Below are 209,238 nucleotides of genomic sequence, written 5' to 3' on the forward strand. Positions count from 1 at the left end.
GTGAGACAATCCTTACGAATTTATGTATATAGAATATATAAGGCGTTTTTGTTGTTATTAAAACAATAGTTTTATTTTTATTAAAGCTTTTATCATTTTTTTTTTTTTAACTTTGAAAAGACTCCGAACACCAATCCTTCATTATATGACATTCGACTGCCTAGTCCACTGCCTTCCACTCTATTCGCAACATAACCTCTATTTAAGTTGCCAAACTATATAGTAAACAATGCCCAGGCTGCCATTACTTTTGCCAACGTCAAGGCAAAAGAAAAATTTGTATAGAAAAGAAGGTAGTTCCACTCAACATTTTTTGACGTGTTTGGGGATTTTTGAAGTTTCATAATGTTTCTTATTTTGCTAGAAGCGTTGCCATACCGTTACTATGCTTTAGCACGATTCTAGTGCATACATATTAGGGCTGTGAAGTGCATCCGGATTTTTCAACTATCCGGATATTCGAATAACCGCATAGCTAAGCAAAAAATCGGGCTGTCCGGATTCTTAAATGGAAAATCCAGATATTTGCTGTTCAGATATCCGTATACGTAAACTGAAAATCCTGATATCCGTATGTCCGGATACTGGAATATAAAAGTTAAATATCTGCATATCAGAATTGAATGAAGCAAACATCGAAAAATTATTCACATTTCGTCCCACACGAAATTGTTTGAGTCGGGAAATGATATCGGCACTTGGTTTCATACAGCAGAACAAGAAGAAAATAGTTTAACACCATGTTACATATTTCTCAATAAGAGCCTTTTTGGTACTCACTATTAATTGATTTAAATGCCCCACGAATTTATTGTTATTAATGTTAAATAAACATATAAGGTGCATCCATTTGTTGCGTTCACTGGATATCCAAAAACACGGTTATTAATCGGATCTTCATAAATCCGTATATCCGGATAGTTTCACAAACGAATATTAACCGGATATCCACGCCGTTGGGATTTTATCCGTGTCAACGGATATCCGTATTGATATCCGGATATTCGAATAATGCGGATAGTCCCAGCCCTAATACATATTGTCACGGATATTAGCATCACTAAGCTATACCATCACTAAGGCGATGCTAAGGCAATGCCATGGCGCAACGATACAAGGTGGCAGCATGGAACAGCTGATTATAAACTTTTTTTATTTGATTTGATACATCAACTTCCGGTGCAGTGCGATTTTGACATTGGTCCATCGAATTTACAAAAACCAAGTACATGGAATTTTTATTTATGTTTGTAGGTATGTCACCATGCTGCCACCTTGTATCATTCCGCTATTCCGCTATTCGCACTTCGGTCAGTGTCAAACTAGCGGGGAACCCAGTGGAACCTGCGTGGAACATGAGTTTTGACACTGAACGAAGTGTCAAAATTACCGGGGTTGCTTCGTCGAAAGCGACACAGGGAAGCAAAAAAGGGATCGGAATATCAGATATGGGTTGTTGTGATGGTAAATTTTTTTGAACGAATTTAGTAGGAAATTTTAAGTGCACCCATATGGGTCCTTCAGAAAATTATAAAAAAGTCTTCAATTGGGGTATCTGAGGACGCGTAGTTATTTCAGTATTAAGAATACAAACACGTGAGTTAAGTTTTTCTACCCGTTCAAAAGTTCTCCGCGAAAAACAGTTTGAAACCGAGGTCGACTGCAATAACCCGTCCAAAAAAGAGGAAAGAAAAATGAATAGACGCATTTTGTCCTGTTGTCAATAGTCCGAAAAGAAAAAGTATTCGAATTATTGGAAGCGAGGCCAAAACGCGTCTATTAATACCTCCCCCGACGGTTTTGGTCGTGTTTTAGTAATCGTCCCCGGTAATAAAGTATCACAATTTGTTAATTAAAATTGTCCAAAATATATGGTTATTAAAGAGAGATGTAATTAAGAGCTCGTTTGAAAGTAAATAAGTATATTTCTTTGTAATATAAGAAAAAAAATTTTAAGCAGTTTTCGATAGCAGCTACTAAACTTTTTTTGGTCCTAAGAAGTACAACAGTGCCAAATAGCATCCACAAAAAAAACGAACAAGAACAAGCATTTTATCAGGTGAGCGTGGCTGTGTATGTGCGTGCTGCTACATATCCTACTTGTTGACCTGTACAATGGCCTAGATGTATGCAGCGTAAACTATAAAAGCGGTGCAAGCGAGTAAGAAGTAATTCAGAGCAGTTTCGACTAAGACGCTATCTAGCGAGCAAGAGCAGTATTATTTTGAATAGTAGAGTTTCATTTGAGCTATCAATCAGTTTGGTTATTAAGCAAGCTATTCGTTGCACAGTTTGAGTGTTATTGTGAAGTACTTTAATAAAGGCCATTTTGCATTATTACAAATTGGAGTTATTTATTCAACAGTTTAGTGATTCGAACTTAGCAGAGGATTGCAAATAAGATGATTTGCAATTAAATTCGTTACAATATCTATTGAGATCAGTAAAACATGCCATTTTATTGAAAAATAGTGGATAATGACTCATACTTTGGTTAATGACTCATATCTATATGGCAGCGTGTCCCCTAGACAGGAAAAAATACACGAAAAATCCTGTTGTTCTGCATGGCCCCTGTTATCATGCCTCTACACTGGATATTTCTCAAGGCATTTTGAGAAAAAGTGTACCTCAGGAGTCTGTAGTGAGCGGCAGGCATTGTTTACTATATAGTTTGGCAGCTTAAATAGAGCTTATGTTGCGAATAGAGTGGAAGGCAGTGGACTAGGTAGTCGAATGTCATATAATGAAGGAATTGATGTTCGGAGTTTTTTCAAAATATGCCGAAATCCTGAATCACAAAAGGGAGTGTAGTTAAGTACGAAAATGAAAAAATGTAGTTAGGCTTTGCTCCTTTTTTAGCAGGAGATTTTCATTTTAAAAATGTAATATACAAACTACCATTCATTCTATTACTTTTTTATGAGGAGATTTTCATTTTAAAAATGTAATATATAAACCAATGTTCCTTCTATTACTCATTTTATATAGGGAGCTTCACATGCACTTTATAAAAACGTGCTTTTTATTTTTACGAACTTATGCCTCAATGAAAATAAATGAAAGACGTATTAATGTAAGCATTAATCATGTTTCTTACTTCTTAAATGTTCTTCTTAAATATTATAAATGTGTTAAAAGTAGCAGGACTAAAATAATATTGACAAATCTGATATGTCAAACTAATTTTATATAATAAAAATGATTTCCTAAATTGCTTGCATTTTATACATATGCATTATATTTTAAATTTTCTCTAACCTTTTTGTGCTGACTAAATTTTGCTTCTGCATAACTTTCTTTGGCTATATAAGATAAAAATTCCAGGGGCCGTTTTCACCATCTTCGGTGAACGCTAACAAACACTTTATTTGAAAGAAATCGTTCAGTGATTCGTCAAATAAGGGTTACTTTAAAATAACGGACGTTAAAAGTTCCCCTCTCACATGAGGAAAAAGGAAATACAACTATTTGTATAACATGAAGATATATAGAAAATTTATTGTGGATTGCACTGCGACCGTTGATCTATTGTGCCCTCATCAGATTGCGTCGCGTTCCAGAGGGATATGTTCCACCGTCTCTCCTGATCGATCACGAAATCGACATGAATACAAAATTATGTTTTTTATTTAGTTGAACGGCGATAGAAATTCTTATATTTTTCAAGAAATTCAGGAAACTTCAAGAAGAACCCTAAGTTCTTAATTATTTGTGTTTTGCTTTGACGTTGGCGGTGGGTTGCTTACAGATTGAAGCAATCAAAGCGCGTGTGTTCAAAGTCAGATGTAGACGCAACGCAAGTGTCAAAACGACTCAAAAGTCACCTTAAGCTTAGTTGCTTCACGTGTTATATATCATTATTAATTAAAAACGTTGGATCTCGTAAAAAGCTAAACTTAGGCAAGATACACACGAGACATAGCTTCGTAGACGCGTACAAAATATGGAATGCAGCTACGATTTTCTACGCCTCAAGATTTTTTATGCTGTACCTAATACGCGTCTATGAAGATACGCCTCGTGTGCATCTTCCATTAGATTATTTTCAAAGAAAAAATGCTCTGTTTTTTAAACTTTGCTAATATCACATAAATGTCTACTACTATGGCTGTCGCTTCCATACTACTATTTCATTATTTAAAAAGAAAATTAGTTCTGAAAAATGCAACCTTGTCACATGCGTTCTCAAACACGGTTGCTAAACCATGTTTTCATTTAGGCCCAAAATGCATCGAAAAAAAGACCAGATCTCAAAAAAGAGGACCAAATTTTAGGTTTTTTATTCGTATAAAAACAATTGGGATGTTTCAATGGTTTAATATATACAATTTTAATAAAGTAGAAACTTGTTTTAATTCAAACTGCACAAACAAAAAGAAAGTGCACCTTTCACCAACCAAACGTTGTGAACCTAGTTTTGCTTGATTGCAATGGAATAAAGTCCATAGCGCAGTTAGGTTTTATTAAAGAACGGTTAAAAAATTTGCTTTGTGGCAAACTCAGTAAATCGTAAATAAGACTAAGCAGTGTTGTTAATGCTATTTTTATAGATGTTTACTTTTTCTCTAACAGTTTAAACTTCATACCAGAGCCTAGATTCAGTAAGTGTGAGTTGGATCTCAGACTAAAAATCAAGCGTCTTAAAAGTTTCAACTGTGTAATAATTGAAAACCGATCGAAATTTATATCCACTAAAACAAGTCTTGTTTCTGATAAGTCCGTTGTTTCTTCAAAAATTAATGACAATGTGTTTGCCCGAACATTCACCACTTCCCTTTTTAATGCCTTGCCTAAATTATCTACCGGGTGAAACGTCATTGTTCTGCTACATTTTATAGATAGAGCAATTTTCGTGGTAAGAATTCCATTGCAGTAAATTGAAAATTATATGTGGATAATAGATTTGCGGAAAATTTTATTAGCAGTATTTTGAATTTTTGTTTCAGTTTAAGTGAAAAAGAAATAAGCGTCCCAAAACTGTGCCGAAAAAACCAAAATTTAGAAAAAGGGACCAGCGTACCATATGGGGTTGGAAGGGACCATTTTGTGTGTTCTCAAATGCAAGCTTCCACATCAAAACATATACATATAAGTACTTCGACATTACGAAATACATTGTCGCGTTGTGAGGCAAAATATTGTTGCATAAAACCTTTTTGACCGCCACAATACCACAGATTAAGTATAAAATTTCACAAAAATAATAAAATTTTTCGAGAATCGCACCGAATAATTGCAGTCATTGTTTACGAATTTAGATACAATGAGATTGGCAAATACGAACGTGTATGAAATGTAATGTCAAAACGTATATGCACATGGTTGTATTTCAATACACGAAAATGCTTTAAAAACGCATGAAATTGTTAAATTAAAGTTGAAAAGAAAATGTTAAAAACTTTAATATAAATAAAAAGCTTCTTTTAATAACAACAAATACGCCCTATGTATTCTATTTATACATCAATTGGTAAGGTTTATCTCACTTTAAAATTTAAGCTAAATAATCTAAAGTTTTTTTTTGAAATTGAGTCGAGAACTGTGCGTGTGAATGTGCGAATTTCACCGATCAGCTGTTAGTTGCGCTACTTGGTAAAATTTACAATGGCGGCAGGTTTTTAATTTGTTACGTTTGTGGGACGCCACATCCATGTCAATGCTAAAGGGCCAGTTAAACTTCCTTAAGGGCCAATTAATGGTGACATAACTATATAACCATAGCCAGATAAAACAGCTGATCGAACCTACCTTATGGAAATCAATGTAATCCATTAATGCTGCCATGCCATAACGCTACCGCCATAACCATACCATAGCCAACTTTGTTTTTGTGGTTTCTCGCCATAACCTAAAAATATTTGAGCTGGTGAATTTAATAACTTTTTGTAAATTTTATTAATTGTTTTGGAGATGTTACGACTAAGGGACTTATTTATTGTGGAATATGTTTGTAATTGTTTGCGTTTTCTTCATTTTTATGAAATTTTCACGATTTATAGGTTAAGGCACCATTAGGGCCGTTCCATTGGTTTATCGAGCTCTGGCTCTGGCTCAAATCTCATTGGAATGATCTGGATCAACTTTATGAGAGCTGGCAGCACTAATATAAAACATCTGTTTTGTAGAAAATAAGTAGAAACGTATACAAAATTTTAAGATACTGATAGAATTATTAACATTTAAATAGTTCCGCACGTAAGCAAACTATTTATTTTCCTTACATCATCTTCAAGTTGTTTACTCTTTCACAGTTCTTGCTTTTAAATATGGCGAGATCTTTTATGTATACACAAATGTACAAGTATTTAGTTCAGTGCTACAATGGCTCAACTATATGGTTGGCTCATCTCACCAGCTGATTTTTTTTTCCATTTCACTGGAGTAGGGATTGTCAGAAGGAGATGGCAAACTTAAAAAGAAACCAACGAATTTACAACATTTTCTTACTACTTACAAATGCTGCTAAGTTTTATGTTTTTATTCCATTCCATTCGTCTAACACCAACATGCTAATTTTGGCAATGTGAACAAAGGTATGTTATTGCTGTAGTGATGAGCCAACCATATAGTTGAGCCATGAGTGCTACCAACTCAAAAGTGGTTAGCTGTCAAAAAATCTACTACAGAAAACGAAACGAACAGAACTGCTATACGGATCAGAAATTGTACCAGATAAATATCAGGATCACAACGTTGTTGCATTTGCATGTTAAATTTCTATCCGTATCTCGCTCAAGTCTCAATGGAACGTAACTATTAATCGATCATATTGGAGATGGTTATGGATATGGGCATGTTTACGACTATGGCGTTAAGGTTAAGGAAACTTAATTCACCCTTTAAGGGCGAATTAATGGTGACTTATAACCATAAATCCATAACCAGATAAATCAGCTGATCGAACCTACCTTATGAAAAGGAATGTAATCGATTAATGGTGCCATACCATAACGCTAACGCCATAGCCAATCAATTGGTTTTTGGTTTCTCGCCATATCCAAGTTATCTCCCGTCTCGTGGGAGATGTAAAAATTTAAAGGTGCGGAGGAACTCACTGTCCTCCGATACTTGTGAAAAGAAAGAAAGAACGATTTCAGATTAACGTCACAACTTATTTATTCGTGCCACTTGCACGCTAATTAACTACTCCCTCAACATACGTTGTAACTTACTTAAATAACTTCTTAGATTAACTAAAATGTTTACATTGCAGTTCCCATGCTTTACCCAGAACTGCTCGCTTGTGTAAACAGGAAATGCTTAGCGTGCGATTCCCATAACTAATGTAAGGTGACCTGATCGATGGTTGCGCGTGTGCCGCGTCAGCGACTTATTCTGTTGAACTAAATAAGTCACATGCTTATCAACGTGATCGTAGGGTGTGCCGTATTATGGTACCTATGCGTGTAACTCCTCCCCCTTTAAAGATCTGCGTCTCGTAGATCAAATGTCGAAAAGCGTGAGGGGGAGAAATTTTGTAAGGAGTGATTGCGGTCTTCTGGTGATGATTTAGTACTGACGCTTGTGACTGGCAGGCTAGGATCTGAGCGATAAAATTCAGGTGCAGATTTGCCTTTGGGGGTCCTATTTATGCTAATGTTTCCCGTCCAATGCGTTGGAATTTGAACCGGTGGAAGGTCTAGTTTCTTTGTGTAACATCTCCACAGTGTTCCGGCAATAAGGGCTATTGCGCAAATCGAGATAGCTTCTGTAACGATAGAAAAATTGATTTTTTCATTGACATAGCCTAGATACTTAACATTCTCCATAGTGATGTCGTGGATGTACTCCAAGTTGACTTTCATGGTATGGTTTTTTATGTTAGAAAGTACGGCTGGGAGGGCGTGTGCGGTAACAGCTTCATTGCTGGAAAATTCCTGATCGCCAATCTTGATTGACTCGTTGTTGAATTGAATTACGTATGTGCCATTAATAGTAATTGTGGCATTGTTGCTCCTTATTATGCCCTGGTAGTTTGAAATGAAAATGGTGTTTTCGTTTACCAGCTCTATACGGGATCCGTTTCGTCTAATAAATTGACAACTAGCACCCCACCTTTTAAGAGTCGTGGCAGGCAGCTGTTTTCTTCCATCGCAATCAAGGACTCGGAGCTGCATACTGTGGATGAGCCGATAACCATGCAATCCTTCGTCAACCCGTATGTCTCCTCTTGATTGACCAGCATTCTGTCGAACGGTAAGTCCACTTGTTTACCAGCGTAGATTCCAGCGCGGGTAATCAGAAGATTGTATTTACTGGCCGTCACTTTCGGCATCGATAGGACGTAAAGTAGAAGTGTCCCGTTTGTGAGGACCGATGGTTGGCCATATTCGATTGCCTCAATTACATTCTGGTATGGGAGGGTTTCTGTTTCGGATAGGATTTGGTTCACTTCGTCTATGTCTAGCAAGTTGGTATTAACAATTCCTCGCTTTGCCAATTGACATGCTCGCACAAATTCATTGACCTCTTCACGAATGAGGACAATGTTGCGAAGTGCGCTTTGCTCGAATTCGATTCCTTCTGTTTCTTTTACTACGTAGTTGGTGCGGTTCACCACTTCTTCAATTCGTTTCAATACTTCTTCGGTGGTTGTGAATAGCTTTCTATTGACCTTATATTGATGGTTGTTGTTCGCTATTATCTGGTTTTGGCTGTGGAGGATGTTATTCCAATCTGTTGCGTCAGGCGATCCTGCCAGCCATTTCCATGCTGACCCAATCCAGTCAATGGATCGGGTGACTCTAGTCTTGCTTGTGCTTCCCATCAACTCTTCGAGTCGTTCGAGTGTTTGGTTGATGTAGTGCTGGGCTAAGAGTTGCTCGTCGGTTCGTTTGATTAGATTACTTGCTAATTTATCCATTTGAGTCACCATCGTGGTGTACTTTTGTAGGTCGATGACGTGTATGAGTTTGAATGAGCCCCCTATGATCCACCCATCCCCGCTCTGGATGGTTATTATTGGGGCCTTGTAGTTGAATATGTGTAGTGCGCTGATGGCTGATGCCAGCAGTGGGAATCTGCAACGCAAGATGTTAATTCTAATTTAATGTAGTTAGTAGTTGTTATGTTCTAAGTACTAAGTTACGGTTATCTATTTAATAAAAAAGGAAAAAATTTTATTGATAGTAGGAAAGTATTATTAGTAAGCGGAATTCTTAAGATTAGAATGATTATCATTAAACTAGCGTTACTGTTTTAGTTTAGGATTTTCGCCTTTCTAGCGATGTTAATTTGTTAATGTGTCGGTGGGTTACAAATTATGATTAGTGGGGAAGATTAAAATAAAATTTAAAGTTTTGCTTTATACTGTTATTACAAAGGGTTGCAAAAATAAAAAGGGAACAAAAAATTAGGAAAATTAAAAGGTGAAAAATTTTGGTTGTCTTTTTTTTGTATCCTTTTTCATTGGATTAATATTTTAATTTTATTTTTATTTGGTTTTGTTAAAAAAAAAAAAAATTTTGTTTTATTTCTGCTTAGCGGATTAGGCGCATAAGCTTAGGTTTTTTTTTTTTGTTTTTTTTTTTTTTCTTTTTTCCTTCCCCCTTTCTTTCTTTTTGAATTAAATATTCATTTGCTTAGCGGATTAGGCGCATAAGCTCAAATTTTTCTTTTTCATCTACGGATTAGGCGCAGAGAATTAAATAAATATTTGCTTAGCGGATTAGGCGCATAAGCTCAAATTTTTTCCTGTTTCATCTACGGATTAGGCGCAGAGAATTAAATAAATATTTGCTTAGCGGATTAGGCGCATAAGCTCAAATTTTTTCTGTTTCATCTACGGATTAGGCGCAGAGATTTAAATAAATATTTGCTTAGCGGATTAGGCGCATAAGCTCAAATTTTTTCTGTTTCATCTACGGATTAGGCGCAGAGAATTAAATAAATATTTGCTTAGCGGATTAGGCGCATAAGCTTAAATTTTTCTTTTTTCTCCTGGACCAGAGGTGTTAACATTTCTCGAACCAGCTATGGGGAGATCGCCAGAATCCCGTTTGGAAGTAGTGTAGCCATTTGTCAAATTCGATGGCACTACGAGCCTACTAAGGCACGATTTGTCCCACTTACAAGCCCGCTCTTGTTAGATAAACTCCCTCTTGGTGCCAGATCTTTTATGATTTCTTTTCATGTTTTTTGTATGTTTGTTTGTTTTATTGTGTGGGGGCAGTTTGTCCCCTTCTTTTTATATTTTTAATGTGGAGTTTATGAATTTTTTTCCCACTAAGTGTGGTGACTGAAACTTTATTGTCTTTTGAAACGATTTCTTTCTTGTATAGAGGTTTTTGCTTCCCCTTTATTTGCTTATCCTTCACGTATATGACGTCATTTTCGTCATAACGCTCCGGTAGCATCCTTTTTTTATTGTGTCTTTTTATCTGAGCCATTTGCTTTTCCCTCAATAGTGCTTTAATTTGGCTATTCATTTTTCTGCTCTGGTCAAGGAGTTCTTGGAAGTTGGAGGCTTGTGAGCGATTAAAAAATATGTCTGTTGGTCTTTTGTTCGTTACCGAGTGGACTGAATTATTATAGCGATCTACAGCTATGATAACAAGTTCCTTGGTCCTGAGGGCTTCAGTCTCCGCCTTTAGGCATCTAAAAATTTCAAGTAACGTAGAGTGAAATCTCTCGATTTGGCCGTTCACCTCGCTCCTCTGAGTTGGGGTGCGGTAAAGCTGAATTCCTAGAGATTCTAACAAGCTTTGTATAACAGGGCTAATCAATCCGCGTTCGTTATCAGTGACTAAAATTCTAGGGGTGGTGAAATAGTGCAGAAGTTTCACTATTTTTTGCCTAAGATGCAGGGTTCCTTTGTTTCTGATGTGAAAAAGCTTTGCGAATTTAGAAAATTTATCGATGCAACTTAAAAATTTTTCCCCTTGAATTTCGAATATATCTAAGTGAAGGATCTCGCATGGTCGTGATGGGATTGGTGTAGCCTGTAATTCTGGCCTATGGGGGTGCCTGTCGTACTTACTGAGTCTACACGTCTCACAAGCCAGTACATATTTCCTAATTTGACTGCTCATTTTGGGAAAATAGCAACGCTCAAGAAGTTGTTTCCTATTCTCCGTGGCATTACGGTGAGCCCTCTTGTGCTCCTTTGCTATTGCTTCACACACACTATCTGGATTTCTTAAGTCCTCCACAAGGGTTTGCGCTATTCGTACCTTGTAGTTGGTAAAATGGTCTAAATAAACTCTCTGTAATAGACCTAACTGATCTTCCGGTATTTTGATACCATTGATGACATTTGGGCTCAGTTTTTCTTTCAAGATGCTAATTAGTTCGTTTTCACTAATGTTTTCTATCCCTACGTAGTGGCGTGAGTGTCCAGGGTGCGGTTCTTCGTAGATTTGAAGTCTGCCCCCGAACACAATTTGGTTTCTGAAAACATTTAGTGGTAATTCCACGAAGGGGATCAGGTCTGTGTTGTCCTGTTCTGCGCTATGGACTGTATCGGAATCTGATCCCATGGTTGCATTCTGACTACCGACCTCGAATGTGGGCGGCATTGAATCCGTCAATTGGTTTACTTGGGTTTTTAGACGAGAAAGGGCATCAGCCACGACGTTAGATTTTCCGGGTTTGTAGATAAGTTCATAATTGTACTCTTCGATCCGGGCTTTCCATCGCTTCAGCTTAGCATTGTAGTTGCGATTGCTGAGGGAGAAAGTTAGTGGTTGGTGGTCGGTGAATATACGTATTTTCCTGGCACCATACAAGTAATTTCGCAGATTGTCTAACGCCCAAACGATGGCGAGCATCTCTTTTTCATTTGTAGCGTACCCTTCCTCTGCGGTTGTTAAGCTTCTCGATATAAACGCAATTGGCTTGTCTCTACCATCATAGTCCTGCGACAATACCGCGCCAATAGCGTAGTCTGAGGCGTCTGTTGTTAAGTTAAAGGTTTTTTCGAAGTTGGGAAGTGTTAGGACTTCTGAGGTTGTCAACATTTCCTTAAGGTCATCGAATGCCCTAAGGGCGTCCCTGTCTAGTGATATTGGCACTTTTTTGGACTGCGTAGCCTTAACTTGTGCGTGTTCACCCCTTGTGAGGTTAGTGAGCGGTTTCGCGATTTTGGCGTAGTCCCGAATAAATTTCCTATAGTAAGAAGTTAAACCTAAAAAACTTTTGAGCTCTTTTAGATTTGAGGGTGGCAACAGATTTCTTATCGAATTTATTTTCTTAGGATCTGGCAGGATTCCTTCGGAGGTTATTATATAACCCAGAAATTCAACGCTTCTTTTTAAAAACTGTGTTTTTTTGAGGTTAACTTTGAGTCCCGCGTCTAGTAGTCTAAAAAGAATTGTTTCGATGTCCTCCAAATGGGTGGCCTCGTCCTTGCTGAAGATAATTATATCGTCGATATATACAAAACAAATTCGACCTATAAATTCTTTGAGGACATCGTCTATCATTCTTTGGAAGATAGAGGGCGCATTCTTTAGCCCGAAAGGAAGTCGCAGGAATTCATATTTTCCATTCATGGTGGAAAATGCCGTTTTAGGGATGTCACACTTTTTCATTGGGATTTGGTGGAATCCTGACGTTAAATCCAGTGTGGTAAAATATTTGGCTTCGCCAAGGCTGGCAATAGTCCCGTTGATGTCCGGGATGGGATATGTATCGGGAATCGTTACGGCGTTTAACCTTTTAAAATCAATGACCATCCGGTATTTCTTTTCTTCATCCGAGCCGGATTTCTTTGGGACAATCCATAGGGGGGAGTTATAGGGACTCTTTGACGGACGGATGATGCCTTGTGAAAGCAGTTCTTGAATTTGTCTTTCGACCTCTCCACGCATATTGACGGGGTAGGGATAGCTTTTGGTGTAGATGGGGTTTTCGGTTACTGTTTTTATCTCAGCCTGGAGGTTGGTTTGAATTTCCGTGGATTGGTCGACTGGACCGAATAAAGTTTCGTACTTTTCTAGTATTCCATACAGCTTGCTTTTCGTATGTTCGGTGACATAGTTGTCAAGGGGGATGACTATGTTAATGGAGTTAACTTGTTGCGCAGTCTTTCGCTTAAGAGGCAGAAGGATGTCTGGTTTAAGGATGAGGGTATTGAGTTCCCTATCTAACACCGCTTTAATTTCTGAGAGAGTATCATCCCCTATTATCCCGTCAAATGATTCTAGACCGGGAAGGACAAAGAATGTAGTCGGCAGATCCCTACCAACAAACTGAAAAAAGTTTCCGCAAACCTTCTTGTCGATTTTGATTCTACCCCCCGCCGAGATTACATGGAATGGTTTTTCCACTGGGGTAGTGTTTAAGGCTACGCGCTCGCTAATGTAGTTTTTATTTGCGCCGGTGTCAACTAAGAACTCTAATATACCTTGACCCTGAGTGACGTACTCTAAATATGGTACGCCGGACACGAGGCTCCCATTGTAAAATTTAGTTGGTCAATTGTCGAATCTTTTTGTTCATTGGAGGCATCTTCTCCCTCCTTTTCGTCTACGGCCACCAGATGAAACAATTTTTGTTTCTTGTTTGTTTCGTTGTTTGAAAATTTTGTTGGAAACTGACTTTTCCTTGGCCCGTCGTACCTAGAGAACCTGGAATTTCCTGTCTGGCGGGTTTGAGAGGATGCACCGGCATCCGCTCTTAAAGCCGTGGGGGGGTCACTGTTATTGCGCCAGCTTTGCGCAGATTGGTGGCTATTCCTGGTTTGCCCTGACCTGGCGTATGGGGAGTTGAATCCCCTCTGATTTTGATGTCGGTCTATAAGGCTCCCATTGGAGTGGGTTGCATTATTGTACCTTGAATGGTTCGGGGCTGGATTCTGCGGTGTGCCAGAGTAGTCTGTGCTGCCGCGAGGAAAATAACGCTGTGATGGAATTTGGTACGAATCGCCGAACATTCGGCCACTTCTGTTTAATACCTGTGGGGGGCGGACAATAGCGTTTCGCCGATCCACGTTCATGAACGTGAGGCATGACGAATATGCCTCAGGTAAGGATTTTGGCTTCTGCATAAGAAGCAAGGTCGGCAAGTCGCCGTTTAGCCCCCTGATGAAGACATCCAAGGCTCTTCGTCTATGTGCCTCGGCCAATGCCTTAACCGTTTCTGTGTGCACATATTTATCAGTGCTTATTGTATTTATCATGAGTGACAATTGTTTGTTTATTTGGGCATAGAATTCGGACAACTTTTGCCGCCCCTGGGTCATGAGGGTAAGTTGCTGATCAAGGGTTTCGATATCCCCAACGTCCGCATAATGCAAGGAGAGAATCTCCTTGATTTTCTTCCAATCCGAATCTAAAATATTGTGAGACACCAAGGCGGCATCTGCCGCTCCCCTAATCTTGCATCTTATGTGCCTTAAAATTGCCCTATATATTGGCTTTTGCCGAACGGGCTTATAATCACTTAAAACCTGCTCTACACTATAGATCCAGGAGGTATAGTGCTCCCGAGATCCATCAAACACTTGAAGTTCTTTCACACAATCTGGTAACCTTGCTATTTCTTTGAGGTCCTCCTCCGTCTGAGGAGTCACAAGAGGCTCTTCTACTGGTGTTGCCTCACTATCGACAGATTGCCGATGAACCTCTTCTACCCTACTTTCTAGTCTCTCTAGGGTTTGGCTAAGTCCTTGTATGGACTCGTCAGCGTTCGTCGATTCTACGCTTTTGAGGCGTTCCTCGAATCTCCTCAGCTGGGAGAGGATGGCGTTCACGGCGCCATTCATTTCAGTCAGCGACTTCTTCATTTCGTCGGCGTTCATGATTAGGTATGCTGAAAAGATAAGAACTGTAAGAAAATATACGTGTGACCTACACAATCCAATGTCTCATTTGAGGATTCTTGTCGCGTTTAGATTGGAGAATTTTCAATTTTCTCTCTTCCTCTTTCACTTTTCCCTGTTAGATTGGGGAATTTTCAATTTTCTCTATTTTTCTTGCGCTTTTCACTATTAGATTGGAGAATTTTCAATTTTCTCTCTTTCTCTTTCACTTTTCCCTGTTAGATTGGGGAATTTCCAATTTTTTCTTGCACTTTTCACTGTTAGATTGGAGAATTTTCAAATTTTTTTTTTTTTTTTTTTATCTTTCACTTTTCCCTGTTAGATTGGGGAATTTTCAATTTTCTCTATTTTTCTTGCACTTTTCACCTAACACACGCGACGCGAACCCTGTATTCCGAAGCTCGGGCGCCAGTTATCTCCCGTCTCGTGGGAGATGTAAAAAAATTAAAGGTGCGGAGGAACTCACTGTCCTCCGATACTTGTGAAAAGAAAGAAAGAACGATTTCAGATTAACGTCACAACTTATTTATTCGTGCCACTTGCACGCTAATTAACTACTCCCTCAACATACGTTGTAACTTACTTAAATAACTTCTTAGATTAACTAAAATGTTTACATTGCAGTTCCCATGCTTTACCCAGAACTGCTCGCTTGTGTAAACAGGAAATGCTTAGCGTGCGATTCCCATAACTAATGTAAGGTGACCTGATCGATGGTTGCGCGTGTGCCGCGTCAGCGACTTATTCTGTTGAACTAAATAAGTCACATGCTTATCAACGTGATCGTAGGGTGTGCCGTAATATGGTACCTATGCGTGTAACTTCCATAACCTAAAAATATTTGAGTTGGTGAATTTAATAACTTTTTTTAGATTTTCTTCATTGTTTTGGATACGTTATGACTAAGATACTTATTTTTTGTGGAATATGTTTGTAATTTTTTGCGTTTTCATCATTTTTATGAAATTTTCACGATTTTTAGGTTAAGGCACCATTAATCGATCACATAGAGATGGTTATGGATATGGGTATGGTTACGACTATGGCGTTAGGGTTAAGGAAGTTTAATTTGGCTTTTAACCCAAACGCCATAGTCGTACCCATACCCATATCCATAACCATCTCCATTCTGATCGATTAATGATGCCATAACCTCAAACAGCTGGCATTTTCATAAAAATGAGGATACAGCAAAAAATTACAAACATATTCCACAAACAATAAGTCTCTTAGTCAAAACGTATACAAAACAATAAATGAAATATACAAAAAGTTAATAAATTCACCAACTCAAATATTTTTAGGTTATGGATATGGCGAAAACCCAAAAACCAATTGGTTGACTATGATATGGTTATGGCTTTAGCATTATGGTATGGCACTATTAATCGATTAAAGACCGCGGCACCATGACATTTTTCACATAGATGCGTTTAACACAAGCTTGTGCATTCCAATATCATCGCCACAATCATGAAGGAACTTCAGACTTGGCAATTGAAGTTTATTACGCCTTGCCCATTCACATACAAAATCTAATCATAATGCATATGCTTGTGTTAAACTCATCTATATGAAAAACTGCTTATGTGTCGGGGCTTTAAATGGAACTACTTCCATTTTTTGTATCATGAGAGAAAAGCCTATAATGCCGAGTTTATACAAAACGCTTTGATGCGTTATGGCTTAAGCAGATACAATCCGTCACCGTCGCGACACTCCCCATTTCCCACAGACAGCATAAATGGCGTAAAGTTAAACACCATAGATGACCCTACAAGAAACGCTGATAGTTTTACTAATACACTCACACTTGTAATTGACAATGCTGATCCTGCGATGACGTAAACATTGATACTCAAATTTATGTATGTTCCTTTGTTCGCTCACGCATGTCCGCATGTTCCCAACGACAGCCTATAATCATGAAAAAGGACTCAAACTGGGAAGGCTTCGGACACCTGGTACAGAACAAAAGAACATACAGCAGATACCATAATGCATGTGAGACAGATACATAATTCTCAACGGAATTTTATGTATGCGAGAACAGATTATCCGATTTAATCATGTTGGCACTACTGACTGTCATATGACAATCAAATGATTATCACGGTTGTTTTGTTATTTTTTAAATTCCGCCATTTTCAAACGACGAAAACCATATAAAAAATAAGTTTAAAAATGAAAAAGAGAGCATTTCAAAGGTCCATGCTAAAAGAAAAAAAATCGAAAATAATATTAAAAAATACCAAAAGCCGTCGGAATGTATGGTGCGCACTCAAAAAATTGATACGCGAAAAATAATAGTGGTTAGTGGTGATTCATTTTTAAATGTGTTTCCGCATGAGGAAATCGCTCTTCTGTTGTTTTGTTATTTTCTGAATTTAAATTGAACATTTTGAACTCGAATTCTTATAAAACTATTTATTTTAAGCAAATACGAAACACGTATGCTTTTATCACGTACAAAATTAATAACATAATGGAATAAAGTAAATAAAAAGCAAAAAGCATTGTTTCATTTTTGGCGGAATATAACAATGGTCATTTATGATAGTATAACAGTCAAAACTGATATCTACAGTAAACTATCATTTATGACACTTTTTGATAGTTAGAGTGTCAGCACTGATCCAGGAAAAGGAATGAGAGTGAGCAGTACGGCTATATACTTAATCAGTAGGCCATGTTAGTGTATAAGAAGGAGACAAAAACTCACACATACACAGTTGTTTACATCACATTTGCGCAAGTCCCCTTAAGTTTGTGATAGAAAGTTTGTATGGGGCGCTGATCGTTAGGTTGACATTGCTGACAATCAGATGATAGTCATATGATAGTCAGTGTTCTTGTAGGGGAATGGATTTGCGACTCTTTCTTTCTCGAGAGCGGTGTCAAAATGCACATTTTTTATAACATTTGTCAATGATGCCACTCCAAACAAAAATTAATAGATCTGAATATGGGGATTTTTGACACACATTTCGGCGATTTTATAGTTTCAATCATTTAATAAAATGATAGTCGAACACTATATATTTCTTTAAACTTAATTTGTAATTATACGACTTGTTAGAGTTATTGTAAATTAAGTGCGGATGTGGAAGTGTCTGAAAGACCTCGCAGAGCTTACAGATAACAAAAAACATATTACTAAGATAGTAATACATGGCAAATGCCTCGATAATGAGTATCATATAGCTAATGCCCTAAACAATTTCTTTGTACAGGGCATAGTCGAAATTAGTGATAGTATCGAAGAAATGCCCACTGCATCCGAACCAAAGGTTGATCGCTCGATCGGAATATAACCATTTCTTTTCACTGATATTGAGTTAGATGATATAATGAATATCACAAAACCTTTTAAAAATAAATATGGCGGAAAAGCCGAGCGTTGGCGTGCTTCAATTTTTGGTTTTCTTCTTTAGTACGATTTCAGAGTGCATTAGAAGTGGAAGCAAATAAAAATTGAAAGTTAACTGGAATATTATTAAAAGGTGAATTAAAAAAGTTACTTAATTTATTAATTGTGAAGTGTTGAGTGAATAAAAATTCAGGTATGTATAGTAAACGTCATGAGAGGCGTTTGATAAACGCAGAAAAAAAGAAAATTATTAGATCAAAATAATTACGAACCTAATGAGTTGAATGCCGAGAACTGTAGTTCAGAAAATTCTAACGAACGTGAAGGCAGCTTGACAGTTGATTTACAACAATGGGCCGTGAGTAACAATATAACACGTCCAGCTTTTAATGGTTTATTGAGGGTTTTGAATAAGTGGCATTTGGATGTTCCAACTTGCTCCGAGTCATTGATTACCAGGCAGGCCACCCTTATCAGAAATGTTTTACCCGGGACATATTTACACCTAGGGATAGAAAATAAATTGCGTAGAATCAGTGATGTTATTAAAAACAAAGAGACAGTTGTGTTGGACATTGGTATTGACGGCGTTCCCTTGCTCAGGACAATCGCTGTGGCCCATTTTAGGAAAGATTTTCCCTGACTTAAATACTGAGGTTATGTTATTTGGGGTTTATTTAGGCACCAAAAAACCATCTAGCGTAAATAATTATTTAAAAGATTTTGCGTCTGAATTATCAAATTTACTAAAAAACGGGTTGAATATAACTGGAAAAATCCTTGAAATAAAAATCAGAGCTTTTATTTGTGATTCTCCTGCAAGAGCATTTTTGTGTCAAACCTTGGGTCACAATGCCTTGGAAGGATGCACCCGGTGTTGTCAAGTAGGGAAACGAAAAAATAATAGAACAGTTTATAGCACATTAAAATCATCACCACGGACTGACGAAGGTTTTTTATTAAGAACGTACGAAAATTATCAAAAACATTTGACTGATGAAAGCTCTGTACTAGCAGATCTAGGTATAAAAATGTTGACACAGTTTCCCCTAGACGTGATGCACATGGTTGACTTGGGTGTTGTCAAGAAAATAACTCTTTGCATATGGAATGGGAAAACAAACTTTCCGAAACTTAATAAAAGAGAAAAGGAGAATTTGTCAAGTAAAATGCTTTCTTTAAAGTATTTCGTTCCCAGTGAATTTGCTCGCAAACCCAGATGTTTTGAAGAAATAAAGCGATGGAAGGCTGTAGAGTTCCGACAATTTATACTTTGTACGGGCATTTTTGTCCTAAAAGATTCTATTAACGCAAATGTCTATAATCATTTTCTCCTGCTACACGCTGCATATAGGCTCCTTTTAACAGAAACAAAATATCGGGCAAATATCGGTGTTGCGCAAGATATTCTGCAATACTTTGTTAATCTCTTTCCCGTTATTTATCTCGAAGAGCAGTTATCTTTTAATGTCCATTCTCTCCATCATTTGACAGAATGTGTACAAGAAATAAGATTTGTAAACTCTTTCACGGCATATAGTTTTGAAAACTATTTACAAAAATTGAAAAAATGTGTAAGAAAACCTACTCAAATTCTCGAGCAAATAAATAACAAAGACCAACACTGTGAAACTATTAGAAAAGAAAAATTTATTGGTCCTAAAATTAATAAATTTGGGTACGTTAAAACGTACATTTCGACCTATTTCACTTTAAAAACAAAACAGCCTGACAATATTTGTTTTGCTGATGGTAGTCCACTTAAAATTATTCGCTTTTCAAGGGAAGAAAACGAAGTTTTTGTTATAGGTAAAAGATTTACTAACTGCAAAGCATTTTTTGAGAGGCCTTTAAATTCGCTAACTGATTTAGGCATTTTTATTTCTGATAATACACCTATTGAAAATGAAGAAATGATCAACGTAAAACAGGTCGATTATAAATTTTTTTACTTTCCAGTTAATGATAAGGAATATTTATTTATTCCCATTTTGCATACAGTTTAAGAATCAGAAGCACAAATCTCAAAGATGTCGGACGGGCATATTTACACCCGTTTTTAGATGCAATGCCACACTAAATGACGAAAACATTTCTCCAGGCGCAGACAATATACAAATGGAGTTGAACAGTATAAAAAAGCAAATAAGTGCAGCAACGGAAAAATTAGATGGTTATTATAAAAATAAATCATATTTTTAATTTGTATAATTTTAAACCATTTTTGTGAATTGCAGCCTTAATTAACATCAAGGCAAAAAATAATTTGCTTATGCAAAGGGTTCTGGAGAAAGTGGAGAAGAAAGTAAACTTTCCAGTTCTTGATGTGAGGAGTCTCGATGAAATTGAAAACGATGTTGCGAAAAATAAAGATGTATATGTGAGTATGAAATTGTGCTAATATGGTTTTTAATTTTATTTTTTTATTAATTTATTGTGCATATTTTTTAACCAGGTTTCCAATATTAGGAACATTATTGGGCAAGTTGGCATTGTAAATGGCATGAAAAAAATCCTCAGCGACAAAACCATGGCCCAGATGAATTATGATGGATTGCAAGACAAAATTCCGTTTAAAAAATATGAGAACCTCAATGATGCCCTATACGGTAAAATTTACCCATTCGAAATTTTTGATACATATGTTTTATTATTTATTTTGTTTTATTTTTCAGGAGTCGGCATAAAACATGTAGGTCCCGTCCGGCCAATTTGTAGGGAAAATCAAGAGGAGCACGACGCAAATTGGAAGAGAAGCTCGGCCTTAGATCTCTTCGGAGGTTATCGCGCCTTACATTTATTTTTTTTTTATTTAATTCAGCGGCCTTGCCCTCACTTTTGCTATTACCAACTCGTTTCCTAGTGATTACCTTTTGCTGCTGGGTACATAATGATTTATTTATTTACGCACATACTACTTAGACACACCCTAGCGATGTGATGTATCACTTAGTGATTCTAATATTCGTGACACTGCCCTCCGCCTAAGTCGGATCGTCCCGATTAGACAAATCTCCTGATCTAAACGCTGCTAGCCTCTCCAAATGAACCACTTTCATTTTGGTTCGTGGTTTGCCGGTGGTTTGTATGCGGTAAACTACATCGTTGATTCGCTTTAAAATTTTGTATGGGCCTTCCCAATTACACTGCAATTTCGGGGACAAACCTTTCTTCCGTTGTGGGTTATATAACAGCACCAAATCGCCTTCCTGAAAACCCTCCGAATTAATTTCTTTATCGTATCTGGCTTTCATCTTGTCACTCATAATCTTTGTTCGTTGTTTAACAAGATCGTGTATTTCTCTCATCTCTTCTACCAAGACACCAGTGGATTTCTTGGCATTTCTCTCAGCATCGGCATTAATCCCAAACTCCAAATCGGCTGGCAGTCGAAGGTCATTGCCAAAAATTACTTTTGCGGGGGTTTGGCCCGTTGTCTCATGCACTGCCGATCGGTAAGCCATCAAAAATAATTGTATGTGCGTATCCCACTCTTTATGGTACTTGTCGACTACTTTCCTTAAGTGCTCCTCCAAGGTTCTATTGAATCGTTCCACCAAACCATCGGACTGTTGATGCAATGCAGTTGTCCGTGTTTTTCGAATGCCCAGTATTTTACACATTTCTTGGAACACAGCTGATTCAAAATTCCTGCCTTGGTTAGAATGTAATTGCATTGGTACACATGGTGATTTGGGAATACCTCTGGCCATTTGCTAAAATAATCCATAACCACCAATACGTATTTGTTTCCGCTGTTGCTAGTAGGAAATGGACCCGCGACGCCATGACTTCGTGTTCTGGGCCCTTTGGCTCTGCTGCAAACCTCGCAGTTGGCAATCCACTCAGTGACCGACTGACGCCAACCAACCCAATAGAATCTCTGTTTAATCTTCTCGAGCGTTTTCGTGATTCCCAGATGACCTCCACTTGGACCATTATGTAGCTCGTTGAGAACGTCAGGAATCCTTTTCCTGGGAACAACTATCAGTTTCTTCTTGCACTGGCCGTCCTCACTCTCCCATATTCGATACAGGCAACCGGATATCAATTGTAAACTATTCCACTGGGCCCAATATGACTTCACAATAGGACTTTCTGCTGACATCTCCTCTTTATTCGGTCTCTCATTTCGTTCGAGCCCGTGCATAACATGGGACAAATCTGAATCTTCTAGCTGACACTTCCTTAGCTGTTCCATGTCCCAGTCATGCGAACACGTCATATTCATAAGCCGAACATCTATAATTTCTTCCTTAGTCTCAGCTTTTGAACCGTGTTTACATTCCAAACTATATGGTCTTCGTGACATTGCATCAGCATTTCCATGGGTACTACCTTTTCGATGCTCAATGGAAAAGTCATAGCTTTGTGGTCGCTCGATCCACCGTGCCAATTGACCTTCTGGGTTACGGAACTGCAGGAGCCATTTCAACGCTGCGTGATCTGTCCTGGCGCGTAATCGCTGCCCGTAGAGGTATTTATGAAAATGTTTAATGCACTCTACCAGTGCTAATAGCTCTCTCCGTGTAACGCAATAGTTCCTCTCTGGTTTTGCAATTGATCGGCTGTAATATGCAACTACCTTCTCCTGTCTATCGCCCAGTTGTGATAAAACGCCTCCTATAGCATATCCACTCGCATCGGTATCTAGAATAAACGTTGCTCCTGGAATCGGATATGCCAACATTGGGGCAGTGCACAACCGCTCTTTCAATATTTGGAAAGCCACTTCTTGCTCCTTTTTCCACTGAAAAGCTTTATTTTTTCTTGTAAGCTCGTGAAGGCTATGGGCTACGCTGGAAAAGTTTGGTACAAATCGGCGGTAATATGTGCACAGCCCAAGGAAACTTCTTAATTCATGCAAGTTCTGTGGTCTTGGCCAATCTTTTACAGCTTCTATTTTTTCATTCGCAGTACAGATGCCCTCTGTCGTTACCTTGTGGCCCAAATAATTTACTTCCTTTTTAAACAACGAACACTTTTTGGGACTTAGTTTCAGACCAGCGCCAGCTATTCTCTGGAAAACTTCCTCTAAGTTTTTAAGATGTTTATTAAAGTTCTTGCCCAATACGATGATGTCGTCCAGGTACACCAAGTATGTTTTCCAATGTAGTCCTTTCAATACCTGATCCATGAGTCTCTCGAAAGTAGCTGGTGCATTACAAAGTCCAAAAGGCATCGCTGTAAATTGACAAAACCATCACCAACACTGAAGGCTGTTTTCTCTTTGTCTTCCTCCTTCACATCCACTTGCCAGTAGCCGCTTTTCAAGTCCAGTGTGGAAAACCATTTCGTACCAGATAGGGAGTCCAGAGTATCGTCAATTCTTGGCAATGGGTAGTTATCCTTTTTCGTAACGTCGTTCAACTTACGGTAGTCCACGCAAAACCTCACTTTTCCATCCTTCTTCTTCACAAGTACCACGGGTGAGCTCCATGGACTAGCTGATGGTTCGATGACGCCGCTGTCGCTCATTTCTTGCACGATTTGACTTAAAACTTCCCGCTTCGCAAGTGGAACACTACGAGGAGCTTGACGGATCGGCCTCGCACCTCCAGTGTCAATTTGATGTTTCACAACTTTGGTGCGGCCTGGTTTAGAGTCATCCTGGTCAAATATATTCCCGTAGTTTAGGAGCAGTTGTTTTGCTTTACTCTGATAATCTTCGTCTGGCCCCTCCGTCCATGCCATGATGTCATTTGAAAGATCATTGTTGCTGGTTGGAACGTGCTCCTGGAGCTGCTCACAGTTAATAATTACATCAGCCTCTTGACATCTTCCCAATATAGCTCCTTTGGTAAGTTTGATTGGTGAATTGAACTCATTGAGTACTCTTATCGGAATACGTCCATCTTGTTTTGTTATAGCCAGGGTTTTTCCTACAAGAACATTCGGTGTTGATTTGTTTGCTGCTTCGACAACCCACAATTTGTTTGTCCCACAATCTCCATCAACCTTTGCCCAGATGACTGCTTTTGATTTTGGTGGTATTTGCTGATTCTCTTCCACCATCACTCGTTTACTGATGTAGCCTCTCTCGTAGCCGAAATTAAGTGGCACATCCATGTTCTTATATCGCAGCATCTTGCTTTGCATATCGATCTTGATGCCTTGGTCGATTAAGAAGTCCACTCCGATTATGATTTCATCAACAATCTCCGCCACTATAAAATTGTGTACTACCGTGACGTTCCCAATTGCGACTTCACATACTACTTCTCCTAGGACCGTGGTGTCTTCTCCAGTGGCTGTACGCAATCTTGCTCCATGCAATGGTCTTATCTTCTTGTTGACTAAATCCGCTCGAATAATGGAATGAGATGCACCCGTATCTACAGTCAGTAAACGTTCCTTTCCATCCACATGTCCTCCTACAGTAAGATTGTTTGACCTTCTTCCGATTTGCGAGATAGAGATTATGGGGCATTCAATTGGGGGAGCCAGCTGTCGCCCGTTGCGGCTGACTCGCTTTAGTTTAACGATTGAGTGGACTTGGAGATTTGCTCATCTCCTTCAGCTCTGCGTTTACGGCCATCCACATTGTTGGAACTATTGGAATTGCTACTGCAATGACGTGCAATGTGACCTGGGTTACCGCACTTGAAACATTTCATAACTCCGGCATTTTTCTGTCGTGATCCCTTCAGAGTTTCCAAAATTGTATCTACCCACTCTGGCCTTTCTACTTCCACACGATGAGCTTTGTATGCTGGTTTACTCAATAGTGACGCCGTTTCCTGAGTCAATGCATGGGATACCGTTTCAGAAAATGTTTGCTTTGGGTTCGCGTATGTGGCTCGCTTCGTTTCGACGTCCCGTATGCCATTTATAAAGCTCTGAATCTTCACTCCTTCCGTGTATTCCACGGGTGCATCCGCATTTGCAAGATGAGCCAATCTTTCACTGTCCGAAGCAAACTCCTGCAAAGTCTCGTTAGCTTTTTGGTAGCGGTTTTGCAATTCTATTTGGTAAATCTGTTTCCTGTGTTCGCTTCCGTATCTTCGTTCTACAGCAGCCATCAATGCTTCGTAACTGTTACGTTCGTACTCTGGGATGGTCTATAGGATCTCAGCAGCTGGTCCTTTTAAAGCCACGAACAATGCTGCAACTTTATCTTCGGCATTCCAGTTGTTCGCTGCTGACGTCTTCTCTAATTGAAGCTTAAATACCTGGAAAGGAACAGAACCATCAAACGTTGGTGATTTTACCTTCAGAGTAGACGCTGAAGTGATTGGACGGTTCAATTGTAACTCCTGAATCCGATCTTTCAAAGCATCCATCTCAGCCTCCATTTTATCTTGTCGTTCACTAAAACCCTCCAACTGCGATGATATGCGATCCTCTTGCGCTTTCAACTGCTGAGCCAACTGAGATATCATATATGTCTTCTGTTCTTCCAGTTGCGATGCCATATATATCTTCTGTTCTTCCAGTTGAGATGACATTTGCGACGACATTTCTGAAATACGCGTTTCTTGTGCTTCCATTTGAGATGCCATATATGTCTTTTGTTCTGCCAGTTGAGATGACACTGTCGATGTTTGAGCAGATATTGCCGCCAAAATCATGTTCAGAATGAAAGACATCATCGTCCACATTAATTCCCTCCGACTCCATTACCTCTCGTAGCCGTGCTTGAAGTTCGACCTTATTGCCGGTTGTATTCAATCCACGGTTCTCCAACTCCTTTTTCAGTTGATGGATCCTTAATTCACTTAACTTTGCCATGTTCAAGATGTATTCGCAATCTTCGGAATTTATTCAACAATTCCTCTTCTGACACCAATTGTAACGAATTTACTGTAACTCCGCTTATTTTGAACTTGCTTTTACGTTCGTATCGCTAAATTGTCGAATAAATAAATCGAATATTTAATAATGCAAAACGGTCTTTATTAGACTACTTTGACTAACACTTATACTTCACAACTGTTATCGTGTTTAAATCAAACTGAAGTCAGACTACTCCGCTTTTGCCGCTATTATACTCTTTTCTGCATCGTTGGGATATTCCAGATGTTTCCCCTTGTAGAATGTTCTACTTGTTTACCTTAGTAATTGAGGTACTTATATGTATACCTATTTGTAGTTTATAGACTCACACATAGGCATATGCGTGTATATATGTGAGTAATACTTTGACTATCTGTTGACTAACTATGTACATCTGTGTGTGAGTTATCTCTTCGCTGCCTTGTATGCATGTAGGTAAACGACGATTGTGTGTTTGTGTGTATTTCCCCGCTGCATGTATGAAAATGTTGCTTGTCGTAATTTATACATAATGATTTATTTATTTACGCACATTAGTGATGGACGATATGGCTATTTTCAGCTATCAGTGAAAATAGATATGGCTATTTTTGAATCACGGCTATTTTTTATAGCTATAGCGATCGCTTTATTTTAACAAGCGCTTCTATACAGAAGATATGATGGGCGATACAGCGATTTTGAGCTATCAGTGAATATAGATATGGCTATTTTTTACAGCTATGGCGATCGCTTTCATTTATCTTTGATAAGCGAATCTGCAATTATTTGTATACTTGGATATAAAAAATGAATGTTTAAGTTTGTTTGCCGGAGTAGATTGAATGTTATACATTAATTTAATTTAGTATACAGAATATATGAACCAAAATTGGAATAAAAAGACAAAAATATGTACCTTTTATTGTAAACTGATGTAATGTGAAATTCTAATTTTCTGAGATGTTATGATATATATTATTAACTGGCTTACGATAATATGTTCAGTCTCGTATTACACTCAATGAGATGAAACTAGCTGAAATAGATGTCTATGCATCTTTTCAAATGTAAGATGAATCAACCCGAAATAAATCTGTATATGTAACACCATAAAAACAAATATTATACTACACCGATGTATTCAGAAATACTCCGTATGAATTTATTCTGAAAGTTGTATTTGGCTGCATAATATTTGTATAGTAAAGTGAATCAATTTTTAATGAAAAATACAGAGGAAAACAAGTAAGGAAGGCTAAGTTCGGGCGTAACCGAACATTACATACTCAGTTGAGAGCTGTGGAGACAAAGTAAGGGAAAATCACCATGTTGTAAAAAGAACCTAGGGTAACCCTGGAATGTGTTTGTATGACATGTGTATCAAATGGAAGGTATTAAAGAGTATTTTAAGAGGAAGTGGACCATAGTTCTATAGATGGACGCCATTTAGGGATATCGCCATAAAGGTGGACCAGGCATGACCCTAGAATTTGTTTGTACGATATGGGTATCAAAAGAAATGTGTTAATGATATTTTAAAAGGGAGTGGGCCTAAGTTCTATAGGTGGACGCCTTTTCGAGATATCGCCATAAAGGTGGACCAGGGGTGGCTCTAGAATTTATTTTGTACGATATGGGTATCAAATGAAAGGTATTAATGAGTATTTTAAAAGGGCGTGGGCCTAAGTTCCATAGATGGACGCCGTTTCGAGATATCGCCATAAAGGTGGACCAGGGGTGACTCTAGAATTTATTTTGTACGATATGGGTATCAAATGAAAGGTATTAATGAGTATTTTAAAAAGGCGTGGGCCTAAGTTCTATAGATGGACGCCGTTTCGAGACATCGCCATAAAGATGGATCAGGGGTGACTCTAGAATTTGTTTGTACGATACGAGTATCAAATGAAAGGTGTTAATGAGTATTTTAAGAGGGCTTGGGCCTTAGTTCTATATGCGGACGCCTTTTCGAGATATCGCCATAAAGGTGGACCAGGGGTGACTCTAGAATTTGTTTGTACTATATGGGTATCAAATGAAAGGTATTAATGAGTATTTTGAAAGGGAGTGGGCCTTAGTTCTATAGGTGGACGCCTTTTGGGAATATCGTTATAAAAGTGGACCAGGGGTGACTCTAGAATGCGTTTGTATAATATGGGTATCAAATGAAAGGTGTTAATGAGTATTTTAAAAGGGCGTGGGCCTTAGTTCTATAGGTGGACGCCTTTTCGAGATATCGCCATAAAGGTGGACCAGGGGTGACTCTAGAATTTGTTTGTACGATATGGGTATCAAATGAAAGGTGTTAATGAGTATTTTAAAAGAACGTACGCCTTAGTTCTATAGGTGGACGCCTTTTCGAAATATCGCCATAAAGGTGGACCAGGGGTGACTCTAGAATTTGTTTGTACGATATGGCTATCAAATGAAAGGTGTTAATGAGTATTTTAAAAAGGAGTGGGGTTAGTTCTATATGTGGACGCCTTTTCGAGATATCGCCATAAACGTGGACCAGGGGTGACTATAGAATTTGTTTGTACTATATGGGTATCAAATGAAAGTTGTTAATGAGTATTTTAAAAGGGCGTGAGCCTTAGTTCTATAGGTGGATGCCTTTTCGAGATATCGCCATAAACGGGGACCAGGGGTGACTCTAGAATTTGTTTGTACGATATGGGTATCAAATGAAAGGTGTTAATGAGTATTTTAAAAGGGCGTGGGCGTTAGTTCTTAAGGTGGACACCTTTTCGAAATATCGCCATAAAGGTGGACCAGGGGCGACTCTAGAATTTGTTTGTACGATATGGGTATCAAATGAAAGGTGTTAATAAGTATTTTAAAAAGGAGTGGGCCTTAGTTCTATATGTAGACGCCTTTTCGAGATATGGCCATAAACGTGGACCAGGGGTGACTCTAGAATGTGTTTGTACGATATGGGTATCAAATTAAAGGTATTAATGAGGGTTTTAAAAGGGAGTGGCCCTTAGTTGTATATGTGAAGGCGTTTTCGAGATATCGACCAAAATGTGGACCAGGGTGATCCAGAACATCATCTGTCGGGTACCGCTAATTTATTTATATATGTAATACCACGAACAGTATTCCTTCCAAGATTCCAAGGGCTTTTGATTTCGCCCTGCAAAACTTTGTTCATTTTCTTCTACTTAATATGGTAGGTGTCACACCCATTTTACCAATTTTTTTTCTAAAGTTATATTTTGCGTCAATAGACCAATACAATTACCATGTTTCATCCCTTTTTTCGTATTTGGTATATAATTATGGCATTTTTTTCATTTTTCGTAATTTTCGATATCGAAAAAGTGGGCGTGGTCATAGTCGGATTTCGGCCATTTTTTACACCAATACAAAGTGAGTTCAGATAAGTACGTCAACTGAGTTTAGTAAAGATATATCGATTTTTGCTCAAGTTATCGTGTTAACGGCCGAGCGGAAGGACAGACGGCCGACTGTGTATAAAAACTGGGTGTGGCTTCAACCGATTTCGCCCTTTTTCACAGAAAACAGTTATCGTCCTAGAATCTAAGCCTGTACCAAATTTCACAAGGACTGGTAAATTTTTGTTCGACTTATGGCATTAAAAGTATCCTAGACAAATTAAATGGAAAAGGGCGGAGCCACGCCCATTTTGAAATTTTCTTTTATTTTTGTATTTTGTTGCACCATATCATTACTGGAGTTGAATGTTGACATAATTTACTTATATACTGTAAAGATATTAACTTTTCTTTTAAAATTTGAATTAAAAAAAAAAAATTTTTTAAAAAGTGGGCGTGGTCGTTCTCCGATTTTGCTAATTTTTATTAAACAGGCATATAGTAATAAGCGTAAAGTTCCTGCCAAATTTCATCATGATATCTTCAACGACTGCCAAATTACCGCTTGCAAAACTTCTAAATTACCTTCTTTTAAAAGTGGGCGGTGCCACGCCCATTGTCCAAAATTTTACTAGTTTTCTATTCTGCGTCATAAGTTCAACTCACCTACCAAGTTTCATCGCTTTATCCGTATTTGGTAAGGAATTATCGCTCTTTTTCGATTTTTCGAAATTTTCGATATCAAAAAGTGGCCGTGGTTATTGTCCGATATCGTTCATTTTAAATAGCGATCTGAGATGAGTTCCCAGGAACCTACATACCAAATTTCATCAAGATACCTCAAAATTTACTCAAGTTATCGTGTTAACGGACAGACGGACGGACATTGCTCAATCGAATTTTTTTTCGATACTGATTATTTTGATATATGGAAGTCTATATCTATCTCGATTCCTTTATACCTGTACAACCCACCGTTATCCAATCAAAGTTAATATACTCTGTGAGCTCTGCTCAACTGAGTATAAATATAGCAAATTCTTCAAACTATTATAAACATATTCTTTAGCAGAAAATTAGCCACCGACTTCAGTGCCCTAGAAATTAGCCAGAGAATTCAACGATATACAAACCATATGACAAAGCTTGAATTGCATTCTCCCAAAAAACTTAAATTTTGAGTTAATCTGTTTACAATAAGACGAGTTATATATGTTTCTATAATTCTTTTATTTTTCCATCAAAAACACAAATTTTATACAACTGTTAACGGATAAAGCCTAGAAGTATTAATTTATGAATAACACATGCATTAGTTTCATGTCCGAATCAGTTTTAGCAAGCGTAAAATATGCAATTGTTTTGTTGTTTAGGCCAACGTCCCACTTATTTCTATACCCTCCTGTGTTTGCGATTATTTTAAATTTTTATCGTATTCTGTTTCTAGGCGCACAAGTGGACCAAAAAGTTTCTCGTATTGATAACCATTTCATAACGCAATAGCACTTCTGATGGTTCAGTATCTATACCTGGCTTCTCTAAATCGTGAAATGTTGCATCAATATTTTCCTTCCATAATTCTTCTAATTTATTTGTGCTGCTGATATTTGTCGTGCACGCCACTGCTCTTGCTCGGTAGGCACCTTAACCAACCGCGGCAAAAACGAACGGTCAGTTATAAGTGGCTTCCATTGTTCTTGATCCCAATTCATATTTTTCAGAGTTTTGCGCTGCACATGGTTGACTAAAATTTAAATTTATTCGTTTAAATACGCCTTTTAATATTTACTCCATTTTCAGCTTACCGGCATAACAACACTACAATAGATTCCTGTGCTGGAATGAATCCTAATACCAATACATTACGTACGCCACACGAGTAACATTTTTAGTACTGTTTCTCCAAGTGGACCTTCAGAATGTAGGGTGACGTCCCTATGTTTAGCCCTCACCGAAGAATTAACAACTTGTGATCCAGATGTGCTTCCACGCACATTGCAAAACCATTTTTTGCAATTATTGCACATCACTTCGTCGTCGAAATTGTTGTTGCACAAGTTTGCCTTGTTCCGTTCGCCGTTTCCACAATTTCTCTGCACAAAAAGCATACTTTTTTCGCCCTTATTTTTTCGTTGTGCAGTTCTTAAGACAACTATCCCCATTTTTCGATAATAGCTGGCAAACTTTTGTAAAAGTATATTTTTTCCAATTTTCGAGAAAATTATTCCTCTTTGTATCCAATAAACCTTTTTACTCAGTCGGAAAGTAAAGAACACAGATGAGTAGTGATGAACGATATTTGACTATCGATGATTGCATCCCCGCTATCACTATTAGTATTACCCTGCAAAATTGTTGGATTACGTGTTCCATTTTCTTCATGTTGGAGTACTCTAACAATACTCCTTTGCAATGTGTTTGCGGACCACCATCAGCCAATCATTGCTCGTTTTTAACGACCGTGATCACGACACGATGACGATCGAACAGAGTTGCCAAAAGTAAAATATTGCATACAAATAACTAAAAATAAAATTTTACTTGGCAACTCTGATAAAATGCAACAGCGCACTGGTTTTATGTATACATACTATAGTATAGAGAAATATTAGTTTCTTTATTCACGCAAATGCTAAATAACATAAGAATATTCGTAGAATAAAATATAAAAGTTGTATTGCCCCTCTTCATTTACTTTCATTTTAAATTAAATTCACTCCGATAATTCTTTCCGACAACACAATTCCTCTTTAGTACTTTGGCATATGATCCTCTGTGGGTGCTCCATGGAGTACTACAGTGAAAGTACTTTGGAATGTACTCTCACGTATGTACTCTATGGAATACTCACAAACAAAGCGAGAGTGGGATCACCTACTCCTCTCCTAGGACATCGCAATGTTAATTGGAGCACATTTTTTGTATGAATACAGATTAGATTTGGAGCAGTCCTATACTCCCAAAGGAGTATTCATTACATTATTTATAGAGTACTCCCGTTTTTTGAAGGGTAGAATTTCATGCTGAAGGAAAATCGCCAATCGCTATAATCGCTATTGGCGATATTGTGCCAGAGGTGATTGTCATTCAAAAGAATCGAATGAAGGAAAATCGCCAATCACTGATATATTTGCATTGCAATAGCTATAGCTATTAGCGATTTGTTAATAGCGGCGATGCAATCACCAATAGCGAAATATCGTTCCATCACTAACGCACATACTGCTTTGAATCACCCTAGCGATGTGATGTGAGTATCACTTAGTGATTCTAATATTCGTTACAGTATTTTGCAAAAACCAGAACATCATACGTAATAACGATTTAAACAATATAACCCTGAAGATAAAAAACAATTTAATTCAAAGAGTAAATGAAATGAAGTACTTAGGAGTTTTAATTGGTGAAAACCTGAATTTTGGAGAACATATAAATTATCTTGAAAGAAAAATTGCGCTGAAAATAGGATTCATGTATCTAATCTATCTAAACATGCAAACATATTAGTCAAGGTCATAAAATAATGGTGTATCGTTCATTTATTGAACCGCACTTTATACACTGTCCTACAATTCTGCTGATAGCGAGTGATATGCAAATTAAAAGACTACAAATACAACAAAACAAGGCAATGCGATTTATATTAAAATGTCCCCCAAGACCATCAAAAACTATAATGCTGAATCGGTTAAACTGGCTTAGTATAAAACAGTCAATAAGTTACTTCACTTTGAAATGTATACATCATGTAAGATTAGGAATGCTACCGAGTTACCTGAGCAATAAAATATTATATAATCACGAGATTCACAGTTATGGAACTAGATACTGCAATAATATAAGACTGCCTAGAGTAGGAACAGAGTTCGCAAAGAAGACTTTAGAATACACAGGGTACAAAATGTACAATGAACTACCTACTGAGATAAAAGATTGTGAAAATATTAAGAAGTTTAAAGTAAAATTATTTTTATATTGTAAAACACTTAATATTTAATGAAACAAATGTTTACTTAACATCAACTAGGTCTTAAAGACCGTAATAAATAAATATAATAATAATAATAATAATAATATAAACAAATCTAAATAAAATTTACATTTTGATTAAATTAATTAGTCAAATATTGTAACGCATTTAAGTCAGAGTGGAAACCAAATATTCTTTAGAAATATGAGTAAATCGGACCGAGAATATAATAGTTAACATTATTTAGTGGATAGGACGTAACTTACATGTATGAAGTTCCAGGTTCTGTGATCAAAATGGACTGGTTGCTTCGGGACTTTATCTGTGATTGTTGCCAGCACAAATTTGAGATAAATCCCTCGTGAGAGCGAAAAAAAATTGAGAGTAAACAAATGTTTCGTATCAAGTCATCTTTGTTAAAAACTGGAGTTGGATTTTTTAGTTCAATTAAAAGATTAGTTCACGTCTAGTTCGTTCAGTCAACTGAACTAGGTCTTTAGTTCCTTAGTTCGTTCACCTCATTGAACTATAGTTCAATCAATTTAAATAGTTCAATAGTTCAATTTGAAAGTGGCATCAAACGGAAGATAAAGATAAGGACTGCTACGACAATTTATAGAAGACATACGAACTCTGCCCCGAAGCAATATTAAAATCATGCTTAGTGACTTCAACGCCAGATCGGAAAACCAAGCCTGCATGAGGTAACATTACCCAATGGGAAGAGGCTGATTTATTTCACCTCGATACCGAAAATGGCTGTTTGTTATACCAACCCATAAAGTAACATATCTGTCTCCTGATCGAGAAACGCGAATCCAAATTAACCATGTTGTGATTGATGCCAGGCACAGCTCTAGCGTTCTAGATGGGCGCACTCTTTGAGGTCCAAATATCGACTCGGGAAACCATCTTGTGGCAGCCAAGATACGCACAGCAAACCTAAGGAAGTTTGCTGTCGAAAAGCAGCCCGCACAACAGTATCCAACCTAACGACGTGACCGATAAGTAGGAGCATATTTCACCGCCGCTGAGGACGCCTTAAGGTACCGCCAAGCTCGTAAAAATAACTAGTACGATGAGGAATGCCCGACACCCCAATCGATGACGATGGAAAATATGCTCCACTACCCGGCTATGCCGAAGTTCCAATTTCGATATCCCTGTTGAAGAATAACATAGCGCGGGAAAGGACTGTTCACCCGCCGAGCTGCTCAAGCATGGAGGTGAAGGGTAGGTAAAAAGCATGCATCAATAAAAAACAGAAGATTATATGAATTGTATTAACCTTCATATGGTCTTCGGGTCAAATTTAGCCCATTTTGGGAAGAAAATCGTTTTTTCTCGAAAATTTTGCTATTAATATGTCTGATATTTTATGACTTTTATTCATTTTAGAAACTTAAAAGATAGTAATGATTTCGGGCTCATACATTAACGACTTTTCGAGTCACAGATGTTTTTACAAATAATGTGTTCGGGGCAAATTTGACCCTTTTGTTGCTTTTATTAAAAAAATTGAAAATTGTAACAACCACGATTAATGTCATCAATGATAACTGTTTCATTTTACTTGTAGTATACCATAAATGCTATGTTCAATGTTTTACATGTAGACTCGATGTAATGTTTTGTGAAAATACCACCCTGTGCTGCGCACAATAATACCTTAAAAATGCATCACTGACGATCAGCATCGTCATGATCGCCTATAAATACTGTGTAAGCAATGTAATTGAGGGTGATTCTCGTTTGACTGCCTTACATGTTAGTTCGTCCAATATTGCTTTGGTCAACTAGCATTAATAAAGCATACATACAAACGAAATATTAGTACACGCGTTTTTATTCGATTGTCTACAATTCTGTGTGCGACTCTCGTCCTAATTATTGGACAGGTCCATTTGGAAGAGTAGACGCGGTCGCTACAACAAAAATAAGGAAGTGTTGGCTCTGCCAATCCTATGAGCTATAATCTTCGGAACGGCAAGGCTAGCGTTTCATTGGCGCCCAACTTAGTGGCCTCGAATATCGACAACGAACCGACTAGCGTGCACAAAATGGCGACATTTTCACCCGAACAATTTTCCCAAATACTGGAGGCGATTTCAAGCAGCGGTAAAAGCGGTTATTTTACAAAGTGTACATCACGCTTTAAAGGGCAACGGGATCCAGCAACGGTACAGGAATTTGTTGCTGCTGTAACAGTATACAAAGATATAGAAAAAATTTCTGACGCCGGTGCATTACGTGGGATGTCGCTATTGCTCGAGGACTATGCATCAACTTGGTGGATGGGAATAAAAGAATCCGTTTCAACATTCGACGACGCCATGCAATTGATACGAGCAACATTTTCTCCTCCAACACCCGACTGGAAGATTTACTTAAATATTTTTGAGCATAAGCAGCAAGTACGCGAAGCTACCGACAGTTTTATCTGCAAAAAGCGGCTGTTGTTCTCTCAACTCAAAGATAGCATCAGCGAAGTGGTGCAGTTGAATATGATCTACGGCCTCTTATCCATGAAAATTAGAGATCGTGTGCATCGTGATGCATTCTCGACATTTGACCAACTTATATCGCGTTGCCGTGATGCGGAATTGTTTCTGGCCGAATCCAATCAACTTCCGACGGCACCGGGTGAGAAGGCGAAACGCGCGGATGGGCCCAAGAGGTGCTCTTTCTGCCGATTACGCGGGCATACAGTGGACGTGTGTTTAAAAAAGAAAAAGGAGCAGCAGGCTCAGCAAAAATCAACAGTGGCAAGTTCAAGCGGAACAGCGCAGCAAATCGGGATTCAAGGGGTTGTGTAGCGCAACATATAGCTTCTCCAACCCAATTGTCAACCTCACCTTCGAGCGGCGAATCCCGTTTCACTAACAGACGAGGCTCTGGCGACCCCAAGCTCCTCATGGAACTTGGGGGTGGGGAGGGAGGGATGGCCTGAAGGTTCAATGTGGCCATATAAATCGTTCCCGAGATGGTCGGGCCAGCACCTTAATGGTGCTGTGTTACCGGAGCGTATCGGATCTGTATCCGACAAAGGACCATCACATCGATAACACTCCCCAAAGCCTTCGGGGAGTAACCTAATCGCTACAACAACAACAACAACAACAGCGCAGCAAATCAAACGTACACCTGCGTTTGCATGCTACGGCTGTGGAGCACCGGGAGTATACCGCGCGAATTGCACAAAATGTAGCGGGCACAGTAAAGACAGTCCTCAATATCTAGCGTTTAATGCGGTGAACACTACCATTGTTGGAAGATCCAGTCCGCTAGTTCACATAGAGATGTTTGGGATGACAGGTGAAGCTCTCTTCGACACTGGAGCGAACACTTCTGTTGCCAGCGCTAATTTAAAGAAAGTATTATAGAGCAAGGGGTGTGTTTTCCAAGATGTCTTGGCTGACGTCATATTGGCAGATGGAAGCACGACCACGCAAAAAGTGTTATCAACCATTTGCGACATTACTATCGGCAATAGGGTTCGGAAAATTCGAATGATATCGCTTCCATATGCTGCAAAGAATCGGACCTTAATCGGATCGGACTTTTTGGAACAAGCACACATTGTGCTGAATATGGCACAACGATACTGGTATTTCGAAGATGAACCCAGAACAAAATATGATTTCGCCGCTCCAAGTGGGAGTAGTCTACCGTTTGCTATAGACATAGCTGGTGCGCATGTGGTAACGAGCAATCGGCAATCGCCTCGAACCAAGGCTCTAAGCGAATATTCAAATTTCGTAAGCTACGTCATAAGGTGTGATACTAACATCGACGATGCCGATTCTCCAGAAATATGTCCAGAAGTAAACTATGGGCCATCAGTAAAAGAGAAACGTTCAAATTCCAACGACTACTCTCCACGTTTAGTACAGCGAATATTTCAGAATTCACTCCCAGTTGGCGAATCTACGCCCGAGAATACATCTCGTCTATTTGCACCTCCAATAAAGGTAAAGATTAGCGGCTATGAAAAGTTTTGCGAAGAGAACTTCTTCTCGTTGAACTGCCTTGAATTGAGTGTGAAAAGTAAGATAGATGTTTGCGATCTAACTATGCAACAGAGCGTTGAGCTTGAAAAGGTACTATCTCAGAATAATGAAGTATTCGAAGAGTCAACATGCGCAACACAAATTGCCGTGCACAGCATCGATACAGGCGAACATCTGCCAATCGCTTTGCCACCATATCGATTGGCACCGCACCGAAAGGCTCTATTAAAGAAAGAAATGACCGAAATGCTGAGGGTTGGTGTTATCGTAGAGTGCGAATCGCCATGGGCAGCACCTGTGGTTATCGTGCCCAATAAATCAGGCGACATACGTATTTGCATCGATTACCGAGAGTTAAACGCCATTACCAAGCCGGATCGGTATCCTCTTCCACGGGTTGACGACTTGCTGCATGAAGCAAAAGCTACCAATTTTATGTCAACGTTGGATCTACAGGCTGGCTATTGCCAAATCGGTGTGAAGAAAGAAGACCAGGACAAGACCGCGTTCGTTACGCCGTTTGGTATGTACAAGTTCACACGCATGCCTTTTGGTTTACGAAATGCGCCAGCAACGTTTCAGCGGTTGATTGATCGACTCAAAAGTCTTTAAACAACGTAAGTTTATTTGCATACTTGGACGATATAATTCTATGATCGGTCAGTTTCGAAGAGCATCTTCGAGAGCTCAATATGCCTTTCGATCGAATTAAGCAATTTGGTCTTAAGGTCAATAACAGGAAGTGCCGGTTTTCCTGCCGCGAAGTTAAGTACCTAGGGCACATCTTAACGTCAGATGGCATACGAGTAGATCCAGAGAAGGTCGCCGAAATATCTATGCGTAATCCTCCGAAAAATGTAAAAGGGCTACTATCGTTCCTCCAAGCGTGTTCATGGTACAGGCGTTTCGTACCCCAATTCGCGGATGTTGCAAAACCACTTTCACAGCTGATTAAAAAGAATGCATCTTGGGTATGGACAGATGAACAACAAGCTGCGTTTGACAAGCTAAAGCAGCTGTTGATAACATCGCCTATCCTAAAACAAATCGACGAAAACATGCCATACATCATAAAAACCGACGCTAGCGGTTACGCATTAGGAGCAGTTTTGATCCAGGGGGAGGGTCCGGATGAACACCCCGTAGAATAAGCGAGTAGACTCTTAACAAAAGCAGAGCAAAATTACTCTACCATTGAGAGGGAAGCTCTTGCCATAGTGTGGGCTGTCAAAAAGTATTGTGGCTACATTGAAGGATCCGAGGTAAAACTCATCACGGACCATCGGCCGCTTAAATGGTTACTGACGCTAAAGTCACCAACCGGACGCCTAGCCCGATGGGCATTACTCCTCCAACCATACAATTTAAATATTGACTATAAGCCTGGAAAAATAAATGTTGTGGCAGACATGTTGTCAAGGCCACCTTATGAAGATAGACACGAAACCAAATAACTGTGTCATATATGCTCATTTGCTATTGATCTTCCACGCCGTGGAGCGAAGGAAATCCGTGACAGCCAACTCAGTGATCCCACACTAAAAGGTATTATTGATTGTTTCGAGGGTGAGACTGATGATGCGGTACATTGGGCCAAGAGAGGATACACGATGAACGATGGCGTTCTCTATCGCTATAGCGACGAAGATAGCGAGGATGCACAGCTGGTGGTTCCGAAGTCCGAAGTTCCAGATATTTTAAATACGTATCACAACAAAGACACTGCTGGTCATTATGGAATCGACCGGACTATGTCAAAGGTATCATCGCGTTATTATTGGCCAGGTATGCGGAAGGATATTGAAAATCATGTCAAAAAATGCATTGAATGCCAGCGCTATAAGATAACGAACCTGAAGCCAATGGCCTTATACCAAACAAACTCAAGTAAACAACGTTTTGAAGCCGTAGCCATTGATCTGTTTGGACCATTACCACCGGATGCGAACGGAATGCAGTGGATTTATATTGTGGAAGATGTCGCTAGCCTTTGGGTTGAGCTCTTTCCACTAAAAGAAGCTTCTGCCGAGAGCTGCGCAAAAACGCTTATCGACGAGGTATTCCTACGCTATGCAGTCCCTAGACGAAAAATCAGCGACAACGGTGTGCAATTCGTATCCGGTGTGATGCAGAAAGTTGCCTTTTGTCTGGACATACGCCAAGTATTTACGCCATTCTATCACTCACAAGCGAATCCGGTAGAGCGGAAGAATCGAGACCTCAAGACGCAGCTGTCCATTTTGGTAGGCACAAAACATCGCGATTGGGCAGAGAGGTTGCCAGCCATACGGTTCGCAATGAACACAACACGCTGCCAAAGTACTGGTCATACGGCCGCTTATCTTACGTTTGCGCGTGAATCGACGACGTCAACCATGACTTAAGAGCTATCGTCCATTCGGAAAACTTCATTGCTGAAATCACGCCGTACCTAAGTACACTCGCTGAGATGTTCACAGCCACGCAAGAATGCGAACGAAAACAACAAGACACTAACAAAGTCGTCGCGAATAACCAAAGACGGGACCAAGAAGGTTTAGAAATTGAGCTAAGGTGCTTGTGACCACTCATGTTTTGAGCAATGCTGCAAAGGGTATAACATCAAAATTTATTCCACGACGGGATGGGCCTTACGTAATTATTGACAAACAAGGTTCCACCTCCTACGTAATTGCTCATGAGGACAATATCCAGTATCCACTGGGTACATACCATGCATCATCACTGACACCATATCGTAGTTCTGACAACGTTCCCGAAGCTCCGGTAAACATGATAAGATGCCGAGGACGTCCTCGAAAGACCACTAAATAGGATACATCATCGGGTCGATTTCTGTATCCTAGGGGGAGACTGTAACAACCATGATTAATGTCATCAATGATATATGTTTCATTTTACTTGTAGTATACCATAAATGCTATGTTCAGTGTTTTACATGTAGACTCGATGTAATGTTTTGTGAAAATACCACTCTGTGCTGCGCACAGTAATACCTTAAAAATGCATCACTGACGATCAGCATCGTCATGATCATAGTACAGGTTTACAAGTATGATATGTATGAGAGGGAAACAATTCCTTTCTCTTTCTAACATACTGCCGTTTGACACTTTGGTCAGTGTCAAACTATTGTGGAACTCAGTGGAACCTGCGTAGAACAAGCGTTTGACACTGAACGAAGTGTCAAAATTTCCGGGGTTGCTGAAAAAAAGGGAGCGGAATATCAGATATGGGTTGCTGTGATGGTATATTGTTTTGACCGAATTTAGTATGAAAATCTAGTGCACCTATATGGGTCCTACAGAAAATTATAAAAAAGTCTTGAATTGGGGATCTGAGGACGCGTAGTTATTCCAGTATTAAGAATACAAACACGGGTGCTAAGTTTTTCTGCCCGTTCAAAAGTTCTACGCGCAAAACAGTTTGAAACCGAGGGCGACTGCAATAAGCCGTCCAAAAATGTAGAAAGAGAAATGAAAAGACGCGTTTTGTCATGCTATCAATAGTCCAAAGGCGAAAAAGTATTCGAATTATTGGAAGCGAGGCAAAAACGCGTCTATTAATACTTCCCCCAACGGTTTGGGTCATATTTTAGCAATCGTCCCCGGTAATAAAGTATCACAATTTGCTAATTAAAATTGTCCAAAACATATGGATTTTAAAGAGAGATGTAATTAAGTGCTCGTTTGAAAGTAAATAAAGATATTTCTTTGTAATTTGACATTAAAAATTTTACGCAGTTTTCGTTAGCTGCTACTACACTTTTCTTGGACCTAAGAAGTACAACAGTGCCAAATAGCTTCCACAAAAAAAACGAACGAGAACAAGCATTTTATCAGGTGAGCGTGGCTGTGTATGTTCGTTCTGCTACATATCCTACTTGTAGACCTGTACTATGGTCATGATCGCCTATAAATACCGTGTAAGCAATGTAATTGAGGGTGATTCTCGTTTGACTGCCTTACATGTTAGTTCGTCCAATATTGCTTTGGTCAACTAGCATTAATAAAGCATACATATAAACGAAATATTAGTACACGCGTTTTTATTCGATTGTCTACAATTCTGTGTGCGACTCTCGTCCTAATTATTGGACAGGTCCATTTGGAAGAGTAGACACGGTCGCTACAACAAAAATAAGGAATTGTTGGCTCTGCCAATCCTATGAGCTATAATCTTCGGAACGGCAAGGCTAGCGTTTCAAAATTAAAATAAATGTTGTCAAAAAAACTATCTTTATCAAATTATTGGAGCTAGAAATAATAAGCAATATTTTACAAAACATTTCAGTGTGATAAATAACTTTTATACCATGCTTTTACAACGGGGGTCAAATTTGGCCCGAAGACCTTTAATGTCGATCTTTTTGAAGACCGTATGAAGGTTAATCTCAAATAAACATAAAAATTTCAAATAATAAATTTCAAAAATAAATTTCAAAAAAATAAATTTTAAATAATAATTATTTGGAGTCTCTGAAATATAACATAAACATTAATTCATTAAATAAACTTAAAAGCCATAATATTTAAAATAGAGTATTCCACTTCGGTAAAATGTTAATGGTGTAAACAGAAGCGTATAACATCACGGCATGTGAGATCATGTTAAGAATTGTAGGAACTTTAGTTTAAATTATAAGAGAAAAAAGCATGCAGCTATGTATATTGAATTGGTCACATATTACTGTGCAAGAAAATCAAGCTGGATACTTTCTTTGTAGTCAAGAGCGTTCTTCGCTCATTTACTATCTGACCGGATGCAGAAAAAATGCGCTCACACGGAACGGAGGTAGCAACAACGCAAAAAATTTTCGCATCATACCCGTAAAGTTTAGGATATAAAACCTTGTGTTGATCTCACCACTTTAAGGGATCCTTTTTGCGGTCTAAAAAGTTTTCTTCCATATATCTTTCAATTTCCGATTTCGTAGTCTCTGTTCTTACTAACATAAGGCCTTATATTGTATTATCGTATTCATCCCAGATACATTGGTTTTTGTCTTCTTCAATTGCACCGTCGTCTTCAATAACAATCCGTTCCGCGAGAATATCTTCATTTAAAATTTTTCGGGACAGCTCATTTTTAGTGTACTCAAATGCATTTTCATTTTTAAAACCTTGTTGTTTGAAGCGGGGGTCTAGAAAAGTGCATTCCGCATATAATTCATTATACTCTAATCGGTCAAAACGAATTTGCATTCCCTGTTTTAAACACTTGTGTAAATCCATAACTTTTCTGTTTTCTGACGAAATTTTTGACAGAAAATTATTGATTAAATTTCTGCATACTTTAACTTTTGATAAAGTCACACACTTCTCTGCACTAATTTCTATAGTTATTTCATAAAAGGGTTTTAAAAGTGGTAAAACCCCTTCTATAACAACCCAGCTTGATTGATCAACAATCAATTTTGGGCGCATAATAGCTACTACAGCAGTTATAGCATCTTTTAATTTAATGAAACGCTCCAACATCTCGTATGACGAATTCCACCTGGTAACAACATCTTGCTTTAATTTTAAATTTGGCAAATTCAGTTGTTCTTCCATTTGTTCAAGTTTTCGAAGTGCAGGTGCGCTTCGTCTGAAAAACTCCACTATCGATTTTACTTTATCTATTACATCAGATATTTCTGGGGTCGCTTTTTGCACGACCAAGTTTAAACAGTGGGCAAAGCATCCAACCGACCGCCACCCTCCCTGGGTTATGGCACCCACAATATTTGGTGCGTTGTCGCTTACTACTGCAGAGATTTTATTAGCTATACCCCACTCACATACAACATCTTTTAAAAAATTACACAGATTCTCACTGGTGTGCCTATCGTTAAAATCTTTGCAGCACAATAAACTAGAACTCATTGCATTGTCACTATTGACATAATGAGCTGTTACAGCGACATAATGAGCATTGTTGCGCGAGGTCCAAGCATCTGTTGTAAGGCACACAGCTTCCACAGCTTGGATAGATTCCTTCATATTAATACGTAGCTCCTCACATGTTTCAGGTATTAACTTTTTTGAAAGCTTCTGTCTTGTCGGTAATTTATAACCACTGCTTTGGTAAACCATTTCAATTAGTTTACGGAAATCTGGCTCCTCTACAATTCGTAGTGCATGGTGTCCTTTAGCTATCATCTTTAGCAGCTGTCTATCAATTTCGTCCGATTTTTTTTTATTTGGCGGCTTTTTGGCATATGCAGTTATTTTTGGCTGCTTAAAAGGAGACTTTTCCGCTCTTACTTGCTGACCACCTTTATCAGGTTCAGACATTAGATCCACCATCGCAATGTCTTCTTCATCGTCGTTTTCTAACGCAGTGAAGGGATGTTTACTTTTCATATGCCGCCTTAAATTTCCAAGGGACCCACCAGAAATACTTATTGCAGCTCCGCAATACTTGCATTTAACTTTTTTTGCACCATCGCTTTGTTTAAAGTGGCCCCATATCGAACTTCGCTTCGGCATCTGAAAATAATAATCTTTATTTAATACACACATTCATATATAAAAAGCATCACTTGGCTACTTACTATTGCATGTATAAATTACTAATTATATGATTTTGCCGAATTGCCGGGAAATGCAATCAGCTGTTTCGGTATACATATGACAACGAAGTGAGTTGCCATACGTTCTAAAACAACTTAAATACATTTTTGCCTGCAAAGTTGCCACATAAAAGTTTAGTTCGCTTTACTGAACGAACTACCGAACTAGTTCAATTAAAAGAACTAGTTCGTTAGTTCTTTAGTTCGAAAATGACCCAAGCCTATTAAAAACATAAAAAAATGATATACACTCTTTTATTTAGTGATACAATACCCGTGTTTTTTTACACGCGTATACGTTTACGTTTGCGCGTAAGAAAGTCTATCCTCGCTTGGAGAATTCTTAGGAGACCCATCTAGCGGCAACTATTTGAGTTGCATGTAAGTATAATGCGTATTGAAATTTAGTAGTACTAATTTTATGCGCAGCAATTTCAGAAGAGTAGATAAAGTCTTAGCAGTCCATATAAAGTTTAAGCGTAAACGTAGATAGATGTAAAATAAACATAGCTAATATAGATTTCATTAACAAAATAATATTACTTGGTCAACTTATAGCATTGCTTAATTTAAAGCACAAACTTTTCATAAAGGCGAACCGCGATTACTGATACGTAGCCTATCCGCCATTTACCCTTAATCTTGTTATGGTTTCGCATCTTTGATGAAGCAGCAAGGAAGGCAGTCGGCATGATGTAGTGGTGCACAGTGGCTAGTCATGTCGGCTGGGCGGGGTCCTTGTCAACCTTACTGTTCCTGCGCCATAACAAAGAAAAGTTCCTATCATGCCTTTAAAAAATCAACTGTCAAAACTGACAGAAGCGCAGAGCCGACTCAAAACGCTTATAATTCAAACCAAAACAACACCCGGCCGAACCGGATGTCACGGACAGACCGTTAAACATTCAAAATTAAAAAATTCAAAAAAGAAATTAAAAAAAAATCTAACCCAAAAGAAGACGAAATTAACCGAACCGGAAATGACCGGTTACTAACTGATAAAATTAAAAAAACAAAAAAAAACGCTGAAAATTAAAATAAAAAAAGCTTAAAATAGAAAGGAAGGGAAAGGCCGAATATAAATAGGGGCGCCGAGGATGTTGTTCCGACGCCCGGTACTATTCCCACCCTCAAAATCCATGGCCACCGTCGCACCTAGAATTTCGGTGGCCCCTTACCTGTATTACCCTTTGCCTTCTAAATAAATAAGGAAGTCAGTATTCCCATTATTACCATATTTTATTTACAACTCATAAAAAAATCCAAGGTTACAAAACTTAGGGTACGACTTAATTCCTAGCAATAATCAATTAGGAGGCATATTAAGCTATCTTATGGTATTTTAGTTGAATTTACCTTTGATTGGTATTTGTGTTTTGTATTTATTAAATTCTTCCTAACACAACAATTTGGCAAAAGTAGTTTACATTAATAGTCAGAACCGTGACAGAGAACAAGGTGAAAATTCCAAAATAGTTTAATACGTAGATAACCAACAGATAAATGGTAAGCCAAGACATAAGGGTTTTATTATTGTTATTTATAGTCTTAGTTATCCCATTATATTTTGATTTACTATCTATTCTGTGATTTTTGGGTATAGTTGGTTTAATTTTATTGTACTTTGTGGTATGTTATATTATCTTAGTTTTATTTAATTTAATTTCTTTTTATTTCCTTTTGATTTAATCTAATTTTGTTTTATGTTATTTTATTTTATTTTATCTTATTTTATTCGCCTCTAAAAATAATGTGTCTGAACATATATGACTAATTTATTTTGATTGTAATATATAGTGGTATCTATGTCTGGAAGTTCGGAAACTGTCTTTAAATTGCCTACTTTTACTATTATGTATAATAAGGTTTGCATGTCTATTAACATATGCACTTTTATGTATATAATTTTATGTATGTATGCATATCCGTATATATGCGAACAACGCAAGTGCTATAGATTTTAAGCTTATTAACGCTTCTTACGTTTCTCAAAAACATTAAAGTACTCTTTTTATTCATAACTAGCAGACCCGTCAGACGTTGTTCTGCTCTAAATTTGGTCTATCTCCATACATTTTAATAAGCTTTTTCAGTGTAGCCTGCCCCGCCCCCCCCCCCCCTCACTTTTTCTTAATCCTTTTATTCACTCCTCCCTCCGTATTTTCGATTCATCTATCTCTATTTTCGTCTCACTCTATCTCTTTCTCAGTCTCCTTCCCTCTTTTCTCTTCTCTAAAGTTTTTCCCATTCTTCATCCCTTATTGCCAGCTAAATCGAATGGGACGTATGTAAATAGTTATGTGGGTATTATTAATTCATGTCTTTATTTCGGCTTCGCATGCACATTTATCAGTTTTTCCAGGTTAATGCAGCTAAATCGAATATCACAATGAAAATTACTTTAAAGCTCTCAGCAACAACTTTCATTTGATATCCATATTACACACACATTCTAGGGGTTACCCGGTCCAGGTTTTGCCCATATCTTGAGACCCTAGTCACCCAGCGGTATAAAAATTACTCTGTACTAAAGCATTCATCAACAGGTTCAATTTGATACCCATAATGTAAAAACACATCCTAGTTTTACCCTGATGCACGTTTTGGCCTATATCTCGAGACCCTTCACAAATAGGTATGAAAACTACCCTGTACTAAAGGACTCGTCAACAGCTTTCATTTGTTATCCATATTGTATAAACACTTTCTAGGGGTACCCGGGTCCACGTTTTGGCCTCAATCTCGAGACTCTAGTCACCAATAGGTATGAAAACTACCCTGTACTAAAGCACCCATCAACAGCTTTCATTCGTTATCCATATTCTATAAACACATTCTAGGGGTACCCGCGTCCACGTTTTCGCTTATATCTCGAGGCCCTAGTTACCCGCGGGTACGAAAAATACCCCGTATCAAAGTACTCATTCGATACCCATATTTTACAAACATATCCCAGGATTACCCACATCCACGTTTTGATCTCAAGACCCTATCCAGAACGGGATAAAAATTAGCCTATGCCTGTCTCCTGGTTCTAAACTACCCCTCTACCAATTTTCAGCTAATATGTTCATCCGTTACTTCCTCTTCAATCACTCTTTATCTATTAAAAAAGCGCATCAAAATCCGTTGCGTATTTTTAAAGGTTTAAGCATTCAAAGGGACATAGGGACAGAAAAAGCGACTTTGTTTTATACTATGTAGTGATGTACATCCATACATACCTATAAACCTACGCCCGAAGTTAAATAACGCAGCGAATGCTATATATGTATGTATGTATGTGTCGCATCAAGCCTCACTCAAAAGCAATTAGCGCGGACAGTTACCAGCGAACAAACACACATACGCATTTTTTGATAAAAATGTTACTTTTGTTTAAACAATTTGGCTGATATAAGAAAGAAATAAAGTATTTTTTTGATTCAGATCAAAGGTAAATATTTCAAAGTTTTACTGAAAAGTAGAATTTTTTAAATCCATCCATCCGTTTATGAGTTATAGCTGTGTAAACAAAAATTGTATGATTTTTTGCTACATTTTGGCAATTTGCCACGCCCCTGTAATATATATCTTCAAATTATATCAACTGTACCATCTCACGTAGCTAAGCTTTCAAATGCAAAAAACCGTTTTTTAAAATCGGAGTATTCTGTGTGAAGTTATGTGCATACATGGCATTTAGCGACTTTATTTTATAAGATTTATAGATTTACGTTTGAAGTTCGTATGTATTTACGTACTAATAGGCTTATCATGCTTCAGCTGTTGACATTATTTCTTTAAATATATTAACCTTAGTTTAAAATTGAATAATCCGAGATTTCAAATTGGGTATGCCGTAATTATTTACGCTTCTATAATGACCATAGTTCACTCCTTTAAATTTTATACATGAAAAATCTTAAATGGAGTTCATACCAACCCAGCATCTGGATGACTAATTTACTTCCGTATCAATACGCCTTGATTATTCCTTGCAACTAAATATCGATTTTGTTAAACAATTGAACCAACTATTCATTGAAAATCCGATTGCCTTCCTATGCTCACACTTCTCAATAAATGAATTCAAAAAACAAATTATGGCTATACCAAAAATATGTTTAGACCTAAAGAAATGTGGATGCTGTTCCTAGACTACGATAGTCCGATAGCATTTATGCATACACGTCTTCCAAAAAAAAGAAAAAAGGTTACAGTGTATGAAACCGTGGTACGGAAGCTCCGATGTGGTTGAACCGCTGGTAATTTAAGCTCGATATGTTCCGGCTTCACCATCCTACATGGTTTACGCTTGTCAAAACATCACACTACCATTATTTAAGATGATGACCATAGATAATATTGGATGTGGTAGTCGTGTGTGAACCTTGTTCAAGTTAACTATCGGCAATTACCTGAGTTTTTAATTAGCTCACCTTCGAGCTTCTGGATACTTCTATCCGCAGATAAAATATGTTTATAATATAATATTGAATTACGCACTAAATATGATGGAAAAATGAATCGTAATCATATTGACAAATGATTCCAAAACATTATTTCATATGATTGATAATTGTTGTTAAATACGATAAAAAAAATTGTGAAAGCTAATAAAATGTCATATCAAATATGATGATAAAACGAATAAAGGGGAAAAGAAAATGTGGCTTGCAAATGTTTACTCAGGAATAATCCCATCCAGGGTACACCCTTCTCCCGACGATACATTGATTTTCGAATAAAAGGAATACTTTTAAATTTGAGCGCTTTCAATCAACTTTCGGATACAACTTCCAAAAATGCTGGATGGGTATAACTACAAGTAACCCCCCCACATCTCATGTATATACATAATTTAAATAGTATTATCTACTGAATCTAACATATGTTATCAAATTTAAAGGTAGGTAAAAAAAATTGGTTTTCCGTATCCGGACCGAACTCACCGCTTTCGTGCTGGTCTTGGTGTCACGGCTGGGTCTGCTGGTTGCTGTTGCCCCAGTGGCTGTTACGGCCGGCCTATATGCGTCGGCCCTGCTGGTTGTAGTGGTCACAGTCGATGTTATAGCGGCCTATATGGGTGGGCCCCGCTGGTGGTTGCTACCAAAGTAGATGTTATTGGTGGTACGTCCGGTGCTTTCGTTGGCGCTATAGCTGGTGGTAGCGCGCTTGGTTGGGCTATCGCTGGTGGTTGCGCGCGGTGTTGCACGCAATGGTGGTGTTAACGCGCGGTTGGTGGTGGTTGCGCTCTAGGGTGGTGAGTGCATAAGTATGGGTATCTTAAGGAGCCTTTTTTTGTTTATGCTCAATTTCTGTCGTGCTCGATACGACGCCTTGCTGGTATGAGTATCAATGTGGAACACCTATCATTTTCCCCACCGCTGTTTAGGTATTATAACACTGACTACAAAAGTGCTCATATATGTCTTCATAGGTTAACAGAGATACTGTATGCCGTGTAGAGGGCGCAAAGTGGGCGCAGTTCACAGGGATTACTTACATTCGTATACACTCAATCGTGAAAGTGGTACCTCAACACGATTGGACAAACATTTATTCCAATTGCCGATTTCCCGGATTAAACTTTGCTCCAGACAATTCCAAGCATATACAAAGTGGTTGATTTTTAATTTTCTCGCAGTCGTGTTACTTTTTGGCTACTTCGGTTTGCTGTTGTCTTCTTATGACTGATTCTCAACTTTTCCTGCGTCGGAATGGGACTGCGCAATACACGTTGTTTAGCGTAAAAAGACCAAAACCACAGCAGTACCAAGCCGCTTCACTAATAACTTAGTGCTTGTTTGTTTTCGTTAATTTGGCTCATAAAATCTGCTGCCAGCACCCAATTAGTTAATTTTTTATACGAAAAGGGAATCGTGTATATAATAAAATCACAAAAATTGTCCGTACATGTGAATACACTTCAGACCAAATTATATTCCTTCAGATTTGATTGAAGGAGTGTATCCTTAACAGCCGCAAACACGAATCTAATATTTTCAGTATCCGTAGCACATGTGAAAATGAGAATATATGATTTTTTTCCGGAAGGAATGTTTAATTTTTCCTTGCCGCGATTTTTCTCTGCCTGCCGGCGCTGCCAATTTTTTTCTTCTTCCCTCCGGAAACAGCGTGTTCTTTCCTAGATCGTGGCGACCTCTAGTGCCCATTTTCGATTAAAATTGCCCTGGGCCCTTTTCTTTGTCATGCCACTAGGTGCGTTCCAAAGGTGACTATCCCAAGCGGACCATAACAAACCTGCTTCGCTTTGAAGACCTGACGATGAAGCGAAGAGGAAACCGGATCATCTGTGGGAAGCCTCTGCCAGGAACCTCCGACGACAAGCAAAGTGGGGCACGACTCACCCCTAAGATAAGAGTCTCAAGGTTCTACCGCGAAGATAGCCGGGTAACATAGGTCCATCAAAAAAAAGTTAAGTCAAGTAGGGACCTAATTTTGTTTCTTAGTTTAAGGCTTTGCGGCAGTTAGACATTCGTTATGGAGAACTCGTCAAAACTCCGTATAGTTCTAGTGGTTATCGCCCCCACAGAAAGGCAAAAAAAAAATTATGGGTGTAGACATTTTGATAAGGAGAACTCGTCCAAACTCCGCTAGTCCAACCATCGCGTGTGAACATCCCATGAGGTCATTGCTCGGGGAGAATACTGGGCGAGATGTCCCCGACCTCCAAGACGCCCAGACAAAAAAAGTCCGATTCGTAGGTTTATATATGAAAAAAAGTCAACGTGTAATTTAGCAAAAAATGTTCTTGTTGGTTCATTGTGGACGCATATCCGAAGCATGGAAGCGACCTATCAATTTCCCGTTTTTTTTTTTTTTTTTTTTTGCGGGGAGGCTGAAAAATGCCTAATGCACCATAATTGCTGCCGTCGCAGCAACCGTGTGTCCGTAGACTAAAAAACAGCCCCGTTCTGGAACCGTCGCCCACCCCGGCACCACTTTCGCATTACTTCAGGGTGGCGTTCCATATTTCTCATTTTTTAAGAGCCTACTGTTGTCCATGCGTCCAGGTTCCCGCTATTTGCTCTGAGTGTCCATTTAATCGCCACTGCTTCGCATGCGCATTTCTCTGCGCTCCCTCTCAGCATCCATCAGGCGTGTCATTACTATAAATGCCATTTTGCTCACTGCAGTCCAGCACTCTTTCCTGTTGCACATATGTGAAACTAAATTTCTCTCAATTTCCGGTTTAGGTCCTCGAGATCATACAGTGCATTGCCTATTTTTCGGCAAGAATTTGGCGTTAATGCCCTGTTTGAAGTTACTTAAGGCAAAGTTTTTCCGGAAAACTTCTTGGCCTTCCTTGTAGTTGACTTGCCTAGAGCGCTTGTTATAGGTGTTTATTCCCCTATCTTTTGCCTGATCTAAATTCCTGCGAATTTGCTCACGAATATTGGTCAACTTGTCAGCTCTGCTTACTATTGTAACTTGGTCTTCCCGAAGGCTGCCGAGCTTCTCTAAAATACTGTACGCTGAGGCATGTTGGACCATATTTTGGCCATATAATGCAAAGTATGGAGAGCACTGAATCGCCGTATGAAAATCACTTCTCAAAACTGATAAAATCTCGGGTATATGCTTATCCCAATCGGTATGGTTTGGTTTATCCTTCAGGAAAATTCTAATCTTGGAAACAATTTCTCTATTAACGCATTCAGATGCGTTCGCTTGAGGAGAATATAACCTCGTCCTCACGTGCGTCACCCCGTAATTTACTAAAAATTGGTTCATTTCCTTCGAGATAAACTGTTTACCATTGTCGCTATGAATAAACTCAGGGACCCCTACAGCTGGAAAAATGTCTGAAGCGAAGTAATTTATAACGTTAACAGTGGTGGCTCTCTGCATGGGCTTTAGCCAAACGTATTTTGAAAGATGGTCTAGTACTATAAAAAGAAATTGATTCCGCCGCTTAGATCTCGGATACGGCCCTAGGAAATCGCAATATAATCGCTGAAATGGCCTCTCGGATGCAAAGGTATTCCCTATAGGTGGTCCCGAATGTTGATTAGTGGGTTTTACAGCTTTGAAGGTATCACAACGCTGGACGTAGTCCCTGACGTCCTTAGCCTGCTGTGGTCAGAAGTACTTTTGCCTAACACGTTCTAAGGTTTTCTGCCACCCGCCATGGTAACTCCGGTTAGCGTCATGTGCTAATCTTACTGCTTCCTCAGTCAACCCTTTTGGCAACCACAAACGCCACAGCGAGTCTTCTTTCCCTTCCACCTCCTTACGAAATTAAACTCCTTTGAAAATTACACCGTCCACCACTCGTAAGTCCGGAAGCGATTCCTCGTTTTCGGTGACGGTCCGAATCAAATCGAGATATTCGTTACTGCTGAATTCGAGAGAGACTACATCTATTTTCCCGGGTGTGGTAGTGAAAGTCAACTCATCGGCATCATTTGCAGCAGGAGCGACCACCTCGCCAGCCTTCCGCTCAGGTCCTTTTGCGTCATCAGCCACTTGAGACTGGAGTGGTCCGTGATAATCCGAAACGGTAATCCTTCGACATAGGGTCGGAAGCGCTTCACGCTGATTATGGCGGCGAGACATTCCAGCTCGGTTACTGTATAGTTGCGTTGAGCATTATTCAGCTTTTTCGACACGAACGCGATTGGATGCTCAGCGCCCTCGTCATCGACCTGGAAAAACACCTCGCCAACACCTATTTTGGACGCGTCGCATTGGATTACGAATTCTTTGCAAAAGTCAGGTTGGGCCAAGACAGGAGCGGAACTCAAAGCTACTTTTAGTTTTTCGAAGGCCTCTATAGCTTCAGAGGTAAGCTTGAACGGGCCTCATGACTTACGGAGACAGTCGGTCAAGGGACCTGCCAAGTCAGCAAAATTGGTAACAAACGCCCTGTACCAATACGCCATGCCCACAAACCTACGCACCTGCCGAGGGGATTTGGGGATGGGGAAGTTTTGCATCGCTTCTATTTTCCCTGGATCCACTTTCAAACACCCGCTGCCTATCAGGTAACGAATTTCTTTCTGGCAAAATTTGCTCTTCTTCACGTTTATCGTCAGACCTGCATCGGTTAAGCACTTTGCCACTTCCGCCAGCAATTTCAGGTGGTCTTCAAAATTTGTACTACACACCATCAGGTCGTCCAGGTAGACGAAGACATTCTCCCGCAGACGCGAGGGGATTGCCTTGTCCATCAGCCTACTCATAGTCTGCGGTCCATTGCACAGACCAAAGTGGTACATAGGCCTCCCCGGAACTGCGAATGCTGTTTTTTCCTTGGAGGACTCTGTCAATTTGATCTGGAAGAACGCGTCCTTCAGATCAATGCCACTAATAAAATGCGTATCTTTCAGTCTGCTAATTAAGCCGTTGATATGAGGCAGTGGGTATAAGTCCTTCTTAGTCACCGCGTTGACCTTCCTGGAATCTATGTACAGCCTAATTTACCTGGTTTCCGAACCAGTACCACAGGACTACACCACGGAGAGTTTGATTCTTCTATAACTCTCAATTCCAGTAACCTGTCTAATTCGCTAAAAGCTTCGGCTTGCCTCGGTGGCGAAAGAGGGAAATGTTTGCTTTTTATAGGAACGGCATCACAGGTGTCAATGTGATGCTCCACTAATTTAGTTTGCCCCAGGCCTAACTTCTCGTACGAAGGAAACGTCTCTATGACCTTTTGCAATTCTATTTTCCGGGATGGTGACAATTCATGGAAGTTAAGTTCTTCGTTCTTTTCATTCCTCACCTCTATGCACTCTACGCTTGGGAGCTAACGCAAATGCTCTTCAAAAATCTACCCCGAAGTAAGCTTCTTGGAGAAGTGAAGGAACAAGGTAAAAACGAATAATCTTTGTGATATTCTTGAAAGTGGCCGGTAGAGACACTGAGCCTAAGATGTTTTGCTTGTTGCCACCCGCGGTATATACGAATGCATGTAAGGGCTGATAATCGAAGCCGTTATCTTTCAGGAATTCTACACCATTCTTCCCCAAGATGGAGACGTTGTCTCCCGAGTCCAACAACCCTACAATAAAACTATCCTTAATTTTTGCCTTTACGAGAGGCCTTTCATCCTCTGTAAGCGTTAATGTGGTGGCTTGCAGCAGTCTACGCTCCTGTACTCTCCTGTGGTATCTTTTCCTGCACTTCAAAATATTTTCTGATACCGGGTATTGTTCAAAAATGCCATTTCTTATTTGTTCGTACCTATGTTCCCTTTCTTCTACACTTGGTGAAAAATGTGTCTGGCAAGCGACATCCCTATGCTGGCGTCGCAGAATTCTGGTCGGTTCGCCCATCGCGAATGAGGACGTTTGACTATCGCACTCAGAACTATTGGAATTATCCGTACTGTCAGAAAAGGTTATTATCTCGTTCGAGGATTCTTTCGCCAGGGTACTACTGCACCTCGGAAGCTCACCACCTCCATGGAACTCGGTACCTGCGAGAGATCCCCCCTCTGGTTCAGTGCACGGGACGACGCCTCGAGCACTGGCTGGTGTGGGAGCTATGATGCCGAACGAGGTTCCCCCACCTTCTCGCTCGGGTACTGGTTTCCCTGCCTGTGATGGTCCCTAGGGCATTTAGGAGTAAGTACTCCCTTATACCCGCATTTAAAGCAAAAAGGATTCCTAATGGGTTCCTCACAGTATATATATATGAGTGGCCCATTTATTGACAATTCCAGCATTGGATTCCTGAATAGTCCGGTCTCCTGCTGCGTCGATATTTCAGCGCCTCTATCTGCGGATCCACTTCGCAGTCCGCGCTTTCCATCCTCATGTCCGGGGTTGCACACGGGTTCGTTCACATGCTATCCTGGGTAAGTGGCTCCCAACAGCTTGCTTTCCTTCAGCACTTGTTCTCCTCTGCGTGCTACATCGCGTAGGTCATGAAGGGTTCTTACATCCGCGTTGAAGAGCATCAGCTTAAGGCTACTGTTGACGTTCCTTTTTATGATGTCAATCAGCAATACCTCTGACATGGGTTCTCTTAAGCGCGCGCTTAAGGAGATTATATCCATGTGGAACACGTCATAGCACTCACTCAGCTTCTGCTTCCGCATGGAGATCTCCATCATGATCTCGTGGTCACTTTTTAACGAACTCTCTTTTTAAGGAGTAGCACAAAAAGGCATATGTCGCACTTGGGTTCTGCTTTGTGAACAACCAGTACCACTCTTCGGCCCGCCCAGAAAAGAATAAGTGGAAACTAGCCATTATTTGTTCGTCCGTGCATTGTGTGCGCTCACACAGGGTGTTTAGCTTAAAAAGAAAATCTGCCACGCTTCCAGTACCATCGAACGATATCTTCCACTCTTGAGGTTTCACTACTAGGCTGCTCTGAGCCGGGTTCACTGGTGGTACTACTTTTGGAAGTGGCTTACGTTCTATTCTATTCGCGTTCCGGTTCCAATTTATGGATTGCTGCGCAGATTCGAGCGCGGCGGTAAGCTGGTCCATATGGTTTCGGATTGACCCCATCTCCCTCCGCATCTTTTCCTGCGAGGCCCTGAACAGCTGGTGTAACACTTCCACCCACGAGTCCCCACGAGGAGCTTCGTTATGGATCCCTGGAGTATTCGTCCTGTCACTTGCAACTTCTCTAAACTTTCCGATTCCATGATTTGGTGGTAAAGCACCAGCTCCCTCCGGTGCGTAGGTCGACACATTGGTCATTAGCCCCGAGATATCATGCGCGTTTAGTAGGGGCGCGTTCAAATTACTGGTGCTTCCCGGTCTATCCAATTTTTCGCGGGGGTCGTTTAGGTCCGAGCCTGCATTCGTCCTAGCGGGGTCACCATACTGGCCACCTATTGGAGTATGCATCACCAGGGGACGCTTAGTTTTTGAAAAAGCCCCCCTATTATTTCCACCCCGGTGCTGGTTACCTCGAAAATTTCCCGCACTCCCGAACGGAGTATTCTGGCCCAGTTGCCCGAATGACTGATCACGCGACATTAAAATCAGGGAAAACAATGTAATTGGTCAAATCCTGGTATTGGTATTAAAAAAACTTTTATTTACTGCAACACGTAAGGCAGTTTGGAGTTAAGGAAAAGGTCAGAATTCACCACTGCTTACCTTATATACTAGATGATGATTCGTTTCCAAAAAAAATGTATCTATATATATATATATAAAAAATTTAGCGTGAGGGAACAAAAATTCGCGCAAATAACTACAATGATGGCTTCTTCGATAATCGTATCGAAAAATGTTCAATCCTAAAAAAGTGATTAGTTATATATAAATTTTATATGACAATGGGAATGCTGACGCATCCCTTTAATAGAAGGCAGGGTAGAGGCCAAAAAAAAAAACGCAAATCCATTCATACTTGTCCCTAGTGCTCCCATCCGCAATGCGAGGGGGTCTTAAGGCCCCCCTCCGAGACTGGTTGGGGCCACTAAGGTCAGTTCCAGACACACACGGGTTGGTCTCAACACGCCCAGGCGCAACGCAGGGCAGTCTCCAGGGGCTCGTCCCTGGGACTGGTTGGGGGTGTTGAGGCCTCCCGTTCATTCTCACTGGACACCCCTCCTGCCTCCGCCGCAATGGGTGGAGCGGTTTCGGAGCCGCTCCCCCAGACGTGGGATGAGCTGGGGTCCTACAACTCACACACTCACGCACTCACACCAACGACACAAATTCGGCAAAAAAAAGAAATACAAATTTTCTAAACAAACAAAAAAAACCCTAATTAGCGGACATATACCCTGCAAAAATCGCGAGTAATCCATGCATGCATGTATGGAGTACTCGCTATGGACCAACCGAGTACTCCAAAATTAACCACAATTCATACAATAAATATGGTCCAATTAACATTGCGATGTCCTAGGATTGGACCATATACTCCAGCTCCGCATTACATCAGAGTAATCCATGGAGTACCCACAGTCCAATAAACATCGTGTAGTGATTACAATCGTTAAAAACGAGCAATGATCGGCTTACAATGTGTTCGTGTAGAAACATGAGTTGGTCCATTGCTGCATTACAGTGGGTACTCCAGTGGACCACATGATCCAACGATTTTTGCAGGGTATTTTACCTAAGCCGACTAACGGACAATTTCCGGGAAAACAAAAAAAAACCCCAAATCTACAAAAAAAACTAAGTGCGTTCAGCACTGCCTCACCGGGTGAATACAAAGTCCGGATAACTTGACGTGAAGTCCCGTGGCTCCTTCGGCCACTGCCCCCGATGACCAGTCCGGACAACCTGATCCGCCAACCATTCCACCGCAACGCAGGTGGCTGCTCCTGCGGCTACTCACCTCGGACTGGTGGAGTGGTCAACTTCACACGTTGCCCGAACTGACCACCGAGACCAGCGCCTCGGTTGCCACGTTGGGCGCCATCTGTTACGGCGCCCTCAGCAACTGTCATCGCGACAGTGCCTCGGACCCCAAAACGTTGGGCGCCATCTGTTATGGAATCGCATCTTTGATGGAGCAGCAAGGAAGGCAGTCGGCATGATGTAGTGGTATAGCTTAATACGTAGGTAACCAACATATAATTGGTAAGCCAAGACATAAGGGTTTTATTATTGTTATTTATAGTCTTAGTTATCCCATTATATTGTGATATACTATCTATTCTGTGATTTTTGGGTATAGTTGGTTTAATTTTATTGTACTTTGTGGTATGTTATATTATCTTAGTTTTATTTTATTTAATTTCTTTTTTTTACTTTTCAGCTTTTTTATTTTTATTTTTCAGCAGTTTTTTTTTTTTTGACAATCTGAAGACAGGTTTGTTGATGCTGTAGAGATGAGCCAACCATATATTTGTGTATTATGTTACACAAAGTGGTAGGAACGGATTTATATACACCGCCTTGTTGCTAAGGCATCGTGTCCCGAAGGTCTTTTGCAATACCGGGAATTCAGGATTTTATTTATTTAAATATTTTCCTAGCACAACAATTTACAGTGCTAGTCAGGAATTGTAAATAGTTAAATTTAAAATGAATGGACTTAAAAATAGTAATCCTGAGGTTTTTCGCGACTTTTCAGAGGCTACTATTATTGAACATGTATTTCAGTCCACTGCTTAAAAAAAATCAATTCAAACCTTATAAACATAAAAAATGTGTTTTAAACAAAAGTAAATAATTGCTGTTGTGCACTTTAATACAAATGCAACACTTTAAACGAAAGTTTTTGCTTAGGGATTTTTTTTTAAAATATGGTAGGATAAACTAATTTTTTTTACAAAAGTTTGATGTCAGCTTTGAAAATGACACAAACTAAACACAAAAAAAAAATAGGGAAAAAGATTGAAGCCTAATGTGGCGTAGAAAAAAAATAATAATAACAAGAAATTTAACTTTAAACAATACCTTGAAAAAAAAATTGTTTCAATTTAAAGAAATGTCAAAAATATTAAATTTAAAAAAAATTTTTTAAGGAAATCAAAAACTTTAGAAACAAATTTTTCTATAATGTTAATTAATTAAAGAAAAATAAATCAGCAAAATGTCATAAAAATTAATTCTTAAAATAATTTGTATATTAAAAAAAAAAAAGAAAACTTACTATTTCTAAAATATAAAGAAAAATATTAGTTACTTTGTAAAATTAATTAAACAAAAAAAAATAAAAATTAGAAAATTGTTTTTTAAGGAAAAATTTAAAATACCTAAATCAGAAATGAAAAATTCTAAAGTAAAACAAAAATTATCTTCTGATTATTTTCGGCCTTAGATTTATAAATTTTAAATATTTAACGAGCTCGAGTCCATATACATATATATTCAGATTAAAACCCGGATAGATTTTATATATATGTATATATTTTAAATTTTATTTAGTCGATATTTCGACCTCAATCTGAGGTCATTCTCAAGACTGTAAAAAACAAACATGAAACATTAAAATCATAAATAATATAAAAAACTATTTATAAACTTACACTCTTGGGTGTAGCTTGTCGACTAATTTTACAATATTAAACATAAGTACAAGAAGGCAATAGAACCGAAAAAGTAAACATCCAAAAAATATACAGTAATGGTAAACGAATTTTTACACAAACAGCAATACATTAAACTAACAAAATAATAGGCGAAACTCTCATAGTGCTCTCCTGTTACTCCTGTTGATCAGTTGGCGGTATGCCGACGCGCATTTTTCCGTATCTGCTTTGTAGTTCATTCGTTTCTCTCTCGGTTCGTTAATAATAAACAACATCTCAAGTGTGTATCTTTTGTTGTAATGCTTCTACTGTTGCATTATTGCTACGTTCTCAAAATCTGGAGGGTGCCCGGTTTCTCTGCAATGCTGACTTAAAGCTGTTTTGTTTTCATTAGGGTGGTCGCGATTTTTTAAATTTGATTTATGGGCGGAAATCCTTGTTTTTAGTCTGGACTTAGTTGTACCAACATATACCTTAGGGCATACGTAGGACCCGTCATTTTTGCAAGGAATCCGGCATATAACGTCCGATTTGTCATATTTTTCTATTTTGTTTTTTGTATTACTGAATATTTTCTGGACGGTATTATTATAAGTAAATGCTATTTTAAATATCTCACGGTCATACAATTTGGAATATTTCATTCTATTTGATAGCCCCGGAACATGCGTGGATGTCTTATATATTTTATTAGTTTTATCATTAAAGGTTTGATTGGTGTTAGCTTTTGTAAAATAGTCGTGAATATAGCCTCTTATTAGACCTAAAGGAAAATCGTTGTCTTTCAGAATTTTCGTAATGATTTCTATATTTTTTCCATGGTATATCGTATCACTGATTGATAAAACTCTCTTGATAAAGTTTTTGGCTGTGTTGACTATGGTTGATTTGTCGTGCTTTGAATAAAAATTTATCAATCTGCCCGATGCAGTGGGTCTTTTGTACCAATCAAAGGATAACTTATTATGCTTTCTTACTACCAGCGTATCTAGATATGGTAGTAATCCATCTTTTTCAATTTCCAATGTAAACTTGATAGTTATATTGTAGCTGTTTAATAGATTTATCATGTCTTCCACTGCATTCGTTTTCACAATGGCAAACAGATCGTCAACATATTTTGTTAGCAAACGGGGCTTTTGAGACGCATCCTCTTCAAATTTTGTTAACAATTCCTCCATTACTGCTATGACCGGCGATGCCGGTGACCCCATCGGCATTCCTACACGCTGTTCATATATTTTATTATTGACTTTAAAATACCTATTTTCTTTAATACAAAAACGTACGACTCCCAAGAACAGTTCTTTGGTCAGAGTTGTATGGGGTTCTATCAGATTCAATTTGGACGATATAATTTCCAAGGCATGATCCACAGGAATAGGGAAATAGGGAAACAACATCGAATGATACTAGACTCTCATCGTCAAATATGTGCGTGTCTTTTATTTTATTCTTGAATTCAATAGCATCTTTGACATTATATTTTGATGATTTCGTAATATTTTTGAGGACGTTAACAACATATTTACATAAACTGTACGAAGGGGAGTTAACAGACGAACAAATGGGTCTTAGGGGAACTCCTTCCTTGTGGATCTTTGGGAGACCATATAATCTTGGCGCGTTAGCCGTTTTACTCAAAAGTTTATATCTCTCTTTTGTATCTATCATTTTATTCTTGAATAATTTCTCAACAATTTCATTATTTTTTTCTTGTAACTTATTGGTAGCGTCACGCTTCAAAATGCGATATGCAGAAATGTCATTAACAATTTGCTGCACCTTCATTTCATAATCTGATTTTTTCATCAAGACTGTAGCATTACCTTTGTCGGCATTCAGAACCAATAAGTCGTTGTTCTTCTTAAGGAACATCTTTGCCGATTGTAGGGTATCTAAAATAAATCTGTCACGCTCACTGATTTTCGTACCAACATGGCACATAACAACTAGCTAAGTTGACGCAGTCAACGAAGTTTCTTTTCAGATGCAGGAAGAGTGCAATAATACCGAAATTTATAAGTAATGCTATGAAGAATATATCCAACGTTCTCAACAACAACACCGATGACAAGAAATTACCGAAGAAGATAAGGAATGCATCGGCATCATATTTGAGAAATGCAGAGAACAAACTTTTGAGTATTATAATAAGAAGTAAGCATGAACTGCGGAAATTAGAGGAAAATGAGGTAAATACCATAAAAAATAAACTACACCAACAACTGGATACGGATAAATCTATTAAACAGCTACAATATAACTATCAAGTTTACATTGGAAATTGAAAAAGATGGATTACTACCATATCTAGATACGCTGGTAGAAAGAAAGCATAATAAGTTATCCTTTGATTGGTACAAAAGACCCACTGCATCGGGCAGATTGATAAATTTTTATTCAAAGCACGACAAATCAACCATAGTCAACACAGCCAAAAACTTTATCAAGAGAGTTTTATCAATCAGTGATACGATATACCATGGAAAAAATATAGAAATCATTACGAAAATTCTGAAAGACAACGATTTCCCTTTAGGTCTAATAAGAGGCTATATTCACGACTATTTTACAAAAGCTAACACCAATCAAACCTTTAATGATAAAACTAATAAAATATATAAGACATCCACGCATGTTCCGGGGCTATCAAATAGAATGAAATATTCCAAATTGTATGACCGTGAGATATTTAAAATAGCATTTACTTATAATAATACCGTCCAGAAAATATTCAGTAATACAAAAAACAAAATAGAAAAATATGACAAATCGGACGTTATATGCCGGATTCCTTGCAAAAATGACGGGTCCTACGTATGCCCTAAGGTATATGTTGGTACAACTAAGTCCAGACTAAAAACAAGGATTTCCGCCCATAAATCAAATTTAAAAAATCGCGACCACCCTAATGAAAACAAAACAGCTTTAAGTCAGCATTGCAGAGAAACCGGGCACCCTCCAGATTTTGAGAACGTAGCAATAATGCAACAGTAGAAGCATTACAACAAAAGATACACACTTGAGATGTTGTTTATTATTAACGAACCGAGAGAGAAACGAATGAACTACAAAGCAGATACGGAAAAATGCGCGTCGGCATACCGCCAACTGATCAACAGGAGTAACAGGAGAGCACTATGAGAGTTTCGCCTATTATTTAGTTAGTTTAATGTATTGCTGTTTGTGTAAAAATTTGTTTACCATTACTGTATATTTTTTGGATGTTTACTTTTTCGGTTCTATTGCCTTCTTGTACTTATGTTTAATATTGTAAAATTAGTCGACAAGCTACACCCAAGAGTGTAAGTTTATAAATAGGTTTTTATATTATTTATGATTTTAATGTTTCATGTTTGTTTTTTACAGTCTTGAGAATGACCTCAGATTGAGGTCGAAATATCGACTAAATAAAATTTAAAATATATACATATATATAAAATCTATCCGAGTTTTAATCTGAATATATATGTATATGGCCTCGAGCTCGTTAAATATTTAAAATTTGTAAAACAAAAATTATAATTTTAGAAGTAAATTGTTAAAATATCAATTAATTAAATAAAGTAAATTTATTAAAAATCAATGAATATCAAAAGTAAAATGGAATGCATAAGATAAAAGAATAAAATCGAAAAATTTTATTAAAAATTAAACTTAGTTCATTACTCATAGAAGCAGGAAGATAATTATATTTCAAAATGTCTTGGTGGACAAAAATAGCCCAAGGCATTATGGTAGCCATAGCTGGCTACGAGGTAGGAAAAGGAAACTCTGAAACATCAGAGAACAGGATAATAAAATATGAACTACCAGCTGAACCAGAAACAAAAGCTGCTCCAAATATTCCAGATGTTTTGTTAGCAGTTATAGGTTGTGTATTCATGCTATTGATCATCACAATAGCTATTATGCTCAAAAACTATATCAAGCACAAATTTAGGCAGGTAAAACCCGCCACACATCGTATCTAAGAAACACCAGTTTTTGCAACCCTTTACCTAAACCAAACCCAAAGCTGAAAAGGAGCAATAAATACTTCACGTGAATTTCAAAATGTAGAAATCGACAGCAAACGCAGCTCCGAGAGTTCTACCTAAAATCAATAGCAAATAAAAAACTTGCATAATTCCGTTGAATGTCCCTGACAAAGATGGTCAGGAAGCAATAGGAAATTCTAGGACAGTGGAAGTAAGCAAAACCTAACGAAAAAAAAAATACATATATTTTTCAATCAGCCCATAACAACAAAAGAAAAAATGAAGAAAAGTCACAAAGAGAACCTATAAAAATATAAGTGAAGCGCTAAATAAATTTGCAGCAATAAGACATGTCGCGCTCGTTTTCATCTTAGGATAGAAAAATGGTAGCGTAGGAAATACAAGAAACCTGATTGTAGATGATAAAATTGACTTAGGACAATTACTTATCAGGCTGTACACACGTTGTACAAATGCCGACAATACAGGAATTGGTATTCATAAGAAAAACACAGTTGTCCTGAGGGACAAATTGGTGGAAAATGATTGATTATTTACTCGAGTAGGCAAATGTAAAATAATAATTGATCGTTCTCTAAGATCAAATAGACGCATTAACCAAAGAGGTTGTGCATGTTATAAATTCCGGAATAAAAAGAAATCGCATGACAAATAAGATCAAAGAAATTGCTGGAAAATATGAAATTATCGAAAATATAAAAGAACATTTAAAGAAAATTTTTTTGCACCCACTGTACCTTCCACTTATCCATTAATAAAACCACTACCAATACATAACTACCCGCTCTTCCACCAGCAACCCCTCTATTTTCTTTACAATTATTACAGATTTACCTTATTATGAATGAAAAAAATGCAAGTGAAAAAACCAAAAACTTTTTTTTTCTCCTTGAATAATATGCGGAATTAGTTTAATAAAACAAAATAAATACAATCATTTATTACCTAGGTCTCATAAGGTCATATTTTCACATATTAGGAAAGTACTCTACTTTAACCCCAATAGATTAGATAATATTAATAGGAAAATATTTTTACTCTAACCCTCGGTAGATAAACAATAAAAATTATTACAGTAACTTATATACATAGACAAATTTCGATAGGGAAATAATTTGCATAAGTTACTAAATAATGGTAGGAACAATAAAAATAAGAAAATAATAGTCCATAAAAATAGGCTTAAACCCATTTGTACAATATGGGTATCAAACAAAAGGTGTTAATAAGTGTTTTAAAAGGGAGTGGGCCTTAGTTCTATATGTGGACGCCCTTTCGGGATATCACCATAAACGTGGACCAGGGGTGACTCTAGAATGCGTTTGTACAATATGGGTATCAAATGAAAGGTGTTAATGAGTATTTTAAAAGGGCCTTTTCGAGATATCGCCATAAAGGTGGACCAGGGGTGACTCTAGAATTTGTTTGTATGATATGGGTATCAAATGAAAGGTGTTAATGAGTATTTTAAAAGGGCGTGGGCCTTAGTTCTATAGGTGGACGCCTTTTCAAGATATCGCCATAAAGGTGGGCCAGGGGTGACTCTAGAATTTGTTTGTACGATATGGGTATCAAATGAAAGGTGTTAATGAGTATTTTAAAAGGGAGCGGGCCTTAGTTCTATAGGTGGATGCCTTTTCGAGATATCGCCATAAAGGTGGGCCAGGGGTGACTCTAGAATTTTTTTGTATGATATGGGTATCAAATGAAAGGTGTTAATGAGTATTTTAAAAAGGAGTGGGCCTAAGTTCTATATGTGGACGCCTTTTCGAGATATCGCCATAAACGTAGACCAGGGGTGACTCCAGAATGTGTTTGTACGATATGGCTATCAAATTAAAGGTATTAATGAGGGTTTTAAAAGGGAGTGGCCCTTAGTTGTATCTGTGAAGGCGTTTTCGAGATATCGACCAAAATGTGGACCATGTAATACCACGAACAGTATTCCTTCCAAGATTCCAAGCGCTTTTGATTTCGCCCTGCAAAACTTTTTCATTTTCTTCTACTTAATATGGTAGGTGTTACACCCATTTTACCAAGTTTTTTCTAAAGTTATATTTTGCGTCAATAGACCAATACAATTACCATGTTTCATCCCTTTTTTCGTATTTGGTATATAATTATGGCATTTTGTAATTTTTCGTAATTTTCGATATCGAAAAAGTGGGCGTGGTCATAGTCGGATTTCGGCCATTTTTTACACCAATACAAAGTGAGTTCAGATAAGTACGTGAACTGCGTTTAGTAAAGATATATCGATTTTTGCTCAAGTTATCGTGTTAACGGGCGAGCGGAAGGACAGACGGTCGACTGTGTATAAAAACTGGGCGTGGTTTCAACCGATTTCGCCCTTTTTCACAAAAAACAGTTATCGTCCTAGAATCTAAGCCTCTACCAAATTTCACAAGGATTGGTAAATTTTTGTTCGACTTATGGCATTAAAAGTATCCTAGACAAATTAAATGAAAAAGGGCGGAGCCACGCCCATTTTGAAATTTTCTTTTATTTTTTTTATTTTGTTGCAACATATCATTACTGGAGTTGAATGTTGACATAATTTACTTATATACTGTAAACAAACCACCGCTGTATAGCTAAATGGTTAGCGCAGCATGCCTAAAGCGTACTGATGATGAAGGCTTAGCACCTTTCGAAATGGATCTATCTGCGCAGCTATAGCAGGTTGTCTGAAAAATTTTCTACTTACTATTCCAAAAATAAAAAAAAACAATTTTTCAAATTTAGAAAAATTAAAAAATAATGATTATCATTAGAAAAAAAGTATTGTTCTGGCCTTGAGCTCGAATCGAACCTTGATCATTTATCAATAGGCCGATAAAAACAAAAACAATTGTTATATACTGTAAAGATATTAACTTTTCTTTTAAAATTTGAATTAAAAAAAATTTTTTTTTTAAAAGTGGGCGTGGTTGTTCTCCGATTTTGCTAAGCAGACATATAGTAATAAGAGTAACGTTCCTGCCAAATTTCATCATGATATCTTCAACGACCGCCAAATTACAGCTTGCAAAACTTCTAAATTACCTTCTTTTAAAAGTGGGCTGTGCCACGCCCATTGTCCAAAATTTTACTAGTTTTCTATTCTGCGTCATAAGTTCAACTCACCTACCAAGTTTCATCGCTTAATCCGTATATGGTAATGAATTATCGCACTTTTTCGATTTTTCGAAATTTTCGATATCGAAAAAGTGGGCGTGGTTATTGTCCGATATCGTTCATTTTAAATAGCGATCTGAGATGAGTACCCAGGAACCTATATACCAAATTTCATCAAGATACCTCAAAATTTACTCAAGTTATCGTGTTAACGGACAGACGGACGGACGGACATGGCTGAATCGAATTTTTTTTCGATACTGATGATTTTGATATATGGAAGTCTATATCTATCTCGATTCCTTTATAGCTGTACAACCAACCGTTATCCATCCGTGATTTCTGCTGTCAGCTGTATAGATTTGTTTCCCAGAGTATCCAAAGAAGATAAAAAATTGTATTAGCGACAAAGACACTCCCTGAAGGTTGATGGTCCTTTGCCAGATATAGATCCACTACATCGCGGTAACAAAACACCTTTGAGGTACTAGCTCGACCATCTCGGGAACGATTAATATGACCACATGAAACTTTCTAGGCCATCCCACCCGCTATTTCCATGAGAAACTTGGGGTCGCCAGAGCTTCGCCCGCTAATAACGTGCATGATACATTCATATTTGTAAAAGGATTCCCCTCGCGTAGGTGAGGTTGACAATTGGGTTGCGGAAGCTTTTAAAACTTTGTTTTGCGCTTATCCACCCATTGAATCCCTCAGTCTGTTAATCGTAGCCATTTACTCGATGTTTTCTATGAGGTAGTTGCTGGTTTTTTTTTTTTTCAGTGAGATGTGCATAAAATATCTTCTTTACATTTTCGTGTGGTGTATTTGTGTTTATTTTAACGATTGTAGTTAGTCAATTTGTTAATCCTCCCAAAAATCACAATTGCACAAGGTGACTACACCGCATGAATAAAGGCCGCGACAGAATGAAATTTTTCATAAAATACATATGCATTCCAAGGCGAATTCATTACAGGTGGTGTTATTCCATCAGCTGATTGCTTCTTCTTGATAATTTTCCATACAACGCCTTGTACTGCAACATGTCAGTTAATCGAAATCAATGAAAATTTTCTTTTGACTTGACATTCTACTTTACGGCGAATTGATTGAATTCGCTTTGCCACCACCTAGTATAGATTCGCCTTGTATGCATTCTAGTAACATCGCCACAATCAACCGAGATATTAAAAAATAAATATGAAGGAACTTCAGACTTGGCAATAGAAGTTTATATCGCCTTGCCCACTCACATACAAAAGCACTGTTATAATATTTTAATTGCGTAAATGTTGGAACATCCACCAACGAGTGAGAAAAATATTTTCACTTGCAAAATGTACAAGCATCTTTAGCCAAAGCAAATCTCAAATTCTTTCTCTTATGATTTGCTTGGAACAAAATTTGGGAGTTGGCTACTTTTCAATATCAGATAGCGCCAGTGTCACTCAATCTACCGTTGTCCATAAAAATACGTGCAATATACTCATAATGCATACAATTGAGTTAAACGCATTTATATGCAAAAAAGCTGTGGCTTTAAATTTAAAAAAACCCTCATAGAAAACATTCGGCATACGTTTTTTGTTTTCAAGCGTCCAAATGTCTAAAAATCATCGCCGTCTCTTGGGGTGGAAATTTAATATGCATGTTACCTAGTTGAAGCAAATTTAATATGCCCATTTGTCTATCATATAATTCCAGTAGCCATGGGAAGAAAAAACTTCCCTAACGGTACTTATCTCATATGTGGTGAAATTGGGTACCTGTGTCCCATCGTTGCAACAAATGTAACTATGAAAATACTTGAATGCTTAATTATATGAAACCAATAACTTTAATGAAATGAAACCATTAGTTAGCCGGATTCATTATAAATTTGTATTGAAATCTACTGGAAATTTACTACGATCCAGATTTAGACCGACGTTAGTTTTAGCCTATTTACCTATTTGAGATTTAGAATGTACATATAAATATGTACGTGGGTATATCGATTTGTACGCATGATTTATATGAGAGTAGTTGTTTGTGTTTGTGCACGATGTCATATGTGCACTTTGGCAAGCGCCACACATCTGCCCCTTTAGCTCAGTGGTAGAGCACTGGTCTCGTAAACCAGGGGTCGTGAGTTCAAACCTCACAGGGGGCAACTAAGAAGATTTTCTCGTAAGTTCGGTAATTTCTCTTTTTTTTAATTTTGGTGTAAAATAATTGACAAGCGCATTAAAGGTTAGGTTATAGGTTATAGTTTTCATTATGGGTAAATTAAATAACTCTTCTAACCAGTCACCTTCAGGCTTTGTTTGGAGCTTTTACTTAAGGTACGTATGTAAGTTCCAAGCTATAGGCAGTAAGCAGTTATTCTAGCAGTTTATATTGGCTTTGGTAACGTTTTACAAGACGGTGCACCACCTAATTTTTTTCAAAAATTATCAAAGGTGGTATCAAAAGACGCGCCTTGACCTTCGTTTTTATAATCCAGACGCGAAAATTTAATTTTTTATTTCTGTCAAAAGATATAAGCAAAAAAATCTGATCAAAGTTTCATGTGGTTGTTGTTTTTTTTTTTTTGCCAGATTTGTTGTACACACACACTCACTAATGCAGAAAGGTGGTCTGTGCGCATTTATTTTTGATCCCCAAACCGGGGTCGGACCCACCCAGGGTTATTTTTTTAAATCACGGCCGAAAGCCGCCAACGCAAGAAGGTGTTCTATGCAAAAAAAAAGTATGGATCGGGCCCTCTAGGGGTCATTTTAGGGTTTTTTGTGAATAACTTTCGACAGAAATACAATTTTTTACTTCCGCTTTCGCATTCTTAAAACGGACGTCGAAACGCATCTTTTGATACCACCTTTGATAATTTTTGATAAAAATTAGGTGGTGCACCGTCTTGTAAAACGTTACCCATTTTAATATTATTTTATAAATATGTGTATATACGCAAATTGCATATTTCTAAATACGTAAAGATAATAAATTTTCAGACTTTATATTAACATTTTTCGGAATAGAAAAGGAGGAATGTCAAAATTAAAAATCATGTAGAAATGCAAGAAATGTAAAACATTCAGGGTTGCTCTGTTCCGATAGTAGACATCATGGTTTATGTTAATTTTATTCATTGTTTTGGATACTTTATGACTACCCTGCAAAAATTGTTGGATTACGTGTTCCATTTTCTTCATGTTGGAGTACTCTAACAATACTCCTTTGCAAGCGTTTGCGGACCACCATAAGCCGATCATTGCTCGTTTTTTAACGACCGTGATCACGACACGATGACGATCGATCGAGTTGCCAAAAGTAAAATATTGCATACAAATAACTGATAATAAAATTTTACTATGGCAACTCTGATAAAATGCGCACTGGTTTTATGTATACATGCTATAGTATAGAGAAATATTAGTTTCTTTATTCACGCAAATGCTAAATAACATAAGAATGTTCGTAGTAAAAAATATAAAAGTTGTATTGCCCCTGTTCATTTACTTTTTATACTCAGTTGAGCAGAGCTCACAGAGTATATTAAGTTTGATTGGATAACGGTTGGTTGTACATATATAAAGGAATCGAGATAGATATAGACTTCCATATATCAAAATAATCAGGATCGAAAAAAAATTTGATTGAGCCATGTCCGTCCGTCCGTCCGTCCGTTCGTTAACACGATAACTTGAGTAAATTTTGAGGTATCTTGATGAAATTTGGTATGTAGGTTTCTGAGCACTCATCTCAGATCGCTATTTAAAATGAACGATATCGGACTATAACCACACCCACTTTTTCGATATCGAAAATTTCGAAAAACCGAAAAAGTTCGATAATTCATTACAAAAGACCGATACAGCGACGAAACTTGGTAGATGAGTTGAACTTATGACGCAGAATAGAAAATTACTAAAATTTTGGACAATGGGCGTGGCACCGCCCACTTTTAAAAGAAGGTAATTTAAAACTTTTGCAAGCTGTAATTTGGTAGTCGTTGAAGATATCATTATGAAATTTGGCAGGAACGTTACTCCTATTACTATATGTACGCTTAATAAAAATTAGCAAAATAGGAGAAGGACCACGCCCACTTTTAAAAAAAAAATTTTTCTTAAGTAAAATTTTAACAAAAAATTTAATATCTTTACAGTATATAAGTAAATTATGTCAACATTCAACTCCAGTAATGATATGGTGCAACAAAATACAAAAATAAAAGAAAATTTCAAAATGGGCGTGGCTCCGCCCTTTTTCATTTAATTCGTCTAGAATACTTTTAAGGCCATAAGTCGAACAAAAATTTACCAATCCTTGTGAAATTTGGTAGGTGCATAGATTCTACGATGATAACTGTTTTCTGTGAAAATGGGCGAAATCGGTTGATGCCACGCCCAGTTTTTATACACAGTCGTTCGTCTGTCCTTCCGCATGGCCGTTAACACGATAACTTGAGCAAAAATCGACATATCTTTAATGAACTTAGTTCACGTACTTACTTGAAACCACTTTATCTTGGTATGAAAAATGAACGAAATCCGACAATGACCACGCCCACTTTTTCGATATCGAAAATTACGAAAAATGAAAAAAATGCCATAATTCTATACCAAATACGAAAAACGGGATGAAACATGGTGAGGTAATTGGATTGGTTTATTGACGCGAAATATAACTTTAGAAAAAAATTTATAAAATGGTTGTGACACCTACCATATTAAGTAGAAGAAAATGAAAAAGTTCTGCAGGGCGAAATAAAAAACCCTTAAAATCTTGGCAGGTATTACATATGTATATAAATAAATTAGCGGTATCCAACAGATGATGTTCTGGGTCACCCTGGTCCACATTTTGGTCGATATCTGGAAAACGCCTTCACATATACAACTACCACCACTCCCTTTTAAAACTCTCATTAATACCTTTAATTTGATACCCATATCGTACAAACACATTCTAGAGTCACCCCTGATCCACCTTTAAGGCGATATTTCGAAACGGCGTCCACCTATAGAACTAAGGCCCACTCCCTTTTAAAATACTCATTAACACCTTTCGTTTGATGCCCATATTGTACAAACAAATTCTAGGGTCACCCCTGGTCCACCTTTATGGCGATATTTCGAAACGGCGTCCAACTATAGAACTAAGGCCCACTCCCTTTGAAAATACTCATTAACACCTTTCTTTTGATACCCATATCGTACAAACGCATTCTAGGGTCACCCCTGGTCCACCTTTATGGCGATATCTCGAAACGGCGTCCACCTATGGAACTAAGGATTATTCCCTTTTAAAATACTCATTAACACCTTTCATTTGATACCCATATCGTACAAACGCATTCTAGAGTCACCCCTGGTCCACCTTTATGGCGATATCTCGAAAAGGCGACCACCTATACAACAACCACCACTCCCTTTTAAAACCCTCATTAATACCTTTAATTTGATACCCATATCGTACAAACACATTCTAGAGTCACCCCTGGTCCACCTTTATGGCAATATTTCGAAACGGCATCCACCTATAGAACTAAGGCCCACTCCCTTTTAAAATACTCATTAACACCATTCGTTTGATGCCCATATTGTACAAACAAATGCTAGGGTCGCCCCTGGTCCACCTTTGTGGCGATATCTCGAAACGGCGTCCACCTATGGAACTAAGGATTACTCCCTTTTAAAATACTCATTAACACCTTTCATTTGATACCCATATCGTACAAATGCATTATAGTCACCCCTGGTCCACCTTTATGGCGATATCTGGAAAAGGCGACCACCTATACAACAACCAAACTCCCTTTTAAAACCCTCACTAATACCTTTAATTTGATACCCATATCGTACAAACGCATTCTAGAGTCAACCCTGATCCACCTTTATGGCTATATCCCTAAATGGCGTCCACCTATAGAACTATGGCCCACTCCCTCATAAAATACTCTTTAATGCCTTTCATTTGATACACATGTCATACAAGCACATTCCAGGGTTTCCCTCGGTTCATTTTCCTACATGGTTATTTTCCCTTATGCTGTCACCATACCACTCAACTGAGTATGTAATGTTCGGTTACACCCGAACTTAACCTTCCTTACTTGTTTTAAATTAAATTCACTCCCATAATTCTTTTCGACACAATTCCTCTCTAGTACTTTGGCATATGATCCTCTGTGGGTGCTCCATGGAGTACAACAGTGAAAGTACTTTGGAAAGTACTCTCACGTATGTACTCTATGGAATACTCACAAACAAAGCGAGGGTGGGATCACCTACTCCTCTCCTAGGACATCGCAATGTTAATTGGAAAACATTTTTTGTATGAATACAGATTAGTTTTGGAACACTCCGATACTCCCAAAGGAGTATTCCTTACATTATTTATGGAGTACTCGCGTTTTTTGAAGGGTAAGAGACTTATTTTTTGTAGAATATGTTCGTAATTTTTTGCGTTTTCTTCATTTTTATGAAATTTTCACGATTTTTAGGTTAAGGCACCATTAATCGATCACATTGGAGATGGTTATGCATATGGGTATGGTTACGACTATGGCGTTAGGGTTAAGGAAGTTTAATTAGCTCTTAAATTTTAACTCGGGCTTTACATATAAAACATCGTCGCCAGATAGGACTTTACATATGAAACATAGTTAGTGCAAACAAATTTCAGGAAAGTTAACAAAATGCATGCTTTGGAAAAACGTAACGAAGTATTAGGCAAATTCTTATACTTTATAACTTTAACAACTGCCGTATTTTATTTTAAAAGCCCTACACCTAGCGTTATCAGCGGCACGGCTTTGTTGTATAGATAGTCCACCATCGCAGCCAATTCATACTATTCTGATTTCATATTTTTTTCACGTTGTTTCGGGTTTTTGTATTGTTTTAAATTTGCATATATTTTCTTAAAAATTAAAAATAAAATATTTAAATATTGTATGAATGTTTGCAAATAACTCAAAGATTTGACTACTTTTAAACAGCTTTAAGTATTGTGATGTGAAAAACGTTATTGCACGAGTTTGCTGCTTTTTGACGTTACTGTGAACTTAACAGTCTTATAAGTTGCCATATAATAATTTTACATTGCAACGTTTTAGACAACGTACTCTACCGCCATATAACAGCACCGGTTCCGAGGGAACCGCACCTTAAGTGTGTAATCTTTATTTCAATGATGATAATGAAACACAATACAAATTTTGTTTCTTAAAAACTGAAACTAGTTTTCAAAAACAAAGCAGCAAGTTTGTTCTTCGCTTGGTTTTCTTTGACGTTCGACTGTTTTTTTCATAATTTTTTCTGGTAAATGAAATTTTGTTTTAAGTTTAAAAATTTTGTGCACAGATACACAATTAAATTCAAAATTTTGTAAAATAAGTGAACCAATAGTTTTTTGGCGTTATTTTCATTGTTTTTATGGTGGGCTAATATTGGTCTCACTTTTTCTTGCGCGAAATTGTTCTTGTAATTCGACATTCCAAAAAGGTTTCGTCAGTTTTTCAAGACAAAATTAAGTAGTCCCTGCAAAAATTGTTGGATTACGTGTTCCATTTTCTTCATGTTGGAGTACTCTAACAATACTCCTTTGCAATGCGTTTGCGGACCACCATAGGCCGATCATTGCTCGTTTTTTAACGACCGTGATCACGCCACGATGACGATCGAACAGAGTTGCCAAAAGTAAAATATTGCATACAAATAACTGATAATAAAATTTTACTATGGCAACTCTGATAAAATGCAACCGCGCACTGGTTTTATGTATACATACTATAGTATAGAGAAATTTTGGTTTCTTTATTCACGCAAATGCTAAATAATATAAGAATATTCGTAGTAAAAAGTATAAACGTTGTATTAGCCCTCTTCATTTACCTTCATTTTAAATTAAATTCACTCCGATAATTCTTTCCAACAAAATTTTGGCATATGATCCTCTGTGGGTGCTCCATGGAGTACTACAGTGAAAGTACTCTCACGTATGTACTCTATGGAATACTCACAAACAAAGCGAGAGTGGGATCACCTACTCCTCTCCTAGGACATCGCAATGTTAATTGGAGCACATTTTTTGTATGAATACAGATTAGTTTTGGAATACTCCTATACTCCCAAAGGAGTATTCCTTACATTATATATGGAGTAATCGCGTTTTTTGAAGGGGTGTCATATAAGCTGTGTTATTTTTTTACATCTATAGAGGTTTGCGCTTAAAGGGCAAATTAGTGGTGACTTATAACCATAAAGCCATAACCAGATAAAACAGCTGATCGAACCTGCCTTATGGAAATCAATGTAATCGATTAAAGCTGGAGTCGTTGGTGCCGTATGTCGTATCGCTGTATCCGTATCCCTAACGTAATCAGCTGTTTATCGTTACGACGGTAAACCAAAACCCAATTGGTTGGTTACGATACGGTTACGACCTTAGCGGCACCAATTGCATTAATTCTCATAAGGTTGGTCGAATCAGATGTTATAAGGTTACCGATACGGTTACCGATAAAGCACCAATGTCTCCAGCTTAATGGTGCCATACCATAACGCTAACGCCATAACCATACCATAGCCAACCAATTGGTTTTTGGTTTCTCGCCATATCCATAACCTAAAAATCTTTGAGGTGGTGAATTTAATAACTTTTTGTAGATTTTGTTCATTGTTTTGGATACGTTATGACTAAGAAACTTATTTTTTGTGGAATATGTTTGTAATTTTTTGCGTTTTCGTCATTTTTAAGAAATTTTCACGACTTTTAAGTTAAGGCATTATTAATCGATCACATTGGAGATGGTTATGGATATGGGTATGGTTACGACTATGGCGTTAGGGTTAAGGAAGTTTAATTCACACTTATGCTTTATATGGACTACAAAGTGTCAAACTTTAAATACACTTATAAAATTGCTGCGCATAAAATTAGTGCTACTAAATTTCAACACGCATTATATTCAGATATAACTGAAATATGTGTATGTTTCACCTCTACACTAATTCTATGTATCACCTCTTAAAATGGCGCGTGTCCATTATTTATCGCAACTGATTCAGCTATATGTTATACATTATGGCCACCCTGCAAAAATCGTGAGTACTCCGTGCATGCATGTATGGAGTACTCGCTATGGACCAAACGGGTCCAATTAACATTGCGATGTCCTAGGACTCGACCATATACTCCAGCTCCGCATTACATCAGAGTAATCCATGGAGTACCCACAGTCCAATAAACGTCGTGTAGTGATAACAATCGTACTCCAGTGGACCACATGATCCAACGACTTTTGCAGGGCACCAGAGGTTTGTGTTGGTTGACGTTTCATTGGAACAGGAGGTGTATTCGTTTTTGAGCAACGTCCAAGCAACCCTGCCCATAACTCACCTTGCATTTGTCGCGAAGAACACTTTCTCATTCATTCCATAGCGGAATGATACAAGGTGTCAGCATGGTGACATACCTACAAACATAAATAAAAGTTCCATGTACTTTGTTTTTGTAAATTCGATGGACAAATGTCAAAATCGTACTGCGCCGGAAGTTGATGTATCAAATGATATAAAAAAAGTTTATAATCAGCTGTTCCATGCTGCCACCTTGTATCGTTGCGCCATGATTCATTCTGTTTTGAAAGTTTAGCAGCAAACAGCAAAAATCCTCATAATTTCTGAACGATATGTGAGTGAATATATATCAAAAATTCAGTAATAATAGAATTGTCAAATAAACCTAAAATGCCGTTAATGTCGTTTAACAAATTGCGAAGTAGTTAAGAAGTGTTGAAGAACAAGAAAAGTAAACTAATGTTAAAGAGCGCTGCGGAATAAATGCAATAAGTAGATGTGAAGGTTATTGCGTTCTATCTGCTGCCTAGTGAATTAGCTGAAGCTTTTTGTGCTTTATGCAAGTACTGTAGGTAATTTTGATAACTCTATTGTAAATTTAAGTATTCATTGGTGCTATATATATCCATAGTATTATCGGTATATATAGCAGAATGTTATAATTTGTCCTAAAATAAGTTTTGTGTTTTAAATTCGTAAAAGCAATGTTTCTTTAAAATAAAAAATAATAGTTCCAAGACCACCCTGTGTCTACAAAGGATAACTAATAAAATAAAACATATGTACAAAGAAGAATAGTGGCAATCGAAAGAAACGAAAAACATGGTTCGTTTTTGACTTGCCCGTTTGCTCATTTTGTGTGAAGTAAGCTGATTCGAATTGTAGCAGCGAACGACAAAGACAACGGCAGCAGAAGAATATATTCATCATCGAGTTATAAATTCTTTCACGACGAGTCTTTCAAACAGACATCCGTAGCAGCAATAGCAGCGTAAGAACTTTGGAAAAGTTGCAAATGCATAGAATTGTGTAATTTTTTTTCTCATTTTGTTTTAGTTGTTAAAAAGAACTATTTGTTAAAAAGAAAAGTCCGACTTTCATCATTCGATTTAACAAGTTTACAAAGGCATATCTATCAAAAAAGAGAAGAAATGCAACAAGATTGCAGTGAAGAAAGTTGGCTGGAAGAGCAATGTCATCGGGAGATCAACGCCCAACACGAAGAATACGAAAGCGAATATGTTCGCCATCGTGATAGCACCTTAAGTAATGTTTGGGGTGCATTTCAGGATTCGGCCACCGCAGTTGCACATCTATATAGAGGTGAGTTATGATTACACATTAGTTTATACATTTATTTAAAATTTGCGCTTGTGTAGTAATACATATAACATTTGTACATATTTAGCTGTGAAATTCATATGTTCAATTGGGTCCACATTACCCTTTCCCATGATTGTATGATAAAAGCAAAAAGGTACACATCTCCACATAGCTATTTATATGCATACATACATACATGGGTACAAGTCATATGTACGAATAAGCATGTGCATATATATATATATATCTAAATATGTACGTATATAGTATGATGACAGCTTAGCTGGCGAAATGCTCTGCATAATTTTGACTTTTAGCAGATATAACTAAAATGCTTGGTAATAGTCTAGTTGAGGGGTCGACTGCTAATACGCTACCAAAAATATCGAGAGAGGTGTCAAAAGACGCGTATTAATCTCCAGAACAATAATCCGATGGCGGTTGAAGTTGGCGATTTGCATGTGGTTGTTGTTGTGTTTGTACCCACAAAAAAATGTGTGCATCACCACATATACCACACACCCGGACTTGGCACGGCGTAGCCCAGGGTTATTTTATATAAGCGCGGCCCAAGGCCGCCAACTCAGGAAGGTGTTCTGCGCAAAAATACTATGGATCCCACCCCCGGTTTCGGAGGTACCCGCGGGTCTTTTTTCGGTTTTTTCGTTAATATCTTTTGAACGAGTTAATATTTTTATTTTCCGCCTTCGGATTATTAATACTGATGTCAAGACGCGTCGTAGCGTGGTAGCGTATTAGCAATCGACCCCTCAACTAGACTATTACGAAATGCTTTATTAGGCAGTGAATGAAATTGAATAACTTTGTCTTTGATTAGTTAAGATACTCTCGGTGTGTAATCCCAAGAACCTGAATCTTCATTCAAGTAACGAGTACTTTTGGTACTCAATTCTCAAACCTAGTACTATTTGTTTGGGATTTGTCGATGTAGTAATCATATTGAACTATTTCAACTACACTCAACTCTCTTGTCCAGTCCTACACGAATTGGATCGTGCTTTTTGTGATGAAGGGGACTCTTGACATATCTATATGAATCCCATACGGGTGGAGCATTTGAAAATTTTGATGTATGTGATTGATTAAATATAAAGACTCGGGAAGGATTTCATCTCCATGCCAATATTTGGTTAAAAACTATATCAATGTTTTTCGCTTAGCAGAGAAGAAAAAACCTTGGACTAGAGTCCGGCCGAACATTTGGCTTCGGTTTGATGATTAAAGGGCTGTATGCAATTTTAAAGTAAATGGTGCAGAAATATTTTGAATAATATATGAACATACCCCCAAAGTGATACCCCTTTATTCACAAAAAAAAAAAAAAAAAATTATGTACATCAGTACTTGCGGCCGCCGTGGTGTGATGGTAGCGGACTCCGCCTACCACACCGAAGATCCTGGGTTCACAACCCGGGCAAAGCAACATCAAAATTTTAGAAACCAGTTTTTTCAATTAAAAGAACATTTTTCAAAGCCGGGTCGCTCCTCGGCAGTGTTTGGCAAGCACTCCGAGTGTATTTATGCCATGAAAAGCTCTCAGTGAAAACTCATCTGCCTAGCAGATGCCGTTCGGAGTCGGCATAAAACAAGTAGATCCTGTCCCGCCAATTTACTTTCTGTGAAGTATAATGCCATGGGGTTTGATGGTATAAATGCCAAATTCTTAAAGATCATTCTTCCCATAATCCTTCCCCATTTAACTTATTTGGTCAACTCTATCCTGACGACTGGTATTTTTCCTAAATGCTGGAAAGCTGCTAAGGTTATCCCAATTCTTAAGCAAAATAACGAGTATCGGCCATAGCCATACCCCATTTTCTTTCAAAGGTCGTTGAACGAATTTTGCATGGGCAGATTACGAGGTATGTTCACGACAATAAGCTCATTACTGACTGTCAGTCCGGTTACCGGTCAAAGAGAAGCTGTACAACGGCACTTCTATCTGTGATAGAAGACATTCGAGAGCGAGTTGATGATAATCATATTATTTTTCTGACCCTTCTTGACCACCCTAAAGCCTTTGACTATGTCGACCACATCCGAAGCTGAAAAGTTCATTTAATTTCTCGAGTCATGCAACTTCACTTATTAGATCGTATCTTGGCGACAGGACTCAGGCGATTTGTTCAGACATTAAAAAGTCTTTCTTCCTACATGTTTCCATAAGGCTCTATTCTGGGCCCCTGCTATTTGTTCTGTACACCAATGACTTTCCAAATATGCTTAAGTTTTGTAACGTCCACATTTATGCTGATGATGTGTAATTGTATACATGTTGTCCCCGTGATGGTACCGCTTTGTGTGTAAATAATTTGAATTATGATTTGAATCAAGTGGGCTTATAAGAACGGTCTATGTCTTAAACCCAAAAATTCGAAATACATCGTTATTAATCGAAAGTCGTTCTCTACTCATGCCTTGGACAACATAGTTATTGACAATTCTGTCATCAAATACGTTGACGCTGTAAAAAACCTAGGAGTAGTTTTTAATAAGACCTTAACATGGAAATACCACATTTTTATGACGGTTTGAAAAGTGTCAAATTCTTCGAAAGATTTATGGACCTCTAACCACTTTTTATAATGATTTGTAAGCCGAAACTATTCTTGTACTCTTGCTACTGAAATTGCATTATATCGTCATCTTGTTGCCTTGTTTCCTTCTTATTTCACATAACTATGCGTTTAACGCAACCTTATGCATGATGAGAATATTGTCCCCAGCGGGTTAGGGGGTCAGAATATACCCGCGGTAGGTATGCCTGCCGTAAGAGGCGACTAAAATACCAGATTCAAGGGGCTGTGTAGCGCAACCCTTCAGGTTGCCAGCGCAATATATAGCTTCTCCAAACCCAATTGTCAACCTCACCTATCCGCGGCTAATCCTGTTTCACTAACAGACGAGGCTCTGGCAACCCCAAGCTCCTCATGGAACTTGGAGGTGGGGAGGGAGGGATTGCCTGAAGGTTTAATGTGGCCATATAAATCGTTCCCGAGATGGTCGGGCTAGCACCTTAATGGTGCTGTGTTACCGGAGCGTACCGGATCTGTATCCAGCAAAGGACCATCACAACGATAACACTCCCCAAAGCCTTCGGGGAGTAACTTTATCGCTACAACAACAACATGAGAATATTGTACGAATTTTTATAGAGAATGGCAGACCGAGCGACTCTGGCGCCATATGACGTGAAAAAGTACCCTACACCCAACTATTGTTGTAAGCAAACCATAAGAAGTATTCGACATTTTCTGTGGCTAAGGGTGCTTCCACACTTTGCAAGAACAATTATTTCTTACACTCATTGGTATTTTTCTAACATTTTTCTCAGTCAAAAGGTGCAATTTAACAAATGAATACGACACAAAATGGGGATTCAAGGGGTTGTGTAGCGCAATATATAGCTTCTCCAACCCAATTGTCAACCTCACCTTCGAGCGGCGAATCCCGTTTCACTAACAGACGAGGCTCTGGCGACCCCAAGCTCCTCATGGAACTTGGGGGTGGGGAGGGAGGGATGGCCTGAAGGTTTAATGTGGCCATATAAATCGTTCCCGAGATGGTCGGGCCAGCACCTTAATGGTGCTGTGTTACCGGAGCGTATCGGATCTGTATCCGACAAAGGACCATCACATCGATAACACTCCCCAAAGCATTCGGAGAGTAACTAATCGCTACAACAACAACAACAACAACAACAACACAAAATATGTAAGTAAGTATTTTTCTTGTATAGCGAGAATGTTTATAACAGTGCTTCCAAAAATTGTGTATGTGAAGAGGCATGGCAAAATAAATTTTAAATGCCAAGTGTTGTTGTAGCAGTGCTTCGATCCATCCAATAGGTGCGACCGATCACAAATTGTCATCAATGTCCTCTAACGGGAGTCCAAGAAAACTTGCAGTTTAAACAGGGGTGGACCATAGTGAGAGGGGTGTTAGAGGCGTTGGTTCCACATTACAATTGAAGAGATATCTTGCTGTAAGCAGGCTCCTCTTGACGGGCATCAGTCGGGATTGAGGGTAGCAAAGTGATTGTATATGTTTTGTAATCTTTCCACTTTCCTCTTTTGAAGTTTATGAAAGTGCGTTTTTCAGAAGTGATAAATTCGGCTGATAGCTCGAGCGAGCGGAGTATGGGTAGGTGGTTGGATACCAATGTTACCACCGGCTGCTAGTTGACGCTGTACAAAAGTCCTGTGCTTACGATGGAAATCTCTTGCGAGCTATGACAGCTTCTTACCATACATTTGGGGCGTCCCCGTTTATTGTGCAGAACGCCGCTGTTGTTGTTGTAGCAGTGCTTCGCACCATCCATTAGGTGCGACCGATGACAAATTGTCCTCAATATCCTCTAACGGGAGTCCAAATAACTTGCAGTTTCAAGAGGGGTGGATCATAGTGAGATGGGTGTTTGAGGAGTTGGTTCCACATTACAATTGAATAGATGGTTGGTGTCATGTGGATATGTAAGAGTTTAACCTGTTACAGTATCCAGAACGAAGTTGAGCCAGATTGACTCGCGTTTCCCTGGGGAGTATGCGTTCCTCTTCCGCAAGTTTTGGGTACTGTTCCCTTAGTACTGGATTCACCGGGCAATTCTCGGCATAACGGTTCGACGCCTGTTTGTGGAGTTCTCCAAGGACCTGCTTGTGTTTTTTTGCTTCATACGGCTGAGTTGTCAGGTGCCGTATTTCCTCAAAATGCTTACGGAGATGACTCCTTAAGTCCCTAGGCGGTGTTGGCTCGTCAATCAGATGTCTGTTGGGATGCCCAGGTTTCTGGGTATTCAACAGGAACTGTTTGGTTAGCATCTCATTTCTCTCCCTGATGGGGAGTATTCTCGCCTCATTATAAAAATATTATTTTCCGGCAGATGCAGCAAAACCATTTCTCAGGACCGGGGTCAGGAGACGGACCTGGATTGGGTTCGATACCTTCCCGGAACAAGAGAATATGGAGCAGTCCCGCTGCAAGGAGCTGCTGGGGGGATGGCAATTTGTGGGAGGGACGCAACAAATTAAATGAGGTTACACTGAAATAGCAGTCCTTGGTCGGGAAAAATCCCGAGTCGCTCCGGTACATAGAACCGCCGGCCTTGGGAAGCGTATTTCCTCATAATGCTTACAGACATGAATCTTAGAATCCTCATCCTGCGAATATTTTTCGGACATAATTTCTAGATAAATTGAACATTAAATATTCATATGCATATGTACATAAGGAACAAAAGTTAATTAGTTTTAAATATTTATGTATATTTTGGCAGAGCGTTCTTCCAACAACTATCCGGATACGGGTGCATTATGGCTTCCATTTCAAACAGCTGCAGGCACGGTAACAACACTTTACAAAGGTACAAATTATAATTGCAAAAGTTAAATAAATTTTATATGCATATTTTATATATATACTAGAGGTTTACGCCGATCACTTTATCGGCGGCCGCGGCGTAGGCTCTATTATATACCGGCGGCAGCGGCGTGGGCGGCGCGCCGGCATACGCCGGTGTTCATACTTTAAAAAGCTAGTTTTTTCTATTTAAAAAATAGTATTTAGAAAAGGTTTTATTTGTATGTATTTAAGGAAATTAAAGTTTTGCTCATTTCGAAAAGATCCGGGGTGTTTGCCTCAAAAACTCGCGGATCGTTCAAAAATTCTCAGGAGTAGCTCTTTGCGGAGGGATTGTCCCTCGTTTACTTACTCCAGGGAGGCTTCGAACCTAACACCGTTCTTTGGAATTGGTGCAGCGTCTGCTGAAAAGAAATAGATATACATAAAATGGTAACACTTTTGTCTGTATATCTTGTGCAAAGCGTAGTTTCACCTGGGGTTAACTCCTAATAATCGTCGCGTACATAATTTCTTTAAATCATTTGTGGCTCCTTGGCAGTCACGCACAAAGGTGACTTACGGTTGCTATTCATGGTCTATTAGTACTCATGACTCTCGTGGTACAGGATGCATCCAGTTTTTTCGAGCTACAATTTCCGATGTACGAACAGTAGCAATCCCTACCACCAGTCGCTACTACGCCCCTCCTGATCCTCCCACCATATGCCAGCACAGAAGCTACATGACTGCAACTTCGAACTCACCTTCCTCGACGTCACTTTCCTAGAAGCTGTAGGGGTAGCTCCGAAGACTTTCTAACGGATGTTTTTGTCGCGCTATGCTGCCGAGCTACACCAGAGAAACACCTTGAAACGTTAGGGAGTTACTATTCGGCCAAGGATGCCGCCCTCGAAATCATAACCAGTCTAAGTGGACGTCATTGCGTAACTCATGGGTGAAAATCGTATAATACTCGGCGCATCTACATAATTAAAATTTTACAAGGACCCTGGATACAATTTTTAAAATGTAGACCAAAGTTTGCAGAAGTTTGTGTTCACAACATTTATTTCAATAGTATTCGTTAAATCAAAACGATATTTTAGAATGGATGACCGCGTAATTTCAGTTTTCAGACTAGTTCGACTGTCCAGTACGTTGGGGTAGTAGCACACACGGTCATTAGTTCGGCTGTCTTGGGAAAGCTTTTGCTTCACCACTTTGAGTGTTCTTGCGAAGGACAAAGCCTCACCTGGTAAATATATGTGCCTACGTATTCACATTTGTAAAAGAAGCCGTAACGCGTAGGTTATATTTAAACTTGGTTGATAGGCTATAATCAATGTGATTCACTCCAAGGGACTAGTTTTGGATAGGGCCGCCAACTTTAGGAAATCTCAAACCGTGAGGCTTGGGTGTTGATGGATGAAGTGTGAAAATCAAAATTAACATTTCAGACGCTATTGTATAGTTTCGCAAATAAACAACAGATGTTTGAATGTAAGCCCAATTAATTTTTCAACCCTTCTCATTCGTACATATATCCTCAACTTAAGTATGAGGTAAGAATAATTTCAATGAATTTTTATGCCCCTAGAATCTACTAAAAGATTTTGCATCACTGGTTTCGCTTATTCCTTCAGTCAATCGCAATGTAAATTTTTTTTTTTAAAATCGGGTCATTTTTGGGTAATTTGCTTTTTTTTAACAACTTGAGGACAATTTGAAAACATGTTCGCCTTGGGTCATTTTATTTGAATTCATTGTTCATTATAATTTTTAGCAAAAAAAAAAAAAAAAAAAAAAATGTACATATAATTTTATTATAAAACTTTTCTTTTAGTGTTTTGTTTTAATAACTTGGTGAATTTGGTGATGCAAATTCCGTGTTAAGCTGTTTTTTTTTTAATAACTTATGAACAGTTAGAAACAGTTAAATTTCGCAATTAGTTTCCTATAACTGGCAGTGATGCGCATTTTTAAAAGTGGGCATGGTCGTACTCGGATTTTGCTAATATGTATTAAGCATATATATAGTAATAGGAGTAACGTTCCTGCCAAATTTCATCATGATATCTTCAACGACTGCCAAATTACGGCTTGCAAAACTTTTATATTACCTTCTTTTAAAAGTGGGCGGTGCCACGCCCATTGTCCAAAATTTTATAATTTTCTATTCTGCGTCAGAAGTTCAACACACCTAGCAAGATTCATCGCTTTATCCGTCTTTGCTAATGAATTATCGCACTTTTTCGGTTTTTCTAAATTTTCGATATCGAAAAAGTGGGCGTGGTTATTGTCCCATATTGTTCATTTTAAATAGCGATCTGAGATGAGTGCTCAGGAACCTACATACCAAATTTCATCAAGATACCTCAAAATTTACTCAAGTTATCGTGTTAACGGACGGACGGACGGACATGGCTCAATCCAATTTTTTTTCGCAAGTCTATATCTATCTCGATTCCTTTATACCTGTACAACCAACCGTTATCCAATGAAAGTTAATATACTCTGTGAGCTCTGCTCAACTGAGTATAAAAATGTTCTAAGGAATTGTGCAGTTCAGTACTTATCGCGTATTTGTAAAATGATTGCTTCCTATTTCTACTATTAATATTTTTCGAAAAGTCGCAAACAACAGAGTTAACTGATATCAATTCGATTTGGGAGCAAAATGGTTACATTTTTCAAAAAATTGTCAGCCGAACAAACCTCTTGTGATTGAATCATGATCCCGAAGTGATGCCTAAAACATTCTCGAAGTGATCTTGAAATTGTTCCGAATTGGTCCCAAATAGTCTCGAAACGATTATCCTGAAGTTATCCCGAAAAGATACCTAAAATAATCACGCCGGTATCATTAAATCTAAAAGTGCTTCAGAAAGTTTTCCAAAAAAATAAATTTGAGCTTGAGCTGCGATGAAACATTCGTTCTCTCAATTCGTTCCCAATAAATGGCCTCGAACTACAGCTGATAGTTTATTCCATTGTAAATGTATATGAGGTACCAACTTGTGAAAACACTTACAGAAATTAAGGGAGAGGTATCGTAAGAAGGGCTTTGACCTCAATATCAATTACTTTAAAGCGAAAATGAAAACGGATAGTTTTGCCAAATATCTTTGAAAAAAAAAAACAGTTTCAAATTTTGAGGCGATCGTCGTATCTTTAGATCGGTAATGTTTTTTATTCTATCTTTTAACAGAAACAAAATTTTTAATTTCTACTTACCTCATGTAAAGTTTTACAATTTCATTTATTGAATATTTTGAGAAAAAATGACACAACCGACAACCGGCCGGACCAGGCGATAGCCGTTTCGATTATACCCTGTAAATATCTTCAAAGCCTTTTCTACTGGCACTCTTACCATGATCGATTTCTCGACACATACACAAAACATAAATACAAATACAAATACACACGACCAAAGCCCGACATGACGTAATGCAACTTTATACCTTGCATATACCTGGCACTCAACAGAATTTTGGCTGCAATATTATAGTAAGGTATCCAAGATTTTGAAAAATAATTATTAGTTGGTTCAACACCGGCCAAGGAACACTTTTCTGCTTTTATGACGAAAATACTGGCTTTCTTATTTTCTTTGGTATTAATAAAGGAACCGGTTATTCGTCGCAAAACTGATTTTATTGTCCAGAATGAAACACAACTTCGGACATTTTTCTAGCCCCGGTTTTTCAGTGCTAGTTTAAACAACAGTAAACCTTGGCTAGAATTTAACCTTGCTAGTTTTTATGCTAAGGCTCAATAATTCCTGGCAAAATTCCTGTTTTTAAACGTGTTATGTATGAAACGAAGTGGTAACGCCACACACTGAATTAATTTACTATCATTTTGGCAACTCTGTTTTTGCTTATTCTTTTTTGTTCTTTTTTATTCTTTAGTATTAACTCAACACATTTTATATTGAAATGTTCATATTCGCTCATATTAAATAAACTGAGTAAATATACATATACAAAAGTGGTGTCAAAAGTGGGATTAAAAAGAAGTCTCACACCGGAAGATTTGAAGAGGGTGATGGATGCATTGGCAGGGTCAATTCGCGAGGCTGTAGAGGGGGCGTCCCACAGTGCTGGGGCAAATGCAAATCAGCGGGCAGCAAACAAATAGTATTGCAGAATACAAGTCAGAAGACAAATCCTCATTGCAGGATTTTTTCACACGCGTAGATTGGGCCTTACAGCTGAGCAAAGTTCAAGAAGAAGAACAACACAAATTCGTACTCGTGCATATTGGGGCAGAGCTGAACGCCGCACTAAAAATACTTGTTAGCCCAAAGACGCCTGACTCGCTGAAATACAATGAAATAAAAACCGTGTTAATTCGCCATTTTGAGGGCTCACGGAACAAGTATGCTGAAAGTATCAAATTTAGACAAAGTAAGCAAGAAAAAGGCAAATCGACTGCCGAGTACGCACTTCGTTTAAAAAAGGGCGCTGCATATTGTGAATATGGCGACTTTTTGGATAGTATGTTAACAGAGCAGTTACTGTATGGCGTGGAGTCACGCTATATTTGCAATGAGGTTATAAGTAAAAAACCAAACAATTTTACTGAGCCATACGAAATTGCGCACACAATCGAACTAACACAAAGTGCAACAACAGATCTGAAGTGTACAGAGTGAGAACAACCAAGTGAACCAACGTTTAAACTGGGATACGAACCAGTCAAAACAAAAAGAAATGCAAATGCTGAAAAGTTGACCAAGAAGCCAAAAGAAAAATCCGCAAATTGTTACGGATGTGGGGGCCAACACAGCAGAAAAGACTGCAAATTCAGTAGCTCCAAATGTTTTTCGTGTGGAAAATTGGGCCACATTGCAAAAGTGTGCAAGGCAAAACTAGACCAGATTTCAGATGATGAGCTCGAACCAGTTCAGCAGCTGAACAGCATTAATGTATGTAAAGCAGTAGACAGAAAAAGGCTTCACGTAAATATCGATGGAAAGCAAATACAGATGGAGCTTGATACGGGTGCCCCATGCGCCATTATTAATTATAAAACTCTTCGCACTATAAAACCGAATCTTAGATTATTAAGAACAGATAGACGATTTACAAGCTACACGGGGCATAGAGTGAACTGCATGGGTAGAGTTGTAGTAACCGCATCAATGGGGAGGACTAAGCGGCGCCTGAATCTGTATGTTGTCCAAGAAGATTTCGATACACTTTGCGGCAGAGAATGGATCTCACAATTCGCACGTGAAATTAACTTTTCGGAGCTATTTTCGTCAGCCAGGCAAATTAACTCTATAAGTTCAACCGCGCCAAAACTTTCAGAAAATCAACGAGAACGGCTGCAACATCTCCTTGCAAGTTACGAAGAAGTCTTTGACACGACAGCGGGTAAGTTGAGAAGACCGCCTGCAAAAGTGAAGCTGAAGGCGGGAGCCACACCAGTGTTCGCACGAGCACGCGAAATACCAATGGCATTGAGAGAGGCGTATGCCAAGGAAATAGATCGCAAAATCCAGTCTGGCTTTTACGTGAGAGTAGAGCATTCGGAATAGGCTTCAGCAACACATGTAGTCGCGAAAAAAAATGGAGATATTCGCATCACTGGCAACTACAAGCCAACGGTTAATCCAAAAATGATTATTGACGAACATCCGATTCCTAAAGCGGAAGACTTGTTCAATAAAATGAAAAAAGCGGCGATATTTTGTCACTTGGATATAACCGACGCATATACACACCTTACGATCGACGATGATTTCGCACATGTTTTGACATTAAACACAGCTACACACGGACTAGTACGACCGACTAGTGCGGTATATGGGGCAGCAAATATTCCAGTTATTTGGCAAAGAAAAATGGAGACGCTCCTGCAAGGAGTGCCAAACGTTTTAAATTTCTTTGATGACATCTTGGTGTTCGCGGAAAATTTTGAAGAGCTGCTGAGGGTTTTGGCGACAACGCTAAATCGCATCAAATGCAATGGTCTACGCTTAAATAAGTCAAAGTGTGTTTTTGCTACTCCATCGGTGGAGTTTTTAGGCCATCGCATCGACGCACAGGGGGTGCATAAATCTGACAAACAGATTGAAGCTGTACTGAATAGCCCCAAACCAACGAATGTGGAGGAGCTGCAGCTGTTTTTAGGAAAAGCTAATTACTATAGTGCATTTATCCCAGACCTGGCGACGAGAGCGCGACCATTGCGCGATATGCTGAAAAGTGAAAAATTTCACTGGTCCAAAGAGGCAAATTCAGCCTTTGAGTATCTAAAACAGGCGCTGGTTTCTCCACAAGTCTTGATACCCTACAACCCGGCACTACCGGTTCTGCTAGCGACGGACGCGAGTCAAACAGGGTTGGGAGCGGTACTATCACATCGCTTAGAGAACGGAACTGAACGACCCATTGCATACGCAAGTCGAACACTGAATACTGCAGAACAGCGATACCCACAGATGGACAAAGAGGCACTGGCAATAGTATGGGCAGTTCAGAAATTTTTCAAATATTTGTACGCGCGTCATTTCACGCTAATCACAGATCATAAACCGTTGTCAAAAATTTTACAACCAGACAAGTCTCTACCAGTACTTTGCATTAGCAGAATGGCTAATTACGCAGACTTTCTGAGTAGATTCGATTTCGAAGTGGTGTATAAAAATTCAAAGGCAAACGCTAACGCCGACTATCTTTCACGGGCCCACCCTCTACGACAGCAAGCATTACAGGTGGGACATGTGCGGCAGGCGGATAATTCAGACGAATACGACGAGTTCGACAACTTTGTGATTCGCCAAATCAACCAATTACCATTAAGATCCGACAAAATTGCAAACGAATCCAGAAAATACGAGCGACTGGGTAAAATAATTAAACTGCAGGAAACAGGTCAATGCTTGAAGAGAACAGGATACAAGTCTCCAGAAGTGAGTTACAAGCTATCGTCAGGATGTTTGATGTTCGAGCATCGCGTCGTCATTCCACCAAAGTACAGAGCCAAACTGCTTGACAATTTACACACATCACACCTAGGGATTGTCAAGATGAAAGGAATCGCCCGCTCATTCATATACTGGCCGGGCATTGACAATGATATCGAGAACATGGCGAACAAATGCGAATCATGTGCAAAACAGGCAAACAAACCCGGGAAAAGTGGCGATCATCATTGGGAGTATCCCAAGGGACCGTGGGAACGTATTTATATTGACTATGCAGGGCCGTTCGAAGGAGCAATGCTACTGATAATCTCGGATGCGTATAGCAATTGGTTAGAGGTGAAAATCACTAAATCAATTACGGCGGCCGCGACAATTACTTTGCTGGACGACGTATTTGCGGCTTATGGCGTTCCTCAAACGGTTGTATCTCATAATGGAACAAATTTCACGTCCGCGGAATTTAACAACTTCCTGACTACAGTCGGTGTTAAATATCACAAATACTCAGCACCGTATCACCCGGCAACTAATAGACAAGCAGAGCGAAGCGTACAGACGGTCAAGAACGCATTGAAAGCAATGGGTACCACGAATAGTTCTTTGCAGGAAAACATAAACGAATTCTTGAGACAGTACAAAAATGCACCAAATTCGACAACAGGCACCTCGCCAGCACTATTGTTTATGGGGCGGCAGCTACGAACACGATTGGACTTGATTCGACCAGAGGAAATCTCGAGGAAAGTAGAGGAAAAACAATACATGCATCTCAAGAAAAAGGGAAAAGAGTTCAAGGTAAATCAAAACGTATACTTCCTGTCGGGTAACCCGCGAATTGCTAAGTGACTCAAAGGAACAATACACGCCCGTCTAGGGGATCTTCACTATCAAATACAATTCAATGGGAAAATGATAAAAAGACATGTAGACCAAATACGGAAGTCACACGCGGGGCCCGATAAAGCAACACCGGAAGTGAATCATCATGAAACGAGGGTTGCAGCTAAAGAGAACGGCACATCTGCATCGGGTATAGTAGAAAACCACGAAGAAGTCGAAGCACCCATAGAATCACCACAAAATATAGCATTGGGATCAGAAGAAGATTTGGAAGGGTTCTCTACTCCCAACACTACAATAATACAGGACGATACACCGCCATCGCATTCAACACCAGCACGGCAGGCGACACCGGAAAGAGAGCCGGAACTAAGCGAGACGCCGGCAGCCCCTCGGCGGTCGACCAGACAAAGGAAAGCGAGAGTTCTATTCTCACCTTAACTCCTGCAGAGGAAGGAAAAATGTAATGTATGAAACGAAGTGGTAACGCCACACACTGAATTAATTTACTATCATTTTGGCAACTCTGTTTTTGCTTATTCTTTTTTGTTCTTTTTTATACACATTTTATATTGAAATGTTCATATTCGCTCATATTAAATAAACTGAGTAAATATACATATACAAAAAAACGGTTTTATTTTCCTTGACTTGACAGGCTGGCTGGTTGCTAGCTAGCACGAATTTTGTAAGTGAAATTTAAGTAACTTCCCGATAAGCTACAAGCTTGAAATATGGAATATAGTTCAGAATCCGATGACAATGCAATAATAAGAAAAAAAATGTTTCGAAATATTTAAAAAAATCTTATTTGTGGTCCAATTTTTGTCATATTTGGAACACATGATACATACAAGAATAGAAAGAGACCTATAAAAAAAACGCCGCTAGGTGGCGCATGTTTGGAAATATTTAGAAAATCGTATTTGTGGTCCAATTTTTGTCATATTTGGAACACATGATACATACAAGAATAGAAAGAGACCTATGAAAAAAAAAATCGCCACTAGGTGGCGCCAGGATCAATATATTCAAAAAAACTCGTATTTGTGGTCCGATTTTGCTCATATTTGGACCACATAATACATACATGAAGAGAAAGCGGCCTATGAAAAAATCGCCGACAGGTGGCGCAAGGATCAAGATATTAACAAAAATCGTATTTATGGTCCGATTTGGCCCATTTTTGGAGCACATAATACACACATGAATAGAGAGCGACCTACGATGTCCGATTTGGCTCATATTTCGAACAAATATTACTATAGTCCGGTAGAAGTGACATCAAAATATTTTGGAGTTCGAGGAGGGACAATCATACGTGGCGTAGAGTCGAGCAAAGTCTTTGGAAGGGTTATGTATTGAGTACTTAGATTGTATCAAATTGTCAGGAAAGAGTCCTTGTAATAATGAGTCGCTAAATGAACTAAATAAAGCGTTGGACGCGTTAAATATCTATTGATAGTCATATATAAAATGAAGTGAATCTTAATAAGGTTATGATACGCCTCACATTTTTAGAAATTTCACGTGTCCAACGCTTTTATTTAATTGTCTGATCAACGCCCTAGATTGATGAGCAAACAACTTACGTTACGTTTTTATGTATTATGTACATTAGGGTGCTCGATATTTATCAAGTTATTTTTATTGTACAAAAATCCCAAAGACGAACTGTCATAACCAACAAAAAGTTGTGTTTTAAACCGTCCGATTGATTGATTTTCTTCTTAACCTTCCAGATTTCCAGTCTTGAAATTTTTAATATACTAGAATTTTGGTTTGTTCTAGTCATATTCCTCTAGTGGTTTTTATTACGTTTCTGTTGTTGCTATTTAATTATGCATTGCTACTATTGCTAATACTAACAAAGTTTCAGTTGAATGAAAAAGTAGTATTTGGGAACATCCGTCGATTATCCACTTTGTATTTAGTTTTTGAGGGAAATCCTTTCGCCGCTACTATATGCATAATACAAAAATATATATCTGCATGCATTCAACTGTGCATATTTTTTTATTGCACATTTGCAGAAGCGTGCGATGGCGTTAAGCGTACCAGTGACTCAGCTGTACAATGCGGCTATCAGCGGCGTACAAGAGAATTGGCAGATTGGGCAAAAAGTAAAAAACGTCGCATGATACGTCGGGAGGATCTTTTAGCCTACTTGGCTGGCAAACCGCTAACAAATAATAATCGTCGGTGAGTCGCTGCTAAAGTGGCGAAATTAAAGAAATTTAAACAACAAACCAAAGAAAATAAATAAATTAATTGCGTTTTCTATTTTATAGTTCTCCAAAGCCAGAACATGTGCACACTCATTCAAACGCCAATGCTGTGTTCAATACAAATGCTTCGCATCTTACTCCGCCTCATATGCACTCCTCACATCATCATCATAATCATGCACAACAACATCATCAAGCAAGCGGCGGTGGTGGTGGCGGTGCCGCAACTAATGAGTCAACTAATGATTTGCATACATTCAAAGAAGCGCTTGTCTTACGGCCACGGTAAGTAATATGTAATCTCCTTAAGCTTTATATCCAGCTGTTGAAGGAACAAAAAAAAAAAAAAAAATCATTTGAAGACCTCCAAATTTTCTCAAAAATCAATTTAATCTGAAAATTTGTCTTCTACAACCAAGAAATTGGAATTATTTCGTCTGCTATGTTTGTAGGAAACTGAGAAAGTGTGAAGGGATGGGGAGGGGGGGGGGGGTTGTGGTGCGTAAAGGAGGAAGCATTCTCTCACCACAGTGACGTAGAGGTAGAACTAAATGTAGATTCAGAAAGGAGAGAAATATAGATCCCTCAGCGGGGTAGGGGGTCAGAATATACCGGTGTTGGTATGCCTCTCATAAGAGGCGACTAAAATACCAAATAGATTCAAGGGGTTGTGTAGCGCAACCCTTTCAGGTTGCCAGCGCAATATATAGCTTCTCTAAACCCAATTGTCAACCTCACCTATCCGTGGCGAATCCTGTTTCATTAGATAGATAGATAGATAGATGTTGTGAGATTAAGCACTGCGACCTATTGGTCTATGGTGCCCTCATTCTCTTTACAAGACTTCATCCAAGCCGAGTTCTCTGATAAAATCCAGAATGGTTCTCGGCTTCAGAGAGTGTATGTGACTATTTTCAAGTATGGATGATCCTAGGATCCTAAGTCTTCGTCTCGCGACTGCCTCACATTCCTTCAGGATGTGTTCTGCAGACTCATCTTAGACATCACAGAATCGACAGAGGCTACTAGCTGATATGCCCAATTTATGCATATGGCTCTTTAGCCTACAGTGACCTGTGAGTATACCTGTTAAAATCCTAAGGCTACTTTTTGGGAGGTTAATCATAGCCTTATATCGCTTCGAGTTGTACCCTCCTATTAGTGCCTTTGCCTGCCGAAGTCCTGGACTTTCGCGCCAGTGTTGTTCCCTAAGGCACGCCTCCTTTTGTCTAAAGTACTCCCTTATTGTATGTGACCATATTGGCACCATAGGCTCGGGTCTTATTGGCTTTCCGGCCGCTGCCAACCTGGCAAGCTCGTCCGCTCGCTCGTTACCATCTACTCCTCTGTGTCCAGGTACCCATGCCAGAAGGATGGTGTTATTGACTCCTAGATTGTTTAACCTCTCCACGCATTCAAGGACTGTTGATGATTTAATCTCAACTGAAGATAATGCCTTGAGTGCAGCTTGACTGTCGCTGAGTATAGCGATTTTCTCGTTGGAATATCCTCGCTGTAAGTTTATCCCTGCACACCGGCTTATGGCGACAACTTCGGCTTGGAAGATGCTCGGATATTTTCCGAGTGGTAGGGATATTTTGGTTCGGGGCCGAAGATCCCCGCTCCTATGCCCTCCGGTGTCTTCGAGCCATCGGTGTACCATATTATAGTAGGTTCCTGGTGAAGCGCTTCAATCCTGGAGATGTCCCACGTACATTTGTTCCCCAGCTCTATTTTGAAGCGCTTCTCAAACTTAATTATCTTCCTCGTATCATCTCTGGGAAGTTGGATAAGTGGAATCTGCTCCTGCAGCTTCGCCATGCTCCGTGACTTTATCACTTTGCCTCTTCCACATCCCTCTTTAGCTCTGTTTACTAAAGTACTCCTGGCTGCCTGCTCAATTATTATATTTAGAGGCGTTAGCTCAAGCAGCACACACTAAGCGTTGAAGCTTCGTGAGCGATTTTTGTACGGTCACCATGGTTGTTCTTGATGCCCACGCAACTGCTCCGTATACTGTGAAAGGTCTCACTATCATAGTATACATTCATCTTAGGATCTTTGGGCTGCATCCCCAGGATTTTCCTGCAATACGTCTGCACACCATTATTGCTCTTGTGGCTTTTGATATGGTGTTGTCAACGTGTTTCTTCCATAAGAGCTTAGAGTCAAACGTGACTCCCAAGTATTTCACCTCAGACGTGTACTCCATTTGTACTCCATCCATTGTGATTTGCCTAATCCCTTCCAGTTTTCTTCTCCTTGTGAAGGGCACAATGGATGTCTTGTTAGGGTTGATGCTTAGCCCTACCTCAGTACACCATTCTTTCGTTAACCTCAATGCCCTTTGCATTATGTCGCAAAGGGTGCTCTCAAATTTGCCCCCTACAATGATAACAATATCATCCGCGTACCCCTGACATCGGATCCGTTGTCTGAGAGCCTCTGTAGAAGTTCATCTACTACCAGGCTCCACAGTAGGGGTGACAGGACGCCCCCTTGTGGACATCCTTTCGTTGTTTTAATCTCTACTGTACCGTCCCCACTTGAGGTTTCGGCAATCCTCGTACGCAATAAGGCGTTTATCCACATACGGATTGGACGTTGTATCTCTCTTCTCTCGAGTACCCGATTCACACATTCGTGTGTCGTGTTGTCGAAAGCCCCCTCTATGTCCAAAAATGCGCATAGAGTTATCTCCCCGCACTCGAACGCACTTTGGATTTCTGTGGACAGCTGATACAGTGCAGTTTCTGTCGACCTGCCTGTTCTGTATGCATGCTGATCTTTATGTAGTGGCACTCTATCGAGAGCCTTTGATCTAATCTCGTGGTCTACAATCTTCTCCATTGCTTTGAGAGCAAAGGATGTCAGGCTTATAGGCCTAAAGGCCTTGGGATTGGAGTAGTCCTTTTTAGCCACCTTAGGTATAAAGACCACTTTTGCTCTTCTCCACACCGTCCGGATGTAAGCCAGTGCGAGACTATCCCTCATAATCATGACCAGGTGTGGGATCAATTCCTCGCCCTGCTGCAGAAAGGCTGGATATATACCATCCACTCCCGGAGATTTGTAGCTCTGGAAAGACTTTACTGCCCACATAACTGTGCCATCGTTGAAGAGTTCTTTGGCGAGGTTCCAATCTGTGGGTGTCGGTCTCTCTTCTCGAGCCTCCTCCGTTGAGGTATCCGAGGATGCGTCCGGGAAATGCGCTGCAAGTAGGGCACGTGCTCTTTCTTCCTCAGTCCTTGAGTAGGTTCCATCAGGGAGCTTAGTCGATAGTCGTGTCTCCCTTTGGTCCTTGGCTAGGGCTTTGTGAAGCCTTGCCGCCTCTGGAACCTCCGAAATACCCTCGCAAAATTTTCTGAAGCTATTTCTTTTAGCTTTTCTAATCTCTTTGTTATATGTTGTTAGATTCGCTGTGTATTGCTCCCAGTTTCCCGTGCGCCTCGCTTGTTTGAAGAGTTTGCGCACGGTTTTCCTCATTTCCGAGAGTTTCTTCGACCACCAGGGGGTTTTATTTCCTGGGCCCTTGGATTCTCGACAGCTAGAGTTAAACGCTTCAATAATGACACGGTTGAAGTTATTAACTCTGCTCTCTAATTCCATATAACTTGTTCCTCTGTTCCTACTATCTATAATAGAAAGATTTCTCTGTATTATATTCCTGAACATGTCCCAGTTTGTGTTCCCGGGGTCTCGCCTTGGTGGTCCTTCTATGGGTATAGCCCCGATGACGAACTGGATAATAAGATGGTCCGACATTGAGGGTTCAGAGAAACCCCCCCCCCCCCCCCCCCCCCCCATCCAGAGACCAGCTCATCAGCCAGATCGTTACCTAGGGTTATGCCCAGGACTTCTTCTCTAGACCTAGTGATGAAGGTTGGTGAATTCCCAACGTTGTATATGCTTAGGTCATTACTAATAATAAATTCAAGAACGGACTCACCCCTCGAATTGGTGTCTGTGCTGTTCCATACCTCGTGGTGCGCATTCGCGTCGCATCCCATTATCAACGGTAATTTTGCCCATCTGCAAAATTCCGTCAGTTTCCTCACACCCTCTGGAGGGACCTCGTAGTTGTCTCCCGCAAAGTAGGCCGCTGCGAAGACGATGTTCGTTGCCTCTCCTTGTATTACCATCGTCGCCTGAACTGCTACGAGGTCTTGACTCATAAGCTCTGTAATGCAGAAATAGTTAATGGAGTTGTTAAGCACTACACACGCTCTTGGTCTTTCTTGGGAAAGATCCCAAATTACCTTATTATTTCTCCCTTTTAGGCCTTTCACCTGACCCTTATACACCCAAGGTTCTTGGATGCGTGCTATGCCCAGATCCTCCGAGGCAAACCTGCGTGCTATTACTGCCGAAGCAGCTTTAGCATGGTGCAGGTTGATCTGGGCAACGTTTGTGTATGGGCCGGTCAGTGATGAAGCCTTAACGGCTCGTCCTCACCGGACAGCCGCAGGCCTTCTTCTCTATCCTCCAACCCAAGGTCTTCTAAGTTTAGACCTTCCAGTAGCTCCTCTGTTGATGGAGCTTGCGTAGGCTCTTGACCGGTGATTAACCCGGTTGTTTCCCTGTGGCTGACGAGACACTGGCTGGGCACTGGTTGGATGTTGCTGTCCTGGATGTTGTTGCTGCCTCCTCGATTTGCTCCCCAGTGCTCTGGACTTGTCCTGGAAGGTGGGTTTGTTCCACACTGGCTGGGACTTTTTGCTTCCAAGGTCTGACCGGGACGAAGCTGAACCGGTAGTTCACCTTGAAGCTAGCTTCCTTTATTTTGATGAACGACGCCTCGTCAATACCCCAGCGGTTTAGGGGATCAGAATATACCCGCGGTAGGTATGCCTGTCGTAAGAGGCGACTAAAATACCAGATTCAAGGGGCTGTGTAGCGCAACCTGTCAGGTTGCCAGCGCAATATATAGCTTCTCCAAACCCAATTGTCAACCTCGCCTATCCGCGGCGAATCCTGTATCACTAACAGACGAGGCTCTGGCGACCCCAAGCTCCTCATGGAACTTGGGGGTAGGGAGGGAGGGAATGGCCTGAAGGTTTAATGTGGCCACATAAAGCGTTCCCGAGATGGTCGGGTTAGCACCTTAATGGTGCAATGGTACCGGAGCGTACCGGATTTGTATCCGGCAAAGGACCATCACATCGATAACACTTCCCAAAGCCTTCGGGGAGCAACCTTATCGCTACAACATCAACAACAACACGCCTCGTCAATTGCCATGTTTACCCGCAAACCCCCTCCTCAGTGCTGCTGCTGATTATACGCCACATCCCAACATTTAAGAAGGTGTTCTGTGCCTTCAGCAGTTTATGTAAGTGCGAATTCGTTATCAGTACTTCTGGGGAGATACATGGTGACGGTATGCATCGGCGGTATATCATCCCCTTTCCTCGTAATAAGGGCAGGGCCCTCCCAACTATGTAGAGTTGGTGTGACTCTGGTCAGCCATTCGGCTGTTTTCTCATCCTTGCAGTCTACAAGGAGTAATCCTGGCCTAAAGTATACGCCGCAGAAAGCCAGAGATTGCTTTCCCCATCTCTTCGATACATCGATCATTATCGTGTCTTGCAGCCGCGTCAGCTCTTCCTGGCTCAAGACCTCCGCCGGGTATTGCTTTGGAAGCACCGCCATCCATATGCCCTTTAAGGCATCCGAGTAGCCTTGCATTTTTGGCCTCCCTTGCGCAGTTGATGTACCAGGTGCTGGCAGCGGCGCATTCGCTCTTCTCGAGGTAGACGGTGTGGGGTAAGCTCTCTGTCCCCCTGGTTGCGTCCTCCCGTCGTGCCTGACCTCTTCTCCGGTTGCCAGCTGGAGCGCTTTGTTTCACAGTACGGCTTCTTTGTTGATGCCCGCGGTTATATGACCCGCGGTGGTGCGATGCGTGCTCGCCTCTTGCCGGTTCCCTCTCACCCCGCCTTGATTTCCAGGTGGATGGGTTCTTCTTGCTCCAGGTGCTGGCAGCGGCGCATTCGCTCTTCTCGAGGTAGACGGTGTGGGGTAAGCTCTCTGTTTCCTGGTCTGTGTTGCGTCCTCCCGTCGTGCCTGACCTCTCCCCCGGTTGTTAGCGGGAGCGCTTTGTTTCTCAGTACGGCTTCTTTGTTGATGCCCGCGGTTATGTGACCCGCGGTGGTGCGATGCGTGCTCGCCTCTTGCCGTTTCCCTCTCACCCCGCCTTGATTTCCAGGCGGATGGGTTCTTCTTGCTCGGCCTCATGTGTTGCAGTGCATTCTCGCGTGCACTGTCCGGAGTCCTTCCCTGCTTTAGGTATCGAAATTACCACTTCTTTCCTGCTCGACTTAGCCCGATTCTTCTTGGGTCGTCGAAGCCACCTGGCTGCCCCAGTTCGGGCCAGCTCGCACCATGGCGATGCTCCGTGCCAGAGTCCTCGAACGACGATGACCTTGCTCTGGCGTTTGCACTTTCCTTTGGTGATCGTCTTCCGCGTTCTAGACTCAACATCTTTCTTCCTCCGTCACGGTCGGCTTTATCGTCCCTTGACTTGGAACGTCTTCTTTCCCCTGGGTACTGGCGATCGTGCACTTCACCCAGGTATCTCTTGGCCGCTGACTCCCTACTACTATGGCGATGTCTCTCCCTTGAGGGTGAGCGTTTGCGTTTGCGACTTTCCCGCTGCTCTTACATCTCCTCTCGGGGTCTCCTTTGCCGGGTTTCGCAAGGGCTGTTGCTGGCTGCGCTTTTTGCCTCTGCCCGGATTGGCCCACTGGTGGTGATTAACCCATCATGCTGTGGTTTGACGCTGCTCTCCGCTTTCGTGGTGCTTTGCCCACTGTGCTGCTGATTTTTGCTGGCTGTGTTATTCTTCACGGTGGTGATTAACCCACTGTGATGTTTGCCTTCGCTATTCGCCTTGGTGGTGCTCTGCCCACTCTGGTGCTGGTTCTTGCCTGCCGTGTCCTTTTTGAACTTCTTGACCGTCTCGCTTCCGGACGTTTGGTCATCGTCGTCCCTGGCATGCTCCTCAAAAAGGACAAGTTCTTCCGCAGTCAGATTTAGATGGCTTAGAGAGTAAGTTCTCTCCCCATGCTATTCCCTTCGGCGTTTGTTGTTACCCCCACTCTTTGCGCTCAACTTGTTATCCCTCCCATCAGCTTGTTTTTGTTGATTTTTGTTATTGTTGTTTTTATTTGTGTTTGTATTCATCATCTTGTTCGTATGATCACATGCCTGTCGTGGCAAGCGTAGTGATCTATTTAGTATAATAGGGGAACTGGGTTCGTCCTCCGCGGCAGAGCCCCTTGACGCGGTAAGGCCATAGTTACTCCGCAAGGCGGCCCGGTGTCAGGGAGGCTCCGTTATAATACAGCCGGTGTTGTAAACCTCCTGGCTGCAAACCAGTCCGATGGGCACGGTGTCGCATAACACCCTGGATTAGGAGGTGACAGTTCCTAGTTACCGCTCGCATGCGCGACGGATCAGTCGGATGTGAGTAGTGAGGCTGCTCCCATCCGGCCGGCTCGCAACAACTTCTGATCGGCGTAAGCCCCTGCACCACTACAAGGTGCCTGTCCTCGCAGGGGATCCTGTTTCATTAACAGCCGAGGCTCTGGCGACCCCGAGCTCCTCATAGATCTAGGGGGTGTGAGGGTGGTATGGCCTAGAAGGTCGCATGTGGTCATAACAAATTGTTCCCGAGATGGTCGGGCTTCGTACCGGAACGTACCGGATCTGCATCCGGCAAGCATAAGCAGGCCCTAATTGGGAAGATTACGCAACCTTTACAAACCAATCTTTTGCTGCTCTTCCCGTTCCGACCGATGTCCGCCAGGGCGAGCATGCGTTCCGTAAGGTCATCCCTTCAGCTTCTGTACGCTTCATCCCGGCCGGTAGAATACCTGAAATCATACTGCATTTCCCGGCCGAAGCCGCAAATTTAGCACAAGAACGTGACCTTGCGAGACACCTCAACCCTAGAGACCCTTATTAGGAGTCTTAATTTGGATATCATGCGGTTGGTATATGAACATAAACGTACCAAATGGGAGGAGCATCTAAAGAACTGCAACCCCTCTGCGGCTGTTGATAAATTGTGGTCAACCGCCAAATCCTTGTCTAATCCTACTAAACACAATGATAAAGTTTCTAAAGCCTTCGGTGACAAAACTTTATCTGATTCCAAGAAATGGGCGAGCGGCTTTTGCCGACAATTTATAATGCATTCTTCTGTAGACAAAGCCAGACGTCGTTCTAACAGACGAGCCCATAAACATAAACACGACGTCCCACGCATTACCATCACCCCCACAGAGGTTGAAGCAGCCATCCGTAAGGCCAGGCCCTCCAAGTCGATAGGCCCTGACGGAATAGCCATGCCAATACTTAAACACCTTGGCGATGAGGGAATAAAATACCTGACACATGTTTTCAACCTGTCACTGGAATCCTTCGTCATTCCCGAAAAATGGAAAATGGCAAGGATAATCCCGCTACTAAGCCTGGCAAACCTGCCAACGAAGGCGAGTCTTATCGACCGATATCACTCCTTTCAAATTATCTGGGTGGTCGGCAGGCATCGGTGCAATTTAGAAACGAAACATCAAAACCAAGAAGAATTAAACAAGGGGTGCCACGGGGTGGTGTCCTATCCCCACTTTTGTTTAATTTCTACATATCTAAGCTACCTTCGCCACCAGAAGGTGTTACTATCGTTTCCTACGCCGATGCCTGCACAATAATGGCCACAGGCCCAGGCCCACAGATCGATGAGCTTTGCAACAGAATAAACGGCTACCCCCTTGATCTCTCCAGTTTTTTCGCCTCGCGAAACCTGGCAATATCACCGACAAAATCATTAGGAACATTCAAATTTAGGAATATTCAAATTCACAAATGTTGGCAATTCATTGGGATCATACTGTTGTTCAAGTTGCAATTCTCGATCAAATAAATTATGCATTGGACGATTGGGTGGTGACAAACCTAATTGCCCTAATCCTTTATTTGCAATCGTAAGGCACATATCTTCAATCGCTATCAATGCCTTATTATACATTTCCAATGAAATCAGCCAATCAGTGTTTCTTGTATGATGACGCATTCGAATCAAATAGTCTTCTGCCATAAAATCTTTGTTTTTATTCGACAATTCAAGAGGATTTGATGGAAAACATGTTGACACGATTATGGCATATAAGATACGTATTTGATGTGGAGAAGGACCAATCGATGCATCGTGAAGCGTTAAATCCCAATGCGCATCATTTTCAAGCAAACCTAATTGCTCGCATGCTTCACGATACGTCATACATAAATGACCAGTCACTCTTCGCAAATGTTGAAATGAACGTGACCCAACAACATTTACTAACAACAATCGAGTTATGGAGTGACAATCAAAACGTACACTTCTTTTTATTTTTTCTTTTCAAATTTTGAATTTTTTCTAAAAAAAAATCATAACTCAAGAATGGCTAAACCGATTTGGGATTTCAAAATCAACTAATCATCATCTCTCCTTCCTGTATCTTTCCTAAAAATTTCATATCCGTTTTCGAGTTATGGAGTGACAAGCAAAATGTACTCTTCTTTTTATATATATAGATTTCGTAGGCCCCCGTGGTGTGATGCGTGCTCCGCCTACCACACCGGAGATCCTGGGCAAAGCAATATCAAAATTTTAGAAACAAGTTTTTTCAATTCCAAGAAAATTATTCTAAGCCGGGTCGCCCCTTGGCAGTGTTTGGCAAGCATTCCGAGTGTATTTCTGCCATGAAAAGCTCTCAGTGAAAACTCAACTGTCTTGCAGATGCCGTTCGGAGTCGCCATAAAACAAGTAGGTCCCGTTGTTGTTGTTGTTGTTGTTGTTGTTGTTGTTGTTGTAGCGATAAGGACACTCCCCGTAGGCCTTAGGGAGTGTTATGGAGTTGATGGTCCTTTGCCGGATGCAGATCCGGTGCGTTCCGGTACCAAGCCCGACCATCTCGGAATCAATTTGTTATGGCCACATGCGACTTTCTAGGTCGCCCTGCCCTCCCACCCCCTAGATCCATGAGGATGTCGGGGTCGCCAGAGCCTCGGCTGTTAATGAAACAGGATTCACCATGGATAGGTGAGGTTTACAATTGGGTTTGGAGAAGGTATGTATTGCGCTGGCAACCTGAAAGGGCTGCGCTACACAAACCCCTTGAATCCGGTATTTTAGTCGCCTCTTACGACAGGTATACCTACCGCGGGGTCCTATCAATTTGTTGGAAAAATTAAAAAGGAGCTCGATGCAAATTGGAAGAGATGCTCGGCCTAAAATCTCTTCGGAGGTTATCGTGCCTTACGTTTTTTTATTTAAATAATATGCCAATAGTAAAAACGACTCAATAAATAGATAGAAATGTTCAGAGTACAACATTTCGTTATAGCATCTCTAGTATTAACTTGTGGCATTTTTACATGAGTCGGTTTTCTAATCGACTTTTTTAATTTTGGTTTAGGTTTCGATGTTTGATGACTTATGGAAGTACACGATTTCTTAGTATCCGTAATTTTCATAAAATTGTCTCTCTTTATCCTCAGTAAAAGATCCTAATATATGAAATAAGTTCACCATAGAATCAAAAAAATAATATAAATATATTTTCCATAGAAAATATTGCAAAATGGCTGCAATTGTCACAAATTTTGTCAACCGAGTAAAACTTTTCTGAATGACTCATGTAACTGCATGTTTAAATTATTTCCTTGAGCCGATCTCTAAGTTTATTAACGCAATACTTTACAATTTGATCACTAAAGTCCGCATATTCGGGGTGTGTGTAAACTAACCCTAAGGTTTGTTAGAGTTTGCGAAGTATAATTTTATTGAAATGAAAGTGACAAAATTTAACTAAACTCAACTTTAACTATAGTTTGGAATCACACCGGCCGCCAGGGATTCAATGGGTTGATAAGCGCAATACAAAGCTTTATAGCTTCAAAGCTTCCGCAACCCAATTGTCAACCTCACCTACGCGAGGGGAATCCTGTTCCAAATAAGAATGTATCATATGCATATTTAGCAGGCGGGGTTCTGGCGGCTCCAAGTTCCCCATGGAACTAGATGGTGGGGAGGGCGGGATGGGCTAGAAGGTTTAATGTGGTCACATAAATCGTTCCCAAGATGGTCGGGCTAGTACCTTAATGGTGCTTATTTGCCGGAACGTACCGGATCTATATCCGGCAAAGGACCATCAACAACAATAACACTCCCCAAAGCCTTCGGGGAGCGTCTTTATCGTTAATACAACAACAACAACACCGGCCGCTACGCAAAGAATAAGTGCGCTGGCCTGCCCTTTCGAAGGTTCTCGTGACGGACAAAAAACAGTAAAATATTTAATTAAAATCACCCTTCGGCAGTATTTTGGCAAACACTCAAAACTTTCGAGCAAAATTCATCAGTTTTAGCAGATGCCGTTCGGAGTCGGCTCTTTGTATCAAAAATTAAAAGGGGGCGCACAACAAATGGAAAACATCAGATACGCGGCCTTTTTCAAAACTGGCAGTGAAATAACATCTAACGTAGCGGAACGTCCATCCAGTGCTCATGAAAAATGTGTGGGCTGGTCTTTTCGATTCAGTTTTGCATACTGTATGTATCCATTATAAATTTCCATTAAATAAAAATCTCAGAGGTGCTATCATGACAGCGGCGAGATTTGATCTTGACAATATAGCCCCATTTTTTGTTCACTATGTTAATTCATTATGATAAGGAGGAAATAAACATTATATTAACAAGTAAGGAAGGTTAAGTTCGGGTGTAACCGAACATTACATACTCTGTTGAGAGCTATGGTGACAACATAAGGGAAAATAACCATGTAGGAAAATGAACCGAGGGAAACCCTGAAATGTGTTTGTATGACATGTGTATCAAATGAAAGGCATTAAAGAGTATTTTATGAGGGAGTGGGCCATAGTTCTATAGGTGGACGCCATTTAGGTATATAGCCATAAAGGTGGATCAGGGTTTACTCTAGAATGCGTTTGTACGATATGGGTATCAAATGAAAGGTGTTAATGAGCATTTTAAAAGGGAGTAATCCTTAGTTCCATAGGTGGACGCCGTTTCGAGATATCGCCATAAAGGTGGACCAGGGGTGACCCTAGAATTTGTTTGCACAATATGGGCATCAAACGAAAGGTGTTAATAAGTATTTTAAAAGGGAGTGGGCCTTAGTTCTATAGGTGGACGCCGTTTCGAAATATCGCCATAAAAGTCGACCAGGGGTGACTCTAGAATGTGTTTGTACGATATGGGTATCGAACGAAAGGTGTTAATGAGTATTTTAAAAGGGAGTGGGCCTTAGTTCTATAGGTGGACGCCTTTTCGAGGTATCGCAATAAAGGTGGACCAGGGGTGACTCTAGAATGTGTTTGTACAATATGGGTATCGAACGAAAGGTGTTAATGAGTATTTTAAAAGGGAGTGGGCCTTAGTTCTATAGGTGGACGCCTTTTCGAGGTATCGCAATAAAGGTGGACCAGGGGTGACTCCAGACTTTGTTTGTACGATATGGTTGTGAAATGAAAGGTGTTAATGAGTATTTTTAAAAGGTAGTGGGCCTTCGTTCTATAGGTGGTCGCCTTTTCGAGATATCGCCATAAAGATGGACCAGGGGTGACTCTAGAATATGTTTGTACGATATGGGTATCAAATGAAAGGTGTTAATGAGTATTTTAAAAGGGCGTGGGGCTTAGTTCTATAGGTGGACGTCTTTTCGATATATCGCCATAAAGGTGACCAGGGGTGACTAGAACCTGTTTGTACGATATTGGTATCAAATTAAAGGTATTAATGAGAGTTTTAAAAGGGAGTGGTGGTAGTTGTATATGTGAAGGCGTTTTCCAGATATCGACCAAAATGTGGACCAGGGTGACCCAGAACATCATCTGTTGGATACCGCTAATTTATTTATATATGTAATACCTGCCAAGATTTCAAGGGTTTTTTATTTCGCCCTGCAGAACTTTTTCATTTTCTTCTACTTAATATGGTAGGTGTCACAACCATTTTACAGAGTTTTTTCTAAGGTTATATTTCGCGTCAATAAACCAATCCAATTACCATGTTTCATCCCTTTTTTCGTATTTGGTATAGAATTATGGCATTTTTTTCATTTTTCGTAATTTTCGATATCGAAAAAGTGGGCGTGGTCATAGTCGGATTTCGTTCATTTTTTATACCAAGATAAAGTGAGTTCAGATAAGTACGTGAACTAAGTTCAGTAAAGATATGTCGATTTTTGCTCAAGTTATCGTGTTAAGGGCCATGCGGAAGGACAGACGGACGACTGTGTATAAAAACTGGGCGTGGCTTTAACCGATTTCGCCCATTTTCACAGAAAACAGTTAACGTCATAAAATCTATGCCCCTACAAAATTTCAAAAGGATTGGTAAATTTTTGTTCGATTTATGGCATTAAAAGTATCCTAGACAAATTAAATGAAAAAGGGCGGACCCACGCCCATTTTGAAATTTTCTTTTATTTTTGCATTTTGTTGCACCATATCATTACTGGAGTTGAATGTTGACATAATTTACTTATATACTGTAAAGATATTAAATTTTTTGTTAAAATTTGATTTAAAAACAATTTTTTTTTTAAGTGGGCGTGATCGTTTTCTGATTTTGCTAATTTTTATTGAGCACACATATAGTAATAGTAGTAACGTTTGTGCCAAATTTCATCATGATATCTTCCACGACTGCCAAATTACAAAACTTTTAAATTACCGTATTTTAAAGGTTGGCGGTGCCAGGCCCATTGTCCAAAATTTTACTAATTTTCTATTCTGCGTTATAAGTTCAACTCACCTACCAAGTTTCATCGTTTTATACGTCTTTGGTAATTAATTATCACACTTTTTCGGTTTTTCGAAATTTTCGATATCGAAAATGTGGGCGTGGTTATAGTCCGATATCGCTCATTTTAAATAGCGATCTGAGATCAGTTCCCAGGAACCTACATACCAAATTTCATCAAGATACCTCAAAATTTACTCAAGTTATCGTGTTAACGGACAGACGGACGGACGGACGGACGGACATGGCTCAATCAAATTTTTTTTCGATCCTGATGATTTTGATATATGGAAGTCTATATCTAACTCGATTCCTTTATACCTGTACAACCAACCGTTATCCAATCAAAGTTAATATACTCTGTGAGCTCTGCTCAACTGAGTATAAAAACATATCAAACACTAACCGCAAAATGAACTGGAATGAAAAATTTGAAATGGGTAATTCCAGCCTATAGTATAAGGGATTGCTATGACGATTAGTGAAATCGAGAACTAAGTTATTTAGGTCGAATATCTTCATGCGCCGAATTATTAATTTCAAACATTTTTTTAGTTATACACTGTGAAAGTCTCACAATTTTATTATATTCCAAAAACTTGGAAATTTCACGTATGAGAACTATCAGTTATGACAACTATCAGTTGGTTTAATTAAATGTCAACTTACTTCCCTAAGCGCCATCTGTTGGTAAGTCGTTAAATGGTTAGATGTCGGTTTCAAATTGAACATATGCCTCTAGTGTTCAGCGGTGGCAAATTACCATGGTAAGATATCTTTTTGCTATGGTGAGATATCTTTCTAATAGTAATCTGTGAGAAATTACAATTATTCATTTCATATTTGCTAAAAATATGCATTTAAATATATTTTGCTAGAATTTGCCACGGTGCCTTGGTATTGCATTTCAATTTTATTAGCGTGTGTGAAATTAAGAAAATTAAGTCGAATCATGTGTAAGACTTTTTTACGAAGATTTTTAACCTTAATGCTCTCCTTTAAAGCTTTAATAGAATATGAGTAAGTAGAGTACTATTTCGTCTAAATACCCCAACCCTAAATGGCAATCCTACTCAAGAATGTCTCTATTGTAATGCGGAGTGAAATACCTTTCGTTTGATACCCATATCCGCATATCTCATGTAATTTTTTTTTAAATTTCGAATAGGTGGCAACCCTAAATGGCAACCCTACTCAAAATTTTTCCTATTGTAATGCGGAGCGAAATACCTTTCGTTTGATACCCATATCGGCATATCTCATGCAATTTTTTTAAATTTCGAATAGGTGGCAACCCTAAATGGCAACCGTACTCAAAAATGTCCCTATTGTAATGCGGAGCGAAATACCCTTCGTTTGATACCCATATCGGCATATCTCATGCAATTTTTTTAATTTCGAATAGGTGGCAGCCCTAAATGGCAACCCTACTCAAAAATGTCCCTATTGTAATGCGGAGTGAAATACCTTTCGTTTGATACCCATATCGGCATGCATTTTTTTCGAATAGGTGGCAACCTTGTGAAACATTCTGAGTGGCAACACCTAGGTAGAAAGTCTTAGAGGGTGATACATTATCTCTGTGCCAAATTTCATTTATATCGGTTAAACCGCTCTCGAGATCGTTCGGCTATACAAACATACAAATATTCAAGAATTGCTCGTTTAAAGTTATAATATAAGATATGTACACCTTGTCCGACGAGAGATCGAATCTACAAAAAGCTTTATACTATCGCGTCAGTTGGGGTGAGATGATTTATTCATGAGGTTGGCATAACTGTGTTAGTCTCACGCCTTAGCTGGGTTTTACAGTTCATTATGTATCATTTATGTATAGGATTTCTTTCTAAAACTGAACTTTTTTCTTACTTACAGTGGGCCCGAACTATTTGCATTTGTTGCCAACGAAATCGCCCGTCATTGTAAACGTCCAGCTAGTCCCATCGATGATAAAATGGATATTTGCCATTACAGTAGTAAACGCCAGCGTTTCATGTAGAAATTTTGAATTGAATTTAGCTAACAACGATAGTGTTAAATCAATTCACTTATACTAGTTACCCTTCAAAAAATAACACAGTCAGTTAAATGTACGTACATAATAGATACAAACCATAGTTGGAAGAAATTCGAAAATTCAAAAAATCTCAAGGAAATGTACAGAATGTAAAAACACAATATTCGCAAGTTAATTTGGCAATAAAGCTGGTAAGAACGAAGTTGAATAAAATAAAATTGGAATTAAAAAAATTATTATACCTAATATAAACGCTAAACCTTACTGCGACACATAGAATGCTTATATATACATACATATATCCTTAAAAAACTAAAATTTTAATACAAATGCAAATGCTGTACATATTTCCAATCACAAAAAAAAAAAAAAAAATCGCTTAGTTATTTCATCTTCAAAAAATGGTTGGCAATTAAAAATATTAGTATGATAACATACTTTTACATAGGTATGTATGTATATACTTTTGCGCCTTGTAAATTTTCTTAAAAAATGATTAGATTGGTTATATCTTCTATATTTAATACGAGTATTATATTTCAAATATAGAATTTTATAAATTCATGATGTAAGCGTCCTTATCTGGATCACATTGGTTTTTTTTTTTTTAAGAAAAAAGAAACAAAATATGTTTTGATTATTAATCACACCTAAGAAAAACGAAAAATTTCTAAGTAACGTGATAAGTTTTAAGCATAGTCAACGGAAAAATGCTATTTCAACAAATAAATACAGTCTTAGTTGGTATATGGTTCTAGTTTGTATAAAGTGTGTATATATGATAGGGTGGGTCGATTTGTATGGACGAAAGTTAACCGATATTGCGCCATCGATTTTTCGATAAAAAAGTTCTACTACGCATACCCAAAAAAATAATTTTCGAGCCTGCAAATTTTAATTTTTTTGACTTTTTTCGACTTTGATTTTTAAGGTTTTTTTCATGACCTAATAAAAAAATTTTCATATTGTAACGAATTTACTGCAAATCCTCTTATTTGCAACCTTCTGCTAAGTTCGAATCACTAAACTGTTGAATAAATAACTGCAATATTTAATAATGCAAAATGGCCTTTATTAAAGTACTTCGCAAAAACACTGATACTTCACAACCAATAGCTTGCTTAAATGAAACTGAACACAATTATAATTGCATACTTTTGGGAGCATCTCAGATAAGATATCTGCATGTGTTTGTATGTGCGAGCGACACTTGCACAACCATTGCATACTTTCGGGAGTATCTCAGATTTATGCATGTGGTTGTGCGTTGCTTCTCCGCTGCGTGTATGTACATATGTGTAGACATAATGATTGAATTATTGGTTTGCATGAAAGTCACTGCTAAGCATCGGCTTAGAGATGATAGTATCCCTTAGTGCTGCTAATATTCGTTACAATACCCTGTCCGAGCCAAAAATTTCCGCTAAAAACGTTGTCGATAACAGTTTTTTGAAAAAAAAATATATAGTTTTATATTTTAAAATATTTTTTTATATTTTAAAATATATTTTTTTTTAAACTGTTATCGCCAACGTTTTTAGCGGACATGTTTGCGTCGGACAGGGTATACATAGAAATTTTACGATCAAATTAAAAAATTTTTAGTAGGTCATGAAAAAAACCTTAAAAATCAAAGTCGAAAAAAAAAAATGAAATTTCGCAGGCTCGAAAATTATTTTTTTGGGTATGCGTGGTGGAACTTTTTTTTTCCTGAGCCCAAATCCTATCGAAAAATCGATGTAGCGATATCGGTTAATAAATCGACCCAGTCTAATATATGTATTTCCATGAATTGGAGTTAAATGCATGCATGTATGATGCACACATATATACGTTTATATACCGTTATGTATATACATTTATATATGATGGAAGTAATGATGCACAGAAGAATTTTAGAAATAAGTTTATCTGCAGTTTGTTGAAAATTTGATACATTTTAGTTTTCTACTTTAACTAAGTGCTACTATCTAAGCGTTGAGAGTTAGTTTCTAAATACATAAATAGCTCTCATATTAACATCCTATTTGAATGCGTTATAAGCGTAAGCAGTTGTACCAATTAATTGATAATATGTACGTAAACATACATACATAAAGACACGCATTCAAAACTTTTGTGAAGAGAAATATAATTTAATGGGAAATAATATTTAATTTAATATATTTGAGTATGATATTAATTGTATAGGCGAGCGGTATGACCAGGAAACATGGAACAATCGGGTTCTTTTGTGCATTGCAAAAGAGCGCCGCTATCATATATGTATATTCACCCCTATTCTGCATTTCGATTACGTTCCCGTTCTCCGCTCCGCTTTAATCGAAGTTTGGTATTCTGCATTACGACGGAATCGTAAAGAGAAGAGGAAGGGCAAATGATTTTTCGAAATCATCTGTTGGTACGGAATGTGTGAACATTGGAACAAAATAAATTAAAGCAAATTTGTAAAAAACACTGAAAAACGTTTATATTTTATTATCCACGCCATTTTGTACAAAAAAAAGCAATAGAATATATTGCCGCAGTGTTATATTTTTTTGAGTGAAGTGCTTTCATAATTGTAAGTGTGTTTTTGTCGTTCTTTTGGCCAATTCCCTGCCGTGGCCACCAAGTTTTGTTAAAACGGATTCCTGCACGAATATAGTTGACATTTTCTGATTTTTAAGGATGCTAATTTCATTGCACTGGCCTAAAATACTTTATAAAGGTTTATTTATTCCTTCCGCAAGGATTGTTTACGTTTTCGCTTCACCTTCCTCTACGCCGGCAGCTTGCTTTGGCATATAACTGGACCCAACGAACAGACACAAATTATAGCTGTCTATTATAATGGAATCAATATTCGCGGCATATTTGTGGAGTTGGAAAGCAACGCATACGAAAATGGCCAGACGATAATGGAAAAGCAAATATTGCGACATTTGTGTAATCCATTTGAGATGAGTGACGAATTGTATGAAACTGAACTTAAAAGTGGTAAAGTTTAAAGACTTATTTTCTTTTTTAGGTTCAAAAAAAAAAACTCTCGACTTAACAAGGATGCTTTCAAGTATGTGTTAGATACTTTTGCGGGGCAAATACGTCCAAGGACTTCGACATCGACATGTTGTTTTTGACCTGGAAACATATAAAAAACAATCATCATCAAGCCTTCTACGTTTCTTAAAAAGTTTTACTTACATTTTTGTTAAAATTCTGTTATAAATTAATAAAAAAATAAAAAGAAAATATTTTTTCGCCAACTAATTTGCAACTTAGTAAACGGAACTACGATCGAAATGCAGAATACAAAAAATCGAACGATTCGAAGTTGGATCGAAAGAGATTGGAACACAGAATACCAAAATTGCCAAATCGAAAAAATTCCAATCCAAGTCGAAATGCAGAATAGGGCTGATTATTTCTAATTGCTGTTTTTATGTACGGGTCCCTTTTTCGGTCTTATTTGGAATTCAAATCTATAAATAAAGTTTTGGTTGTAAAGATGGAGATTGGAACTATTAGCGAGCTTTGGGCAATTTTGGTCGTAGTGCTTTTGTTTAGCTATATTTTATTAAAATAATTTGAGCACATAAAGAAATCTATTTGTACTATGGCACTATTGTGATTATTTGCAGTGCATTGCCGGCAGTTGCTATTGTACGCTAGATTGCAGCGCAAGCTGTATTGTACGCCAGATGGCAGCGCAAGTTGTAAGTTTTAATTGGTTGGCTGTAGTTGCTATTATACGCTAGATGGCAGCGCAAGCTGTAAGTTAATGGAACAGCTGATTTTTGTTGATATTTGATAAGAGACTTTTATACAGGTTGCGCAAGATGGGCACGGGCCAGGCTCGTTTCATTAAATTACTCAATACAAACACTCAATACACTAATCCGTTCTCAGCAGAGGTGTTTACCAACTCTTAACAACAACAACACTCTTACCTAGAGACACGAATTTCGATGCGATACTTATACATATCGATCCTTTTTCCATTCGATACCGATATTATATACTCGATATTTTTGTGACCACACTTTTTGGTAGCGAGTATTTCGACCCCAATATCGTAACGAATTTTCGATAAGAGGTGGATATAAATAAGAAAAGAACTAATCTGCCAAATAGGCGGCTGTATATTTTTGGGAAATAATACACTTTGAGACGATTTGCTATTCAGTATATAAGTTGAACCAAGTTGATCCACACCAAATATTATTTTATTCGATTCGAGCTCAAGGCCAGAAGAATAATTTTTTCTAATGATAATTATTCTTTTTTTTTTATTTTTCTATAATTCAAAAATTGTATTTTTGTTTTTGGAATAGTAATGCCGGGTTCTTCAGTGCGAGTTTAAACTCCAGTTAAAGTTGACAAGAGTTTAACCCTGCCGCTTCGGCCGCTTAAGCTGAGATGAGCAGAAAAATGTTATGTCATCGAACAAAGTGGCGAGGTTAAACTCTACTTAACTTTAACTAAAGTTTAAATTCGCACTGAAAAACCAGGCATAAGTAGAAAATTTTTCAGCCAACCTGCCTAGCTGCACATATAGATCCATTTCGAAGGGTGCTAAGCCTTCATCATCAGTACACTTTAGGCACGCTGCGCTAACCATTTTATTTTTATACTCTAAAAGTGACTTCGTGACACAGAAAAATGTAAAGCCCCATGCTGGCTTTTTGCATTGTTTTTTTCAAACAAAATTTTAGTAAATCATACTCCCATACAGTTTGCCTCCCCATATAACCTATAAAAATGTAAACATTCACGAAAGTCTGCTTAATCTGTGAAACTTTTGATAACATTACGAATTTGCCTGATGATGAATTCGTGGCGGTTTTCGAAATGGTACCACCGCAATATGCCAGTAAATGTTTCTGTCTTTCTTTCAGTTTCTCTCAGAAAAACATAATAATTGAACATTCAATTATTGTAAGCCGGCGTTACACTCGTGAATTCTTAATAATAAGCTTATCTGGATATGATAATTCCGAATTTTCTTAAAAACCATAACGAAGTCTATATCAAATCCCGCGGTAGGATATCAAGATGCCTCGTTTAAATTTAAAACCAATAAAGTGGCGCTTCAACACTGACTGGGGACCACCCGGATCTCCATGAAATCTCATAAAGTATCTTCATTTGCGAATTTGGGAGTAAATCCCAAGATTCGATTGGAATTTCACATTCGCCTATTTTAAGGTGCAAATAGTACTGCATTACTGAACCGCTAATTTGTATTATAAATTTCGTGCCGATACTTTGAGTATCGTGTCTATTTGATTCAGACCTGTTAAATTTGAATTAGCATTAGTAATCAATTAATTAGATGCCTATTATAATGGCCAATTATTATTTCAATTGTTTTCCGTAAAAAGCAATTACTAATTGAATACCATTAGAAAAAAAATAAAAAAAAAAATAATCATGATTTTTTCCGATTATTGAAAAAAATCAAAAATAATCAAAAGTAATCAAAAAAGGCGTTTTTCATTACTTTTGATTATTTTTGATTTTTTCGATTATTTTTGATTTTTTTTGATTTTTTTTGATTATTTTTAATTATTTTTCTGCTTTGTTGAAAGAAAAATTCTCGTTTGTTGCATGCACGGAATAATTTCTACATACAAGTACATTTTAGGATGCAATATTAAATCGTAACCGCTTATCGAGGCAAATATATATGTCGCGTAACAAATAATTCGGATTTGGGATGAACATGAATTGCCAGAAGATTGAAACTATGTTCAAGTTCGTATATTCAAGCTTATTCCAGCTTATTCAAGTTTATTTCTGTGTAAAAAAAGGTTATGTAACATTCAAGTTGACAATAAATTAGACACATTACTTACCCCAGTATCTTTCTCCGTCCGTTCGCTACGCGTGGTAATTTTCCAATGACGGAATTTTGTGGATCAATTTTTACCGCTCAACGTAACGGAATATGCGAATGACGGAACAAAGAAGAAAGAAATGGGGTGAGCAAAGGACAACTAAACAGAGATGCATTTGTGGTGAAGTATGCATTTGGTAACTTAAGGTTGCCATCTAGTTTACATTTCAAATAATTCAATCTATTACATCCCCGCCCCCGTGAATCACGCTGGATTCACCACCATGTCGAGCTTGGCCAGCTTTGATGCAGGACGATGAACCGAGCCAGTAGGTGTCAGCACGTCTGCCCTCCGAACTTGACCATCCTTGCCAGGGTATGTCCTTTGGATCCTGCCACGACGCCACTCTTTCCTTGGCTCGTTGGGGTCACAAATTAGTACCAAGTCCCCTTCTCGCAGCGGGTCTGTAGGCGAACACCACTTTGAACGCCTGGTCAGTGTTGGCAAGTATTCCTCTACCCTTCTCTTCCAGAATCGATCTCGCATCTGCCTGACGATATGCCACTGCTTACGTAGGGAACAGTACTTCTCCGGCGGCTCCATGCAGCTTGGAGTTTGCGCTGTGTTGGCGCTACCCAACAAAAAATGGTTGGGGGTTAAAGGCTCCTCTTGTTGTGGGTCAACGGGTAAATGCGTTAGTGGCCGAGAGTTCACTATATTCTCAGCATCAATCAACAAACTCTGAAACGCGTGCTCCTTTGGATGTATCTCTTTCATTGTATGACGTAGTACCTTCTTCACGCATTGCACCATGCGTTCCCAAGCACCCCCTGCTGATGGATTTTCAGGACAGTTAAATACCCACTCAACGCTCTTACTTGACAGCTCGCTCTGTAATTCATAGCAATCAAACACATCTTTGAAGCGCTTTAACTCGCCGTCCACACCGACGAAATTTTTCCCATTATCCGATCGTATCCGCTTTGGAACCCCTCTTCTATTCATAAAGTTGCGTAACGCAAGGATACATGCGTCCGTTGAAAGGTCATGTGCAACCTCAAGGTGGATAGCCCTCATCGTCAGGCATGTGAACAAGGCCACCCATCTCTTCTCTGTGCGTCTCCCAACTGTGACGCTTACGGGCCCAAAGTAGTCCAAGCCGGTGTACGTGAACGGTTTCACATATGGAGTTACTCGATCCTCCGGAAGTTGTCCCATCTGCGGTGCCTGCGGCTTCGCCCTCTTAATTTTGCATGTATTACACCCTGCTATGACTCCACGAAGGGCCTTTCTTAGATTCAGGATCCAAAACCTTTGTCGTATAATACAAATTGTCGCCTCGGTGTTCAAGTGCTTCATACGGCTATGCTCATGGGAGACGATAAGCTTTGTTACGGGATGTTTTGGCGGTAGGATTATCGGATGTTTTGCGTCGTATGCCAACCAGCTGGCTTCATTCAAGCGACCACTGACCCGCAGGAGTCCATGAACGTCTATGGACGGCGAAAGAGCGTACAGTGAACTGTTAGCTGGCACGGCGACGCCATTCTTCAACCGACTTATCTCGTCGGCAAAGGCTTCGTTCTGCACTTGGCGGCACAATAACTGCTCTGCTGATTCAATTTCTGAAGCAGTCAACCCGTATTGCAATGTACTGCTGGCTTGTCGGGTGGTTATTTTGCAATTATTAATGAAGCGTAGGACCCAGGCGACGGCTCTTTTCAGTTTTATATACGCTGAAAACCTTTCAAAGTCAATACCGATTTGTTTAATAGCCAAAAGTGTAAATTTAGGGCGCAGTTCTTCATGATCCTCTGTAGCTATATCATTGGAAGTACCTGTTGGCCACTGACTCTCACGCCGATGCAAAAACGCTGGACCCGTATACCATCGAGAGGACGGGCCCACATTTACGTCTTTGTGAACTCGAGTGGCCTCGTCGGCAACGTTTTCCTTTGTGGGTACCCATCTCCAATCCGACGGCTTTGACACACTCAGAATTTCGGCGATTCGATGGGCTACGAAAGGTTTATAGCGGCAATGCTCACTGGCTATCCACTTTAGGACCGTCCTCGAGTCGCTCCAAAAGACAATTTTGTTTACTCGCGCTGTATGCTCCTCCACTATTGTCGACATCATGCGTGATCCCAGTAATGCCGCCTGCAACTCGAGTCTGGGTATGGAAAGCGGCTTCAGAGGTGCACTTCTAGTTTTGGCAAATACGATTGAAACGGCTACATCACCCGATGAGGTCTCCGACCTCCAATACGCTACAGCCGCAAAGGCATCCTCACTAGCGTCAACAAATACATGTAGTTGCAAGGACTCTGGCTTTCCTTTGTAGAAGTAGTGACGTGGAATTTGGCAGTCTGATACATTCAACATTTGTCTACGAAATTGGAACCAAATGGCGCTAACTTCCGGTGTAACTGGCTCATCCCACCCTAGATCTCGCTTCCATATCTCACGCATCATAATCTTAGCTGTTATAGTTAAGTGACTCAAGAGTCCCAATGGATCGAAAATGGACATTATTACACTCAACAGCAATCGTTTCGTTGGCGTAATATCACCACTGATTACAGATGCACAATATCCATGAAATTCCGGCCGGTACGTAAATGTATCGCTTTGTGGTAGCCACGCCATCCCCAGAACCTTCTCCCATGTGTTGGATTCCTTTGACTTGATTGACAATGCTGTGGTTTCACCATCCAATGCAGCGACAACTTCACGGGCGTTAGACCTAAATTTCCGCAACTGAAAACTTGCACCTTTATGTATTTGACGAACCTGTTCCGAGATGTGTATGGCTTCGGAGACGGTATCGAAACTATCAACATAGTCATCAACGTAGTGGCGTTCGATTATAGCTTTAACTACACGTCGATCATGATTTGTATGTTCTAAAGCATTCCTCACTTTAACATAGTTGGCCGAACACGGGGAGCATGCCGCACCGAACGTCATGGCTATCATTTCGTAAACATCGGGAGCCTTCTGACCATCACCATCGCGCCACAAAAACCTCTGTGAGCAACGATCTTCCGGGCGCATTACTACTTGGTGAAACATCTCCTGAATATCTGCGCATACTGCGACAGCACCTTCTCTTAAATGAAATAGAATTGACACCAGAGAGCGATACTGCTGAGGACCCTTAAGCAATTGGGAATTCAGCGAAACTCCATTTGATGTCGCTGCTGCGTCGAACACCAATCGCAGTTTACCTGGCTTTTGGGGGTTTACCACCCCAAAGTGCGGAAGATACCAAGTCCTTGCCGTTGTTTCCGCGGCTTCACGTGGCAGCAGCTTACGCGCATAATTTTTGATGACATACGTTTCGATGATATTTTGGTAGGCCTTGCCAAATTCGTTATCCTTAGCCATACGTCGTTCGATGCCCACAAGGCGTCTCAATGCCATGCTGTAACTGTCTGGTAGCTCATCCTGTCGTACTTCCACAACAACCCGGTTTGAAATCTATCATTCAACTTCAATGTAGTTTCTTCAAGAATACGTTTTGCCCGCATATCATCTGCGCTTTCAATCGGCGGTGCAGCTCTTACTCCAAATGAATCGACGCTGAAATAGTCCTTTATCATATTGTGCATCTGGCAGTCTGATGCGTTGACGTGAAGGCAAGACAGCTTCCTTGGGGGCGGGGTGGTCGACGGTCCAAATATGACACAACCGAGATCTGTAAACGCTGCGTATGGTCCCTCATGGTTCGTCGTCGTGGCCCGGATAGGCAGACCCAGATGGCAGTGGTCTAGTCCAATTAAAACTTTAGGCGTTACGTTTTGATACGGCTGTACCGGCATTTTACCTTGATACCTTTCGACATTACGGATATCACTCTGACTGAGGCTTTGCATTGGCAAGTTTAAATTGGCTACACCATGGACGTTCCGTAGCATATGACGTTTCTGCATTCCCAAACCACTAACAAACAAATCAACCAAGGCGACGGGCTGATTTACGGCGTTACCTCCAAACCATTGAATTTCTACGTGACGTTTTTCGGCGCGAAGTCCAAGTTCCTTTACTAAAGAGTCGTCCATCATCGTAATCGATGATCCTTCATCGAGTAGTGCATACGTATTGAGTCGCTTATTTGGTCCATAGAGCGTAACAGGAATCACTCTAAATAGCAGATTTGCATTAGCGCGTGCGGAGCAGTTGAGGACCGGATTGTTAGGGCTTGGTGATTCAGGCGCTTGAGATTTGGCTGGCGGATCACCCTGACACTCATGCAACAAACGATTGTGGAACTTAGAGCAACCTTTCACTGAACAAGGTTTGCGGCGGCGGCAGTCGCGAGTAGAGTGACCAGGCCAAAGACAGCTAAAACAAAGACGTAATCGTTTTACCAGTTTCCAGCGCTCCGGTACATTGGCTTCGAGCAGACGTCGACACTCAGTAGATTTATGATCACCTTGACAAACGATGCATTTGGTAGTACGTTGTTCGCCGGCTGTATGCAATACTGCGCGTCGTTTAGATTCTTTTGCATCACTAGTCTGGACCATCTGTACGAAGCTCGCAACCTCAGTTAACCATTCACTAAAATTTACTATGGTTGGAAATGGCCGAATAGAAGAAGAATGACGAGCCCAATCCAAACGTTTCGTCCAATAAGGTTGGATTGGCCAAATGTTTATCTTCACCTATAGACTGAAGGAAAACTGTAAGGTTCTTAGTTGTGGTTGCGAACGAGACTAATTTGCCAATATTAGCTTCTGAGATAGGTGGTACCTCTCGTATAACTTTGAGTTGGCTCCGAATGAGCTGCTCAGGACGACCGAACCTAAAGCGTAGTTGCTCAATAATAAAATTCACATTGCTTGGGTGTATTAATAGGGACTTAACTACCTCCCTAGCTTCCCCTTTAAGGCATTTGTTAAGACGCTGGTTATTTTCAAAACTGGAATAATTATAGACCGCCGTCGACTCTGTGAATGCTGCATAAAATATGGGCCAGTCCTCCGCTTGACCTGAAAACAATGGAAAATCTAACAATTTCCTGGGTGGTGGCATGTAATTTATTGGCGGGGCATGGCTTGACAAGTTCGCTCGTAAGTTATGAGCGGAGGTGACGACCGGTGCGCTGGTATTGGATACACCATAATGTTGAGCCATGCTAGGTGACCAGGATGACCGACCATAGCACGACGTGGAGCTCGACGAAACGGTATGCGGGGCTTCATGTGAGGCGCTATATGACTCGCCTACTAATTGGGTCAGGGTACCATCAGGAGTAGCAATGTAGCTGGGCTGAATAATTGTTGCATAGTTGGCTGGCTGCTCATTCAACGAAGCTGTTGAATTCACTATATATGGCTGCTCATTTGCTGGCGATGCACTCGTCGATACTGGTTGCCCGACGTGGGGCCTATGCGACCCCATGGTACCACTGCCCGATACTATACTACCGATCGACGCAATGAATTTATTGTGCGTTGGAGTGGCTACCTACGCAGCCGGCGTCACGACAATGGTGATGCGTATATGTATCTAACCTAACAGGAGACGTGGCTGGTGGCATTAAATGTGATGATGCTGCTACTGTACGTTGGCGTTCGGTATCTGCGATTTTAACTTCTGCTTGCCTAAGATGCAGCTCCAATCTAGAAATTTGTTGTTGCATTGCTAAAAGAATATTAACTTGCGATGCATTATACGTATTTGTGCACACTGCTGTAGCGGCACTGCTGGCGTTCCATGGCGCAGAGACGTTGGCAGAGGATTCTACAGATCCGGCGGCGGCATTGGAGTTGACAAATGAAGCAATGTTAGCGTTAACAGAAGTGGCAGTGTTTCCATTAACAGAGGCGGCGGCGTTGATGTTGGTAACAGCGCTAGCATCGGCAGAGGCGGCGGCGTATATGTTGGCAGAGCTGGCAGCGTTTCCATCAGCAGAGGCGGCGGCGTTGACGTTGGCAGAGGTGGTAGCGTCAGACAAGGAGACGATCTTATGTACGTCGACTATGACCGGGGTGGTGATACCCGGACCAACACTGACATGGGCATTATTATAATTAGTGGAAAGTTCGCTTACCTGGTAAATCGGGCTAGGACTTGGTTCAAAAATATTAACATTCATATGCGATGTACTTGTTGTTGGCATGGCGGCAAATATACTGGTTGGCTGAGCGTTATATGGCGGCGCGCTTGTGGGAGCACTAGGTGGCGACATAGTAGCAGTGGACGGCGGCGCACTGGATGGCATTTTGTTGGAAACACTTGACATATTTGACTGGACACATGACGGCACTACAAACGGTGTACTGATAGGTGGAGTACACGACGCATGTGATGACGTATTACATGACGAGACATTTACGGGTACACTCGGCACGACAATCGAAGTTCCGGCGGCTAGTACACATGACTGATTCAACGACATATTACTTGGCACATCTAGTGGAGCGCTATGTAGGGGCGCGCTTACCGATATACTTTGAGTACTAGATTGTGTCACATTTGATTGTGCAGTCGGTGCATTTAATTTAGACATAGCATTTGACTTAGACGATACAGTCTCAACTTTAGTAGTGGCGGCACTCTTCATTTTGTTGCCTTCTGGCTGAAGGCGCGGACTTCGGCGTACCGGTGACCTCTGCACATACATACACAGGCAATTTATGTGTTATCCAATAGATTGGGAAATAAAGATGTCGCGTAGCAAATAATTCGGATTTGGGATGAACATGAATTGCCAGAAGATTGAAACTATGTTCAAGTTCGTATATTCAAGCTTATTCCAGCTTATTCAAGTTTATTTCTGTGTAAAAAAAGGTTATGTAACATTCAAGTTGACAATAAATTAGACACATTACTTACCCCAGTATCTTTCTCCGTCCGTTCGCTACGCGTGGTAATTTTCCAATGACGGAATTTTGTGGATCAATTTTTACCGCTCAACGTAACGGAATATGCGAATGACGGAACAAAGAAAGAAATGGGGTGAGCAAAGGACAAATAAACAGAGATGCATTTGTGGTGAAGTAAGCATTTGGTAACTTAAGGTTGCCATCTAGTTTACATTTCAAATAATTCAATCTATTACAATATATGTACATACCTGCAACATAAAGGGGAATGGTATATGAGCGTTGATCTAAACATATTCTCCTGTAAGTATATGGGGTATTCCATCCCATTTCGACCAATTTTGAACCCGACCCCTTTAGAATTGGCTGGAAGTTTTTCTTCTTTTTCTACCTTACGAAAGACGTTTTTCAAATTTTTTCATCCAACTCAAAAAAAGTTATGAATTTTTAAAAAAACACCGTTTTTGTTTTCAAAATGCTATAACTTTTTCAAAAATTGACCGTTTGGGATTTTTTTTTTTTTAAATTTGTTTTTAAATGTACTTTCGGAAAAAATTCAAAAAAATGTTTAAAGTTTTTTTTTTGTAATTTTTCAGTTTTTCGAGATTTTTCGATTTTCGATTTTTCGCCCTTTTTTTCTCATAAAAAACTTCAATCAATTCTGCATTCATCACCACTAATCCCGGAGTGGGCCGAGAATTTTTTTTTATTTAATTGAAAAAAAAAACTTTAAATTTTTTTTTGTATTTTTTCCGAAAAGTACATTTAAAAACATATTTAAAAAAAAGAAATGATCCCAAACGGTCAATTTTTGAAAAAGTTATAGCATTTTGAAAAAAACACCGTTTTCCAACTAAAAATAAGTTTTAAATATTTTGAAAAAAACGGTATTTTTTTCAAAATGCTATAACTTTTTCAAAAATTGACCGTTTGGGATCATTTTTTTTTTTAATATGTTTTTAAATGTACTTTTCGGAAAAAATACAAAAAAAATTGTAAAGTTTTTTTTGAATTAAATAAAAAAAAAAAAAAAATTCTCGGCCCACTCGGGGATTAGTGGGGATGATTGCAGAATTGATTGAAGTTTTTTATGAGAAAAAAAGGGCGAAATTCGAAAAATCTCGAAAAACTGAAAAATTACAAAAAAAAAAACTTTAAAAATTTTTTTGAATTTTTTCCGAAAAGTACATTTAAAAACAAATTAAAAAAAAAAAAAGATATTTATATTGTGATTGGCTGAAAGAATAAGCGAAATCAGTGACGCAAGATCCTTTAGTAGGTTCTGGGAGCATACAAACTCCTTTGAAATTATTCTTACCTCATACTTAAGTTGAGGATATATGTACGTATAAGGGTTTGAAAAATCACTTGGGCTTACATTCAAACATCTGTTGTGTAAGGATGGCTCTTTATTACATACTAATTTTAAAATGTACATGTCAGTTATATTTCATTTTTGTGTATCAAGAAAAAGAGAAGATAAAATAATATGAAATTCAACATAGCTCAGAGTTGCATTAGTCAGGATGACCCCTAAGTTACACTATGCAAAATCTGGTCTTTCAGTCGGCCAATCCTGATTACTGGAGACGCCCTCGGCTCCTTCGCTGTCGTCAATAAACCCTTCGAAATTTGGCAAACCACACCATGGTTTTAATTTGTCGGATGAATATATCGATGAGTAGTGCCGCTGCTTTCGACTCGATCCTGGCACATCTTCGATCAAATACCGATCATTTCCAATTACTTTCGTTATAATAAAAGGTCCCTTATACGGAGGTTCTAATTTGCGTGAACTCCCCGTACTGGCGGGTTCATTTTCTGCGAGTACTAAATTACCAACAGTATACTGTGTTGGACTGTTATGCTTGTTGTCGAAACTCTTCTTTGCTTTGATACGCTGATTATTTACACGCTCTGCTGCCTTCTTTTGTATATCATGTAATTCTTCATTTGTTATAACTTCATCTCGGTGTAGTGCTAATATAAGTTTGTTCTGTAATATGTCTCTCGGTTTAAAGTTAAATAGTAATTCTTGTGGTGTTCGATCTGTAGTTTTGTTCTTTGTAGAATTTAATGTCCATTGTATAGCTCGTAACTCATCGTCCCAACATTTGTTATCGCTGGTAGATGGTAATAACATGCTTAAAATCGTACGATTTGCCCTCTCAGCATGTCCATTCGCCCTTGGTGTTCTAACCGCATTTAATATATGTTTTATGTCATTATCGCTACAATACTTTTCAAAGTCCTTTGAGGTAAACGCGGTACCTCGATCGGTCACTATCCTAGTTGGTACACCAAAATAACTGCTTACTTCGTTTAGTCATGTCGTGTCGCTGTACTTCTAACAGCTCTGACAATCGTAAACTTTGTAAATGAGTCCACGAAAACTAGAACATGTTCATTCTGCTTCTTACTCTTCGGAAACGGACCTAAGTGATCCATATGGATTGTCTTAAAAGGTACGGGCTCTAATTCAGTAAAGTGGTATTCACCCTCTTGTCGACCGCCTCGCTGCTTATTATATGCACACTCTAAACATGACTTTATAAAAGATTTGACGAAATTGCGCATTCGTGGAAACCAAAAATATTTTTGTGCTTCTTCAAGTGTCTTCTCAGTGCTTAGGTGCTTTACCTTTTCGTGAACACTGTATTATCTTATAACGCATCGTATTAGGTATTACCCATAGGTTTTTGCCTTTCTCCTTACGATAAAGTCGACTATTTTCCACGGTATACTCTTTACCTAAAGTTTTGTAGCCACTTTTAACTTTCTCTATAATATCTCTTATCTTGTCATCTTGATGCTGCATTGTATAAACCCAATCATTCGTTTCTAATGATATCTTCGCTACCTTTAATGATGCTGTGTCAAGTTCCACTATCTTCATTAGGCTCCATACGCTTTCCTGGTCGATGTTCGAACGTTATCTCAAAATCTTGAATTCGTAGCCACCAACGTGCTATTCTAGGTATAAGCTCTCTCTTATTCATAGTTACCGACACTGCACTGCAATCAGTAACAATCACAACATTCTTGCCTTGAACATAATATTTGAAACGCTCTAAGCTACTGACTACTGCTAATGCCTCAAGTTCATAGCTATGGAATTTTCTCTCTGACTCTGTAGTAGACCTACTATAATAGGCGACTGGCTTCCAATCCCCATTGCCGTTTTTTATTAATACTCCTGCAATTCCCACGGAACTTGCATCAGTATGGATCTGGTGATCTGCATTAACTTTATACGCTGTCATTACCGGTTTCGATGCTAAAGCTGCTTTCAGCTCACAAAAAGACCTCTCTTGCTGTTCATTCCAATCAAATGGCTGATTCCTTTGTAACAATCTTCTTAATGGTTCGCTAATTATGGAATATCCCGGAACAAATCGACGGAAATATCCGCTAAGACCAAGAAATTTTCTGACATCGGTTACACATTTGGGTACAGGGAAACATTCAATAGCTGCTGTCTTCGCCCTACCTGGACTAATGACACCTGGATGTAATTCATGTCCCAAAAACTCAATACTTTGTTTTAGAAATTCACATTTGTTAATATTCAGCGTTAACTTTAATTCTCGCAGTGCCTCAAAAACTCGCGCTAATTTCTCATGCATTTCTTGAATCCTATTGCTGCCTACTAAAATATCGTCCATATAATGAACCATATCTCCAGGTTTTGTTCGATCCGCAATATTCTGCATCAACCTCTGAAATACAGCCGGCGCATTCTTGAGTCCAAACGGCATCCTCTTAAATTCATATAGCCCCTCAGTGGTTATAAATGCCGTGAACTTCCTACAACCCTCCTGAATTGGCACCTGATAATATCCGCTGTTGAGGTCTAGTATTGAAAAATACTTAAACTTCATCGCTTCGCTCAACCGTTCCTCGATATTGGGAGTAGGATACATTTCTTTCGCAGTATATTTATTCAATCGTCTATAATCTACACAAAGACGTTCACCCCCAATTTTCTTTGCTACTAAAACAACTGGGCTTGCGTATTCTGAATGAGACTTCGTAATTATATCACAATTAAGAAGTTCATTTATCATTTTTGCTATGATATATTTCTTCGGCTCTGGTACCCTGTATGGCTTTTGTGCAATTGGTTCTTTTGTTGTCAATTCGATGTTCATCTCGATTATATCGGTTAACCCAATTTCGTGTAAACCCTCCGCAAAAATATCGCTATTCTCTTTTAAAAATATATGTAGATTTTTATTAACCTGCTCATCTTTCAAGCTGCAAACTATGTCATTTGCCTCTATTGTTTTTGGTTTTACATCCTCTCTTGCAACTTTTGACGAAAACTGGAAATCGTTATTTTTAATTTCTGCTACTACATTATTGCATTGGAATACGTCTTGTCCCAAAAGAATATCTGTCGATATGATACTATCATCGACAACAAACAAATATACGTTGGCTACCTCATTGTCCAAACCAATTGATGTATTCAATTTTTCTGTTAAGCAGCTTCTACCGCCACATATGCCAAAAATTTCCATCGAACATTTCTGAAGGGGTATTTGTAAACTATCTGCTACTGAACGCTTAATCATGCTGCATTCGCTACCAGTATCTATAAAAGCCAAAAATGACTTACCATTTATTGTGATTACTTTTTCGCCAAATTGATTTTGTTGATTTATCTGCATTCGTTTTACCATGCTTTTCTTACCACAATTCTCTGGTTCACCACTACCATGGAATTTCCCACAGTCTCTGCAACGACGTTGCTGCTTTGGCTTTTGACAATTTTGCGCGTAATGCCCAAGTTCTTGGCAATTAAAACATTTAATATTTCTTTTCTCAACAATGCTTTTGCTATTTTCATTTTTAACACGTGCATCTACCGTTTGTTTCGTGAACGCTGCACTTCTTAAGGTTTTACCCGAATTTTGTAAATATTGTTCAATTGTTTCTCGCATTTCTTTTATAGATTTAAACCGAACCGCAGATATAGCTAGCTGTAGCTCTCGATGCTTTAATCCGTCACGCAAATATTTAATTATTGCATTTTCACTTAAACCGTACCGACGACCAAGTCCACTGACTCGAAAACAATAGTCCATGATATTTTCGCTTTGTTTACGTATAGCGTTTGTCATTTTAAAATGCACTTCTGCTTCATTTAATTCGTACCCGAATTCATTAATTAGACTATTAGCAAACTCAACCCAACTCGAATGAAATTTAGGTGATGCATCAAGCCACAATCTTGCAGCACCCTTTAATTTTCCATACACTGCCAATAGTAAACACCTCTCGTCAATTGTACGCATCTATAGCACTGTTCACTCGATCCACAAATTGATCCACTGTTAAAGAATTTTCATTAGTGGGGTCATATTCAGGAATTGTTTCTGCAATTTCTTTAACACTAACATTTCGGCCCACTGTTACATTCGCACTTTGTGGTGAATTTGTTATTGTTACTTGTTCCACATTTTCTCTCACTGTCACACTATTTGTATTATCAGTATTATTTTGCATTTGCCCAGCTAAACTATTAACAGCTGTCATCATGCTCTCCATCATTGCACGCAATTCGTTCACTTGCACTTGTAATCCACTATCGTTATTTTGAATTTCTATCTCATCGGCATTTACGCTCTCCGATAGGCGAAGTACAAGCTCGGTTTTTGTGCCTGTGGTAGGAAGATCACGAGCACGCAGTTGCTCTTTGATTTCCTCCACCTTTAATGACGAAATTTTCACCATCGTTGCCATTCCACAATTCTTATTGGAATCTAACAAGAAAATTCTCACTGTTTCTGATCGTTCTAGAAATTTCGCGAATTTCTATACGCTTCTATGCATATATGTATGTATGTCCGTATACATATATTTTTAATCACCTATGAAGACCCAATTGTTCGCTACGGCCACTCGACTCGTTCGTATTTATATATGTAAATACTCGTATATTCATACGCGCATCCACTTTACTTTTCAAATTACATATGTGTTTAACCATGCAAACGCTCTTATATTCATACGCGCATTTACACAAAAACTTCGACTTATGTTCTTTTGTCTGTTTTTCTCTAATTTAGACACGCAAATATTCGTACATTCGTACGCACATTTCTAAACAACGACGCAATATACATACGTATGTATGTATGCACAAAAAACCTCTTGCAATTTCAACCGCACTCAAGCACTTTAAGTAGTAATTTTACTGTTAATATTTTGCACTACTATACATGACTTGATCATGAATTTCTTGCAAAAAAGTACAGGTTCAAAACAAACTTCACTTGAAAGCTTTCTCTGTTATATGGCATTCACAATTTGATTTTAAATTTCTTCTTAGAATTTTTTTCACTTTTCGCGAAACGCGGCTTCGGTCTCACTTCTGACCTGTAAGGATGGCTCTTTATTACATACTAATTTTAAAATGTACATGTCAGTTATATTTCATTTTTGTGTATCAAGAAAAAGAGAAGATAAAATAATATGAAATTCAACACAGCTCAGAGTTGCATTAGTCAGGATGACCCCTAAGTTACACTATGCAAAATCTGGTCTTTCAGTTGTCTATTTGCGAAACTATACAATAGGGTCTGAAATGTTAATTTTCATTTTCACACTTAATCCTTCAACACCCAAGTCTCCCGGTTTGAGATTTCCTAAAGTTGGTGGCCCTATCCAAAACTAGTCCCATGGAGTGAATCACATTGATTATAGCCTATCAACCAAGTTTAAATATCACCTACACGCTACGCACTCTTTTTACAAATGTGAATATGTAGGCTACCATCGGTCTAAACACCCGCGCTGTTAGTTCTGCTTACGCCAAGCTGGAAAAAGAAGCGGTAAAGATGGGTTTGATGGTGAATGAGGACAAAACGAAGTACCTGCTGTCATCGAGCAAAGAGTCAGCGCATATGCGCCTTGGCAACCACGCTACTGTTGGCAGCCATAATTTCGAAATAGTAAAAGACTTCGTTTATTTGGGAACCAGCATCAACACTAGCAACAACATCAGCACTGAAATCCAGCGAAGAATCAATCTTGCCAATAAATGCTACTTTGGACTAGGTAGGCAATTGAAAAGTAAAGTCCTCTCTCGGCGAACGAAAATCATACTCTACAAGTCACTTATCGTACCCATCCTGCTATATGGGGCAGAAGCATGGACCATGACAACAGCAGATGAAGCGGCTTTGAGAGTGTTCGAGAGAAAAGTTCTTCGAAAGATTTATGGACCTCTACGCGTTGGCGATGGCGAGTACCGAAGAAGATTTAATGATGAGCTGTACGAGCTATACGCAGACATCAACATAGTCCAGCGAATTAAAACGCAGCGGCTGCGCTGGCTAGGCCATGTTATGCGAATGAAAGATGATGCTCCGGCCAAGAAAGTGTTTCTATCGGAACCCGCCTATGGAAGCAGAGGTAGAGGGCGGCCCCCACTCCGTTGGAAGGACCAGGTGGAAAACGATTTAAACTCCCTTGGTGTGACCAATTGGCGCCGGTTGGCGGAGCGAAGGAGCGACTGGCGCGCCTTGTTGGACGGCCATAACCGTTTAGACGGTTAAGCGCCAATTAAGTAAGTAAGTAAGAATATGTAGGCACATATATTTACCAGGTGAGGCTTTGTCCTTCGCAAGAACACTCAAAGTGGTGAAGGAAAAGCTTTCCCAAGAAAGTCGAACTAAGGACCGTGTGTTCTACTACCCCAACGTAGTGGACAGTCGAACTAGGCTGAAAACTGAAGCTACGCGGTCATCCATAATGAGCTCTTATATCATAAGGCCGGAAAACAGAAGTTAACATCTTTCAACTTAAAATCAGTCGAGTTTCATTCTAAAATATAGTTTTGATTTAACGAATACTATTGAAATAAATGTTGTGAACACAAACGCCTGCAAACTTTGGTCTACATTTTAAAAATTTTATCCAGGGTCCTTGTAAAATTTTAATTATGTAGATGCGCCGAAGATTATACGATTTTCACCCATTACGCAATGGCATCCACTTAGACTGCTTATGATTTCGAGGGCGGCATCTTTGGCCGAATAGTCACTCCCTAATGTTTCAAGGTGTTTCTCTGGTGTATCTCGGCAGTATAGCGCGACAAAAGCATCCGTTGGAAAGTCCTTGGAGCTACACCTAGAGCTTCTAGGAAAGTGACGTCAACGAAGGTATGAGTTCGAAGTCGCAGTCCTATAGTTTCTGTGCTGGTATATGGTGTGAGGGTCAGGAGGCGTGGTAGAGACTGGTGGTCGGGATTGCTACTGTTCGCACATCGGGAATAGCTCTTAAAAACAGTCGAAACAACTGGAGGCGCCATGTGCCACGAGAGTCATGAGTATTAAGAGACCATTAATAGAAACCTTTGTGCGTGGCCGCCAAGGAGCCACAAAATTTTAAAGGAATTGTGTTCGCGACGATTATTAGGAGTTAACCCTGGGTGAAACTACGCTTTGAACGAGATATACAGACAAAAGTGTGACTATTTTATGTATCTCTATTTCTTTTCAGCAGACGCAGCAGTACCAATTCCAAAGACCGGGGTTAGGTTCAAAGCCTCTCTGGAGTAAGCGAACGAGGGACAGACTCTCAGCAAGGAGCTACTCCTGTAAATTTTTGAACGGTCTGCGAGATCTTGAGGTAAAAACCCCGGATCTTTCCGAAATGGCCAACACGTTGATTTCCTTAAATACATACAAACAAAACCTTTCCTAAATATTATTTCTTTACGCCGCCGCCGCCGATAAAGTGATCGGCGTAAACCTCTAATACATACCCACCTACAAATTATCGTGTCTATAAGTGTTTCCGACGAATACCTGGGGAGTGCGTATTGTTTTATGACAAAACAATATGCGCAAACAATATGTATGAGTAATACTATTTAGGTTGATGGTTGATAGCTTCACTTCCAACTGGAGCGATCCTCTAAGTTGTCATTCATCATCATGATTAGTTGTCTAACCAAAGGTTGTTATATCACAGATAAATTTATTAACATATGTCCATGTACATTAGATTAAAACTTCTTTTTATTTCCTTATGATTACGTCTAGGATATTTTCTATAAAATCTTAAGTTTTGCATAGTGAGCCAAATTTTTAGTATTAACAACGGAAATTACAGAAAAGTGAGGTTTCGTCCCAATCTAATGTACATGCTCAATGGTACAGTTAGAAAATGTAAGTCTTAGTAATTTCATGTTATTTTTTATTAATGTTATATATATGTGTTTTTGTAAATATAAAAATTGCACAAGTTGATGTTTTACTAGGAAGTAATGATGTTATAAAATGTGTATCTAATTAATAATTATTTGCATCAATTAAAAATTGTTTCATTAAATTAACATTGCCAAAAATAACGATATTTCGATGGAAATCAAAACTTAAAAGAAAGTAAAATAAGAGGTATTTATGTATATTCATTATCTAAAAGTTGTTTTAGTCATTATAACAAATTTGCATTTGCTTTCAATAAAGTTAAGGTTTCGAATGAAACGTCCGACAAAGACTGACGCCTTGGAGGATTTATAATTCGTGCAAAGGAAAATAGTCGCTCAACAAGAACATAAGAAGTTAAAGGCGTGTTGAAGAGTTTTACAGTTTCTTTCAACGTACTTCGTGTTTTCCAAATGTCCATGCTAGTATATGAATCACCCAGATAGCTATACAGCTCATTTGGGCCAAACTTTTCAGCCCACCTTTTGTTGGAGAACATTGCTCCACACTGGCGATGATATGAAACCAATATTACTAAAATAAAGCGAACAATATGATAAACTTTGATTACAAAACAATTAGTGCATAGTCATAACTTAAAAAATAGCGGATATATTAATTTTGGTTACAAAACAAAATTGGCTTGACTTAAGTATGAAACCATTATTATTTTATATAATGAGTGTAATAATGCACATCTATATATACTTACCTGAGAATATGTTTAGATCAACGCTCATATACCATTCGCCCTATATGTTGCACGTATATATTTGCCTCGATAAGCGGTTACGATTTAATATTGCATCCTAAAATATGCATGTATGTAGAAATTATTCCGTGCATGCAACAAACAAGAACTTTTCTTTCAACAAAACGGAAAAATAATCAAAAGTAATTAAAAAAAATTAAAAAAAAATCAAACCAACATCAAAATTTTAGAAATAAGATTTTTCAATTAGAAGAAAATTTTTCTAAGCGGGGTCGCCCCTCGGCAGTGTCTGGCAAGCGCTCCGATTGTATTTCTGCCATGAAAAGCTCTCAGTGAAAACTCATCTGCCTTGCAGATGCCGTTCGGAGTCGGCATAAAACATGTAGGTCCCGTCCGGCCAATTTGTAGGGAAAAATCAAGAGGAGCACGACGCAAATTGGAAGAGAAGCTCGGCCTTAGATCTCTTCGGAGGTTATCGCGCCTTACATTTATTTTTATTTTTAAAAAAAAATCAAAAAAAAAAAAATCAAAAATAATCGAAAAAATCAAAAGTAATTACTTGTGATTACTTTTGATTATTTTTTTGATTTTTTTCAATAATCGGAAAAAATCATGATTTTTTTTGATTATTTTTTTTAATTAATTGAAAAGTAATCATTAAAAATAGAAAATAATGGCCAGTAATCATTAAATGGCGTTTAAAGAAAATAATCAATGGAACGGCTAAACATTAACATTAGTAATCATTATTTAACAGGTCTGATTTGATTCGATACTATCGGGTACCCGATACTTGATAAACGATACCTGTAATGAGTACCGTATCGATACTTTGCATTCGACATCGTGTCCTTACTCTTACCTGAAGAGGTAATTAAGCTATGATCGGCGTAGGAATTCAGGAACATTTCAACTAATCACAGTGAGGCAAAAGAACTCAACATAAAAAAGCACAGTGAAATACTGAACAGCCAGATTTGCTGAATTGGCACAATCCCAGCAAATGACTGCTTGATCTACCCGCCTCCAAGAGGGATAAGAAAATATTTCCGTAAGCACTATGATGAGTTGCTTACTCAGCTGCTTCATTCAGATAAGCATAGGGAGCCTCGAACCTTATCTAAACAGAACGTTTAACTACAAAGGTAGATCGCGGCCGGTGAACCCCGTTATCAATACACACTATCCAATGAAAGCAGACTACAAAGGAAGACACTAGTCACTCTGGCCCAATTGTAATGTGTAACCTACACCTCTATCAGCAGCATCCCTATGGTTCAACCCTGTTGAAACTGCTAGTTTCCTTAGACTCCCGTTAGAGCACTTTGATGACAATTTGTGAGTGGTGGCAACTATTGAATGGGGAGCAGCATTCTTAATACACCAACAACAACAGTTTAGTTTAAGCGTGTTTCGAAATGTAAAAGTTGAACAGTACGGGTTAAAGAATGGCACATTCGTTACATTACTATGCTGTGATTGTATTGGTAATAATAGTAACTAAGCGCGATATATCTCCATGTTGCCGCTGCATTTGCCGAAACTGTACTCAATAATACTAAAAAAATGCATCCATCTAAGAAAAATTCCACCAACATATTTAGCCCTTTCGACCCTCCAGGGACACTATTGTCCCTTGAAAAGTTTGTAAGTTTCTAAATCTCTTTTAAGTTATTTAAAATGGCGCAAAAAAGTCCCAAACATTAGTTTATGGGGTAATTTATATTTTACCGTTATAAACATGCACGTTATTAGGCGTTTTTTGTTTTGCTCATTAATTTGTCGACAGTTCTCAAAGAAACTCGTGCTGATTGGGTTCTCGTGCTTAAAATAATTGTTCAAAATCGTTAATTCGTTACTGTTTTTAAATCGGAACGTGCATTTAACTACGGTAAATCACAAATTATATACCTATGTTGTTTATTTTCAAATATTTTGGATATTTATTTACTTTGGGACGCTTTTGTCCCTGCAGTATTTTTTGATGGGACATTAATGTCCCAGTAGATAGTTTTCGACCCTATATATGTTTAATGTTAATTTCTTTTAGGAACTGTAAATGGCAACAAAACTAAGTGAAAATGAAATCGCAGATATCCTGGAAGACGAACAGAACGAGGAGATATCAGGTTCTGGTTTTAGTAGTGGAAGCGATAGCCTTTACGATCCCTCAGCAGGTAACAGTTTACTCAAGTGACTCAGAACAAGGCTACTCGGTTGATGATGACTGGAACGATCAACACGAGACAGCAGTTGTACCTAATGTCACTAGTTCGAAGTTATTATTTGGAGCTCTCCTAGTGACTCTTTCCTATCAAGAAAATTGGTCACCAAAAGCCATAATTGCAAACATTTCATGCCTTGCAACACCATATGATATATTTCGTAAAATATTTCCAAAAAGTTTGTCACAATATATTGCACAGTGCACAAACGAAAGGGTAGATATAATGCGTAAATCAAACGCTAAGCGGCCAAATATAACTTGTACAGATGCTGGTGAAGTTGATATAGTGATTGGATGCGTTTTTGAAATGGCATTTATATTGATCGTAGGTCAACGAAAGGGTGGAGGAAAGTTTTTTATCGCGTTGTAATGATGGGTGCGTGGCTTATTCACTCGGAGGTGCATCGAAAAAAACTTCCTTTTCTAGACTTTATAGTACAACTAGCTTATGCCCGTGGGTTTTACCCCACGTTTCTATAAAAATATGCAGGCTACGCGTAATTGGCCATGGGTGAAACATGAGTTAGTAAGATTGACTTCTGCTACAGCTAATGACTTTTGTTGTATGATACCTTCATATTTGTAACAGGACTCCCCTCGCGTAGGTTAGGTTGAAAATTTAGTTTGCAGAAGCTCTGAAGCTCTAAGGGTTTGTATTGCACTTATCAATCCCTTGAATCCCAGCTAATGACCGTCCTTGAGCTTCATTGATAGGGATAGGAAATTTGAGCCATTTAAAATTGAAAACGCATATATATCGGTATCAATAGAATCCTTGGTTTTAAACTTTTTTGTTTTCGAAATTTTCCGATAAAATGAATTGCTCCAATGACATTCGTAAAAGTTTTGTGATGAAAAGCCTTGTCCCACTACATAAGCGCGGAGAATCCAAATATGTATGTATAATAAATATGGGCCCTTTTTAAGGATCAGTCGATGAGGAGGAATTCCTGATGGCTCAAAAGAGTTAAGAAACTCAACCGGATATGCACAGCTTGGGATTCTTCCACGACTGTGTTAATAGAGTGATAAGTTGTCTCAGTTCTAGTGATATTAACATCCTCATTTTAAGATGCCAAAAATGCCCTTTCTCGAAGCCATTTACATATATTTTGTAAAGATAGATTCAATATTTGGAAAAAACATTAGCTACTAAAGCTTCAGGTGATGTCATAATTTCTCAAAAACTTGCAGAAAAATAAATCAAATCTGATAGTAAAGAAATAGAAATTTTGCTATAATCAATTTCAAGCAGTTGTTTAGCAAATCTGCTGCTGAAGTGTTTCCGGCAAAATGCGCTCTCATATTTCTAAAGAGAGTAAATTTTTGTACGCCGCTGCACGAAAAAGCACGCATTTACTTCATCTGTGGCTGTTACAGCAAGTTAGAGGAAAGCACCGCCCTTTTGATGATCATTACACCTCAAATTAAGGGTTCGGCCCAAAACTTGCAGCGACTGTTTATGAGTCATGGTGCACACATCCCACACACTCACTTTGGCCTGACCGTCTGCTTATGTTGCACATCGGCCTACCAGATGTTTGTGGACAGTGGTAATTTAAATGCGGAGTGAGTAGTACGTCCAACGCAAAGGATATCGCGGTACCTGAGGAAGCAACTGCCCTAGGGATTTCTCTTTTTTGCTCTTACATCAATTAATCAACCCTATTCTGCATTTCGACTTGGATTGGATTTTTTCGATTTGGCAATTTTGGTATTCTGTGTTCCAATCTCTTTCGATCCAACTTCGAATCGTTCGATTTTTTGTATTCTGCATTTCGATCGTAGTTCCGTTTTTCTAAGTTGCAAATTAGTTGGCGGAAAAATATTTTCTTTTTATTTTTTTATTAATTTATAACAGAATTTTAACAAAAATGTAAGTAAAACTTGTTAAGAAACATAGAAGGCTTGATGATGATTGTTTTTTATATGTTTCCAGGTCAAAAACAACATGTCGATGTCAAAGTCCTTGGACGGATTTGCCCCGCAAAAGTATCTAACACATACTTGAAAGCATCCTTGTTAAGTCGGAAAGTTTTTTTTCAACCTAAATAAGAAAATAAGTCATTAAACTTTACCACTTTTAAGTTCAATTTCTTACAATTCGTCACTCATCTCAAATGGATTACACAAATCTCGCAATATTTGCCTTTCCATTCTCGCCTGGCAATTTTCGCATGCGTTGCTTTCCAACTCCATACATAATGCCGCGGCTACTGATTCCATTATAATAGACAGCTATAATTTGTGTCTGTTCGTTGGGTCCAGTTATATGCCAAAGCAAGCTGCCGGCGTAGAGGGAGGTGAAGCGAAAACGTAAACAATCCTTGCGGAAAGAATAAATAAACCTTTATAAAGTATTTTGGGCCAGTGCAATGAAATAAGTATCCTTAAAATTCAGAAAATGTCAACGATATTCGTGCAGGAATCCGTTTTAACAAAACTTGGCGGCCACGGCAGTGAATTGGCCAAAAGAACGACAAAAACACACTTACAATTATGAAAGCACTTCACTCAAAAAAATATAACACTGCGGCAATATATTCTATTGCTTTTTTTGTACAAAATGGCGTGGATAATAAAATATAAACGTTTTTCAGTGTTTTTTCACAAATTTTCTTTAATTTATTTTGTTCCAATGTTCACACATTCCGTACCAACAGCTGATTTCGAAAAATCATTTGCTCTTCCTCTTCTCTTTACGATTCCGTCGTAATGCAGAATACCAAACTTCGATTAAAGCGGAGCGTAGAACGGGAACGTAATCGAAATGCAGAATAGGGGTGAATATCAAATTTAGCAGAAATGTTTTTTTTCCGGTTCCTCCAGGCGTATCCAAAAATGCCAACCCTAAAGGTGACCCAAAACAATAGTAAAGGAATAGCAGCCAAACCCAACTCTGCAATCAAACTTTACATGTTGAAATAACCAAAGATTTTTCGGCAGCCATAGTTCTGAAAAATCCCATTTGCCTTGTTTTTTTTCAATTCCATATATAATGGTGCTGTTGGGACTTAACGTCGAATAGCTCCTTATCAATTTTCATTATTCTACCATTACTAAATCCAGAGATATGCAGTATGAAATGGGAGGTGCCACGCCCCTTCTTACTTACATCTTACTTTCTTAGTGGTTTTAGGGATTGATCTCATATAACTCTACTGAATTTCAATGTTCTTGCATGAATACTTCCAGAGTTATGCTGTATCAAATATTCCATTTGTATGGTAGGTGCCACGCCCTTTTTTATATTGAAGTTATGTTTAGCCTATGACCATCCTTGGAAGGATTCTAGTGGAAGATTCCCGATTTATACTTACGTACAAACATAGATTATTTTGAATTTTATATACATATATATAGAGAGAAGATGTAGATAGACTGAAGTTAACAAACAATTTTAACGGCGGCAGATTACTAAACGTACAAAAGGAATAAGAGCCAAACTCAACTCTGTAGTCAAACTTTAGCTGTTAAAATAACCTAAGTTTGTACGGCAGCCATAGTTCTGAAAAATCCCATTTGTAAGGAAGGTGCCACGCCCCCTTTTCCCCAATTCCACATTTTACTGGAGGTGTTAGGGACTTAACGTCATATAGCTCTTTACCAATTTTCATTATCCTACCATTACTACATCCAGAGATATGCAGTATGATATATTCCATTTGTATGGGAGGTGCCACGGCCCTTCTCCCTCACCGCACATTTTCTTGGTGGTTTTAAGGATTGACTTCATATATCTCTTTACTGAATTTCAATCTTCTAGCATGAATACCTTCAGAGTTATACAGTATCAAAGAATCCATTTGTATGGCAGGTGCCATGCCCCTTTTATATATCGAACTTATTTTTAGCCTATGACCATCCCTGAAATGTTTAAAGTGGGTTGTGTAAATTTGGTCGTGATCGGTCTATCCGTTTAGGACGCAACCCGATCTATACCTACATACATACATAATTTGAATTTTATATATATAGATTTGCCGAGTCCTTTGATGCAAAAGGTAGAGAGACCACCGCCTACAAAGGATATCGTCGGCAGGGAAGGGGATCAAACAGCTTCAGGAATATGAAAAACATTGGCGATCATTTACCGATCTAAGGAACTTCGAGACGTCGATGTGCCTCATGTGCCCAGAGGAAATTTGAGAAAAGAACGAAAACTATTTGCAAAACTTGTAACTTGGCTTTTTGTAAAAACTGTTTCGCTTCTGCTCATTCATAAATTATTTTGTGCTCTTTGCATATAATTTTGAAATGCTATGTAGGAACTTATGTACAAAATGAAATATTTTACTTTTTTATACTAATTTCAATAAAAAATTGCATAAAAAATACTTTTATTGTTTAAAGAAATGTTATGCAACATGCGTAATAAATACGTATGGAACATATATGTCCCATTATAAAACCCTAATGGGACACATAAGTCCCGCCCTTAAATATCATTGTAGACAAAAAATACGGTGATCATCATGCTACCACATATTTACTGACCTATTTCAACTTTAAACATTCAAAAATTATGTTTCCATATACATTCTACAAAAGTCGAATCGAAAGGGTTAAGGCTTGGTTTCCTCGGAAAGCGGTGCCGCTTTATTACGACCGCTACAGAACGGCCGGTATACTCACCGTTTTCAGCGGCACCGCTTTGTTGGAAACTATGAACACTTGGCAGACGATCCACAGAATTTTATTTTACATTTTTCCTTTTTTTTAGTTTTTCGTCATATTTTTTTAACTGCACATATAAAAATAAAACATGTTCAAAAAAATTTCAATTCAAAACTATTGTTTATTTTATAAATTTTTGACAAAATGTTCACCGCTTTGACAATAGCGGTGGCAAAAAACGATGATGAACGCTATATTACGTTACGGTGAACTTCACCGTCTTCTTAGTTTACACATAATTACTTTTACACTGCAACATTTTTGACAACATACTCTACCGCTATGTAACGGCCGCTAAATAGCGGCACCGCTTTCGAGGAAACCAAGCCTTTAGAGAAACAGTTTCTTGAATAAGTTCGGTTGGACAAAAGTTCCATGCTCCCATTTTGAGTAAAATAGTTCATAGTGTATGTCCACACTAGAGGTTTACGCCCATCACTTTATCGACGGCGGCGTGGGCGGCGCGCCGGCGTACACCGATGTTCTTACTTTAAAAAGCTTAATTTTTTTATTTAAAAAAATAATATTTAGGAAAGGTTTTGTTTGTATGTATTTAAGGAATTCAACGTTTTGGCCATTTCGGAAAGATCCGGGGTTTTCGCCTCAAAATATTGCAGATCGTTAAAAAATTTTCAGGAGTAGCTCCTTGCGGAGGGATTGTCCCTCGTCCACTTACTACAGATAGGCTTCGAACATAGCGCCGATCTTTGGAATTGGTACTGCTGCGTCTGCTGAAAAGAAGTATAGATATATAAAATGGTTACACTGTTGTCTGTGTATCTCGTGCAAAGCGTAGTTTCACCTGGAGTTAACTCCTAATAATCGTCGCAAACACAATTTCTTTAAACCATTTGTGGCTTCTTGGCGGTCACGCACAAAGGCGACTTACGGTTGCTATTAATGGTGTATTAATACTCATAACTCTCGTGGCACAGGGCGCCTCCAGTTTTTTCGGTAGTCTTTAAGAGCTATAATTCCCGATGTGCGAACAGTAGCAATCCCGACCACCAGTCGCTACCACGCCTCCTGACCCTCACCACCATATGCCAGCACAGAAGCTAAAGGCCTGCGACTTCGAATTCATACCTTCGTCGACGTCACTTTCCTAGAAGCTCTAGGTGTAGCTCCGAAGACTTTCTAACGGATGTTTTTGTCGCGCTATGATGCTGAGCTACACCAGAGAAACGCCTTGATAGGAAACGCCTTGGTAGGGAGTGACTATTCGGCCAAGGATGCCGCCCTCGAAATGATAAGCAGTCTAAGTGGATGTCATTGCGTAACTCATTGGTGAAAATCGCATAATCCTCGGCGCATCTACATAACTAAAATTTTACAAGGATACAATTTTTAAAATGTAGATCAAAGTTTGCAGACGTTTGTGTTCACAACATTGATTTCAATAGTCTTCGGTAAATCAAAACGATATTTTAGAATGAAAGTATGAGGTACGAAAACTTAAGTATGAGGTAAGAATCATTTTGCATCAATAATTTCGCTTATTCTTTCAGCCAATCGCAATATATAATTTTTTTTTTTAAATCGGCACCTTTTTTAGGTAATTTGATTTTTTTTTAACAACTTGAGGACAATTTGAAAACATGTTACACTTGGGTCCTTTGATTTTAATTCTTTGTTCCTTATTAATTTTTGGAAAAAATTATGCAAAGTGAGCATTTACACTTTTTATACAATTTTTCTTTTAGTGATTTGTTTTAATAACTTGGTGAATTGGGTGATGGAAAGTCCGTGTTAAGCTGACATCGACAGCGTTTTAAATAACTTTTGAACAGTTAGAAAGAGATACATTTCCCAATTAGTTTCTTATAACTGGCAGTGATGCGCATCCGTTGATACCACTTTATACCATATCCGACCAATTTTCGACATGAACAATTAATGGCCTAAACAGTCTTAAACGGGTATAAAATAAGTAACACGCCGGACGCCGCCGCCGCCGCGCCGACATTTTTGCCATTCGGCGGCGGTGTGCGAAAAACAACCAAAATCGGCGGCGGCGGCGGTGAAAATAGTGCTCAGGACATCGAAAAAGGTAGCCTGCAAACATTCAGGTTTTACTTTTAATGTTAAGATTTGCCTTATCGCGGGAAATTTTTCATTCTTTATTAGAAGTTTATCTGTGCTTTAAAAATGGTAGCCAATTTATGAGAAATACATATTGTGGCGAATATTAGTATCACTATGATGTTAGTAAATAATCACAACAACGAAAAAAACTAGCAGTCACACTCATGTACATGTACACAATAAAGCAAGCAGCCACACTTATGAACAAGGCAACGAAGAATATTCCACACACATAATCAGCAACTCGAAGCGAAGAGATTATTTCACATACACATATGTAGTACATTCCAGAGGACAACAAGGACATGGCCAAGTTAAGTGATTTGAAGATCCAGCAACTGAAAAAAGAGTTGGAAGCCCGTGGATTGAATATTACTGGCAATAAATCCGAGCTACAAACACGAATAAGGTAAGCTATGGAATTGGAAGGAATCGACGTTGATGAACACACTTTTCATCTTGATGTGGAAGAGTCAGCGACTAAAATGGAGGAGAAGATAGAGACTCTGAATCCATTGGCAAGTGTTGACATTAATGCGATACTAGCAGTGCTGAAGCAAATGTGAGAAAATATCAACCGATATGGCAGCACAGCTCGAAGTACAGACGACACAGATTACATCCAAGATGGAAACACAATTAGAAGAACAGAAGACATATATGGCTACCATATCCTCGTAGCTGTTAGAACAGGAAGCAAAAGCATCATCAAAGCTGGAAGCGCAAGATGCAAAAATCGCTCAATTTCAGGCAGAAGTCGATGATTTACAAGATGATTGCAGGAGTTGCAGCTAAATCGCTTAGCAGTTTCAGCGAGTAATCCAAAGGTAAAAACACCATCCTTTGACGGTTCTGTTTCTTTTGAGGTCTTTAAGCTACAGTTTGAGAAGACCGCAGCAGTGAAAAACTGCAATGCTGAAGATAAAGTCGCTGCTCTTTTCGTATCATTTAAGGGGACAGCAGACGATACTTGAAGGAGAGCGGAATAACTGTGAAGCGTTGATGGCTGCTGTATAACGACGTTACGGAAGCGAACACAGGAAACAGATCTACCAAATACCGCTACCAAAAAGGTAACGAGACTTTGCAGGAGTTTACTTCTGATGTTGAAAGATTGGCTCATCTCTGGAATACACAGATAGGGTTAAAATTCAGACATTTATTAATGGAATACGGGATGTCGAAACGAAACGAGCTACATATGCGAATCCAAAACTAACATTTGCTGAAACGATATCACATGCACTGACTCAGGAAACAGCCTCACTTTTGAGTAAGCCAGCGTACAAAGCCCATGGTGTGGAAGTAGAAAGACCAGAGTGAAAGCATTGAAGGGAACGCAGCAGAGGAATAATGATGCAGTGAAATGTGTGGAAAGCCACGGCACATTGCACGTTTTTGCAGCACTAACCCTAAAAGTTCCAACAATGTGGGTGGTCGTAAGCGCAGACCTGAAGGAGATGAGCAAATCTCCAAGTTCAGTCAAATCGTTAAACTAAAGCGAGTCAGCCGCAAGGGGCGACAGCTGGCTCCCGCAATTGAATGCCCCATAATCTCTATCTCACAAATTGGAAGAAGGTAGAGCAATCTTACTGTCGGAGGACATGTGGATGGAAAGGAACGTTTACTGACAGTAGATAAGGGTGCATCTCATTCTATCGGATTTAGTCAACAAGAAGACCATTACATGCAGCAAGATTACGTACAGCCACTGGAGAGGATCCCTAGGTAATGGGAGAAGTAGCATGTGAAGTCGCAATCGGGAACGTCACGATACTACAGAATTTTATAGTGGTAGAGATTGTTGATGAAATCATAATTGCAGTGGACTTCTTAATCGGCCAAGGCAACAAGATCGACATGAGCAAGACGATGGTATATAAGAACATGGATGTGCCACTTAATTTAGGCTACGAGAAAGGCTACAGCAGTAAACGAGTGCGGGTGGAAGAGAGCAGGCAAATACCACCAAAATCGGAGGCAGTAATCTGGGCTCGAATCGTAACATTTGTATGATCATGAATCGGCAACCATACGAAAGAAAATTACGTGATACGTCAAACGTATAAACAAATTGGGATTATAACATACTGTAACGAATTTAGTGAAATTCCGCTTATTCCAAACCTTCTGCTAACGTTCGAATCGCTAAACTGTTGAATAAATAACTCCAATATTCAATAATGCAAAATGGTCTTTATTAGACTACTTTGAGAGTACTTCACAATAACTCTTACTTCACAACTAATTGCGTGTTTAAATGAAACTGCTTAGTCATGCCTCAGCTTGTGCTGCTCTTATACTCTCGGTTTCCTCGTTCACCCATTTCTCCCAAGGTCTAGTAATTTCGTGAACTTCATGCTTGTTTACGAGCTATATACATGTATATTTGTAGTTTGTATCCAAATGCGTGTATATAGTGAGTACTACTTCGGCTGATTATGACATGCGTTTGTGAGTATCTTTTTTTTTTTTTTTTTTTTTTTTGCGGGGAGGCTGAAAAATGCCTAATGCACCATAATTGCTGCCGTCGCAGCAACCGTGTGTCCGTAGACTAAAAAACAGCCCCGTTCTGGAACCGTCGCCCACCCCGGCACCACTTTCGCATTACTTCAGGGTGGCGTTCCATATTTCTCATTTTTTAAGAGCCTACTGTTGTCCCTGCGTCCAGGTTCCCGCTATTTGCTCTGAGTGTCCATTTAATCACCACTGCTTCGCATGCGCATTTCTCTGCGCTCCCTCTCAGCATCCATCAGGCGTGTCACTACTATAAATGCCATTGTGCTCACTGCAGTCCAGCATTCTTTCCTGCTGCACATATGTGAAACTAAATTTCTCGTGGTAGGTTCCTCCCCAAAGACTCCAAGGTGAGTCTTTCTTCGTGGAAACGGGGGCAGTAGAACATGACGTGTTCTGCGTTTTCTAACTCTGTGGTACACATTGGGCAATGAGGATCTTCCTCTATCCTACGCTTCCATAAATACTCTTTGAAACCGCCATGTCCACTCATTATTTGCGTGAGATGGTAGTTCAGTTCGCCGTGCTTCCGCTCATTCCATTGAGCTACGTTCCAAACTAGTGTGAAAGTCCAACGCCCTTTACTCGAGGCCTCCCACCGTTCTTGCCACTTAGCTATTGTTTGTGTCCTTGCTCTTTTCTTGTCTTCTTCAGATGGTCGCTCGATATTGGTGTTATACAGATCGGCCATTTCGCTTGCCAGTAAGTCCACTGGGATTTTCCGGGTTAGAACCAGGATCGCGTCGTCGGACACCGTCCGATAAGCACTTGCTATTCTTAAAGAAGCAAGTCGGTACGCTGCTAATATATATTTTTGATGGGTCTGTTTAGATCCATACCACACTGGTGCTGCGTATAGTATTATTGAGCTGGTTACTGTGGACAATAGCTGACGTATAGCTTCGCTCGGACCACCAATGTTAGGCATTATTCGCATAAGTGATCCATTAACTTTGGTAATTTTCTCCCCCACCGCTCTGAAGTGCTCTTTGAAAGTTAACTTAGAGTCAATGTGCACTCCTAAGTATTTTAAGGAATCCTTTGAGGTGATTTGATGATCCCCGACAGTTAAGACTAACTCGTTCGCCGACCGTTTGGAGCTTACTAATACCACTTCCGTCTTTTGGCTAGCCAACTCCAGTCCTGTATTGGTCAGCCATTCCTTTATTCTTGCTACGGCGTCATTACATAATGCTTGAAGCAGGTCCAGTTTCTTGGCCACTACTACCACTGCAATATCATCAGCATATCCCACAATTTGCGTGTTTTCTGGTAGATCAATCTTTAGCACCCCGTCATACATTACATTCCAAAGCGTTGGACCGAGAACAGATCCCTGTGGGAGGCCTCCTGTGATTTTGTACTCTTTAGCTCCTTGATCCGTGTCAAAAAGAAGTACTCTGTCTTTAAGATAGCTACCTATAATTCTGCGTAAGTAAGCTGGAGTGCCGAAGCTTTGCAGCGCTGACATTATCTGCATCCAGTTCGCAGTGTTAAAAGCATTCTTGATGTCCAACATAATCAGTGCACAGAACTTCCTTTTATTTTGGCCTCCAGAGATAGCTTCTCTAGCTATATTGACGACTGTTTGTATTGCATCTACGGTGGATCTTGATTTGCGAAATCCATATTGACTATTCGATAAGCCACCTGGTCTTTCTAGAGTCAGCTGTAGGCGCTCACTAATTATACGCTCGAAAATCTTCCCTAGGGAATCCAGCATACAAAGTGGCCTATATGAGGATGGTTGGTCCGGCTGTTTACCACGTTTCAGCAATAGGACAAGTCTTTGTCGTTTCCACGAGCGAGGGAACACGCCTTCTTGCATACAGGCATTAAAAAGATCAGTAAATAATGTAGCCCTAGTTGTAATCGCGGCTTTAAGGGCTATGTTTGGTACTTCGTCGGGTCCTGGGGATTTGTTATCAGCAACTCTTTTTGCAGCGTCCAGCACCTCTTGCTCTGTAATTTGCGGAATTTCCGTACTTTCTAGATCCTCGCTTGGATAAGTCCAGCGATCTTGCGCCGGGAAAAGTGTTTCAACAATAATATTCATCAGTATCGGGCACGTAGGTTGCTGTGATATCGGTCCTTTAACTTTGGCCATCACAGTTCTGTAGGCTGATCCCCAAGGATCTAGGTCGACATTATCCAGCAGTTCCCTAAAGCATAACTTCTTGCTCTTTTTTATGGCATTTTTAAGTGCCTTTCTTTGTGCGACATAGGTGCTGTGTAGCTCTGCATATCGTGGTGATGAGCGTGCCCTCTGCGCTATTCTTCGTGCTTTGTGGCATTTTCTACGCTCTTCCGCAATTTCGTCATTCCACCAATATACCGGAGTGCGCTGTGCTTTTCCGCGACTTCTGGGCATGGCAGCATCACATGCCATACATAGCAACTTAGTGATTTGAACCGACTGGTCTTCCGCATGCGATTCTCGTACTATGGCGTCCTTCCAGATAATGTCAAATATTTGTGGGTCGAAAAGGTGCTGTTTCCATTTCCTACTTTGTCGATGTCTTGCTGCTACCGTTCGTGGAGTTTCGAGCAGCTCTACGCTAATAGCTTTATGGTCGCTGTGTGTGTAGACGTTGCTTATGGACCATTTTGCTCGTCTTGCTATTTCGCTGCTAGCGAAGGTGAGATCTATAATGGATCGTCTGGTACCTGTATCGAAGGTATATATCCCTGGTTCATTTAGGAGTTCTAGCCTCAAAGAAGTAAGACTTTCGAGGAGAACTCTCCCTCTTTCGTTGGTTCGTCTACTTCCCCACACAGATGACCATGCATTGAAGTCTCCACACACTAAAAGCGGGTGTTTACCTCGTGCTTCAATGGTGATCCCGTATATCATGTCTTCGAACTCGGCGATGGTCATGCTCGGAGGGGCATAGCAACTGAAGACGTATATACCGTTGATTTTTGCCCACGTGAATCCTGCTACCGTTGGCGTCATAATTTCCTGTGGGAGAAATTTCCCTGGTGCCCAAATTGAGGCTTTCCCTGCTGAATCTGAGAGCCAACCCTGCTCCTGGCGATTTTTGTATTGTTCAGAGAGTACCACTATGTCATATCCTCCTTCATAGACTGTTTGGGATAATAGCTCTTGGGCTGCCTCGCAATGGTTTAAATTGAGCTGCAATACCCTCATGAGACAGTCATTTTGCTGCCCTCTCGTTGTGGGCATTTAAAACTGCCTGCTGAATGTTGTCCCCCACATAGCGCGCATTTCCGTGCATTTTCGCAACTTGCAGCCTTATGACCTTCCTGGCTGCATTTCCTGCATAGGCTAGACCTATTTACAGTCTCCTTACATTTCTGAGCTATATGCCCGTAGCCCCAGCACCTATAACAGCGTTTTTCTTGCTTGAGCTCTCTAATTCGGCAGGAAACCCATCCTACCCGGATTCTTTGCGTATTAAGAACCGCCTTGGCATCATCCGCTGTAAGGCTTATAAGTGCCGACTTCGTGCCATTGTACCCTGTGCGTATGCTTTTTATGGCAGCCACATCTGGAAGTTTGATGTTGCATTGCTGGTGGAGGGCGTTGCAAATCTCCTCGGGCGTAGTAATCTCATCGAGATCTCTGCACTGTAGCGTGACCATTTGGGACTTTGTTATAACTTTAGCCGAGTCCTTTAGTACCGCTTCAATTTCTGCTTGGTACGCGCTTGTTTTCCCATCTTGCGATTTTTTCAGCTCTAGTAACAGCTCTCCTTTCGCCGTTCTTCTAATCGTTTTGACGTCATCACCCAGGGATTTTAATTCGTCGCATCTTCTCACTTTACGCAATATGTCGGCGTACGTCGCATCCCCCGCCTTGGAAATGATGATTGCATCCGGCCTAGCCTTAAGTGATTTTTTCTTGCTCTTCTTTTTGGTTTGTGAGTATCTCTCTGCTGCCTTGTATGTATGTGTGTACATGATGATTGATTGATACGTACATACATACGAGTGGCTGCTTAGTATCGGCATAGTGATGGTAGTATCGCTTAGTGATCATTATATTCGTCACAATACGATGGCAAACGGAACGTAATTTATTTTAAATTCACATTAAATTTTATGATCCACAATAGATTGGATTTTATTTCTAGCTCACAATAGATTTTAAACTGTCAAATTGGTTGCCAAAAATATATAAAATAAAGTAGATAACTGCGATGGATCCAATTTTATTGTTTTGTTTGAGCTCCAGTAATATCGAAGGCGATGAAAAGATAGTCCGAAGGCGGTTAAGAGAGTGCAGTAACTTTTGGACTTATCGAACAAAGTTATGTATTATTTCTTTGTAAGAAAAAATTATTGCAGTCTTTTGAAGATATTTCGCTTAAGTTAAAAAGCTTTACTTTCTGCAGAATTTAAATTTGAAGTAAGCCGATACCAAAGTGCGTGTCTCGCCATGAATTGTACCAATATTTCCTTTTGGCTTGGATTAAACTTATTTGAATTCGACCTTTGTTAATAATGAGAGACTGAAATTTGTTATTATATTTTTTTATTCATCTATTTTATCAATTTTCTTACATTTTCAATGAAATTTGTATGTATGCGATCGCCAGTTTGTGCTCGAATGAAAGTGGAACGTAACGTGTACGTTCAGTCACTCGTTGCGTATGTGGCGATCCAAAATTACGATTGAAGAAGTATGTTCACGTATGTCATAATCCGAAAATCATGTTTTTACGCGACGAGGTATACGATCACTGTTACGATTTGGCCCCTGGGCAAAGGTTGAGGGACAAAGAAATTGTGGGTTGTAGTGGCAGCGAATAAATCAACACCAAATATACTTGTAGGAAAAACCCTGGCTATGACAAAACAAGGCGGACGTATTCTGGAAAGATTACTCAATAAGTTCTAATGACCACCCAAACTTACCAAAGGAGCTATATTGGGAAGATGTCAAGAGGTTGAAATAATTATTAACTGTGAACAGCTCCAGGAAAACATTTCAACTAGCCAGACTGATCTTTCAAATTACATCGCGGCATGGCCGGAAGGGCTAGAGGAAGGCCATCAGAGTAAGGCAAAACAACTGATCCTAAAGTACACAAATATATTTGACCAAGATGGTTCCAAACCAGGCCACACCAACGTTGTGAAGCATCAAATTGACACTGGAGATGCGAGGCCGATCCGTCAAGCTCCTCGTAGTGTTCCACTGGCGCAGCGGGAAATTGTGACTCAAATCATACAAGAAATGAGTGACGGCGGCGTCATCGAACTATGAGCCAGTCCATGGGGCTCACCGGTGGTACTTGTAAAAAGGATGGAAAAATGAGGTTTTGCGTGGACTACTGGAAGTTAAACGATGTCACGAAAAAGGATAGCTACCCACTGCCAAGAATTGACGACACTTTGGACTCGCTATCTGGTACAAAATGGTTTTCCACACTGAACTTAAAAAGTGGTTACTGGTAAGTGGAGATGAAGGAGGAAGACTAGGAGAAAACAGCCTTCAGTATCGGAGATGGTCTTTGGCAGTTTACAGTAATGCCCTTTGGACTATGTAATGCACCAGCTACTTTTGAGAGACTCATGAATCAGGCACTGAAAAGACTACATTGGAAAACATGCTAGTGTACCTAGACGACCTCATCGTATTGGGAAAGAAGTTTGAAGAATATCTGAAGAACTTGCAAAGAATAGTTGGTGCTGGATCTGAAACTTAGTCCCAAAAAGTGTTCTCTGTTCAAGAAGAAAGTTACGTAAAGTAACGACGGAGGGCATCTGCACCGCGAATGAAAAGATAGGAGCAGTAAAGGATTGGCCAAGACCACAGAATCTGCATGAGTTAAGAGGTTTCCTTGGGCTGTGCACATTTTACCGCCGATTTGTACCAAATTTTGCCAGCGTAGCCCATAGCCTCCATGATCTTACATGGAACAATACATCTTGCATATTACGGCCGATCAATTGGAGAGGAACTATTGCGTTACAGGAAGGGTAGGGTGCATTAAACATTTTCACAAGTAATTCTACAGGCAGCGATTCGGCGTCAGGACAGATCAAGCAGCGATAAAATGGCTCCTGCAGTTCCGTAATCCAGAAGGTCAATTGGCACGGCTATGCCTTTCCATTGAGCATCGAAAAGGTAGTACCCATGGGAATACTGCTGCAATGTCACAATGTCATGTGGTTTGGAACGCAAGCATTGTTCAAAACCTCAGGCTAAAGAGGACAATATAATGTCCGGCTAATGACTATAACGTGTACGGATGAATGGGACAAGGAAAAACTAAGGAAGTGTCAGCTAGAATGTACAGATCTGTTACATGTTATGCAAGGAGGTCATCTTGGAATCACGAAGACGGCCGAGAAAATTAAGCAGAGATTCTATTGGGTTGGTTGCCGTCAGTCGGTCACTGAGTGGATTGCCAAATGCGAGGTTTGTAGCAGAGCGAAAGGGCCCAAAATACGAAGTCATGGCCAGACGAAGCTATATATATCAAGTGGTGGTTATGGATTATTTCAGCAAATGGCCAGAGGTATACCCAACTCCAAATCAGGAAGCGGAAACAGTAGCAGAAGTGTTAACAAACAATTGGTCTGCAAGGTATGGTGTATCAATGGAGCTACATTCTGACCAAGGGAAGAATTTTGAATCAGCTGTGTTCTAAGAAATGTGTAAGACATTGGACATTCGAAAAACACGAACAACTGCATTGAATTCTCAGTCCGATGGTATGGTGGAACGATTCAATAGAACCTTAGAGGAGCACTTAAGGAAAGTAGTGGACAAGTAACATAAAGAGTGGGATATTGTCATCGCTAACATGCTCTGATCTGGCAACGCATTTATTTACTCCACTTTTCACTTCATTCATTCATTATTTCTTATTATTCATTATTATTATTCATTTTGTCTCTGATACGAATGTAACATAACTTTCAATAGATATTAAAAGAGTCAGTCGTTAATTTGATTAAACCGAATAAACAGCCATTTTGACTTCTGTCCGTAGTGACAGACATCAGAAGTGAAGATGGACCTAAATGCATTTAATGTTGCACAATTGAAGGAACTATTAACCAAGCTTCAGCTGAAAACAACCGGCACAAAAAGTGAACTTATAAATCGCATACTGGAAGCGGACGCAGATGTGGTGAAGCCAATCTTAGAGTCATATTCGCTAACGCTAGCGAGTGCATCTGTTGCACAGACGAAAGGTACGGATCAGCAGAAAATTGAAGAGCAAAGGAGGGATGACTTACGAATGACGCAATTGGAGATGCAGGTTAGTGCGCTATGTGCCGCAGTGAAACAACTAACTGATGTACAGTCGCAAGGTATTCGCTCCACGGAGGAGGTAAATCATCAAGCTTGTTCTGCATCAAATTGGCATCATAATGTGAAACTTTGTGTATCGAATATTTCATCATCGCATTCCGCGGCTTTACAGTTACCAGCGTCAGATCGGCCACAAGCAATGCTGGTCAGCGTGTCGCCATCAGCATCGCCAATGTGTGTAAGTGCGATGCCGAACGTACAGCAACCGTTTTCAATGCCACAGCAGCAGACGATTTACCCGAATTCGATTCAACAAACACCATCGCAACAAGTATATGCTACATGCCAAAGCATGCCAAGCACACAGCCTTGGGCAGCGACGCAAGCAGCAGACGGTTGGTTACAGCAAAAATTTTTGAATACAAAGATATTGCATGCGCGAACTTCGGTGGAAAGCAGCGGAGCGTAACAAAATTCTAGTAGGTCACTTTCACCACACCAAAAACTTTAACACAATTTTTAACATAATTTAAGCACAGAAATACACTGATTGGAGTTTTAGTGAGTAATACTTAAAATTCTGAACACATTAGCTGAATAAAAAGTGTACAAATAATTATTAAATAACAAATACAGACAGTGGTAGTTTAACAAATTCTGCTGTGGTAAGTGGTGAATGTGACCTACTAGAATTTTGTGAAGCTTGCCTCACACGATTTTTCGTCTATGCAATGTCTCTATATTATATCGTTTCTGGTTACAGTCCCCGTATTCACGATTAGGGGAGAGGTACACATAGATAGAGACAGATTCATTCGCACACCAAGTGAAATAGCAGCAATTCTGCCGGAATTCAATCCTCTTGATGGCACATACTCATCAACGCAATTTATTGAGAGAGTGGAACAATTGAGAGAAATGTATCAATGGGAGGACACTTGTGTTGTTTTTGCTGTTCTCAGTCGACTGAGAGGAGTTGCAAAGCGATGGGCCGACGCGCAGCCAGCATTTCGCGAGTGGAACGATTTTATTGTGGCATTTTTATCTGATTTCCCGTGCGTTAGAAGTTCTGCAGATGCGCATATTCAAATGATGAATATGAAAATGAGTAAAGGTGAGAAACTCATCGAATATTTTTATAAGATGCTAGCAATAGGAAGAAGGGACAATATCGAAGACGCTTCGATAATTCGTTACATCTTGAATGGTCTAAGTGACGATAGTTTGCGTAAAACGCTAAGCGCTATGAAGTTTACAAAGTGTTCGGATTTGCTACAATCACTCTCACAAATACCGACAGTTGGCGAGAATAGGAATAGAGCAAGTGAAACCAACTACAGAAATATTCAACTGCAGTCATCACACGTATCGGTTGATGAGAATAAGAATTTTAAGGGAACGGGTGGTCAAATTTGCTACAATTGTAGAGAAAAGGGGCATATCGCAAGAAACTGCAATAAAGCAACAACGAAAGCTGAATCAAAACAAAACGATCGCATCAACCAGATAACGAGTGATGAATGCAGGGAATATGAGGGAAACGAAGAAGAAATAGAAACTGAAACGTCAGTGAATAATATACGCGTTGGTAATGCATGCAAAGAGTTGTGTAAAATTATTAATGTTATAGGCAAAAATCAAATTGAATGCAAGGCGCTCATTGATTCCGGGAGCAGTAAGTCTCTGGTAAAGCAATCAATTGCAACAAGATGTAGGCTAAGCGTTAGTGAGTGCACTGAGAAATTGATCGGATTTGCTGGTGGTGAATTAATTTGCCACGGGAAAGCTTTAGCAAAAATTATGTTGGATGACGTTACTCGTGTGGTCGAATTATTAGTTGTTGTTGATTCTGCAATGCCATACGACGTTCTTGTTGGAATTGATGTGCTTTCGAAGGGAAAGGTAATTATTGAAGGTGGAACATGCCGTATAATGTCGATTGCTAAATGCGGTTTAGACACTAATGAAGAGTTGAATGCCAGTGCGGAGCAAGGGCTCGTTGAGCTACTAAATCGGTACGCGGATTGTTTTGGTGAAAGGCTACCTGAACTGGGTAGGTCGAAGAGGTTCAGGATGAATATTCAGCTAACATCACAGAGGCCGATTTCAAAAAAACCATATAGCATCCCTATTCCAAAGCAAAGGGTTGTGGAGGAAATAGTCGATGAATTGCTGCAATTAGGAATAATTCGTAGGTCGAATTCTTGTTACGCATCACCGGTTGTACTTGTGTGCAAGCAAAATGGGGAAGATAGGTTGTGCGTAGATTACCGCGAGCTAAATGCGATAACGGAGAAGCAGCCATGTTTAATGCCTACGGTAGATGGTGTTCTCGCAACATTGTCCGGTAAGAGGTTCTTTACGACACTAGACCTTATGTCCGGATACTATCAAATAGAATTAGAAGAAGAAGCAAAGCCTCTAACCGCGTTTGTGACTCATAATGGACATTACGAGTTCAATAGAATGCCATTCGGATTGCGAAATGCCCCATGCACCTTTCAAAAAATGATGTCAAGTTTGGTTGCACCTTTAAGTAAGGTGGTTGTGAGTTATGTAGATGAGGTCATCATCGCAACCGATTCGGAGGAAGAAAACTTATTTTACTTGGAGGAGTTTCTAAAAATAATTCAAGAAGAAGGTTTGACTTTGAGGGTATCCAAATGTTCATTCTTGAAACGGGAGGTAACACCAAGGTAGGACACCAAGTAGAAGTAAATGGGGTTAGACCGGGAATATTTAAAACATCTGCCATAGAGGCATATCCGACACCAGGGAATCCGATGGAGATTAGGAGGTTTTAAGGGTTAACTGGATTTTTCCGGAAATTTGTTTCCGGCTATGCGCTCATTGCCAAGCCACTCACTCAGCTGACGAAGAAGAACGCGGCCTTTAATTGGGACTCTTAAGTGCGAAGAGGCGTTCCAACATTTGGTTAAACTCATTGTCAAAGCCCCGGTGCTTACAATCTACGACGTTTCTAAAGAACATGAGCTACACACAGATGCTTCTAGTGTTGGAGTAGCTGCGATTTTGTTACAACGAGAGGGCGCCGACCTGAAACCGATTGCGTACTACAGTCGAGCGTGTACAACCCAAGAAAGGAACTATCACGCGTATGAGCTAGAAGTGCTCGCAGTTGTGGAAGCGTGCGAACGATTTAAGATGTGCCTACTAGGAAAGAGGTTCACGGTTATTACTGACTGCCAGGCGATAATAACTGCGAAAGTGTACAAGCCAATGGTACCGAGGGTAGCACGCTGGCTTCTTAAGCTGTTAGAATATGGGTACACCATGATGCATCGTTCCGGTTCCTCGATGGGACACGTTGATGCATTGAGCCGAGCGCCAGTTGAGGGGTCTGAGCCAGTTGAAGATATAGGGGCTAAAATATTGTCATTATCAGTGGTTGATTGGGTGTCCACTATGCAGAGCCAAGACTTGAAGTTGAAGGAAATAATGGAAATATTGCTAAGCGACGCAAATGATGATAGAAGAGCCGATACTAACGACTACTGTTTGAGGGATAATCGACTTTTCCGTAAAGTCGGCGATGGCCGCCATTTGCTAGTCGTTCCAAAAGGCATGCGGTGGCGGGTGCTTAAAATTGCCACGACGATGTGGGGCATCCAGGAGTAGATGGAACGGTGCGGAGAGTTTTGCAACATTTCTGGTACCCGAGATTCAGAAATTCCGTGAAGGGCTTCATCAAGGCATGTATAGACTGCTGCTACCATCGAGACCCGAAGAAGGAGTGCGAGCTCTACGGAATGGACATTCCCAAACTGCCATTCAAAACATTGCATTTGGACCATCTGGGTCCATTCATTAAAAGTCGACGAGGTTACGAGTACGTTCTGGTGATCGTCGACGCCCTTACGAGATATGCTGTTGTTGTGCCGACTAGATCAACAAAAACCAAGCCCGTCATAGAAGCATTGGATAGCCTAACACTGAATTTTGGGCTACCTCAACGAATCGTCACGGATCGGGGATCCTCCTTCACGTCTGCAGCATTTGCGGCCTATTGTGAGACGAATAACATACAACATATCAAGGTGGCCGTTAGGACTCCTCGCTCCAATGGTTTAGCAGAACGAGTTAATCAAGCTATACTCTCGTATCTTAAACCATCAACCAACGAAGCGAAAGATTGGGACACACATGTTCGCTCCCTGCAGTGGTCCCTAAATACGAAGGTCAACGCCACAACCAAGTTTGCACCAATTGACCTTATATATGATTTTCCGTTAAGAGACCTCAGTGGCAACAAGCTATTGGCGGCAGTACAAGACGACGACCAAGTGCACATGAATGGGCGACGGAGCGAAGCTATCCAACATATTCAGTCCGCCAGAGCCAAGTGGAAGGCAAGATTTGATGCACGCTATAGCAAGCCCGTCGCATATCAAGAGGGTTCACTGGTCCTTATTGAAGTTCCACCTCCTAGTACTGGCGAATCAAGAAAACTGGAGGCAAAATACAAGGGGCCGTACGTCGTGACGAAGGTGTTAAGGTTCGACCGGTACGTTATCGAAGACATCAAAGGCATGCAACGCTCTCGGCGCCGGTATAGTACGATCACGACAGCCGACAAAATGAAACCTTGGTGTACGCTTTCGCCTGAAATTGATTGCGACGAAACCCAAGAAGCAGACGTTACCTAACTCGAGGCGAGTTTCTGTCAGGAGAGGCCGAGCTGTCATCGCTAACATGCTCTGATCTGGCAACGCATTTATTTACTCCACTTTTTCCTTCATTCATTCATTCTTTCTTATTATTCATTATTATTATTCATTTTGTCTCTGATACGAATGTAACATAACTTTCAATAGATATTAAAAGAGTCAGTCGTTAATTTGATTAAACCGAATAAACAGCCATTTTGACTTCTGTCCGTAGTGACAATATACACATATACTTATTATTAATGGCTTACCGAACGCGTACGGGTAGTAGAAATACGCACAGCCCGCGGTGTGATTACACGGCCAATAGCTAAATTAGTCCGACTACCTATCGAAACCCCTCTGTAAGCAATTCTCTCTTTGCAGCATTCTTTCTTTTTTTTCAGATACATAAGTCGTGCAAACCAAAATGGTCCGAGCCAATACGAACAATATACACCGATGCCGCTTATGTCAGAACAACCATCGACTCCTTTTCTGCCGCCAAATACGCCGGATGGAACTAGAGGAGAGACTATGCGCCGTCCAACATTGTGCCAATTTCCTGTCACCGCGCCATGTGACCCGCAACTGGCCGTCAACAGAACAATATGATCGATGTTACGAGCAGCATCACAGCCTTCTCCACCTATGGGAGACACCACGATGAGAAGATTTGCCACAGGACCTTGACGAGGTAGACAATCGGCTTAGTCAGGTACCGCGACCATACCGGGCTCGAGAGCTGTCGGAGTCCAGTGAAGAAGTACTGGAGATTGATGCCAGCGATGCAGACCTCCAGAAAATAAATACTCTCGTATCAGCCACTGCCGAAACACCGGTACTCAGATCAGACAGGGGTCGATAGCTTTTCGGCCTCCTCTTTCGCCCAACCCACGCCGAGCATAGAGACATCAACGAAGGCGCGCCTTACAACAGGGTCCACCCCGGGGGCTAACAGACGGGAGAGAACGAATCGAATGGGCTGCCAGGAACGCCACGGGCTTTTCTGTCCTTATGCCCACGGTGGTGACCAAAATAATGACGAGCCGGCGGACTCATGCCATATGCGCGATCTTCGAGCCTGGGCAACCCATATCCACAATATCTAGGGGCCTTGCACGACGACTCGCATCTACTGCCACGGAACGAAATGGAACACTGCTGCCTAACTTTGAAGTGTTTGATTGAGAGAGTGCTAATTCAGGCAAAAGTACTGATTCCTCAGCTTGCGCTGCTTTTATACTCTCGGCTATCTAGTTCGCCAATTCTCCTAAGGTCTATTCGTTTCCCGAACATGTGTTCTAGAATAGCTGCACCTCATGCTTGGTTACTCAGCTATATACATGTATATTTGTAGTTTATGCTTTTCTTCTAGCCATATGCGTGTGTATGTGTGAGCAACTACTTCTTCTCTTATCTGATGACTACATATTTGTATGTGAGATATTCTTCGTCGCCTTCTATGTACGTAAGTGTTGCTTGCCTTAATGTGTATATGTACACAAGAGGGGTTGCTTGCTGTTTTTGTTGTTGTGATTATTTTCTAACAGCATAGTGATGCTAATATTCGCTACAATATACATTCATATTAGAAGATTATGTTCTAATTTTTGTTGGACAGATAGGAAAATCTGGTAAGTTCTTTTACCCACATCGCGCGTTTCAGAGCCCGGCTCCCCAAAGTTCCCCGTTTCCGGAATTCACGAGGAATTCCGGCTTCATTGAATATCCCGCTCAAACACCCATTTTCCCACATATCTATGTAGTTTCATCACTCTATCGGTCTTTGGTCGTAAACTGACGCACATTTTCCAATTTTCGAAGTTTTTGATATCGAAAACTCGATATCGAAAAAGTGGGTGTGGTTTTCATTCCATTTCGCTCATTTTCAAAACCAAGCTATTCCGGGCCCAGATAAGCCGGTATCCAAATTTTGTAAAGATATCTCAATGTTTACTCATGTCATCGTGAACGGACGAATCAACGGAATCAAAATCTTCAAAGTAATAATATCCTTATGTACACTCCGACCGAATGTCATTTATCTAGGCCCAAATACAAATAGTTATGACGCCTTACTGAGGTTGGGACCCTCTTGCAAAAACATACAAAAAGTCAGATATATAACAAAAAGATTATGGATAGTAATTTTGTTTTATTTGAAGCGATGGGAAGTCAATTTCTATATTCCTTTCGAAGTCGTCTAAAGCTCAATAAACAAACTAACATCTTATCAAAATTAAACACAAGATGTTGATTATGTCAGCCCAATTAACTTCGAGCACAGTTTTTGCTCAAACTTTAGTGCACTTTTCCTAAATATGACTTTTGTGGCAGTGCACGATTAAACATATCAGGTTGGAAACAGATAGCGCTGTGTTAAGTCATTCGCCCTTATACGTTTAAAACTAAATTCCTGTACAAATGTTCTGAATACTAAAATATCTTCCTCCATACAAAATGCAAATGGAACAAGTAAGGAAGGCTAAGTTCGGGTGTAACCGAACTTTACATACTCAGTTGAGAGATATGGAGACAAAATAAGAGAAAATCACCTCGTAGTAAAATGAACCTCGGGTAACCCTGGAATGTGTTTGTATGACAAGTGTATCAAATGAAAGTGTTAATGAGTATTTTAAAAGGGAGTGGGCCTAAGTTCTATAGGAGGACGCCTTTTCGAGATATCGCCACAAAGGTGGACCAGGGGTGACTCTAGAATGCGCTTGTACAATATGGGTATCAAATGAAAGGTGCTAATGAGTATTTTAAAAGGGCGTGGGCCTTAGTTCTATAGGTGGACGCCTTTTCGAGATATTGCCAAAAAGGTGGAACAGGGGTGACTCTAGAATGCTTTTTTACAATATGGATATCAAATGAAAAGTGTTAATGAGTATTTTAAAAGGGAGTGGGCCTTAGTTCTATAGGTGGACGCCTTTTCGAGATATCGCCATAAAGGTGGACAGGGGTGACTTTAGAATTTTTTTGTACGATATGGGTATCAAATGAAAGGTGTTAATGAGTATTTTAAAAAGGAATGGGCCTTAAATCTATAAGTGGACGCCTTTTCGAGATATCGCCATAAACGTGGACCAGGGGTGACTCTAGAATGCGTTTTCACAATATGGGTATCAAACGAAAGGTGTTGATGAGTATTTTAAAACGGAGTGGGCCTTAGTTCTATGGATGGACGCGTTTTCGAGATATCGCCATAAAGGTGGACCACGGCTGACTCTAGAATTTGTTTGTACGATATGGATATCAAATGAAAGGTGTTAATAAGTATTTTAAAAGGGAGTGGGCCTTAGTTCTATAGGTGGACGCCTTTTCGAGATATCGCCATAAAGGTGGACCAGGGGTGACTCTAGAATTCGTTTGTACGGTATGGGTATCAAATTAAAGGTATTAATGAGGGTTTTAAAAGGGAGTGGTGGTAGTTGTATATGTGAAGGCGTTTTCGAGAAATCGACCAAAATGTAGACAGGGCTGACCCAGAATATCATCTGTCGGGTATCGCTAATTTATTTATATATGTAATACCAAGAACAGTATTCCTGCCAAGATTCCAAGGGCTTTTGATTTCGCCCTGCAAAACTTTTTCATTTTCTTCTACTTAATATGGTAGGTGTCACACCCATTTTACAAAGTTTTTTTCTAGAGTTATATTTTGCGTCAATAGACCAATCCAATTACCATGTTTCATCCCTTTTTTCGTATTTGGTATATTATCATGGCATTTTTTTTATTTTTAGTAATTTTCGATATCGAAAAAGTGGGCGTGGTCATAGTCGGATTTCGGCAGTTTTTTACACCAATATAAAGTGAGTTCAGATAAGTACGTGAACTGAGTTTAGTAAAGATATATCGATTTTTGCTCAAGTTATCATGTTAACGGCCGAGCGGAAGGACAGACGGTCGACTGTATATAAAAACTGGGCGTGGCTTCAACCGATTTCTCCCTTTTTCACAGAAAACAGTTATCGTCCTAGAATCTAAGCCTCTACCAAATTATAGTGTTAACGGACGGACGGACGGACATGGCTCAATCGAATTTTTTTCTCGATACTGATGATTTTGATATATGGAAGTCTATATCTATCTCGATTCCTTTATACCTGTACAACCAACCGTTATCCAATCAAAGTTAATATACTCTGTGAGCCATTGTAAATTTTACCAAGTAGCGCAACTAACAGCTGATCGGTGAAAATTCGCACATTCACACGAACAGTTCTCGACTCAGTTTGAAAACAAAACTTTAGATTATTTAACTCAAATTTTAAAGTGAGATAATCTTTACGAATTTATGTACATAGAATATATAAGGCATTTTTGTTGTTATTAAAGCAGTAGTTTTATTTTTATTAAAGCTTTTATCAATTTTTTTTTTAATTTTGAAAAAACTCCGAACACCATTCCTTCATTTTATGACATTCGACTGCCTAGTCCACTGGCTTCCACTCTATTCGCAACATAACCACTGTTTAAGTTGCCAAACTATATAGTAAACAATGCTGTGAGCTCTGCTCAACTGAGTATAAAAATGCTCATAAAGTGCTAACAGTTACTTTGTTAGTGTGTTGTTTTACATACCCAGCTGTGCACTTAAAATGTTGTTGCTGCTTGCGTTGTATGGTTAATAGTGTTAGAAGGCTGCGCAATAGTACATATATGTTTAAAAAAATGTTTATGCCAAACTTCGTTCGGATTGGGAGATTTTTGTTCGATTTATGGTATTATAAGTATTTTGGAAAGGGTATAAAAAAAGGACGGGTGACGCCTATTTTCAAAATTTGTTTAAGTTTTGTCCTTAGCTCAACCATACCACTAATGAGGTAGAATATCAGCCAAATGTAGTTAAAGATCACAGAGTTAGTGCAAACTTTGTTAAAGTTGAACCTTTAGGAAAAGTGGGAGTGGTATTTAACTGATTTTGGAAATTTTCACTCAGTCTATATAATTTGGAAAGGATAATATCTCTGCCAAATATCAATGAAATATCTTTAAAGGCCGCAAGGCATGTTAAACTTCCAATTTTTTTCTTCTAAATGTGGGTGGTGCCACGCTCTTATCCCAAATTTTTTTCTGTTTTTCTGAATTTTCGATAACGAAAAAGTATGCGTGGTTATCGTCCGATTTCACACATTTTTAATACCAATCGATACTGGGTCCAGATAAGCGCGTATACGGAATTTGTTGAAGATATCTCAATAATTTGCTCAAATTATCGTGTTAACGAACGGACATACGGACGGACGGACATGGCTTAATCAAATTCACTTCATACTTCAGCTTAAAAAATGTAAAACTCTAATTAGATATCTTACAGATTCAATAAGAAATCGGGTCCCTATGTAGTTCAAGCTCGTAATATAAAGGACTCTTCGAAATGGTATTTCACTGGTAATTTTCGTTATTTAATAAATTTTCGTTTGTTATTATAATAAACACTTTAAATGAAAATAGTTCGAATGTATAAATTCAGATAAGATTAAGTAACTTATAACGAAACAAGTAAGGAAGTCTAAGTTCGAGTGAAACCGAACATTACATACCCAGCTGTACAGTTGAAATGCTGTTGTTGTTTGTTTTGTGTGCTTATTAGTGATACAAGGCTGCGCAATAATACATATACATATGGTTCTATTCTGAACTAATTTTTCTTCGAGTTATGGCTCCCGTAACATAGAAAATTGATTAGTCATAAAAGGGGTGGTGCCACGCCCATTTTTTAAAATGTAAAGTTTTTCCTATTTGTTGTTATAAATCCACTTGGGAAATGAAATACCATTGATATAAAGCTCTTTTTTGTAAAGATATAGCTTATTTTATTCGTCCACGACCCTTTTAAAAATCTTTTATATAAAAGTGGGCGTGGTCCTTAACCGATTTCGTTAATTTTTCTTCAAAGCATTCCCTATAGTAAAGGCAACCTCCTGCCGAATTTTGTTACGATAGGTTTAACGATTTTTAATTTATGATTAATAATATTTGTAAATTGATTTCATCACAAGTGAGCGGTGCCACGCCTATTTAAATTTTTTTTTTAAATTTTGATCAAGAGTACCAATATCAGTCCACACGTCGAATTTCAACATTCTAGGTGTATTATTTACTAAATAATCAGGTTTTTTGTGTTTTCCAAAATGTTATATATATAAAAAGTAGGCGTGGTTATCATCCGATTTCGCTCATTTTAAATACCAATCTATTCTGGGCCCAGATAAGCTCGCGTACTAAATTTGGTGAAGATATCTAAATATTTACTCAAGTTATCGTGTTAATGGACAGACGGACGGACGGAGGGACATGGCTCATTCAAATTTTTTTTGATACTGATGATTTTGATATATGGAAGTCTATATCTATCTCGATTCCTATATACCTGTACAACCAACCGTTATCCAATCCAAGTTATAATACCCTGTGTAAAAGTACAGCTGGGTATAAAAACTAGTAAAATATTGTTACGGTCTGCTGCTGCGGTCTACGGCCATGATCCCCTTGGGAGCGTGTTCACGCGAACACACCTAGCGATGTGGTGAAAGTGGCGATAAAAAAAGAAAAATATCGAAAGGAAGGGAACAGACAGACCGGCCATCACTAAGAAAACTTTTTGCTGACTACCATGAGTTTCCGCCCGATACACACGGAGGAAAAAAAACGAGAAAAACTCCAAAAAAAAAGAAAATTACAGATTTTATTACAATTCGGGCGCAAAATTATAAAAATAATGGAAGTATTATTTTAAAAATACTATTACTACAATTTCGATAAATTCGTTGAAAGGTATTTGAAGAAAAGGCAACAAAAGGGACGGTTGAACGCGAAGCGCATACAGACAGGTTATTCTCATCGGTGTACAATAAATGCTATAACCGGACTGGAATTGCAGTTGGAAGAATTACGTATTATGGTTATTTGGAAGGAACTAATGTATAGAATTTCATTGATCATTGACTTCTGTTTGGACTGAAAGTGGAGCAATTTAATAAAATAGCTTAATCGTTGTGTGATAAACCTTAACAAACATACATTATTACTGTGGGGATGTCCATCCAAATTTTGTGAAAAAGTTACATACTTATACCTATAAAACATTCTGACGATTGCACGCTCAACACCTGGCTTTGTTTACATCTGCAAAGTTTTATTAAAATTACTTGAAATGATCAGTCTCCGGTGACAGTATCAAATCATCGTCACCAAGCATAAAAACACACGTATATAAAGCAAAGCAACTAATCCACACCAAAGGACCAATCTTAGTCAACCGCAACCACGCAATTGTTTTTCGTAGTAACATAAGGACAGTTAAGAAACGGCAGCAGTACGCGGCTGCGTAACACCACGAACGCCCAAAATTAGCACCAAGTCATCGAGATCGTAAAGGTCAACACGAAGTTATATTGCCACCAGGTTCATTTGATCACCTCGGACCAGAGCGCAACAACCACGAACAGTACCAACACCAACCTGCAACGACAGCGACAACGGCAGAGCCAACACCAATGGCCTGCAACCTGACTTGGGTGAGTTCGTTCCAAAACACAAGTAATAATAATAAACAGAAAATGGAATTTTTGTATTAGAAAGCTTAGAAGTTGGCAAAAAGAAGAAAATTATACTTAAATTAATTGAACACAATCTAATTAAATAATGCTAGTAATTACATTAATATATAATACATACAACTGTAGGGAGCAGGAATAGGAGGAGCAGTAAGAAAATGTGTAGTATATAGCATAAACATGCATAATTGTACAATGAAATGGCAAAGCAAAAGCACAAGTATAGCGACAGTTCGAAAACAATATTCTAGCGTTTAAGTGTGCAAATGTAAGCAAACAAAAATCTATACATACATACATACATATATAGTAGCAAATGCAACTAATATGCATATATAAAGATAACATACAACAACCAGAGTAAATAAGTATTTACGGAAATTTGAGTTAAATCAATTGCATCAATTTGCATTAGATCAGATAAGTTCAGAAATCAATAAGTAAAGGCGTAACGTAATTAAAATATACAAACATACATACAAAAATAAAAAAGGTGCGTAGGAGTTGAATTTGTTGTAAATCTAACTATATTATTATATATATATTCAAAAGCGGTAACAAATTATTAAAAGAACACAACTAAATAAAGAAGATAAAGTTAAAAATATGCAAACTTTACAACAGATACTAAAATGACTTTATTAATACACGGGAATAGTATATTATAAGACATACCTACCTATACATAAATTTAAGAAAGTTAAATGTCAGCAAGCTTTCATACAACTTGCAAGAATGTAAGTATGTCTACTAGTATATGAGCAAACGAAATGCATATATATATACATACATATAAAAGAAAAAGAAAATAAATTATAAACCTAAAATCAGCGCGCGTATATAAACGAATTAACCAATATAATTTAAAATAAAATCAGGTTAAAGTAAATTAGAATAAAACTACATTAAAATCAATTAAAGCGAAATAAATAAATAGAGTAAATAAATAAGACAATAAATACCTTAATCGTAAATAAATACAATAAATCAATAAAATAAAATGAGATAAAACCTCATAAATACAATGAATTATTAACAAAACCAAAAGGCAATTATAAATGAATAGCAATTGGAAAGGGTAATACAACTAGCTAAACTTAAACTAAATAACTAAGAACAGGTTATGAAAAGAAAAGAAAGGAATTCAAAGTAAATTTTTTTTTGGCTCTAATAGTTTTGCGTTCGGTAGTTAACCTAAACCTCTGATATGGTATTTTATTTCTTTGGAGCCTTTTGCATATTTATACATACCAGCAATTTTGAGGAAATTTTTCAATTTTATTTAATTATTTTGAGATTTTTTTTTCCTTTAATAAAAGTGCGTAAAGCACCAAAATGTAAAATCAGTAGTTAGGGTAACTTATAAATAATAGAAAATATTTCAACATTTTTGTATTTCTAGTATACCTCTGTCTTAATAATGACTTGTGAATAAATTTTGTAATCTAAATGGGAATGCTGGCGTCTACGTTATTTAGAAGCCACTAGGTAGGCATACAGGTAAGGGGCCACCGAAATTTTAGGTGCGTCGGTGGCCATGGTTATTTGAGGGTGGGATAATGCACCGGCCGTCGCAACAAGACCTGCGGCGCCCCTATGTATATTCGGCCCTTTTCTTTTTGTGTTCCCTTTTATTTTTTTTTATTTTTGATCTCTTCAGCTTTTTGGTTATTATTTGATTTTCAGCGTTTTTTTTTTATGTTTGATTTTTAGAGTTAGTAACCGGTCATGTCCGGTTCGGTAAATTTTTTTTTGCGGTTATTTTTTTTGAATTTTAAATTTTTGAATTTTTTGTTGAATTTAGATTTTGAATGTCAACGGTCTGTCCGTGACATTCGGTTCGGCCGGTTGTTGTTTTATTTTGAATTTATAAGCGTTTTGAGTCGGTCTCTGCGCTTCTGTCGGTTTTTTTTGAATTTGACAGCTGCTGAGTTTGAAATGCATGATAGGAACATTTCTCTGTTTATGGCGCAGGAACAGTAAGGTTGGCAAGGACCCGCCCCAGCCGACAATGACTAGCCACTGTGCACCAACACATCATGCCGACCGCCTTCCTTACTGCTCCGTTGTAAATGCGTATCCATAACAGATGGCGCCCAACGGGATTTGGTGCCCGAGGCGCTGCCGCGCTGGTCATTCCGGGTCAACTTGTGAAGGTTGACCATCCCACCAGTCCGAGGTGAGCAGCCGCAGGAGCAGCCACCTGCGTTGCGGTGGGATGGTTAGATGGATCAGGTTGTCCGGAGTAATCATCGTTGACAGTTGCTGAGGGCGCCATAACAGATGGCGCCCAACGTGGCACCTAAGGCGCTGGCCGCGGGGGTCAGTCGGGCCAACCTGTGAGGTTGACCATCCCACCAGTCCGAGTGCGCAGCCACAGAAGCTGCCACCTACGTTGCAGTGGGATGGTTAGACGGATCAGGTTGTCCGGGCTGGTCATCGGGGGCAGTGGCCGAAGGAGCCACGGACTTTACGTCAAGTCTCCGGATTTTTTTTTCATTTCACCCGATGAGGCAGTGCTGCACGCACTTGATTTTTTTGTAGTTGGGATTTTGGTTTGCCGGATGTTTTGTCCGTTAGTCGGCCCTGGTAATAATATGTCCGCTAACTTGGGTTTTTTTTTGTAAAGTAGGTTTTTTTTTAGGTTCCTTTAGCCGAATTTGTGTTGTCCAGGGTGAATGTGTGTGTGCGTGTAGTGAGGACCCCAGCTCATCCCACGTCCCAGGTGGTAGCTTGGAATACCACCTGGAGGGTGATGGGTTGAGCTGGGATTCCGAGTGGCACTCCTTCCTGTCCCCACCAGACTGGGGAGCGGTTTCGAAACCGCTCCACCCATTGCGGCGGAGGCAGGAGGGGTGTCCAGGGAGAATGGACGGGAGGCCTCAACACCCCCAACCAGTCCCAGGGGCAAGCCCCTGGAGACTGCCCCTGTGTTGCGGCTGGGCGTGTTGAGACCAACCCGTGGGTGCCTGGAACGGACCCTAGTGGGCCCAACCTATCTCGGAGGGGGCCTTCAGACCCCCCCTCGATTGCGGTTGGGAGCACTAGGGCCAAGTATGAATGTGTTGTACCAAAAAATTTTTTTTTGCCTGGCCTACTGCCTTCTGATGATGGGATGTCAGCGTTCCCATCACCACCTACATTGTTCATATAAAATTTATATATAACTAACCGTTTTCTTTTCAGCTTTTGAAATTTTTTTTTTCTATTTTGGTGCGATCATTGATAAATGATTGCATTAATTCTCGCACAATTTTTTTTATATAGATATATAAATTTTTTTTTTCCTCTTTCAACAAACCATCTTCTGGGAACAGAAGTTTTTTTCGAATACTAGGATTTGACAAAGAATTTTTTTTCTAACGGATTATGTCGCGTGACCAGTCCTACGGGCAAACGGGCCGGAACACTCCGTTCGGGAGTGCGGGCAGTTTTCGAGGGAACCAGCACCGGGGCGGTGCTAATAGGGGGGGCTTTTTCGAAAGCTAGGCGTCCTTTGGTGGTGCATACCCCAGTAGGGGGGTCCTACGGAAATCCCGCGGGGACTCATATAGGCTCAAACCGGAACGACGACCGCGACAAATTGGACATACCTGTAAGCACCAGCAATTTGAATGCATCGCTGCTAAACACACATAACATTTCGGGGCTAATGACCAATGTGTCGAACTATGCACCAGATGAAGCTGGTGCCTTACCACCAAATCAAGAGGTTGGAAATTTTGGGGACGCTACCAGTGATCAGGCGAACACCCTAGGAATGCAGGACGAAGCCACTCGTGGAGGCTCGTGGGTGGACGTGCTACACCAACTGTTTCAGGCTTCGCAGGAGGAAATGCGGAGAGAGATGGACTCAATTAGAGCCAACATGGCCCAGCTCAACGCCGCTCTCGAATCCACGCAGCAAGCACACCAGCAACACAGGAACGCAAGTAGGATGGACCGTAACCCATTGCCATCGGTAGTACCGCCAATGTACCCGACTCCAAGCAGCATAGCAGTAAAACCGCAGGAGTGGAAAATCGCATTCGACGGCACTGGCAGCGTAGCCGATTTTCTTTTTAAACTGAACACCTTGTGTGAGCGCACACAATGCACGGATGAACAAATAATGGCCAGTTTCCACTTGTTCCTTTCTGGACGAGCCGAAGAATGGTACTGGCTATTTACCAAACAAAACCCAAATGCGACTTATGCCTTTTTGTGCTACTCGTTGAAAAGAGAGTTTGGCACTTTGAAAACGGACCACGAGATCATGATGGAGATCTCCATGCGGAAGCAAAAGGCAAGTGAGTGTTATGACGTGTTTCACGCGGACATAATCTCCTTGAACGCGCGCTTAAGGGAGCCAATGTCAGAGCTTCTACTGATTGACATAATAAAAAGGAACGTCAACAGTAGCCTTAAGCTAATGCTTTTTAATGCGGACGTAAGGAACCTCCATGATCTGCGCGATGTAGCACGCCGAGGTGAACAAGTGCTGAAAGAGAGCAAGCTGCTGGGAGCCATTTACCCAGGACGGCATGTAAGCGAAGCACGCGTGACAACCCCGGACGCGAAGATGGACGGCGAGGACGGCGAGATAGATCCCCAGATAGAGGCGCTGGAATATAGACGCAGCAGAAGACCGGACTACTCGGGAATCCAGTGTTGGAATTGCCAGGGAATGGGGCACTCCTATATATATTGCGAGGAACCCATAAAAAGTCCTTTTTGTTTTAAATGTGGGTATAAGGGTGTATTCACTCCTAAATGCCCTAGGGACCATCGCAGGCAGGGAAACCAGTACCCGAGCGAGAAGGCGGGGGAACCTCGTTCGGCTTCATAGCTCCCACATCAGCCAGTGCTCGAGGCGTCGTCCCGTGCGCTGAACCAGAGGGCGAATCTCTGCATGGAGGTGGTGAGCTTCCGAGGTGCAGTAGTACCCTGGCAGAAGAACCCTCGACTGTAATAATAACCTTCCCCGATAGTACTGACGATTCGAATAGTTCTGAAGCCGAGAGTCAAACGTCTTCATCCGCGATGAGCGAGCCGATTAGAATTCTGCGACGCCAGCATAGGGATGTCGCTTGCCAGACGCAACTAGTTTTCTTGTAGGGTTGTTGGACTCGGGAGCCAACGTCTCCATCTTAGGGAAGAATGGATTAGAATTCCTAAAGGATAACGGCTTCGAATATCAGCCCTTACATGCGTTCGTATATACCGCAGGCGGCAACAAGCAAAAAATTTTAGGCTCAGTATCTCTACCGGTCACTTTTAAAAATATCACAAAGATTATTCGTTTTTACCTTGTTCCCTCATTGCTCCAAGAAGCATACTTCGGGGTAGATTTTTGGAGAGCATTTGCGTTAGCTCCCGAAATATTCCCGAGCGTAGAGTGTTTAGAGACTAGGCTTGAAAAGGAAGAGGAACTTAACCTCCATGAATTGTCACCAGAACAGAAATCAGAATTGCGAAAAGTCATCGAGACGTTTCCTTCGTACGAGAAGTTAGGCCTAGGGCAAACTAAATTAGTGGAGCATCACATCGACACCGGTGATGCTGTACCTATAAAAAGCAAGCATTTCCCCCTTTCGCCGCCGAGGCAAGCCGAAGCTTTTAGAGAACTAGACAGGTTACTACAGTTAGGAGTTATAGAAGAATCCAACTCCCCGTGGTGTAGTCCTGTAGTACTGGTCCGGAAACCAGGCAAAGTCAGGCTGTGCATAGATTCGAGAAAGGTCAACGCGGTGACTAAGAAGGATTCGTACCCCCTGCCTCATATCAACGGCTTATTGAGCAGACTCAAGGACACGCACTTTATTAGTGGCATTGATCTGAAAGACGCGTTCTTCCAGATCAAATTGACAGAGTCCTCTAAGGAAAAAACAGCATTCGCAGTTCCGGGGAGGCCTCTGTACCACTTCAAGGGGATGCCATTTGGTCTGTGCAATGGACCGCAGACTATGAGTAGGCTGATGGACAAGGCGATCCCTTCGCGTCTGCGAGAGAACGTCTTTGTCTACCTGGACGATCTGATGGTATGTAGCACTAATTTTGAGGATCATCTAAAATTGCTAGCGGAAGTGGCGAACTGTTTGAGAGATGCAGGTCTGACAATAAATGTGGAAAAAAGTAAATTTTGTCAGAAGGAAATACGCTACTTAGGGTACTTGATAGGCAGCGGGTGTCTGAAAGTGGATCCGGGAAAAGTAGAAGCAATACAAAACTTCCCGATCCCTAAATCCCCTCGGCAAGTGCGTAGGTTTGTGGGCATGGCGAATTGGTACCGAGCATTTATTACCAATTTTGCTGACTTGGCAGGTCCCTTGACCGACTGTCTCCGCAAGTCAGCAGGCCCGTTTAAACTCACTCCTGAAGCTATAGAGGCGTTCGAAAAACTAAAAGTAGCCTTGAGTTCCGCCCCTGTTTTGGCCCAACCAGACTTTTCAAGGGAATTCGTAATACAATGTGACGCTTCCAAAGTAGGTGTTGGCGGAGTATTGTTCCAGGTCGATGATGAGGGCGCTGAGCATCCAATCGCATTCGTGTCGAAAAAGCTGAATAATGCTCAACGCAATTATACAGTAACCGAGCTGGAATGTCTTGCAGCCATAATCAGCGTGAAGCGTTTCCGACCCTATGTCGAAGGATTACCTTTTCGGATTATTACGGACCACTCCAGTCTCAAGTGGTTGATGACACAAAAAGACTTGAGCGGGAGGTTGGCGAGATGGTCACTCTTACTGCAAAGATACGACTTTAAAATGGAACATCGTAAGGGCACCCTGAATGTAGTACCAGACGCGCTGTCGCGCTTTGATGCGGACGAGTTAACTTTCACTACCACACCCGGAGAAATAGACTTAGTCTCTCCCGAATTTGGCAGCAACGAATATTTAGACTTAATTCGGGCCGTCACCGAAAACGAGGAATCACTTCCGGATTTATGAGTGGTGGACGGTGTAATTTTCAAAAGAGTTAAGTTTCGTAAGGGGATGGAAGGGGAACTCGCTGTGGCGTTTATGGTTGCCAAAAGGGTTGACTGAGGAAGCAGTGAGATTAGCACATGACGCTAACCGGAGTTACCATGGCGGATGGCAGAAAACCTTAGAACGTGTTAGGCAGAAGTACTTCTGGCCGCAGCAGGCTAAGGACGTCAGGGACTACGTCCAGCGTTGTGACACCTGCAAAACGGTAAAACCCACCAATCAGCAGTCGAGACCACCTATAGGGAGTACCTTTGAATCCGAAAGGCCATTTCAGCGGTTGTATTGCGACTTTCTAGGGCCGTATCCGAGATCTAAACGGCGAAATCAATTTCTTTTCATAGTACTAGACCATTTTTCAAAATACGTTTGGCTAAAGCCCATGCAGAGAGCTACCACTGTTAACGTTATAAATTACTTCGCTTCAGAAATTTTTCCGGCTGTAGGGGTCCCTGAGTTTATTCACAGTGACAATGGTAAACAGTTTATCTCGAAGGAAATGAACCAATTTTTAGTAAATTACGGGGTGACGCACGTGAGGACGGGGCTATATTCTCCCCAAGCGAACGCATCCGAACGCGTCAATAGAGAAATTGTTTCTAAGATTAGGATTTTCCTGAAGGATAAACCTGACCACACTAATTGGGATAAGCATATACCCGAAATTTTATCAGTTTTGAGAAGTGATTTTCATACGGCAATTCAGTGTTCTCCATACTTTGCATTATATGACCAAAACATGGTCCAGCATGCCTCAACGTACAACATTTTAGGGAAACTCGGCAGCCTTCGAGAAGACCAGGTTACGGTAGTAAGCCGAGCTGACAAGTTGACTAATATTCGTGAGCAGATCCGTAGAAATTTAGATCAGGCCAAGGATAGGGGAGTAACCACCTATAACAAGCGCTCTAGACAGGTCAACTACAAGGAAGGTCAGGAAGTTTTCCGAAAAAACTTTGCCTTAAGTAACTTCAAACAGGGCATTAACGCCAAATTCCTACCCAAATACCTGAAATGTCGCGTGCTTCGAAGGATAGGCAATGCATTGTATGATCTCGAGGACCTAAACGGGAAATTGATAGGTCGCTTCCATGCTTCGGATACCTATTCGTCCGCAATGAACCAACAAGGGCGTTTCCTTTGCCAATTTACAATTTGATTTTTTTTATATACCCACCAATTGGACCTTTTTTGTCTGGGCGTTTTGGCGGTCGGGGACATCTCGCCCAGTATTCTCCCCGAGCAATGACCTCATAGGTTGTTCACACGCGTACTCACCGAGGACCGTGAACACCCTGGCAGTCCACGCTTAGGTCGGACTAGCCTTTCGGAGTTTGGACGAGTTCTACAGATCAAAATGTCTACACCTTTTTTTTTGTTTTGCATTCCGGTGGGAGCGATAACCTCTAGGAATCATCTTTCGGAGTTTTGACGAGTTCTCCATAACAAATGTCTAATTGCCGCAAAGCCCTTATAACTAGGAAACAGAAATTATTCCCAACTTGACTTAATTTTTTTTTGATAGACCTATGTTGCCCGGGTAGCTTCGTAGTAGGACTTTGAGACTCTTATCTCAGGGGTGAGTCGTGCCCCACGTTGCTTGTCGTCGGAAATCCCTGGCAGTAGCTTCCCACAGAGGATCCGGTTTCTTGTTCGCTTCATCGTCAGGTCTTCAAAGCGAAGCAGGTTTGTTACGGTCTGCTGCTGCGGTCTACGGCCATGATCCCCTTGGGAGCGTGTTCACGCGAACACACCTAGCGATGTGGTGAAAGTGGCGATAAAAAAGAAAAATATCGAAAGGAAGGGAACAGACAGACCGGCCATCACTAAGAAAAATTTTTGCTGACTACCATGAGTTTCCGCCCGATACACACGGAGGAAAAAAAACGAGAAAAATCCAAAAAAAAAGAAAATTACAGATTTTATTACAATTCGGGCGCAAAATTATAAAAATAATGGAAGTATTATTTTAAAAATACTATTACTACAATTTCGATAAATTCGTTGAAAGGTATTTGAAGAAAAAGCAACAAAAGGGATGGTTGAACGCGAAGCGCATACAGACAGGTTATTCTCATCGGTGTACAATAAATGCTATAACCGGACTGGAATTGCAGTTGGAAGAATTACGTATTATGGTTATTTGGAAGGAACTAATATATAGAATTTCATTGATCATTGACTTCTGTTTGGACTGAAAGTGGAGCAATTTAATAAAATAGCTTAATCGTTGTGTGATAAACCTTAACAAACATACATTATTACTGTGGGGATGTCCATCCAAATTTTGTGAAAAAGTTACATACTTATACCTATAAAACATTCTGACGATTGCACGCTCAACACCTGGCTTTGTTTACATCTGCAAAGTTTTATTAAAATTACTTGAAATGATCAGTCTCCGGTGACAGTATCAAATCATCGTCACCAAGCATAACAACACACGTATATAAAGCAAAGCAACTAATCCACACCAAAGGACCAATCTTAGTCAACCGCAACCACGCAATTGTTTTTCGTAGTAACATAAGGACAGTTAAGAAACGGCAGCAGTACGCGGCTGCGTAACACCACGAACGCCCAAAATTAGCACCAAGTCATCGAGATCGTAAAGGTCAACACGAAGTTATATTGCCACCAGGTTCATTTGATCACCTCGGACCAGAGCACAACAACCACGAACAGTACCAACACCAACCTGCAACGACAGCGACAACGGCAGAGCCAACACCAATGGCCTGCAACCTGACTTGGGTGAGTTCGTTCCAAAACACAAGTAATAATAATAAACAGAAAATGGAATTTTTGTATTAGAAAGCTTAGAAGTTGGCAAAAAGAAGAAAATTATACTTAACTTAATTGAACACAATCTAATTAAATAATGCTAGTAATTACATTTATATATAATACATACAACTGTAGGGAGCAGGAATAGGAGGAGCAGTAAGAAAATGTGTAGTATATAGCATAAACATGCATAATTGTACAATGAAATGGCAAAGCAAAAGCACAAGTATAGCGACAGTTCGAAAACAATATTCTAGCGTTTAAGTGTGCAAATGTAAGCAAACAAAAATCTATACATACATACATACATATATAGTAGCAAATGCAACTAATATGCATATATAAAGATAACATACAACAACCAGAGTAAATAAGTATTTACGGAAATTTGAGTTAAATCAATTGCATCAATTTGCATTAGATCAGATAAGTTCAGAAATCAATAAGTAAAGGCGTAACGTAATTAAAATATACAAACATACATACAAAAATAAAAAAGGTGCGTAGGAGTTGAATTTGTTGTAAATCTAACTATATTATTATATATATATTCAAAAGCGGTAACAAATTATTAAAAGAACACAACTAAATAAAGAAGATAAAGTTAAAAATATGCAAACTTTACAACAGATACTAAAATGACTTTATTAATACACGGGAATAGTATATTATAAGACATACCTACCTATACATAAATTTAAGAAAGTTAAATGTCAGCAAGCTTTCATACAACTTGCAAGAATGTAAGTATGTCTACTAGTATATGAGCAAACTAAATGCATATATATATACATACATATAAAAGAAAAAGAAAATAAATTATAAACCTAAAATCAGCGCGCGTATATAAACGAATTAACCAATATAATTTAAAATAAAATCAGGTTAAAGTAAATTAGAATAAAACTACATTAAAATCAATTAAAGCGAAATAAATAAATAGAGTAAATAAATAAGACAATAAATACCTTAAACGTAAATAAATACAATAAATCAATAAAATAAAATGAGATAAAACCTCATAAATACAATGAATAATTAACAAAACCAAAAGGCAATTATAAATGAATAGCAATTGGAAAGGGTAATACAACTAGCTAAACTTAAACTAAATAACTAAGAACAGGTTATGAAAAGAAAAGAAAGGAATTCAAAGTAAATTTTTTTTTGGCTCTAATAGTTTTGCGTTCGGTAGTTAACCTAAACCTCTGATATGGTATTTTATTTCTTTGGAGCCTTTTGCATATTTATACATACCAGCAATTTTGAGGAAATTTTTCAATTTTATTTAATTATTTTGAGATTTTTTTTTCCTTTAATAAAAGTGCGTAAAGCACCAAAATGTAAAATCAGTAGTTAGGGTATAAGTATAATAGAAAATATTTCAACATTTTTGTATTTCTAGTATACCTCTGTCTTAATAATGACTTGTGAATAAATTTTCTAATCTAAATGGGAATGCTGGCGTCTACGTTATTTAGAAGGCACTAGGTAGGCATACAGGTAAGGGGCCACCGAAATTTTAGGTGCGTCGGTGGCCATGGATATTTGAGGGTGGGATAATGCACCGGGCGTCGCAACAAGTCCCGCGGCGCCCCCTATGTATATTCGGCCCTTTTCTTTTTGTGTTCCCTTTTATTTTTTTTTATTTTTGATCTCTTCAGCTTTTTGGTTATTATTTGATTTTCAGCGTTTTTTTTTGATGTTTGATTTTTAGAGTTAGTAACCGGTCATGTCCGGTTCGGTAAATTTTTTTTTGCGGTTATTTTTTTTGAATTTTAAATTTTTGAATTTTTTGTTGAATTTAGATTTTGAATGTCAACGGTCTGTCCGTGACATTCGGTTCGGCCGGATGTTGTTTTATTTTGAATTTATAAGCGTTTTGAGTCGGTCTCTGCGCTTCTGTCGGTTTTTTTTGAATTTGACAGCTGCTGAGTTTGAAAGGCATGATAGGAACATTTCTCTGTTTATGGCGCAGGAACAGTAAGGTTGGCAAGGACCCGCCCCAGCCGACAATGACTAGCCACTGTGCACCAACACATCATGCCGACCGCCTTCCTTACTGCTTCCACCGACGATGCGTTTCCATAACAATATTGCTAGCTTTCTTGCTATACAAGGAAATATTTTTGGGACACGGGTGTCCCATACATATACGTAAATGGGTTAAAAATACGGCATATTGTACACGTACCGCTTAACCTATGTGAGTTTAATACCACAATTCAACTGTACAAATATAGAAACGAGCAATTAAATTTTCCTTTGAAAAAGAATAGCAAAATAATAAACATAACAACCTTGAATTTGTTATTTTGGTAGAGCAAAAGCTGTTTATTTAACTGATTTAGAATTTGTATTAAGGGCCGATTAATGGTGACTTATAACCATAAAACCATAACCAGATAAAACGGCTGATCGAACCTACCTTATGGAAATCAATGTAATCGATTAATGGTGCCATACCATGAGAAGGAGTTTTTTTGGCATCCACTGCTTACGATCCATTTGCATGTGACACGTCTTGCACTTCATCACTATTCCCCAAATTCATGTTAACTTAACAGGGTGCAAGACGTAACAGAAAATTCTCTTAACGATTTTCTCTGTTCGTCTGTTACCAAAAAATTCTCTGATCAGAACAAATATGTATGTTGATTTTTTATAAATAAATTATAATGATTCATTGTAAATAGACTTGCCCCATTAAGTAAGGTCTTAGGAGGCAATTATTTAATAGGGTGTTTGGTGCAGGTGTAAAGCACTTGTATCAATTTATTTTTTCTTTTTCCAACTTGTGGTTCAAATGCCGCTCGTTGTTTTATATATTGGTCCCATCCATTTTACATGATGAATCAGGAAAGGTGCCCCATTTTTCCCAAAACAGCCGATTTTACCAGGCCATCAGAAAAAGGGAACAACATATTTGCTCGAATAATATTACCACAAATTCCCCATCTTCAACTAACTTTCGAATATCGAATTTCCATATTGTCATCTTCCTCACCTACAGACAATTAATGTTACCGTCTTACTCATTTGCATACAATTGATACAATTTTATTCATATCGAATTTCCTCATTTCCATATTGTCTTATCATCTTCTCCATCTGCATACAATTTTATTTTTCCCTCTTCCTCCCTAACGCCCCAACCAACTTATTAATGAAATCATATGGTATATGGTTAAGTGCCTTATGCTGCGCGCACAACTTTTATAAACTCTGAGTTCGACTACCGCGTCGACTCCATGTATTTTTTCTGCTTTGGTGGTTGAAAATCAGTCAAAAATCAATAAAAAGTTTCTTCTTATAAGCTACAGAGGAAGGCAGAAAATTTGAAAAAGAGCCCGATTCACCAGGCCATCATAAAAATTTGTAGGGTTACTGGATAATATAAATTGCATTTGGCATCTCTAATGAATGCTGCTAAGTAAAAAGTACTATAGGAACCATAGAGGATAATAGGGCTATCTCCTTTGTACAACATATAAATATGTTTCCAAGTTAGAAATTACCGTTAGTTATATATATGTCCCACGCATTCACTCACCACTCACCACTCACTAGATTGAAACTCATGCTTATAACTGCCGGTTAGGCTATCAGAAGTCACAAGCTATTGTGGCACAGCTGTGCAGGCAACTAAATTGTTGTACAATTTCGTGGGTTCGAAGCCCGCTGCAATTAATCCTTTTTTATTTTTTTTTTATCTGAAATTATAAAAATGCTGATAGCAAAATTTTGCCGAATTTTGCGTTTTCTTCAATATCAAAGCATTTTTGCAAGTTAAAAGTCGAAAGCTGGCATGGTAATAGGCGACCATACAAAATAGCAAATGTCGCTAAAAATATGCAAACATTTTTCCTAACTTCCATACCCGCATTCGCTCCATCGTCAAGCACAAAAGTCAAACCAGAGACAAAATCTTAAATTTTGATTTTGTGTCGATTCTTATTACTAACACATTCAAACATTTCGTCCGGCCTTGTACATATAGGCCAAAACTAACACAACCTTAGATTTTGGCGAGGAAATCTTACATTCCCGCCTACGTCTCATCACAAAATCACAAACATAAGAGGAAGAACAAAAAATCGAAGTCAGACAATATTTTTATTTCGACTTGATTCCGCTTACTAACACATTCAAAGTTTCTGTCTGGCCTCGTACATATAGGCCAAAACTGCTACAACCTAAGAGGAAAAATTCCATTCCCGCCTACTACACCTTGGCCAAAAGCAAACTTATAGATTGCAAGCGCAATGTATAGAGTTGGGTCGTTTCGTTCGTTCTGAACTTTTTCAATTGACCGGGTCTCTCAACTGAACAAGTGAACTAGATCTTCGATTTCGGTTCTATTTGTTCTTTTAGTTCGTTTTACCTAATGTTATTCTTTCTCTCTTCTCGTTCACGAACATTGTAAATTCATACATACATACGTAGAAATTCACAGAGAGCACGAATGTCGATGATACCACTTATGCGATATGTGTGTATATATTTATGAAAAACATCTTTTGTAAGAAACTAATTATTACATTTATGTTCATATTTACAATTTGTGCCTGTACTCTTTCAACTTCCTCGATCTTCCGAAATTTGTAACTTTTTTTGAAGTTAATTATACATATGTATATATATTAACTTATTTATTCACAACACATTTAAATATACCTACACAAAGCATTGCTGCATACACACCCCCTCTATACTTGTTGACTTTTTTCGTTGGTCTGAGCGGAAGTGAACAAATTTGCTTGAAGAAAAAAGGAACAGATGAACAAAAAGAACGAAAGAACCGAATCTCTGAAATGAACGAAAAAGCGCAACTCTAGCAATGTATTTGTAATTATACATGTTCAGTTGATCAGGTCAGAATAAGGTAATCAAAGATTTGAAACGCAAAATAGTCAAAAACGGAAAAAATTGCCAAAAATGGGCGGAATTTTCTATGAACTTGACATTTGCACTTTGTTAGGGTAGAATTAAAAAGGCTATAAAACTGTATACTTGAAATATTATTTCAAATTACAGAAAAAATGATATAATTAACAAATATAATAAGCAAAATGACATCGACTTTTCGGATTTTGCCCATCGAAAATTCATAATTCGATATTTTAATGGGATTTTCCAACCAAAAAAAAAAAAAAAAAACAAAAAAAAAGCTTTATTTAGGGGCTCGAACCTGAAGCACTTGCAGATTTAAACGAGTGCCTAACAGGTTAGCCAAACGTACTATAATTTTCGTGTTGTCTCATCTACTACTTAGACCGTATATACGAATTTGCAACGCCACAAGGCCATTTTCAACCCTCCATTTACCATTGAAATTAAGCTTTTTTTTTACCTTTTTTAAAATTTCTAAATTATATTAATTAAATTCAAATTCATATTAAATCATAAAACATGCAAATATATTGCTACAAATAATAAAATTTAAATATAATTAATCCTACTAAATACCTATATTCCCACAAAGAAATCATCTTAAGAGAAAATCCAGAAAATTTATACACCAGCTGAGACTGTTGACAGAGAATTTTCTGCTGTTAGCTGGTTAACATTGAAATTGGATTGTGTGTGGTGAAGTGCAAGACGCGTTCACATGCAAAAAAGTTGGAATCTAGCAAAAACTCCTTCTCATTGTGTATAAATTCTCTGGTCATATTTTATTGACACTTTCCCCGTGCTCTGGGATGTATTAACAATTTTTGTTGTTATATCGGCCTACTGATTTTAAGATCGCGGGTTCGAATCGAGCTCAAGGCCTAACAATAATTTTTTATCATTATTATTGTTATGATACATTTTTTCTTAATTGAAAAAATTTTTAAATTAGAATAGAAGAAAGAAAAAATTTTAGACAACTGCCAAAGCTCGTTGTATAGATCCATTTCGGGAACTGCTAAATTCCTTCATCGGCAACGTTTAGGCGCCGCTGCTATAACCATTCAGCCATCACAGCGGCTTTTTGTAATATAATAATAAAATAATAAAATTTAAATATAATTAATCCTACTAAATACCTATATTCCCACAAAGAAATCATCTTAAGAGAAAATCCAGAGAATTTATACACCAGCTGAAACTGTTGACAGAGAATTTTCTGCTGTTAGCTGGTTAACATTGAAATTGGATTGTGTGTGGTGAAGTGCAAGACGCGTTCACATGCAAAAAAGTTGGAATCTAGCAAAAACTCCTTCTCATTGTGTATAAATTCTCTGACAGCATGCTCGCCAATCAAATTAAGGCAATGCACGGAACAGGGAACATAGATCGCATTCTCATTCAAACTCAATATTCTTGCTTGCACACCTTTATACATACTTCCCGGACATGTTTAATGCGTTGTAATATTATTGTCCTTTACAATTTTGAGTATCTAAACCACAGTCTTCAGTAAGAAGCTTTAGAGTTTGATTCGCTAGACTTTCACCAGTATGACCTTCCAACTGAAGAAAAGTTATAAACTTTTTTATTATTCAATATACTCTCCTTTCACTTCGATACACTTCTTTGCACGCTCATACAATTTGCCAAATGAGTCGGAGATGTCCTTTTTAGGAACCTTGCGTAGTTTGTCGGTCGTCGCTTTTGAATGAGGTCAATTGAGTTTTATTTATTTGAGTAAAATTTATTTTCAGTTCTGATTATATTTTTCTTTCACTCTCTAGAATTTTATGTTTGTAAGAAAACTTTAGAAGTCTTTTTCATTTTTCGGGGCCCCCTTAAATCAGGGGCCCCAGGCAACTGCATATTCTGCCTACCTGTTAATCCGGCCCTGTCAATGCGTTTGGCTCAAATCTGCGGCCCCTTGACAAAGCAATAAGATAAAATATACATTTTCATTTAGTGGCTTCCCAGCTACTAATCACGTTTACTCTAAATACAATGCCAACCGTTAAGTTTAGCCTAAGTTTCAAAACATTTCAAAAAGCAGAGTGACTACGAACCCCTCTTACAATTGTCAACTGTTTTGGACAAAAGATAGGCTCCAGGATATACCAAACAATTATGAAATGCTTTCAAACTGTTGTTTGACCTTTCGAAGAGAATGCTTTAATGTCTACTTCAAATGCAGAAATGCCAGCAGTACTCCGCAGATAATGTTTTATTGCCAACTTCAGTGGAGAAGAGACTGAATAGCTTCGTTAAGTATCCTTTCTTGTCAACTTCCCCAAAAGTGAATTCTCCCGCATGTAAGCAAAAAGCCAACATGAGAGATGCAGCCACAGCGTACCATGAATTTCCCACGAAGGCCGATCCCTAGGATAGGAGATGAGACCTGTATACAAGCATCATGCCATACAGCATATCAGGCCACATACTGGCTATTCCTGCTCCCAACGGTACAGTTTTTATTGACCATTATAGGGTAACGCAAGCCATGCGGCTCCCTTTCGAGTTATTCTAACCCCTTATCAGCAGGGGGAAGGGGGTTCAGGTAGACAATCACAAATTAAAAATTACACTCCACAAGTCTCTCAGAATACCTGTCTTGATGTACATATTAGAGATATGCGCCGCCGAACGTCAAACATATTGGCGCGTCGGCGGTGGAGTTCAGCGCGTTACTATATTTTCTACTCATTTAAGACTGTCTAGGCCATTTATTGTTCATGTTGAAAATGAGTCCGATATAGCCAAAAGGGATATTAACGGATGCGCATCACTGCGAAATTTAACTCTTTCTCACAGGAGCTTTCCATGCCGACTGAACAGGGATTTTGCATCACCCAATTCACCAAGTTATTAAAACAAAACATTAAAAGAAAAGTTATATAACACAAGTAAGGAAGGCTAAGTTCGGGCGTCACCGAACATTACATACTCAGCTGAGAGCTATGGAGACAAAATAAGGGAAAATCACGATGTAGGAAAATGAACCTAGGGTAACCCTGGAATGTGTTTGTATGACATGTGTATCAAATGGAAGGTATTAAAGAGTATTTTAAGAGGGAGTGGGCCATAGTTCTATAGGTGGATGCCATTTAGGGATATCGCCATAAAGGTTTATATATGTAAACCACGAACAGTATTCCTGCCAAGATTCCAAGGGCTTTTGATTTCGCCATGCAGAACTTTTTCATTTTCCTCTACTTAATATGATAGATGCCACACCCATTTTACAAAGTTTTTTCTAAAGTTATATTTTGCGTTAATAAACCAATCCAGTTACTATGTTTCATCCCTTTTTTCGTATTTGGTATAGAATTATGACATTTTTTTCATTTTTCGTAATTTTTGATATCGAAAAAGTGGGCGTGGACGTGGATTTCTGCCATTTTTTATACCAAGATAAAGCGAGTTCAGGTAAGTACGCGAACTGAGTTTAGTAAAGATATATCAATTGTTGCTCAAGTTATCGTATTAGCGGCCGCGCGTAAGGACAGACGGTAGACTGCGTATAAAAACTGGGCGTGGCTTCAACCGATTTCGCCCTTTTTCACAGAAAACATTTATCGTCCTAGAATCTAAGCCCCTACCAAATTTCAGAAGGATTGGTAAATTTTTGTTCGACTTATGGCATTAAAATTATCCTAGACAAATTAAATGAAAAAGGGCGGAGCCACGCCCATTTTGAAATTTTCTTTTATTTTTGTATTTTATTGCACCATATCATTACTGGAGTCGAATGTTGACATAATTTACTCATATACTGTAAAGATATTAAATTTTTTGTTAAAATTTGATTTAAAAACAATTTTTTTTAAAGTGGGCGTGATCGTTTTCCGATTTTGCTAATTTTTATTGAGCACACATATAGTAATAGTAGTAACGTTCGTGCCAAATTTCATCATGATATCTTCCACGACTGCCAAATTACAGCTTGCAAAACTTTTAAATTACCGTATTTTAAAGGTGGGCGGTGCCACGCCCATTGTCCAAAATTTTACTAATTTTCTATTCTGCGTTATAAGTTCAACTCACCTACCAAGTTTCATCGCTTTATACGTCTTTGGTAATGAATTATCGCACTTTTTCGGTTTTTCGAAATTTTCGATATCGAAAATGTGGGCGTGGTTATAGCCCGATATCGCTCATTTTAAATAGCGATCTGAGATGAGTTCCCAGGAACCTACATACCAAATTTCATTAAGATACCTTAAAATTTACTCAAGTTATCGTGTTAACGGACAGACGGACGGACGGACGGACGGACATGGCTCAATCAAATTTTTTTTCGATACTGATGATTTTGATATATGGAAGTCTATATCTATCTCAATTCCTTTATACCTGTACAACCAATCGTTATCCAATCAAAGTTATAATACCCTGTGAGCTCTGCTCAACTGAGTATAAAAGTTAAATGCCCACTTTGCATAATTTTTTCAAAATTTTTTTAAAACAATAGAAAAATCACTTGGCCTTATATTGTAACACATGTTGTTTATTTGCGAGACTATAAAATAGCGTCTGAAATATTAATTTTGATTTTCACACTTCATCATTCAACACCCAATTTTCCCTTTTTTTGATTTCATAAATTTGGTGGCCCTATCCCCAACTAGGTCCTTGGATTGATTCTAGCCTATCAACCAAGTTTAAATATCACCTACACGTTACGGCTCCCGTTACGTTTGTGAATACGTAGGCACATATCTTTACCAGATGAGGCTCTTTGCCCTTCGCAAAAACACTTAAAGGGACGAAGCAAAAGCTTTCCCATGACAGTCGATCAAATGACCGGGTGTGCTATTACCCTAACGCAGTGGACAGTCAGAACTAATCTGAAAGCTTAAGCTACGCTGTTATTCATAATGATTGAATCAAATGGTAGGACAACTACAGTTTGGACTGAGCATATGACATTTACATCTTTCAGTTTAAAATCGATTTAACGATTTTGAAAATTTTATCAAGGTCCTTGTAAAATTTTAATTATGTAGATGCGCCTAGGATTATAGAATTTTCACTCATGAGTAACGCAATGATATCCACTTGGACTGCTTATGATTTCGAGGGCGGCATCCTTGGCTGAATAGTTACTCTCTAAGGTTACAAGGTGTTTATCTGGTAGTGATCGACAGCATAGCGTGACAAAAACACTCGTTAGAAAGTCTTTGGAGCAAGGACAGAGTCTATGCCAAATTTCAATGTTATATCTTGAACGGTATTCGTTTTTGAATTATCTAATTTTTTCCATTTTTCTAAATTTTCGATATCGAAAAAGGCGGCGTGGTTATCGTCCGATTTCGCTCATTTGTAATACCAATCTATTTCATGTTATCCTGTTAACGGAAGGACAGACAAACGGACGGAAATGGCTTAATCAAATTCTTTTTCGATACTGATAATTTTGATATATGGAAGTCTATATCTATCTATATCTATATCAAAGTTATAATACGCTGTGTAAAAGTACAGCTGGATATAAAAACTAGTAAAATATTGCTAGCTTTCTTGCTATACAAGGAAATATTTTTGGGGCACCGGTGTCCCATATACGTGAATGGGTTAAAAATACGGCATATTATACCCGTATCACTGAACCTATCTGAACTTAATACCACAATTCCACTGTATAAATATAGAAACGAGCAATCGCTGAAATAAACACAATAACAACCTTGAATTTGTTATTTTGGTAGATCAAAAGCTGTTTGTTTAACTGATTTAGAATTTGTATTCCGCATTAGCCATAATAATTTAAAAGAAAATAAAACAATTAAACAATTTTTTTTAAGTTAAACGGTTTTATTGAAAACAATACTAACATGAAGTAATAATAATACTAAAAGCTAGAAAATAATTAGGTAGGTCCTAGGTACTAGTCATCACACTCCTCATCAATCTAGGGCGTTGATCAGACAATTAAATAAAAGCGTTGGGCGCGTGAAATTTCTAAGAATGTGATGCGTAGCATAACCTAATTAGGGTTCAGTTGGTCTTATATATAACTATCAATAGAAATTTGACGGGTCCATCGCTTTTATTTAATTGTCTGATCAACGCCCTAGATTGATGAGGAGTATGATGACTAGTACCTAGGACCTACCTAATTATTTTCTAGCTTTTAGTATTATTATTACTTCATGTTAGTATTTTCAATAAAACCGTTTAACTTCAAAAATTTTTTTTTAATTGTTTTATTTTCAAGTTCTAGTCTTGCCTATTATTTCTCATTATTTTTAGTTCATTTAATGACTCATTATTACAAGGAAATAGTCCAGTCTAAGTCCTCAATACATAATCCTTCCAAAGACTTTACTCGACTCTGAGCCACGTATGCTTGTCCCTCCTCTAACTCCAAAATATTTTGATGTCACTTCTACCGGACTGTATGTAATATTTGTTCCAAATATGAGCCAAATCGGACATCATAGGTCGCTTTCTATTCATGTATGTATTATGCGTTCCAAATATGAGCCAAATCGGACCAAAAATACGATATCTGTGAATATCTTGATCCTCGCGCCACCTATCGGCGATTTTTTCCATAGGTCGCTTTCTATTCTAGTATGTATTATGCGTTCCAAATATGAGCCAAATCGGACCACAAATATGATTTTTGTGAATATCTCGATGTTTGCGCCACCTAACTGCGATTTTTTTCTTATTATTGCATTGTCATCGGGTTCTGAACTATATTCCAAGTTTCAAGCTTGTAGCTTATCGGGAAGTTACTTAAATTTCAATTACAAAATTCGTGCCAGCCAGCCAATCAACCAGCCTGTCAAGTCAAGCTAAATAAAACCGTTTAAAAACGTTTTAATGCATGGCGCGATTTATCTCCGAGAAGATTTAGGCCGAACTTCTCTTCGAATTTGTGTCTTGCTCTCTTTAGATTTTCCCTACAAATTCGTTTTTGAATTATCGAATTTTTTCCATTTTTTCAAGATTTTCGATTTCGACTCCGGGCGTCGTCCGATTCAAAGCCTACTATGTCATTACTAAAAATCTTATAGATCCAATAAGAAATCGTGTCCCTATGTAATTTAAATTCGTTATATAGAGCTCTTTTCGATATGGTATTTCACTGGTAATTTGTCTTGATATTTAATAAATTGCCATGAGCTTTCGTTTTGTTATTATAATAAACACTTTAAATGAAAATCGGTTTGGGTGTATAAATTCAGATAAGATTAAGCAACTTTTAACGAAAAAACTAGTAAAATATTGCTAGCTTTCTTGCTATACAAGGAAATATTTTTGGGACACCGTATGCGCGAAAGGGTTAAAAACACGGTCATATAGTACACGTATCACTTAAACTATGCTAACTTAATACAACAATTCAACTGTACAAATATAGAAACGAGTAATCGCTGGAATAAACATAACAACCTTGAATTTGTTATTTTGGTAGATCAAAAGCTGTTTGTTTAACTGATTTAGAATTTGTATTCTGCATTAGCCATAATAATTTAAAAGAAAATAAAACAATTAAACAATTTTTTTTAAGTTAAACGGTTTTATTGAAAACAATACTAACATGAAGTAATAATAATACTAAAAGCTAGAAAATAATTAGGTAGGTCCTAGGTACTAGTCATCACACTCCTCATCAATCTAGGGCGTTGATCAGACAATTAAATAAAAGCGTTGGGCGCGTGAAATTTCTAAGAATGTGATGCGTAGCATAACCTAATTGGGGTTCAGTTGGTCTTATATATAACTATCAATAGAAATTTGACGGGTCCATCGCTTTTATTTAATTGTCTGATCAACGCCCTAGATTGATGAGGAGTATGATGACTAGTACCTAGGACCTACCTAATTATTTTCTAGCTTTTAGTATTATTATTACTTCATGTTAGTATTGTTTTCAATAAAACCGTTTAACTTAACAATTTTTGTTGTTATATCGACCTACTGATTTTAAGATTGCGGGTTCGAATCGAGCTCAAGGCCTAACAATAATTTTTTATCATTATTATTGTTATGATAAATTTTTTCTTAATTGAAAAAATTTTTAAATTAGAATAGAAGAAAGAAAAAATTTTAGACAACTGCCAAAGCTCGTTGTATAGATCCATTTCGGGAACTGCTAAATTCCTTCATCGGCAACGTTTAGGCGCCGCTGCTATAACCATTCAGCCATCACAGCAGTTTTTTGTTTGTCTTCATTAATCCTACTTCTATTCTGTTTCGTGCCAATTGATATTGATATGGCGGCATTGCCAACAAACAAGTTCAATTTTCACAGCCATTCTGCAACAGATGTCGCAGTGTTGTGAATATCAATTGGCACGAAACAGAATAGAAGTAGGATTAATGAAGACAAACAAAAAAACCGCTGTGATGGCTGAATGGTTATAGCAGCGGCGCCTAAACGTTGCCGATGAAGGAATTTAGCAGTTCCCGAAATGGATCTATACAACGAGCTTTGGCAGTTGTCTAAAATTTTTTCTTTCTTCTATTCTAATTTAAAAAATTTTTTCAATTAAGAAAAAATTTATCATAACAATAATAATGATAAAAAATTATTGTTAGGCCTTGAGCTCGATTCGAACCCGCAATCTTAAAATCAGTAGGCCGATATAACAACAAAAATTGTTAATACATCCCAGAGCACGGGGGAAAAAAAAAAAAAAAGTGTCAATAAATTATGACACTATGGCGGCATTGCCAACAAACAAGTCCAATTTTCACAGCCATTCTGCAACAGATGTCGCAGTGTTGTGAATATCAATTGGCACGAAACAGAATAGAAGTAGGATTAATGAAGACAAACAAAAAACCGCTGTGATGGCTGAATGGTTATAGCAGCGGCGCCTAAACGTTGCCGATGAAGGAATTTAGCAGTTCCCGAAATGGATCTATACAACGAGCTTTGGCAGTTGTCTAAAATTTTTTCTTTCTTCTATTCTAATTTAAAAAAATTTTTTCAATTAAGAAAAAATTTATCATAACAATAATAATGATAAAAAATTATTGTTAGGCCTTGAGCTCGATTCGAACCCGCAATCTTAAAATCAGTAGGCCGATATAACAACAAAAATTGTTAATACATCCCAGAGCACGGGGGAAAAAAAAAAAAGTGCCAATAAATTATGACACTATGGCGGCATTGCCAACAAACAAGTCCAATTTTCACAGCCATTCTGCAACAGATGTCGCAGTGTTGTGAATATCAATTGGCATGAAACAGAATAGAAGTAGGATTAATGAAGACAAACAAAAAACCGCTGTGATGGCTGAATGGTTATAGCAGCGGCGCCTAAACGTTGCCGATGAAGGAATTTAGCAGTTCCCGAAATGGATCTATACAACGAGCTTTGGCAGTTGTCTAAAATTTTTTCTTTCTTCTATTCTAATTTAAAAATTTTTTCAATTAAGAAAAAATTTATCATAACAATAATAATGATAAAAAATTATTGTTAGGCCTTGAGCTCGATTCGAACCCGCAATCTTAAAATCAGTAGGCCGATATAACAACAAAAATTGTTAATACATCCCAGAGCACGGGGAAAAAAAAAAAAAAAAAAAAAAAGTGTCAATAAATTATGACACTATGGCGGCATTGCCAACAAACAAGTCCAATTTTCACAGCCATTCTGCAACAGATGTCGCAGTGTTGTGAATATCAATTGGCACGAAACAGAATAGAAGTAGGATTAATGAAGACAAACAAAAAACCGCTGTGATGGCTGAATGGTTATAGCAGCGGCGCCTAAACGTTGCCGATGAAGGAATTTAGCAGTTCCCGAAATGGATCTATACAACGAGCTTTGGCAGTTGTCTAAAATTTTTTCTTTCTTCTATTCTAATTTAAAAATTTTTTCAATTAAGAAAAAATTTATCATAACAATAATAATGATAAAAAATTATTGTTAGGCCTTGAGCTCGATTCGAACCCGCAATCTTAAAATCAGTAGGCCGATATAGCAACAAAAATTGTTAATACATCCCAGAGCACGGGGAGAAAAAAAAAAAAAAAAGTGTCAATAAATTATGACACTATGGCGGCATTGCCAACAAACAAGTCCAATTTTCACAGCCATTCTGCAACAGATGTCGCAGTGTTGTGAATATCAATTGGCACGAAACAGAATAGAAGTAGGATTAATGAAGACAAACAAAAAAACGCTGTGATGGCTGAATGGTTATAGCAGCGGCGCCTAAACGTTGCCGATGAAGGAATTTAGCAGTTCCCGAAATGGATCTATACAACGAGCTTTGGCAGTTGTCTAAAATTTTTTCTTTCTTCTATTCTAATTTAAAAAATTTTTTCAATTAAGAAAAAATTTATCATAACAATAATAATGATAAAAAATTATTGTTAGGCCTTGAGCTCGATTCGAACCCGCAATCTTAAAATCAGTAGGCCGATATAACAACAAAAATTGTTAATACATCCCAGAGCACGGGGAAAAAAAAAAAAAAAAGTGTCAATAAATTATGACACTATGGCGGCATTGCCAACAAACAAGTCCAATTTTCACAGCCATTCTGCAACAGATGTCGCAGTGTTGTGAATATCAATTGGCACGAAACAGAATAGAAGTAGGATTAATGAAGACAAACAAAAAACCGCTGTGATGGCTGAATGGTTATAGCAGCGGCGCCTAAACGTTGCCGATGAAGGAATTTAGCAGTTCCCGAAATGGATCTATACAACGAGCTTTGGCAGTTGTCTAAAATTTTTTCTTTCTTCTATTCTAATTTAAAAATTTTTTCAATTAAGAAAAAATTTATCATAACAATAATAATGATAAAAAATTATTGTTAGGCCTTGAGCTCGATTCGAACCCGCAATCTTAAAATCAGTAGGCCGATATAACAACAAAAATTGTTAATACATCCCAGAGCACGGGGGAAAAAAAAAAAGTGTCAATAAATTATGACACTATGGCGGCATTGCCAACAAACAAGTCCAATTTTCACAGCCATTCTGCAACAGATGTCGCAGTGTTGTGAATATTAATTTGGCACGAAACAGAATAGAAGTAGGATTAATGAAGACAAACAAAAAACCGCTGTGATGGCTGAATGGTTATAGCAGCGGCGCCTAAACGTTGCCGATGAAGGAATTTAGCAGTTCCCGAAATGGATCTATACAACGAGCTTTGGCAGTTGTCTAAAATTTTTTCTTTCTTCTATTCTAATTTAAAAATTTTTTCAATTAAGAAAAAATTTATCATAACAATAATAATGATAAAAAATTATTGTTAGGCCTTGAGCTCGATTCGAACCCGCAATCTTAAAATCAGTAGGCCGATATAACAACAAAAATTGTTAATACATCCCAGAGCACGGGGAAAAAAAAAAAAAAAAAAAAAAAAAGTGTCAATAAATTATGACACTATGGCGGCATTGCCAACAAACAAGTCCAATTTTCACAGCCATTCTGCAACAGATGTCGCAGTGTTGTGAATATCAATTGGCACGAAACAGAATAGAAGTAGGATTAATGAAGACAAACAAAAAACCGCTGTGATGGCTGAATGGTTATAGCAGCGGCGCCTAAACGTTGCCGATGAAGGAATTTAGCAGTTCCCGAAATGGATCTATACAACGAGCTTTGGCAGTTGTCTAAAATTTTTTCTTTCTTCTATTCTAATTTAAAAATTTTTTCAATTAAGAAAAAATTTATCATAACAATAATAATGATAAAAAATTATTGTTAGGCCTTGAGCTCGATTCGAACCCGCAACCGTTTAACTTAAAATTTTTTTTTTATTGTTTTATTTTTAAAGTTTTTGGTCTTGCCTATTATTTCTCATTCTTTTTAGTTCATTTAATCACTCATTATTACAAGGAAAGAGTCCAGTCTAAGTCCTCAATACATAATCCTTCCAAAGACTTTACTCGACTCTGAGACACGTATGCTTGTCCCTCCTCTAACTCCAAAATATTTTGATGTTACTTCTACCGGACTGTATGTAATATTTGTTCCAAATATGAGCCAAATCGGACATCATAGGTCGCTTTCTATTCATGTATGTATTATGTGTTTCAAATATGGACCAAATCGGACCACAAATACGATTTTTTTGAATATCTCGATCTTTGCGCCACCTAGCGGCGATTTTTTTACAGGTCGCTTTCTATTTTATGTATTATGTGTTCCAAATATGAGCCAAATCACACCACAAATACGATTTTTGTGAATATATCGTTGCGCCACCTAGTGGCGAGTTGTTTTCATAGGTCGCTTTCTATCCCTGTATGTATTATGTGTTCCAAATATGAGCTAAATCGGACCAGAAATACGCTTTTTGTGAATATCTCGATCCTTGCGCCACCTAGCGGCTATTGTTTTCATTGGTCGCTTTCTATTCTTGTATGTATTATGTGTTCCAAATATGAGCCAAAGCGGACCACACTAACGATTTTTGTGAATATATCGATCCTTGCGCCACCTAGCGGCTATTTTTTTCATAGGTCGGTTTCTATTCTTGTGTGTATTATGCGTTCCAAATATGAGCCAAATCGGACCAAAAATACGATATCTGTGAATATCTTGATCCTCGCGCCACCTAGCGGCTATTGTTTTCATTGGTCGCTTTCTATTCTTGTATGTATTATGTGTTCCAAATATGAGCCAAAGCGGACCACACTAACGATTTTTGTGAATATATCGATCCTTGCGCCCCCTAGCGGCTATTTTTTTCCATAGGTCGCTTTCTATTCTTGTATGTATTATGCGTTCCAAATATGAGCCAAATCGGACCACAAATATGATTTTTGTGAATATCTCGATGTTTGCGCCACCTAACTGCAATTTTTTTCTTATTGTTGCATTGTCATCGGGTTCTGAACTATATTCCTATTTTCAAGCTTGTAGCTTATCGGGAAGTTACTTAAATTTCAATTACAAAATTCGTGCCAGCCAGCCAACCAACCAGCCTGTCAAGTCAAGCTAAATAAAACCGTTTAAAAACGTTTTAATGCATGGCGCGATTTATCTCCGAGAAGATTTAGGCCGAACTTCTCTTCGAATTTGTGTCTTGCTCTCTTTAGATTTTCCCTACAAATTCGTTTTTGAATTATCGAATTTTTTCCATTTTTTCAAGATTTTCGATTTCGACTCCGGGCGTCGTCCGATTCAAAGCCTACTATGTCATTACTAAAAATATTATAGATCCAATAAGAAATCGGGTCCCTATGTAAATTAAATTCGTTATATAGAGCTCTTTTCGATATGGTATTTCACTGGTAATTTGTCTTGATATTTAATAAATTGCCATGAGCTTTCGTTTTGTTATTATAATAAACACTTTAAATGAAAATCGGTTTGGGTGTATAAATTCAAATAAGATTAAGCAACTTTTAACGAAAAAACTAGTAAAATATTGCTAGCTTTCTTGCTATACAAGAAAATATTTTTGGGACGCGGTCATATTGTACACGTATCACCTAAACTATGCTAACTTAATACCACAATTCAACTGTACAAATATAGAAACGAGCAATCGCTGGAATAAACATAACAACCTTGAATTTGTTATTTTGGTAGATTAAAAGCTGTTTGTTTAACTGATTTAGAATTTGTATTCCGCATTAGCCATAATAATTTAAAAGAAAAAAAATAATTAATGCTTGGCGCGATTTTTCTCCGAGAAGATTTAGGCCGAACTTCTCTTCGAATTTGCTTCTTGCTCCCTTTTGATTTTCTCAACAAATTGGCGCACGGGACCTACATGTTCTATGCCGATTTCAAACGGAAGCTGATGCAAGGAAGATGCGTTTTCACTGAAAAGCTGTTCATAGTAGCAATACGCTTGGATATATAATATGCCAAATCACTACCGAGGGGTGACCGCGCTTGGACATATTATTTTCCAATTAAAAAAAAATGTTGCTTTGGTCGGCACTTGAACTCAGGACCTTCGGTGTGGTATGCGAAGCAGGCTCCCACCACACCACGGCGGCCACTTTTTATCAATAAGTGGTTTGAAATTTTGGCAGGCACACGGTAAAAAGTTTGCGCCTAAATCTGAAATATTTTGGACATATGATCAAACCAAATTTTGTGAAAGTGAGTGCATAGAACTGGGTTTCAATTTGCAACTGGAGAAGTCTACACTTAGAGTTATAAAAAAACAAGAAATAGTGGATTTATAGTGGATTCCCTGAAATTGTTTCAGTCAGTAACTAGTGATACACATTTCTGTTTCGGAACTAGACCTAAATAAGTACAATTTCGGTACTAACAGAATTTTACCCAGTTATAAAATCGACAGCTTGGGTTCTTATTTTTCATATTTAATTTCGAGAAATATGTTATCTACAAAAAAGCTGCTACCAGCTTTAAGTAACTAGGGCTATGAGTATGATTTCTTTTTCCAAAGTTTTCCAACGGCTCGGAGGTATCTATAAATGGGCTAATATCTTACTAGAAGCAGCATTTCTTTTTGGTGCGGAACCAACGAAATAGTACCAAGAAAGCAAGTAAGCTGTTTAAAACTAGTTTGGAACTACCGAAATAGTTCAAATAAACCCACTAGTTCCAAAGTGGAAATATGTATCTAGTTCGCAATTATAGAAAAGTTAATACAACTCGAACCAACTAGCACATCGCCATGTTAAATTCGCCGTTTGGAAGCATTTAAAAGATATAGAGGGCGAACAAGTAGAGGTTCCGAATGTACTAGAAACGCACCAGTTTTGAACTAGAGATTTATCCTACAGTGTCGTTCTACCTACTGTGTAAGAAATCATTTCATAACACCTTATATGTATAACAAAATATTTTGAATAAGATTCGATAGCCGTGCAGCACTTTTCTCAATTAAAAATTGTTATTTTTCAATTTTCAGCACTAAATTTAAACTCTTAGGGTAAGTTATAAAACCAGACGTTTCTATTCCAGTTTCTATTTTTAGATTTTTGAAACTTTTGCTTTTGTTTCAAACCCAAAAGTGACTACAAGTTTGCATTTTTGGATGTTTTGAAATTTTTTTGTTTTTGTTTTAAAACAATTTAATATTATAAAGTTATAGTTTAAACACGTTTTAAATTGAAATTGAATAAAATTAAGGAAGACAATATTAAATTGAGAGGTTTCCAATTTAGTAGCAAAAAGTGTTTAAACTGATGAATGGTTAAAAATTTAGGCTCAGATTTTTAACCGTGCACTTGCACCTGAAAATTTCATGAAGCTTCACCACTGTATATAAATAGCGCCCACAAAACATTTCTTGCTTTAGTTACTTTATACTTTTTTACACTTAACAAGCAGCGCTAAAAGTTAGGAAGTAAAATGAATTTATACAATCATATCGCTATCCTGGTTGTAGTCCTTAGTTGTGTTTTGACCCATATAAATTCACAAACTGACGATCGATATTTGGTAGCATTATTTAAGAAAGAAGGATATTTTTGCACTGGTTCGTTAGTCTCCATGCAAATAGTGATCACAGCTGCGAAATGCCTGAAAGGTTTAAAAAAAAATGTAATCAAAGTTGTAGCTAATAAAGCTAATACAGCAACTTTCTCCGGAACACATCGTAAAGTGAAGGAAGTATTTGATCAATCTAATTCAAAATCCATATTAAGGTATATAGCTGGAATTAAACTGATTAAACCCTTTGAAGATAAGGATGGAGTGAAGCAAATACAACTTTGCGAAAATAGAGATTTGGTGGGCAAACAGATAGAAATTAGTCGATGGGCTCATTCAAACCTAAACCTAAAGTCGGTTAGACTCGTAAAATATTACGTAAATATATTATCACCAGAGGAGTGTGGGGATTTTCGCGAAGGAGACTATTTATTTAAGAAGAGTATGTATCATGCTAAAGCTGGCTCTGAAATGATGTATATTGGAGATCCTGGAGCACCGGGTGTCGTGGATGGACAACTTTGTGTGGTGGAAATTAATTGGGATATTGTGCACTACAGAAATTCGAAACTTTATGTGAATGCAGCTGATCCAGAAGTTCGGCGTTTCATAAATGGATTGATTAATAAAGAAAAATCTTTTCCAAATAAGTGCTGATTGAATTATTACTATGTATATATATCCTTAAAAAATAAAATTTTGATACAAGTGCAAACGCTGTACATATTTCCAATCACAAAAAAAAAAATCGCTTAGTTATTTTATCTTCAAAAAATGTTTGGTAATTAAAAATATCAGTATGATAACATACTTTTACATAGGTATGTATGTATATACTTTTGCGCCTTGTAAGTCTTCTTAAAAAATGATTGGATTGGTTATATCTTCTATATATAATACGATTACTATATTTCAATTTATATAGACTTTTCTAAATTCATAATGATGTGAGCGTCCTTATCTGGACCACATTGGTGTTTTTTTTTTTTTAAGAAAAAAGAAACAAAATATATTTTGATTATTAACATTGGTTTATACCAGGCATGCTTAACCAACGAAACGATATCATTTCGTTACGATAATCAACGTTAATAAACGAAACGAAGTCGTTTCGTTCGAAGTCGTTTTCGTTCGAAGTTTCGTTTTCTGCCATATCAAAACGAAATCAAATCGTTTATGTTGATTATTAATTTCAAACTATGCTGGCAAAGCTGATTGATGGCGGAGTCATTAAAGGTGAAAGCATTATCCAAGCTGATTGCAACTTTTCTCATGAATTTTGACAGTACGAACATTTCTCAGAGTATTTTTGACATTACCACCAACGAATTACACAAACAAATTACATAGAGTTTGTGTGTGTATGCGCGCTCGTTGTTGCCACCTTACGGCTTCACCATGGCTATAGCATTGCCAGCACAATTCAAACATAAAGTATCACGTTTTCGTTAACGTTTTTAACATTAACGAAAGCTTTTCGTTTCGGTTAAAAACGAGATACAATTTATCTTGATAATTTCTTTATCGATAATATTTCGAAGTGTTTCAACGGAAACGGTGGAAATTTTTTGATAAACGATTAGCTTAACGTTAAGGTGCATCCCTGGTTTATACATTTAATCACACTTAAGAAAAACGAAAAATTAATAAGAAACGTGATTAGTTTTAAGCAGCAGTTACCCACCGACGTGTGTAACGTACGTATACGTATGTCGTACGTACACACATTTGTGCGAAATTTATGCCCGTAGTGGCAACGAAAAAAATATTGCCATTGACCTGTTCACATAAGCAGTTTTTCATATAGATGATCTTAACACAAGCTTATGCATTATGAGTAGATTGCACGTATTTTTATGGACAACGGTAGAATGAGCGACACTGGCGCCATCTGACATTGAAAAGTAGCCATCTCCCAAATTTTGTGCGAAGCAAAGCATAAGAAGAATTTGACAGTTGTTTTGGCTAAGGGTGTTGGCACACTTTGCAAGTGAAATTACTTTGCCCACTGGCTGGTAAATTTTCTAACATTTTTCTCAATTAAAAACTGCAATATAACAATCGATTACGACACAAAATATGTTAGCAAGTATTTTTATTGTATAGGGAGAATGTTTACAACAGTGCTTCGCGAAATTTTGTATGTGAATGGGCAAGGCGTAATAAACTTCAATTGCCACGTCTGAAGTTCCTTCATATTTACAAACGCAACATCTTGGTTGATTGTGGCAGTGTTGTTGGAATGCATAAGCTTGTGTTAAACGCATCTATATGAAAAATATCATTGTGTCACCGCCTTTACGCTTAAACTTTATATGGACTGCTAAGCGACAAACTTTAAATACACCTCTGAAATTGCTACGCATAAAATTAGTACTCCTAAATTTCAATACGCATTATACTCATATGCAACTGAAATATGTGTCTATGTATCACCCTCTGCACTAATTCCATGTATTCTATGCGCGTCAACTATCTATCACAACTGATTCAGCTATATGTTATACACAGAAATACAACAGAGGGTTATGTCTCCGCTTTTGGGTACACCCTGTAGCTAGTTGTTTAACCACTGCCGCTAGATGGGTCTTCTTAAGCGAGGATAGGCGTTTTTTTCACGCGCAAACGAAACCTATACGCGTGTAAAAAAACGGCTAATACCCTGCAAAAATCGCGAGTACTCCATGCATGCATGTATGGAGTACTCGCTATGGACCAACCGATTACTCCAAAATTAACCACAATTCATATAAAAAATATGGTCCAATTAACATTTCGATGTCCTAGGACGGGACCATATACTCCAGCTCCGCATTACATCAGAGTAATCCATGGAGTACCCACAGTCCAATAAACAATCGTTAAAAACGAGCAATGATCGGCTTACAATATGTTCGTGTAGAAATATGAGTTGCTCCATTGCTGCATTACAGTAGAGTACAATGGTAAGTACTCCAGTGGACCACATGATCCAACGATTTTTGCAGGGAAAGTTAACTACAATTCATACAAAAAATATGGTCCAATTAACATTGCGATGTCCTAGGACTGGACCATATACTCCAGCTCCGCGTTACATCAGAGTAATCGATGGAGTACCCACAGTTCAATAAACAATCGTTAAAAACGAGCAATGATCGGCTTACAATATGTTCGTGTAGAAACATGAGTTGGTCCATTGCTGCATTACAGTGGAGTATACTGGTAAGTGGACCACATGATCCAACGATTTTTACACGGTAGCTGTGTTTTTTTTACTTCTATATACGTTTACGCTTAAACTTTATATGGACTGCTAAGCGACAAACTTTAAATACACATTATACTCAGATGTAACTGAAATATGTGTGTATGTTTCACCCTCTACACTAATTCTATGTATTCTATGTGTGTCCACAATTCATTGCAACCGACTCGGCTATAAGTTATACCCTATGGCCATCAGAGGGTTGTGTCTCCGCTTTTCGGTACACCCTGTGGCTGTAGATAGTTATTTAACCACTGCCGCTAGATGGGTTTCCTAAGCATTATCTAAGCGAGGATAAGCGTTTTTTTACGTGCAAACGTAATCGTATACGCGTGTGAAAAAAAAACACGGCTAATATGTACGTAAACATGCATACCTAAATACATGCATATAAAATAAAACTTTTGTGCAGAGAAATAATTTAATGGAAAATGATATTTGATTTAATATATTTGAGTATGATATTAATTGTATAGGCGAGCGGTATGGCCAGGAAACATGGAACAATCGGGTTCCTTTGTGTGACTACACTTTTTGGTAGCGAGTATTTTGACCCCAATATCGTAACGAATTTTCGATAACAGGTGGAAATAAATAAGAAAAGAAATAATCTACCAAATAAGCGGTTGTATATTTTAGGGAAATAATAAACTTTGAGACGATTTGCTATTCAGTATATAAGTTGATCCAAGTTGATCCACACCAAATATTATTTTTATACTATAAAAGTGACTTCGTGACATCGAAAAATGTAAAGCCCCATGCTATGCTGGCTTTTTGTTTTGTTTGTTTCAAACAAAATATTAGTAACTCATGGATCTCCGGTTGGACCGATTTCGCTAATTCTCTTTTTTAGAATATTCCTTGAGTTACGAGGATTGTTCTTACGGAGAGAAAAATTCTAAAAATTGCCTAAAAAAGTCTAAAAACACTTTTGTAGTAAGGTTAGGTTAGGTTGAACTGACCGGTCCATGAGGACCTCACATAGACTTAAAGAGTTCGTAGTGTTACCAGAGGTTTGTTTTAACAACCAAACTGAAAAACCCTATCAAAAACCTGCGTCTATGTTATAAAATAACTCCGCCCTCTTGGCAAATACTAGTAGCTTCCGAGGACTTAAGCCACTTGCTGCTTCTAGATATGACAGCTATATTACTCGTAATAGTTGGAGTCTTAGCTTGGCAAGCGCATGGCACGAGCACAGAATGTGCTCGATCGTTTCCTCCTCCAACCCGCACTTCCTACATCTGCTATCACTGACCAAGCCTAATTTAAAGGCATGTGACGCCAGAAGGCTGTGTCCAGTAAGAATACCCATCATAAGTCTACAGTCCTCTCTTTTTAATGATAGAAGCAACTTTTTTAGTCTAAGGTTGTAAGACCTACAAATAATCTTCGACATTTTACATCCCCGCGCTTGAACTCATGCCTTTCCCGCTTGGTCGATCATGTGCACCTCTCGCCTTCACTTAATCCCGCCCAGTCTAATTGAGACGTCTACCGAGCAAGCTTCAAGGGATGCGCCCTTTTTAGCTAGTTCATCTTTTTCATTCCCATCTATTCCCATATGCCCTGTGACCCAACATAGATGCATGCTTCTCCCTGTCCCGATTCTCTCCAGGGACTGCTTACACTCTAACACGCATTTAGATGCTGTGCTATGCGAGATTATTGCCTTAATTGCTGCTTGACTGTCAATATAAAAGTGAACACGGCTGCAGCTTAAGCTATTATCTTCCAGGGGTTCTACTGCTTTGGTTACGGATAATATTTCCGCTTGGAAAACGCTACAGTAATCCGGCAGCCTGTAGGATCTGTTTATTTCCGGATCAGCACAGTATACCGCAGACCCTACTCCTTCCACTACTTTGGAACCATCCGTGTACACATGTATCGCCTCGTCCGCCATTTGAGCACCCTTGCGCCAACCGTCCACCTCTATTGTGGCCTTAAGATCGCCCTCGAAGCGCAGATAGGGAATCAGGTAGTGTGTTCGTCTTGTGATTGATGACGCTATACTACTATGGCCATATGGTCGGCGCTCAAGCTGTGCCGAGGCGCCAAGCCTGGTTAAAGTTGTTAATGCTATGTTCTTTGCTACCAGGTCTACAGGTGGAATGTGCAGAATGGCATACAATGCAGCCGTCGGGGTTGTTTTCAGTGCTCCCGTAATGCTAAGCATTGATAGTCTGTATACCCCCTATAATTTTTTGAGGTATGTTGTTTTATGTGTGGCTTTCCACCAACAAGAACTCCATAGTATAGAATAGGGCTTACAATCGCTGTAAGAACCCAATGAGAAAGAGAGGGCGATAAGCCCCACGTACACCCCAGCATTATTTTACATGCATAAAGTACCGTTGAGGCCTTCCTCTCCCTCTCCTCCACGTTGAGCTTCCATGACAGTTTGCGGTCAAGGATGATTCCTACATATTTTGTTCAAGGTTTCTACTGTAGGGTCACCCCTCCTAACTTAGGCCTGGTCCAATTTGGGACCTTTTACCTCTTTGTAAACAAGACCATATCCGTCTTCTCCACGTTGACTTTCAACCAGACATTAGATGCCCAGGTATGAATATCCCGAAGCGCCCGATCCATCAAAGAGCTAATCGTTGGAAGGCACTTTCCACTTATGACAATTGCAACGTCATCAGCGTAAGCTGTAAGTTTTATGGGTCTTTCATCGAATCGCCTGAGCAGTTGGTTCATGACCAGCGACACAGCAGAGGTGATAGCACCCATCCCTGCGGCGTGCCCCTGTTCACTGATTTCGTGGCCTCGTACAATCGCCATTGTGATATAATCTTCCTGCAATTTAACATGCAGCCGATATATCTGGTTAACGCTGGATGTACTTTAATGTAATTAAGACCATCCATAATTTCCCATTTAGAAACAATGTAAGGTAATGTCCAAGAAAACTCCTAGAGCATATTCCTTATATTACAGGGTTTTTTCTATGCTTATTACCACCCTATGTAATGCGGTGTCTACCGACTTGCCTTTGGTGTACGCATGCTGGGTTGTGGAGAGCAGCTTTACGTCCACGTTGGACTTTATGTATGCATCTATCAGCCTCTCAAAGGTTTTGTGCAGAAATGATGTTAAGCTAATGAGTCTATAGTCTTTGGGATACACGTGACCGATCTTCCCCGCCTTTGGTAGGAGAGCTACACGAGCAGTTTTCCAAGAGTGCGGTACATGATTCAGTCTTATGCACCCATCGAATATTATTTTAAGTCACTCCACGACCGCTCTACTTGAAACTTGTTGAATGGCCGGGAATATACCATCTGGGCCCGGCGATTTAAGCTTAGAAAACGTCTTCACTGCCCATTCGATCTTGGTATCGGTCACCAAGCCCTGCACTACCCACTCCGTCGTCGAAGTGTGAGTGCTGTCTGCTGGCTCTTCTAAACCGTCTCCCGATGGGAAATGTATATCGAAAAATACCTCAAGGGATCCCTCACTATTACGTGACCATTCTTTATTAGTCCCTGGACTATGTTTCCCCTTGCTAGAAATTTTTTCAACCGTGCTGTTTCGCTTGAGCACTCTATGTCCGTACGGAAGCTTTTCTATGAGATTTTCTTCGCCCTGGAAATTTCGCGCTTGTAGATCCTCAGTATATCCCTGTATTCGTCCCGACACGCTTCGCTTTTCGCGGTCTTTGCTAGCTTAAACATTTCTTTTACCTGTCTTCTTAAAAGACTCAGCTGATTTCTCCACCATGGCGGCTTTGCTTTTCCTCTGAATCTTCTTAGAGGGTAAGCTTTGTTATATGCAGTCATAAGCGTCCTTGTTAGGAATCCATTAGACTCCTCCAGTTCCTCGACATTGGCAACCTCTATGGGTTGTCCCAGTTTTGCTTCTACCTCTTTCTGGAATTTAGTCCAGTTCGTTGACCTAGGGTTTATAAAGGTTCCTCCCTTCCCTACCTTCTTTAGGGGGATGCTGAAGCTGACATACGCACGAGAGGGATGGTCTATCAAGAACCATCCAATCATACCTTAATATATCACGTTCGGAGCTCAATGTATTATCCAGAACATTGCTGGATGTTGGACCAATGTATGTAGGGGAATTTCCCCTGTTGGCTATCTGCAAATTGGTTTGCAGGATGTAACAAAATAGAGAGTCGCCTCTCTCGTTCGTATCTGCTCCTCCCCACGCATTGTGGTGCGCATTTGAATCCGCGCCTATGACCAACCGCCCTTTGCGCCCTTCCTCCTGTACTAGCCTCTTGCACTCCATCGGTGGAACCTCCGCAGCATGGGCCATGTAGCAGGATGCTAGAATAAGTGCCGGCTTATTCTTTTGCTCAACGGCCACCACTACGAGGTCCTCAGTAGTGTAATTAGGCAGCATATATGAAAGCAGCTGTTTCCTTACCATTACTACAGCTCGCACCCGTCCTTCCGTTTGTCCGTAGTAAACGCCAAATCCGCGTGCGTTAAGTCCAGAAACCTTTCTTTCCGATGAGAGCCACGGCTCCTGGATCAGCGCCACGTCAACCGAACCCTCCTCAAGGGTTAGGAGGAGTTCGGTCGAAGCCACTTTACTGTGTTGGAGGTTTATCTGTAGGACTCGCAGCACCATAGGGCTATTTGGTCCCCTCCAACACCGTCGTCCTCCCCTTGCCCTTTTGGTTTAGAGTATTCGAGGCCCCCTTCAGCCTCTCGTAACTGTTGTGCAGGGTCTTTCTCTGTGCGACTCAAAGCACCATTTGGCTGTTGGTCCTTTTCTAACACCTTCGTGGTGACGTCGGCTACCTCCACCGGTCTTTTTTCTCTTAGGATTTTGAAGTCCTTTTCGACTTCGCCCATTTCCAGCGTGTTAGGATTTTTATCCTCGGGACTTCTTTTCCTGATGCGCATGTAAATTTTGCCTGTGCCAAAGCACATTTCGCCAAGCTGCGTGTGCAATATATCCTCCGCCTGCTTGTTTATTTGGAAGATGTAGAACTGACCTTCCTCCGTAGGCCGAGATACAATAAGTATCTTTCAATCCTGTGTCGGTATGTTCGGATTCTGATTCTGCAGAAGTCACAGTGTATCCTGCGACTTTATCACGCATGGTATCCATATCTTAACTTTTGGTACCGTGGGGAATTTTATTCACCACCTCAAACCGCGCGTTCGTGCCTTGCCTTTGGAAGTTTGGAACCACTTCATCCAGCCACCGCAAGCTTGCGATGTTGTCGCACGCTATCATCTTCACACCATTATACCACCCCACCTAATAAAAGGTTGGAAGGGCCTTACTTGGTTGTTCCCGCATCATCTTAAGCATTAAGCTAATAAGCTCACTTTCTACAGATCTCCAACTTTCAGCAGTCATCTGTCCGAAAGGACTGCTACGATCAACCTGCGCCACAGTCAGCAACTGCTTTGCCACATCACTCATCTTCTCGGGAAAATCCGGAGTCTTAGTGTTATTTCCCTTTGGCACCACCGGGAAAGCCGGAGTCTTAGCGTTAACTCCCTTTAGCACATCCGAGAAAGCCGGATTCTTAGCGTTATCTCCCTTTGACTTATGTCCTACTTCCGTAGCTGGAACTTCCCTTTGACTCGCAGCTTTCGAGGTAGTTGCTACCTCGCTATTGGGACACATCTGTCTTACAGTTTTGGGCCTACTTTTCTTGTCTATGCGACTGCCCTGCCTCGCGGCTCTGGGACTGGGTCCTTTCTGCCTCTTGAAAGCAGGTTTGTCGCCTTCCGCCGAACGTTGCCTCTTCATTCTGCCATTCGACGCTTCTTCCTCCTCGTACCGGTTTGCAAAACCTAGGGTTTCTCGCAGCAAACTTTTTGAACTGCCTTCGACCTACTTCTACCGCCTCATGGGCCATTCCAAGCGCTCTATCTCCACTTCCGTTTGGGCGACCACTGCACCCAGGCGTTGGAAAATTCTTAGTGCTGCACGGTACTACGATAGAGCTCTTTTACTTCCTCTGCTCCGTACCCTTCTCCACTCTTCGACTCCGTTTTCATTTGTGTGATTTTCCAACACGGAGTTCATTGAATCAGCACTACTCTCGCTCTCCGAGTCCGACGCTTCGCTAAATGCGTATTTGTCGTCCTTGCCTTGCGACTCAGTCCTCTTATCATCGTCCTTATTACAATTAGGTAAATAGTCGTTCATCTTGGTCGTACGACCACCTCCCCGACAAGGCGGACTCAGCGGTCCAGTATTATATACGGGGAAAGAACCGTCCGCCACAGCAGCGCCCCTTACTGTGGTAAGGCCATCAATACTTCCCGAGGTGGCCCAGTATCGGGGAGGTGGCCCAGTATCGGGACGGCTCCGTTCGCATACAGCCGAATTTATCCCCTCGCTGCAAATTGTCCAATAGGCACGGTTCGCATAACACCCTGGATTAGGGGGTTGGCAGTTCTTGGTCACCGACATCCCCCCGCCCTGCTATGAGGCGAAACGTCGTAGATGCCAGTCCTAAACAGCTCCGCCTCATAGTCCAGCGCTTCGGAGTCCGGTAAGCCCCTACACCAACGACAAGGTGCCTACCCTAGTGAGGGACTTTTGTAATAAAAAATAGAGCTTACGATTTCTCAAACTTGTTCGAGAAGAGATTTCTCGCGAGTCTCGCCTTCTCGCGAGATTCTCGAATCTCAAATTACTCGTAAGGCTCGTAAAGCTCGCGAGCTTCTCGACATTCAATTTAATTCATTTCGCTGTTTTATATAGAGCTTACGATTTCTTCTTGAGCACAAGCGAAAATTCCCACAAAACCACAATTAACAAGTAAGGAAGGTTAAGCTCGGGTGTAACGGAACATTACATACTCAGTTGAAAGGGGTGAATGAACATTTTAAAAGGGAGTGGGCCTTAGTTCTATAGGTGGATGCCTTTTCGAGATATCGCCATAAAGGTGGACCAGGGGTGACTCTAGAATGCGTTTGTACGATATGGGTATCAAATTAAAGGTATTAATGAGGGTTTTAAAATGGAGTGGTGGTAGTTGTATAGGTGGTCGCCTTTTCGAGATATCGGCATAAAGGTGGACCAGGGGTGACTCTAGAATGCGTTTGTACAATATGGGTATCAAACGAAAGGTGTGAATGAGTATTTTAAAAGGGCGTGGGGCTTAGTTCTATAGGTGGACGCCTTTTCGAGATATCGCCATAAAGGTGGACCAGCGGTGACTCTAGAATGTGTTTGTACGATATGGGTATCAAATTAAAGGTATTAATGAGGGTTTTAAAAGGGAGTGGTGGTAGTTGTATAGGTGGACCAGGGGTGACTCTAGAATGCGTTTGTACAATATGGGTATCAAACGAAAGGCATTAATGAGTATATTAAAAGGGAGTGGACCTTAGTTCTATAGGTGGTCGCCTTTTCGAAATATCCCCATAAAGGTGGACCAGGGGTGACTCTAGAATATGTTTGTACGATATGGGTATCAAATGAAAGGTGTTAATGAGTATTTTAAAATGGCGTGGGGCTTAGTTCTATAGGTGGACGCCTTTTCGAGATATCGCCATAAAGGTGGACCAGGGGTGACTTTAGAATGTGTTTGTACGATATGGGTATCAAATTAAAGGTATTAATGAGGCTTTTAAAAGGGAATGGCGGTAGTTGTATGTGTGAAGGCGTTTTCCAGATATCGACCAAAATGTGGACCAGCGTGACACAGAACATCATCTGTTGGATACCGCTAATTTATTTATATATATAATACCCCGAACAGTATTCCTGCCAAGATTTCAAGGGTTTTTATTTCGCCCTGCAGAACTTTTTCATTTCATTCTACTTAATATGGTAGGTGTCACACCCATTTTACAAAGTTTTTTTCTAAAGTTATATTTTGCGTCAATAGACTAATCCAAATACCATGTTTCATCCCTTTTTTCGTATTTGGTATAGAATTATGGCATTTTTTCGTTTTTCGTATTTTTCGATATCGAAAAAGTGGGCGTGGTCATAGTCCGATTTCGGCCATTTCTTATACCAATACAAAGTGAGTTCAGATAAGTACATACGTGAACTGAGTTTGGTAAAGATATATTGATTTTTGCTCAAGTTATCGTGTTAACGGCTGAGCGGAAGGACAGACAGTCGACTGTGTATAAAAACTGGGCGTGGCTTCAACCGATTTCGCCCTTTTTCACAGAAATAAGTTATCGTTCCAGAATCTAAGCCCCTATCAAATTTCACAAGGATTGGTAAATTTTCGTTCGACTTATGGCATTAAAAGTATCCTAGATAAATTAAATACAAAAAGGGCGTAGCCACGTCCATTGTGAAATTTTCTTTTATTTTTGCATTTTGTTTCACCATATCTCAGGAACCTAAATACCAAATTTCATCAAGATACCTCAAAATTTACTCAAGTTATCGTGTTAACGGACGGACGGAGGGACGGACATGGCTCAATCAAATTTTTTTTCGATCCTGATGATTTTGATATATGGAAGTCTATATCTATCTCGATTCCTTTATACCTGTACAACCAACCGTTATCCAATCAAAGTTAATGTACTCTGTGAGCTCTGCTCAACTGAGTATAAAAACACCGAAATGTATAGAATACTGCCAATGCAGCGACTGAATTGCGAGTCAAAAAGCTCGCGAGTATTACGAGTATTTCGAGATTCGAGAATCTCGCGAGAAGCCGTCTTGTCGATGTCTCGTTAAAAAAATAAACAAAATTATATGTATAATAAATATGTTTTGAGTTAAATGTCATTGAAGCAATATAATCAACTAAAAATTCACAAGTAAAAAAAAAACAAGTGTATAAATACTGTCCATACAGCAATTAAGTTTATGTCGAGAAGCTCGCGAGACTTACGAGTACATACTTCGAGACACGAGAACCTCGCGAGAAGTCGAGTTCTCAATTTCTCGGACCTCGAAAATCTCGCTTGTGTTGGAGAAGAAATCGTAAGCTCTAGTAAAAAAAAATCATAAAATTTTTCTTTACACAGCTATAAATTCAAAACGGATGGATCGATTGGAATTCTTCTTCTTTGCAATAAAACTCTGACATATTTACCTTCGTTCTACATAAAAAAATACTTGATTCCTTTCTTACATCAGCAAAATTGTTTAAACAAAAGTTACATTTTTACCAAAAAATGCAGTGCGTGTGGTTGTTCGCTGGCAGCTGTGCGTGCAAATTGCTTTTGAATGAGGCATGATGCGACGCATACGTACATATACATACAGCGTTCGCTGCTACCTACTTCGGGCGTAGGTTTATAGGTATGTATCAGTGGTAGATCTACCAACTTTTTAGCCCATTTTCTACCACTTCTACCATCAAAGCCCGAAAATCTACCAACATTTCAATATATTCGCATTGAAACTAAATACTGTGATCATTAGGTAAACGTATTTAATTGCCGAGCACACCCAATTAACATTAAGAGGTGACACTAGCCAAACTAACCAATTTTGTAAAATTTGTGCACAAATTCAAACAAGAAATAAATTTGTTTATCGCGGGTTCGAATCGAGCTCAAGGCCAAACAATAATTTTTTATCATTATTATTGCTATGATAAATTTTTTCTTTCTTCTATTCTAATTTAAAAATTTTTTCAATTAAGAAAAAATGTATCATAACAATAATAATGATAAAAAATTATTGTTAGGTCTTGAGCTCGATTCGAACCCGCGATCTTACAAATCAGTAGGCGGATATAAAAACAAAAATTGTTAAATTTGTTTATGAAATAAATGTAGTAAATGAGCACGCAAATATTTTCCTGCGCTATTTTCATCAGTTTTTTGTAAATAATTTTGAACGAAAATAAAAAAGTTTTAAGCAAACGATAACATGTCCAAGTCGGTTATTTTGTTGCAGTATTTTTGGTACATTGGAAAATTGTTGTTGGAATTAGACGTTTCGGTAAATTTTCGTTAGTATTTCAAGCTCGAAATACACGAAAAAAGCAAGTATCATATAGGCATAAGCTATGTATGTATATACAAATTTATATGTATATTTTTGTTTTGTTTACATGTTTTTTTAAAAGTGTTATTTCCGTGAAATGTGCTAAACTGTAGCTATTGTTTTCTTGGAAAAAAAATCTACCAACTTCTACCACTATTTTAATGTTGGTAGTTCTCTTTTTAAAAGTCCGTGCACTGGTATGTATGGATGTACGTATGTATGCGTTTTCATTTTATATCAGCTGGATATATGTATGTATATATTTATGCGTGTTGCCAAGTTAATGCAACATAAATGGTTAAGATACATACATACATCTATTGAAAAATACTGTAACGAATATTAGCAACACTAAGGGTACTGTCATCTCTAAGCCGATGCTAAGCAGTGACGTGAATGCACATTAATAATTCAAGCATTATGTCTACACATATGTACGTATACGCAGCTGAGAAGCAACGCACAACCACATGCATATATCTGAGATACTCCAGAAAGTATGCAATGAGAGAAGCTATAAAGGCGTGCAATTGTAGTTACAGCGGAGAAATTTGATAGCTGATGGTCAACTAGTACATTCTGGAAATGGAAGCGCCTAGAAGATGCGAGCGATGAAATCAAAGAGTATAAAAGGCATCGACAGATAGAGGCGCTAGAATCAGTTTTGATTAAGCACGCAATCTATAGGGCAATAATAGAATCAGTTTCATTTGAGCTATCAATCAGTTTGGTTATTAAGCAAGCTATTCGTTGCAAAGTATAAGTGTTATTGTGAAGTACTTTAATATAGGCAATTTTTCCATTATTCAATATTCGAGTTATTTATTCAACAGTTTAGCGATACGAACGTTGGCAGAAGATTGCAAATAAGGGGAATTGCAGTAAATTCGTTTCAATACTCTTTCGTTACAAATTACAAACAAAAGTACTATTTTTTGGTATCTTTGTATGTACATATATGCTAATGTATGTATGTGCACTAAGATAACTAAATTCTGCAATATATTTTTTATGCTAATTTGTATGCTGATCATAAAAACAAAATGACTGAATATTAATTTTTTATATGTTTTTATGGCAGCCCTAAATGTGTTTTTTCACGAATTTTCTTATTAAAATTTGTTTAAGCACTGCTTATAGCGAATTAATTTTATCATAACAAGTGTTATTTTTTAAACAAAAATAAATATGTAGCCCGAACGAGATGATTACAAGTGATCAATATTTTTCGTAGGTAAATAACTGAATTCGTAACTTACTATAACGGATGGAATACGATACAAGAAATTACGTGATACGCCAGTCATAAGAAAAATGGGATTATAACATACGATATCAAAAAAATCTCGGTTTATTTGAATGAATTGCAACGTGCCAAAAGTACGTTGGAACATATTTTAAAGTCATATCAGTCGAATTTATTGTAAAAAAATAATCATCTTAGCCATTATCCCTAATAGATGTGTACATAAAGTCCAACGTTTATGAAATGCTGCTCTCTACAACACAGCATGCGCACACCCAAGGATTAACCAAAAGTAAAGATGTTGCAGGCGCAAACTTCGGTGGAAAGCACCGGAGCGTAACAAAATTCTAGTAGGTCACTTTCACCACATCAAAACCTTTAACACAATTTTTAACATAATTTAAACACACAAAATACACTGATTGTAGTTTTAAAGTGTAAAAATGTAAATTCTGAACACATTAGCTGAATAAAAAGTGTACAAATAATTATTAAATAACAAATTCTGCTGTGGTAAGTGGTGAATGGGACCTACTAGAGGTTTTGTGAAGCTTGCTTCACACGATTTTTCGTCCCTGCAACATCTTTACTTTTCGATAATCTTTGGTACACCAAGCCAAGTCGGTAGACACCGCATTGCATAGGGTGGTAATATGCATAGAGAAATCCCTGGAATATAAGGAGTATGCTCTAGAATTTTTCTTGGACATTGACGGGGCTTGCAATAATGTTTCTAAATGTCCGATTATGGATGGTCTTAATTACATTAAATTACATCCAGCGTTAACTAGATGGATCGGCTGCATGTTAAATTGCAGGAAGATTACATCAAAATGGGGATTGTACGAGGCCACGAAATCAGTGGACAGGGGAACGCCGCAGGGAGGGGTGTTATCACCTCTGCTGTGGACGCTGGTCATCAACCAACTGCTCAGGCGATTCGATGAGGGACCCGTAAAACTTAAGGCTTACGCAGATGACGTAGCAATTGTCATAAGTGGAAAGTGCCTTCCAACGATTAGTTCTTTGATGGATCGGGTGCTTCGGGATATTCATACCTGGGCATCTAATGTCGGGTTGAAAGTCAATGCGGAGAATACGGATATGGGCTTGTTTACAAAGAGGTACAAGGTCCCAAATTGGACCAGGCCTAAGTTAGGAGGGGTGACCTTACAGGAGAAACCTTGCACAAAATATCTAGGGATCACCCTAGACTGTAAGCTGTCATGTAAGCTCAGCGTGGAGGAGAGTGTGAAGAAGGCCTCAGCGGCACTCTATGCATGTAAAAAAATGCTGGGGTGTACGTGGGGCTTATCGCCCTCTCTTTATCATTGGGGTTTTATAGCGATTGTAAGCCCTATACTATGGAGTTCTTGTTTGGTGGAAAGCCAAACAAAAAACATCATACCTCAAAAAATTATAGGGGGTATGCAGACTATCGGTGTTTAGCATTACGGGAGCCCTGAAAACAACCCCGACAGCTGCATTGTATGCCATTCTGCACATTTCACCTGTAGACCTGGTAGCAAAGAACATAGCATTAACAACTGCAACCAGGATCGATGCCTCGGGGCAGCTTGAGCGACGACCATATGTCCATAGTAGTATAGCGTAATCAATCACAAGACGAACAGACTACGTGATTCCCTATCTGCGCTTCGAGGGTGATCTTAAGGCCACAATAGAGGTGGACGGTTGGTGCAATAGTGCGTAAATGGCGGACGAGGCGATACATGTGTACACAGATGATTCCAAAGTAGTAGAAGGAGTAGGGTCTGCGGTATACTGTGCTGATTCGGAAATAAACAGATCCTACAGGCTGCCGGATTACTGTAGCGTTTTCCAAGCTGAAATATTAGCCGTAACCAAAGCAGTAGAAACCCTGAAGAGAATAGCTTAAGCTGCAACCGTGTTAACTTTTATATTGAACTTTTATATGCGTGTTAGAGTGTAAGCAGTCTCTGGAGAGAATCGGGACAGGGAGAAGCATATATCTATATTGGGTCCCAGGGCATATGGGAATAGATGGGAATGAAAAAGCGGACGAACTAGCTAAAAAGGGCGCATCCCTTGAAGCTTTCTCCGTAGACGTCCCAATTAGACTGGGCGAGATTAAGCGAAGGCGAGAGGTGCACATGATCGACCAAGCGGGAAAGGCGTGGGTTCAAGCGCGGGGCTGTAAAGTGTCGAAGATTATGTGTTTTGATAGGGTTTTTCAGTTTGGTTGTTAAAACAAACTTCTGGTAACATTACGGACTCAATCAGTCTATGTGAGGTCCTCATGGACCTGCCAGTTCAACCTAACCTAACCTAGCCATTACGTTTTACATGTATCCCCCATACAGTATACCTCTTACAAAAACTACGGTTACGATTAGACTTACATGTGACGCCTACATTTAAGTTTCCCTCATACCGTGCGCAAATATTTTTACACATGAAAAGTACTGGTGAAATTCGATGTATAAAAATACAGGTTTATGTCTAAAAAAATTTTGTTTTCAAATTAACTAGAGCGTTCCCAAAGGTTGAAGTTAAAGTATAACGGAGTTAACTGTACCAGAAACATATACACACAATCAAGGTGTGCATCCGTACAAAACGAAATAAATTATTTCTTAGGTTTAGTACAATCAATGGTAAAAAATTGAATGTGTACTAATAACATACTTAATTTACCGTATAATTTTGTATATTGTAGATACATATTGTGACGAATATTATGATCTCTAAGCGATAATACCATCACTAAGCCGATACTAAGTGACCACTCGTATGTACGTAAACAAATCAATAATCATGTACACACATACATTCAAGGCGGCAGAGAGATACTCACAAACGCATGTCATCATCAGCCGAAGTAGTACTTACATATACACACGCATATGGATACAAACTACAAATATACATGTATATAAGCTGGTAAACAACGAGGAAGCCGAGAGTATAAAAGCAGCACAAGCTGAGGCATGACTAAGCAGATTGATTTAAACACGCAATTAGTTGTGAAGTAAGTGTTATTGCGAATTACTCTCAAAGTAGTCTAATAAAGACTATTGCATTATTGAACATTGGTATTATTTATTCAACAGTTTAGTGATTCGAACGTTAGCAGAAGGTTTGAAATAAGCGGAATTTCACTAAATTCGTTACAATATGTACATTGTTTAATAAATTTTACGATTGTGAATGAGCGAGACATGCAATGAAATGTACCGATGAGTCGTCTATAACTTTGTTATCAATACCCACCCGCTAGAACTTTGATAACAAACTGCCAACTTGTCGACAACTCACCGGCAACACTTCAATAACAAATGGTCAATACGTCAATAAGCTGTCGATAACAAATCGGTAACTTATCAATACCAAGACGGTCTTTTTTCGATAACATTTCTATAAAGTTATTGACATAACTTTTCATTGCCAAACCGATAATTCATCGATAAAAACTCGATGAACTCTCGGTAAAATCGATTACAAGTTTGTAACACTATTATCATGATTCCCTTCAAGCCAGTGCTGTGAAATACGTTCCGCACGGACCGACTCTGCTTGCGAGATTTATAGTGGCTCCGTGTCGACTTAGGA

At 39.1% G+C, this 209,238-nt stretch overlaps 2 protein-coding genes and 1 non-coding gene across 11 annotated transcripts; 2 read left to right on the top strand and 1 right to left on the bottom strand.

The window, feature by feature from the left end:
* Positions 1-41,780: 41,780 nt before the first annotated feature.
* LOC137248273 (E3 SUMO-protein ligase ZBED1-like) lies at positions 41,781-43,817 on the bottom strand. The gene is made up of 2 exons (XM_067779146.1): positions 43,749-43,817; positions 41,781-43,683 (listed from the first exon to the last, which is right to left on the bottom strand). The coding sequence occupies exon 2, from the start codon at positions 43,681-43,683 to the stop codon at positions 42,172-42,174; it is 1,512 nt and encodes a 503-aa protein (XP_067635247.1). The 5' UTR covers positions 43,749-43,817; the 3' UTR covers positions 41,781-42,171.
* Positions 43,818-67,881: 24,064 nt separating this feature from the next.
* Positions 67,882-67,953, top strand: TRNAT-CGU (transfer RNA threonine (anticodon CGU)). The gene has a single exon. It is a non-coding gene; the product is annotated as a tRNA-Thr (tRNA).
* Positions 67,954-75,336: 7,383 nt separating this feature from the next.
* Positions 75,337-208,602, top strand: LOC137250537 (HUWE1-associated protein modifying stress responses). 9 transcript variants are annotated; one of them, XR_010953003.1, is made up of 8 exons: positions 75,417-75,720; positions 75,880-76,139; positions 76,205-76,471; positions 81,765-81,851; positions 91,643-91,811; positions 91,901-92,122; positions 107,532-107,864; positions 208,346-208,602. XR_010953003.1 is itself a non-coding variant. In XM_067783516.1 (7 exons), the coding sequence occupies exons 3-7, from the start codon at positions 76,300-76,302 to the stop codon at positions 107,653-107,655; spliced, it is 774 nt and encodes a 257-aa protein (XP_067639617.1). In that variant the 5' UTR covers positions 75,337-75,482; positions 75,880-76,139; positions 76,205-76,299; the 3' UTR covers positions 107,656-111,165. The 9 variants fall into 9 exon arrangements, 7 of the variants coding, with proteins under 7 accessions (XP_067639617.1, XP_067639615.1, XP_067639612.1 ...); XR_010953002.1 differs by lacking the exon at positions 208,346-208,602 and adding an exon at positions 110,343-111,165 and having other exon boundaries at positions 107,532-110,236; XM_067783516.1 differs by lacking the exon at positions 208,346-208,602 and having other exon boundaries at positions 75,337-75,482; positions 107,532-111,165.
* Positions 208,603-209,238: the final 636 nt, after the last annotated feature.

Source organism: Eurosta solidaginis, chromosome 4 (genome assembly GCF_040869045.1).
Source record: "Eurosta solidaginis isolate ZX-2024a chromosome 4, ASM4086904v1, whole genome shotgun sequence".
Taxonomy (NCBI): domain Eukaryota; kingdom Metazoa; phylum Arthropoda; class Insecta; order Diptera; family Tephritidae; genus Eurosta; species Eurosta solidaginis.

Coding starts and splice junctions, on each gene's coding strand:
- LOC137248273 (XM_067779146.1), bottom strand. CDS start 43,683: ATGCCGAAGCGAAGTTCGATATGGGGCCACTTTAAACAAAGCGATGGT.
- LOC137250537 (XM_067783516.1), top strand. CDS start 76,300: ATGCAACAAGATTGCAGTGAAGAAAGTTGGCTGGAAGAGCAATGTCAT. Junction 91,812..91,900: donor CTAACAAATAATAATCGTCG/GTGAGTCGCTGC, acceptor TCTATTTTATAG/TTCTCCAAAGCCAGAACATG. Junction 92,123..107,531: donor GCGCTTGTCTTACGGCCACG/GTAAGTAATATG, acceptor TCTTACTTACAG/TGGGCCCGAACTATTTGCAT.